Source organism: Dermacentor andersoni, chromosome 7, assembly GCF_023375885.2.
Source record: "Dermacentor andersoni chromosome 7, qqDerAnde1_hic_scaffold, whole genome shotgun sequence".
NCBI lineage: Eukaryota > Metazoa > Arthropoda > Arachnida > Ixodida > Ixodidae > Dermacentor > Dermacentor andersoni.
This window is the reverse complement of record NC_092820.1, coordinates 164311292-164596999: the sequence shown is the minus strand read 5'-3', so window position 1 is coordinate 164596999 and position 285708 is coordinate 164311292. Positions and strand designations below refer to the sequence as shown.

Genomic DNA, 285708 nt, shown 5'->3' with positions numbered 1-285708 from the left:
TGACGTGCGCAGACTTTCTTATGTTGTCTAAAAATGCAAAAAGACCAGCCGACACGGCAGCAAAACAGTATGTATTTACACGGCTTCAACGCATCTCTGTAAAAGTTAGGAGCGCGTCACCCAAGTGCTACTCTTGCGCCAATGGCGAAAGCTGTACACATTGCTCGCAGAAATGCATGACTCGCGAGTGAGCGCCGCACCTTCTGGCTCGCCGAGAAGGCAGTCTTCAGCACGTCATGAGCGCCTGGGTGGGCCGTCATGGCCACGTGGATGTCGTCGAAGGCGCCCTTCTCGAGAAGCGTTATCTTGCCCACGTTGTCCTCCTCTGCGGGCGTGCCCAGGACCACGATCTGCAACCGTTCGTTGTGCCCTAAAACTCTAACACAACTTTAATCTTTGGTTCCACAGCGTATCGACCAAACCGCGGAGCTCTAAGGCAAGCGTAGGTGTGGGTTCTGGTACTTGGGGTGAGCTCGATCGCTGCCACGGCCGTCAAAACATTTTCGCTGAACGCCGATGCAGAACTTTTTCATGGCAGATCTGAGGCTCGGCTAGCTCGATGACTCAGCATTTCTAGCCTGGTCTTCCTCTCGCTTACCATGCACAATGACATATCCACGGCTTGACGGCGTACTTACCATAGCATGAAATGTGGTTCCGGCGCAAGGAAAACTAAGCGGAAAGCAGGGACAGAAAAAGCGCCAACTTGCAACTGAATTTATTACGCAGAAACACCCAATCATATACAAACAGGATTGACATGCTCAATTCCATCTAATGCACTACACGTGTAATGAACGCGCACAGACGTTATCTCCGTAGGCACCGTCAAGACATGCCATCAAGATAGAAAAATCAGCACAGCGAATCTAAAAACTGATATTCGTTATTGTACAATGCGGCCGAGGGACACTAATACAAGCATAAACCTTTTTCGTTGAGTAATGCGCTTCCAGTAATTCACACGCTTGAGAAGCCCGTCTTTTACCTAGAATACGCGTGCCCCAAACAGTTACACGCAGCCGCATGAATTCCAGTGCAAGGGAAAGTACAAACCTGTTCCATTTTTCATCGATAAGCTGCGCTCCCTTAATCAGTCATTAGTGCAACGTCATGTTTGGCCGATATATACTCAGGCGCAGCTTAGAGGTACTTCATAAATAGTGCCGACGGCACAGTGCAGAAAAGACCATGCCGTGCTTCTTTGCGCACGCAGGATTCGCCCTTCGAGAGGCAATATGGCAGCAGGGCCTCGACAGCTTATTGGGCGCGGAGAAAACCAGAGACGTCGTTCCGATTCGCAACCTTTCTCAGGTTGCCCGAGACTTCAGCCTACAATAAATGTTCATCTTTCATTATTGCGATAACAATTACATGGACACTCCAAGAGAATTTTAATGCGAAAGCGTTGTGTGTCCCGCGAGGACAAGTGCAACCCGTCTTGCTCATGTGTTCTTGTGCGTTTAGTCACGCAGTAAATATTGTCGCCAATCTGTGTCAATCTTTCAATATGTTGGTTAGCCGTGCTTGGTGGTGGGTGGGCATCTATTGTAAAAAGTGCACGTGTTCTGTTTTCCTTTAATCTTAGTTCCGTTCTCGCACTGTTTGCAACCAATCTTTCCTTTATATCTATCCCATTACCAACTATCAAAAGTAACGCGTTCGGTCACAAGCATGCGTGAGGGCATGAAGATTAAAGCCTAATGGGAACCAGATTATTCTTTGACGTCACAACAGGCAATTGGTCATTTTTAAATGTTTAGTTGTTACGGAAGTTTTATTCTATTGCCTCGTACTGTTAGTTTCCTAGTGCACGAGTGTGTCGTCCGCATTCAGGAACAAAAGTTGGAGTGGCTTTTTCCGTATGTTGCCAATGTCGTTGCCTTCTCTAAACTAGAGGCGCATCACAACTTTCTTGTCAGTTGGACGTATAAAGTTGTATACGCTACCTAGACTCGTAGCGGCTTCTGGAACATTTCATAACACTATAAACAGTAGCAGTAGTAACGAGCGATTGGAGTGCATCTTTTCCTAGTGGGAGGGGTCTTTAGTACAGGATCCTGTGGCTTTAGCTGCCGATCGAGTTCGGTTCACCAGCTGTCGCTGGTCATCCAGGCTAGGACTGAATGTTATGGATTATGATAGATAGACGATGATAGTGGTCTAAAGAAGGGAAAGACGCTTAATTCTGCAACTCAAGAGCAAGCACGGCGAAGCATCGTCAAGGGAGAGGGAGTGGGAAGTAAAATATGATAGAGAAAGAGGGAGGATGAGGCCTTATAGATTTCACTATGCGTCACAGGTGGCAGTCCTCAGCAAAGTGGCCACCGTCGTAGCGGGTGCTCACAGGGTGACCATTCCAGTGGAATCTGCAAACTCCAGCAGATTTCGCAACGCAGGGAGCTGGGGACACACCGGGAAAAGCAGGTCAGTCTCTCAGGCCGCTGGAAAGCCGTGACGTCTGTAAGTGGTGATGACAATGGAGCGTTACTGCGAAAAGGATGGGCATGCATAGAGAATATGCTCCAGAATTTCTGGGTCCCCGCACCTCTTGAATGCAAATGACGTGGCGCGGCCCTTGGCATACAGCCGGGCCGCAGTCCAGGTGCAGCCACTCCGCAAGCGCAGGAGCGTGGAACGGTCTCTTCTCGAGAAGCCGGCCATTCTCTGGAAGCGGCGTCAGGCCCCTGCCTGACGCCGGGAGTGCGGTTGAACCACACACGGGAGTGCTGGTGAATGGAGGTGAGCAGGCACCGTAGCCGATATCTTGTGTAGTCCGAAGCCGCTACCGCTCTGGTAACCGGGACTACATCGTGGTGGGTAGCTTTAGCGTAGGTATCCGCCTCCTTGTTACCGGTTATCCCGACGTGTGAGGGCAGCCAGTGAAAGGATATTGAGATTCCGGTGGTGGCTATAGCCATTAGCTTGGTAAGCAAACTGAATGTTATGGGTACTAGAAGCGCGTTCTCGTTGGCCGTGCTGTCCTGGTATCAACGGTGCATGCGCGGCCCCCGTGGGATGGGTTAGATATCCAGAGACGCGACAGACGCGAAATGCGTTTGCCTGCAAAAGCGACGAAGCCAAGTAGACGCGTACTAACGCTCCGCACAGTCAGTTCTGCAGGGCAGCGTTCTGCCTTCCACTGCTGGCAAGGGCGTTGTAAGCACAAACACTAGCGTTCCTGATAACACCTACATGTGTGCATACCAAGGGGGTTTGGTGCATACCACAACGTAGTGCCTAGTCACCTGCGCGAACTGGCACTACACTTTAAGCTACAAATGATATATTTTTTTCTGTCTCATATAGTGCGTCATTGATGTGCGACGCCTGCAACGTCGGAGGTGGTGCTCCTTATCACGCCAGTGTTGTGAGACGCTTGAAAGCTGCGAGGGCGGTGTTTAGGATGTGCAGCACCTGTTACATTGCATGCTACATTCGCGCCAAGATGTCGCTTAAGTATACTCTCAAGGCGGCGCCTGTGAAACTTCAGGTGAGCACTGTTCGTACTCGATGGCACCGTATAACATACCTTTCCGCTGAGATTGGTGACTTTGTCCATGACCTCTTTGACAGCCACGGCGGCGCCGAGTACGCTCTGTGAGACCAGGTTGTGGCCGCAGCCGTGGCCAATGTCGGGCAGGGCGTCGTATTCCGCCATGAGTGCCACCGTGGGGCCTGCGTGACAGAGCACGATTTTATTGCGTAAGCATTCTTTGGCGAGTTCCCCAGCCCTGCCACGACGAATAGTGTAATGCCTTGTATCTGCACAAAAATGCGTAATTTGCAAAGTTAGGACATTTAATCTTTATGATAGTGTAATGTAGATTATTGGCAGCTTTTAAGCGATAAGGAGCAAATTAAAGCAACAAAATAAAACAGAGAATGCTTATAGAGATAGATACACAGGGCTCCTTAGAAAAATTTACTCACCATCCCGACCCTGCAAAAGTGGATGGCCAGCGAAGCTGTTAAAACACCACTCAAATGCCGTCGACGGGGATATGAATGTTTTATTGTTCTCCCTAGTCGCACACGACGCCGTTGTTGAGCATTACGATTTTGCACTCTTCGACACTCGTTGTATTCACGCTGCTCTCCGGGAGTCTTTGCGTCGCCCGCCGCGGTTGCTGAGTGGCTATGGTGTTGGGCTGCCAAGCACAAGGTCGTGGGGTCGAATCCCCGCCACGGCGGCTGCATTTCGATAGGGGCAAAGACCCCCAGGTGGTCCAAATTTCCGGATTCCCCCACTACGGCGTGGGGGAATCAGATATTGGTTCTGGCACGCAAAACCCCATTTTTTTAACTTTGCGTGGTCTACCCATAGCGGTCTTGCAATAAACTGAATGAGTTGCTAGGTAAGTCTCTCTTTTATATATGAAGTATGGTGACATCCCTCACTGATTGTGGCCCCATTTCCAGCGAAGCAGCTTATGCAACGTAATCTTTACCGGGAAATACACGCGGAAAGAAGGAACGTTCTGCGAATTGTTCACGGGCGCCTAATCATCCATCAAGCGGTTTTGACGCTTGTATTGTGCTTTTCTTTATTGAAATGAATAGTGAGCTGTGGGCTGTATGCCTGATTCCAAAGATTTGCATTTTTGGTTCTTTGTGTTTGGTGACGGACACGAAAAATCCCGACCGCCTTGAAGCTAACAGCTTCGCTGTAAGGAGCCTGGGGTAGCTTAATTATAGTAGGGGCGCGCCATCTGATATTTGTAGATGGGTCAACTTGAAATTTGGGGGTTTGTCAACTTGAAAGTTTGGAGGAGGGTCAACCTAAATTTGTGGGTGCACGATCTTTGAAATTTATGGGTGCGCCAACCTCAATCTTCTGAGCAAGCCAACTTGAAATTTGTGGGCGCGCCAAGTTGAAATTTATGGGTGCGCCAGCTTAAAGTTTGTGATGGGCCAAGTTGAAATCTCGAGCCAAATCTCTGGCCAAGTTCGAATCTCTGGCCGGGTTCGAATCTCTGGCCGAGTTCGAATCTCTGGCCGAGTTCGAATCTCTGGCCGAGTTCGAATCTCTGGCCGAGTTCGAATCTCTGACCAAGCTGACAGTTGGGCCAAGTTGAGAGGTGGCTCAAGTTGAGAGGTGGCTCAAGTTGAGAGGTGGCTCAAGTTGAGAGGTGGCTCAAGTTGAGAGGTGGCTCAAGTTGAGAGGTGGCTCAAGTTGACAGCTGGCTCAAGTTGAGAGGTGGCTCAAGTTGAGAGGTGGCTCAAGATCGAACGTGGGCCAAGTTGAGAGGTGCATCAGGTTCAAATGTTGGCCAAGTTCAAATATGAGCCAACCTAAATTTTTGTGTGGGCCAACTTGAGATATCGGGGTGGCCCAATGTCCAACTGAACACAGCTGAGCGTTCTTCGAGTTACGAACACCTTGCGGGCAAGCGAGCGCGTTGATAAGATTGGCGCGTTTTCATTGGGCCTTACTGAGGGGCAGTCGTGGACAAGACAGCGTGCATAACACAGGCTTGGAAGGGCCACAGCTAGAGCTAGAGTTACATGTCATCACGGTGAGGCACTCTCCCCTCACGCAACGCCTCACGTGCTCTGCAACGGCTGGTGTTCCCTTTCAACCACTCTGCTCCGTCGAGATGCGTACGTGCCTGGCTTTCCGACTGAAATGGTACGATCGCTTCGAAGGGGCGGGATCTGGCGAGAACATCTGACAATTGCCTACTAAAGCCTATGCATTCTTTGCCACCGGAAAGGCCATCAACTAAGCAAGAGCAAAGTCACTGCCGAGCCAAACAATCTTTATGCCTTAGTAGATAATTCTCAAAGTTGCTGTAGTTTTTTAACCAGGAAATGCTTTCAGCTCCCGTTGTCGGCGAGCTTCCAGTGACCCGAGCTAAAAGCCAGAGCCTTTATCCGGGCACTCAAGACATCCCCCGGGCAACCAATAAAAACGTTACGAATCCGCGCTCGCTAGCTCAACCCTTTCTACAGGACCGTATTACATACATTAGCTACTGCCCAAACATGTTACAAGAACATTTCTTCCGAGTTCTTCCTAATGTTTGTTCACAATATCACTCAAGCTGTAACCTCTAGTACGCTGAACTTTTATTTGTCATTTCCAATATCGATGTTCAAAAGCAATTACACAGAACTATACACTTCCTTGTCATCTTTTAGCGCTGAGCGCTGAACGCCAGCAGTCCGCGAGTTCCGCGACGCGGGTTTTGCGCCTCCATCCAAAGAAGGCGCCAGGCTGCGTGGCGCCTCCTTCAGGCCCTTTCTACTCGCCGCGTTGGCTTAGCAGCTATGATGTTGCGCTACTAAACACGAGGTCGCGGATCAAACCCCGGCCGCGGCGGCGGTATTTCGATGGAGGGGAAATGCAAAAACGTCCCTGTCCCGTGCATTGGGGGCATGTTAAAGATCCCCTGGTGGTCAAAATTATTGCGAAGTCCCCCACTACGGCATGCTCCATAATCAAATCGTGGTTTTGGCCTGTAAACTCCCGGAATTCGTTCTTCTAGCTGGGTAATGCGCTCGGTCTCCCTGACATCTTTCGCTGCCTGCTGTGTGGCTTTCAGCCGGTCTTCTTCTTCTAGCTGGGCAGCGTCCACATATGAACCAGTAGACAGTATGGCATAGTTCAGTGTGGTGTGGTGGGGTGTGCCGTTGCGAACATCCACTACACTCATTTTAAGATTGTGGCTAGTATCATCTTCAACCAATCTGCTTTGCCGGTTGCCATTTCATGTTCACATCTACTCTTGATTACGGGAGAGCCAGTAGTATTTATTGCGATAGCACTTATATGGACACTCCAGGCGCATTTCTGCCGTCGGCGTCCCCGTGAGGTTCCGTATAAAGTCCAAGGGAGATAAAACCGTCGCCGAGTGCCGTATGCTGTATGTACGAGTGAAAGCGTACGAGGGGAAGTCGGCGAGCGCGGTTTAATCTCGCGTGCGCGAGTGAGGAACATTGGCCGGAAGCGTGCCCTCTCCTGTCGCGAGCGAGGCGGCGGGGTCTTTTCCTGCGGCTGCCAGGGCGCCTCCATGTCCTTCTCGCCGGCCGCTCCGTACATAGTGGAGACAACCACGGGCGTCTACTAAAGCATTGGGCACGCGAATAGCGGACGACGTAGTAGCGTTGCTACTCCTACTACTACGCCTTACCAGCGCTCGTGTGTCTTGAGAGCGATCTGCGACGTGGCCAAAGTGTGCTCCCGCGCGGGCCTCATCTTCAAAGCGATTTGCGATGTTTCCAGAGTGCGCGTAGTGCCGATAGCTTCGTATGCGCTATGCTTTCGACGTTTGAGATGCACGAAGGTCAATTCGCTTACTGCTGCCGCGATTCCTCACTCCAGAATTTTGACAGCGAGTTTCCGCGCTCATCGAGCGATATGTGTTCATGTTTCACCTGTGTGCGCGTGACACCTTGCTTCTTTAGTGAAAACTCGTTGGCTGGCTAGTTGGTTTGAATCCTTGATAGAATGTGTAAGCGCAACTGAACGAGGACGTAGAAAGAAGCCGACATACAACGACAGTGCTGTCTCTGTGTGTCTGTTTCTTCCTATGTCCTCGTTCAGTCACGCTAATGCATTCTATCGTTGTTAATTTAGGTAGTAAGCTAATGTTTGCAAGTTTATAAGGCCGCTGAAACTACTATATTTACTTCGTACAGCTATCCACTAATTTCCTATTGCAATCGATGCTTCGCCTTTCGAGCGAAACTGCGAATTTTTGGAAAGACCGTTCTCATGTGGTTTCTTAAGTTATACTGTAATGTTTAGAGCTAATATAACAATTTGGAACACGTGCACTTAGCAGGCATTGGATATGTTTAGGGGGCGGGAGGATGCCAGGGGGGGGGGGGGGGGCGGCGCTGTATGCTGGTTGACATTTTCAAATCCAAGTATATGGTTTAACGTATGCCGTAGCAGAAGCTGAGCTTTTAGAGACACCGAAGTGGTGGACTCCGAATGAATTTCGACCACTTCGTGTTCTTTGAAGTGCACCTAAATCAAATCACACAAGTGGCTCCTGCATAACGCCTCCTAAGGAATGCGGCCGCCGCCCCCGGGAAACTCGCGACCTCGCCCTTAGCAATAAAACGCCGCAGGTATTGAACCATCAGGTAGATTTTTTCTTATGTCACTCTTGCCTACTGTTCCTGTTTGATGTTATGCTCGTGACAGTGCTTCTGACTTTTTTTTCGTGATATTTTAATTTTTCACCTGTACGTTATTTTCTCTACCTTACTACCACTATATCTAGCTGTATCTAACAAATAAACTTGATCATTGACAAATTCCTCCTACCTCTCTCTAGTACACAAAACGTTGATGTGCCAATATAGCGTATATGTGGCATTAGTTCTTGTGGGAAACCACTGCAGTTGAGGTGCATACGTTACCTGCGCCTATGTAGATTCTCAAACACTTGTTCCCACATGACGTGCAACCTCGACTGACAGTTTACGCGGCCAGCGTCCGCGGTTGTCGATGTTCAGCTGTTACTCTTCCCATGTTGACCGAATGAAATAGTGAAATGCCTCCATCCAACCAGACGAGATGCGGTTAGACCATCGATTTACTCTGACCATGCCTCGTAAATTATGCTACGATGGAAGGGTACATGTTGCCCATAACACCGGAGTATGATATTGGTGGTGAATGGCTCTCAATTAAGCGCTACGCCGGTTGCCTCAGCGACATATGTCTCCAATTATAAAGACAGTGAATCAGAGACAAAGTGAATTTCTTCAGCTTAATTCAGTATAACGGCTAAAATTGTGCAAATACGTTTAGAAAGTTGTTAAATTCCCGACATTTCGCTAACTATAGCTCGAAATTTGTGTAATTGTGAATGTTACAATGATGAAAATGGAGTAAGAACGTTCTTGCTGCAATGCACTCGTTTATATCAAAGTACTGTTAAAATGTATGCGCTCCCAGGAAGCGGATCCATCCAGTGGATGTAGTAAAAAGCAGTTGGTATGGCCAAAGACGACGTTCCCTCTTCACTAGTGTGGGCATTCTTCTCGATAGTGCGCTGTTAAGTCTCAATTCAGGAATGCAGCTGATCTCTTTGCTACTTTGTAAAAGATCGTGCGTATTATCGTGAGTTCGGACAACCAAGAATATATTCAAATACAGCTTTTCATTTATAAACGGAGACCATCGCCACTTAATTATCTGGCGCTTATCAATTGTGTGTATCACGTGCTGTGACGACAGGTGGCGCGTACGACAGAAACAGGGAAGCCTATGCTATTCACCTATCCAAGTGAGTCAAAAGCCCGTACAAGAACAAGTAGTCCGAATATGCGAAATCTCGAATACCAATCGAATATTTTATGACATTGGATTCGTAATGGCTTCGAGAATTCGATATCCCAAAATATCGAATAATATTAACTGTCAAATGGTTCATCAGTAATTGCGCTTATTAGAAGGCTTGAGAGAATAATATTTCTGGAAATCGACAGCTGACCGCTTCGTATGTCATCGTAATTCAACTGAGCGGGCAGAGCTGAGCCATTCCTGAAATCTGTGTTCCCAATAAGCGTGCTGCCGGAGGCATCATTGTATATTCAAAGGTACCGGTTATGCGCGAGAGTACAAAGCGGATAATCGCAAATTTGTTTACACAATAACTCGGTTATCTGATCAAGTTCGCCTCGATTTTAGGCTACCTGTGGATTTGTCTTGATTTCAGCACAACTAATATTCGCTTTCTTTAATGTTCGCATCACTAAATTAGTCGAGGTATATCAACCATACATTTTAGTCGTCCGTAAGCACTAATGAATAGGACCCTCTCCATGAACCAAATATTTTGGAATGAAACAAAAATATTTGCCATTCGATTAGAAACCGGGATATTCCCATTTTTATTAAATTCAGTTTTTTTACTATTCAAGCACCGCTGTAATGCTCACACTTCTACATCAGGGGAAACTGGACCAATTACTTTGTAGAGAGCATGTATTTGTAAAAAAAAAGCAATTAAATATTACTTGTTGTAAATCTTAATTCCTGTGGTAATTATTTCTTTAGTAATTTGTTTGCTGAACATTATCTGCGACTGAGAACTCTATCCGGCATACTAAAACGCTACTATAAGCTATGAGTTAAGTTTCCCTTGCCTAAAGTCGAAATATTTAGCTTTGAAACTGTGTGAAGTAGATATGATACCTTCGAAATTACAGGGTTAACAGCTATCGCTCTAAATCATGGCTTTCTTCCACGTACCGTTGGTGCCTCCCGGCGCAACGTATTCAGCCCTGAACGCCGTGTCCATGTAGTGGCGTCGTCGCACATTGAATCCCTGCCTTTCCAGAAACTCGCACAGCCTGTCGTGGGCCTTGGTTTCATGCAGCGCTGTCTCTGGATTCCCCCAGAGGAACTTGCTCACGTCCAAGAGTTCGTTCGCTTTGGCCTCCAAGACATTTCGCACCAGGGATGAAAAATCCGCAGCCATCGCCTGTGCAAACGCAATGCAAGTCAGGGTGGTCCGGCGCTTTCCAATTCTTGAGTTCTACTAATTTGTAACTCTAAAAAAAAATTAAACTTGGCGGGGTTTTACGTGCCGCGATCACGATATGATCATGAGGCACGCCGCAGTGCGGAACTCTGGATTAATGTTGACCAACTGGGGTTCAACATGCACTCAATGCGTGGTACATGGGTATTTTTTTTTTCATTTCGCCCCCCATCTAGATGAGGCCGCCGTGGCCAGGATTTGATCCCGCCCCTTCTGGCTTAGCAGCGCAACACCGAAGCCACTACACCACCGCGTGTTTATTATTTTTTTTAGAATTCATTGGTCTTCTATGTCGAACTTGTAGCTGTTGCACAACTACACGATTCTACACAGTACTGAAAAAGACAATAGCGTGAGATATTACGAGAACATAATCAGAACAGGGATAATGCACACAACGCAGTTTGCTCGCTATTCACGTCTTGCTTGCGCCTCTACTATATCGCCCATTCTGGCCTTCCTTACGGAACATGAACTCGGCCTGTTGAACAAAATGAGGTTTCGATACATCTGTTTCTATGAATTTCTCATCAAGCCATCTAATCATCCGCCGTCCTCAATAGCTTTACTCTTCCCTTGATATCTGTTCTGTTACCGGTAAGATATTGTATCTGTAGCTGATATCTGTTATGTTACCTGTAAGTAAGCGTACCCACCACACTATCCACTTCGGGCATTACTACATGGCCTGCCCAACTTCATTCTTCTTCTTAACCCTAGCTCAGCTATTGGTGCTTTATGTTGTTGCGGGGCATTTAAATAGGACCATGCGTGCAAGCACGAGACGGAGAGGAAGTAGTAGACTGTCTCCTGGAGCTGTGACCTTTGTACCGGCCTCCGCGATGACCACTAACTTTTACCCATGTAAATAGTTTTACGTACATTTGTGTATCGGGCTTCCTCTTCGTAACACTATCTCTAATATATATTGCCGTTTTCCTGCGCATATTACCGCTATGCCTGTCATTTTCAGTTCCATGGCTCCTTCTCCAGTTCTTAGCTCCCTCTCAAGCTTTGCTGCAACTTTCCGAGCTTCTTGGCTACAAATTACAATTGGTAGAACTACTCGCATACATTAATTTTCGAGGATATTGCTAAGTTGTTGGAGAAGCACCTCCCGTATGCGCTTCAACCGAATTGTTAATCGTCCGCAAATTTACCCTCTAGCAAACAGCTTGCGTTTCTTTTAGTCCAGCATTGGGGACAATACAAGTGGCTGTGCATTGCAGTTATCTAACAATCCCATCAACTTTCGCAAGAGCCGCCTACCGACTTCCACACACCAAGACCCACTCGCCTTGCAACAGGACAGCGCAGTTCTCTTGAAGTGAGCAGAACAGGCGTGCGAGCTGGAATCGGGAGGGGTGCCGAAGGTCACGGACTTCACAAAGGTTACTCGGTAACTTGTTGCAAGAAGTTAGACGATGACAGCAACACGATATTTTTGACCGCTTTTAGGCGCTACACATATATACTATTCTTTTCGATGATTGCGATGATGATTACGGCGTCAAAGCATGACATATACCCACTAAGGGTCCAAGATTCGAGTTGGCACAGCAAAAATGCATTGATTGAGCAGAGTTTTCAAACCCAATAACAAATATTCGCCAAAATGGCTTATACTGGCGACGACGTAGTGTTATGGGCCGCACGAGGTCGGGGGTATGATTCCCGACCTGGGCAGATGCATTTCTCATCATCATCCGCCCGGTTACGCCCACTGCAGGGCAAAGGCCTCTCCCATACTTCTCCCGCAACCCCGGTCATGTACGAGTACTAATTGTGGCCATGTCGTCCCTGCAAACCCTGCAAAGTTCTTAATCTCTTTGGGTTCATATAGGAGGTTTTCTCATATAGGAGGATTTCTATGGAGGCCAAATGCAAAAATAAAATGATCATGTAATCAGATTTAGATGCACGTTTAAAGAAACCTAGGCGGTCAAAATTAATCCGGAATCTCCACACACCGGGTGCCTCATAATGATATTGTGGTTTTGGCACGTAAACTCGAAATTGCTTTTACTGGATAAATGAAACAAAAGAAAACAAGTTAGGTATCTGATTGAAGAGCCAAAGCACGAGTTATAATTCTTTTGTGTTTAGTTGACTACCAAAATGAGACCAAATGATGTCAAATGGGATAAAAATTAACCTCAAGGGATGTTTCCTATACGTGGCGTTTCATGCTTGTTCCCCAGTATGAGTATTGCAGAAGGTTCTGGTTCCCCTGCTTCATCATATTGCTGTTCCATCTATTAAGGTGAAGCTTCCTTGCCAAGTTCCAGGCACTCTTTAGTGCGTATCTGGCCTCTAAAGCCTAGCTCATTTAAAGGCATGTTGCCGTCCAGTGGAAGTGCAGCGAAGAAGTAGTTTACGATTTTATCGCTTCCAGCATGGAACTTAGCACATCATGGAATTGATTGATTTGGAGGCAGTGAAATTTTATGCAGACCAATCTTTTAAAAATCTTGAAAATGACCCCTAGTTCGAGACATTCATTATCACATTCCGAAGATGAATCGAGCCAATATCGATACTGAGCGCGTCCCGCTCCACGTCAGACAGCCACGCTCCGTAAAGAGATGCGGGGGCGGAGCTTGAATGATCGCGTGCCGCGGCAAATCCTGACCCGAGACAAAGCTTGCCAAGCACAGCGTGACGCATAAGTAGCTGCGACAACTGGCCGAGACGTTCGGTTTCCAACTTCCTCGCGCTTGTCGCCACGGGGTGTTTCAGTTTGATAAAATAGCGGAGCCCCCTTTATCTGCGCTCATGCGGCGCTCGGTTTCGATATTGCCTGGATTTGCCGTTGAAATTCGGCGATAAATACCTCGAATTAGGTGCGACATTCGAGAGCTAAAATAATGAGAGTGCATTAAAATGTGCCTGCCTTCAAATTCGCCGTTCAACTGCCGCTAAAGCACTAATAAAAACTTAATATTTGTGAATTAGTCTTCTGAAGCTCGCGTTATTAGCGGAATATTATGTCCACCTCGCCTGGGAACTCGCATGCAATAACACCACGTTCGCTGAGCTTATAGCCTTTCTATAAAAATTTGGTAGTGTCTAAAAAAGACTCTGCATACATGCCGTACTCCATGTAAATATGTATATATAATATCCAGCCTGTCTCTAACTCACTGCAAATAAAATCATTTCTTCCTATAACATGCTGCTCTATAACGCTGATATTTATACCTCGAAAACCACAATTTATACGCACACACAGAAATTTCACGAGCCAATCGCACCAAGAATGCTTCGGTCTACGTAAATGTCAACTGAAGTTGAGTCCGCCTTTTTTTTTTGCTTTCTCTTTCCTTGCATACGTACCCACCCACTCTCCGTTTCTTCGCGAGAAGGGGAAGGAGAATTTTAGTCGTATACATGCAGGCAGGGACTTTCTCGGTGGATCGCTCGCTGCGAGTAAGTTCGTCATGATGTTTAAAGGTGACGGTGAGTGCTAGGTCACTACTTTCGTACCATCCCCTGTATTAGGGCTATGCACTGTCATATAAGTATATCACGATCTGTTGTATTGTGAACGTTTAAACATTCTCCGATAGCTCGTTCGCATTATTGGAAGCGGCCCGATACAGTGGCAGATGACGTGCGCTTAGATGACGTAACATAGATCCACGTAAAGAGCCGTGATTTGAGTTCGGTTGCCATGGCAACCGAGCTCAAACTAAATTGTGGAGCGTTTAACGCTCCAAAGCAACGCACTACATCAGACACGCTGTAGAAAGGGCTGCTGATTAATTCAGATCCAGCTTTAGTGCACCAAAAGCCCAATTCATCTGTTGCGAAGCTTCGTTTGCAAACTCTCCCGGAGTTTCTCGATCGTGGATGCTGGGTGCTGTCTTACCGAATAGCTCACACTTAAACAAAAAAGGTGAATTACGTCGCTAACGATGGAATTGATCGAAAGTCGATGCCCCAGCAAGGAAGCCCGATCCCCAAACCGTAAAGCCACAATCGCACGTGTACGTCTATGCTGCCAACGCCAACTACGGTATTTACTCAAAAGCAGGTCGACCTCGCAGATAGGTCTACTATATTGAACTCGCCGAGAAATGAAAAAAAAAATTATAATTCGAGCGTAGGTGGATCGACCTTTTTTTTTTAATGAAACGAAATCCTTTGACCATGACACACCTTTATTTAACCTTAGCTCGGCTTCTAAATAGTGTTAGTCGATGGCACAAGGTGCATCTTCGTTGCCACTGCCACAGAAGTCGTCGTCGTCGGGTGTTTCGCAGGCTTTCTCGGCACCCCGAGCAATGTCGTCCTTGGTGCCGTCGAGTGCATTTGCATATGCGGCATTTCTTAAAGCCAGTCTGGATAACCTCCAGACTGGCTTTAGTTGCACGAGAAATTTAAACAGATATTCAAATAATTCAGAAAATTCACTGATCGATGTTTTGATTAGTTACCTTACGTCACATATGGCAAATTGCGAATTGTAGCCGGTGAGCTTGCAAGGGATATCCAATTGAAACGAATTTTGAGGATGGGACGGGTTCCCAGATATGCGCCATCACGCTAGCGGTGGAAATGCACTGTTGTTCCATTTATTGTTTTTTTTTTACAAAAGGCTGTTTCATACATTAAAGCACACAAGCACCTGGAACGCCCATGTATTTCATCGCACACATTGACAGTGAATATCTCGAATCTAGTCGCTTGATCCGATTATCGCAGGCCATCGTTCGATAATCAGATCAAGCGACTTAAGGTAGCACAGTTCCCTGACTCGTTGGTGACATCAGTCAGCGAAACCCTTTTCCGGAAGGTTAAAGGTACCAGCCCTACAAGAGAGGAAGAAAGTGCCAGAACCGTAAAACTGCAGTGATTCCTCATGTTCATAAGGTCTCCCATGACCTCAAGAAGGTGGCAAGCCGGTGTGGCGTACCCACTGCCTTTTCTGTCCCCGCCAAACTGGTTCGACTCTGTTAGAGAACCAGTCGCGAGGAGAACGGTTCGTAAGGCTGTGGCAAGAAACATGGCGCGACCTACGGCAAATGCGCCGGGGAGGTGGTGTACGAAATTCCCTTTTAGTGCGGCAAGCCCTACATAGGACAAACTTAACGCTGCCTAAATGAACGAGCCAAGGAACACGAACTAAATGCAATGAAAGATGGCGTGGCACATTTGCCAGCGCACTGCGGTGCCTGCATGTGCAAACCACGTTTTTCTGAGGTTAAGATCCTTGGTAGAAGCAGAAATCAAAGAACACGTGAGCTAATGGAAGCTTCCCTGTATGTGGGTTCCAAACAAGGTGCGTTGCGTCTTGTTGGAGCTCCACCACGATCTAAATGCGGATTCTGCGGCCGGGGATCAAACCCGCTAGCTACATCGTACTCAGCCGCAGGAGAACCTGGACGTTGGGCTACTACGAAAGGCCAATTGTAATCATCATCATCATCATAATCATCATCAGCCTGATTACGCCCACTGCAGGGCAAAGGCCTCTCCCATACTTCTCCAACTACCCCGGTCATGTACTAATTGTGGCCATGTTGACCCTCCAAACTTCCTTATCTCATCTGCCCACCTAACTTTCTGTCGCCCCCTGCTACGCTTCCCTTCCCTCGGAATCCAGTCCGTAACCCTTAATGACCATCGGTTATCTTCCCTCCTCATTACATGTCCTGCCCATGCCCATTTCTTTTTCTTGATTTCAACTAAGATGTCATTAACGCGCGTTTGTTCCCTCACCCAATCTGCTCTTTTCTTATCCCTTAACGTTACACCTATCATTCTTCTTTCCATAGCTCGTTGCGTCGTCCTCAATTTAAGTAGAACCCTTTTCGTAAGCCTCCAGGTTTCTGCCCCGTACGTGAGTACTGGTAAGACACAGCTGTTATACACTTTTCTCTTGAGGGATAATGGCAACCTGCTGTTCATGATCTGCGAATGCCTGCCAAACGCACCCCAGCCCATTCTTATTCTTCTGATTATTTCACTCTCATGATCTGGATCAGCAGTCACTACCTGTCCTAAGTAGATGTATTCTCTTACCACTTCCAGTGCCTCGCTACCTATCGTAAACTGCTGTTCCCTTCCGAGACTGTTAAACATTACTTTAGTTTTCTGCAGATTCATTTTTAGTCCCACCCTTCTGCTCTGCCTCTCCAGATCAGTGAGCATGCATTGCAGTTGGTCCCCTGAGTTACTAAGCAAGGCAATATCATCAGCGAAGCGCAAGTTACTAAGGTATTCTCCATTTACTCTTATCCCCAATTCTTCCCAATCCAGGTCTCTGAATACCTCCTGTAAACACGCTGTGAATAGCATTGGAGAGATCGTATCTCCCTGCCTGACGCCTTTCTTTATTGGGATTTTGTTGCTTTCTTTATGGAGGAGTACAGTGGCTGTGGAGCCGCTATAGATATCTTTCAGTATTTTTACATACGGCTCGTCTACACCCTGATTCCGCAATGCCTCCATGACTGCTGAGGTTTCGACTGAATCAAACGCTTTCTCGTAATCAATGAAAGCTATATATAATGGTTGGTTATATTCCGCACATTTCTCTATCACCTGATTGATAGTGTGAATATGATCTATTGTTGAGTAGCCTTTACGGAATCCTGCCTGGTCCTTTGGTTGACGGAACTCTAAGGTGTTCTGGATTCTATTTGCAATTACCTTAGTAAATACTTTGTAGGCAACGGACAGTAAGCTGATCGGTCTATAATTTTTCAAGTCTTTGGTGTCGCCTTTCTTATGAATTAGGATTATGTTAGCGTTCTTCCAAGATTCCGGTACGCTCGAGGTCTTGAGGCATTGTGTATACAGGGTGGCCAGTTTTTCTAGAACAATCTGCCCACCATCCTTCAGCAAATCTGCTGTTACCTGATCCTCCCCAGCTGCCTTCCCCCTTTGTATAGCTCCCAAGGCTTTCTTTACTTCTTCCGGCGTTACTTCTGGGATATCAAATTCCTCTAGATTATTATCTCTTCCATTATCATCGTGGGTGCCACTCGTACTGTATAAATCTCTATAGAACTCCTCAGCCACTTGAACTATCTCATCCATATTAGTAATGATATTGCCGGCTTTGTCTCTTAGCGCATACATCTGATTCTTGCCAATTCCTAGTTTCTTCTTCACTGCTTTTAGGCTTCCTCCGTTCCTGAGAGCTTGTTCAATTCTATCCATGTTATACTTCCTTATGTCAGCTGTCTTACGCTTGTTGATTAACTTCGAAAGTTCTGCCAGTTCTATTCTAGCTGTAGGGTTAGAGGCTTTCATACATTGGCGTTTCTTGATCAGATCTTTCGTCTCCTGCGATAGCTTACTGGTATCCTGTCTAACGGAGTTACCACCGACTTCTATTGCACACTCCTTAATGATGCCCACAAGATTGTCGTTCATTGCTTCAACACTAAGGTCCTCTTCGTGACTTAAGGCCGAATACCTGTTCTGTAGCTTGATCTGGAATTCCTCTATTTTCCCTCTTAGCGCTAACTCATTGATCGGCTTCTTATGTGCCAGTTTCCTCCGTTCCCTCTTCAGGTCTAGGCTAATTCGAGTTCTTACCATCCTGTGGTCACTGCAGCCCACCTTACCAGCGCACCTTATTGTAATCATAGCATAGAGAAATATGTTAAACAAGAGCCGACTAACCATGGAGCCCAGCGGCCGAATTGACTGTAGGGCACCAAGTGGCTGGTATTAAAAGCTTGAACAATACTTCCGATTACGGTTTTGGGCGCGCACTTTTTGAAAACTGGCACGCGTTACGCCGGCTGCGCTGATCGGCGTGGCATTCGCTTTTGCTTCCACTACTCAACCGCACGCGATGTTTGTGTGGCATCGTTTCATAGTTTAGTGGAAATAATGGCGAACGGACTTTGCAAGCCTCCATCGAGTCTGTGGAACGCGCAATTTCACAAATAGTAGACGCAAGCCGCTTTCTGAAATGTGGAAATGTTTATATTGATCTATATCGATGCTTGTTCAGGGCGTTTTGTGCGTTCATCCAATGTTGTTGCACCAGACAAGCCGCAGTAGTTCCCGTACGAAGCTCCATTAGACGGCATCAGTTGAAAAAAAAAGTAAATTACAAACATCTGTCCTGCCCGTATTTAGACCTGATCGGAAATCTGCGCGTAGAGGCGAAACGTGGGAAAGTTGTGAATGGGCGATATTACAAACAAAAGCAACTCGCTTTTACATACACGGCGTAGAAAGTACCAAACAATACCATAAAATATCAAGAAAACATCTGATTTCTAAGCATTCCCCCCATTTCCGGACCTTGTTTCCTGCACTCTAAGAACACAAATACACGGGCAACTGCACGTTTTCGACTCCACTTGGCCTCAGCGGATGCGATGGTACGCCACGTACACAGAGGTGGCTATAACACAGGCTCCCAGCCAGACTATGCTAGACGCTCGCTGAATGATTTGTACTCGCGCTCAAGACAAACACGAGGGTGCAAAGCCTGGTTTCAGCCGTTAAGAAGAATTATTTTACGAGTTACAAGTTCCTGTTGGTTCAGCCCCTCAGCGTTATCTTTTGCGCGTTCTGCCGACAAAAGCAACACACGCCAGCGTTATCACTCTTGGCAATTGGTCGTCACGTGCTCGACAAGCCTGAGTAGCGAAAAAACGTATGTTATTGGGAGGGGGGAGGAGGAGGGGGAGGCATAAAAAGCGTCACAAACTTGGCTCAATAAAATTCAGTACTCGCGAAGCAACTGCACCACAACGGCAGAGTTGTTTCTCGCTAACGGCGTCACAATGTTCGGGGCAGTGCCGTAAGCCTAAATTGCTCGAAATGCATCGCAGACTGTCAAACAAAATTTCTCACCTCGCGGTAGTCCAATAACGCAGTGGTGCCGTGTCGAAGTTCAGAAGAAACTCAAGAATACGTCGGGAGCCCAAGAAACCACGCTACTTCCACCCCCTCGCCCCCCCCCCAAAAAAAAGAAGTGAATCGCTTTAGCATACGACAAAGAGGGTGAAGCCTGTGCTCTGAGAGACGTTCATTAAATTACTTGACATTCTAATTCGAATGCGTTGGTACTTCTTATTACTTGTTTTTTCCCACCAAAGGTGGTGGGTTCGGGTGCCTTAATTGACACTACCTCAATTAATTGTGCCTTAATTAACTTCGCCTTAAATAACATTAAAGGTCGTTGGTTCAACTACCCCCAAAGGTCGAGGATGCGACTCCCACCAAAGGTAGGAGGCTCCAGAGCCTTAACTCTACATTAGTTAACCGTGCCTTAACTTCACCTTAACGCCAAACGTCGCGGATTCCACTTCCCCATATACTCGAGGATTTGACTCCCACTGTAGGTCGTGGGTTCGAGTGCCTGAATCAAATACCTTAATTAACTCATGCTTTTCCTATTTAATACCGTTCACGAGTGGCCAATCTAGTGTATATTATCGTGCATTTTTGCCATGTTGTATATCATTTTCATAAACGGTATTCCTTTGCTCTGTTAACAGTAACAAGTGTTCGTGTGCCTTCAGATATTGCTTTGTATTCCTTGTGCCTTCAATATTGTGTAACATGGTAATCCTTTTATAGCACTGTTCCTGTTGAAAATTTGTACTTTTTATACCTTTACTGTTTAATATGCCCCCCTTACTTTATGCCCTGCCATAGGGCCTGTAAGGTTCTTTTGAATAAATAAATAAATAACTTTGGCATTTTTTGGCGTGATGGGCGGCATCAGAGCCAGCTGTTGAAGAAGACGACGACGAACGCGAGAGCAGTGGCACGAGCGCGTGTCTGCGCGAGGCAGGCTCACGTGACTTTCTCTACCGCATGCCGCATTTTCCAGACCATCGGGGGCACGAGCAACTCGCGGCTTTCGCCTTAAAAGGACAGACGAGCCGCCGAACGGGCCCACATGCGCAGCCGGCCTCGCTCGCTTCGGTGGCATGTCTGGTGCATTGCGCGTGCGCGCGCCTGCATCTGGCGCGTCGTTGCCTCGTTGCTAGGTAACGCAAGAAAAATAAGTCGCGACTTGGAAGTTCATTTATAAACAACTTTTTCTTTTGCTAATTTTGGCAGCAAAGAAGGAAGAAATAAGTGTCAACTTCAAATTCCATTTCTTCTGATGCTCGCGTCAGCTAACGGATGGCGTTAATATAGTAGCGTGACGTATTTCCTGTTGCCAGTTTTCGCCGAGTGACCACTCTTGTTGAATTTCTTTATCTGCAAAAATATTCTTCTACCTTCACCGCCATTGGAGCCAACTTGAGTGACCGCGCTGCCTAAGGGCCATTTTACACAGCCCCAGTAAGTAATCTGGCTGACTGTAGGCTTTTCTCGTCTGAAGAGCGCTTTAACTTTCCTGTGCAATGTAGGACACCTCAAGTATTACAAAGGAACTCGTCAATGACGTGGGTCCTTTAATTTAAAATTAAAGCAGGCTCGATTTCAGTTGACATCCACGTAATGCGAAGCATGCTTGGTCTGGTAGAGAATTCTTCTTATGAATCGTATAACTATTCCGCAGTGAACGGTTAATGCTTTTGCGAAGCGTTACGAACTGACGTGCAGTGCAGAACTTGGAGTTTGTTGTTTCATGGCTGTTGTATCCAGTGGCCGTCGTTGTTGTGAACACCCAGTAACAGAAGTTGGTGCAAAATAGGTTAATTGCAGAGTGGTACACCCCCAGTGGGACATAGAGGCCTGACGGACACATATTCTTGTCGGCGTCGAAGCGGTTTGTTGAATGGCAACCGACCACAGTATACAGTGACGCATCCCCATGGGAACGGCCAACATTTTTTTAGGCTGCACTACCACCGGGATCACCTCACATCTTTAGGCTGCACATACCCAGTGGCACATAGACTGCACTGCCTTTGGAATCGGTCCAATTTTTTAGACTACTGTCTTCGAGAACGCTCCTAAAAACCGGCCAGATATTCGCCAGACAGTCTGCAGATAGTCACGAGATAGACGTTGCAGAAAACTAGTTTCAATTCACCAAGAATGTTTCGCGCTAAAGCAGTTCTTAAGACCTAACTGTTCCTAAGAGCGCATAACTTTGACGTCCGACATATGTTCCTAAGAGCGCATAACTTTGACGTCCGACATATACTACGCGCATTGTTTTGCCTTTTGCCGGCGACTGATTTTCGCTGTTATCAATTTATCGCACAGCGCAAGACGTGCGTATAGTGACGGAAATTTCTCGAGTGCTGTCGCCGATTCTGTAGCGAAGAGCCTCGTCTAATCAGACTGCGCGCGCGACGCGAATAGCATTGTACCAACGCCGATGACCGGCCTGTGCACTCGACTTTAGGATGTCATGCTACTGGGACCGAAAGTTCCGTCGCCAAGCATGGCGTGACGAAGGCGGTGAAGTAAAAAATAACCGCAGATTGCTCGGAAGCATCCACATCAGGTTTCATGGCAGTCGGGAAAGGTTTGCCTTCTTGACGGATCGAAGTGCACCGGCCTTGTGCTATCTATAGGAGACGTTGGTCATGTAGTTTCGAATGCGTACGATCACTCTTGAATGCACGTTGATTCTTGTATATATACGCCGGGTGGTCTTTAGCCGTCAATTCAGGTTACGGCTATCGTGCACTTGCTATCGTTGTGCTTTGAGCGTTGCTCGCTTTTCTGGGTACAAGTTCGCCTCAACAAGGAGTTAAATTCTTAACCCACGCTTTTGGCAGTCTTTGATTGTTCATCGTCACTACGCGAAAATATACATGACTGAGAATATGTATAGCTTATTTTATTTATTTTATTGTACCCTCAAGACCGAGGTATTGTATACATAAGTTGTACACAATTATAGAGTTTCGTATTCTTTGGTTTGCCCATTCTCATAAATTTTTTTTACTTTTTTTTTCATTGTCCTTCTCCATATACATCATTATTTTTTATTCTAATTACTTTATTCATCCCTGAGCCTTGTGATATTCCTTGTAATATGTCTTGCAATATACCTTATAAGGCCTATTGCGTTATAATGGCCAGAAAGGAGTCGACACACAAACATGGTACAGGCTTAACGCTTTATCATACAGGGAGTGCATCAAGCTCACAAGAATAGGATAAAAAGTGCAGGTACGTCATGAAGGATTTTAAAAATCAGTCAATTCAAATAGTTAAGCGTTGCATCTGCCTTTAGCCCCTTCATCCTAGACAATGTATGCTACGCGGAACAAATTAATAAAGAAACAAGTGTATTATTGCCGCATTCACCGAAAGCTTTTTGAATTCTGCCCCTGCTGCTAATGCATGCGTGTGCCGAATGTATAGCTGTCCAGCAAGCACGCTAATCGTGGGTAGTGCATTTCTTGTCGATATTGATTCGTTCCATTGTGCCGAAACTTCGTCTTGCTTAGCAGAGTATGGGCGTAGGCCAGTCATTCATGATTTTGGGAAGTTACCGCAAGCAAAACACGAGACTACAAGGAAGGGACAACACGAAGCGGGATGAAGCAGGCTTGAAGCCGGACAACACGAACAACCTCTTCGTGCTGTCCCTTTCTTCAAGTCTCATGTTTTCCTTGCGCTAACTTCCCAAAACCAAAATTCGTCTTGCTGGCTTCGAAATACCTTATATAGATCCTTATGTTAACGCTACAGCTCATTTTTTTCGTCGCCAAGTGTTCCATGGCAACAATGCCCGCATATTTCCTCTCATTTCTGCCGGTGTATTGGTTTAAAACCCTATCATATAAAACGGTGGCTTAGACGATTAAAATTTAACAATTCATCCTTGCGTTTCCAACATGGCATAATATAGATATGACGACACACACGCTCAAGTATCTCGATATAGGTATTGAGGCACGGGAAACTGCGCGATACAATGAATTAACTGTAAAGGTAAAGCATTTAACTTCGGAGATTTAGGCAACCAGCTCGAGCCTTAAAGAGCAAAGCACTTCACTTCGTTTTGACGTACAGAGTTTCCCTTCTAATTTCTCTTCTCTCATCCTTGTATGTCTCTGCGGTCCTCTTTCTTTCCATTGCTCCATTGCTTGCATCCAATTCACTGTCTCTGTTTCTTTCACTTTCTTTTTGATGAGCCCTGGTTATCTAATTGAACTTTCAGTTACTGTATACTTGGTTGCCAACTTTCTTGACCTCTTCCTCCATACTGTGTCCACGCTTTTCAGGTACAGATACTCGTGCACTTGAGCCGCCGATTTATTTTGATCCATGTTCCTAAATTTTTCTTCAAAACTTTGTTTGCTGTGTGCTTCTCCGACTTCAAAAGAGGCCCAACCCATGCATGTCACCCTGCATTGCCTCATTTGTGGTTTTACAGTGGGCTCCCAAACCCAACCGGCCTACCGATCTTTGGTTGCCTTCCAAACCCGACAAGATATGCGATTTTAAGCACAGAATGGCATTTCTGAACGTTAGCGCTAGCACCGTTACTCTTTCCCAGATTCCACGCACCCCCTCATATTTTTTGTGGCCCCAAAGTGTTCTATGTTTCATTATCACTGCGTTCTGCTTCCCCATTATTTGCAAATTATCTTCGTGGGCGCTTCAGTAAGTCTTTCCTTGGTTTATGTACGCGCCGAGGTTTTTATATCGCACGAATGAGTTCTTGTTGAGTTACATATATAATTACTCGTCCTTTTATTAAAGATCGTAATTCCCGGTTTCTCTGTGCTAAACCTGAGACGTAGATTTGTCGTTGCATTGTCACATACATTCGCAAGTGTCTGTAAATCTCTTTTGTTGTCCGCTAGTAGCACTACGTCGTCTGCACACATCAGCCCAGGGAGATTCTGTTGCACCATTTGTCCATTACCCATGTAGGATAAATCAAACCCTGATTCGCTGTTTTCTAGTCGTCTTTCTGTGCCCTTAACGTAAAGTGTGAAAATAATGGAGACAGAGGGCATCCTTGCTTCAGTCCTTGGTGAATTTCCACCGCATCATTACATTTTCGACCTTCCCATAAGCTTGTCATCAGTTCTCTCTATATACGTCCCTCAGAAGCTCCACGAAATCGTCATCTGTGCCTTCGAACTTGAGAATATCCCATGACAACTCCCTGTATACGTTGTCGTAGGCTCCGTTGATATCTAGAAATGCTATCCATAAACGTCTATTATAAGCTACCGAATTCTCTATGCAAAGAGTTAAGAGGAAGCTTTAGCTCCGGTTCTCCTATCTAAATACCTCCAAAAGGAGAATTCATTTTTGTCTGGAACCACTGCACCAAGTTTTACGAGGTTTGTTTTATTTAGGAAAAAAACTTAAGATCTAGTGATTGGTGGTTTGGAATTTTTTATTTATATCGTCAATCTATTAATAAAGATTGGCGAAAATTGGACATTTTCAGAAAACAAAACTATGAAGTTTGCAACTCTGTAACTCAGCAATGAAAAACGGTATCGCAATTCTGTGAATTGCATCCGAAAGAACATCTAAAGCGGACAAAATTCATATCTTACACATGAATCTAAAAAATACAGTAATATTTAAACACAGCGTTTGCAGAACCCTTGTACACAACGTAAGAAATTCACGTGAGATATAAACTGACACATCGAATTTGTCCGCTTTCAATGATCTAATAGATGCTGTTTACAGAACCGCGATATATGTTCTTAATGCAGAGCTACTAACTTATAAACTTCATGCGTCTATTTGTTTCGCACTTGCGAATTCTTTAGAATTCTTCTTCTTTTACAATTCTCCTTTTATAATTCAGGCTCTAAATCGAAGTTCCGCTTCCAACAATCACTAGAACTTAACTTTCTGAAATGCAAGAACATTTATTAAAATAGGTCCAGGGGTTATTTCAAAAGACATTTTTGCATTTTACATCTATTTGAATACGTCGCATCGGAGTTGGGCCCGAGTTAAAGCTTCCTCTTAATATAAACATATTATCCTCTAAGCGTCTGCCTGGTCTGAACCCATTCTGTGATTTCCCCAGTACATTGTTTTTCTCCACGCACTTCGACAGTTCTAATTGTATGACTTGTATTTCCATTCTATATATCTTGCGACCGTACTGTAACTGTCCTATATGGAATCAGCCTGTCCTTATCTCCCCTTTGTAGATAAGGCTCGATTCGCTGCAGCGACAGCCACACTGCGCTAGTCACTGAAAGCAATAACGCAAATCTCGTGAAAATTCGGGCGTATGGGACGAAAGAATAAACGCCTAGCTCGTATTTATCTGCAGCTCGTCACGGCTTCTTCCCTCGTAAGCCAGTTCAAACCTATATTTACTACGTTGAACCACTTGAAGTTAGCTTATTGCAAAGTGACAATACTCGCAGTCGCTTATGGTATAATCCATCAAAGTTCAGGGGCCATGGCGTTGCGCTGCCAATAACGTGGAAGTCAGTGCAACTCGTGGGGTCACGGGTTTTGGGCGGGGCCAAAAAGCAAGACACTCGTGTACCTTGCTTTTGCATGTGCCTTAAAGAACTTCAGGAGCCAAATTCGCAATGCATTTCATTCGTAAATTCTTTTCCAATGGCCGACCGCCTTCGCTAATAATTCCTCCATTAGGATTGGCTGGTATTGCTGTTACAAACAATTCAATAAAGTAAGTGCTTTTCATCATTACCGGGCCAGGTGGTCAGCATTAATGCGGGTCCACTCATAAGCAATCGGACAGTTTTGGAATTTGAAGCCCATTATTTATATTATTTAATGGAAGCTCGATATGTAGCCCCATTGTAGGCACGCGTTTCGCATTCACAGTATTGGAAGGAGAAAAAACAATCCAAGCCCTGACAAATACGTTCATGAAACGAAAAGGTGCAATACACTTATAAAAGCAGCCGTGAGGCTGCAAATGAATTCCATGCGGGTTTCATGTTAACCGTCACTTTCATGGACCTTCCACCACCTCAAAATTGTGGTTCACAAGAGGTTGTTGACAGAGTTGTCAGTTACTGCCCGTGTTTTCTGCGGTATAAGTCTGTTTGAAACATGTGATTTGAAAAAGCGCTGACGATTGCAATTATTGCCTTCTTCTTTATTTTGTTTCCCGGTGTGTTCAACAAAATTACATGAGTTCGACTCAACACAATTTATTAAAAAGGAAAACTCGAGGCTAAGCTGTTGAAGGGCGGATAAGTGCGGCTTGCTATAGAAACCTAAGATGCGATGCTCCAGAGGCCGGATCCATTCCCCGATGTATGTCATCGCCTGAGCATTCCTGTAGATGGTCTGTGCACACAGACCTTCTGGATCTGTCAAGTGGTGTTGTCTTGTACCATTAAGTCTCCACAGTCGCAGTGGTAGAATGGGGGCGCCTAAGCAGCTGGTTTCTGGCAATCTGGGTAAGGACGCAAAGGAAATGGCATGGTTCAACTTGTCCTTCAAATGTCATCGGTATTAACCAGACGTTAAACTAGCTCAGATTTCTCGGTCATGATCAAAACTTGGCATTCTTTGCGTCGTAATGCTAATTTTCTCTTGTTTGCTTTGCATTAAAACAAAAAAACACTGTTAAGTAAGTCACCAAAGCAGTAGTTGCGACGCGTACCACATTAGAAACAAGAAATACTTATATAATACGGGCGCTCACAGTTTGAAATATTAGCGCATAACTCCAAACAAGATGGCGTTTGAGCAGAATGTCTGGGAACACGACGGAAAGTTCGCCTGTGCACAAGCAAACGTAGTCGTGCTTTCTCGTGCGCTGAAGATAAGTTACGTAGGGTTTTTCGTGTGTTAGCACGTAAGAGAAGTTAAAGTATGGAGAATGATCTCACCTGCTTGCTTGTTTAATAGAATTTATTACTACTGCCACGATATATTGCATTTTTTCTTGCTTTTTCTTGTCTACGCAAGGTGGCGTCAAGTCGCGGAGATCTTTTCCAGAAGGGTTCAATACCTGGGCTCGAAGCTGGCTTCCTACCTGTCAGCGTTCCCTCTGTCTAATGCCGGATAGTATAAGAACACACTTTGTTTCTTGGAACAGACACTAATTCCACTTGCGATGGCTGTGCATTCGCCAAAACGCGAAAGTTAAAAACAAGGATAGGTAAAATTAAACGCTGAGGGGTCTGTTTTGTCCTATTCTGCATTTATAAATAAGGTATTTACATTTTTCATTCCCCAGGTTAAACTAACGAGTAGGAGAACGTGGGACTTCTTTCTTTCTTTTTTTCAGGAGCGCTCTAACGTGCGCACGCTTTCCCGCAGAAAGTTTTTCGCGAGTAAGCCACATGTCCGTGGTCGATGAAGTGATCCTGCCGGCGTATACTTTTAAACCACAATACAATCTCCGATTCCACCTTCGCCGAGACTTAGGGCTCAAACTCGCTCTACCCACACGACATTCCGCATGCCTTCCGCACGAGTGAGGGCAGGTGGAAAACTGCGCATGTCATACGCAGGTGCACAAATTTCGGTTGACACTGCTCGCACGGACGCAGTGTAAACTGAAATTTGTGCACCTGGGTCCGACAGTGCAGCTTTCCGCGTGTCCGCACGCGTGCGGCACGCCATGCGTATTGAGCCAATTTGGGCCCTCATAGCGATCAAGCCAAGTGCCCTTCCTCACTCCGTCGGTTCTTCCACTCGGAGAACTCCCTCTTGATTTGGGAGATCAGGGTAGGGTCGGTAAACAGGTCCAGCGCTGTGAGTGCCATAATCTTGGCCACCCGCAGTGTCGGTGGTTGGGCTTCTGGAGAGTTGGCCCCCTGGGCGAACGCGGCCGTGTGGTTCGAGCCTTCGGTGCGGATGGCGAACATGGGATGAATGATGGGCAGCTCGTGCGAGACGTTACCGGCGTCCGTGGAGGCTCCGCAGAACTCCGCGCAGGAAAGGTCGGCGTCCGTGAATTTGACGCCTGTATGGCGCGCGTGGGCACAGAACAGTTAGTACTACTGCACACAAACGGGAATTTGACCTTGCGCCGTCCCCATTTAAATAATATATACATTGATAACATTCGCTCGAACGCACTTGGAACTATATAAGGACACTTCCGTCAGACAAATGTGCACTGGTGGTATTCACTCGCAAACCAATGACACCCTACGCCCTTTCTGCAAATGGTCGCATAATCTCTTATGAGAAGACTCATATTTCGGGGCATAATCATTGATAGAGATCTCTCATGGAGCCTTCACGCGATCTACCTGAAACAGCGCCTGACAGCAATCTTCCAGCTTTTCATGTTTCTGGGCTGAAAGACTTGGGGGAATTTCAGAGCATCATCATCATCATCATCAGCAGCAGCAGCAGCCTGGTTACGGCCACTGCAGGGCAAAAGCCTTTCTCATACTTCTCCAACTACCCCGGTCATGTACTAATTGTAGCCATGTCGTCCCTGCAAACTTCTTAATCTCATCCGCCCACCTAACTTTCTGCCGCCCCCTGCTACGCTTCCCTTCCCTTGGAATCCAGTCCGTAACCCTTGATGACCATCGGTTATCTTCCCTCCTCATTACATGTCCTGCCCATGCCCATTTCTTTTTCTGGATTTCAACTAAGATGTCATGAACTCGCGTTTGTCCCATCACCCAATCCGATACAGGCATAGGTAACCATAAAATAAGAAATAGAGGTTTAAATGAAGAGCAAAGATCAAGCAGAGCTGTGCATAATGCTGGGGAAAGGAAGATGCATATAAAACCTAATTGACTCAAGCAGGCTGGGTGACCATTTGTCGTCACCCAGTTTTGAAGTGGATGCCAAGCTAAATCATCATCACCATCACCATAGTTAGGCAGCGACGATTTCACATTCTTCCGTCTCTTGTTACCGCCATGAATCGCCGCGCCTACTGCCTGCACAGCCCAAGCAAGACCGATCACTGTTGTGAATTTCGTAGCCAACTCCTACGTCACTGGCCTTTCAGCTTTCACAGCGACAGTGCACTCGGTTAAAGGCCTTGGTCGTTCACGCGCTGCCGGTTTGCGAATACCACAATCACTACGCGGAAAGGGTTAGTCTCGCGATTTTCATCATATTTTGAGGGATTTCTATGTAACACGGAAAAAATGCACTGCCATCGAGAGAAACTTAAGTACTGCTGAATTCAACCTCTTAGAACGCTCTACAACTTTCTCATTAGATTGGGATTTTACATAACCGTAGCGGGACAGAGACAGACATACATGAAGGCACACGCTGCTATGTGTCCTCGTTCTTTGTGTCTGCCCCTGTCCTTTCAGCGCTGTTGATGATCCAAGTACGACAGACTAATTAGTCCGAATTACCGCCTTTATCAAGTTTCTATTAAATTCCTCCCTGTGAAGTTGTTTAAATAATATTAGGTGATTATGCGACTAGAATACAAAAATAACCTGACCTTATCCACGTAGTCGTCAACGGGATTTTTGTGGTGTCTTCCTGCCAGTTGCCAGTTGGTTCCATGCTTTCTTCCTCTCTTTCAATTGTGTATATGTTTTCAAACCAGACATCAATGACCTGTGTGCTCCATTAAACTATTGGTAATAAGCTAGATCGTATTTTCCCCGATTTTAGTATTGCTGTTGATTCTGTTTCTCAATGCTACTACGGGCAATGCCATTTCTTAGCATTCCCAGCCCCCTCTTAGCTTGGATCGAGTCTTACTTGTTTGAAAGGAAGGAGCGCGTTGTTCTGGATGGCGTGATGTCATCTCCAGTTAGTGCGTTACCTGGCGTTATGTGGGGTTCTGGTTTCTGGCGTTCTGCTTTTTTTTCTAGTTATATTAATGACCTCACTAACCACATTTCCAACCCTACGTGGTTGCTTAGTGGCTATGGTGTTAGGCTGCTAAGCACGAAGTCGCGGGATCGAATCCCAGCCACAGCGGCCGCATTTAGGTGGAGGCAAAATACGAAAACACTCGTGTATTTAGATTTAGGTGCACGTTAAAGAACCACAGGTGGTCCAAAACTCCGGAGTCCCCCACTACGTCGTGCTTCATAATAAGATCGTGGTTTTGGCACGTAAAACCTCATAATTTAATTTAACCACATTTCCAGTCGGGTTTGGCTGTAATCGGATGAAGGTTGTGTTTATTGTTACGTCAATTTGGCAACTGCTGCTGAATATCTGCACAAGGATATTGATGCTATGCTCACTGTGCCATACATGACACATGACATTGAATATTTCAAGATGCAACTTGATTAGTTCCCCAAAAAAGAAAAGCCCTTTTGCTGCTGAATATTTGCTGTAATTTATAGCACAGACTGCTGTATTGTAATACAAATATTTGGGTGTAGTTCTGACAAAAAAAATTGTCCTGTAACGCCCCCGTGCAGTATGTGCAAGCGAAGGTAAGCCAAGAGCCTAATCTCTTGCGAAGAAGCTTTCGAGATGCATCCATCAAATTGAAGGCAACACTCTATATGAATAATGCACGCCAAGTCCCTGAGTACGCATGTGCTGCTTGGCATCCGGCAACAAAAATATGCGCGGAGCACTGCAGTGCGTCGAGAAGCGAGCAGCTCGGTTTTGTTTCGGTCAGTTACGATTTCACAAAACGGTCTTTGCTTATAGAAAAAGCACTCGGATGGGCCTTTGCTTTCACAAAGAAGAAAATATATGCTACTCTCACTGTTTCCCAATATTTTTGATAATAGAATTGTAGTTAAACAAAAATACCTCAACGATTCAATTTACCTGTAAACAAGAACAGATCATGTTCTGAAAGTACGCCAGTAGAACTGCCTTCTTAACGCTTCCGAATATGCTTTTTTCCCATACCATACAAGAGTGGAAATCATTGCTCGAATGTATCGTCACTGCGCTATCTTCCTCTTTCTTTTTTTACATTGCTGCAAGAACACGTGTCTCAATATCAAAACTGATCACCTGTGCTGTGCCAAACAATGTTATTCGGATGCCTCTCTTGATTGCACTTAGTTCATATCCTCCCTCCCCCTACAATAATGCCTAATTTTGGCACTGTAGGTACAGTCAACCACAAAATTTCACCGAACACGAGATCTGCGAAAAAGCTATATGTGAACAACGTTGTGATGTTCGGTTTTACTGACTGCTGGTAAAGGCTACTCGGTAATTGAACGTTTTCTGAGATCCCGTGGTCCGTAAACATTTGCGGTTGACTATACTTGTATAAATAAATTGCTATGAAGAAGAGCGCACGGACAAATCGAGCCAGATCGTATATTAGATACCTGCAGATCAACCAGTGAGCCAGTCGGGTCGCCAGTGATTGGCACGAATGTGAGCTACTCGGGCATCCGGCTGTTCCTGCTTTGTCTCACTTGACTGCCAGCTTACTCCTAACGCTGCCTGCTGAACTGTTGAATTACACCCGTTTACAAAATAAATAAACAAGGCACAGTAAATTGGGACCAGCATTCGCGCTATCTCTACTCTATTACTTGGCTGGCGACGAAGGAATATTGCAGCCTGCGGCTCTGTATTGCCGCAATGCTGCGCTGTCTTTTGGCTGCATGTTGGGATCTGGGACACACTTACCAAGGTTCTGGCCATGCTTTCTGTAGACTTCCAACAGGTTCACGTTGCAGATGAGATCCTTGTACGTGACATGTTTCGTCATCGTCATGGTGCAGTTTGTTGCTTTCGCCGCTGCCTCGAAACAGTCCTCGGCTCGGGAGACCAGCTCGTGAAGTTCGTCGATCGTATTCCCCCGGATTTGGTACATCAGCTTACTTGTGTCTGGGATGATGTTGCAATAGCTTCCCGACTCAGTGATGATACCTGTGTCACGGGATACCGCGTCGGCATTACGCATATAGTTAGTTGTCACTATGACTTCAGAAAGTCGATGGGGAAACGCACTTGTTTCACAGGTATAGTTTTTTTATTTCTTGAAAGAATGTGGCTCTTTAAGGAAGCTCTGGGGCAATGAAACTGACATCGCTTATATAACTTCACGTAAGACTTTCTATCCTGTCTTGGAGCTGGTGCATCATAGCCTCGGTCACTTTTGCACCTTAAAACAAACAAAAGACAGCTGCGGAACAAAGATCACGCAGAGCGGCTGCGTTTTCTTAAGGCTTAGGTGGTCTGGCATGGTAGCGCCGATTCATGAGACTGGTCAACTGTGATGATCGAGCCCATTGCTGACATATTGGTTTCTCAATCCCACCATGTGCCATTCATTGCAGAGATTTGGGCTTCAATCGCACAGCAGCCGCCAACGGTTGAGACTTGGGTATTTAATCCCACCGCTGGCACCAACTGTTGCGGAGTTGGATTCTGGAACCCCAGGACTGAGACCGACGTTGTAATCTAGGAAAGGCGCGATTGCGGACTTGGAGAAAAAACCGAAGGAAAGAAAGAAGTAGCAGATAGTTGGCAAATATCTGTCAGAGCCCACTGGACCGACTAGGTCGACTGGTGGCGCCTCTCTCCTTTAAACAATGGTATGGCCCTGCCTTAAGTGCCTGGAAGACACAGGCTGGCCAGTTCACATTTGAGCCTAAAGAGGCTGGGGCGGGGGCCACCCGCGGCACATTCTTTTGCTTCAGGAAGGGCGTCGGTTGAAAATACGAGGATTGCAAAGATACAAGGTCTTTAGCACTGAACGCTATGTCTTGGCTACCTCACCCTGTTTTGCGTGGATGCAAGACATTTCCGTAGGTGTCAATCAGCCTCTCTGAGAAATGAGGGGAAGAACTCGTCGCCACGGTGACGTTTCGGAAGGGGGTGTGCCACAAGAATCCTCGAGCAAGGAAGCCAGAAGAAGCGGTGTCATACTATCGACTGATGTCGTTAACCTTAGTTAAGATCATGGGGGTCATCGCCGGCCGTTGCCTCGATAGGATCTGAAGGACTACCAGCTTCCTAGATGTGGCCCAGAGCGTCTTGGGCCATTTCAAATGCATAGGGGACGCGGTCCCCATCATGGAAGATGCCCTCAACCACTGAGCTCCTTGTCGTCTAAAGAGCCTTCAAATGGCTCTCGAACCAAGCAGTTCAAGAGGCCTAGAGTACCTGGAAATCGGCGACCAGCTCCGCCGCTATCTATGAAAGAGCCAGCGTCCCAGATGAAATCTCCAAAAAGGCGTTCCCCGCACTGCGCCCTACTCTAGGAAACTACGGGCGGCCTGCAAATTGACCTGACTGGCTTGGTGCTTGTTAGCTCGGACTGGACAGGTCCTGCCTGCCACCGGCCAGGCTGCAGAAGTATGCGTTGCACCTACACAATTAGAGCACAGACGGGTACGGCTCTTTCTCAACAATATCCCTAATTGCCACGTTCGTGACACTTCCAGTTGCCGACCTTCCCGGGGAGGCCGAGGTCGCCAGTGAACCGACACCACGTGTAAATCGAACGGAGCACACGTTGGACTCCCCCATTCCCATGTATTGAACAGATCGAACACCGCGATGTACCCCATCAGGAGTTCGAGGACAGAAGGTTTAGGAACAATAAAGAGGTCTATTTACATTTTCACAGGAGTTCGAGCACGAATGTTTATTGGCTCTTGTTTGGTTTCTTTTCTCTTACTTCTTTCAAAAGGGTTGTGAATTTTAATGCAAACCAAAAATAATTGCGGCCGTGTCTGAATCATTTACTTTCCTTTATATTTATACAAACTGCATGGATTTATAGCTAGCCTCTGGCTAAGGATCCAGATGTTGTCGCATAACAATGTTGTATATTGATCTAAAGTATTATTATTATTAATAATAATAATAATAATAATAATAATAATAATATATCGGAGCATACATACTATCGAAGGCACACCACATTTTATTAGTCCAGAACACACAGAATGGCTGCTTAAACATAATCTCTTCTCTATATCCCTACACACCAGGAAAACCAGTGATGTCATGTCTTACAATGGTTGTCTGAAGACTCCGTTGACTCCGCCCAGGCTGGCACATTTTCGCTGTCGCCCACAGCTTCACGGCGGCGTCGCGACATGGCGTGACGTGCCCAGAAAGATACTCGAGAGAGCAACCGGGCCGCATGCACACTTCATACATGGCTCGTCTCTACAGTGGCAATGTGATTTGTCACTAGATTGCTTCAATGCTAATCGCGTTAATGTCGGCGTTCATCGTGAGATGGTTTGCGCCTGCATTTTTTCCTCTTACTCCTGCTTTTTTCACCCTTGATTGCTGGACGTTCCAAGTAACAAAAGACAAGCCAAGTAGTGGTATTTGCAAAGTACAACATTTTACAAACTGTGATAGAAATGTACTTCCACTCTTCGTAGACGCACAAAAAAGAGCACTTATGAATACATATTCTTCATTGCTTCGTGTATGAATATATAGAGTGGCCTTTCCAGCATAATTGCTCGAATAAATACTGAATAAGTTCTTTATCGCAGTTTTTGTAATATTGCTCGGTATGTGTGAGCCAGTAGCGTGCCAGGCCTACGTCCATAATTTTTTTTCTTTGCCTTCTCTCAAAGGCACTCTTTCGTTCATGGCCAGACCACGTGGACATGAACACGTGGTGTGTTAAGCATAAAGTAACAGCCGGGTACGTACTTACCGTGTATTCGGCAGGAAGGCTTCGTCTGTTGTCGAAGCAGCGCTATGTTAACGTACGAGGCCACAGCTGCGTCGAGTGCATTCGCTCCTTCCCAGGGACACGCGGCAGCATGGGTGGCTTTGCCGTGGTAGCTCACGCTTATCTGCAGCAGGAAGCGAATGCGCCATGCGTCGAGCGTTTGCCGTCGGCTTGCTTTACAAAGTCATAGCATGGTCGTTCAGTACTCAACCATCATCAACGTACTTTTGAATGATTTTTGCACAGTATAGCTGAATCAACAATAGTTCAATCTGTAGTTCTAATGCCGTAAGGGTGTGTGAATATTCTAAACTTTCGAATAACGAATCGCATATTGTTTTATTCTATTCAGTCTTCAAATCGTACAATCACTGTTCGAGGGATATTTTTCGAATAGTTCTCCAATAATTAAACCCATCCCTGAGTGTGCGCTATAATACATAATATTGGAGCGAAAGTACGACAAATTTTATCCAGGCAGCCACAGTAGGCATAAAACAATTGAAGGTGCGTAGTGGAACACACTAAGTTCATCACGGAGCCAGTATTTCCATTGTAAGCTGTCATCATCCGCACTCTCCTAAGAATTTTTTGTTGCGTTTACGAACTGATTATTTATGCCTAATACTCCCTTTGCGATTTTAATGAACAACGTTTAATGACGTGAAACGTAATGGCAAGATATTGCTAACGTTGTGAGGGCTAGTATGTAGCATGCATATACATGGTGATCGTCTTTAAGTTTTATGGAATTTTACATATAGCCTGTTCCAGTTAACGTAATTCTAGTCCTTGAGATGGATTATTCAGAGAGGTGGGCATTACTTGCACGAAAAACCGAAACACATATTCAACTAAATAACAAAAACTGACTAATTTTATTTCGGGCTAATTACTTTACGGCACATGTTGCGAATCAGGAATTGTAGCAGGTGAGTTTGCAAAGCGTATACACTTGGAATGACTTTCCAGAATGACGCCAGTCTGGCGATAAGCGCCATCAAACTTGCCATGGAAATGCACTGTTGTTTCACTTACTTTCTTTACCAAAATGCTCCTTTATGCATCGAAGCACAAAAGTAACCGGACAGCCCATGTATTCAGCTCCACACTTTGGGAAACAATATCCCGAAACTGGCGTCATTCAGGAAATTTATTTCAAGTGGATGTGTCTTGCAAGCTCACCGGCTACAATTCGTAAATTGCAATATGTCCCGTAAAGTAATTAAGAAGTTAATTAGTCATTTTCTTGTTATTTAGTCGAATATTTGCCTTTATTTCTCCTGCTAGTAATGTCCGCCTCTCCTAATAATCCAGCTCAAGGACAAGAATTATGCTATCTGCCACAGGCGGTGTCTAAAATTTCCGTAAAGCTTAAACATGATCACCCTGTATTCTGTCCCTAAATAATTATTTCCCGGCTCTACTTATAAAGGGGCGGTAGCCCGCTCAGTACTTTAGCTTCCTTCTCAATTTACTGCCGTCTTATTTATTTTTTCAACGCCGGTATACCCGTTACGAGCAGTTTCTGTTCGCGACGTGTTTCGCAGACCGCGTCACAAATCTAGGAACATTACGCAAACTCTGTTTCCCTACGGTGACCTAAAACGGGCGCTATAAATGTCCGATTAAGAAATTATCCCTTATTTACACGAACTGACCGAATTCCGCGGATGAACATGACGTGGCCCAATGGCACCGAATCACGTCGCGCGCAGGGACGCAACAGGCGAGCTGTTGGTGTCGAGATTTGTAGCGGTTCAGCCACGGCACGCTCGACTGCAGAGTGAATCAGTAATTCGGCAAGTCATGTGAATCCAGCTTTATGAATCCTCTAGAGGTGTTGAATAACAGCGACCGCCAGTGTACAGAGGCGGTGATACACACCCCTCCCCCCCCCCCCCACCACCACCACCTCATTCCAACTCGTCGGGTAAGAGCTTCGATAGGCACGCTTGCGCAGCAAAATATCAACAGGCAACCAAGTGCCGCTCCGTCCTCACTCCACACCCTGTATCGTGGGCGCGCATGCGCACTGACGGACCTGTTGCGACGCGGTGAGGGCGAGTCTCAGCGTGTCCTGAGGCATCGGGTGGACCATCATGGCGACGTCGATGTCCTCGAAGGCGCCCTTTTGCACGAGCATCTCCTTGCCGCCTTTACACTCTTCCGCCGGCGTGCCGATTACGACAAGCTGCGAGAAAGTGATTGGTCAACCATATTTCCTCAGGTTGATAGCTGGCATGGTAGGCACGAGTGCATTTGTTCAAACTGCGCGACGAGACCGAGCGCACGGTGAGCGATTGAACAGACGAGCGCCTTCTGTTTCAGCCGTCTGTTCCATTGTTCCGAAGGATCGCTCATCTTGTGTTTCATCCTGTCACACAATCTGTAGCAACGAATTTCTTGCATAGATAACTAATAGAGAACAGCTCCATTGTGTCACATTAATCGCATGGGCACTCTAATGAAATGGCTTAGCATAAGTGTTACCGTCGTGCGATACCACATACATGGGATCGCGTGCAGCAGCAGCCTGCCTAGCCTAGCGGCATCCCAGTGACGCAGTGCTATGTTTCTATGCTCGTTGACTGACGTCAGAAAATATACTTTCGTAGAGAGGCCATCATGGAAGCATTTTCTATTAAGTGGCTTTTGGAATTCCCTATCCATGGCATTTCTGAATATTATTGTGTGTTCAAAACGATATCCGAAAGTTCGTACTTTCATAGTTTTTTTTTATTTCCATCCCAATCGAAATTTCATATTTGTATATAGAAGCCATACGGCACCGGAATGAAATGGTGTGGCAGAATGAAAAATGTTGAAATTTGGTCTGTTTTCTTCGGCAACTACACACCTTGCCGCGGGCGATGGAGCTCTTCTTCATGGCTTCTATGGCGGCGATGGCAGCCCCGGCTGCGGCCTCAGCTATCAAGTTGTGGCCGCAGGCGTGGCCAATGTCCGGCAGGGCATCGTATTCCGCCATGATGGCTACCGTGGGACCTGGATGAGGTCGAGTGAAAAAGGCGTTATGCAGACCCAGCACAGATTGTGTAATTTGGGTGGAGCGAAGCTTTCGCGAAGCGGTTAATTAAACGGTATGCAACTGTTCCATCAACGGCAAGGCTAAGAAGAAACTTCGCTTTTAAACGCTTTATTTTTACCGGGTTCCGCGGTTTGGCCAATAGTTCCAGGTTAAATGTATCTATTAGTATGCTCACCCTCGTGGCTCTGTGAAAATGGGGGCACTCGCTTCCAAGTATTTTGTCTAGTCGACAACCCGTGATACTTTACCGGTGCAAGTTGCGCATCGCCTTTTTGCCCTTTTCAGACAATGTCTTGTCGACAGCTTTGACTTATAACAGTGGCGACAGGTTATTGCCGCGTACGTTGCATATAGTGGCAACAATTGTACACTGTCACAACTTTAGCAGCGTCGTGTTCGATTACCCGCTGTTTTCGCCTTGAAAAGTAGCGACTGGTGTCTAAACCTTTGGGATACCTCAGTTTATGGCCCGTTCGCGCATTTTACCCCGTTCTTGCGAAAAAGCCCCTTGGAGTCAACTCTAATACAATAGAATGCCGATCGCGATGACTCTCAACGGCTTTTTACAGACGTACACTCTTTATTGATCGCCCCTTTGCTACAACACCCGCCGTGGTTGCTTAGTGGCTATAGTGTAGGGCGGCTAAGCACGAGGTCGCAGAATCGAATCCCGGCCACGGCGGCCGCATTTCGATGGGGGCGAAATGCGGAAACACCTGTGTACTTAGATTTAGGTGCACGTTAAAGAACCCCAGGGGGCCGAAATTTCCGGAATCCCTCACTACGTCGTGCCTCATAGTCAGAAAGTGGTTTTGGCACGTAAAACCTCATAGTTTCTTTTTTTGATCCGACGACTCTGCATCAACTCCGTACCAATTTCGTAAAAAACCACACTTCCGTACTCCGATGCCACCGATTGTGTACTTCGCGAGACATCAAGGCTGTCTGGCCAGCTGAAATGCGCTTGCCATTTGAAATGCGTTTTCGTGGGAAATGGCGCCAACCTTTATTCACAACTCACGCTATCTTATCGAGAGGGTGTGCCGCATCACGCTGGTTGACGATCGCCACCTGCCGTGATTCGACGGCAAATCTCTATTCACGCCGGACGCCGAGGAATCGCCGAGAAAAGGTGGGTTGGACCAACAGGTCTCCCGTCGCTCGAACCAGCGACACCGAATTCCCACCGCTCACCCCCACCCAACCCTTTAACTCACAAGCGAATCCGCAAACGGACAGTAGCGAAGTGACAGAACTTTAGAGGATCATAGAGCGCCAAAACGCTCAGATCCAGGAGCAGAATGCCCAAATACGGGCGCTTATGAATAAGATCGAAACGCTGGAGAATAACAACAGCACGGCGGCAAACAACGCCGCAGGCTTGCGCAGGTTGCCGCGGAGGGACTCCCCCCCCTCGCCCCTCCTAGGGCGGGCGGCGGGAGAGGCTGGGGCCACGCAACGTGTATCAAGTAATCAAGAGGCGATGGACGCCGAAATGAGCTTCGCGAGCGGAGAGGAAGCGGCGACTGCACAGACCGCGACCACGACATGACACAGATCCCGCGAGAAGGAGAGCTAACGGCCATTTTGGTCGCAATTTCCGACATTAATGAAAGGCTAAGCAAAATGGACGCCCGACTCGAGGCTTTCGAGAGTCAGCGTCACACGCGATCGGTGAAGCACAAGCGCCTAGCGCCAAAAGTAGCCTCAACATCGGTGAAGAACCGCTTCGCACCCCCTGAAAAAGGAGCGGTCCGAAAAAATCGAAGGCGCGATCGCGAAAAGGCGCAATCGACTCGAGACGTCCGTAAAGGATGATGCTGAAGTCAAGTAAGAAGCACAAGAAGAAGACCGGGAGGGATACCACAGTAATTTACCAATGGAACTGCCGCGGGATTCGCAACAAAGAAGCTGAACTATTATTACACAATGACGGGCAAAAAAACAAGCCCGATGTAATTGCTCTACAGGAAACAAACGGCGAACCAAGACTCCCGGGGTAGATCACTTACACGGACCCCACGGAGAACGGAACGGCGGTGCTCGTCCGCAGCAACGTGGCGGCCACTCAACATGTCACGGCGCAGGGCGGGTGCGAGCACACGCTGGTCGAAATTCATGCGAGAGAAATTGGCAGCTCGGGTAATTTATTTGTATAGAGCGCGTACTGCCGGCCGCCACAACGGCAGTACGAACTTGACCGCATCGTGAGCCAGGCGAAAGGGTTGGCGGGGACCAGGCCGCTCCTGATCCTCGGCGACTTTAACGCCCCTCACACAACGTGGGGCTATAAGTTTCAGCCCAAGAGAGGATAAGCATTGGCCAAAGCAATGGAGGATCACGAGATGGCCCTCCTGAACGAGCCGCACGTAACCACCAGAAGAGGCAACAGTGCCGCGAGGGACACCGCGCCAGACCTGTCGTGGTTATCGGGCAAGCTAGACGTCTCCTGGAGAAGCGAAGAGGTGGACCTCGGGTCTCACCACAGCGTGATCGGCGTCACGATCCGAGGCTCCCGATATCGGGCTGTGCTGGGGACGGCGCGGATCACGGATTGGGACCAAGATGAGAAAGTATACCCAAGAACAAGAAGAGGCGTCCGAAGAAGAGTCGGGACAAGCTGAAACACAAAGGACCTACACCGAATGGGCGAGGGACCAGAAGAAGGCCCTCGATAAATTTACCCAAGAAATCGCATCGACGTCGCAGACACCGTATGCGGACGCTAGACTGGCCCACATGTGGACGGCCCGACACTCGTTAACGCGGCGGTGGAAACGTCAGACACAACAGAAAGCTGGCCAAGCGCATAGCAGTCTTGAACAAACAGATCGCCGAGAACGCGGCCAAGCTATGTAAGGAAAATGGGCTGAAGACCTGCGACGGCCTACAGGGCAAGCTCTCGACGTGGAAGACGTAGTGTCTTTTGAGGCATCTGATCGATCCGCTGAGTAGCAAAACTGCGACCAGTCGCAACCTCACCAAAGTATTGAACACGTACAAGGGAGGCGGCCGCAGGCTCCTGGAAGACCTGAAGGCCAAGTACCGAAAGACAGAGAAGGGCCAGTACCCGGTGCCCGATAGGTACGAAGGACCCGACAACGAAGAGCTGGACCGGCCGCTTATCATGACGGAACTGTGGAAGGCGATAGATGACAGTAACAAGAGGAGTGCACCCGACAGGGACGCCATAAGTTACAAATTACTCGGTAATATGAGCGGTACAGCGGCCCGCGGCCTCCTAGAGCACATTAACGAAGTCTGGGAGAGCTCGCAGTTGCCGAAGGAATGGAAGGACGCCGAGGTCCGCTTCATTCCAAAGCCCGGGAAGGCCCTTACCATAGACAACATGCCGCCCATCTCCCTCACATCCTGCGTGGGGAAGGTGATGGAGCGTATTGTTCTTCGCCGGCTGCAGAAGCACCTCGAAGAAACGGATCAGAGGCCGGAGACTATGTACGGCTTCAGGCAACATCTCAGCACCCAAGACGTGATGATTCAACTCCACGAACTGGTCGTCAAGCCGGCAACGAGGCACGCGCCGCGCGGGATACTCGCCCTCGACCTGAAGGGAGCGTTTTACAACGTGTCCCATGCGAGCGTGTTGCAGAATCTGAACAAGACCCGGTGTGGCCGAAAGACATTCGGCTACATAAAAGATTTTCTGTCAAACCGAACGGCGACCATCAGGATAGGGGAAGAGAAGTCGAACCCTGTCGAGCTCGGTGACAGGGGCACCCCTCAGGGATCGGTCTTGTCGCCCCTGCTCTTCAATCTGGCCCTGCTGCCCCTGCCCGATCTACTCACGCAAATCGAAGGCGTGAACCACGCGTTCTACGCCGACGATATTACGGTCTGAACGGCCCGAGCCGGATCCGATGCCTGGATGGAGGAAGTCTTGCAGCGGGCGGCAACGACCGTGCACGAGTACGCAAAGTCGTGCGGTGAGGTGCGCTCCCCAGAAATCAGAGCTGCTCATGATCCAACCGGAAAAATCCAAGAAGGAGCTGCCACCGAACGTGATTATCACCATCGCCGGAACGACCATCAAGCCAACACAGCAGACTACGATTCTCGGCCTACTGCTTCAGAGGACGATGCCATGCGCCTGGTACGCGCGTTCGTCGTGTCGCGGGTTACCTACTCCGCCCCGTATCTCCAGTTGATGAAGGCGAATAGGGCCACCCTAAACACGATGCTTCGTAAGGCAACGAAACAAGCACTGGGCATGCCCATATACTCGTACACGTAAAAACTGCTAGACATGGGCGCACACAACACGGTGGAGGAGCTCATCGAAGCCCACAATCAGATAATCTGGCTCAGTCACACGGAACACGGACGAGCCGTCCTACGCAAGATAGGATGGCAGATCGAGCCAGTACCCATCAAGACGGCCCTTCCGGAAGACTGGTAAACGATCATTCAGACCAAACCCCTTCCCCGGAACATGACGCCGGGCAAGGACGACGAGAGGCGCACCGCGCGAGCCAGAGCCCAGCCTGGAAGCTGGAAGAGAACCCCAGGGTCCTCCACGCGGACGCCTCACTCCGCAAACACAGTGACCGTACAGCGGTGGTGGTTACATCAAAAGGCAGGCTGATCGTCAGCGCGTCCCTGAAGACAACAGACCCCGCAGTTGCCGAAGAAGCGGCCGTGGCCTCGCACAGCCGAGCGTGGACACCGTAGTCACCGACTCAAAGACAGCCTACAGAAGCTTCCGCAGGGGGGTAATCTCCTCCGCGGCCCGAGCCATTCTAGCCAAGCACAAGCCTCCGGGAAGAGCCATAGAGCTCCTGTGGGTCCCGGCTCACTCGCAGGTAGCAGGCAACACCATCGCCGACTACCATGCCTTTTGACCGTCTGCAAAAAGGGCATGAAGTGTCGTGCTCTGTTGGGAACATCTTGTGCAAGAGCACGGGATGCGCTAGCGACCCCGCTTGCGTGCGTCGCACGATCGTTTGCTGCATTCGGCTGAGTTGCGGATGTGGACGGGGAAGCGTACATCTGCCGCTTCTGTACATTTGCGTGATTTCTTTGTAACTTGTCGCGGGGTGCGGTAGCTCTGGCTCGTCTCCGGCCCGGATTGACAGTTCTCAGGCATAGTGGTCGGCGAGTGCGTTGCCTTCCACTTGCGAATGAGCCGGGACCCACACGGGCTCAACGGCCCGTCCCGGTGAATTACATTTGGTGAGGATCGCTAGTGCCGCGGGAGAGATGTTCCCCTTGCGGTAGCTTGCGTAGGCGGTCTGGGAGTCTGTGACCACGGTCCTCACTCCCGGTTGTGCGAGCGCGAGGGCCACGGCCACTTCATCTGCTTCGGCTGTATTCGTCGTCCATATCGACGCGCCTGTGACCAGCTTATCGTGTAAGATTCGTCGGACGATCTCGCCGCTGCCACCATTTGTTAGAGTTGTCGGACGATCTACGAGCTGTAGGCCGATCTCACCGCTGCCATTCAGATGTAAAATTTGGCAGTCGTAGCTATAGGAAGGAGCTTGAGTCTTCGTCGGGACTTAGGAGAGCAGGATTTATTTCCAGGATTTACATTTAAAACAAGACATATATCGACAGTCTAGCGTGACTCCCGTATGGAGTCCGCAAGACTAACATACAGCAAACAGCTTACGAGCACACAGCTCACGAGTACATTTCGAGCACGACAACGAGCACTCAGCTCACTGCGACGAGCACGCTCTAGCAGCCGGCAATCGCTGCTTATAAGCACTCCACTTGACATCATAGTTCGACGTCATTGAAGATGACCCGCCCTTTTGGAGGAGGCGAGCTCACATACACGTGTTGCACAGGTTTCAGTGCCGCACAGGTTTCAGTGGTCCGGACCCGACGTCAGAGGGGCTTCGTAGAACTCTGAGCCGTCCCTGTTGACGCAGCCGGATAGCACATTGTCTGGTTTCTCGAAAAGCTCATGGAGAGGTTCCGCCAATTACCTCCCCTCGAGAACTCCACTGAGCTGACCCCGCACCACGTGACTGCTGGTTGTCCGCAGTTCTCTGAAGTGCGCCCCGTCCGGTTGGATTTTAACACGTGCAGCGGGCTGAAATAGCTGCAGGCCGATCTTAACAATCGATGGTGATGACGACCGATTCTAGCCCACATCCTTGCAGAGTGCACAAAGCTCAAGAACCCCCCACCATCCCTACCCCCCACCCTCCCCAGCCCCAACCCCCCGAGCGATGGGAGACCTTGTTGTCCAGCCCCGACCTACCGACCCAGCTCGCGCTGGCGGCTAGGGGCCAGGAACTGCTGGACGCATATCGTACCTAAGAAGGTTCCACCCCATCTGGTGCCAGCGCGCACCAACCGTCACTAAGGGCTCAGTACAAAAGTTGATTCTCTCTCTCACTACCATGCCCGAGAAATGTCAATCCAGGCCGAGCACGAGCCGGAAGAGTTACCGCACCCGGTTACCAGCTTTCGGGACATTACCGGGATGTACCGAGAGGAAAGGTGCAGACGGCCAGAACCGCACCCCAAACTCGCCAGGCAACAACAGACGATCCTGCGTCGAGCGCAGGCAGGATCGCTTGCGCATCCCGTACTGATGAACCGCATGTACCCTGCGGAATACGATATGCCCTGTCCTTTTTGCAGAAGAGAAAAGGGCACCCTGCCGCACGTCTTGGCAGAGTGCACCGGACTCAAGACCCCCCCTCCTCCCATTCCCACCAACACCCCCCCTCCCCAACCCCTTGAGCGATGGGAGACCTTGTTATCCAGCCCCACCCTACCGATTCAGCTCGCACTGACGGACAGGGGCCAGGAGCTGCTGGGAACATATGGGTTCCGTAACTAGGGAACCACCCCGTCTAGTGCCTGCGTGCACCACCGATTTATTTCGGGCCCACTTAATGTTGCTTCATCATCTATTCACGGGTTTTCCGGTGGGCCCCGTGGTTGATGTGTGCATGCAGGGCTGATTTCCAGGCTAAACCACAGTAGTCGCTTAGTGCCTATTGTGTTGTGGTGCTCATCCCGAGGTTGCGGCTTCGACTCCGGCCGTGGCGGCCCCATTTCGATGAGAGTGAAATGCGAAAACGCTCGTGCACGTAGATTTGGGTGCGCGTCAAAGAACCCCAGGTGGCCAAAATTATTCAGGAGTCCTCCCTGCTACGGCCTGCCTCATAACCAGTAGCGCCAGCTATATCTTGTATCGTAAAAACTGCGCACCAGCGGACAGGAGACCGACAGAATCGACCGACGCAAGTATATCTTCACAATGGACTACAAGATGGACCGGTCACAGTCTTTGATGCGGTGTATCTTTAGTTCGTCGGTCTCTCTTAAAGGGCCCCTGAAACGGTTCGGACAAATTTTGTAGACGCGTAGGGTACAGCTTAAGTAGAGCATTCACACCACAATTTAAGTGAAGCGTTACGTATTAATGGAGCTACAAGCGATTAGAAGTTACCCTCCTCCCTAGTCATGCTTTTCCTCCTCAACTCGTTCGCCGAGCGATCGGGGCTAAGCTCCGCCTTCACTGGTTTCGCGTCACGATGCGACGTCACATCGTCCACTTCCGGTTGTTTTGGAGCCCGCCCCCGCCCCCGTGAAACCTCTCCGCTAGCCGCTTGGCCGTCGACCCCAAGCGAGAGCTATCGAAGCAGCGTGCGTTGCGAGCATTCTGTCGTAGCGCCGAACGTGTCTGGTATTCCGGTAACCTCAGGCAAGCTGGTCATTTCGGCAAATGACTGGAGGCATAAACTCAAGCTGATGAAGGAACTTTAGCGTAGACGTACGTGCGGCCTGATCGGTCTGCACGGTCCAGCCACTTGTTGGCGCAGCGCTTAACCAGCCAAACAAAGCGCTAATATTGCTCTAACCTAGTGTAAAACAGTTTAAACATTTATGAAAACAAAGTGTTGATGATTACACTCCTGCGAAAAATACACACCAGCAGCCAAAGAAGAATACACTTCGTTACTGCTACTGTGTATGGTTGAGCTCTGTGCCACCAGGTGGCTGCACCGTGCAGACCATTCGCATTTGCGATTCTGCTCATCTCATGGCTCATCCCGTTACGGCACAGTCAAGAGGCCAGACCCTGTCCCCTTGCGCTTGCATTTGCCCTAATACCGGACTCGCGAAACGCTATTGCTTTAGTAATTTTCCGGTGTAAAGTGACGGCCACAAACGCGCAAACCCTGGCGCTGATCGGATAGCGGCAGTCCGATGCGCAGCAGGCAGCTCGCTCGTATGCTGCCTTGCAGAGGGACACGATGTCGCAGCTTGACATATTGCCAGTCGCTACGTTTGCAGTCCACAAAGCAACAAAGTCGAATCATAGTGCTCGCGAAAAGATCGAGACCGACTCTGACCGCGGAGCTGTCGTCAAAATGGAGTACGTTGTAACACAAGCAGACGACACTTGCTGTGTGCCGGAAGTGCTTAATTGTATTGAAAAGTCGTTCTTGTGCATTCCCTTTATGTTACTTTCTGTCTATAAAAACAAATGAACTAACATTCCAACTATTACGAAGATCATTTGTTTACCATAAAGTTGGAAAAATTATTGATCACGCGCCCTGGTCAGCCAATCGGATAGCTCGCCCCACTGACGTCATATGGGTGATTTTCGTCATATGGGTAGGGGCGGCTTAAAATTCCGCCGAGCAGCGTGCTCCGATCGGCAGCGATGTGCATTTTTAAAACCTTATAATAAATTACACGCTTTACGCGGAGCACTTAGATGTGTCAATTAATGATTAGAAGGACCTACTCTAACGACTCAGTACGGTTTGTAGAAAATCGTCAAAATCGTTTCAGGGTCCCTTTAATTGTGCACAGCGCTTTTGTCCCTCTATTTCGTCAGCCTTTCGCCCGCTGGTGCACTGTTTTTACAATGAATTAACCCCACCACCCTAGTTACACGTTTCGCATCTGTGTATTGTAGATTGAGTGGACGTGCGTGCTGCTTCGCCGCAGCAAGAATGCCGTCTTCGTCATAAAACTTCTGCATTCATATTTAGACCTGTCATGGACATATTGAAAGTACTCTTTCGGGTAATAGAAGAAGGCAATAAGTTTTACATGCCACAGAAAGCGGCCCGCGGTTCGAATTCAAGATATAACCCTAAACCGCATAGACATTCTCGGTGATATATACCCTTGCAGTAAATAAACTATGCTACTCGAAAGGTACCGAAGCTCCACGGACGACGCAGAGACGTTATATGTGCACTACAAACGCTGACGAATCTAAAAGAGACTCTTTGGAATGCATACCATTGCTTCCGCCGGGAGCCTGAAACTCAGCCCTGAACGCAGTATCCAGGAGATGTCTTCTTTCGACCGCAAAGCCTCTGCGTTCCAGAAAGTCGCAGATCCTGTCGTGTGCCTTGAACTCTTGCAGGGCCAGCTCCGGATTGTCGCACAAGAAACGGCTGAGGTGCCAGAGGTCTTCTGCGTTACATTCTACGACCTTCTCCACGAGAGGCGTCAAGTCTTCGACGGACATGACAGAACTCTAGAGTAATATTCCAAGTTAAATCTGGGTGAAAAATTGGTTGATCAATTCCTTTCCTTTTCCTTTTTGCAGCCTCGCAGAATGGCTCTGGATAGAAGTCGTTAGGCAGTACCTGACACTTTCAATTTCGTTGATGCCTCCGCTTCACTCCTCTATGTTCGAACACGAGCCGTTTCAAGCTGTCCCGACTAAACGTGTCTGTCTGCGAAAAGGTGCCCGCTCGCTTAAACAGTCAACTCAGAGCTGGCGCCCTCGCGTAGGAGCATATGGCGAGTCGGGCAGACAAAAACAAAACAGCTACATCCTTCCCGCTTCCGATTTCTCTTTCTCCTGAACGCACTCTCCTGCATTTGAGCCGGCTGTCATATGAGCCCGGCTCTAGCACAGTCCTTTTTTTTTTTTTTTGTTATTGCGAGTTAATAATATCCAAGAACAGCTGATGGCATGTCCTTTTCATGAGCGGCACTCTGCAAAAAAGTAACAAAGGGAAAATTTTTAAAAAAGAGCGGGGGGAGTACTTCACAGTTAAGCTCTCGAGACCGTTCAAACTGATGGCAGTCGCTTTTATTCGAAAACGTTGAGTCACTTAAGCATCCTGACGTGATTTGAATGCGAAAGTACTATGGCTTCTCAAAGCTCTCACCTTAGATTAAAGCTGTACCTTAACCCACCTTGCTCTAATTTTTACCGATCTTATCCCACCTTAATCCATCTAAACGCACTTAATTCACCTTCATTCACGTCACCGGGCTATATTGCAATGCGAGCCGCAGCAGGTCTAGCGCCGGGAACGTAACGTCATCACTTGGTCACGTGGGCTTTGGTGTCATCGGATGCTAACGCCGGACAAACACCGGATTTTTTCGCTTCGTGAACTATATAAGGCTTTCGCCATAAAAAGTTATTGCTCTATTTTTGCCTAGAGCCGCGATCGGGATGCGGATTGAAAAGGACTCTCAAATTGCGGATAAGCGACATTCTTTTCCCCCTTCCCCTCACGCCAAAGTTTACCGTCCATCATGTTATAGCTAATTCTTTTGCAGTACTGTATTCGCTTCGTTCTATTAGCGAATTCACGTGATAGCAAAGCTCATTGTCGCGGGCTTGGTAGGTACCGAAATATGCGCAGTAATAAACCCATCACGTCCCTGTTATGCACGTACCCGCCGTGGTTGCTCAGTGGCTATGGTGTTGGGCTGCTGAGCACGAGGTCGCGGGGTCGAATCCCGGCCACGGCGGCCGCAGTTCGATGGGGGCGAAAACACCCGCGTACTTAGATCTAGGTGCACGTTAAAGAACCCCAGGTGGTCGAAATTTCCCGAGCCCTCCACTACGGCGTGCCTCATAATCAGAAAGTGGTTTTGGCTCGTAAAACCCCATAATTTTTTTTTGTTGTTGTTGTTATGCGCGTAAAGGTAACGCAAGTTCAAAAGCCGTGCCGGTTTCCACTCGGACATTGTCGTGAAATAAGAGCGTCCACCGACAACCTCGCACACGTGCAGAAAGAAAAGCAAACGCAAACAGTAAATGCGAAGTGACGGGAAATGGGCGTACTCGCCCGATGGCGTCACATCGGCCGCAGCTGTCGCTCTGTTCCGAACCGCTGTGCGACTACTGCAGCTGCACCGCACTTCGGCGCGGTGATGTAGGCGCCGTTTGAAAGAAGCTTCAGCTGTTGCTATTCCAACTTAAATACTCGTGATGCGCAAGTGCTCTCATTTTGAAATCGCTGAAACGATGCGAACACGAAATTCGCCACATTCAATTAAGAGCAGCCGTTCAAGTGCACCAGCTGCTAGGAAAAAGCTTTTTTTTTTTATGCGAAAACACCAAATGGCCGAATTAGCGAAATAAAAGCCGCCGGTGTCTGTAGCAGCGAAACGGCCCCTAAATGTGCCATTGGCTGCGACGCCACAAGAGGGGCTCGCCTCGACGGAGCAGAGCGAGCGAAAACGAGCTGCCCTGCTGCCGTGCCAGGCGTTCCGTGAGGGCGTCACCATGGCAACACCGCGACGCCTCGTCACCCTAGCTCTCGGAAGTCTGTGTTACCTGCGCGTTCCGCGCAATTAGCTCTCGCCTGCGTTCTAACTTCGCCTCGGTAATCGCTGTAAATAAATTAATGTATGCAAAAACAGAAAATAAATTCCAGAGGAAAAGCGTTGGCGATAGTGAGGTCCGAACCTACGACCGGACGCTCAGAAGCCGAGTGTCGTACGCAGTGGAATAAACCAGCGCCTCCGTTGCCAAGCGTCTCAACGCGTTCGCTTGCCCGCGAGGAGTTCAGAGCTCGAAGGATCGCTCAGCGGCGTTCATTTGGATATTAATGCTTTCGCATTCACAACGCATAAGAAGTGCTTAGGTGCCCTCGAACTTTTTTTCCCGCATGGAAACTTAAAGATGTCACGCATGGAGCTTACTAATTTCTAACCAAGAACTGTTTTTACGATTCCGTTAATTGCGTCGAGTATAACATCGAAAACGAACAAGATTGATACACGTCGCTTTTAAACGCATGCATGATTTGTAGAGAGCAAAAACAACGGGGACTCAAGGGGCTCACATTTTTGTTAGATACATACAGACACAAGAAGCCAGCAGGCATTTAACCTAAGAAAAGTGTAGCGGAAAGAAATTGCTCTTTTTTTTTAGTGGCAACTCTAAGCAAATGAAAAACAAGAGTGTACCAAAAGTCAACTTGCGCCGTTTGGAACCGAACCGACATTTTCTGCCTTAGGCGTACGTTGCTTTGCCCGTTGAGCCACGGTGGCTACCCAACGAAAGCTTTCTCTTTTAACCTGTACGTGTGATGCTGGGCTCGCATCAAGTTTCAAAGCAGTTTCAATTTAAAGCAAAGCTTTCTTTACCTAGCCCTGCACTCTACCTTGTCCGTCCGTCGTTATTTCGCATATAGAGTTCTCCAAGCCGGATTACAAGCAGGGAATTGAGCCACAAATTAGTGCCAGCGCGCCAACCTGTGTTTTGCGCTGTTAAAACATTAAATGACCGCATGTGATGCCAGTACAAAGGTATCTCTAATACTGCCTCATATTCGACGGTCGCTGATTTTCTATCGACAGCCTATCTTTATGCCCACTGCGGTGGGCATAAACCTGCGATCTCCAATTACCACTGTCTTACCCTAGCTGATTCCTACTTGCAGCTGCAAATTACCTCATTTGATCACCCCATGTAGTTTTCTGCCACCCTCGACTGCGCTTTTCTTCCCTTGGCACCCATTCTGTAACTATAATCGTCCACCGGTTACCTCGCCTACGCATTACGCGACACGATGCTTTTTTAGCGCAAAAACTCAAAAAAAAGAAGAAAACAGAGAGAAGCAAAAGGAAAGTAAGAACTAACGCTACACTTCCAACTGCTCATTCCGAAAACAGAGCATCCTATATATACACAAACATACACATGCGCAAACGCATAAAGCACGCAAAGAACGCCAGTCAGCCGAAGGCATTGTAATCATTTGTTTTAATGCTTAGCAATCTCAATTCCAAATCATAAAGAATAACAGGTCTTTGACTCACGCAGTGGTTTGGAAATGATAGGCCTCTAACAGTTTCCGTGCGATTTTGTTCTTGCTTCTGCCTAGGATCCTGGCATTAAAAAACAGTGATTCACAGCCGGGACAAGACCTGCAATGCGCAGACAAGTGCTCCTTTAAAATATTTGCGCGCTCTCTCATTCGGTCGTTTACGCAGCGCCCAGTCTGTCCCATGTAGCACTTGCCACAGCTGCGAGGAATCAGATAGACCGCTCCAGTGGAGCAGTGCACGTAGCGCTTAACGTGCTGCACTGTATACACCCGTTCGTAGCGCCACCCGTGATTCGGGGGCAGAGACGGGCGAGCTTGTTCGGGGCGGAGAAGACCACAGGTACTCCATACCTGTTCGCCACCTTCTTAAGGTTGTGGCTAACCCTGTGAAGGTACGGGACCATTTATGCTTTTTTCGAGCGTCACGCTCGACTTCATCGCCCACCTCAGGCTTTTTGTGGCCTTTCAGGTTCTGGAGCAAAAGTTTCCCCCACTGACGTCGACACCGAGTGAGAGTAGCCGGATTTTAAGAGCCGCTCAACCTGATTGTCGAAACTCATCTTGATCTTAAGATCACACGATCTTTTTTTAAGCGCGGACTCCAGGCAGGTTGTTGCAATCCCTCTTTTTATAATTTTCGAGCGAGCGGAATCGTATAGTAACAGCTCCTTTTTAGCGCGTGGTGAGTGGCGCCAACAAAGATGTTGTTTTAAAAACGTCATATTTAAATCTAAAACCAACAGCACGTTCTCAACCAGAATCTCCTGGGTAAAAGAAGGCCCTTGCCGTGAAGTTTAAAAAGGCTTAAAACCGTGCTGATTTCATCATTGTCAGTTCAAGAACACTCTGCGTCCAAAAGGATTTAAAAAATCGTCTACATATCTAAAAACCTTCGACACATGCGTGTTATTAAAACATCTGTCAAGGGTTACATCTATTTTAGAAAGAAATAGGTCACATAGCAGAGGCGCTAGGCACGAACCAATACAGATGCCCTTCTTTTGTAAGTATAGGTAATTGTCAAAAAGAATAAAAGTACTTTTCAGATAGCCTTCCAATGAGGCCAGAAAATTGTCAGAGCTATAAGACCAAATGCGTTTTGAAATACTTGTTCACCACGTGCATCGATACGTGCTTTGATTGTAACAAACAATTCGCGATGTGGAATAGAGTAAAATAAATCTTCTATATCCACAGAAAAGCGAAAACCATTGTTACGGTTGACACAAAGAAAACTGATGATATCGTCGGAGTTAGTAATTAGAAAAGGATCGTCGACTTTCAGTTGCGTGAGGCAATTCAACAAAAATCGGCTAACCTCGAGTTGCCAAGTGCCACGTTCACTAACAATGGTCCTTAAAAGGATATCCGGTTTGTGCGTTATTGCACAAAAAAATACAGCGGTCGAGCAAGTCATTTTCGCTTTTTTATGCTTTTTTGCAAGTTCTTTAGGCTGTTCTCTTCGCAGAAACGAAAAATATCTTTCCTCACGCGTGATGTCCGTCTTCGTCTGCCTGCTGCAAGCAGACAAAGATAGACACGCTTCATCAACGATTAATAAATTATGGGGTTTTACGTGCCCAAACCACTTTCTGATTATGAGGCACGCCGTAGTGGGAGACTCCAGAAATTTTGACTACCTGGGGTTCTTTAAGGTGCACCTAAATCTAAGTACACTGGTGTTTTCGCATTTCGCCCCCATCGAAATGCGGCCGCCGTGGCCGGGATTCGATCCCGCGAACTCGTGCTCGGCAGCCCAACACCATAGCCACTGAGCAACCACGGCGGGTATCAACGATTATTTACAATTTACCTATCGACGCAGAAACGAGCAGCTGCAAGCCTGCGTCAGCGGAGATTCACTAGCAACGCGTAGCAATGTTTTGGTAATAGTGACATTTTTCGGTTACTTTTCCGTTGTCGAGTTTACCAGCTGTCGGAACTCGTCTACTTCAGTAACGTACTCGCAAAGGCGTGAGCGGCACCATTACCGATGCCATCCATTACAGATGTAGCAGGGCAGCATTACACAGAATAAACGGTCTGTCGTAGTTCACTGAAGTGCCAAGTATACAAGTTTGAAGCCGTATCCGGCATGTATTACGCTAGGCCCACCTCGATCAGCGCTAAATTCAACTTTTTCTCGCGTTATTTATAACTCACGAAGCACAAGTAATTTGCAGCCCTTCTTTTATCTGCAGTCGTTGTTTGCTCAAGCTACCTATTTTATCTTTCAAAGCATTGAGTCAAAAACGAGGTGGAACGAGTGATTTTTTAGAACTTACTTTATCTAGAATAGTCTATGTTCGAATTTTCCCATATTTCAGACGAAAAATAATTCTGCCAACAGTGATTCGCAACGACTAATTTACAGCACCAACTTCACCCACATTCGTTCTCTCTTCGAGTTTCCCTTTTTCTTTGATGTGAAAGTATTCTTGCCGCCAACGACGGGAAATGAGCGAGCAAGCACACTGGGTCACCGACCAACATAAGGTAGCGCGAAGACAGAATTACAAAGAAGAGACACAGAATACACCGCAGGCGCTACTAACAACTTTATTTCAAAAGACAGCTAGCATGATCATATATACTGCTCCCAACACGCAGGTGCACCTACCGCTACCGAGGGCGATTATCATGGGCTGGCAAGATCACCTGGCAGATCTGCAGTAAGCAAGCTCTGCGTTATACAAACCAACAGAAGTCTCGCCTCCGCAAGCACTGTTTTCGTTTATGTAAAACGCTTGCAATAGCTCACGTGCAGTTTTATCTTTACTTCGCCGAGCCGAGCCGTCCCCTGCATTCAAGAGGAGTGGCTTTTCTGCTTAACATGGATGCGTCGGCCGGCAAAATGGCAGACTTACGCGTGACTCTGCTCCCCTAGATTCTACAGACGGCAACTATATGCCGTTGGTTCCATTCAGCCGCGGCTAAACACTTGGTGTAAATTACGAGAAACCCCCTGAATATATAGTGGCTTTAATGGGGAGTAGCATTTTATCTTTTCACATGTTTGCTCGTTTAAATAAAAAGCCACCGTACAATTCTTAGCACCACGATAATCCTTTCCGGCTGCAATTTTTTAGCGAACATTTGTTTTTTAAGCTTGACCTAACGTGTTTACAACATTGTGGAACGAACCTACATTCGCAGAACGGAAACTGAGTTCGCATATACGCATATACTTACCTTTTGCCTGAATAAAGGTTTCATATGCGTTGCGCGTTTTTACGTGTCGTGAGGTATCACTCTAGCTGCAAAATGATGGAAGAATCTCATCGAACCACGTGAACGTCGGGCGACGCCGGGTTGGAGGGGAACGATAGAGCGAACGCGTCAGCCCGAGCACTAAGCAACCTAGCGGGGCCAAAACAATCATCCCATCAATGCCCACCCTTTACCTTCTGCCCCTGTAATCCAACTGCGGTGAATGCCTCAAGATCCAGCATCTGAACCACATGATTTATCCTCCCCCTCACAAAAAAAAAATTGAGCACTGAAGAGGCACCAGCTCTGTGGCTCATCCTAACAAACACAACCCCAAATCTACACAGATACAGCAAAATGTACCCGCTAACATATCGCGGCATCTGCCCGTGGTGCGGCGACACACGCCTTGCACTCCTCCACATCTCGTGGGGGTGCGGGAGCAAACCTCAACGCTCACATACGCCTTGCACGGCATTTGAGCGGTGGGAGCTCGTACAGCTGATCGGCGATGCCCTGCCGGGCTAAGAAGCGACAATCCAGCAAATTTGTCGAGCAGCCATGGCCAGTGGAGTCCTGGAATGAGGACACCATCCACTCGACCCCAAGAACAACGACCTCGATGGTTGACATAAATGTTTACTTTCTCTCTCTCTTTCGAGTCTTCTTTTTTTCCCGTTTGAGGGACGATATAAAAATACATACTTCAAAAACGCAGACACCAACTGCCTGGTTGGAGGCCCGTAGGCTGCCTGCCATAACGCGTCACTAAAAGCGGCGATATCAACAGTTACGTGAATCATATATCAAGTTACGTGGTGCGATCAGTCAAAGTTCACGTTTCCAAAGTCAATCACGAGGCGACGGTCGAAGTGTCCGCGCACGTTCGGCTCGTACCGCTCGTCGAGGCCACGCTGGTGCGTGCGACGCGTGCACGCTCGATGGGGCGTCCAGCTCTGCAACGACGTCAAAGAGGTCATCATCACAGCACGCCCCCTCCTCCCCTACCTCCCCCAACCCCCGGGCTCAATGGGTGTCGTTAAAGTGCCAAAACACGGCTCGCGCAAGCGGGTAGCTTTCGGAACCGCACAGAGCGCCGAAGTCGTCCCACTGCGGGTTCCAGAGTCCCACGCAGGTGGCCGACACGTTCTCGTGCAGGCGCTCCACGAAGGCCCCGAGAAGCCGGGGCTCCGTGTACGACACCCAGCTGTCCAGCTTCGAGGCGACCACGCCGTAGCTCAGCGCGAGCGTGGCGTACGTGGCCACGAGCTGGCACGACTCGAAGTAGGCCATGCGTCCGGGCTCTCCGGTGACGTTGCCCTCGACTCCGGGACCCAGGGACTGCTCGCTGGGTGCCGCACTGTCGTTGGCCACTTGCGCCACCTGGAAAGAGAAGCGCGAAATATTACAGGTTGTTAAGAAATGTGTCACATTTACGCGAGTTTGTTACAAAGGCATTGGACACTTCATAGCAGGGAAGACAAGAGAATGGCAGGGCGTTTATTCTTGCGTGTTATATGTCCTCCTAATTAGTGAGTAAATATGCATTGTACGGTCAGTCATGTCTAATTGTACCTGCCGTGGTAGCTTAGATGGCTGTGCCGTTGATCGCAGCCTCGGCGGCCACATTTGGATGAGGGTGCAATGCAAATGCGTTCTTGTACTTAGATTTAGTTGCACGTTCAAGAACTCCAGGTGATAAAAATGAACCCGGAGTCCCCCAATACGGCGTGTCTCATAATCAGATGGTTGTTTAGTTACGTGAAACCCCAAACATTAATTGCTTTTAATGTTGGATGGTTGCGTTAAAAGAAAATTACCAACTCAATGTATAGATCGGTCGACTTTTGAAAGCAATGCTTGAGGGCGGTGCATGTCCGGATATTCCGCTCTCGCAAGGATACAGTCATCTAGATTTGCGCAGGTTTATCTGTGGTTGGTCGCTCCCACACCTTTCGACGCACCTGTGCAGTACACTGACATTTCTGCCGCAGCCACTTGCAGCTAAGGGGCAGCAAAGCGAGAGACGCACGCATAGGAGTGTTCCCTTTAAATGTGGACCGCACTGTACCCGCACAAGTCCAGTTATGTGACTGCAAACATTCAGAAGAGATACATTTTCGTTGACCATTGCTGTCGGAACACGACATGTCAAAAATCCCGTCAACAATGAAGGTGCCGTGCGCAGAGTGTTCATCTGTAGCAACGCAGAGCATACTGCAATGAAGTTTAGACACACCTTGTGCATGGATCGGGCTCAATTCGTCCAAAGCTTAGTGTCCATGAATATCGCTTTACCACCACTAGATTCATGTAACTGGCAAAAAGCAGATCGCGGAAACGACTGTGCACACTTAACTCGAGAAGAATACGGAATCGTGAGATACATTGCCTACAAGAGGTGTATAACGCCTCCCGGACGCTCATATTGAGTAATATTCTACGAATGCTACAGATACAGCTTAAACTTCAGCCATGACATGCCACCGATCCCCATAATAAATGAGCATATAAGGCGGGCAAATTGAATTTACAGCTCAAGTGAGAGTGTTCCAATGCTTACGAGGGTTTCGCAATAGTCATACTCAGAAAAACATTGTAGCGTATATTACGGCGGTATTGGGAAAACACGGAGAAGGCCGAGAATGGAAATTCAAGAAGATGAGCAAAGCAAGAACAATCTAAAAGCAGGAGTCAACGATACGCCAAGTGTGCTTGTATTATTCAAGGCCACATACCCCAGCCACCACAACAAAATTGGGCGGTATGTAATATATCCGCTTCAGATGTACTATTAGACGCAATTCACAAAATTGTGCTATTGTTTATGATTGCTAAGTTACAGCGCTGTAAACTTCATAATTGCGCGTTTATCTTCTTTCTCAATTTTTCCACGCAGAAATATGTATACGGCATAAATTAAGATTCTCTTCCCACAGATACTAAATCGTATCTTTCTTTTTTTCTTTTTCATTTAAATACAACAGACCTCACTGAAATCGGTGGGATGAACGCTTAGAAAGTCTTCTTCCCGTGCATTTATATAGATGAGCTACCAAGCTAACCCTATACCCCTAAGCCTACAATATTTCCGTGCACAATCCCCATAACTTGCACCTTACCTTGTTCTAACATATAATTCGGTGCCACATTTGCTTCTCATAAGACACCAGGAGAACTCTCCAGACGTTTTATATAATGAGAAAAGGAGTGTTTAGCCCCTAATTACCTTACCGGCCTAATACCGCTAATTTCCTGGTATGAGCCAAGTAATGCTTAGCACTACAATTGAAAATTACTCATTAGCACGCTTTTCACGATTCTGAAGATGCAAAAAAAAATGTGTAGAAACTACATTATCCGAGTGGACAACGTTATTTGATGCCTGAAGGGAATAATAATTCACAGCCGGCAGCGCCGGGAACCAGACAACGTTACAACTGGAATTCGAGCGCGGCACATGTTATACCTTAAAGGTATAAGTGTCGGCCGGCACCAGGTAACAGGCGCTTTGACCAAGTCCAGAGCTCTTCCCAGCGCCAGGCATAAAGTAGCGGGTGTAGAGCTGCCATAGTTGCTTCAATGTTGACTCGCTGAAGTAACTGCAATAGAAACCATCCCAGTCAATGCGCAGCAATATTTAACCTCACTAGGGTCACAGTTTGGGCTTCTTGGCGATCCATTACGAGCGCTAAATGTAGCACATTGAGGACGAGCACACGGATCACTCCTGTCACCTCCTTCCTGTCCTGTTAGTTTTGTCGCTTCCGTCCGCAACGTGCAACGTCTACCGACAATACTTTACGATCGCCAAAAGCTAAATTTAGCTACGACCACCAGACCAACGAGAGTCGTTCAGACTTACAACGCTCTATGGAGAGTAGTTTACATTTATATTTGTTTCATGGGGAAACATGAGCTATTAAACATACGGAGCTGCGCGTTCTCGGTCATACGTCGCTTCCGGCGAACGGTAATGGCGGCGTTTCTTTCTTTTCAGTTTTGTCATAAACACGTCCGTTTTTGCGCACATTTCGCAACGAATCCATTCGGATTTCATACGTGAAATCTTACGCGGAGGTTGCTTCATCCCTACACTGTCTGAAACTGGCGAAGAGACCAAGGGCATCCGAGGGGCTCGATTATTCGTTATGCTAAGCGAAAGAAAAAACAGACAATGTAGCCAAACAAATCACTGTGGAAATACATTGTTACGTTTAATTGAAGTGCATTGTAGGGACGCCACTCTCGGCCGTTGCGCAGGCGTACAAGGAAGAAGAAAAGTCTCGAGGACAAGTGGTGCGATGGGCCACTGATGCTTCTCAAATAAATGCGGCCACGGTCGCCTCACTTGTAAGCTTCACATATTGGTAACCTCGGACGGTGACCCCAGTGGGTTCCAAACGAATCAAAACCTGTGGCAGGCCTTTTACTGTCTAACTCTTGCCCACCAATCTGTACCAAGAACTGCCGAAACTGAGTAAACACTCGTACAGCAAGCTGGAAACATTCGTCGTCGCCAGGTATGGCCACCCCCCCTCGTTGTCATCAGCTACGACGTCACCTTTCTCAACGGGCACGCACTCTATAGCAATGCAAGTGAGGCGAATTCTGACAGCAAGACTACTGCAAAGCACACTTGCTCATGGAATTTGCGTTCTGATGCGTTGCCGATGCCTTGCCGCCTCCTCCGGCCTCAACCTTCGACCACACGTCGGCCACTGTGCTGCATTGCCCAGTAATTGTTTCTGTTGTGGCAAACCTCTATAACAACTTGCCACTCTCCGTCACACAGACAGGAGGAGCATTCTACAGCTCTGTGGAGGACGCCAGCAGCCAGAAAAGCACAAGCGCAGCGTTCCGGACGGAGTCCACAATGCATAAAACCACAGCCACTCAATCCGCTCGAGCTTTCTTCTGCAAGCGCATAACCACGGAACAACTCCTCGGACGCAGAGCTTGTCAACGAGCACATGGTCACGACCAACGACGGCCGCGGAAGTTGCAAGCAGTGCTTGTTCCCACAATTCTACCCCTGCCCTGTCGCATCCTTGCCAACGCCAGGACACGCCAGTTCCATTGCGGGCTGCCACATTCAACCAATTTAGTGCTACATACATGCGCCAATGCCATTCGAACCAGCCAAGGTATGTTCGGACTCGGAAGCAGCACCGGTCACAGCTTCAGCACGTGACGCTATGAGTTGCAACGTGCAAAATATGTGTGGCCAGATGAGCTCCAGTACCTCGCGCGCGCACGCCATCACACTCGCACGTAGCCTGCGAAACTCTGAGATCAACGTTATGCCTCGCTTCCACAGATGAGTCGACGGCATGGGCGCTATAACGTAAGACTATTCCAAACTTTTCTATTCCAATTCTGCTATCAGCCCTCCGCGATTGGTCAAAAATTTTTGACCAATCGCGAATGCGCACGCGACATCATTGCCCTGTCGAACGCGTCGATGCTCCTGCCGGACGTGTCCACGAACACCACGATCAATGCTCCCCTGAGAGACACGATGCCGCAGACATGCTCAAGTACCTTCTCCTGCCCCTGGCACGAATACATCGCCTGTGATATTGGTATGCTGTGCTGTTTCAGCCGCTGTACCTACCGCTTCGTCAAGAAAGCGGCTACTAAAGCCTCCACCAAATGGCAGCGGCCAGTGCCGACAACCTGAATTTGTGCATGCGCGTCGGAGCCGCTTTTCCTGCAGTGTCTTTCCCCTACTGCAAAGCCAGTGAAAAAGGTGCACTTGTCGGCATCGATACCCCACCATCAAGGCTTCAACGTGAAGCAGCATTAAAGACCAGCTTTCCAAAGCCATCTTCCAGACGGCCAGCACGTTGTCCCCGGACATCACCGTTCCTGCCATACGTACAGGATGGTCGAAAGTTTCCAGGCGAAAGCGTGCGCGAACACGCTGAATTCGTGCCCACGTGGCATGTCATGTATCGGATTATCGGAGCCCCAAGGTTCTTGTGAAGACGGTAACGGACACTGTTTCTTAGCACACAGCTTCCGAGTGCCAAAATTACTGCAGGAGCTCCGCAACTTGCTTGAGAGTGAACGTTGTCGAACACGCTGTGGCGTGGGCACTTTTGACCACCCATGTATACATGGCCTCGTGCACGCACATTTAATGCATCCGTAAACAATCTGGATATCGCCCTGCGTGCTAGGGGGAGGGCACCTGTAGCGGCGTACCTATCAGCTGCGCTGCCTGGGAGGACAAGGAAAAAGAATATTGATACAGAACGCGTGCTAGCCAGCGGCCAAGCTCCAACTCTGACACTTCCCATATAATGCGGCCGCGGTCGACTCTCTAGTGACCTCCACAACCTCAATAGCATGGTAAACGGAAATTAAGGTGGACAAAAAGATAACTTGCAGCAGGTGGGTACGCAACTCGCATCTTTCGCAAAACGCATGCGCTGATCTACAACTAATCTAACTCGGTGCCATCCAGTCAAGTTTACCGTAAGCTATAGGAAAAATCGTAAGTATTAATAAGGAGGCATTGTGCGCCTTTGTTTTATCTGAATATGCAAAGAGGGACTTTTCGTACGTTCATACAATTTAAAAACACGCTTTTTGTTCTGGTGTAGTACACGGGTATTAAGGCACGGGATCGGACGTTTCGTGAAACCGTTACGCTCGTTGCTTTTCAAAGAGCGCTGTCGCCATTTGTTCGCTCCTGCCCGCGCGACTGTATGCTAGCGCACGAGTACGCACCTGATCGTGGTCCCCTGGTACTTGCTGGGCGGCATGTCGGGTGGCAGGAGGAAGAGCGAGGTAGGCCCCAGGCTGGCCGCCAGCTGAGTCAAGTCGGGCCCGACGCTGTCCTGGCGCAGCGCCACGCCTAGCTTGAGGCCCACTAACTGCGACAGCCTCTGCTTCAACCAGGCGAGCAGTTTGGGCACGCGCTGCCAGCTAGCCGCTGATGAGGTCTCCGGCCAACGGAGCACCACGCCAGTGTAGGCACGCTCCTGCAGAAGGACCGCGATGTCGGCACACGGCAGGTCGAACGACGCTGGGGTCAAACTGCCCCCAGATTATAGTCAACTGAGACAAAACAAGATACACGAAGTACAGAGGGCGAATTCTCCAAAGCATTTGTCCCGTGTAGTCTGTGTCTCTGGCCTTGTGTGCGTATTTTTCGCTGTTTTTACAGCATTGCTCCTGCGTATGCTGTCGGCTTGAAATGAAATAACGCGTGAATAGCGGATCGCGTGCCCGGAGACCGTTTCATCGGGCGAGGAGGATAGGGCGCGCGGAGAGCCTTTCCTCCTCTCTGGCTTGGGCGATCCGGCGCGGCGCTGCTTGAAAGTTTTGCTGTCGCGTGCTGCGGAACGATTTCGAGATGTTTTAGATCGTACTTTGTGAAATTTACGCCATATTCGCTCATATAAGGTCGTCAGCGAAGCCTTTCGAAGCATCGGTAACTACTGTAGGCAGAAATATGTCCTGGGGGCGTAAAAATGTGACGCGCATGATCAGCCGCGGTGTACGCGCATTATCAGTCGCGGTGCGTGTATATGTTGTTTACTATTTTGCTTATATCGCTTTTAATTCAACAAAGAAAACCGGCGTCTCTGTATTACCAGCATTAAATGGTAAATCAGCTCACTGTCTGATCGATTGGCGTAGGGAGTAAAAATTAAGACATAAGAGCGCACGCTTGTGCACGGTCAACCTAAGGCAACCACGAAACAGCTGAGCGGCAGGCGCTATCAAATATTTGTGATACACTGGCATCGTTCTCACGCATTTCAAGTCCAGTATGCTTGAAATTATGTCTACGCTAGCCTTGCTGCATGAGGCCCGTGGCGCTGCTCAACATAGCGATCACTACGGTTGGTGAGCCAGCACGATACATATATAAGCTGTGTACTTCGGCATTGCCTTTTTGGTCTGTATACAGCCATAATATATGAGAGGGCTCGCATAAAAAGAATGCGATGGCTGTTTTTGAGTGCAAAATTTCAGTAATAAGTGTCAGTGCGTCGTAGAGAAATGAACGAACACAACCGAAAAAAAAATTCGGTTATCATCCTCTTTCTCTAAAAAGAAAGAGAAAACGGGCTAACGCCGCACAACGTTTATAAATATATACCCACTGATGCCGCATGCTTGGACCATGCGCTATATAGAACAGAGATATCTGTACACCGACTACTTACTGCCTAGGACGCTCGCGCAGTTCGTAAACGGTTGCTTTGCTGGACAAGCTTAATGCAGACTGTAAGGTATGCTGCTATTACTAGCCAAAACTATTTTACTCATGGGTGGAAACCTCATCCATCCAACCAAGTAGTCACGCAATGTAACCTGCAGCGAACACTTTGAACGCTTGTCAAAGTATAACAGCACAGCTCCTATCGTAGCAGAACGATCGTCGCGTATATTTCATGGCTCCTAAACCGCAGCTTAAGAATAGAGAATAATACTGCAATAATGTCACATTAGTGATTGGAACATTCAGAAATACACAATTGATCTCCGAGGCTGAGTGTAGGCTCAAATATGCGCGCGGACATCGCGCTGCGTCTTCCGTCCACCTCAACGCCAGCAGAAATTCCGGCCATGACGCCTTAAACCTCTTCAGCACGTCTCACAGAACCGTTTACCACGTAGAAGACGCACGTCATACTCAACAGACCGCATGACCGCGAAAACAAACGCCAAAACCTACCGCCGAGCGTACACCTGCCATGCAAAAGACCGCTTTCACCCAAGCCAGTATGGCGCTGCTCATAGGCGGCGCCACTGCGTTCACAATATGGCGGCGCCTACGAAAGAACGGTCTATAGGCACAGCGCACGCCGTCGGGCTGTCATGGCTATGGAGACGGCGATGAATGCTCGGTTCGCGATATTTATGCGTTACTGCTATAGCTTCTCTTCTGTCTTCTTTGGTTGTCGTTTTCTCGCCCTCAAATCAAATAAAATCAGATTATCACCCAAAAATTTACATATATGTGAATTTCCAGGCAAGAGAGCTATCGCTTTATTAGAACAGGCCGTACAACATGTCACGAAAGATCTGCAGGAGACGCCGCACCTTATACCAGGTTCCCACGACGTCGTCCAGCCTGCCCGCGTCCAGATTGTCAAGCAGGGCCTCGAACTGCGGCTCGCTGGTGGACGAGCCGTCGCCGAGCATCATGAGGACTCGCAGGAACCGGTTGGCCTGCGCGCTTATCACGAAGCCGCGCATCAGCTGCTCCGGGTGCTCGGGCCCGGGTTCCAGGTTGGCAGCCAGCGAAGGGCAGCAAAAAAGCGCCACGCGGCACAGAGCGAACGGGAACAGGGAGACATCGAAGCGGATGCGGCTGCGCCTGTTGTCCACGGTGAGCCCTTCGGCGCCGGCGTGGAACACGCATGCGGTCCGGTGGTAGGGGTCCGTGTACCGCGGGTCGTTCGGGTTCACCGCCTGGAGCGCCGAGGCGGGAGCGCGCAGTCGCTGCACGTTAATTAGGCGCGTCGAAACAGCCGCACGACCAACACAAATGACACGACCGGCGCGCACTTTCGGCAGAACCTTACTCGGACAAACAAGTTGTTGCAGAGGCCATCGAAGACGAGTGGGCGAATAACCCCTTATACAGACCGCAGAAATTCAAACGGAACGACAACCAATGTTTGCGAAGTATGTGTATACCGCCCACATTAATAAGTGTTTGGTGATGGCGGCACAAAATATCGCTGACGTGTCTTGGTAGACGGCGGGTGCGAGAATAACGACAACGGTGTGACTATAGAATGAAGACGATGGGGACGATGACTGCTCCGGTAGCATGACCGAGACGGCACGACGATGGCGGAATGATGACAGGGTGACGACGACGGCACGATGATGGAGGTGGCATGAGGACAACGACATGACACCGCGTAACAACGGCTTGACAACGGCTAGGCACCTCTGCTCGCTGCTCCGCGTGTTTACTTCACGTAGGCGAGATATACCTCAGATACCGCGCACTGCGCGAGCCGCTATAACCGAACCTGTGGTGAGCCGGTAAGAAGACGAAACGGTGCATCTCGACAAGCGAACGGCCACCGTCAGCCCAGGCGGCAGGAGAAATATAAGGGGCCTTCGTGCAAGCAATGACTGGTAGCGTGTGGACCCGCCAGGAGAAACACGTCGCAGTGCCACCACCGACCACACTGTCTGAACCTTCCGACGCCACACAAATCGCACGCGTCACATCGTGGGCGTCTCGGAGAACATTCCGCGGCGAACGCACCCCACAGCTCGGTTGCACGAGAGCACGTGCCCTCAGCAGGTAAAGACCGGCTTGCAACCACGAGAACAGACGAGAGAGCCACGCAAAGCTATTAGCTTTAAATGGGCCCTAAACCACCCCTCGGGCCTGGTGAAAAAGCACAGTCCACGGATAGCATATACGCTGCAGCAAACATTTAGCTCGATGTTGCAGTCATGTAGTGGTGCGTGGGGTTCGCAAACAGAGCGCGCTCACCTTTATTTGCAAACACCTTTTTTTCAAACAGAGGCCTCCTCCTCCCCACCAGTTTTCCGGCGACTTGAATCTGTCAAATGCAGGATTGTCATGTCATAGTCGGCTCCTATTGGCCGATAACTGCCAGATCGGGCAGCAGGCACGTGTTACTCGCGCATCCGGTGAACGTATATGCGTCTGCGAGGTGCTGTTCCTATGGAGCGGTAGTGTCTGGTCGACACCTGCCATGTTGATAGAACAGGTAGTTGACGCTACGGCTGTCCCGTCACCACTTCGCTGCCGTTCTGACGCAGCGGCAGGCACCGAATTTATGTGAAAGATACCAAACGCGACCTCTGTTTCCTGGGGTCAGTAGCAGAGACCCCACGCAATCTAATGGTGGGGCTGCCGATGGGGTCTCCAGCAGCTCTGGTACGAAACCTAGCGACCGAGGTGGGACCCATCGGGGAACCGTTCTGCATGCTACCGATGTACGAGCACCATATATGGGAAACAGGTACCGCACAGGAGACGTTACAAACCGCGGATCGGATGACCACTACGGGTGGACTTGGTGCCACACATCGACGCCGCTGAACGAAGGATGACGTAGAGGCGCAATGAGAAAGATGAAAATATGGCGCTCGTAGTACGTACATTCCTACCAGGTCTTTTTGAAAAATTATCTCGCCGATATATTCCTGGGCGGCACAAACCTCGTTACAAGATGTTTTTGAGAGTTAAAAAAAGGTGGGGAAGGTTGAGGGCCCCTTTTATGTTCGCTTTAAAGGGACACTAAAGGTTACTATGAAGTCAAGTTAAAGTGATAAAGCAATGCTCTAGAACGTCTAAGCCGTCAATATAATCGCGAACAGAGCTTCAGTAACCGAGAAATTGGAGTAAATGCATGACACGATTTGAGACTCCCCAGCGGCATTCCGGTACTAGCCCGATGACGAAGGCACTCCTCATCATAATTTGTCACTAGTACTCTACTCATATTAAAAAGATCATTTCATTAGGTTATAAGACGGAAGAAAATGGTACTTGTCTACTACTGTTCGATTCTAAGAAAAACTTACATTTTGACGTTACCCTTAAGTAGTATGGGCGGTCGAAAGGTTTCGTTTTCGCTCGACTCTGGGCGGTCGACTCTGCACCGCGCGCGCTTTGGAGCTTCAGTTGTTTCGTTATCGCGTCGTGCTGCGCTGGTTCTGCTGGCTCGCGAAACTTGCATTTGGAACAATCAGCGAGAATGCCACGTCCATGTGATGTCGTGAGATACGCGAACGGTCCGCGGAACTTGGCGAAGGCCAGCTGCAGCGGCCAATACAACGTTACTTATCACTGTGTGCCAACGAGTGAACCTCTCCGCTCGAAATGGTTAAGCGTCGTACCTCTGCCACGGCGCGTTGGCAAAGAGCCAAAAAATCTCATAGTGTGCTCGCTGCACTTTTGTCCAGAGGATTACGAGTTCAACGCCGACTTACTGAAGTCGTGTGGAGTGCCTTTCAAAGCAATGCTTTCCCGTAGTGCTGTTCCGTTGGTCTTGCCTGCATTCTCCGAAGCGCAAAAACAACTGCAGGTCGAAGGCAGGGCGGTGAGTGCGGCATTTGTTTTTCACGAAGGAAAAGCTACAAATGTGCGAATATGTACAGCCATGACATGCATACAGTTGCCGTCGTGGTAGTACGCAAGGACGCAGGCTGCGCGAGCCCTCAGCAGCAGGTCACGTTCATCAGTGCTTAAATCGCTAAAGTCGAACCCAGCATCGAGAGCCAATGTATCGTTGCAGGGTCGTCCATTGCAATGAGCGTCAAAGTTGGCGTCATAAAATAAAAAACCAGCTTATCGACGCGCGCTTTCCCTTCCACTAGCCACCATAGTTCCGCTTTTGCGCTGCTGTCGGCTCTGTCTTCGCTCTGTTTTTGGCCGCGTGTTCGCGTTTTGCGCAGAAAAGCCGTAGCGCCGTCTGCGAGTGCCGTTTTACTCACCGACGGCGCAACGTCACTATGAGACCATGTCGTCACCACTCCTCGATCGGAGGGCGGGCGATTTGAACTGCGCGAAAGGTATGCGGTCGCTTCAGAACGCATTCTCTCTGAAAATAAGTCTCTTCTTCGCATGAAACAAGCGTTTCGAGGCTTCTGGGATGGTGTTTCAGCAGTCCACGTTGACTTAATATTAACCTTTAGTGTCCCTTTAAGTATGGCCAACAGCGAACGTACTAGTTATAAGAAAAAACGTGCCACCGCGGTGACTAAGTGGCTACGGCACTATGCCTTCTGTTGCTGAGCACGAGGTCGGAGGTTCGATTACCGGCAAGCACCGGGAATCGATAGCACCCCAGATTCAAACGAGCCATAAAACTGTTGCCCATTCCTGCACTGCTCGCAAAATAGCGTCTTCTTTCCGCCGTCGCCCACGTGGCTGGCGCCGGCAGACCTTGTAATAAGACGACGAAACAGGCGCGAAACCACCTGGTTGGCACGCGGATGCCAATGCCTCTCTTTTCGCAGAATGAGCCGCCCCACCGACGCCTAAAACAGGGTGTCCTCCAAAAGTGCGCACGTGCCTTCTGCGCGGACTCCGGCAGTGCCCCGCCTCCGGGCGTGGTCGCTCCCCGGTAGACGGGCAGCGAGTGATCGGGTTCGATGTCCCCTCCGGGCGCGTCCGTGACCTCCTCGGGTGGTGTTGCTATTATGACCATGCCGAGGTACAGCGACAGGAGCACGGTGACGAGGACAGTGACGACCACTGCGGCGGACATGAAGAAGAAGAACCTGGCCAGGGAACCCGGCAGGGCGTCGCGGCGGTCGCGTTCATCGGCGGCCGCCAGATAGCGGTTGAACCGGTACTGTATCAGCGGCGGCAACGCGTCCGCGTCCGGGTTGTATGGGTTCCCGTCCAGCACGCTCTGCCCGGTGAGGGACGAAGAAAGAAATTTGGTCACTAAAACACTGACTTGAACCACTGTCGTTCAAAGGTTACACTGACGAGCAATAATTTTTGCCTTGCTGACGGCGTCTCCTCCCGCTTAGTTGATTTCTGTATCGGTAAACGTGGACTGCATCGTATTCTAAAACCATCGAAGCCTAAACTTGGCAAGTTTCTATACCCTTTACTGCCTTCCGAACGGCCGAAGTGACGTCACAGTCAAATTCTATAAATTTTACCTTTCGGCCTTCGTTTTCTCGTTCAATAGGTGGCAGCACCGTCGGTGCGTTGTTTGTTGGTAATAAAACCCACTTTTGTTTGGTAATAAAGCGCTCTGATTGCAATAAAGTGATAACATATTGCCCTCCAATGCCACAGTTACAAGAACTGCATTCCTACGGCACGCAAACGAAGAAAACGCAGTTTCTGTTCCGGTACATTCCTGGTACGTTTCGTCGGCTTGTTCTGCCCATTCTGCCCATGGGGCATTGCCACATGATATGGGAGAAATCTGCAATCGGGACAGGGCAAAAGCGACACTTGGGTGTCGGGTATGTGGCGGGAAAGAATAAGTGCAAAGTGCGCGGGGTAAGAAAAGTGCGAGTTTGTAGTTGTCGCCACAGTATTTCTCTCTGGCGCGTTCTAGGCACAGAAAGAGGTGGATACATAAGGCGTTGGTGTCTGTAATGGGTGCAAATTTCATGGAATGTGACGAGTGTGTCTTTATTGGTGTGTTGTTGGGAGTCATGGGGTTCTAGATTTAGGCCCATATTTGCGGCCACTCGGTCCGTGAATCCTCGAGCAGCGGCATGAGCCATTTCGTTGCATGGAGTCCTTGATGTGCTGGAGTCCATACGAGAGCGATATCGTTTTCTGGTGGGTGAGCTATAAGTAGAGTGCGCGAGATTGTTAATGTAGCCGTTACTGAAGTTCCAGATAGCAGTCTTAGAGTCACAAATGATGACGTCGCAATCGGGTAGCCCCGATGCGAGTGCAATGGCGGCCTCTTCCGCGTCGCCCGCTGAGGTGGTCTTGATTGAGGCTGAACAAACAGTGTTGCCCTGGTTGTCTACGACCGCTAGAGCATAACGATGTTTACTGGTGTAGGCTGCAGCGTCCACATAGTAGACTCCTTCAGCCTGTCCATAGCTGCGTTGTAGCGCCTTGGCTCGAAGCTTGCGACGTTTGATGTGAAATTCTGGGTGCATGTTTCTGGGTAGGGGCTGGATGTGGTATTGGCCGTGTATGTTCGGAGGAAGTTGATGTCGCTTGCTCTCGTTGAATGGTGGTGCATGATGAAGTTGTCTCAGGATCTCACGCCCAGCTTCAGTGGTGGTGAGTCTGTGGTATTGCGGTGATAGATGTGCTTCGGTTAATTCTTGAAGGGTATTTATGGTGGCCGTGGCCATCACCCTTTGTGTGGAAGCTCTAATTGCAACACCAAGAGCGACTTTGTGTATCTTGCGGATCAAGCAATTCACAGTATTCTCTTCCTGCCTAGAGAGGGAGAGATACGGTAGTGCGAAGGTGATTTTGCTTAAGACAAAAGCTTTGATTAGCTGCATTAGCTCCTTCTCTCGAAGCCCTCCGTGTTTGTTGGAAATCCTCCCTATCAGGCGGAGCGTATTATCTACCGTTGTTTGTAGTGCTTGCAAGGTATGCTGATTTGTTCGGTTACATTGGAGGTATAATCTTAGGACCCTTATCCTGTCTACTTGGGGTATAGGGTGCCCTTCAATCGTGAGTTGGATATTCGGGGGTGAAGTCCTGAAGCGTCTCGTGGGGCGCAGAAGGAGAAGCTGTGATTTGGTGGGGGAGCACCTGAGATTCAACTCGTGACCTACTTGTTCGACCTGATCAACTGCTGCTTGGAGGGCGTCTTGGATGTGCCCGTCAGAACCTCCGGTCATCCACAGCGTAATATCTGCGTACAGTGTGAATCGGAGGTCAGGAATCTTCTTGAGAGTGAAAGCTAAAGGTCGCATAGCCAAATTAAAGAGGAGGGGGGAAAGTACTGCCCCTTGGGGCGTGCCAGTGCTTCCTAAACTTATTTGGCCAGATTGTTCGCTGCCTAATTGTAGCGTCGCAGTGCGCTTCGTGAGGAAGCTGCGTATATAGCGATAGATTCGCTCCCCGCAGTTTATACTGCTAAGTTCGCGTAGTATCGCCAAGTGGGACACGTTGTTGAAGGCGCCCTTGAGGTCGAGGCCGACCAACGCTTGTGTGTCACGTGCGCCGCTCGGTTCGTTAATGTCTTCTTTGAGCCTTAGCATGACATCCTGACAAGAAAGAGATTTGCGAAAGCCAGTCATTTCCGAAGGGAACAAGTGATTATGTTCAATATATTTGGAGAGGCGTAGGTGGATTACGTGCTCCAAGATCTTCCCTATGCATGAAGTGAGAGAAATTGGACGGAAGTTATCAATGTGAATTGGCTTATTCGGCTTTGGAATGAAGATCACTTTGGCTGCTTTCCATTGTTGGGGTATCTCCCCCTCTTCGAGACAGTGGTTGTAATATTCGGTGAGTTTGCGTATGGATTGCTCATCGAGGTTGCGAAGCGTTTTATTGGTCACAGAGTCTGGGCCTGGTGCCGTGGTGGTTCGCACTTGGTTGAGGGCATGTCGAACCTCCGTTTCTGTGATGGGACTGCAAAGCTCCTCATTGGGTTCACCAGCATAGTCGGGCATGGGTATTTGCGTAGGAGGGGGCATATGTTTGGAGCCCAGGTTGCGGAACATGGCCGGCAGGTTGGCTGCATGTTTATGCAGCAGTTTATTCATCTGGTGGTTATTGTGCGTCCTAGATGTGGTGGGGTCGAGCAGGTGCCGGAGCAATTGCCAGGTCTTTTTAGTGCTGAGATTACCATGCGCTCCTTCGCAAACCTGAGTCCATTGCTGTGCCGCCAATTTTATAGCGTATTGTTGGATCTGAGAGTCTAATTTGGCGATTCTGATTCGGAGTTTATGATTGTAACGTGCTGTTAGCCATTTCCTAAGTAAGGCTTGCTTCGCTTCCCACATGTGTAGTAGCTTGGAATCAATTGTGGCCAAGGGTGTGTCTTGAGGGAGAGTGGTGGTATGGGCGTCTACGTCTGCCTGCAAGGCGTTCGCCCATTGCTCAATGTCGGTAATGGTTTCCTCGTTAGTGTTGCAGCGAGAATTTCTGAATTCCGTCCAATTGGTAAGCCTTAGTGGTTTTGTGGCTAGCGGTCTGTGCTTAAAATCTACACGGAGTTCGAGGATGTAATGGTCGCTTGTTAAGTTGTTTTGGAGGTTTTGCCAGGTCGCCTGAGTGATGCAGTGAGTTAGGGTGAGGTCAGGGGATGTATCCCTACTGACGCTATTTCCTAGCCGGGTAGGAATAGTAAAGTCATTGTAGATGGTGAAACCTTGATTTTGTATGTGCTGCCATAAAGCTCTTCCCTTAGGAGTGGATGCGGAGTGGCCCCACATTTGATGGGGGGCATTGAAGTCGCCCGTTACGACTAGCGGCTGTTTATTAGCGTCAGCTTTGGCCTGAGCAAGCATGTGCTCAAAGCGGTGTTGTCGAGCATTGGGAGGGCTATAAACATTCAACACGCATAGGGTGGGTTGTTTGTGGCTTTGAGGTAGAATTTTGATGAAATAGTGGGGGGATTTCAGTACTGCTGAATGTGTCCCATTTAACAGAAAGATGTCGTCTTGCAAGTATGGCAGTGTTGGGCTTGTCTATGTGAGGGTCTTGAAATGTGTTGTATCCAGGAAGCGTGACTTTCCCGTGTGTTTCCTGCAAGGCTATAATGTCAGGATGCTCGTTAAGACTGTAGAAATAGTGTTAGGCATGCGCGCTTGTTGCGGAACCCCCTGCAGTTCCACTGCCAGATAACTAGACTACGGGCTGGCTTCATCATTATTGTCGTTTTGAAGGATGGGAACTTGTGACGTCGCGGAGCGTCTTCCCCAGCTGTCGATTAGCTCTTGGAACCGGCAAAACTGTGCAGATGCCTCACAAATAAATGCGTCAAGCTTGCTCTGAAGCCGATTTTCAAGGGCAACAAGTTTGTTTTCGAGGATGTCCATGCGGCCAGTGAGTACAAATACGGCGTTTTCAACGGTGTTCTCGGTGTCTGTTATTTCGGCATTCTTCCTTTTTGCGGGTGGGGGCTGCGTGTGTGATGAAGGCGGCATTGGACTTGCGGCTTCCGTCGTAGCAGTGGATGCAAGAGTGTCCATTTGTTCTGGCGGAGGACGTGTGAGTGTGGGCGCCAGCGTTTGTGGCAGTGGTTTGGAAGTAGCAGCAGGAGCGTCAGTGATCTCGATGGGGGGGGGGGGGGGGGGGAGCATTGCTTTGAGCTGCTTGATTTCGTTTTTAAGCATTTCGTTCTGATTTAGCAAGTATTTGATGAGAGAGCTATCAGCATCTTGATAGGAGCTGCTATTGTGGGAGACTACTCCTGCCCAGCTCACCTTTGTATGGTTGATCTCCTCGTTGCGTGGAGTCAGCGGAGGCCAAGCTTGCTTCGATAATGGGAGCTGCGCCGCTGTTGCAGTGATCTTGCGGCCAGAGCTGCTCTGCGGCTTCTCTTGTCCAGTGCGTTGATTGGGGGCCTGTACAGTGTTCCTGGCCGGAAGTGTCACTCTAGACTCTGGAGGTGCCGGGGGCGGTGTCCGTGGTTTGTAACGAAGTTTGCGCTCTGAGGAACCAGTCTCGTGCATTCCTTTGCAGATGATGCAAGTGGGAGTACAGCTGTGGTCCTGAGGAGGATCTGGCGTGCCGCATTTTGGGCAGAGACATATGGTTACATTGGGGCAGACATCTTGGCGATGGCCAAGCTGCCGGCACTTAGTACACGCCTCCACTTTTTGTCGATATGGTCGGCAGCGGAGGTCTGTGCGGAGGTAGTCGATGTAGAAGGGGACCTTTGTGCCTTCAAAGGTGACCAGGATGGAGTCTGTGGAGCCCATTCTTCGAGCAGCTAGTATGTGCATTGCTGGATTGGACTCTCGAAGGTTAGCCAACACGTTCCCTTCTACCAGGGAGGCCGGTAGCTTGATGATACCCCTACATGAATTTTTGGGGTCTGCCACGTGCGTGGAGACATCGTAGCTCTTGCCCATGATGGTGAGGGTGGCGATCTTCAAATAGCGATCAGCCCTGTCCATGCAGGGAGTGCTTATGATGATTGTGTTGTTAATCTCGTTGGCCCGGAGTCGATCTAGCGATGCTGCAGCCGTGGAGAGACCAGTGGACTTGATGACGATGTCGCGGAGAGAGACTGGATGTATGTTGGCGCAGTTGACGCCACCGTGTACACGAAGAATTATTTTGTATTCTGCCGCTGGAAGTGGAGGAGGACGAGGAAGAATGTGGCTTACTTGCGGTGGAGTTTTGAGGGTGCTGGGCGAGGTGGGCGAAGGCTTCTTGGTGTCGGAGTAAATAAATTTCTCGCGCCAATCGAGCATCTCTTCCGGAGTCATGTCGACGCTGTCGACGACGCCGTCCTGACTCATGCCTGCTGCAGCTGCTACCGCCGACGCACGCTGCCGGCGTTGCGCGGCAGGGGCGCGGGGGTTCGGATGTTTCGAATAATCGGCGATGAACTGAAGATGACAGGTCCGATTTCCGCTGAAGAGGTGATGTTCGACAGCGGGTCACTTAATGCACCAGTGGTCCAAAAATCACAAGAACCGAGGCAAAAATTTGGACACAGCACACGAAAAAAGACGGAGCCGATGCATGATGCAACCACAGCGTTCCTCTCCAGGCGTTCTCACACCCAGTTTCTCCTTCGAGTTAAGGACTCCTCGCAGCCAAACAAGCGCGTTAAGACGCTTGGCGCGTTTTGATTTAGCCTTACCGAGGCATTATCAGAACGCAGGCGAGAGCTTGCTCGGAGAAGAAGCGCGGGGAAAGAATTATACGTGGCTCTGCTATCGTAAACCCCAGAGACCCGCGGAGCTGTGGGAAGCCCAGCAAGAGTTAGACTCAGTATGCAGTTTGGCACTACTTTACTGGCCTTTTTCCAGCTCCGCTGCTCTCTGGTGTTTGCGATAGCAAAGCCACGCATAATTTTTTTCACTGCTTCCCGGACCAGCCCGTGTTACAAACCCCACTAAATACCTTCCTTTCAAGGACACGTATCATGCAGAGGAATTGTTATGGGCCTACCCACGCCCCTTTTTCTGCTCTGCCTCCAGCACCGCGGCCCGTGTTACAAACCCACAAAAACCTTCCTTGCAAGGACACTTATCATGCACATGTAATTAAGATGGGCTATACCCACACATTTTTACGCTGCCTCCAGGTCTGGTCCACAATACAAAACCACAAAAACCTTCCTTGAAAGGACATGCATCATGCACAGTAATTGAGAAGGGCTATACCCACGCCCTTTTTTACGCTGCCTCCAAGACCGGCCCGTGTTACAAACCCAGAAAAACCTTCCTTGCAAGGACACGTGTACTGTATCTGTATACTTGTGTAAGCATGTATATGTACTTATGAAATATATAAACTCAAACTGAAACTGACACGTATCATGCACAGGAATTAAAATGGGTCAACAACTGCCGTTCTTTCTTTCATTTTTTTTTTTTTTTTTTTTTTTTTTTTTGCAGTGGGTTCAGCGCCGCGGCCCGTCTTACGATCACACAAAAACCTTCATTTCAAGGACACGAATCACGCACAGAAATTAAGTTGGGCTATACCCACGCCCTTTTTTACGCTGCCTCTGGCATCGGCCCGTGTTACAAACCCGCAAGAACTTTCCTTGGAAGGACACCTATCATGCACAGGAATTAAGATGGGCTATACCCACACCCTTTCTTTACACTGCCTCCTGCACTGGCCCGTGTTACAAACTACACAAAACCCTTCTTTCTGAGGACAGATATCATGCGCATTTATCAGGATACGAGCCCACATTTATTTTGCATCGGCACCAACCATGAATGCTGGTGAATGTTTATTACTCCGCTATTACATTGGCTATTACAGGCTATTCCTACATTAGTGTCCTAGCCATGTGTCTTCTCCAACATTGCTTTAATCAAGAAGCTTTTCTTGCCTCCTGCGGCTGTACTTGGTTTATTTCGTGCGTAATCTTATTTTATATAATTTTTCTATTAATTGCTGTAATTGGTTCCTTCGTACTTGATATTCTTGTTGCTTTTTGATATATTGGGTTTACGTTCTGCTTGATCTGTATCTTTTCTCTAATTTCTCTTGCTTGTAACTATTATCACCCCTGCTAGGGCCCGGAGTGGGGCCTGCAGTATATCACGAAGAAATAAATAATTAACAAATAAAGATACAAGCACACGGCGCGGCAATGGGGTGCTCTGGTGGAAGCGCACTTAACAAAGAAACGTGAGTGCCGTTGAGAACACGACACTTCTTGCCTTCTGTTCATCTTCGAGCTGTTTGGGGGCAGCCACTGTGGCGGCTATATCGGGGGAAGATTTAGCCGCGGCTGGCGGCAGCGAGGCGGCGCGTGAGGGTGCCACCGAGCTTGGCGCCAAGGAAGGCCAGGAAGCAGGTTGAGAAGGCAGTTGCGATTGCTTTCTTTGGGCCCTGCTTTTCCTTCCTGCACACAGACATTCACGCGCGAAAATTACGCAGGTAATGTGGGAACGTCGCCTGGAAGATCTCATACACCAGTTCGCCGTGACGTCATAGATTTTGGCGTCTGCTCGGACCTGGTTCATTTATTAGCCGGAAAGAAGAACTGCACCATAATCCAAAAGTGCCAAACATTGAGCTTGATAACTTTTTACTTCTCCACATTTTACCGGAGGGCCGGAGGCGCAAACATGAACGGCCGGCACGGTGAAGCCACTTGGTGCGACAGAGCTCAACTAGACAAATACAGGTAACATTGCAGTAACCAAGTGTATTTAAGTTCGCTGCTGGTGTAAATTTTCGGCAGCGATATGATTACGCCGCTGCCGAAAATTTACACCAGCAGACAAAATAAGTCGCGCTTACCGGTTTTCTGCCCGCGTCGTATTGCAGTGGTCCCAAACTCTTGAAAATGCCGGATACATAAAAAGGTCACGCTTACGGAATTTGTCTCTCGTCGTATAGCAGCTGGTCGTCCTAAACTGTTGCAAATGCCGGACCCACAGAAAAGTCACGTTTACCGAATTTTTCTCGCGTCGTATAACAGTGGTCCTAAACTGTTGCAAATGTCGGACCCACAAAGAAGTCGCGCTTGGAGAATTTTTCTCGCGTCGCATAACAGTGGTCCTAAACTGTTGCAAATGCCTGACCAAGAAAAAAGTCACGCTTACGGAATTTGTCTCGCGTCGTATAGCAGCTGGTCGTCCTAAACTGTTGCAAATGCCAGACCCACAGAAAAGTCACGCTTACGGAATTTTTCTCGCGTCGTATAACAGTGGTCCTAAACTGTTGCAAATGCCGGACCCACAGAAAAGTCACGCTTGCCGAATTCGTCCCCGCGTCCTATAGTTGTGTCTCCTAAACTTTTTTCAAGTGCTGGACCCATAAAAAGTCACGCTTACGGTATTTGTCCCTGCCGTACTCGTCGAGGTCGCTGCCTTCGCGTTTAGGCGAGACGCGGTACCACGACCTCGCCCTCTTGAACATGGTCGGTCTCCCAGGCGAAGATCGAGCGCCTTTCGGAGTGACGTCGCTGAAATCGCTTCGTCAGCAGTCTGATATCGCCAGAGTCACCGTATGGCTCTACAGTCCGGCTTCTTGTGCCTCTCGTAGCGATGGCACCAGGGTGCTAGCTGGTCAGCGTATTTGACGCCACTGGCTTCCGCGAAGGCTTTCAGGACGAGGCGTGTACCAGGCTCGTCTCGAATACCAGGCGTCCAAAAATGTCACGAGGAGTCGCCTCTCGTGGGAACGTGGATCGCGTGATTATGATGATGCCAGACATTGGCGCGTACCCAGAATGGGTGGTGGTGGTGGCGATGATGATAACGATCCCAGACAATGATACGTTGCTCGCAACAGGATATCCACCTAGGAGAACGGTAGAGTCATAAGAACAGATGGAGGGGAAGGGGGATAGTAGTAATAGTAAAAACAAAAATAATGACGAAGGTAGCAATTATTGATATCATTATTATTATTTTACACAAATGGTTACTTCCGAAAAGAGGAACGAGAAGAAGAACGTGTGTAAGCAGTCTTCCACAGCGAAAAACAAGAAATTCAAAGAGGAAAAAGAAAGCTGTAAGAGAGAGAAAGAAAAGAGAAATCGCGGAGGATTACTTAAAGATAAATAAGATAAATTCGTAATTTGCATGAAAATCTCAAATAAAAACGGCAATGTCAAATTATCGTATCAGATGTCTTGTCGTGCAAATAAGTTGTACACCCGGCGACAAAGTATTCCGGGGAAGGAGATCGTACAAAAAGCTGAATATCTCCGCAACCTCACAACGCAATTTGCATTTCGGGCCTCGACTAGAATAAGCTAACAAGTGTCGTATAGAGTTCTACCCTGCTGCAGGCTGCTCGGGAATTGAACGTTTTCGGAGATCCCGTGGTCGGTAAACTTTTGTCGCCGGTTGTGCATTGCTACTTGCAAGGCAAACACGCCCATTACTGATGCCCACAGCCGAGGCCCCGAGAGATAGGATAATTTGTGAAGTCAAGGTAGATGTATATCCTTGGAATTACTGGCCCGTACCCAGTCTGACGAATTGGCCAAGAACCGGATAAGTCTAAGTACAATATAAGAAGACAAAATTTTATATAGGTAAGTTACAATCGAAAGATGAGGATCAGAGAGACTGATTTTATGTAAATGAAAAATTACATGGGACCATAGAAATACAACAATGCAAATTCAATTGGGTGGAAATAAAAGGTAGCTGAAAATTTGGAAATTCGAGATTAAACCTCATTGATCCTAAAGAAAATTTCGGATGGCAGCGCTAACCTTCGCGTCGCTGTGCCCAAAAGCAGACGGGTCCCAGAATAGTAAATTTTGAACAGTTAAATCTAATCAAAGAAGGTGGAGTGGCTTTTCTAAGATTCGTCTCCTCAAGCTCGTCGACAAAAATTTAAGAATCTTCTATAATTTCATCTTCTCTACACATGGGGCAAATCGGTGAAGGCGCCGACAAGTGAGAGAGAGAGAGAGAGTAAATACTTTATTGAATATAAATCAAATAAGGCACGATGGTTGGAGCGCCTATTTCAGGGCCCCACTGGCACGAGCGGCTCGCTGGGCTTGGTCCAGAAGAGCCAACTGGCTCTCCCGACCCTCGTCCGCAAGCCATGCCTCCCACTGCCTATTCCTCATTAGTGGATGTTGGTGTAATATGGGGCTGCCTATGTGCGCAGGCCTCCTGGGGCACTCCCATGTGTTTAGTGCGGGTATGTCTGCACCACGGGCACTCGTCAGTGAACCTCGTGGGGTGTATTCTGTGTAGGTGGTGCAGGTTGCGGTATATATTCGTCTGAATACGACGCCAGTCCCTCTCCTGTTGGCTGTTTAAATTGGAGTGAGGATGTCCAAAACGTCTCCGCTTCTGCCTTTGCTGTAGGAGGATGTCACGAGAATTCGGTGGAAGGTCGTCGCAAGGCCATGCCGTTGCTCGGACGTTTAATTCTCGAGCAATACGGTCTGCCCTCGCGTTTCCTGCCAGTCGCTCGGGTGCAGGACACCATGCGATAGTGTGGTGCCCCTCTAGTTGAGTGTCTAAAATGTAGATTATTGATTTGGGTGCCGTTCCGTCTAGAAACAGGCAGCAAGCCGCTTGTGAGTCGGATAATATGACAGCCGAATTGGTTTGGCGCTCGGCGTCCTGAATAGCCAAGGCGATGGCTGCTGCCTCTGCCACGCATGCCGAAGCGGTTTTGAAGGATGCCGTTGTTATGTTGTTGTTGTATGTAGAGACTATGGTGAAAGTGTCGGAGCTGGCTCGACTGGCATCCGTATAATACACCCCCGGTCCCACGCCAAAACGTTTGTGAAGAGTCTTTACCCTTGGTCTGCGTCGTCCGGGATGGTACTTGGGGTGCATGTTTTTGGGAATTGGGGGCCACCGCGATGTGCGATCGAACGTTGCGGTCTATCTGTGCCGTTTCCTCTCCGCAATACTTAGGTCTCAGGGAAAAGCCTAACCTCGCCAATACTTCCCTGCCCTGAGTTGAAGAACAAAGTCGTTCTTTCTGAGCATATAACGTCGCGACTGCGTGCTCAACAAAGGTGTTGTGCAGGCCCAGTCCCTCGAATCTCTCTGTGATAGCGCATTCGGGAAGACCAAGGGCGGCTTTGAAGGCTTTTCTTATTCTTGTATTTGCCTGTATAATCTCTTGGTTTGTCAAGGCCTGATACGGAAGGGCGTATGTGATTCGGCTAATTACGAATGCGTGAACCAGGCTGATGGTCTCTCCCTCAGTAAGGCCGTCTCTGCTTCTTGCCACTCTCCGTATCATTCTGGCCACGTTTCCTGTGACCGCCTTTAGTTTTTGAAGGTTGTGGCATGTTCCAGCGTTCTGCTGTATCCACATCCCCAATATTCTGAGTGTCTCCACTTCACGAATTGGCGCCCCGTCGAGAGTCAGAGTCAGTGGCACCCAGTCCTTTTCTTGCGTATTTCGCACGCACCCGAATGAATTCCGATTTTTATGGTGCGCATGCCATGTCCGCCGCCCTTGCGTATTCCATGACTGCGTCTATGGCCTTTTGAAGAGTTTCTTGCTTGTCCCCATAGGACCCCTGGTGAGCCCAGAGCGTGATGTCATCGGCACATATAGCACAGACGAGATTCGGGTGTTTATCTAGCTCTAGGGCTAGCTTTCTCATTCCTACATTAAATAGCAGGGGAGAGAGTATAGCTCCCTGAGGGGTACCTCTGTCGGGACAGTTGAAGGTGTCGGACCTCGTAGAGCCTAATCCGATTGTGGCCGTGCGGTCGCTGAGGAAAGAGCGAACGTTGTTATAAATTCGCGTTTCGCAGTTCACCGCTTCCAGTCCCTCCAGAATAGTGTGGTGGGAGATGCTGTCGAAGGCCTTTTTGATGTCCAATGCCAGTACAAATTTATCGTTCGACCCTCTGTTGGGGTGCAGGACCTCGTGCTTTAGTAGTAGAAAAGCGTCCTGCGCCGACACGTGGGGTCGGAAACCGAACATGTTGGAGGGGAACATGTTGTTTAGCTCTATGTGGTTCGAGAGCCGGACCTGCACAACCTTTTCAAAGAGTTTCCCTGCACACGACGTTAGGGAGATAGGTCGAAGGTTGTTGATGTTACGAGGCTTACCTGGTTTAGGAATTAGAATAATTTTTGCTTCCTTCTATTCATTTGGAAGGACGCCGTCCTCTGTCCAGACCGTGTCGTTAAAGAATTCGGTCAAGCTCTTTAGCTTGTCCTCACTTAGATTACGAATCACTGCATTCGTGAACTGATCTACCCCTGGGGTCTTGTTTTTCCTGAAGGAGTGTGCCGCTGCATAAGCCAAGTCCTGTGTAAATAAAATTTTAATAAAGATATGCGACAGAATAGCCTACCTATTGTATCCTCAGTTCTTTTCGTTTGACGTACATCACTTTTCCGGGGATACACAGAGTGTTCTATATCTGAGGAATTTGTTATAAATGGTGCAGAGAATTCTCGCCGCCTCATTTGCCTCCGACATCTTGCAGCTATGATCAAAGCTGTTGCTGAAGGAACCTGAATAGCTGAACCAACTATCGACGCCTGGCTATACTATCTGGATATCCGTACTTGTACATTTGCTTTTTTATCAGCATGTATATTTATTGCTATGAACAGTATTCATGTGGGCTTTTTGGACTTTATACATAAAGCAGCAATAAAATATTTATTGTATTTTTTTAGGTTTATTGACAGCAGAGCGTTGACAGTGAAATGCATTCAAGCACCTGACTAATTATACCGTCTGTTTCAGCGAACGCTTTCAAAAATTTCTAAAGCTTGCCTGTGGCAGATAGCACAATTATAGTTCATGAACTAGTATATTCGAAGAGGAGGACATCACTTGCACAAAAAAATTGAAATGCATGATCGAATAACTCGCCGAAATTTCTTAAATAATATTTTACTAATTACGGTATTGTAATTTACAAATTTTAGCCGTGGAGTTCGCAAGGAGGATCCACTTGGAACGAATACTCAGGATGACACCAGTTTCGGGATATTATTTCCTGAACTTTGTGGACGAAACTTGCTTTGCGGAGGAAACTTGCTGGTCATTGCATGGTTTGCTGCTCCCTAACAGATGACACTACTGACTTGGTCGCTCCAAACGAATTCAAACAAATCTCAATTTTTGACCCCTTGGCTTTCGACAAATTCGTACTGAATCACGACTCGTATAACTTTTTGATGACTGTTCCTCCAGGCAACGCCTACATCAACTTTGTAACGCTGTTCATCGATTTCCGACTTGCAGCTACACGGGTCTGTAATATCAAACAGCGTAACTTGGACCAAAAATGAATGTCAACAGAAATACTCGCGGCAATAAAAGCAAAAGACTTGTTATGGGTTCAAACAAAGAGAAGTCCTAATTGTAGTGCTTTCCGGCTTCGGTTCAAAGAGCTTCGAACTAAGTTCAATGCTATGATACGCCTAGCAAAACGTAATAACACACGAGCAAAATTTACGGACGCTCGTTGTGACAGCAGGAAAACATAGTCGCTAAATAACAATCTTAGAAGTGGTGATGTAAACGCTAATAGCCATGTTGTTCTGATGTCTCGTTTTTCTACAAATGGTCCTGCCACCGCTAATGATTCTAACTCTTTTTTTTTTTTTTCAAAAGTGTCTGGTGTAGCGAGACCTCATCCAGATATTCGCACATTGAAAACTCGTATTGCAGGATCCGCCTTTCTTCCCATACTTTCGGAACATGATCTGAAATGGATCCTTTCCGTCTAAAACCAAAGACGTCCACAGGAATTGATGATATTTCAACATTAGAGTTGCGCAGAACTTTCGAAGCAATAAAAGATGTGCTACTACTCACTTTAAACAATAGTATTACCACTGGTATCATTCCCCAAAATCTGAAAAATGCGCTCGTCATTCCTCTATTTAAAAGTGGCGCACGCAACAGTATCGAAAACTACCGGCCTTTTTCAATCCTTTCGTGCGTTGGGCAGATATTCGAAAAACATCTGCTCAAGACAAGGAGCACCTTTTTTGTAACATAGCCGCGGCCGTTAGGCTACGGCACGAACGGAACGTACGTATACGCCTGGGAACGAGACGGCTAAAAACCAGCGTTTATTGTCAACAGTAGGTAGGTTATATAGTAACCCAGGAGAGAGATGGAATGGAAAGGGGACATAGCGCGTTAGAACGAAAACTTCACGCTTGCGCAGTCTGTAGCCCGTACTATAACACAGCGGCCGATACAACGCTTCTTCCTCCGAAAATCGGTCAACTGCTCTCCTCGTCCTCGTCGAGCGTCGTAGGACTTGAGCGGGTTCACTTGTTACTACTGCTCCGGATGACGGAAGTGCCGGCAAGGTGCCGTCCGCATGATGATCCCCAACTGCAGGGGGCAAAGCAGATGCTTCCAGTCTCACATCGAGCTGTGACGCGGATTCCTCTGGCCTGAATGTAACGCCGTCCGGACGCCCGTCTTCCGCAGTGTCGAGTGACTGTGCTTCTGTAGGCCGACGACGTACCTGGTCCACGTGCAGCCGGACAATTTCTCCAGGGGTTTCTACTGTAACCATTCGGGTCCCAGATGTAAATGTCACATGTCCTGGTATCCATTTGTCTCCTGTCCCATAGTTGCGAACGTGCACACGGCTCTTTAGTTGGGGCAGCCTCTCCTGGCTATCAAATGGTGCGTCTCCACTACCCTTCGTGAAACACGTATCCAGGCGCAATATAATCTGGTATCCGAGAAGCATCACTGACGGCGACTTCCCGCTATTCTGGGGCTTCCTTCTGTAATTGAGCAGTATACGCATAAGTTTGCGCTCCAATTTTCCTTCCCTCAATTTCCGAAGACCATCTTTCACTGTTCGGAAAGCTCTTTCAACAGCCCCATTAGATTGCGGGTGGAAGGAGGGCGGTCCTACCGCGCGACATGTTGTTGTTCTCGACAAATGTTGCAAATTCTCTGCTAGTGAATTGTTTTCCGTTATCGGAAACCATCGTTCTGTATCACGCCAACTCTGCTGAATATGTCCCGCAAACAGTGGATTGTAGCTGTCGTGGTAGCTTGCTTCAGAGGAAATGCTTCTATCCATTTGGTGTGTGAATCGATTAGCACAAGCACCATCTTGACTTCTGTCGGTCCGGCAACATCCACACGGGGGCGCGACCACTTCTCAAACGTTTGTGGCCAGCTTACTGGTGGTGCGACTGGCGGCATGGGCAAATTGTCGAGGCAATTCTTGCACTGAGCCCACATTTCCTCAATCTCTCGGTCTCGGCCTGGCCACCAAAACAACGATCGCGCAATGTATTTCATCGGCGAAGACACTTGGTGGGTTTCATGCAGCAGCTGGAGCAATCGTTTTCGCGCACCGGCAGGTATAACCACTCGAGGTCCCCAATAAGTTAACCCGTGTGCCAGGACAACTCCAGTCGACGGTCAAAAAATACCGCCAGGCATGGCTCAAGGCCTTTCGAGCTTCTAGACCAACCATGTATCACGTAATGCTCGACGCGATCTAGTGTCGAGTCGACGGCTGTAAGGTCATTCAGCTCTCGTATCGGGACTGTGCCTTCCTCCAGGCTTTCCAAAGAAAGAACGTGCTCTTGGGGCTCCATACTGGGACCGGGTGATTGCAGCGGAAGCCTGCTGAGGGTGTCTGAGTTCAGCAGTTGCCTTCCGGGAGTGTACTGAAGTTTGTAACGATATCCTCGGAGATAGAGTGCCCAACGCGAAATGCGGGCTGAAGCCATAAAGGCTGTTGGGCGGTCGTGCCTTAGCAATCCAAGGAGAGGCTGGTGGTCTGTAACCAAGGTGAATTCACGGCCCAACAGATAGTCTCGGACTCTCGTGACCCCAAAAACTAGTACCAGCGCCTCACGCTCTAGCTGCGAGTAATTCAGATCGGCTTTCGTGAGACTCCTTGAACGGAATCCGATCGGTCTGTGGACGCTGCCTATTGTTTGAAACATTGCTGTGCCAATGCCGTGTGGGGAAACGTCGCACTCCAGTTTCAGCTCCTTTAACGGCTCAAAATGGGCAAGCACTTCGGCATTGTTGGGACACTGTTCGGCCTTGACGAACGCAGTTTCCTGGGGCTGGTTCCACTGCCATCGCGCATTCTTTTCTAGTAACTGATACAACGGGAACAACACGCTTGACATGTTCGGCAAGAACCTTGAATAAAGTGTTAGCATTCCGACAAACGGACGCAGCTCGCTCACGTTACGAGGGCTCGGTGCTTTCATGATAGCTTCCACGTTCCTTTCCGTCGGGTGAAGACCGAGACGATCGATACGGTGCCCCAGATAAGTGACCGATAGCTGGTTGAAATTGCATTTGTCGTATCGCAGCTTTACGCCGTGCTCTCGAAATCGCTGCAACACTGTTTTCAGTCGAGCTTCGTTGTCTGACGCCTTTTCAGACACAAGCACATCATCTAAGCATGCCTGAACTCCAGGCAGGACCGCTATAATGGTATCCATCTTCCTTTGAATTATAGCAGGAGCAGAGGAAATGCCGAATGGCAGCCTGTTGTAACAGAAGAGCCCTTCGTGCGTATTAATGACGCACAGCTTGCGTGAAGCATCGTCTAGTGGCACCTCGTTGTAGGCATCTTTCAGGTCGAGTGTACTAAAAGCTTCACCACCGCTTAACGACGCGAACATGTCTTCAATCACCGGAAGGGGATGCTGCTCAAGTGCACAAGCATGATTCAAGGTGGCCTCAATATCTCCGCAAATCCTCACAGTGCCATCTTTTTTAAGCACTGTTACTATGGGGGTCGCCCAGTGTGAATATGTTATGGGTGATACTATGCCTAGCGACACTAGCCGATCCAACTCTTTTGCCACTTTGTCGCGGAGCGCGAAACAGAAGCGGTCTCGCCTTGCAAAACTTGTTAACTGCACCGTCCTTCAGCACCAAGCTGGCTGGAGTTCTCTTCATCAGGCCCAATTCATCCGAGAAGACATTTTCGTAATTACTGCTTAAGGCGTTGATGTGGCTGATGGCTTCTCCCGTCACCGGCACTTCTCTTTTACTGACTTGCAGTACCGGAACTCCAGCCCTATTCAGCAGGTTTAACAGCTAGGTCTCGCCCGCACAGGCTTGGTCCGGTGCAGTCTAGTACTATGAGCGTGCATTCAACTGACACACTTTGTTGCGCAACAGCTAGCTGAAGCTCGCCTAACGCAGGCAGCCTTCCAGCGTAGCAGGAAAGTTTCAGATGTGAAGGCTTCAAATTTTGCCAGTGTTTGCAATGCTTATCGAAAACCTGTCACGCCATGATGCACACCGGTGATCCGGAGTCTACTTCCATTGCCAGTTCTATACCACCCATATTGAATGTGCGGCGAATTGGCGGCTCGAGACACTCCGTTCGCGCCGGCAGCAAAGTCCCGGTATGAGCATTTTCCCAGCAATATTCCGATGTGGTTTCTAGCACTGTTAATGTTTGGCCATGAGGCGCCGGTGCAGCAGCCCCGAGTTGCTTGTCGCGGCGATTGGGACACACTTTTGCGAGATGTCCACGCTGACCACTGTGATAACAGCGCGCTTTCGCCCAGCTGCAGCTGTTAGCGTCACGTTTCAAGCTTCCACATCTAACGCACATCTAAAGCCTGGATAAGCGGAGATTCGCTAGCAACGCGTAGCTATGTTTTGGTAGTAGTGACTTTTTTCGGTTACTTTTCTGTTGTCGAGTTTACCAGCTGTCGGAACTCGTCTACTACAGTAACGCACTCGCAAAGGCGTGAGCGGCACCATTACCGATGCCACCCATTAGCGATTCACCTTACAGATGTAACAGGGCAGCATTTTACAGCTTTAACGGTCTGTCGTACGTCACTGAACTGCGAAGTATACAAGTTCGAAGCCGTATCCGGCGTGTATTACGCTAGGCCCACCTGAATCGGCGCAAAATTCAACTTATCTTGCGTTATTTATAACGCACGATACACAGATAATTTGCAGAACTCATTTTATCCGCAGTCGTTGTTTGCTCAAGCTACCTATTTTATATTTCAAAGCATGCATTGCGTCAAAAACGACGTGGAGCGAGCGATTTTTATAACTTACCTTATCTAGAATAGTGTATGTTCGAGTTTTCCCATATTCTAGACAAAAAAAAATTTTCTGCCAGTAGTGATTCGCAACGACTAATTTACAGCACCAATTTCGTCCACATTCGTTCTCTCTTCGCGTTTCCCTTTTTCTTTCCCAAAGCTCGCTGGTGTGGGAATGAAAAAGGGAAACTCGAAGAGTGAACTAATGTGGATGAAATTGGTATTGTAATCTAGTCGTGGCGAATCACTATTGGCAATATTTTTTTTTGTCTGAAATATGGGAAAACTCGAACATACACTATTCTAGATAAATAAGTTATAAAAATCGTCGGGCCCGAGCTCAAGGCATTCTGGAATGAGCATGCGCCTCTCCAAAGCTGCATTAACCTAATAAAAATTGTTATTCTCTCTCCTTTTTTCTTTGATGTGAAAGCATTCTTGCCGCCAACGACGCGGAATGAGCGAGCAAGCGCACTGGGTCACAGACCAACCTAACGTAGCGCGAAGACACAATTACAAAGAAGGGACACAGAACACGCCACAGGTGCTACTAGCCACTTTATTTCAAAAAGACAGCGAGTATGAGTCTATATACTGTTCCCAACTCGCAGGCGCGCCTACCACTACCGCGGGCGATTATCATGGGCTGGCAAGATCACCTGGCAGATCTGCAGTAAGCAAGCTACGCGTTGCACAAAACAGCAGAAGTCTGGCATCCGCAAGCACTGATTTCCTCCATGTAAAATGCTTGCAATAGCTCACGTGCCGTTTTCTCTTTACTTCGCCGAGCCGAGCCGTCCCCTGCATTCACGAGGAGCGACTTTTCTGCTTAACGTGGATGCGTTTGCGGGCAAAATGGCAGACTTGCGCGCAACTCTGCTCCCCTAGACTCTCCAACGATACGCCGAGGAACGCCACATGACGGCAGCCATATCCCTTTGGTTTCATTCAGCCGCAGCTAACCACTTTTTAAAATATTTGGTTAAAATTACGTCAAACACCCTGTATAGAGTGGCTTTATATGGGCCATGCCATTTTATTTTCCCCATAATGTTTGCCCATTTCAATAAGGAGCGACAGCACAGTTCTTCGCACCACGATACTTCTTTTCGGCCGTTATATTTTAGCGAGCATGTTTTTTTTTGTTTTTTTTATACGTGACCTAACGGGTTTGCAACGTCGTGGAACGAGCCTACATTCCTAAGACATTTATCGGAAATTGAGTTAACAGGTATGCATATGCTTACTTTTTGTCTGAATAAACGTTTGATATGCGTTGCGCGTTCTTACGTGTCGTCAGGTATCACTCTAGCTGCAAAATGATGGAAGAATCCCATCGAATCACGTGAACGCCAGGCCACGCGGGATTGGAGGGGAACGAAAGGGCGAACGCGTCAGCCCGAGCACTAAGCAACCGAGCGGGTCAAAACCAATCGTCCCATCAATCCCCACCCTTTACCTTCTTCCCCTGTAATCCAACTGCGGTGAACGCCTCAAGATCCAGCATCTGAACCACAGGATTTATCCTCCCCCTCACAAAAAATAGTTCGGCACTGAAGAGGCAGTAGCTCTGAGACTTAGGATCCTAACAAACAGAACCCCAAATCTACAGATACAGCAAAATGTACCCGCTAACATATCGCGGCATCTGCCCGTGGTGCGGTGACACACGCCTTGCACTCCTCCACATCTCGTGGGGGCGCGGGGGAAAACCTCAACACGTATACAGACGCCTTGCACGTCATTTAACGGGTGGGAGGCAGAGCATAGCGGCGATGCCCTGACGTGCCAAGAAGCGCTCATCCAGCAAGTTTGTCGACCAGCCATGTCCAGTGGAGTCGCAGAATGAGGACACCATCCACTCGGCCCCAACAACAACGACCTCGATGGTTTAAACAAATTTCTTTGTCTCTTTCTCAAGCGTCTTTTTTTTTTCTTTTTACCATTCGATGGAGGATGGGCGCTAAAAGAATAATACACTTCAAAAACGCAGACACCAACTGCACGGTCGGAAGCCCGCAGGCTGCCTGCCATAACGAGTCACTAAAATCGGTTATATCAACGGTTACGTGAATCATATCTGAAGTTACGTGGTGCGATCGGTCAAAGTTCCCATTTCCAAAGTCAGTCGCGTGCCCCCCCTGCCCCCCCCCCCCCCCGCCTGGCTTAATGGGTGTCGTTAAAGTGCCGAAACACTGCTCGCGCAAGCGGGTAGGTTTCGGAACCGCACAGAGCGCCGAAGTCGTCCCACTGCGGGTTCCAGAGTCCCACGCAGGTGGCCGACACGTTCTCGTGCAGGCGCTCCACGAAGGCCCCGAGAAGCCGGGGCTCCGTGTACGACACCCAGCTGTCCAGCTTCGCGGCGACCACGCCGTAGCTCAGCGCGAGCGTGGCGTACGTGGCCACGAGCTGGCACGACTCGAAGTAGGCCATGCGTCCGGGCTCGCCGGTGACGTTGCCCTCGACTCCGGGACCCAGGGACTGCTCGCTGGGTGCCGCACTGTCGTTGGCCACTTGCGCCACCTGGAAAGAGAAGCGCGAAATATGACAGGTTGTTAAGAAATGTGTCACATTTACGCGAGCTTGTTACAAAGGCATTGGACACTTCATAGCAGGGAAGACAAGAGAATGACAGGATGTTTTAGGTCCTCATAATTAGCGAGTAAATATGGATTGTACAGTCAGGCATGTTTAATTCTACCCGCTGCGGTAGCTTAGATGGTCGTGCCTTTGATCCCAGCCTCGGTGGCCACGTTTGGATGCGGGTGCAATGCAAATACGTTCTTGTACTTAGATTTAGTTGCACGTTGGAGAACTCCAGCTGATCAAAATGAACCCGGAGTACCCCACTACAGCGTTAACCCCAGACATTAATTGCTTTTAATGTTGAATTGTCCGGCAAAAAAAATGATCAACTCGATGTACAGAACGGTCGACTGTTGAAAGCAATGCTTGAGGGCGGTGCATGTCCGGATATTACGCTCTCGCAAGGGTACAGTCATCTAGATTTGCTCAGGGTTATCTGTGGTTGGTCGCTCCCACACCTTTCGACGCGCCTGTGCGGTACACTGACATTTCTGCCGCAGCCACTTGCAGCTAAGGCGCCAGCAAAGCGAGAGACGCACGCATAGGAGTGTTCCCATTACATGTGGACCGCACTGTACCCGCACAAGTCCAGTTATGTGACTGCAAACATTCAGAAGAGATAAATTTTCTTTGACCATTGCTGTCGGAACACGGCACGTCAAATATCCCGTCAAGCATGAAGGTGCCGTACGCAAAGTGTTCGTCTGTAGCAACGCGGAGCATACTGCAATGAAGTTTAGACATGTTGTGCATGGATCGGGCTCAATTCGTCCGAAGCTTAGTGTCCATGAATATCGCTTTACCACCACTAGATTCACGTAACTGGCAAAAAGCAAATGGCGGAAACGACTGTGTACACTTCACTTGAAGAGAATATGGAATCGTGAGATACATTGCCTACAAGAGGTGTATAACGCCTCCCGGACGCTCATATTGAGTAATATTCTACGAATGCTAGATACAGTTCAGCCATGATATGCTACCCATCCGCATACTAAATGAATGAGTCTTCACGACGCATATATAGTTATGTTAAGACACCGAACAAAGTAAGCGCTTCGTGCAACACCTGTCAAACGGAAGAAAACGAGTATTGAGGAATTGCTTCAACAGCTCCTCAATTAAGACCAAGCCTAGCTCGGGGTCCACTCCGACGTTCTCTATTCAAATACATGTAAAAGGCGGAAATGCTTTCTTGATACAACCACTCGACCGATTTAATGAAATACTTGCATTTGAGTGAGAAAGGTACATTCTAGTGACTCAAAGGAAGCATAAGTCTGACTTCACTGGAACTTGAAGGCCGGGAAGTTTCGGAGGAAAATTTAAGCACAAAGTTTGCAAATAGGTAACTCTGCACCAAAAACAGACGTCGTAGATCTGTAAACTGCACCTGCCGTACAGCAGAGCATATAAGGCGGGGAAATTGAATTTACAGCTCAAGTGAGATTGTTCCAGTGTTTACGAGAATTTCGCAAAAGTCATACTCAGAAAAAAAAATTGTAGCGTATATTAGGGCGGTATAGGAAAAACACGGAGAAGGCCGGAGATGGAAATTCAAGACGATGAGCAAAGCGAGTGCAATCTAAAAGCAGGAGCCAACGTTTCGCCAAGTGGACCTGACTTTTTCAAAGCAACATACCCCAACCGCCAAAACAAAATTGGGCGGTATGTAATATATCCGCTGCAGATGTATTATTAGGCACAATAGACAAAATTGTGCTATTGCTTATGATTGCTAAGTTACAGCGCTATAAACTTAATAAATTCCGTTTATCTTTTTTTCTCAATTCTTCGTTGTAGAAATATTTACGCCGTAAATTAAACATTTTCTTCCCACAGCCACGAAATCGTATCTTTTTTATTTTTCATTTAAATAGGACAGACCTCACTAAAATTGGTGCGATGAAGGCTGAGAAAGATCGCTTTCTTCCTTCCCGTGCATTCATATAGATGAGAGCTACCTACCTAAACCAATATACCACTAAGTATACAATATTTGCGTGACAATCCCCATAACGTGCACCTTATCTTCTTCTAAAATATAATGTGGTGCCACATTTGCTTCTCATAAGACAACAGGAGAACTCTCCAAACGTTTTATATGATGAAAAGAGGAGTGTTTAGCCCCTAATTACCTTACCGGCCTAATACCGCTAATTTCCTGGTATGAGCCAAATAATGCTTAGCACTACAATTGATAATTACCCATTAGCACGCTTTTCACGATTCTGAAGATGCAAGAAAAATGTGTAGAAACTAAATTATCCGAGTGGACTGAATTATTCGATGCCTGAAGCGAATAATAGTTCACAGCCGGCATCGCCGGGAACCCGACAACGTTACAACTGGAATTCGAGCGCGGCACATGTTATACCTTAAAGGTATAAGTGTCGGCCGGCAGCAGGTAACAGGCGCTTTGGCCAAGTCCAGAGCTCTTCCCAGCGCCAGGCATAAAGTAGCGGGTGTAGAGCTGCCATAGTTGCTTCAATGTTGACTCGCTGAAGTAACTGCAATAGAAACCATCCCAGTCACTGCACAGCAATATTTAACCTCACAAGGGTGACAGTTTGGGCTCCTTGGCGATCCATTACGAGCGCTAAATGTAGCACGTTAAGGACGAGCACACGGATCACTCCTGTCACTTCCTTCCTGTCCTGTCAGTTTTGTCGCTCACGTCCGCAACGTGCGACGTCTACCGACAGTATTGTACGATCGCCATAAGCTAAATTTAGCTACGACCACCAAACCGAGCAGAGTCGTTCACAAGCTTACAACGCTCTATGGAATATTTGTTTCATGAGGAAACATGAGCTATTAAACATACCGAGCTGCGCGTTTCCGGTCATGTGTCACTTCCGGCAAACGGTAATGGTGGCGTTGTTTCTTTATTTTGATTTATTATTAGTTTATTATAATACTAAATTTATTAATTTTGTCATAAACACGTCCGTCTTTGCGCACATTTCGCAATGAATCCATTCGGATTTCATACGTGAAATTTTACGCGGAGGTTGCTTCATACCAACATTGTCTGAAATCGGGCGAGGGGACTAAGGGCTCGATTTTTCGTTAAGTCAAATGAAACAAGAAACAGACAATGTAGCCAAAGAAATCACTGGAGAATTGCATTGTTATGTTTAATTGAAGTGCATTGTAGGGGCGCCACTCTCGGCCGATGCGCAGGCGTACAAGGAAGACGAAAAGTCTCGAGGACAAGCGGTGCGATGGGCCACTGATGCTTCCCAGATAAATGCGGCCACTGTCGCCTCAATTGTAAGCTTCACATATTGCTAACCTCGGACGGTGACCCCAGTGGGCTCCAAACGAATCAAAACCTGTGGCAGGCCTTATACTGTCTAACTCTTGCCCACCAATCTGGGTCAAGAACTGCCAAAACTGAGTGAACACTCTTACAGCGAGATGCAAACATTCGTCGTCGCCAGGTATGCCCCCCCCCCCCCCCCCCTTCGTTGTCAACAGCCACGACGTCACCTTTCTCGACGGGCACGCACTCTATAGCAATGCAAGTGAGGCGAATTCTGACAGCAAGACTACTGCAAAGCACACTTGCTCATGGAATTGCCGCTCTGATGCGTTGTCGATGCCTTGCCGCCTCCTCCGGCCTCAACCTTCGATCACACGTCGCTACTGTGCTGCATTGCCCGTTAATTGTTTCTGTTGTGGCAAGCCTTGATACCAACTTGCCACTCTCCGTCACACAGACAGGAGGAGCATTCTGCAGCTCTGTGGAGGACGCCAGCAGCCAGAAAAACACAAGCGCAGCGCTCCGGACGGAGTCCACAGTGCATACAACCCCAGCCACTCAATCCGCTCCAGCTTTCTTCTGCAAGCGCATCACCACGGAACCACTCCTCGGACGCACGGCTTGTCCCGGAGCACATGGTCACGACCACCGATGGCCGCGGAAGCTGCAAGCAGCGCGTGTTCCCACCATTCTACCACGTCACCTGTCGCATCCTCGCCAACGCCAGGATACCAGTCCCGTTGCGGGCTGCCACATTTAACCTATTTACTACGACATACCTGCGCCAATGCCATTCGCACCAGCCAAGGTATGTTCGGAATCGGAAGCCACACCCGTCACAGCTGCAGCACGTGACGCTACGAGTTGCAACGTGCAAGATATGTGTGGCCCGATGAGCTGCAGTAATTCGGGCGTGCACGCGATCAAACTTGCACGTAGCCTGCGAAACTCTGAGATCAACCTTATGCCGCGCTTCCACAGATGATTCGACGGCATGCCACGAGAGACCAAACATTCGGCATGGCAGCCGGCTAACACTTACAATGGCGTAAAGCACGCGACGCCAGTGCTTCACGCATCAACTGAAGCGTCGTCGCCTCGCACTATAGATACAACGAATGTGCACGCGAAATCATTGCCCTGTCGAACGCGTCAATTATCCGCCGGACGTGTCCACGAACACCACGAACAATGCTCCCGTGCAAGACACGATGCCGCAGACATGTTCAAGAAACTTCTCCTGCCATTGGTACGAATACATTGACTGTGATATTGATGTGATGTGCAATTTCAGTGGATGTACCTACCGTTTCGTCAAGAAAGCGGCTACTAAAGCCTCGACCAAATTGCAGCAGCCAGTGCCGACCACCTGAACTTGTGCATGAGTGTCGAGGCCCCTTTTCCTACAGTGTCTTTCCCCTACTGAAAAGCCAGTGAAAAAGGTGCACTTGTCGGCTTCGATACCCCACCATAAAGGCTTCAACGTGAAGCACCCTCAAAAACCATCTTTCCGAAACCATCTTTCAGACGGCCAGCACGTTGTGTTCGGACATCACCGTTCCTGCCATACGTACAGTATTGTCAAAAGTTTCCAGGCGACAGCGTGCGCGAATGCGTTGACTTCGTGCCCACGTGACATGTCATGTATCGGATTATCAGACCCCCAAGGTTTTTGTAGAGGGTAAGGGACACTGCTTCTTACCACACACTGCTTCCGAGTGCCAAAATTACGTCAGGAGCTCCGCAACTTGCTTGAGAGTGAACGTTGTCGAACACGCTGTGGCGTGGGCACTTTTGACCACTACTGTACTATATAAACTATCAGCCGCTGCCTGGGCGGACAAGGAAAAAGACTATCGAGACAGAACGTGTACTAGCCAGCGGCCAAGCTCCAACTCTGACACTTCCCATATAATGCGGCTGCGGTCGACTCTCTAGTGACCTCCACAACCTCAATAACGGTGTAACGGAAATTAATTAGGTAGACAAAAAGATAACTTGCAGCAGGTGGGTACGGAACTCGCATCTTTCGCAAAATGCATGCGCTGCTCTACAACTAACTCGGTGCCATCCAGTCAAGTTTACCGTAATCTTAAAAAAAGAGAGACTTTCCGTACGCTCAGACAATTTAAAAACATGCTTTTTTGTTCTGGTGTAGTAGACTGGTACTTAAGGCACGTGATCGAACGTTTCGTGAGACCGTTACGCTCGCTTCTTTTCAGATAGCGCTGTCGGCACTTCGCTCCTGCCCGCGCGACTGCACGCTACCGCACGAGTACGCACCTGATCGTGGTCCCCTGGTACTTGCTGGGTGGCATGTCAGGTGGCAGGAGGAAGAGCGAGGTAGGCCCCAGGCTGGCCGACAGCTGAGTCAAGTCCGGCCCGACGGTGTCCTGTCGCAGCGCCACGCCTAGCTTGAGGCCCACTGACTGCGACAGCCTCTGCTTCAACCAGGCGAGCAGTTTGGGCACGCGCTGCCAGCTAGCCGCCGATGAGGTCTCCGGCCAACGGAGCACCACGCCAGTGTAAGCACGCTCCTGCAGAAGGACGGCGATGTCAACACACGCCAGGTCGAACGATGCTGGGGGCAAACTGCCCCCAGATTATATAGTCAACTGAGACAAAACAAGGTGCAAAAAGTACAAAGGGCGAATTCTGCACAGCGTTTGTCCCGTGTACTCTGTGTCTCTGGCCTTGTGTGCGTATTTTTCTCTGTTTTTACAGCATTGCTCCTGTGTATGCTGTCGGCTTCAAATGAAATAAAACGCGAACATCGGATCGCGTGCACGGAGCATCAGTGAACGCATGCACAGTGCACGCCGCCGGGGTGTCATGGCTATGGAGACGGCGATGAATGCTCGGTTCGCGATACTAATGCGTTACCGCAATAGTTCCTCTTCTGTCTTCTTTCGTTGTCGTTTTCCAGCCCTCACATCAAATCAAATCAGATTATCACCCAGAAATTTACATATATGTGAATTTCCAGGCAAGAGAGCTATCGCTTTAGTAGAACAGGCCGTACAACATGTCACGAAAGATCTGCAGGAGACGCCGCACCTTATACCAGGTTCCCACGACGTCGTCCAGCGTGCCCGCGTCCAGATTGTCAAGCAGGGCCTCGAACTGCGGCTCGCTGGTGGAAGAGCCGTCGCCGAGCATCATGAGGGCTCGCAGGAACCGGTTGGCCTGCGCTCTCACCACGAAGCCGCGCATCAGCTGTTCCGGGTGCTCGGGCCCGGGTTCCAGGTTGGCGGCTAGCGAAGGGCAGCAGAAAAGCGCCACGCGGCACAGAGCGAACGGGAACAGGGAGACATCGAAGCGGATGCTGCTGCGCCTGTTGTCCACGGTGAGCCCTTCGGCGCCGGCGTGGAACACGCATGCGGTCCGGTGGTAGGGGTCCGTGTACCGCGGGTCGTTCGGTTTCACCGCCTGGAGCGCCGAGGCGGGAGCGCGCAGTCGCTGCACGTTAATTAGGCGCGTCGAAACAGCCGCACGACCAACATAAATGACACGACCGGCGCGCACTTTCGGCAGAACCTTACTCGGACAAACAAGTTGTTGCAGAGGCCATCGAAGACGAGTGGGCGAATAACCCCTTATACAGACCGCAGAAATTCAAACGGAACGACAACCAATGTTTGCGAAGTATGTGTATACCGCCCACATTAATAAGTGTTTGGTGATGGCGGCACAAAATATCACTGACGTGTCTTGGTGAACGGCGGATGCGAGAATAACGACAACGGTGTGACTACAGAATGAAGACGATGGGGACGATGACTGCTCCGGTAGCATGACCGAGACGGCACGATGATGGCGGCGGCATGAGGACAACGACATGACACAGCGTAACGACAACGAGAGCCAATGTATCGTTGCAGGGTCGTCCATTGCAACGAGCGTCAAAGTTGGCGTCATAAAATAAAAAACCAGCTTATCGTCGCGCGCTTTCCCTTCCGCAGCCCACTATAGTTCCGCTTTTGCGCTGCTGTCGGCTCTTGTCTTCGCTCTGTTTCTGGCCGCGCGTTTGCGTGTTGCGCACAAAAGCCGTAGCGTCATCTGCGGGTGCCGTTTTACTCACCGACGCCGCAACGTCACTATGAGACTATGACGTCACCACTCCTCGATCGGAGGGCGGGCGATTTGAACTGCCCTAGAGGTACGCAGTCACTTCAGAACGCATTCTCTCTTACAATAAGTATTTTCTTCAAATAAAACAATCGTTTCAAGGCTTCTGGGATGATATTCCAGCCGTCCACGTTGACTTAATATTAACCTTTAGTGTCCCTTTAAGTACGGCCGACAGCGAAGTTATCGGAGCGAATGTTCTAGTTATAAAAAAGAACGTGCCACCGCGGTGACTAAGTGGCTACGGCACTATGCCTTCTGTTGCTGAGCACTAGGTCGGGGGTTCGATTACCGACAAGCACCGGGAATCGATAGCACCCCAGATTCAAGCGAGCCATGAAACTGTTGCCCATTCCTGCACTGCTCGCAAAATAGCGTCTTGTTTCCGCCGTAGCCCACGTAGCTGGCGTCGGCAGACCTTGTAATAAGACGACGAAACAGGCGCGAAACCACCTGGTTGGCACGCGGATGCCAATGCCTCTCTTTTCGCAGAATGAGCCGCCCCACCGACGCCTAAAACAGGGTGTCCTCCAAAAGTGCGCACGTGCCTTCTGCGAGGACTCCGGCTGTGCCCCGCCTCCGGGCGTGGTCGCTCCCCGGTAGACGGGCAGCGAGTGATCGGACTCGGTGTCCCCACCTGGCGCGTCGGTGACCTCCTCGGTTGGCGTTACTATCCTGACCATGCCGAGGTACAGCGACACGAGCACGGTGACGAGGACAATGGCGACCATCGCGGTGGACATGAAGAAGAGCCACTTGGCCAGGGAACCCGGCAGGGCGTCGCGGCGGTCGCGTTCATCGGCGGCCGCCAGATGGCGGTAGAACCGGTTCTGCATCAGCGGCGGCAACTTGTCCGCGTCCGGGTTGTATGGGTTCCTGTCCAGCACGCTCTGTCCAGTGAGGGACGAAGAAAGAAATTTGGTCACTAAAATCAGAGTCCTTCCATTACTGACTCTGCTAAAAACTTGAACCACTGTCGTTCAAAGGTTACACTGACGAGCCATCATTTTTACCTTGCTGACGGCGTCTCCTGCCGCTTAGTTGATTTCTGTATCGGTAAACGTGGATTGCATCGTATTCTAAAACAATCGAAGCCTAAACTTGGCAAGTTTCTATACCCTTTACTGCCTTCCGTACGCCCGAAAAACCAAGAAATGCCTTGAATTCCATGACGTCACTGTCAAATTCTATAAATTTTACTTTGCGGCCTTCGTTTTCTCGTTCAATAGGTGGCAGCACCATCGGTGCGTTGTTTGTTGGGTAATAAAACCCACTTTTGTTTGGTAATAAAGCGCTCTGATTGCAATAAAGTGATAACATATTGCCCTCCAATGCCACAGTAGCAAGAACTGCATTCCTACTGTACGCAAACGAAGAAAACGCAGTTTCTGTTCCGGTACATCCCTGGTACTTTTCGTCGGCTTGTGTTCTGCCCATTCTGTTGTAGCTCTTGTTACGCAACTCAACTTTCTGTTATTCTGGCACTGGTGATAGATATGTATGTATACCGGCACAATGAAGTTAAAAAAAACATGGGGGCGAAATGCGAAAACACCCGTGTACTTAGATTTAGGTGCACGTTAAAGAACCCCAGGTGGTCGAAATTTCCGGAGTCCTCCACTACGGCGTGCCTCATAATCAGAAAGTGGTTTTGGCACGTAAAAACCCCATAATTAAATTAAGTTAAAGGAGCTAGTTCTTGCGACTTAACTTCACCTCTTGAAGCATGCATATCCTTTACGTATTTTTCAGTTAAAACTGTCAAATGGTTTCTGTGAGCGGTTCGTGCTAAGAATCGCTCTCAGAAACCTGCCGCAATACAAGACAATTACCAAGTTTAGTTAAGGTACAGCAGTACGAGTGACTGTGCTGTGGCGTGATCGCCGTGTGGCTTCACGTGCGTTTTTAGTGGTAGCAGCAGAAATGTAGCATTTAAGCACGAAGGGTGCTTTAAATTATTACGTGCGTGAGAAGGATGCAAATAGTTTTCAACTGTTTTAAGAAGCAACCTCATTACGTTAGTTTATTTATATTTGAAAACACTGGCCGCTATCGTCCGTCAAGTTCACAACACCACACTAAAGTGTACATTATATTAGCCGCCAGCAACTCAGTTTTCCGACGTCCTTTGTGTACTACTGCAATGTTACGCATGATCATCTTGTAATACTCTATTACCGCTTCCCTTTTGTAGCCGATGATCAAAGTACCAAAGCGCGAAAAGTCCCTTGCGAGGCAACATTATAGCGGCTTATTGGGACCCACCCAGTAAAAAGGCACCTCAGGATCCGCTGGTGCCAAAAAACGTGCACTCGCCAAGAATAAAATAAAAATAAGGAACCGACGTTTCGGGCCCCGTACGGGTCCCTTGATCACAATGAAGAGGTAAGCATGAGCGCGCGGCTATTTATGGGTGAGGTGGCGCAGTGTTCGGGTGTATATCTCGGGAAGATTACCCCGCGTCCTGTATCGTGTGTCTAGTTGATTGGATGTAAAATGATTCTAAAAGCAAACGGGCAGATAAATATTTTTCTTTTGCGATGATGGCGGCCGAGTCCCAGTCAATGATGTGTCCGGTTCGTGACCCACAAAAACCTTCCTTGCAAGGACACTTATCATGCACATGTAATTAAGATGGGCTATACCCACACATTTTTACGCTGCCTCCAGGTCCGGTCCACAATACAAACCCACAAAAACCTTCCTTGAAAGGACATGCATCATGCACAGGAATTGAGAAGGGCTCTACCCACGCCCATTTTTATGCTGCCTCCAGGACCGGCCTGTGTTACAAACCCAGAAAAACCTTCCTTGCAAGGACACGTGTACTGTATCTGTATACTTGTGTAAGCAGGTATATGTACTTATTAAAGATATAAACTCAAACTTAAACTGACACGTACAATGCACAGTAATTAAGATGGGTCTGCAACTGCCGTTTGTATATCATTTCTTTTTCTTTTTTCTTTTTTTTTTTTTTGCAGTGGATCCAGCGCCGCGGCCCGTCTTACGAACACACAAAAACCTTCATTTCAAGGACACGAATCACGCACAGAAATAAAGTTGGGCTATACCCACGCCCTTTTTTACGCTGCCTCTAGCATCGGCCCGTGTTACAAACCCGAAAGAACTTTCCTTGGAAGGACACCTATCATGCACAGGAATTAAAAGGGGCTATACCCACACCCTTTACACTGCCTCCTGCACTGGCCCGTGTTACAAACTACGCAAAACCCTTCCTTCCGAGGACAGATATCATGCGCATTTATCAGGATACGAGCCCACATTTATTTTGCATCGGCACCAACCATGAATGCTGGTGAATGTTTATTACTCCGCTATTACATTGGCTATTACAGGCTATTCCCACATTGGTGTCCTAGCCATGCGTCTTCTCCAACGTTGCTTTAATCAAGAAGCTTTTCTTGCCTCCTGCGGCTGTACTTGGTTTATTTCGTGCGTAATCTTATTTTATATAATTTTTCTATTAATTGCTGTAATTGGTTCCTTCGTACTTGACATTCTTGTTGCTTTTTGATATATTGGGTTTACGTTCTGCTTGATCTGTATCTTTTCTCTAATTTCTCTTGCTTGTAACTATTATCACCCCTGCTAGGGCCCGGAGTGGGGCCTGCAGTATATTACGAAGAAATAAATAATTCATAAATAAAGATACAAGCACACGGCGTGGCAATGGGGTGCTCTGGTGGAAGCGCACTTAACCAAGAAACGTGATTGCCGTTGAGAACACGACACTTCTTGCCTTCTGTTCATCTTCGGGCTGTTTGGGGGCAGCCACGGTGGCGGCTATATCGGGGGCAGATCTAGCCGCGGCTGGCGGCAGCGAGGCGGCGCGTGAGGGTGCCACCGAGCTTGGCGCCAAGGAAGGCCGGGAAGCAGGTCGAGAAGGCAGCTGCGATTGCTTTCTTTGGGCCCTGCTTTTCCTTCCTGCACACACACATTCACGCGCGAAAATTACGCAGGTAATGTGGGAACGTCGCCTGGAAGATCTCGTACACCAGTTCGCCTTGACGTCATGGGTTCTGGCGTCTGCTCGGACCTGGTTGATTTATTAGCCGGAAAGAAGAACTGCACCATAATACAAAAGTGCCAAACATTGAACTTGATAACTTTTTACTTCTCCACATTTTACCGGAGGGCCGGAGGCGCAAACATGAACGGGCGGCAATGTGCAGCCATCTGCTGCGACATCGCTCAACCGGACAAAAGCAGGTAACATTGCAGTAACCAAGTGTATTTAAGTTCGCTGCTGGTGTAAATTTTCGGCAGCGATATGATGACGCCGCTGGCGAAAATGTACACCAGCAGACACGATAAGTCACGCTTACCGGCTTAGTGCCCGCGTCATATAGCAGTGCTCCTAAACTGTTGCAAATGCCGGATCCATAAAAAAGTCACGCTTACGGAATTTGTCTCGCGTCGTATAGCAGCTGGTCCTCCTAAACTGTTGCAAATGCCGGACCCACAGAAAAGTCACGTTTACCGAATTTTTCTCGCGTCATATAACAGTGGTCCTAAACTGTTGCAAATGCCGGACCCATAAAAAGTCACGCTTACTGAATTCGTCCCCGCGTCCTGAAGTTGTGTATCCTAAACTTTTTTCAAATGTTGAACCCATAAAAAAAGTCACGCTTACGGTATTTGTCCCTGCCGTACTCGTCGAGGTCGCTGCCTTCGTGTTTAGGCGAGACGCGGTACCACGACCTCACCCTCTTGAACATGGTCGGTCTCCCAGGCGAAGATCAAGCGCCTTTCGGAGTGACGTCGGTTAAATCGCTTCGTCAGCAGTCTGATATGGCCAGAGTCACCGTATTGTTCTACAGTCCGGCTTGTTGTGCCTCTCGTCGCGATGGCACCAGGGTGCTAGCTGGTCAGCGTATTTGACGCCACTGGCTTCCGCGAAGGCTTTCAGGGCGAGGCGTGTACCAGGTTCGTCTCGAATACCAGGCGTCCAAAAATGTCACGAGGAGTCGCCTCTCGTGGGAACGCGGATCGCGTGATTATGATGATGCCAGACATTGGCGCGTACCCAGAATGGGTAGTGGTGGTGATGATAACGATCCCAGACAATGACACGTTGCTCGCAACAGGATATCCTAGGAGAGCGGTAGAGTCATAAGAACGCATGCAGGGGAATGGGGGTAGTAGTAATGGTAAAAACCAAAATAATGGCGAAGGTAGCAATTATCGATAATATTATTATTATTATTATTTTACACGAATGGTTACTTCCGAAAAGAGGAACGAGAAGAGGAACGTGTGTAAGCAGTCTTCCACAGCGAAAAACAAGAAATTCAAAGAGGAAAAAGAAAGCTGTAAGAGAGAGAAAGAAAAGAGAAATCGCGGAGGATTACTTAAAGATAAATAAGATAAATTCGGAATTTGCATGAAAATCTGAAATAAAAACGGCAATGTCAAATTATCGTATCAGATGCCTTGTCGTGCAAGTAAGTTGTACACCCGGCGACAAAGTATTCCGGGGAAGGATATCGTACAAAAAGCTGAATATCTCCACAACCTCACAATGCAATTTGCATTTGGGGCCTCGACTAGAATAAGCTAACAAGTGTCGTATAGAGTTCTACTCTGCTGCAGACTGCTCGGGAATTGAACGTTTTCGGAGATCCCGTCGTCGGTAAACTTTTGTCGCCGGTTGTGCATTGCTACTTCCAAGGCAAACACGCCCATTACTGATGCCCACAGCCGAGGCCCCGAGAGATAGGATAATTTGTGAAGTCAAGGTAGATGTATATCCTTCGAATTACTGGCCCGTGCCCAGTCTGACGAATTGGCCAAGAACCGGATAGGTCCGGGTACAAAATAAGAAGACAAAGTTTTATATAGGTAATTAAGTTAGAATCGAAAGATGAGGATCAGAGACTGATTTTATGTAAATGAAAAATTACATGGGACCATAGAAATACAACAATGCAAATTCAATTGGGATGAAAGAAAAGGTAGCTGAAATTTTGGAAATTCGAGTTTAAACCTCTTTGATCCTAAAGAAAATTTCGGATGGCAGCGCTAATCTTCGCGTCGCTGTGCCCAAAAGCAGACGGGTCCAAGAATAGTGAATTTTGAACAGTTAAATCTAATCAAAGAAGGTGGAGTGACTTTTCTAAGGTTCGTCTCCTTAAGCTCGTCGACAAAAATTTAAGAATCTTCTATTATTTCATCTTCTCTACACATAGGGCAAATCGGTAAAGGCGCCAGACAAGTCCTGTGCAAATGAAATTTTAATAAAGGTATGCGACAGAATAGACTACCAATAGTATCTTCAGTTCTTTTCGTTTGACGTACATCACTTTTTCAGGGATACAATAAGTGTTTTATATCTGAGGAATTTGTTATAAATGGTACAGAGAATTCTCGGTGCCTCATTTGACTCTGAAATCTTGCAGCTATGATGAAAGCTGTTGCTGGAGGAACCTAGATAGCTGAACCAACTATCGACGCCTAGCTATACTATCTGGATATCTGTATCTGTACATTTTCTTTTTTATCAGCATGTATATTTGTTGCCATGAACAGTATTCATGTGTACTTTTCGGACTTTATACGTAAAGCAGCAATGAAACATTCATTGTATATTGAAGCTAGTGTGGGCCCATTTTTTAGGTTTATTTACAGCAGAGCGGTGACAGTGAAATGCATTGAAGTACCTGACCAGTTATACTGGCTGTTTCAGCGAACGCTTTCAAAAATTTTTAAAGCTTGCCTGTGGCAGATAGCCCAATTCTATTTCATGAGCTGGTATACTCGAAGAGTAGGAGATTACTTGCACAAAAAAATGAAATTCAGCATCTACTAATTAGCATAACATCACTAAATAATTTTTATTAATTACGGTATTGTAATTTACAAATTTCAGCCGTGGAGTTCGCAAGGCGGATCCACTTGGAACGAATCCTCAGGATGACACCAGTTTCGGGATAGTAGTTCCCGAACTTTGCGGACGAAACTCGCTGATCATTACATGGTTTGGTGCTCCCTAACAGATGACACTAGTGACCTGGTCGCTCCAAACGAATTCAAACAAATCTCAATTTTTGACCCCTTGGCTTTCGACAAATTCGTACTGAATCACGACTGGTATAACTTTTTGATGACTGTTGCTCCAGACGACGCCTACGACAACTTTGTAACGCTGTTCATCGATTTCCGGCTTGCAGCTACACGGGTCTATAAAATCAAACAACGTAACTTGGACCAAAAATGGATGTCAACAGAAATACTCGCGACAATAAATGCAAAATAGTTGTTATGGGTTCAAACAAAGAGAAGTCCTAATTGTACTGCTTTGCGGCTTCGGTTCAAAGAGCTTCGAACTAAGTTCAATGCCATGATACGCCTAGCAAAATGTAATAACATACAAGCAAAATTTATGGACACTTGTTGTGACAGCAGGAAAACATAGTCGCTAATTAACAATCTTAGAAGTGGTGATGTAAACGCTAATAGCCATGTTGTTCTGATGTCTCGTTTTTCTTCAAATGGTCCTGCCACCGCTAATGATTTTAACTCATTTTTTTTTTCAAAAGTGTCTGGTGTAGCGAGGCCTCATCCAGATATTTGCACATTTCAAACGAGTATTTCAGGATCCGCCTTTCTTCCCATGCTTTCGGAACATGACCTGAAATCGATCCTTTTCAGTCTAAAACCAAATAAGTCCCCAGGAATTGATGGCATTTCAATATTAGAGCTGCGCAGATTTTCCAAGCAATAAAAGATGTGCTACTACTCATTTTAAACAATATTATTACCACTGGTATCATTGCCGATAATCTGAAAAATGCGCTGGTCATTCCTCTTTTTAAATGTGGCGCGCGCAACAATATCGAAAACTACTGGCCTATTTCCATCCTTTCGTGCGTTGGGCAGATATTGAAAAAACATCGGCTCAAGACAATGACCAGCTTTTTAAACAAGCATTGTGTGCTATCTCCTAGCCAGTATGGTATTGTCCCGCATATTGTGCCGATCTATCACAAGCCTATCAACAAGTGCCGCTTGCAGAGGAAAGCAAAGCGTTGCTAACGGTGAACGCTCATCTCGGATTATTTCAGTTTCAGCGCCTTCCATTCAGAATCTCTAGCGCACCCACTATCTTTCAGTCGTTAATGGACGAAGTCTTAAAAGGGATTCCAAAAGTGGCTTGCTATATCGACGACGTCATCATCGTAGGCGACAACATAGACGACTGTCAAGAAACCGTCGAAAAGGTGCTGCAACGACTTTCAAAGCACCATATTACCCTAAAACAACAAAAGTGTGAATTTTTCAAACAGTCCGTTGTTTATCTGGGACACAAAGTGACATCAGATGGCATTTTTCCAACCGCAACAACGATAAAAGCAATTACGGAAGCACCTCAGCCAAGCAACGTAACTGAACTGCGAGCCTTCTTGGGCCTGCTGAATTTCTACGCAAAATTCATCAAAGATCTAGCTACAGTAGCTGCACCACTGTACGACTTGTTCAAGGAGGACACGAGTTGGGTGTGGACGGACGCATGTTCAAGTTCATTCGTGGAAGCCAAGTAGCGCCTCATCGACAGTCAAGTTCTGACTTTTTACGACGTGAAACAGCCAATCGGGTGAAGCTGCGACGCGTCTGCCTACGGTCTTGGGGCCGTAATTTTTCACGTCATGCCCGAAAGCTCAGAAAGACCCATCGCATTTGCCTCCAGAACATTAAATGCAGCGGAGCGCAACTATGCGCAAGGCGAGAAGGAAGCCCTGACCATAATTTTTGGTCTAAGCAGGTTTCATAGATATACGGGCGCAAATCCACGCTGTATACAGACCGCCAACCGCTGTTGGGTATCTTGGCATCGGATAAACCAATTCCTTCTTTGGCCGCAGCCAGGATTCAGCGTTGGGCTATCACCTTAGCAGCTTATCAGTACACACTGCGCTACAGAAACGGCAAAAACATGGAAGTTGCCGACGCACTTTCAGGGCTTCCACTTCTGGTCAAGCATAAAGACGACACTGAAGAATTTGACGCAACGCCTCTCACTGCGAGCCAAGTTGCCGCTGCGACTAAAAGGGACCGCTTTCTTTCCAAAGTCGTGCAGTTCACCTTATCTGGCTGGCCCGCGCACCACGATGATAAATTTCAGCCCTTTTACGTTCGTCGAAACGAACTATCGTACGAGCAAGGCTGTGTCACGTGTGGCGAGCGAGTGATCATTCCGGAAGAACTCAGAGAAGCAGTATTAACATTGCTGCATGAAGAGCACCCTGGAATGCAAAGAATGAAAATGCTTGCTAGGTCGTTTGTTTGGTGGCCATTGATTGACAAGAACATTGAAGACACTGTCCGTCGATATACAGTGTGCCAAACGACCATGCCTGCGAAGGCACCAGGACCATTGCATTCATGGACTTATCCAACTCATGTTTGGCAGAGAGTCCATGTCGATTTCGCCATGAAGGATCGCTCCGACTTGTTCCTTCTAGTAGACTCTTACTCAAAGTGTATAGAAGCAAAATGCCTCCGCACTACAACGACGTCAAAAACAATCGACTGTCTCAAGGAGATATTTGCAGCGTATGGCTACCCGGAGGAACTGATCAGCGGCAACGGACCTCAGTTTACTGCGCAGGAGTTCGCCAATTTCACCTCTTCTCACGGGATTCGACACGCGCGTTCACCACCGTACCATGCTTCATCGAACGGGGCAGCAGAAAGGCTAGTTCAAACGACAAAAGCCACGCTACTCAAGCAAGTGCTTCATGATAACCTAACAGGCCAAAACAGAACTCTGCATCAACGACTTAGCGACTTCTTGCTTGCTTACAGGAACACCCCAAATTCCGTAACGGGAAGAACGCCGGCTGAGCTGTTCCTGAAACGACAACCTCGAGTGAAGCTTTCACTCCTGAAGCCAAGTTTTGTGCAGGATATGCGCAGCCGTCAAGACAGAGGCACTACCCATTGCAACGATGGCCGAGGAAGGGACCCGCAGATGGAAGCCGGTGACAGTTCTCGTCAAGACTACGAGAGGGGAAACCCTGTCATGGGAGGAAGCTGTCGTAGTGCAACGCGTGAGCGACTCTACGTTCGTAGTCAAAGTCGGTGACCATTTTCGTTTTGTGCATATCGGCCACTTGAGACCCAGCTGGATTTCGGGACCAAAGACTTCATTCCATCCGGACGTCGCAAAAGAAGTCCACTGCAAGGAGTCCACTTCAAGTGGCCGTATTCAGCGAGGTTTTCTATCAACGCCGTCGGAAGAAAATTGCCCTGCTGACTCCATGGTTAGTGGTCCTACTGCGGACCAGCTTGAGGATGTTAGCTTAGATGACTCCACTTCAACTAAGGAACCGGCATCGCAGCCTGAGGCAAGACACTCAGCAGCGCAGCCTGCAAGTATCAGCGCATCAACCATGGCATCACCTGAAGAGGCCCATTGGCGAAGAAGTAATCGCACAAGGCGTCCTCCTGATCGCTATCAAGCCTCCAATTATGAGCGCGAAAGAAACGCGTGTAGCTTTAATTAAAAAGGAAGGAATGTTCTGTATCGGCCAGTCGGTGTGATAACATTGTACCGTGAATGACGTGTGCCTGACCGGCATGCAGCGTTATCTATAAAAGTACGCTGCTGCCTCGAATAAAGAGCTTTTTGCGTTGCTGCCACAGAAGCGTCTGTCTGCTGCTTAGAATAGAACAGTAACCATTGTCGACAAGAGAAGCTAGCATCCAGGCGGAGACTGGAAACAAAACTATAACTGCACAAACTACTTCAACTATCGCGTTGTACGTCATAAAATTATTTAAAAATTCATAACATCAATTATGACAACTTTTACTCTCACTACATTTCGTTTTAACTTATCGATTTCATGATAAGCCCCATGATTTCAAGCCCCTGTCATCAATATTATACAAGTCGCGCTTGCATTAGTTCGGAAAGCTCATTCAATGGGCGAATGCCATTAGAGAGTTCTAGAATAGAGGCCCCCATAGTTTGGGGCCCCAAAGAGCTTTGCGGGTGTAAGTGTTGGGACACGCAAGAGTGCAGATATTTATAATAGGGCTTTGCGTTTGCGGATAGCGTCTTGCGCTGACAGCGCCACTACGGCGTCACAGAAAAGCTATGAGAAATAATGAAATAAAATATACCATTTTATGATAGGAATAGTAAGTTTGACTTGTCTGCATTCGCGTTTATATTACAATTTAGAGGTTATTCTGTAAGCAGCAAACAGTTGCGCTTAGTTTTGAGCAAACCAACTTTACGTGCCTTCAGCAGCCAAGCTTAGCGGTGTTAGACCTACGAGCCATAAAATCCACAATCGAATTCGGAATCAGCGGCGTCTAATGAATCAGCCTTCATAACACACGCCAGTTGAGAGAAAGCGATAACCGCAGTCACTTCTCCTAGCTTGCGAACTTCACACGTTACCACAAATCGAACCCAGTTTGGAGCTAGGTTAGCGCCGTCGTTTCGATCGGTGCCGCCATGTTTGTTGACGCAAAGCTTTTGGGGCCGCTATTTCGGCTCCCGCTAAATCGGTGAAATAGCGTTCCCAACGCAAAACCCAAACGCAGCTTGCGTCTCGCGTGTGCGCAGTGGCTTCGACGCTATTTCTTTGGGGCCCCTATTCTAAAACTCTCTATTAGCTGTGAATGTCATTCACTATGCCCGTGTAGAAGCAACATTTCAAAAATGCATTAAGACGTACTCTCATTCCCTGCGAATGACATTACACGTGTCGTGTGACAGGAGTATAAGACCGCGAGTTACCTTGCACCACCGATGCAATTATGCTGCGTACGTGTTTAGCATGGGTTTAATCTTTTGAGGCGTAGGTACTGCGCTCCTATAAGCCGCAAAATATAATAATTCTATTGACTACAAAAAATATACGCAACAGGGCACCCTACCGGGTAAGTCTACTTAGACAGTATCAAGGTGTAACGACTTCACAAAAATGAGGCGAATACAATAGGCAGTAGCTAACAGCAATCCTCGCCCAGAGCTACGTCTTTTCCAAGACATTTCCTCAGCAACCATAATATCGACGATGTTCTCTGGCGAAACTAATAAAGCTGTTAAAGGAGCATTTGCCTGTAATAATCCCGACAAAACACAGCTTGATGTAAGTCTCTTATAAATAAGGCGAGCCGAAAACCACATTTCTACACAGTTCTACAGAAACAGTTCTACATGGAGCAACTAGCAACAGTTCAACGTGCGCGAAGCTACGCATAAATTGATTATCAATCCTTGACAGTCAAATTTTAATAATATGGAAATACAGCTTTTGCAGAACCCTTGTACGCAACGTAACAAATTCATATACGATATAAAATGACATACCGAATTTGTCCGCTTTGAATGATCTAATGGATGCTGTTTATAGAACCGCGAATCGCTCTTGGTGCAGAGCAATTAATTTGTTAACGTGGACCTTCTGTGTTTTTTTTTTTTCGAACTTTCTAATTTTTGAAAATCTTAAACAAAATTCGGGCCCTAAACCGAAATTCCGCTTTCAACAATCACTAGAACTTAACTTTCTCTTTCGAATACAACAAATTTCATTAAAATCGGTCCAGGGGTTATCTCAGAAAAAGGTTTTTGCGTTTTGCATGTATTTGAGTAGGCCGCGTCTGAGTTGGGCCTAAGCTAAAGGTTCCTCCTAACTCCTGGGCCGATTTTAATGAAACCTGTGGTGTTTGAGAGAGAAAGTTAAATTCTAGCGACTGTTGGAAGCGGAATTTCTTTTTAGGGCCTGAATTTTGTGACAAGAATTTTCACACTTTCAAAACTTCGAAAAATATAGAAGCACGAAGTTTACAAGTTAATGTCTCTGCATCAAGATGAGAAATTGTGGTTCTGTAAACGGCATCCGTTAGATCATTGAAAGCAGACAAATTCCTCAAGCTTTAGCTCGGGTGCTTCTATCTAAATACATGTAAAAGGAGAATTCGTTTTTCTCGGCAACCACTGCACCAAAATTGACGAGGTCTGTTGCATTTGAAAGAAGAGCTTCAAATCTAGTGAGTGCTGGTTTCGAATTTTTTATTTAGCTTGTCAATGTTTTATTAAAAGCGGCAGAAATCGAAAATTTTCAGAAAGCGAAACTATCAATTTTACAACTCTGTAACTGAGCAAGGAAAAATGATAGCACAATTCTGTGAATTGCATCTAATAGATCATCTAAAGCGGTCAAAATTGACATGTTACACATGAATCTCAACAAATTTAGTAATATGGAAATACAGCTTTTGCACAACACTTGTATCCAACGTAACAAATTCACGTAATATATAAATTGACATACAGAATTTGTCCGCTTTGAATGATCTAATAGACGCCATTTACAGAAACGCGATATCTATTCTTGATGCAGAGATATTAATTTGTAAACTTCGTGCTTCTATGTTTTTCAAAATTGCGAATTTTCGAAAATCGTTTTAACAAAATTCAAGCCCTAAACCGAGATTCCGCTTTTATCAATCACTAGAACTTAACTTTCTCTTTCGAATACAACAAATTTCATTAAAATCTGTCCAGCGGCTACCTCAGAAAAACGTTTTTGCGTTTTACATCTATTTGAATAGGCCGCGTCGGAGTTGGGCCCAAACTAAAGCTTCCTCTTAACCTTCGCCTTTAGGAAAAAGCTTTAGCTCAGGTGCTTATATATATATATATATATATATATATATAAAATGGGCTATAGGCTTATATTATTTCTGCGCGAAAGCCACTTTCGGCATATTCGGTTATTCATCACGTAAATCGGTGACAGCACATGAATTAGCTTGGTGAGTGATGTAGACGCCGAACCAGTGTTTCCAGAGAAGTGAGGGTGCCTTGCTGGGCCTAGACTGTAATTGGCTATAGGCTTATCTTATTTTTGTGCAATATCCTATCGGCGCATATCCGTTTAATCATCGTGCGAATCGGCGTCAGCACGCGCATCAACTTGGGGAGTGATCTAAGTGCTGAACCTGCGCTTTCGAGAAAATTTATTGGTCCTGGCTGAGCCCGATATGAATTGGCTATAGGCTTATCTTTCTTTTTTTACTCGCACGCGTACGTGGCCTGTATTTGAAACCGGCAAGATTATGCGTGTCGCCGCGAGGGAAGCGAGCACAGGAAGAGGAAAGAGCCTGGAGGCGGAGGAGAGAATCTTGAGCCGGGGAAAGTACGCGGTGGAGCGCGCAGAGCGCGCGGCAAAGCATCATCATCATCATCATCAGCCTGGTTACGCCCACTGCAGGGCAAAGGCCTCTCCCATACTTCTCCAACAACCCCGGTCACGTACTAATTGTGGCCATGTCATCCTCCTATATGAAGCAACATCGCCTACAGGAAATTCTAGGGGAGTTTAGGAAAGCGGGAATGGAAAAAGGAGGTGAATCGTTGCGGAGGAAGAGGGCAGGCGAAGGCACGCAGGGTTGACCTCCTCTCGCAGTTGCTAGGGGTTCTGCATGCGCTATGGACGTACCGTGTTCGTCTCCTGATCGACCAGCGGAACCTCATGCATGCAGAGGGCGCGGGCGGCAGCCCTGTCCAACACACTCCCAGAATAGAGACCCGCCCGATACTTTCTAGCAATAACTGCAGTACAACACATAACTTGCGCCAATAATTACTTTATTCATTCATCATCCTTATCGAGAGGCCGAGCACCGAGCAAGGAGGACGGAGCGGCGACGCAAGTGGCAGCCGGCCCTGCGCGAGTCGACCGACCCCAAGGACGTCGCCAAGAGCCAGGCACGAGCTGAACAAGTCTGGCACAAGGCGCAGGTTTGGCATGCCCAAAAGACTCCAGAAGAGGAAGGAGGAGAAGAAGGGGGGAAAGTTGCCTGACGTAATAAAGACTGTGCATTTCCTTGCAGTCCCTTACCATCTTTCCTAATGGCACTCTACACGTAATAAAGAAATGAAAATAAAACACCGAGAACAAAAAAAACTCAGTGCCCTTCCACTCTATGAACAAGGATGACCAGCCAAGCTGTCCATGTAGGCCACTTAATGGCGAACTGAGTGAGTTCGTGAAATAACTTTAATAGGTCCAGAGAAGACGCAGGGGAGACCCCGCGCCACCCGGCTAGTCCCACGTAGGGACCGCCAAGCCGAGCTTGACGGCCCGATCGCGGGCACTCTGGACGGCCAGGGTTTGGTCGTTCAGTTCGGGGCTGCCCAAGAAAGCAGCCCACCTATCCTCGCTGAAGGAGGAGCCGATGGCTTCCCACTCCAACACATGGTCCAATGTTGCCGTTAGTCCACAGGCAGGGCAGTCCGCAGTGGGATACCTTTCAGGGTATATTGCATGGAGAATCGCAAGGTTAGGATACGCACGCGCTTGTAAAAGTGCACCTCCGCCGCAGACCACGACCCGCTGTTGCACTATCTTCGGGATCGGCCCACGTATGGGGATTGCTCAAGTACGCCCGCTTCACCTCCGCCGCGGGTTGGCCCGGCATTCCACCATCTTCGGGGCTTTCTTTCGACCTGGCAGAGACGATGTTTTCATGGGCTTACCGTTTTTTCATTTTTTCGAGAAAATTAATCTCTGCCTATTCGTTTATTTATCGGGTAAATCCGCATCAGAGCATGCGTGGGGAATGATATATTCGAAGTACCGGCGCTTCCGACAGAAATTATTGGACCTGGCCGAGACGATATTTTCATGGGCTATAGGCTTACCGTTTTTTCATTTTTTCGAGAAAATTAATCTCTGCCTATTCGTTTATTTATCGGGTAAATCCGTATCCCAGCATGCGTGGGGAGTGATATATTCGAAGTACCGGCGCTTCCGACAGAAATTATTGGACCTGGCCGAGACGATATTTTCATGGGCTATAGGCTTACCGTTTTTTCATTTTTTCGAGAAAATTAATTTCTGCCTATTCGTTTATTTATCGGGTAAATCCGCATCAGAGCATGCGTGGGGAATGATATATTCGAAGTACCGGCGCTTCCGACGGAAATTATTGGACCTGGCCGAGACGATATTTTCATGGGCTATAGGCTTACCGTTTTTTCATTTTTTCGAGAAAATTAATCTCTGCCTATTCGTTTATTTATCGGGTAAATCCGCATCAGAGCATGCGTGGGGAATGATATATTCGAAGTACCGGCGCTTCCGACAGAAATTATTGGACCTGGCCGAGACGATATTTTCATGGGCTATAGGCTTACCGTTTTTTCATTTTTTCGAGAAAATTAATCTCTGCCTATTCGTTTATTTATCGGGTAAATCCGCATCAGAGCATGCGTGGGGAATGATATATTCGAAGTACCGGCGCTTCCGACGGAAATTATTGGACCTGGCCGAGACGATATTTTCATGGGCTATAGGCTTACCATTTTTTCATTTTTTCGAGAAAATTAATTTCTGCCTATTCGTTTATTTATCGGGTAAATCCGCATCCCAGCATGCGTGGGGAATGATATATTCGAAGTACCGGCGCTTTCGACGGAAATTATTGAGCCCTGCCGAGACGATATTTTCATGGGGTATAGGCTTACCGTTTTTTCATTTTTTCGAGAAAATTAATCTCTGCCTATTCGTTTATTTATCGGGTAAATCCGCATCAGAGCATGCGTGGGGAATGATATATTCGAAGTACCGGCGCTTCCGACAGAAATTATTGGACCTGGCCGAGACGATATTTTCATGGGCTATAGGCTTACCGTTTTTTCATTTTTTCGAGAAAATTAATCTCTGCCTATTCGTTTATTTATCGGGTAAATCCGCATCAGAGCATGCGTGGGGAATGATATATTCGAAGTACCGGCGCTTCCGACGGAAATTATTGGACCTGGCCGAGACGATATTTTCATGGGCTATAGGCTTACCGTTTTTCATTTTTTCGAGAAAATTAATTTCTGCCTATTCGTTTATTTATCGGGTAAATCCGCATCAGAGCATGCGTGGGGAATGATATATTCGAAGTACCGGCGCTTCCGACAGAAATTATTGGACCTGGCCGAGACGATATTTTCATGGGCTATAGGCTTACCGTTTTTTCATTTTTTCGAGAAAATTAATCTCTGCCTATTCGTTTATTTATCGGGTAAATCCGCATCAGAGCATGCGTGGGGAATGATATATTCGAAGTACCGGCGCTTCCGACAGAAATTATTGGACCTGGCCGAGACGATATTTTCATGGGCTATAGGCTTACCGTTTTTTCATTTTTTCGAGAAAATTAATCTCTGCCTATTCGTTTATTTATCGGGTAAATCCGCATCAGAGCATGCGTGGGGAATGATATATTCGAAGTACCGGCGCTTCCGACGGAAATTATTGGACCTGGCCGAGACGATATTTTCATGGGCTATAGGCTTACCGTTTTTTCATTTTTTCGAGAAAATTAATTTCTGCCTATTCGTTTATTTATCGGGTAAATCCGCATCAGAGCATGCGTGGGGAATGATATATTCGAAGTACCGGCGCTTCCGACAGAAATTATTGGACCTGGCCGAGACGATATTTTCATGGGCTATAGGCTTACCATTTTTTTCATTTTTTCGAGAAAATTAATCTCTGCCTATTCGTTTATTTATCGGGTAAATCCGCATCAGAGCATGCGTGGGGAATGATATATTCGAAGTACCGGCGCTTCCGACGGAAATTATTGGACCTGGCCGAGACGATATTTTCATGGGCTATAGCTTCCGTTTTTTTCATTTTTCCGAGAAAATTAATTTCTGCCTATTCGTTTATTTATCGGGTAAATCCGCATCCCAGCATGCGTGGGGAATGATATATTCGAAGTACCGGCGCTTTCGACGGAAATTATTGGACCTGGCCGAGACGATATTTTCATGGGCTATAGGCTTACCGTATTTTCATTTTTTCGAGAAAATTAATCTCTGCCTATTCGTTTATTTATCGGGTAAATCCGCATCAGAGCATGCGTGGGGAATGATATATTCGAAGTACCGGCGCTTCCGACGGAAATTATTGGACCTGGCCGAGACGATATTTTCATGGGCTATAGGCTTACCGTTTTTTCATTTTTTCGAGAAAATTAATTTCTGCCTATTCGTTTATTTATCGGGTAAATCCGCATCAGAGCATGCGTGGGGAATGATATATTCGAAGTACCGGCGCTTTCGACGGAAATTATTGGACCTGGCCGAGACGATATTTTCATGGGCTATAGGCTTACCGTTTTTCATTTTTTCGAGAAAATTAATTTCTGCCTATTCGTTTATTTATCGGGTAAATCCGCATCCCAGCATGCGTGGGGAATGATATATTCGAAGTACCGGCGCTTTCGACGGAAATTATTGGACCTGGCCGAGACGATATTTTCATGGGCTATAAGGCTTACCGTTTTTTCATTTTTTCGAGAAAATTAATCTCTGCCTATTCGTTTATTTATCGGGTAAATCCGCATCAGAGCATGCGTGGGGAATGATATATTCGAAGTACCGGCGCTTCCGACAGAAATTATTGGACCTGGCCGAGACGATATTTTCATGGGCTATAGGCTTACCGTTTTTTCATTTTTTCGAGAAAATTAGTCTCTGCCTATTCGTTTATTTATCGGGTAAATCCGCATCCCAGCATGCGTGGGGAGTGATATATTCGAAGTACCGGCGCTTCCGACAGAAATTATTGGACCTGGCCGAGACGATATTTTCATGGGCTATAGGCTTACCGTTTTTTCATTTTTTCGAGAAAATTAATTTCTGCCTATTCGTTTATTTATCGGGTAAATCCGCATCCCAGCATGCGTGGGGAGTGATATATTCGAAGTACCGGCGCTTCCGACAGAAATTATTGGACCTGGCCGAGACGATATTTTCATGGGCTATAGGCTTACCGTTTTTTCATTTTTTCGAGAAAATTAATCTCTGCCTATTCGTTTATTTATCGGGTAAATCCGCATCAGAGCATGCGTGGGGAATGATATATTCGAAGTACCGGCGCTTCCGACAGAAATTATTGGACCTGGCCGAGACGATATTTTCATGGGCTATAGGCTTACCGTTTTTTCATTTTTTCGAGAAAATTAATCTCTGCCTATTCGTTTATTTATCGGGTAAATCCGCATCAGAGCATGCGTGGGGAATGATATATTCGAAGTACCGGCGCTTCCGACAGAAATTATTGGACCTGGCCGAGACGATATTTTCATGGGCTATAGGCTTACCGTTTTTTCATTTTTTCGAGAAAATTAATCTCTGCCTATTCGTTTATTTATCGGGTAAATCCGCATCAGAGCATGCGTGGGGAATGATATATTCGAAGTACCGGCGCTTCCGACGGAAATTATTGGACCTGGCCGAGACGATATTTTCATGGGCTATAGGCTTACCGTTTTTTCATTTTTTCGAGAAAATTAATTTCTGCCTATTCGTTTATTTATCGGGTAAATCCGCATCAGAGCATGCGTGGGGAATGAAATATACGAAGTACCGGCGCTTTCGACGGAAATTATTGGACCTGGCCGAGACGATATTTTCATGGGCTATAGCTTACCGTTTTTTTCATTTTTTCGAGAAAATTAATTTCTGCCTATTCGTTTATTTATCGGGTAAATCCGCATCAGAGCATGCGTGGGGAATGATATATTCGAAGTACCGGCGCTTCCGACGGAAATTATTGGACCTGGCCGAGACGATATTTTCATGGGCTATAGGCTTACCGTTTTTTCATTTTTTCGAGAAAATTAATTTCTGCCTATTCGTTTATTTATCGGGTAAATCCGCATCCCAGCATGCGTGGGGAATGATATATTCGAAGTACCGGCGCTTTCGACGGAAATTATTGAGCCCTGCCGAGACGATATTTTCATGGGGTATAGGCTTACCGTTTTTTCATTTTTTATTAATCTCTGCCTATTCGTTTATTTATCGGGTAAATCCGCATCAGAGCATGCGTGGGGAATGATATATTCGAAGTACCGGCGCTTCCGACAGAAATTATTGGACCTGGCCGAGACGATATTTTCATGGGCTATAGGCTTACCGTTTTTTCATTTTTTCGAGAAAATTAATCTCTGCCTATTCGTTTATTTATCGGGTAAATCCGCATCAGAGCATGCGTGGGGAATGATATATTCGAAGTACCGGCGCTTCCGACAGAAATTATTGGACCTGGCCGAGACGATATTTTCATGGGCTATAGGCTTACCGTTTTTTCATTTTTTCGAGAAAATTAATCTCTGCCTATTCGTTTATTTATCGGGTAAATCCGCATCAGAGCATGCGTGGGGAATGATATATTCGAAGTACCGGCGCTTCCGACGGAAATTATTGGACCTGGCCGAGACGATATTTTCATGGGCTATAGGCTTACCGTTTTTTCATTTTTTCGAGAAAATTAATTTCTGCCTATTCGTTTATTTATCGGGTAAATCCGCATCAGAGCATGCGTGGGGAATGATATATTCGAAGTACCGGCGCTTTCGACGGAAATTATTGGACCTGGCCGAGACGATATTTTCATGGGCTATAGCTTACCGTTTTTTTCATTTTTTTCGAGAAAATTAATTTCTGCCTATTCGTTTATTTATCGGGTAAATCCGCATCAGAGCATGCGTGGGGAATGATATATTCGAAGTACCGGCGCTTCCGACGGAAATTATTGGACCTGGCCGAGACAATATTTTCATGGGCTATAGGCTTACCGTTTTTTCATTTTTTCGAGAAAATTAATTTCTGCCTAATCGTTTATTTGTCGGGTAAATCGGCATCACAGCATGAGTGCGGAGTGATATATTCGAAGTACCGGCGCTTTCGACGGCAATTATTGGACCTGGCCGAGACGATATTTTCATGGGCTATAGGCTTACCGTTTTTTCATTTTTTCGAGAAAATTAATCTCTGCCTATTCGTTTATTTATCGGGTAAATCCGCATCAGAGCATGCGTGGGGAATGATATATTCGAAGTACCGGCGCTTCCGACAGAAATTATTGGACCTGGCCGAGACGATATTTTCATGGGCTATAGGCTTACCGTTTTTTCATTTTTTCGAGAAAATTAATTTCTGCCTATTCGTTTATTTATCGGGTAAATCCGCATCCCAGCATGCGTGGGGAGTGATATATTCGAAGTACCGGCGCTTCCGACAGAAATTATTGGACCTGGCCGAGACGATATTTTCATGGGCAATAGGCTTACCGTTTTTTCATTTTTTCGAGAAAATAATCTCTGCCTATTCGTTTATTTATCGGGTAAATCCGCATCAGAGCATGCGTGGGGAATGATATATTCGAAGTACCGGCGCTTCCGACGGAAATTATTGGACCTGGCCGAGACGATATTTTCATGGGCTATAGGCTTACCGTTTTTTCATTTTTTCGAGAAAATTATTCTCTGCCTATTCCTTTATTTATCGGGTAAATCCGCATCAGAGCATGCGTGGGGAATTATATATTCGAAGTACCGGCGCTTCCGACAGAAATTATTGGACCTGGCCGAGACGATATTTTCATGGGCTATAGGCTTACCGTTTTTTCATTTTTTCGAGAAAATTAATCTCTGCCTATTCGTTTATTTATCGGGTAAATCCGCATCCCAGCATGCGTGGGGAGTGATATATTCGAAGTACCGGCGCTTCCGACAGAAACTATTGGACCTGGCCGAGACGATATTTTCATGGGCTATAGGCTTACCGTTTTCTCATTTTTTCGAGAAAATTAATTTCTGCCTATTCGTTTATTTATCGGGTAAATCCGCATCCCAGCATGCGTGGGGAGTGATATATTCGAAGTACCGGCGCTTCCGACAGAAATTATTGGACCTGGCCGAGACGATATTTTCATGGGCTATAGGCTTACCGTTTTTTCATTTTTTCGAGAAAATTAATCTCTGCCTATTCGTTTATTTATCGGGTAAATCCGCATCAGAGCATGCGTGGGGAATGATATATTCGAAGTACCGGCGCTTCCGACGGAAATTATTGGACCTGGCCGAGACGATATTTTCATGGGCTATAGGCTTACCGTTTTTTCATTTTTTCGAGAAAATTAATCTCTGCCTATTCGTTTATTTATCGGGTAAATCCGCATCAGAGCATGCGTGGGGAATGATATATTCGAAGTACCGGCGCTTCCGACAGAAATTATTGGACCTGGCCGAGACGATATTTTCATGGGCTATAGGCTTACCGTTTTTTCATTTTTTCGAGAAAATTAATTTCTGCCTATTCGTTTATTTATCGGGTAAATCCGCATCCCAGCATGCGTGGGGAGTGATATATTCGAAGTACCGGCGCTTCCGACAGAAATTATTGGACCTGGCCGAGACGATAATTTCATGGGCTTACCGTTTTTTCATTTTTTCGAGAAAATTAATCTCTGCCTATTCGTTTATTTATCGGGTAAATCCGCATCAGAGCATGCGTGGGGAATGATATATTCGAAGTACCGGCGCTTCCGACAGAAATTATTGGACCTGGCCGAGACGATATTTTCATGGGCTATAGGCTTACCGTTTTTTCATTTTTTCGAGAAAATTAATCTCTGCCTATTCGTTTATTTATCGGGTAAATCCGCATCAGAGCATGCGTGGGGAATGATATATTCGAAGTACCGGCGCTTCCGACAGAAATTATTGGACCTGGCCGAGACGATATTTTCATGGGCTATATAGGCTTACCGTTTTTTCATTTTTTCGAGAAAATTAATCTCTGCCTATTCGTTTATTTATCGGGTAAATCCGCATCAGAGCATGCGTGGGGAATGATATATTCGATGTACCGGCGCTTCCGACGGAAATTATTGGACCTGGCCGAGACGATATTTTCATGGGCTATAGGCTTACCGTTTTTTCATTTTTTCGAGAAAATTAATTTCTGCCTATTCGTTTATTTATCGGGTAAATCCGCATCAGAGCATGCGTGGGGAATGATATATTCGAAGTACCGGCGCTTTCGACGGAAATTATTGGACCTGGCCGAGACGATATTTTCATGGGCTATAGCTTACCGTTTTTTTCATTTTTTCGAGAAAATTAATTTCTGCCTATTCGTTTATTTATCGGGTAAATCCGCATCAGAGCATGCGTGGGGAATGATATATTCGAAGTACCGGCGCTTCCGACGGAAATTATTGGACCTGGCCGAGACGATATTTTCATGGGCTATAGGCTTACCGTTTTTTCATTTTTTCGAGAATATAATTTCTGCCTATTCGTTTATTTATCGGGTAAATCCGCATCAGAGCATGCGTGGGGAATGATATATTCGAAGTACCGGCGCTTTCGACGGAAATTATTGGACCTGGCCGAGACGATATTTTCATGGGCTATAGGCTTACCGTTTTTTCATTTTTTCGAGAAAATTAATTTCTGCCTATTCTTTTATTTATCGGGTAAATCCGCATCCCAGCATGCGTGGGGAATGATATATTCGAAGTACCGGCGCTTTCGACGGAAATTATTGGACCTGGCCGAGACGATATTTTCATGGGCTATAGGCTTACCGTTTTTTCATTTTTTCGAGAAAATTTATTTCTGCCTATTCGTTTATTTATCGGGTAAATCCGCATCACAGCATGCGTGGGGAGTGATATATTCGAAGTACCGGCGCTTTCGACGGAAATTATTGGACCTGGCCGAGACAATATTTTCATGGGCTATAGGCTTACCGTTTTTTCATTTTTTCGAGAAAATTAATTTCTGCCTAATCGTTTATTTATCGGGTAAATCGGCATCACAGCATGAGTGCGGAGTGATATATTCGAAGTACCGGCGCTTTCGACGGAAATTATTGGACCTGGCCGAGACGATATTTTCATGGGCTATAGGCTTACTGTTTTTTCATTTTTTCGAGAAAATTAATTTCTGCCTATTCGTTTATTTATCGGGTAAATCCGCATCCCAGAATGCGTGGGGAGTGATATATTCGAAAAGCCGGCGCTTTCGACGGAAATTATTGGACCTGGCCGAGACGATAATTTCATGGGCTATAGGCTTACCGTTTTTTCATTTTTTCGAGAAAATTAATCTCTGCCTATTCGTTTATTTATCGGGTAAATCCGCATCAGAGCATGCGTGGGGAATGATATATTCGAAGTACCGGCGCTTCCGACAGAAATTATTGGACCTGGCCGAGACGATATTTTCATGGGCTATAGGCTTACCGTTTTTTCATTTTTTTCGAAAAAATATAATTTCTGCCTATTCGTTTATTTATCGGGTAAATCCGCATCACAGCATGCGTGGGGAGTGATATATTCGAAGTACCGGCGCTTCCAGCAGAAATTATTGGACCTGGCCGAGACAATATTTTCATGGGCTATATAGGCTTACCGTTTTTTCATTTTTTCGAGAAAATTAATTTCTGCCTAATCGTTTATTTATCGGGTAAATCGGCATCACAGCATGAGTGCGGAGTGATATATTCGAAGTACCGGCGCTTTCGACGGCAATTATTGGACCTGGCCGAGACGATATTTTCATGGGCTATAGGCTTACCGTTTTTTTTTTATTTTTTCGAGAAAATTTATTTCTGCCTAATCGTTTATTTATCGGGTAAATCGGCATCACAGCATGAGTGCGGAGTGATATATTCGAAGTACCGGCGCTTTCGACGGAAATTATTGGACCTGGCCGAGACGATATTTTCATGGGCTATAGGCTTACCGTTTTTTCATTTTTTCGAGAAAATTAATTTCTCTCTATTCGTTTATTTATCGGGTAAATCCGTATCCCAGCAGGCGTGGGGAGTGATATATTCGAAGAACTGGCGCTTTCGATGGAAATTATTGGACCTGGCCGAGACGATATTTTCATGGGCTATAGGCTTGCCGTTTTTTCATTTTTTCGAGAAAATTAATTTCCGCCTATTCGTTTATTTATCGGGTAAATCCGCATCCCAGCATGCGTGGGGAGTGATATATTCGAAGAACCGGCGCTTTCGACGGAAATTATTGGACCTGGCCGAGATATTTTCATGTGCTATAGGCTTGCCGTTTTTTCATTTTTTCGAGAAAATTAATTTCTGCCTATTCGTTTATTTATCGGGTAAATCCGCATCCCAGCATGCGTACTGAGTGATATATTCGAAGAACCGGCGCTTTCGACGGAAATTATTGGACCTGACCGAGACAATATTTTCATGGGCTTAGGCTTAGCGTTTTTTTCATTTTTTCGAGAAAGTTAATCTCTGCCTATTCGTTTATTTATCGGGTAAATCCGCATCAGAGCATGCGTGGGGAGTGATATATTTGGAGAACCGGCGCTTTCGACGGAAATTATTGGCCCTGTCGGAGACGATATTTTCATGGGCCTTTGGCTTACCGTTTTTTCATGTTTTCGAGAAAATAATTGGCTCTGCGTTTGTCTGGTTCAGCTTTGCACCACCACGTGGCGCCACCAACCTGGTTGCTCACGTTTACGCACCCGCTCATCCGGGAAACCGCCCGCGCTTGCCGGAATACCAGACGAACTAAAATTGTCTAATATTTGCATTTTTCGTGCTGTAGCGTAGCGGAGCTGCGTCAGCAACGAGGGCCGGACGTTTTTGGCATGCGCTGGGGGGTTCCTCTGCGGTGAGGTCCGAGCGGTGTTGACATAAATTGGAGGGGGGGTCATACTAGCGATACGTACACATGCACTGTCTACCTGCAATTGCCGTCTGCCGAAGGTGTCCTGTTTGTGCCATCTGTGGTAGCGCTGCCGGTCTGCAGACGCTTCCACCGCTCAGCGCCTGCGTCTCGGGCGCCAAAGGGAGCAGGTATCCACATTCTTAGGATACCCGTGGGATAGCGAGAGGAAATAGCGTGCATACAGGCACAGAGCGTCCCCTTATCCATCCCGTTCCGGCGGTCAAGCGTACAGCCCGGTTCTAACGTCACCCGGAAAATCACCCGCGCCGCCATTGCCGATGCAGGTACGAAGACCCAGATCTGCGCGTAGCATCCAGCTCGTCCCTTCAGCGACATTTGGACCCACGGTACCCGCACAGAATTTATTATTAGCGATGCAGGTGCCGTGATTCGAAACCCCGCCGTTAGGGTTACGAGCTGGGCGCCTTACCCGCGCGGAACCGGAACGGCACAGTAACCGCGGTGTATTATTCGTCGACCAGTAGCTCGGCCAAATAAGCCGTTATCGCAGCCTACGTTCTCACAGTTGATTCTGCCGACGAGATTGAATATGCTCTATTCCCGCGCTGCCCACGCTAAAGCGCGCCGAACGTTGCCGGTCACGTTGACTGCTCCATGACGCCATAGCCTACCAAGTGTCGCCCACTTTGTGCCGGAGCCTGCACGGCGCCGCGCCTGACGGTTACCCGCGTTCTGCTCGTTTAGTGCCGCCGAATCGTTTACACACACTTGAATTGCATATTAACCTATCCATCCGTGACTCGGTTGTTTGATACATGACAGGTCACACGGTAATGCGCCTGTGCGGAAATTAAGGGGACACGTAAGTTACAGGACCGCAAGTAGTTCGGATTATTTCCCGCAACGGCGCGCATCATAATCCGATCGTGGTTCTAAAACATAAGTAGTAACAATGACAATATTAGTATTTATTTCCCATCAAAACAGGTTCATGGAATGCGTAATACTATAAAAAGCGACAAACGCTTGACGGGGGTCTCACCTTTTACAACAGGCAACAGCTGGGAACACCAGACGCTTTACACTCCTAATAACACAGAGGTTGTCTTTATTTGAAATAAACGTGAGAAAACAATAGGAGGCACTTCGTTCGGCCTTCGTGCATGCCATCACACCTATAAGAGATGTGCATCGATAGGACGCAAGATTTGCACAGCAGGTAAAATATGTTTCGCCACGTAAGACTCCACAGACAGACAGACAACGAACTTTATTTAATCCTGTGGAGCTACTGTCAGGACCTCCTATCGGGAGGCCTTTGTAGCCGCTGGCCGCACCCGCGTAGAGGTCAGAACGCCGTGACGCTCCGCCCTTTCCTGGGTCCTCTGGATAGCCTGGGTTTGATTTTGGAGTACCGTGCTTCTGATGGCCTCCTCCCATTCAGCTTCGCTGGAGAGGAAGTCGTTAGGCAACGCGGGACATCGTCAGAGCATGTGAGCCATAGAACAAAAGGTTTCACTGCAGTCGGGACAACTAGGGTCCACATCCGAGTACATCCTACTGAGGAATCCCCGCGACGGGAAAGACCCCGTCCGCAACATTCTAAGAGTAGCTGACTTACCTCTACTGAGCTTCAGGTGATGCAGGGGATAAATTCTGCGACCAAGTTCGTAATGTTTAGCAACTTCATTAAATGTGAGAAGCGGATCGTTCTGCTGAGTCCCTTCCTGTCCCTCCGGAGCCTCCAGACCCACAATAAGTTTTTTTTTTTGCAAACACGAACATAAGGCGACTTTATCTGTAGCGTTATCTAGAGCTATGCGTGTAAATAATCGGTAATAGATTTTTAGAAATGTCCGCATAAATACCACCCTGCGTTGCCACTAGTAAAGTTGATCAGCGGCCGTGAAACGTAGACACGACCTAGTCGTCGTTGCCGTACACCTGCGAGTGCGAGAGCTTGACGAGAGACAAGTCCGTCTCCCCTCCAGGCTGGCTGCAACAGAGTGAGCCTCGAGGGAAGAGCGAGGACTGGATGAGTCCCTGCATCTGGCAAGGTCGCCCGGGAGCCCATCCAGACTTGCGAGCCGGGCACGTTCCGACAGTCTTCCAACTTCAGTGAGTCGGCTCGGCTAGGAGGACCCTGCACGAATGTATAACCGACGAAGAGCCTTCACTGTCCACTCGTAGGTAGTAGAGTGTAGTCATAGAATAAAGAACGAACTTTGTGTAGTGGTGAAGTCGCATGTTCCAGGAGCGGGCAACACACGGCAGCCCTCCCTGAAACGCTGCTTCCTACAGATGACGGCAGGTGGCGATACAGGTTATGCTTGCTAAAATGCTTGCGCCGTCGTGGCAGCAGCACGCATAAGCGCAAGCAAATTCGCGCTCCTTTTTAAACCAGGCCATTAACTGTGCCAAGTGTTATACTAAACGAAGTGGACGCCAAAATCCAATCGTTCTGCAAAATCTGAGCAAGAACAGTGCAGCGGTGACCGCAAAACTTCTTTCGAACACGTGCAGCGAAATATCCACGACCCTGTGTGGTTGCTGTCACGTAAGCGGCCGATTTCAAGATGCCGTTTCGTCCACCGTTTCGTCTACGAAGCAGCCGCTGCTGCTGCCGACAGGTGGCGACACAAGTCTGTACCAGGGCCGGCGTTTCAGACGCCATTTTTCCCATACACGAAAACAGTTTCTCATTTTTGTCTTAAAAAACAGGTGACTAATCATGCAAGTCGCCTAATCATGCCAAGTGTTATACTAACCGAAGTAGACAACAAAATGCGATCGTTCTGCAATATTTGAGCAAGAAAAGTGCAGCGGTGAGTGCAAAACCTTTCTTTCTTTCTTTTCTTTTCTTTTTTTTTTTTTTTTGAACACACGCATTCAAATATTAAGGTATGGTATGGTATGAAGAATTTGATTTAAGTCCTGAGGGATCAGTCTGGGACTGATGCGGGCCGCTCCCACGTCGGGACAGAGAGGCCGAGCCCCTCTGCCGTCACACGGGCCCTCTGCACAGCCCTGAGTTGGTCCGCCAGCACTTCACTGTGCAGCATCCGCTGCCACCACCGTTCACCTCGAGAACCATCACCGGCCAACGCCAAGCAGCGCCAAAGCATGTGTTCTAAATAGAGCAAACCCCCACACTTACTACAATAGACTGAATCCCCGCAGTCCGGATTAATTTTATTCGTGATGACCGGGTTAGGGTACGTTCGTGACTGCAGAAGCCTTAATGTCACCACCTGTGGCCTATTTAATTTAGAATGTGGCAGGGGGAATGCCCTGCGCCCTAAGTAATAGTGCTTGGTGATCTCGTTGTAGGTTAACAGTTGGTCCCTGTACTCAGGAGCGGGAGGTCCAGCCCCTTCAGGGAATACAGGGCACACTAATCCTCGTGCCTCCCTGTGCGCCATCTCGCTGAGGTTACGCGGGGCTCCCTCCACTGTCCCCATGTGCGCCGGGAACCAAGTAACTGTATGCGAAGTTATATCCCTACCCTGCAGCAGTCTGTTAGCCGGTTCCGCAACAACTCCTCTCGAGAAGGCCTTAATCGCAGATCGCGAGTCACTAAACACCAAAACTCTTCTTGAATCAATTAGTGCTAGAGAAATAGCTACCTGTTCAGCGACCCCCGGATCTTTGGTATTAATGGAAGCGGCATTTCGAACGCTCCCTTTGCCATCTACTACCGCCACCGAATAAGCATTTTTCCCATTAATCCATGCGGCGTCAACAAACGCAGACTCCTCCTCCTGATCATGTGCCTCTCGCAAGAAAGCCCTAGCTCACGCGACCCACCTCCCCACATTGTGCCCGGGGTGCACAATCCGCGGAAACAGACTAACCATGATATTTGCACTAAGTTTCACGTACAACTCGTGTAGGGGCGCCCTATCGTGCGACACAGCCACCGATTCTTCAATTGACTAAAATATGCCTACCCGCTGTTGTACCTAGCGACCGCTCCCTCTGTGCAGTACGCTGAGCCTCGGCAATTTCATCTAAAGTATTATGCAAACCCAGTCGTAATAACATATCGTTTGACGTAGTCACAGGCAGACCAAGCGCAGCCTTGACGGCTTTTCCGATTAATGCTTCCAATTTATTTTTCTCCAATTTAGCATAGCTGCCACGTACGAGAAATGACATAATAAATGCGTGAACTAAGCGCATCGCACCTTCTCCTAGACCCTTATGCCTATTAGAGATCCTTCTTATAAGTCCTATGGCCTCCTCCGTCTTCTTGGTAATACGCTGAATGGTTCTAATGTTCGATCCATTCGCTTCAAGTACAAAACCCAGGATCCTGATTGCTTCAAATTTGGGTATCAACGACTCTTCCCTAGTATGGATTCTAATGCAAGGATCAACTTCCGGTACCCAAACCTTCGGCCTACGACCTAGCTTCTTAGATTTGAAAAATCAACAACTCCGACTTTTTAGTGGAGCACTTGACAGTGGCGTGGCTAGGTCGTCTGGCACCCGGGGCCCATAGGTCTTCTGTCACCCCCCCCCCTCCCCTGATGTAGTCGAGAAAGGCTAGGATATCGACAATTTCCGGGTTTCAGCACCAGTACAGCCACCTTGGATACCGCGCACGTTCCCCGGGCCCCCCTCTCCTTCGCTTTCTTTCCCAGAGATCGCGAATGCAGCAAATATACACGCTGTTTTTCCTGCGCCAAATAACACAGGGTGCTGCACTGATAACGTGTGATAAGCCCACGTGCACATCTTCTGTCAGACTGTAAGGCTTGGCAGCCAATACAAATGCGGCATCGTGGAAAATGTGACTCACGTACAAGTAACAAAAAATATCTTTATAATAAAGTTTTAATTACCAATTTTAGCGGCAATATTGCATTTGCAAAATTGAAGCCCGACATTCATATCTTGCCCAACAACAACTTCACAAAAATCGTCGTAGTTACTATGGCACGCAGTATTTTGTCTGTGGGCAGCCCTGAACGAAAACGAAAATCAAATTGTCAGTGACGCTGACCTCCTCACCCTATTAGAAAACGCTACCTGCCTCCCCGCTGCGCGGGCGCCAATGCTATGACAATTACGAGTTCTCTTCATTCTGACCAATAAAGCCTTGTTTTCATTTGCTGCTATACGGACAAACGTGATTATCCGAGCTGCGGTACCACCGGCACTGGTCCACTATTTCATATTTCTTTCGCTGCTGCCATATACTGGGCGCCGCCCGCAGTGTCAAAGTACTGTAGGTTGTAGCACCCAAAACGATTTTGTTTAAGAAGATTTTGTTGAGTTAATAATATGACTTTGAGTCCTCAATTCTCGAATTGAAGTGCTTCCTCTATAAGTACTAATTACGGGATTATTAAGGATATGGTTATCACTTATCTGCCATATTTTTCGCGCTACCCAGTTCCTAGTAATCACAAAAAGACATAACTTCATAGACTCTCGATCGGGAAATATCCTTACAAAATTCACCTTTTTTTTCATAAAATTCTGTGCAGCTGATACAGACACTGTACTTTTGACATGAAGTCACACAACAACAACAGTTTTCTGAAACTTTCGAAGGTAAGAAGGAAAGCGTGAAACATAACGGCAGGTTTCGCAGCGGCTTCTTGGAGCAAGCGGGAGAGAAGTAAAAGCGAGCCGGACATCGCGGCGGGCCCGCAACTACAGCCTGTCGAGTCATACGCAAACTCTTCGGCCGAACCGAGTCTCAAGACGATCCAGAGAATTCCATTCGCGACTTTTGACGGCCCCACTTATGCAACGTCGCTCTCAACGAACGCTTCGCCGTAAACGCGAGCGCCGGGCGCGCTGGTTGAACGCCCTCTTGCTGCTGTCTTTGTTCGTCTTCGCTGCGCGTTCTGAACGGAAGAGGGACCCAAGAGCCCCAACGCCTTACAACGCCTCACTGTATGTTTAGCGACTCCTGCTCCCAGCATGAACGCACAGCACGAGCGCACCTCACATGAAACGTTCCGCCAAGGCGAGTAGTTTAGCGACCATTTCACGAATTAAATTTTTTAGCCCGCACATTCGTGCCATTATTTCGTGGGGTGTTGATAGAACTGCAGACGACAATTCTGCGGCGCAACGCATCGGGTGCATGAGCTCGGGCTACTGGATACCGGAGCATTATTTGCAATTTGCGCCCAGTCAAGCCGGCGGAAAGAGGGGTGTCTTCAGGCGTATATGACACCCCCCCCCCCCCCCCCCCACTGGCAACTTGCACCCGGGGCCCACGGCCCCCCCCTGTTGCTACGCCACTGGCACTTGAGCCCTACGAGACGCAAATACTCCTCCGTAAGCGTTACCACCTTCTGTAACCTAGCCTCAAGCTCTCCATCACTACCACCGACACTCCATATATAACGTAATCCGCGTAGATAGAATAGCCAATATCCTGGACAGTGTCCAGTGCATTAGCCAACTTCGACATCGCCATATTGAATAACATTAGCGAGAGTACAGATCCCTGCGGAGTACCCCAGCTACCCAATTTAAAGACTTGCGACTTTATCTCCCCAAACCTGAGACATGCCCTTCTATCCATAAGGAAAGCCTTGACAAAATGGAAAAGCCGCTGCCACATATTCAAGTCCGATAGCACCCGTAGAATGAAAGAATGTCGGATTTTATCGAAAGCTTTTTCTGCATCAAGTCCAATTAGTGCCTTTGTATCCCTTGTCCGCCGGTCAAGGAGCTGATGCTTAATCCTGATCATAGCATCCTGAGTCGAGAGGCCGGGCCGAAATCCTATCATCGAGTGCGGAAAGACCCCACTGCCCTCAACATAACGCGTTAGTCTATATTTAAAATGACATGCTCAGCGACTTTCCCCAAACACAATGTCAGGGAAATGGGTCTGAGATTTTCAGGCCTATGGCCTTCCCCGGTTTGGGTATCAAAACAGTAGTTGCAAGTTTCCACTCTTCCGGGAAAGAGCCTTCCTTCCATTGGTTATTGATCTCCCGCGTAAGGAACTCAATTGACCTGTCGTCTAAATTCCGTAACATTTTATTCGTAATGCCATCCGGCCCTGATGCCGATCGACCATTAAGATTCCGCAGCGCCATCCTTATATCACTTTCAGTAAATTCCTCATCCATAGCTGCAATTTCGTCCCCACTATATTCCAAGTTCACGTCAGGTGTATCGGGCCAGGTCTCCAACGGAAGGTATCTGTCAGCCAAATCCTTCAGCAACTCCTGCTCCGTGGAGTCCCGACACGCCTGATGGACCAGCTTACCTATCACAGTCCTCTGATTAGCTTTAGTGTTTGTCTCATCTAGTAAATGTCTGAGAAAACTCCAGGCGCCTCCCCTCTTAATGCGACCATCAATAGAATTGCATGCTTCATCCCATTGCTGCTTGCACAGTACCCGACAATGGTCTTCAATTTCCTGATTAACCACTGCTATACGCTTTCTAAGCCTTCTATTCAATCTCTGACCCTTCCATCTCGCTAACATCGACTGCTTCGCTTCCAACAAATGCGCCAGGCGACTATCCATGTGTTCCGTGTCAATATCGGTCTGAACCTCTTTAGTGGACGCCTCAACGTCACTTTTAAGCTGACTAGTCCACTGTTCCAAGGTCAACTCATTTCCATCATCTTCGATTCTCTGCGCTCTTCGTTTCCTAAAGGCAACCCAGTCAACGATCCTGAATGTGCGCTCCTTTTTATTAGCCACTGCCAAAGTAATCATAAGTATGTAATGGTCGCTACCAAAGTCTATATTAGAATTGGACCAGGACGAATCCACCACCCCCCGAACAAAAGTGAGATCAGGTGTCGAATCTCTACACGTCGACGTGCCACATCTGGTGGGATACGAAGGGTCTGTAATCAGAGTTAACTTCAAATCTAGTGCCTGCTGCCATAGTCTCTCCCCCTTAACAGTGCTAAAACATACTTCCACACATGATAGGGTGTATAGAAGTCCCCTCCAATAAGCAACGGCGCATCCTTAGCCAGATTGGTTGCCTTGGTCAAGAGAGATTTGAAACTCGGCTTCGTGTCCCGGGGGCTACTGTACAGGTTAAGCAGGTAAACGCTCCTCTGACATGACCTTTGGCGACCTAAAATTACCTCCACCATAATATTCAACGGACTGTAACAGTTTTTTGCTGCCTTCCTGGATCACTGGGTAGTCCGTTGTCGAATGGATAGCGCATCGGGCTGCTGGGCCGAGTACGTGCCACTGAATGTGCGGCGAGCGAGGCAACAATTCTCAGCGTTGGTACACACGGGTGCGCCACGCTTCTCGTCTCGGAGGCCAGGCGTGGACTTCTCGACAGTGCCACTAGATGGCGCAGCGTGTCCAGAAAGAAGCGAGAGAGAGAGAGAGAGAGAGAGAGAGAGAGAGAGAGAGAGGAGCCTGGCGTCCGCATGATGCGTTACCCAGCGTTCGCACGCACCGGCGCGCCATGCATACCGGAGGCCACCCACAGGCTATGCGGTGGCGGCGCTGCAGGAATCCCGCTGCAGTATACACTCTAAAATGTTTACGCCCTTCGCGGTGTATATTTACAACACTCTAAATACAGTTTCACCCTTTGGGGTGTATATTTGCCACACAACGATAATCGTCATCTGTCTTGCCCGCATTTCCTTTCTTTAACGCTGCGAGCCCGGTACTTCCAATTCACGAACGGCATGCGCATTATCGGCATGACAGAGCATTCTCGACAGCAAAGTAACGAGCGCAGCGTTTTCAAGAAAGGAAATGCGGGCAAGACAGATGAAGATTATCGTTGTGTGGCAAATATACCACTCTAAAGGGTGCAACCTTTTTTTAGAGAGTTTTAGAGTGCATTTGTTGAAGAGTGGCAAATATACACCTCAACGGGCGTACATTTGTTGAAGAGTGCAATTTTTAAACAAATGTGCACCCTTTGAGGTTTATATTTGCCACGCTGCAATAATCGTCTGCCTTGCTTTCATTTCCTTCCTTGAAAACGCTGCGCTCGTTACTTTCCTGTCGAGAATGCTCTGTCATGCTGATCACGCGCATGTTGTTCGTAACTTGGAAGTACCGGACTTGCAGCGTTAAAGAAAGGAAATGCGGACAAGACAGGTGACGTTTATTGTTGTGTGGCAAGATATGACTCAAAGGGTGTAAACTTTTCTTGTAGTGTAAGACTGCGGAAGCGATTGCAGGAGCCGACATAAACGTCGAGTTTTGAACACCCAATTCACGGCCAATCCCCCACCACTGTGGGTATTCGTCACATCCACTCAGAATGACAACAATAACAACCTATTAGTACCTCGATTCACTAAGCCTACGAGATTTATAGTTTGGAGAATGACAACAATAACAACCTATTAGTACCTCGATTCACTAAGCCTACGAGATTTATAGTTTGGAGAATGCCTCTAACACCTCCATGAAAACCACCGACTACAGCCCTACCAACGCGACATGAACGGCTGCCGGGCGCCGTCGACCATCTCGAAGGCTATAAAGCGAACGAGCGTTTCCGCCTAGTGGCGACGTCAAGCCCCAGGTTAGTTCCAGGCAGGTCGCACATCTCGGGAGCCATGTAAACAAGGCCGGCACGTTCTAACTGACGCGAGCAACGCGACTGCGAGCAGATCGAGGGGCTCGTCGCATCGCCGCTGGGTTTCAGCCCCTCCTTTATCAGACACGCAGTCCTACGCTCGCACTGCGTCGTTGGGCGGCCCCAGCGAGCTATGAAACGTCACAGTGTTCCCCGTTCGAGACATGTGATCGCGACCTGCGACGGTTTCCCAGCGATTTCGACGACCTGGCGCTAGTAGGACGACGCCGTCAGCGGACGGCAGCCAGACACAAAGAGCCATTCGCAGTAAGCGAACTGGAGCGGTGATAATGCATTGTCTGCTACAAGCCCTGCTGCTGGCTTCCCTCGGGTAAGTTGGTCGCTGAATTTGTCCACCGCGCTTCCCTTGGAAGGTCAGCGGCAATCAGCTGTTCCTCGGCGCCGCAAGGAATTTCGCTCGTGTTTTGTTTTTCTCTCTTGGCTCAGGTCCCCAGCTCGCTTCCCTTGCGAAATCACTTCGTGCGACCCTGCGTCAGGGGCGTGCTACCAGCATCAGACGCTAGGGGAAAAAAAGGGATTGAAAGCAACGTCGTAAGATCAAAATCGTTAGTAAGAGGAGTTGCGCGAACTCGTATGGGAGTGTGCGTGTGAGGAGGTATCATAATACCGTGCCTGCAGTGTTAATGCGACATAAAATACTTGATTTCTGCTATATCGACTTCGGTCGTAAATTGCGCCAGCTGTTCGCCTTTGTATCTACGCGTCATTGTTGAACGGCTTGAGTGCTGGTAAATGAAAAAAAAAAAGTGTTAGAAAAAAATAAACATGTGAGATTCGCGCAAGGTTAAGAAGCGCTATAGCCAGCGCGTTGATTCCCTTTAAACACATGACAAAGCGTTTTGGACGTGCCTGTAAATGTTCCAGCAGTGTTTTTGCACGTAACAGTTGTGTATCGTAACGCTTACCCCCTTAACAATTCGCTCAAGTACGCTCTTCCGTTCTATCTCGCTTCAATCCATTCACAGAAGTAATCCCTGTCTGCAAAGTAATCGCGCAAGTAAAATTCTGCTGCTCATCATGGAACGTATTCTGCGACGATCACTATCGCCTTCGCGTGATACCGTAGTGCACAGCCAGCCAATCAGCTCAACCGTTTTTGCTCAGCCAGCCAATCAGCGCGCGCCTAGCGACCGTGGGACTAGTTTCGCCGAAATTGATCGTCGGAGAATGTGCGAACATGTTTATGACGTTTATTTGGCACGTTTTACGTATCACAAAACGTTTTGTACTAACGGATACGGACACGGAAATAGGGGTACAGGACTAACGAAGCGCTTTCAACTCGTTTATGTCGAGAAAGTACGTGCGCTAATACAAAATACATGGAATGCGCACTTTCAGTGCACACATTGCTGTAGGTAATCAATTTCTTTGTTGTATAGCGAGAAAGGCATGCTTACACATGCCATATGCATGCTTATGCAAAGCATGCTTCGCATAGGCAAATATGAAGCGTACATAAGCATGTTTTCTATATGTAACATAAATTGAATTAATTGATGTACTATGGCCGCATAATAGAAACATTAGATGCACAAGCTTGACATAATTGGCAGTTAAATGTTGCAAGTATTTGGTTATCTTTCTCTCTTGCTCAGTTCATGCTTACCAATAATTTATATTTCATCACTGTTTGCTCTACGGTCTGCAGGGGACTTGCAACGCCCACTAAGAATGTGTCAATGGTCACTTACTTCATGCTCAGCCAACAGTGGAGCTCAGGCTACTGCAGTGCAGCACATGATAAGGTCAGTCTCACAGATTTGTGTTAATTTGGCTTTACTGTCAAACCAAGGATTAAATGTGCACTAGAATATTGGAAATGCAGTGAACTGTTTCTAGAGTGAATGAATGGTGTAGGCATGTAGAGGCAACAAAAGCATGGCCTTTGCAACTACTTCATTGTCCTAGAGTCTGTGTCCGAGCTAGTTGGTATGGCAACATTTTAATGCAGGTAAAGCGCAAAGAAACATGGACGGTGAAAGGAACGAGGACTTGTGAAAAAATAAATTTTCGATAGTGTGAGGAAACTGAAAGGGTCTTCTATATTTATTCGCAATGATTATTTGCAAGCCACGTCAAACAAACGAAAGCTACTCTGGGAAAGTGCTAAGGCTGAGAAAGGTTAGGGCAAGAAGGTGCCCCATGATAAGCTTAAAATTGACAGTGAAATTTTTTTGTGAGACAAGACTGACGGTAAAAAAAGAAAAGCAAGGTAAACTGTTGCAGACAGGAAATCAAGGTAAGAAATTGCAAGGATGACAGGGATACTCGATACCGAAAGGCTAACATGCACATGCGCAATCACTATCATTATCGGTATCCTTTACTAACGTACGAAGTCTACTGCCCAAGGGGGTTGATTTGTTTTTATTTAGATGACTGACCTTGACATATTAATACTCACGAAAACCTGTCTCTATTGTAACCAACGATGAACTTTTCCTGAATAAAGTAACTATAAGGTATATCGGTGTGACCAAGTAGAAAAAAGGAGGAGGTGGCATGTTAATAATGGTCAAGAAGACAGTGTCATCTAGGGTTATGTTCTCGCCCACCAGATTCAGATTCTTCTTTCACTAGGGAATTACATGATAATATAGCATGTGCTACACAACTCTGTGCAAACAATGTAATGAATCTTTCTGGTGACTTCAATAATCCTCTCATTGATCTGCTATCATTACTATGTGTCCCGCCACAACAGATTTTCTCGATGTAACACTTGACTTCAACTTATCACAAATTGTTGACCAATGCACTCATGGCACTAACATTTTGGATTTGGTTTTAATGGCTGCACGGGACACTGCTGGACCAGTTTCTTATATTTTTTTTCCTCATCTGTTTTTACACAAGATTGCTGGTGCTGAAGGAATTGCTTACATGATTACCAGTCTTAAGGTTTCTACTTCATCTGGTGTTGATAATAACATAAACTAAAAAATGTGAAAGATTGCTGCAGATATTTCTGGTCTCAACCTCATTTTTAACCAATCATTATCATTTGGTGAGCTACCTAAGGACTGGAAGGTCGCTAAAGTAATTCCCTTTTTTTCAAAGCTGGAGACAGGCACTCACCAGGTAATTATAGACCTATTTCACTAATGTGCATATGCCGCAAACTACTTGAGCATGTTACAGCTTCTCATATCTGCTCTCACCTTGAATCCAATAACTCTTTCCTCTCCAATCAGCATGGTTTCAGAAAAGGCTACTCATGTTACACGCAGTTATTTTAACTGGCGACTGACCATCAATTTAACATAAATGCTAATGACCAGACCAACTGCCTATTTCTTGATTTCTCTAAAGTTTTTGATAGTGTACCTTATTGCCGTTTGATTTCAAAGTTGTCTGCGCTTTGTTTCGATTCATTAACATTATCTTGGTTTCACAACTTCCTGTCTATGCATCAGCAATTTAGAGTAGTGAATAACTACTCATCTAACTTTTGCAACGTCACGTCTGATGTCCCTCAAGGCAGTGTCCTCGGTCCATTACTTTTTTTTTATATATACATTAATGACTTACCCTCTAAATTATCATGTTCAGTTAGGTTGTTTGCTGTCTGCAATACCTACTGCACTATTACGTTTCAATGACTGTTCTACTCTCCAAAATGATCTTGACCTTATAGTTGGTGCAAAATGTGGCAGATGTCCCTTAACACCACTAAATGCAAGTTACTTTCGTTTAGCTGTAATCGCACTAACTCAGTGTTTCACTATTCAATTAATACGTAATTTGCAATACCCCATCGTACAAATACCTTGGCGTTCACCTTACACCTGATCTTTCCTGAGCTACACATATAGCTGCCTTGCCTTCTGAAGCTTTTCAGTACCTTTGTTGCCTGCGTAGAAACTTGCGTAACACACCTTCTAACATAAGTAAATTAGCATTTCTAACCTATGTTCATTTGCCACTAGAATCTGCTTCATCCACATGGTCACCATATCAGGAGTACCTTATCAGCATGTTGGAAGCTATTCAGAATAGAGCAGCCAGACTAACCTCTTGTAAATACGACTATATTTCTAGCATTACCCAAATAAAACAAGACATTTCACTTCAGTCATTATGAACTCGCCACATGATTGTTCTCCTCGGTCTGTTTCACAGGTACATTATTATCAATAAACCTCACCTTCTGCCAATTCATGTACATGTGCACACATCAGGATGCCTTCACAACATGCTCTGTCTTGCGCATGCATGGTCAAACACAGGCATTTAACTAATCGTCACTGCCTTCTGCTATTGCACGTTGGAACAATCTTGTGAACCACATCGTATCCATGTCAAACCGTGAAACCTTTCATGATGACGTGAATACACTCTTTTATTCTAGAAGAGTTGACTGTTGGGCTAGTTGGTTTTCCATAATTGAACTAGCAACTTAGCGCAATAAAAACCTCATACGCAAGAAAGGTGGACAAAGACAAGCGTTACTCACGAAAAGAGCGCATTCAAGTTATCACGAAAGGTTTCACGGCTCTACATGGCTTCACTGCTCACAGTTGTGAGTAGCGCTTGTCTTTGTCCACCTTCCTTGTGTCTGGTTTTTATTGCAATAACTTAACTGTTCAATTACGCTCTTTTATAACACTATATGACGATATTCCACTGTAGTATTTGTAACCTTTGTTCTGTTTTTTTTTTTTTTATTTTATAGTAACATTTTTCTGTTGTACAAACCATTACCCCCCCCCCCCCCCCCTTACTTAATGCTCTTCAGTGGGCCTGTAAGGCATTATGAATAAATACAGGGCCCTACTTCCAACTGAATTTACTGCACAAGGAAACCTCGCATAAGCATTCAGCATTCATAGCCACAGTGCATGCATCAGAAAAGGTTTCATATCAAGGTGTCCTGTTCACACCATTGCCCATCAAGGCAACGCCCAAGTGCACACTGATAAAAACACCCACCCACATGGAGAACAATGCTATGACAACAAAATAACACAAAAAACAAAATAGTGTTTTGCACTTCAACTGCCTTAAAATATTTCAGTGTCATAACTACACACTTGTCAGTATTTAAGTAGTTTGCGCCACTACAGTCTTTAATTAAAGTGCTTTATTTATTTATTTATTTATTTATTCATTCATTCATTCATTCATTCATTCATTCATTCATTTATTCATTCATTTATTCATTTATTTATTTATTTATTTATTTCATATTACCTATTATGGCTGTACTTTGTCTTCTTAGCTATACCTTGCGAAGATCCCATTACAGTCTGACTTCTCAACTGCCTCCTGTATATCACTATCGTGCAAGTTTACAACACATTAATAAACTTGATCCTGATTTAGTGAGGCAGTCACTTATAAATGTCCCCTGAGCAGCAAATGAGCAATATTTACTCAGAAATACCCAAACAGTTTATCTCTGCCTAAATGAAAGAGTCTTCCTGCTCATAGGCATATTTATCAAGGGGGCCGGGAGAGCACTTGAACCCCTCCCCCCCCCTGCTGTCAAAAGTAAAGAAACATTCTATTTCTAAATTTTCTTAATAGCCTCGTCAACACGTAAGTACTGCTTTACTTCGTATCCCCCGCTTCGGCAGCAAGGATTGTCTTTTACGCTTCCTCGGGACACGCTGTATCGGACTACGTGTGGGGTTCACCATACAGGCTCACGTTTCGGAGAGGGCCTGGCTCTTGGCAGTTCCCGCCTTAACAAATGTCTGCTTGCACTACTTGCAACATGCCCAATCTTTTGGGACCACGGTACTCGTATTGGAAAACTCAGTCAGCTTACTGTGTTTTAACTTGTGGGTGAGGGGGACGTCTGGATAGAGCATTATAATCAGCCACTCCAAATGACTGGTGTGCCTTACGGCATGCAATTGTTGGATTATTAAATGCAGGGACTGTTGAATTTCAGTCCAGAGGTAGCCTGCATAGCGTTGTAGCCTCTTTATCTTATTACCATCAAAATCCTAATCAAACCTCTTGCAGGCTTAACTGTCAAATTTCATTGTGTAATCAACTTATCATAGATGTGTTTGTGAAAATGGCCCTGGTTAAATCTTGTGGGGATTGAGGTATGCCCGGTGCCTTTGCGCGGGCATTCACCTGTTCTGTGATCCTTACACCTCTCCCCTTTCAATTCACGACTGTTGTCGGCGGTGGCGCTTCACTCCCGATGGCTTGTGGTGGAGGCGCTCACGTCGCAAGAGGGCAACACAAGCACCCAATCGGATGGCGGAGCCAATCGGAGCCAAGCGGAGCCAAGCAATTGAAACTGGAGACTCGCTTCCTTTAAAGTGTAAGGGCTCATTCACACCGGCGACTTGAGGAGGTCGCGCGACCATTTGTGACTCGCAATCAAAAAGCGACCGAAGGCGACTGATGTTCACACCGGCAAGCCCGGCTGAGCGCGACCCGCAAGTCGCAATCCCGGAGATTATCGTTCTCAGCTAGAACTCTCGGAATCTACGCAGAATTTGAAGGCGACGCCGGAGGAGACCGGATGTAGACACACGAAAGATCACTTCCGGTGCGCCGCTGATTGGTTTATCAGTTTTGCGACCACGGTCGCGCGACTAAAAAATCGCGCAGAGAGCGACTGGCCCAAAATGGTCGCTTTTCAAGAAAGGCGACCGTTTGCGACCATTGCGACTGGTCACTTTGCGACCAACTTGGTCGCGTGACCACTGTCAGTCGCCGGTGTGAATGAGCCTTAACCCCCAGCCCGTCAGCCTGTCCAAGAAGCAGGTGATTCATGGCTTATGGGACGAAATGCTATCGGCAGACATTATTTGCCACTTGTCCAGCGCATGGGCATCTCCAGTTGTGTTGGTGCCTAAGACGATGGCAGTCATCGCCTGTGTGTAGACTATTGCCATCCGAATGGAATGACTCGCAAGGATGCCTGTCTGCTCGCTACAATTAGCTCCATTGTAGGGAACCTATTGCGAGGTACTTTACTACACTGGATGCCTCTAAAGGTTACCTACAGGTCCAGACGGATGAGCGTGACCGGTGCAAGACCACATTCACATCCCACAGAGGATTATTCGAGTTCACTCGTATGCCCTTTGGTCTTTGCTACAGTCCTATGACCTTTCATAGGCTCAAGGATCGTGTCCTCAGGGAAGCGAAGTGGTCATACTGCAGGTGCTACTTCAACGACATTGTGATTTATTCACGAACCTTTGAAGAACACTTGGGCCACGTTGCCGACGTGCTTGGGATGGTGCAGGCCTTCGGGATGACATTAAATCCTGCAAAGGCCCAGTTAGCACAAACCCGGATTCATTTATGCTGGGCGGAGGCTCCATTGGGCCAGACTGGGAGAAACTGCGGGCAATCCTCGATTCCCCCATGCCCTAGGACGTACGCGGCCTTCGCAACCAATCATTCATCCCGTCCTGTGCCCGAGTGCAGGCACCCTTGAGCAAGCTCTTGGGTAAGTCGGCCGAGTGGCAGTGGGGACCTGAGCAGCAGCAGGCCTTTGCCATCTGTCTAGCGTCATTGTGGAGATTCCCCCGACCTGACCAAACCGTTCGTTGTCCAGACTGACACAAGCGATCCGGGTTTCAGAGCAGTTGTCCTACAGGAATACGATGATATGTTACAGCCACTGGCCTTTGCTAGTCGCACCTTGATACCGACAAAGAGGAATTATTCCATGACAGAGAAGGAATGTCTCACTACCGTGTTTGCACTACGTAGATTCGATGTCTACCGTGATTGGATAAAATTTGTAGTGCAGACGGACCACAGTGCACTAAGTAGGCTGATGCGGCTCCGTGAGCCTGCAGACCAGCTGTCGCGCTGGGCTCTCCTGATACAGCATTACGACTATTCTGTGTAGTATCAAAATGGAAGCACCATCGCGGTAGATGACGCGGTATCTCGTGCCTCATTGTCTAGCCCGAGCCTTCCTCCAGGTGCGACAGCTGCTGCAGATACCTTTGCGCCAGCAAGCACCGGGGGCAAAACAAGCAGCGAGAAAGGAGAGTCCACAGGCGGGCAAACTGCGCACTTTCAAGATCCAGCGATCACCACAGAGAGAGATAACTCAGCAGCGGTTCGTTCCAGCAAAAATCGCGTAAGTGGAGCTACTGTAATTTGGTCACATACTTTCATTCGTATTTTTTTCTGCTAGGGGCGCTCAATGCAGCTAAATATTGGATCTATAAACGTACATTTAATAACCAATAAACGTAGTTAACATGTCACTTTTTTACAAAATTAGCCGACAATTGTTTTTATTGAAATTCTGTTATTAAAGTCTGTACTTTATTACTTGAATAAAGGTTTTGAGAGCTCACTGATGTGTGATAAGCAGCAGCCCACTGGCATCGAATGCAGTACGGGCCATTTATCGATCAAATTGCACAGCGGTAATATTTGTGAGTGGGGTGGTCGTTTCCTTTGAGCAGCATCACGCAGGTTCGTTTTAATTAGATAAATATAATATATCAGCCAGTTTTTGTGTCCAGCATTCAACATTCCAACACAGCGCATGCATCGGAAAACATTTCATATCTAGATGCGTGACACCATTGCCCATCGAGCTGATGCCCAGGCCGCTCACTCTGATAAAAACATATGCCCACATAGAGAACAACACTGTGATAACAATATAAAATAAAAAACAAAACGAGTATTTTACAGTGAAGCTGTGTATGCAGACCATGTGCAGTCATCGTCAGACTTCGCTAAAAGGGGCTACATGACCTTGCAGGAGAGGAAAAGAACAGCTCAACGGGGGAAAGGGGTTAAAGTGACCCCTTTCCACCTGTGAGAATCGTATCTTATACGCGAATCTTATATGGTGGTCACACGGTATATTTTCAGCGATCAAGCCAATTTGCACCCCATTGATCAATGACTGATTCCACCCTGCTGCGAAAGAAACAAATGTTATGCTGGTGGTTTGCGGCCAACGAAGTGATTGAAATGCGATACTAGGAGCGCGTGGCTGCTGGCGCAAGAAGTGCCGGCAGCCACGTCAATCGTCAAACCAAGCCAACCAATCATGAGAACGATAGCAGTGCTCGCATCTCCAGTGGGCCTTGCACCCAATGAATGGAGCTTTGGATTAGTGGTTCCGCACATTCCATCCCAGCTACAACTATGGGAACGCTGCAAGTAGTGCATACTCCTGAGGAAGAAGCTGCCTACCACGAGCGTCAGCACAATAAAGGGGTGAAGCAACTTGCACGCAAAACAAAAAGCATGGCAAAACAGAAACCTCACCTGAAAAAAAAAAAAATCGCAGAAGGAAAACACTCTTAAAGCATGCTCACAGTGTGAAGCACGCAAAAGAGAAAATGAGGTGAAAGAATGGTGAAACAAAAGACTTACGATATATAATGCGTGCGAAGTTTGACTTGCATGGTGTAACATTTGGTGTAACTAACACAACTTCGCTGTTCGACCATCTTCAAGCACTGAAAGGGGCGGCGATTTTTTTTTTTTTTTTCACTGTACCTGACTTAAATACTTCAGTATCATTACCTCACAGTTACCAGAACTTCAGTAGCTTGTGCCACTACAGTTCTTAATTAAAGCATCTTATTATTTTTTTTTTTCTATTTTACTTATTACAGCTGTACTTTGTCTTCTTGTGTACACCATGCGAAGTAGGTCCCATTACAGTCTGACTTCTCGAACGCCTCCTGTATATAATCATCATGTAGGTTACAGCACATTAATAAATTTGTTTCTGATTTATTGGGGCACAGTCACTATTCATATCTGCTTTCAGTTCACAATAACATATGAAAGTGACACTGTGCTGACTATCTGGACAAATCCCAAAGCTTACATGATAATGGTATTAACAGTGAGTACAGCCAGGTGATAAGTGTTACTACAGTTGCAACACACGAGGTGTGTTCAAAAAGGGACCGAACTTTTGAAATAGCGCGCCAACCGGCAGAGGGAGCACACTGCGGCTGCTAAACGCATGTAGCGGCAGGTTTAGGCAACAAACTGCCATTTGCCATGTTTCGCTCTGACCGTTAGTTGGAAGGCTACAACCGCTGAAGTGAGCATGGGAGCAAGCTGTTCTTCGGATTGGTGCCAAAGTGACAATGAAGGAATTGGATGAACAGTATGTGTGTGTGTGAAGTTCTGCTACAAACTTGGGAAAACTTTCACAAAGACATTTCAGTTACTTAGCCAAGCATACGAGGAGGACTGTATGAGTCGCACGCACTGCTATGATTGGTTCAAGCGTTTTGAACACGGAAGAATGACGGTCGATGACAATCCCAAGTCTGGTGAACCTTGCACATCCACAGATGATGACCACGTCGAGAGAGAGTTCTAACTGTGATCCGTGGAAATCGTTATTTGACTGTTCGAGAAGTCGCTGACTCAGTGGGTATCAGCGTAGCATTATGTCATGAAATTTTGAGTGACAAACTTGGGATGCGCCGTGTCAGTGTAAAATTCATGCTGTGTTTGTTTACTGACGAACAGAAGCAGACCCGTGTTGAAATCAGCCAGGAACTGCTCGCCGCTGCCAATGACGACGAAAACTTTTTTAAGAACATCATAACAGGCGATGAGACATGGGTTTATGGCTATGATGTTGAAACGAAAGTGCAGTCATTGCAGTGGGTGGCCAAAGGTTCTCCTTGTCCAAGAAAAGGACGCATGAGTTAGTCAAAAATGAAGGTGATGTTGGTTGTGTTTTTTGACTGCAAAGCCATTGTCCATCAGGAATTTGAGCCACATGGTCAAACAGTAAACACAGAAGTTTACCAGGGAATCCTAGCTTGTTTGAAAGATTCTGTGCGCAGTAAGAGGCATGCATTGTGGGAAAATCAGGCTTGGATGTTCCATCATGACAATGCCCCGGCTCATGCATCGCTCCTTGTCCGCAGCTACTTAGCTAAACACCGCACTCTTGTTGTGCCCCATCCAGCATATTCTCCGGACCTAGCCCCAGCAGACTTTTTTCTATTCCCCAAGCTGAAAACCACCTTGAAAGGACATCGTTTCCAAACCATAGAGGAGATCCAGGACAATGTGAGAAGAAACCTGCGCACCATTCCACCATTCCAGAAAGTGCGTTCCAGGAGGCTTTCCAAAAAGTGCATTGCCAGTAGCGGGGACTACTTTGAAGGGGACAGCAGTTAAAATGTTGTACCATAAGCAATAAAGGTGCTATAGCAAAAGTTCGGTTTCTTTTTGAATACACCTCGTATCTTAAGGTGAGCTTTATTGCAGAGAAATGCCCCCCGATAAGCAAATGGGCAACATTTGCCCCACAAATGCCCCAATAGTTTATCTATGCCTGGATGAAAAAGTCTTCCTGCTCATAAGTGTATACACAGGAAGTGGGGGCAAAATATAACCTGTCCCCTTCCCCACATTTGAAAGCAAGCACTTTCGGCTGCATGCTGGAAAGCCCAACAAAACTACACCTGAAGCTAAATTTTCTTTCTTAATACAGTCGCCGCCGCCGCGTAAGTAATGCTTTCCTTTATTACATATCGCCTGCTTGGGCAGTGAGGATTGTCTTTTGTGCCTCCTCGGGACGCACTGTAGCAGACGATGCACGGGATTCACCATACATGCTCGCATTTCGGAGAGGGCCTGGCTCTTGGCAGTTCCCACCCTAACACGTGTGTGCTTTTTCTACTTAACACATGCCCAGCCTTTTGGGACTGCCATATTCGTATTTGAAAATGTAGTCAGCTTGTTATATTTAACCTGTGGGTGAGAGGGAGGTCCGAATAGACTGTTATAATCAGCTGCTCCAAATTACTGGTGTTGTTTTATGGCATGAAATTGTTGGATGGATCAAATGCAGGAACTGTTGAATCTCCGTCCAGAAGTAGCCTACATAGCATTCTCGGTATCTTATCACTGTCAAAATTTTTATCAAACCTCTTACAGGCTTAACTGTCGAATTTCATTATGTAATCACGACTTATCATAGATGCGTCTATGAAAATGGCCCTGGTCGAGTGTTCAGAGCCATTAGAACACCAATAGAATGCAGATATTAATTTTTTCTAAAAGCATGTGTCACTTCTGAGTTTCTCAGTTTCATTTCTAGGCTATTTATAAATAACAGCTCCACTACTTATTGTTTCCCAGTACGAGCAAAAACAGGAGACATTTCATATTTTGAAGAAATTATGGCCACTTTTTGATGACGTGGGCCGACAAGTTTAACTGTGCAGGTTGCTTATGTGCTCTGGAAACAGTTGCTGACTACTCACTTTCTCGAAATTTTTATGCGTTATACATGGCCTTTAGTTGTTTTCCCCTGGTATCTTTGGTAAACTATTCAGGGCACGATGTTTATTTTTATGTGACGAGCGATAAAAGTTTATTCTGTGTAGGTTCAATACAGGCTATGTAGAAACTTCCTCATAGAAGCATTCCAGGGCGTCATTCTGCTGCTAGCAATACACCAGATATGAATTTGAAATTCTGTGAAAATAGGAAACATATTAAGCGCAGTGCATTGCCAATTTGCTTCATCCAAATGGTCACCATATCAGGAGTGTGTTAGCGGCATGTTGGAAGCTGTTCAGAATAGAGCAGCAAAATTCATCTCGCGCAAGTATGACCATATTTCTTGCATTACCCAAATAAAAAAAAAAGACATACTTCAGTCATCAGAAACTCTCCGCAAGATTGCGCTGCTCTGTCTTTTTCACAGGTACATTTATATCAATAAATCTCACCGTCTGCAATTCATGCACCTGTGCACATGTCGTGCCTTCAGACATTCTTGTTTCATACGCATACACGGTCAAATGCAGGCATTTAACACATCCTCACGCTATTTCACATTGGAACAGTCTTCCAGACCACATTGCATCCATGTCGAACAGCAAAACTATTCATGATAACCTGAATACGCTGTTTTATAATGCTGTATAATTATGTTCCACAGTACTGTTTGCAACTTTTGTCCTGTTCCTTTTTATTTGATGGTAACATTTTTCTCTTTTGTACAAACCATTGCTACCCCCCTTACTCAATGCTCTTCAGTGGGCCTGTAAGGCATTATGAATAAATACAGGACGCTACTTCCAGCTGAATTTATTGTGCAAGAAAACTTCATGTATAAGCATTCACCATTCATAGCCACAGCGCATGCATGAGAAAACATTTCAGGTCTAGATGTCTAAAATAAAATATGTAATATGTAAATATGTAAAATATGCCATTCCACTTCCCCTTACGTTTTAACACAGGAACTTTAGGCTGCATGCTGGAAACTCCAACAAAACTTCACCTGAAGCTAAATTTTCTTTCTTTATAGCGTCGCCGTGTAAGTAATGCTTTTCTTTACTACGTATCCCCTGCTTGGGAAGCGAGGATTGTCTTTTGTGCCTCCTCGGGAAAGCGCTGTAGCCGATGATGTGTGGGGTTTGCCATACGTGCTGATGTTTTTGAGAAGGCCTGGCTCTGAGCAGCTCACACTCTGACAAATGTCTGCTTGCACTACTTGCAACATGTACAGTATCTCGCAACCGCTGTATCCGTATTTGGAAACACAGTCAGCCTGCTATACTTAACCTGCAGGTGAAGGGGAGGTCCGGATAAAGTATTATAATCAGCCGCACCGAATGTCAGATGGGCCTTACGGCATGAAATCGTTGGATTATCAAATGCAGGAACTGTTGAATCTCCATACAGAGGTAGCCTACATAGTGTTGCCGTCGCTGTATCTTATCACCGTCAAAATTCTAATCAAACCTCGTACAGGTATAACTGTAACATTTTGTTGTGTTATCATGACTTCTCGTAGATGGGTTTGTGAGAATGGCCCTGGTCGAGCGTTCAGAGCCATTTTAATACCAGTAGAATGCAGACTAACTTTTTCTAAAGGCATGTGTCATTTCTGACTTTTTTGATTTCATTTCAAGGCTGACTCTAAATAAGCGCTACACTACTAGTTTCCTGGCAGGAGCAAAAACAGGAGATATTTCATATTTTGAAGAAATTAGGGCCACTTTTTGGCAACATGTGCCGAAACTTTGCATTGTGCAAGTTGTTTATGTGCTCTCAAAATAGTTGCCGTCTATTCGCTTTCTCGTAATTTTTATGCATTATGCAGAGCATTTTGTTGTCTTCCCCTGGTATCCTCGATAAACTAGGCGAGCATGATGTGTATACTTATTCAAAGTACAAAGCAATGTTCTGGGTGACAAGCAATAAAAGTCTATTCCGTGTAGGTTCAATACAGGCTTTGTAGAAAGTTACTCATAGAAGCATTCCAGGGTGTCATGCTGCCGGTAATCAACATATTTCCCAGACTTCAAAAGCAGTACACCAGATATCAATTTCAAATTCCATGAAAATAGCGAAAATATTAAGCGCATTGCATTGTGAATTTCCATCATCTACATGGTCACCATATCAGCAGTATGTTATCGCGTTGTTGGAAACTGTTCAAAATAGGGCAGCCAGATTCATTTCGCGTTAGTATGACCATATTTCTTGCATTACCCGAATAAAAAAAGACATACTTCAGTCATTAGAAACTCTCCGCAAGATTGCTCTGCTCTGTCTGTTTCACTGGTATCACTCATATCAATAAATCTCATCGTCTGCCAGTTCATGCACCTGTGCACATGTCACACCTTCACAACATGCTATCTTTCATGCCCATACATGGTCAAATGCAGGCATTTAACACATCATCACTGCCTTGCGCTATTGCACATTGGAACAGTCTTCTAGACCACATTGCTTTCATGTGAAACAGCAAAACATTTTGTGATAACCTGAATAAGCTGTTTTTATAACACTGTATAATGATGTTCCACGGAACTGTTTGTAACCTTTGTTGTGTTCCTTTTTATTTGATTGTAACATTTTTCTATTCTGTACAAACCATCGCTACCCGCCTTACTCGATGCTCTTCAGTGGGCCTGTAAGGCATTATGAATAAATACAGGGCGCTACCTTCACCTGAATTTATTGCGCAAGGAAACCTCATCTATTAGCATTCACCAGTCATAGCCGCAGCGCATGAGTCAGAAAACATTTCATATATATATATATATATATATATATATATATATATATATATATATATATATATATATGCCTCAAAGTATTTCAGTGTCATGACTTCAGATTTGCCAGAACTTTAGTACTTTGTGCCACTACAGTCTTCAGTTAAAGCGATTTATTAATTTACTTAGTTCTTTCATTTTTTCAGATTACTTATTACACGGCTGTACTTTGTCTTCTTATTTAGACATCTTGATAAAGAGTTCCCATTACAGTCCGACTTCTCAGTCGCCTCCTGTATATCACTGTCATGCAAGTTTACAGCACATTAATAAACTTGATTCCGATACAGTGGGGCACAGTCACTAAACATATCTACTTTCAGTTCACAATAACATATGAAAGTGACACTGTGCTGATTATCTGGGCATACCCCCAAGCTTGCATGACAATGATATCGATGGTGAGGATAGCCAGATGATAAGTGTTACTACAGTTGCAGCATATCCCAAAGTGAGCTTTATTGAGAAGAAATGTCCCCTGAACAGCAAATGAGCAATGCTTGCACCACAAATGCCCAAACGGTTTATCTCAGTCTAGATGAAAAAGCCTTCCTGCTCATAGGCGTCTTTGCTGGGGGAGGGGGAGGAGGCACTTGCCCTCCACTCCTATAAGTGGGGGGGGAATATGCCATTCCTCCCCTTCCCCTTACTTTTGCATGCAGGAACTTCAGGCTGCATGCTGGAAACTCCAACAAAACCACACCTGAAGCTAAATTTTCTTTCTTAATAGCGTGGCCCTGTAAGTAATACTTTTCTTTACTACGTATCCCCTGCTTGGGCAGTGAGGATTGTCTTTTGTGCCTCCTCAGGATGTGCTGTAGCCGACGACACGTGGGGTTTGCCATACATGCTCATGTTTTTGAGAAGGTCTGGCTCTGAGCAGCTCACACCCTAACGAATGTCTCCTTGCACTACTTGCGACATGCCCTGTATCTTGGGACCGCTGTATCCGTATTTGAAAACACAGTCAGCTTGCTATACTTAACCTGCAGGTGAGGGGGAGGTCCGGATAAAGTATTATAATCAGCCGCACCAAATGTCTGGTGGGCCTTAAGGCATGAAATTGTTGGATTATCAAATGCAGGAACTGTTGAATCTCCATCCAGAGGTAGCCTACATAGTGTTGCAGTCGCTGTATCTCATCACCGTTAAAATTCTAATGAAACCTCTTACAGGTATAACTGTCAAATTTCATTTTGTTGTCATGACTTATCGTAGATGTATTTGTGAAAATGGCCTTGGTCAAAGGTTCAGAGCCATTTCACTACCAATAGAACACTTGACTTCAATTTTTTCGAAAGGCATGTGTCACTTCTGACTTTGCCAATTTTATTTCCAGGCTGTCTCTAAATAAGAGCCACATTGCTACCTGTTTCCCAGTAGGAACAGAAACAGAAGATATTTCATATTTTGTAGAAATCAGTGCCACTTTTTGGCATCATGTACCGAAACATTGAAATGTGTGAGTGGTTTATGTGCTGTGAAAATAGTTGCCGACTGCTCACTTTCTTGCAATCTTTATGCATTATACACAGCATTTTGTTTTCCCCTGGTATCCTCGGTAAGCTATCCGGGGCACAGCGTTTATATCTATTCAAAGTACAAAGCAATGTTCTGAGTGACGAGCAAAAAGTGTTTATTCTGTACGCGTTCATTGCAGCCTTTGTAGAAAATTATTCATAAAAGCATTCCAGGGTGTCATGTTGCTGCTAATCAACATGTTTCCCAGACTCCCAAAACAACAGCACCAGATACAAACTTGAAATTTTGTATTAATAGGAAAAATTTTAAGCGTAATGCGTTGTGAATTGGCTTCATGTGCATGGTCACCATATCAGGAATAATTAATAAAGGGAAAATCAGACATCCACCCATTCGTAGCAATTGCTACAAAGGAAACCCATACGGGTTCCTCGAAAGAAAAGCCTCACAGTTGAAGAAAGATTCGTCCCGGTCTTCAACTGTGAGGCTTTTCTTTCGAGGAACCCGTATGGGTTTCCTTTGTAGCAATTGCTCCGAATGGGTGGATGTCTGATTTTCCCTTTATTAATTACTTCTCTCCACCTTGCGGGTTTCTGCAGAACTATTAAGTCAAATATCAGGAATACGTTATCAGCATGCTGGAAGCTGTTCAGAATAGTGCAGGCAGATTCATCTCACGTAAGTACGAGGGTTGATCCAGAAATAAGGTTCCCAGAAAGCTCCAGCCACACGTGAAGGCGCAAGGTAAAATTTGACAATGCTGCTGCATGCGGCTGTTCCCCCACTCTCGATTCCCCCTGGCCACGCATCGTTGCACCGCTCATTCTTGGCTCAGCAGCCGTTCGATATGGAGGTTCCCATTGTTGGTCCTGCCAAGTGCGAGATTTGTTCCGTAATTCGCTTTTTGCACGCCAAAGGGACTCCACCTGCCAATATTCATCGTCAGTTGACAAAGGTGTATGGCAACAAGTGTATGTCTGTTCAGCATGTCCATAAGCGGTGCAGGGAGTTCAGTGCCAGTCGGAAGGAAGTCCACGATGAAAAATGGAGTGGAAGACCATCAGTTTCAGAGGCGGTTATCGATATGGTCCAATGCGAAGTGCTTCAAAACAGGAGGATCACCGTCTGTGAACTTGTTGCTCAGATTCCTGGGAGTTCTTACGGTACAGTGGAAAGAGGGGTATCACAAGTGTTGTGCTCGATGGGTACAGCAGCTGTTGACATCAGACCACAAGGAGAAACGCCTTGACTGTGCTCGCCAGTTTCTTCAAAAGGGTGAAGAAGATAAGAAAGGATTGTTGGACTCCATTGTTACAGAAGAGGAAACGTGGGTGTTTCATTTCACTCCCGAAGCGAAACAAAAATCCAAACAGTGGCATCATCCAGAGTCACCAGTCGCAAAGAGGTTCAAACAAACTCCTTCTGCTGGCAAAGTCATGGCCAGTGTTTTTTGGGATTGTAAGGGGATACTGCTGATCAATTTCATCGAACGTGGGACAACAATCAACTCAGACAGTTATTGTGCAACAGTAACAAAACTCAGGCAAGCTATCCAGAACCGCCGGCGAGGACGACTGGCAGCCGGTGTAACGCTGCTTCATAACGACGCCCGACCTCACGTCTCCCGTCAAACCCAGAAACTTTTGACAAACTTTGGGTCTACTGTCATGCCCCACCCACCATACAGTCCAGACCTCGTGCCTAGCGATTATCACTTGTTCCCCAAGTTAAAGGAACATTTGAGTGGTCAACGCTTCTGGAGCAACGATTAAATCAACAGGTGAAACGCTTCCTCAGTGGGTTGGCGGCGGAGTTCTACGACATTGGGATACAGAAATTGGAGCACAGTCTACAAACATGCATACAAAAAAATGGCGATCATGTAGAAAAATAGAGCAATGTTTCATCTTTCCAATGATGTAAATTTCTGTGAGAATAAACAATGTTGTCATTTTGTAAAATTGATGGGAACCTTACTTTTGGATCAACCCTCGTACAACCATATTCCTTGCATTACCCGAATAAAAAAAAGATACTTCAGTCATTAGAAACTGGCCGCAACATCGCTCTGCTCTGTCTCTTTCACAGGTATGTTTATGTCGATAAATCTCACTGTCTGCCAATTCATGAACCTGAGCACACATCACGACTTCACAACATGCTCTGTTTCATGTGCGTACATGGTCAAACGCAGGCACTTAACTCGTCATCACTGCCTCGCACTGTTGCATGAAACAGTCTTCTAGACCACATCGCATCGATGTGAAACAGCGAAACTTTTCATGATAACCTGAATAAACTGGTTTATAACACTGTATAATGATGTTCCATGGTACTGTTTGTTAGCTTTGTTCTGTTCCTTTTTATTTGATGGTATCATTTTTCTGTTCTGTACAAGCTGTTACCCCCTTACACGATGCTCTTCAGTGGGCCTGTAGGGCATTATGAATAAATAGAGGGTGCTACTTCCAACTGAACTTATTGTGCAAGAAAACTTTGTGTATAAGCATTCACCATTCATAGCTGCAGTGCATGCGTCAGAAAACATCTCATATCTAGATATCTCACTCTCACCATTGCCCATTGAGGCAACGCCCAAGCCACGCACTCTGATAAAAACACACGCCCACGTAGACAACAACGCTTAGACAACAGTATAAGTTTTTAGTGCTCTTTACCTGCCTTAAGATACTTCAATGTCATTACTTCCCACTTGTCAGAACTTCAGTACTTTGTGCCCACTACAGTCTTATTTATTTATTTATTTATTTATTTATTTATTTATTTATTTATTTATTTATTTATTTATTTATTTCGTATTACTTATTACGGCTGTACTTTCTTATGTATGCCTTGTGAAATAGGTCCCATTACAGTTTGACTTCTCGATCGCCTCCTGTATATCGCTACCATGCAAATTTACAGCACATTGATAAACTTGATTCCAATACAGTGGGGCACAGTCACTAATCTCAGTCACTAATCAGTTCACAATAACATGTGAAAGTGACACAGTGCTGCTTATCTGGACAAACCCCCAAGCTTACATGACAATGATATTGACAGTGAGGTGATAAGTGTTACTACAGTTGCAGCATATCCTAAAGTGAGCTCTATCAAGGAGAAACACCTTCCGAGCAGCAAATGAGCAATATTTGCACCATAAATGCTCAAATAGTTTATCGCTGTCTAAATGAAAAAGCCTTCCTGCTCATAAGCGTGTCCACAGGGGGGCTAAATATGTCATATGCCCCCCCCCCCCCCCCCCCATTTCTGAAAGCGGGCACTTTTGGCTGCACGCTGGGAAGCCCAACAACATTATAGCTGAAGCTAAATTTCCTTTTTTAATAGCCACGCTACGTAAGTAATGCTTTCTTTACTACGTATCCCATGCTTGGGCGACGGGAACTGTCTTTTGTGTCCCCTTGGGACGTGCTGTGGTAGACAACGCATGGGATTCGCCATACACGCTCGTGTTACGCACAAGGCCTGGCTCTGGGCAGTTCCCGCCCTAACAAATGTCTGCTTATGCTACTTGTAACATATTCAATCTTTCTGGACCACTAAATCTGTATTTGAAACACAGTCAGCTTGCTATATTTAACCTGCATGTGAGGGGAAGTCTAGATATTTATAATCAGCCGCACCAAATGACTGGTGCACCTTACAGCATGAAATTGTTGGACTATCAAATGCAGGAACTACTGAATCTCCATCCAGAGGTAGCCTACAAAGCATTGCAATCTTATTATCTTATCAACATCAATATTCTAATCAAGCTTCTTACGGTATAATTGTTGAATTTCATTGTATTATCATAAGTTATCGTAAATGTGTTCGTGAAAATGGACTTGGTCAAAGTCCAGAGCCATTTCAATAGCAATAGAACACTGACTTGAATTTTTTTTTCTATAGGCACGTGTCACTTCTGACTGTGTTCATTTCATTATGAGGCTGTTTCTAAATAAGAGCTACACTACTGCTTGTTTCTCCGGCAGGAGCAAAAACAGGAGATATTTCATATTTTGAAGAAGTTAGGGCTACTTTTTGGTGACTTGTATTGAAAATTTGAACTGTGTAGATTGCTTATGTGCTCTGAAAAGAGTTTCTGACTACTTGCTTTCTCCAAATTTTTATGCGTCATGCACAGCATTTAGTTGTTTTCCCATGGTATCTTTGGTAAACTATGCGGAGCATGGTGTTTCTATTTATTGAAATAGGAAGCATTGTTCCCAGCGATCAGCGATAAATGTTTATTCTGTGTAGGTTCAATATGGCTGTTGCAGAAAGTTACTCATGGAAGCATTCCAGGGTGTCATGCTGCTGCTAATTGACTTATTTCCCAGACTCCTAAAACAATAGCACTAGATACGAACTTGAAATTCCGTGAAAATAAGGAAAATTGTAAGCGCAATGCATTGCGAAACTTTCACTTTCCTGCTTTTAATTCAAGTGTCGTATATAATTACTAAACCCTCGTTTTTCCATGTGTTTTCGTGCATTATACGAGATGCATAGTTTGTTTCTCCATTGTCCTCGATGAGCTAAACAAGGCAATATTGTTTATATCGGGGGAAACTTAGGGCATGGTATGGGCAATGTGTAGGCAATGTTCTAAATGAGCGGGTGACATGCACTTTTTCCAATAGAATACGCATGTAAGTTGTTCATAGTGTTACTAGCCTGTTTGTCGAGCGGTGTAAAACTTAGCTGGCATAATGACAACTACAAGAGGTCAAATTTTTTTAACATAGGGGGCAATACGCCACATTTATACGCGATGATAAATGCGTGTTGATCGAATGCCGCCTTAAAAAATTGTAATCAAACATTCAGATGTATCACACCGCTGTTATTAGCTAGGTTTCCAAGCTTGATGACCCTTTTCGTGAAGCAATTTGTTCTAGAGAAACGAGGTGGCACTTGTGGCAGTGCACCACACGTGACCTCAGCGACAGGGCACGAATACAAAACCATTACCACTTCTACCTTGCTTCTGTGCCATCAGCTGTCGGAAATGCAACTGAGTTTTCGCTGACGCACTGTGCTCCACTCATGCTGGATTGAATCATGTGCATTGAAAACGTGTGCAGTAGTTGGTTGCAAAAATAGTGACTGGCATAATAAGGAATGGAATGAATCTGTGTGGCCAAGTTCATGGGCCGCTGCTGCAACTGTACGTACGTGTTACCGGTACTTCTAGATGTACAGCTTCCCTTGGGGATACAGAAATTTGCTCATCCGCCAGCGTTCTATTGCTAACCTTCAAAGAATGAGCTTCAGCCCAGAAATGTCGGCAAGAGTGAGTACTACTCGCTAAATAATGACAAAGAGAGTAGCACCGCTTCTTGTCATAATAAGTTTCACGCACAGTATCTACACACATCTACCTAAACTGGCATGGAAACTTATGCCCACTCTATCGCCAACATGTCAGGAAAAGTTGACAGTCACATTATACGCTAAACAGGATGAAGGTGAAAGCCTGTGTGCTCACAAGACATTAATTAAATTACTTTACATTCTTACAGGTAACAACACATTTAAATGTGTTGTTACCTCCTATTACTTGTTTTCTCCCACTAAGGGGCGTGGGTTCGAGTGCCTTAATTCACTATATCTTAATTAATTGTGCCCTAATTAACAACAAAGGTTGTGGGTTTGACTCCCACCAAAGGTAGAGTGTCTTCATTAACCCAACCTTAATTAATGGTGCCTTAATTAACTTCATCATATTTAACACCCAAGGTTGTGGGTTCGACTCCTACTGAAGTTTGAGGGTTCGAGTGCCGTAATTAACTATATCTTAATGAACTGTGCCTTAATTCATTTTGCCATAGCTAACACCAAAGGTCATGGGTTCAGCTCCCACCAAAGGTACAGGGTTTGATCACCAGTTTTGGTTAATTTTGGTGGCAAAACGCCAATAAATGACAGTCTACATCAATGGCGCACAAACGCACGAAAGCTGAATGTTTCACGACAGTCCACAAGAGTGAGCACATTACTAGCGATTACTAGCTATCTTTGCTACAAGGTATTACAATATACAAAACAGCTACGTTTCATGCCTCGTGTGCAGCCAGAACAAATCTGTCAGAACTGAGCACACTTGCAAGCGATTAGACAGAAAATAATTAGATAGTGACAGCACCAAGGAACTTTACTGAGTTGGGAACATGACAAGCTGCTGCTTCAAATATCGCAAAACAAAGAATGAAGATCAAAACACACTAATCCTGATTCAATTCACGAGCAGAAAGTTTGGATAGCTTGGAGTATATATTTAGCCCCACTTTTAGAACAAGCACGATGTACGCTGCTCGCACTGTTTGGACATAGCTTAATCAGCTCCTAAAGCACTTTTGCATGTTCTCTCACGCTGTGGCCAAAGCTTTGTGTTGTCCGCCCAGTCACCACCTACAAAATCTCCCACAACAGGTTTGCTAAGCTGCACCAGCATCATACACATCCATTGAAACACGGAAGCAATGGAGGCAGTTGTGGAAAGCAATGGACATGTCACCACATGATCAAACATGGGCAGCGCCCACGGGATCGCCGCAAAAAGGGTCAATGTTAAGTTCACCTTGTGTCCTCACTGAACTAGAGGAGGTAGCTTCATTACGTTTCGTGACTGTAAGGACAAGGTAATGGGTGATGTGTGGGTAAAATTCAAACTAGATAGGTCATTGGGGCTCTCGCAATAAATTAATGTATGTGAGTCCTCTAGAGTTACGAGCGTGTCTAACGAGCAAGGCAGAATTTAGCCCTCTCTCCTGGCAGAACTATAGAAGCCACCAAGACCAAATTTAGCGAAAATTGGTTGTACGCTATGGAAACTCTGTGCAAAGTTAAATACAGTTGGATGAGATGCAGCTTTCTTTAAAAATGTTATTCAAGTGTGTTAGAGCATGTGACATGGCTCCTACCAGCTACGCGTCCCAGCTCCCTGACATAGCTGTAGGTTACAGCAGGCTTATATTTCGTGGAAAGGGGAGGAGAGTCAAGGAGAGTCATGGTAAGTGCAATGTGCAACAAAATTTTTACGTTCTTGGTCCAGTTAGAAGTGTTGCAAATAATTACTGAGCAGTCATGCCCCCCCCCCCCCCCTTTTCATATGTCATAAGATGTTCCTAGTTAGTTTCATCAATGTCCCCAGTGAACTGAACAAAACACTTTGTTTATATTTGGTGAAAATAAAGGGCATGTTATAGGCAACATGTCTAGTAAACTTCAAAGTAGAACTTGTTGCTGGGCGAGTTGGTTGGGATCTAATTAATACATTGTTGCGCCAAAAAAGGGAAAAAAGACTTGGGAAGGAAGAGTCAATCTGTCGTTTCGTACTCTTCCTTCCCAAGTCTTTTTTTTTCTTTTTTTGGCGCAACAATGTATTCATTAAACTTCAAAGACAGAGGACTAATCATGGCATTTGCAATAAATTATGCATGCAAGCAATCCAGTGCTCCATGAAGGTGTTTTACGAATAAAGCAGAATTTATCCCGCTGCCCTGGGAGAACTGTGGACCCAACTGATATCAAATCTAGCGGAAATTGAGGGGGAAGAGGGGGGCGGGGGATATACGGAGGGAAAACACCATGGTAAATGTAATGGCGAAGTAATGTGTGTTGACGAATTACTGGCGTTTTAAGAATTCCCAACAATAAATGCTCTAAAGCACTACATGTGGGCAAGATTTCAAATGGAACAGCCATATACGGACAACCTTTTAAGGTATATGATATAATTACAGTAAACTGAAACATTTATTGCAACTGTGCGAAAGAAACAGCTTCGCTGAAAATTAGGTTGTAATTCTCCAAATTCACACACATGATCTGCTATATTTTCTTCTTTTGAATATTAAAAATAATCTATGTTGATTTCACTTTTTAAAATATGTGATGTAGTTACAGGAAACTGGAACTTTTATGGCAACTGTTCGAAAGAAGCAGCTTCGCTAGAAGTTGTTATTCTCCAAGGTCACTCACACCTGCTGTATTTTCTTTTGAATATTGCAAATTTTTTATGCTGATTGTACTTCATGGCATATAACTGACAATACAATTACCTAAACTAGCAATATACTCTACACTTATGCACCAAGTACACATCCTTGTTTAATTATTTAAATAGTTTGTAGCAAGTGTGCGTGTTTTATGTGCCCTGTACTGTTGCTACTGGGCAGGATCAGGGACATACATCTGTCAAGCGCCCATTGCCTTTTGTCCCCGCATCATCATGAGATTTTATATAGTTGAAATAAATGCAAATTCGAATTATGTTTCGGGCCCTCATGGTTCACCATGTATGATTGATAAATAGGGCTATGTCTGTTAAGTATAAGATAACTGACAGGCTATATATATGTGTACACATAGAAGAGAGAAGGGGGGATCAGATCGTTTGTGGTTTGCCCCCCCCACGCAAGAAATAGTTGGCACACCACTGTTCCTGCTACATTCCAATCATCTTATCTGACCTTACTTCCTGTTCTGGTTCTGTGCACCATGCAGTGTGTCAAGGAGAATAAAAGAAGTTTTTGGACTATACACGGACTTTGGTAAGTATCTTCATAATTCTCGCAATAAAGGCATACTTTAGAAGGAAGCCTTAGCTTGGTCGCTCCTACCTAAATACATGGGAATGGAGAAAGTGTTTCTTGACAACTATTGCACCGATGCTGTTGAAATTCGTTGTATTTAAAAGAAATCAAGATCTGGTGACTTTAGGAAATAGGTTTTACTTTATTTAGGCTACCAATATTTTAGAAAAATTATTGAAATTGAAAAGTTATTAAAAAGCTCAAGTGTCAAGTTTGCAACTAACTCACCAATAAAGAATGCTATAAGGTCTAAAGCAGAGAACGCTGATGCATTGTACCATTGCTCTGAAATATACCCTTAATTTGTGAGTAGTACTTTTACAAAACCCTTGTAAACATAGTAACAATTTACCATAGGTTGTAAACTTGCATATGAAGTTTGTCCACTTCAGATAAGTTTACAGAACTGCAATACCTATTTTCTTGTGCGATGTTAGGGATTTGTAATGTTTCTACTTCCTGCAGTCGGTAAAGTTGAGCTTTCTCTCTTAAATACGACAAATTTCATTCAGATAGGTTCAGTAGTTGTCAAATGACATCGTTCCTGCATTACATATGTATTTGGACATGGAAACTGAGTTAGGCCTTTGAAAAGGCTTGCTCTTACATCAAGTTAAAGTGATGGAGTAGTGCTCCAAATTTTCCAGAGCACCTCTTTACTGACAACAGAATTCTTGTCACTGAAAAATTTATGTTGATTTAATAAATTGGTGCCACCCATGGTTTCCTATACGTACACTGATGGAAATGACACCAGAGTGCTGCTGTATGCATGGGAATGTTGGGATGTGCTGGCTTCAGATTAGCATCTTTCTCGAAGAGCCAACACACCATGAAAGTGCACTTGGCAAACGGCATTCCATCTGTCACAATGATCAAGCAACATGTAAAATCTTTTCTTTCTGTATTAATACAATTTAACCTCAATATAACGATCCCAGATGTAATGAAGTAAATCAACAATTTTTCTCACCAATATCAGCTAGCAATGAATACAGTAGAACCTCGTTCATACATTTTAGGGGGGAAATGATAGAAAAACGCACTAACCGGGAAAACGTACGATCGGAAGTAAATAAAAAATTGACTCGAATATTGTTGACCTCTACGTGATTCGAAGCGTCGCGCAGATTTTTGCGGCATGAGACGTCGACACGCGTCGAGCTGGTGGTGCTCGGCGACCCGAGACGCGTTTTGCCGTTTTCCTATTTCGTGGTGTTTCAAGAGGGCGACGGGAAATCGAAACGAAATCGAGCTCGCGGGCGACGCCGAATGCCGCCGAAGCGGAACGTGATGCCCACATCGCGCCGCCTGCAGTAGGGAACGGCGGCGCGCTTGTATTATCGCCTACTAAAAGCGTGCAGTACGCTACCACTGGCACTACGCACCACGCGTTGTGAAACGGACAGGTGGTGAAAATGCTTATCGCAGTAGGTGTGGCGGCGATAGCTGTGATAGCGATAGCTGTGCGTGTGCGCGACGACGCGGGCGGAGATTCGCTAGTACCAGAATAAGAAAGTGTGCGCGCCGTCGTATTCACGTGAGACGGACGACTAAACTGGTGTTTTTTCTTTTTGTTTTTTGTTTTTTTTTCTCTCTCTCTCTCTCTACAGCGAAGCTGTTTATGACTAGGTTCTGGCGGATCTAGTCTCCGTGGACATATACCAGCTATTTTTAATACGTGGACCGCTCCCTAAGTTAGCGCGATACCGGGCCGATCCGCGGGGGAAGTGAAGTAGGCGTTAAGCGCTCCCCATACGTGGGTTGATTCCGAAGATAGTAAAATGCCGGGCCGACCCACGGCGAAGGTGAAGCAGGCGTTAAGCACTCGCCACGTAGGCCGATCCCGAAGATAGTGTAATGCCGTTCCGATCCACGGCGAAGGTGCAGTTCGCCAGTAAGGGGCCCAGATTTACAATCACAGCTTCGCTGATCATCCTTCTTCACGCAGCGGAAAGGCACAGATTTTTTTTTTTTTTTTTTTTTCAGCTGCACCAAACTTTTTAATGATTGCCTATGGCAGATAGCACAATTTTAACCCTTGATATAAATTGCTCGATGAGGTGGTCATCGCTTTTACGAGAAATACGAAGCCGATGTGGACTGTTTAAGTACCATTCCAGAAACCTCGCAACGCTTGTTTCGTGCCAAGAAAAGACTCCCACCGAGAAAATTGCATCTGAAATGTCCGAATACCTTTTTCGAAATTCAAATCTCCCACCATCTAACCCGGGGAGTGGAAACGTTGCATACGCCATCACCACCCTTTGCTGTTGTCGGTGAGTAAAACCTAGCCCGTCATACGGCGGTATCGGGCCAAGGTGGAGGAAAAGTAGGGAAACGACAAAAAACGGAGGCGTACAAAAGCACAGTTCGAAATAGGGGATCAGAAAATTTGGGTGGGGTAGTTCATAGTGTATTTTTTCTCTCTTTTTTATTGTTTAACCTAGGTAAGACATTAGGCAGTATAATAGCAAGAGCTTGGTGACGTAACCCACCGCCCCGTTCCAAAGGGGACGCTCATATCATATCATATCCATCCATCCATCCATCTATCCAGAGCGGCAGATTCGCCGCTGAAGCCGCTTTTTGGTCAAGTGGCAAAGACCGTTCGGGCATCCCGTGTCATCTTATGGAAGTTGAATTCTTCGCTACTTGCAGTTCGTGCGAGTTTTGCGAGCCAGCAAAACCAGCGCAGCTCTACGCGATAACGAAACGAATGAAACGCGAAAGCGTGGGCAGCGCGGAATCGAACGAAAACGAAACCTTTCGACTGCCCGCGTCATTGTCAGGATTATTTCAATGAGTTATATTTTTCTAAAATTAAAATAGAACTGAACAAGTAGCATTTTATTTCGTCTTATAATACAATACAAGGATGTTCTGTGCAACGAGTGGTTGAGTACTAGTGACAGAATTTGAGGAGCTTTCGTCATCGGGCAAGTACTTGAATGTCCCGGAAGAGTGTCTAATCATGTGCTGTGCTGCATTTACCTCAATTTCACGATTATTAAGGCTCTGTTCGCGATTATATTAGAGGTTCTCAAGCACTAATCTATCACTTTAGCTTGACTTAATATTTGCCTTTAGTGTCCCTTTAAAAGCGTGGGCTACGCTTCCGATGGCACCACGCGATGTGAAACAGATAGGCGAAGATACTTATCGCAATATGATTGGCGGTGATAGCTGTGAATGCTGCGTGCGGTGACGCCGGAGAAGATTCGCTGGTACCGAAATTAGAAACTGAGTGCGCGCCGGCGTTTTCACGTAAGACGGGCGGGCGAGTATTGCGGAAGCTGCCGCAGCGGGTAGCTATATACTCGCGCGGGCCTCGCGCATTTTCTTGTTTACACGGGGTCCAGCGGCCGCGAAACGTATCATACGTACCATCGCAGTTTGGCAACGTGCTGAACGTTTGTGCCGGAATATCGAGTTTTCCGGGAACGCATGAACCGGTTAGAAACGAGCGCAACTCTATTGGGTCATATTTGTGTTCTCCATTGCAAACGTTGCTGCGCCTGGAAAACGTACGTAACGGGAACGTATCGACGAGGTTCCACTAACAAATATTGGGTATAACGAAGTTATTTTCATGCTGGATGCGATTCCTTATAACGCGTTCTGGCTGTATTAAAGAACGCTTTTTATTAAAGCATAAGAAATTGTCTTCGGTTGTAGAATTATACCAAACCTGAAAAGCACCAGTTGGCCAGTAAAGTTGGAGAAATGGTGACAAGGTCTGCATTCACTACTGTACATAAGTTTTAATTGTATGTCCTTGTTTCCTTTGTTTACTTGTTGTACTATATGAGCTTAAACTTCATTGAAAGATGTGGTATGGGGGAACCAAAACATTTCATGTATATTTCATTTTAAGAAAGCTCTGTTTGCACAGCCTTGACCACATTGTTTTCGGCCAAGCCATGTCTGAGGCAAGCCGAGCATGTCCGTGTCACGGCATTGACATGCCAGCACACCACCTGTTGGGAAAATCACATAGACAGTGACATCAGATTTTTCTCTAGGTAATGTTTGAGGAAACGTTATGCCGCCACAATTGTTAAACTATGGAGCCAGCTCCTAATGAGAATTCATGGCACATTTCTAACAGATGAATAGCAGTAGTCAACCACTGATTAATAAGATAATGGCATTTAAACCTAAAATAAAGTGCCCTTTTTTATTTTATTTTTTCGCAATATTTTCCTGCAGAACTCATTGGTGCTGTCCCTTCATGTCAATGCTATTTGCAGAAGTGTGGTGCCCTCTGGCTTACCAAGGCAGTAGTGCCCAGCATGTTAGCTCTGAGGCCACTAATACAGTGCATGAGTCCCACTGTGCTGAAGTGTGGATGGTGTATCTTCATCTGTTTTCTTGAGCAGTCTGCTGTATTCAGTCACAATTTTCCCACCTGCTAAGTCATCTCATGGTTCTGAGTGATTTTCAAGGGCATTATCACTCTAGCTATACTTGACTGTTTTTTGCTCTCTTAAGGCACTTTTTTTTCTTTTTTAACTGTGTAAACATCTCGAATAATGCATCAGGACCAATTCGTAACGAATTCAATAAAGAACTATTCGTGCATGAACTGCAAGTAGACAGCATAAAATTGGAGATTTCTACAGTCTATTTACATGTGCAATGAATATTATTTAAAAAGCTTTTGTCAGCAACTTACTGGAAGTTATATGAAGAGTAGAAGTGATGATGCAATAATTAGCTACTCGTGCAATTAATACAAGCCTGCAATTTGCAGCGATAGTGCAAAACCGTAAAACACTATTATTTGGATTACTGTAATGTCTCTACAGCGTGCAACTCAAATTATTGCCTTGTGATGATGATAATAATAATACCATGATAATAATTTTCTCTCTGCATTGCAGGCCTTCTGCAAACACCTCAAGTCCGGAGTTTTGCAACAAAACACTTCGTTACAATGCGACAGTTCTCACGGTGAGGATTCGTCTGCTTGTATCGAATCTGTTCATTAAGCGTAATGTAGACAAGTACAAATGGGATGGACATCACATGTTCTTACTCAAAGCTAACCTTATTTATGAGGTCACGCACATGTAAATTCCGGTTTTATATGCAGAGCCAGCAAGCCTAATAAAATATGCTTTCAAAATCCAGTCTGCATGGAGAAGCAACAATATGGAAAGCCACATTAAAAATATGGTTAACCCTGTAATGCTCAAACATAGTTCCACATCGAGGAAAGTTGGAACAATTCGTTTACCTTTATTTCTGGCCATGAAGATTGCAATTTTATTTTATTTTAGTAAAAAATTAATTAGTACAGTAATTCATTATTGGCATGGATTTCTCACTACAGCTGAACTACTGGCACAACTTAAAGCTTTCTTCAGCATATCAAACTGCTATAGGCTTGTGTGACGTTTCCTGTGTGTAAGTCAGAATATTTATGAACCAAAACTAGTGTAGCTTATATGATACATTGGGCATTACAGGGTTAACCCTGTAATGCCCTATGTATCATATAAGCCTTACTATCATACTACAAAGTTAATTCATTTTTGCATACTGCATAGTCAAGGATCACACAATTTCTGCTTTACGCACATGAGCACATGTCCTGTACCTCTAGAGCTTGTCTGTCTGTGCTGCTGTCATTTGCTTGGCATTATGAATTCTTGGTGCCTGCAATAATCTGTTGTAATTGCAGCCCCTGGTACCTCTGCTTGACCTGTATTGGCCATCTTTGACCAGTACCAACAACAATGTATTTTGGTGAGTATTAATTTTGTAAGAAACTGCTTGTTTGTTTGGAAAAATAAATACATCTAACATTTCGCTATAATAAAACTATGAAACTAAATTTATGCAATCATCAGTAGTTTGCACTCCTTTGTCATTTTCAGTCATTTATGAGACCTTTGATGGAGGGCACAGAAAAGCCGCTAATCGTGCTATGTTATTTATGACTGTTTACCAAACATTTATTTAATTTCACTTCAAAGCTGATCTAATTGCAGTTTTCACTTGGTTCAAATAAAACACCATGTTGCTGAATGGCATAATTTCACATTATTGCCAGTTCTGCAGAAATGTTAAACTTTTAAGATCAGAAGCACAGTGCTTTAGGAAAAACTTGCACATGCTTTGAAGAATATCAAGCAAGCATCTTCTCTGCATGCTTAAGTTAAATTTTTCCCAGCACCATTCCGTGTATTAGCTGGCAGACAACATTGGTCATATTTTTTTAATATCCATTTTGACTGGATGATCTAAATAGAAAAAATTATTTGTGCTGTATGAGTAAATTATCCCTGCACAATAGCGAAAAAAGCCTATTACTGTCCGCTGCCTTGAAGCTACCACGCTAGTTTGCTGCGACGCCATGGATTTCGACACTGTTTGCTCGGGCCATTTAATTTTCTATCTGTATAGAAGGACTGCATTGTATTCTGAATGAGCTTGGCAAGTTTTACGAACTTTTACTGCACCTGCAACAGCCAAAACATAGAAAATACTTAAAAATCCATTACACTGATGTACCAGCACAAAGTTCAAAAAATTAATCTTTGACCTTCAATTTCTCTTCTCATAATCAATGTATTAGCACAAAATTGACAAATCGGGTTATGAAGGTACAATTTATCAATTTAAACTGATTTATTGTTTCTCTTTATTGCCCATTTAATGAAGCAAGGTGAGGCAACTCAGGGTACATATATCAATTATCTAGCTCATTCATTTTCTTTGAGCCATTTTTTGCACAACGAAATCCTTTAGCCATTATCTCTGTTTAGACGAGTGCAGTGGCAGTAAGCTAATGCCCCATCTTATTCGTGTCTGTTCTCTCTTTCTCCTCCCTTTTTCTTGCAGGAAGCATGAATGGCAAAAGCATGGCACGTGTGCCACTGTTGTGCCCCAGTTGGATGGACTTTACAACTTCTTCAACTCAACGCTGAGCCTGTATCTGCAGTACAATATTACCGAGTGAGTTTCATGCGAAAACGCTCGTTCGCTGCCAGCACAGCCGTTTCCCAAAGTTGCAGCCGGAAAAAAAATGTCTTCTTTTGCAGTTTTGCTTGGAGTAAAAAGCAGTCAAAGAGATGGCTAGCTGAAGCTTACACACAGCAGGACTCCTAGTTTCTCTTTTTTTTCTCACTTCTTTTAAATTTTGGGCAGCACTCGTGCCTCGTGCATATCGCGCTTGCGGTAAACATTCACACTGGCACGTCGAGAGGCTGGCCTTGAACATACCAAGTTTACTCGATGCTAACGTGCCCTCGATTGTAATGCACCCCCAATTTGGACGGCCAGAAATGATAAATGCAGTGTTCTTGATCGACCCTACGCCTTTTTTTATTTCTTTTTCAGATGGTTAAGTAAAAAGAGAATAATACCAATTTGTTCTAATAAATTTTATTGCCTCCCTGCTACACTGCACTGGGCATCACTTATCGTCACTGCCAGGGGTTCAACTCCCCAAAGCATCTTACATTCAATGTCCTCTATGGCATTTCAGATACTGCATTTCCTAAACGCATTGCAGACCATGGTAGCCTAAAGAACTTAGAGCGAGCACAAAGCTACCAATGTAATTACAGCTGCAGCAACATATACTGCAGCTGTAAATGTCTTGGTAGCTTAGTATGTATAGGATTGATCAACAAATTTTTAATGCCAGTGCCAGTATTAGTTCACAATTTGATCTAATGCATAGATAACATTTTAGTAAACTTTTTTTTATGTGTGTGCACATCACAATCAAGTAAATCTAGTAGATGGCTAAACTGGTACGAACGAAGGTTAGGTAGCCCATTTCTGCAGCCTGCTATTCATGCTATCTGCGCAACCATCATTGTTGCTCAATTTTCACTTTAAATTTTGGTGAAAACATCCTCTTTTGACTGAACGAGCGCTATCTCTGCCTAACTTTACTGGTCCTGAGTGCTATAAACTACAAGAATGGTATTCTTATACTCAAAATGAAGAATGTCGACAATTTTTCTGGAACAGAAAGCAATTTACTGCACCCACCACGAATACAGCAGAGTTTTTAACAGAGTTTGAAGGACATCATATAATTAATTCAGACATCAAGGAAGCCAAGGGTGTGCACCTTAGCACTGGCAGTACGAATTTCTTCAAGAACAGTGTTAATCATCCGTTGTTGCAGAGACAAGTTAAATGAAGTGAAGAGAGCATTGGCAAGCCACTGAAATAAAAACAATAATGGAAATTGCTTTGCAAGTCCTGAGCCTTATAAACTGAGCTTATATCAATATGTCATTGTCTGTTCCAGGTATCTACTGAACAGTGGTGTAGTGCCAACCTCTAAAAAAACATACCAGGTAAGGTGGTTGTGTTGAATACTACTTTGTATGCCCATGAGATTCTGAGCAAACTTGTAAATATTTTGACCCCCTTTCTTGTGTTTTGCTTGCAGCTACAAACAATTAAAGACGCTCTGCACGATGATATCAAAGAAGCAGCTAATTTTGTGTGCTACTCAAACAGGGTAAGCCTTTGATTTTGTTACAACATTGCGCACTGACAAAGATGACATTGGCAACTGTCAGTGAACTTGATTTGACGATTTTTCATATGTGGGCGACTGTCTTCCCTAATCGCAAGCAGACATCTCGTAAATCCTTTTTTTCCACTTCTTTCTCCAACTAACTATGTCTTATGCCATGACACGAGTGTTCATTTTGACAACTCTTGCACTTTCTTCTAGCTCGATAACACTCATGTCTCTCATAAAGATTACGTTTTGCGGTATCTTCTGTATAGTAAACATATGTAGCTCATCAGGAATAAGTGCGATATTCCTGTCATCTTTGATCCAGGCACTCAAAAAAGTTAGTTTAAGGAGCTGAGTGGATCAGTGACTTCATTTGCCTGCCCCCTTGTCCCAGCTTTCTGCATTTCTCATTAAATTTTACTTTTCACAGGTGGAAGCCCTGTTCACTTGAATGGCTGAGCTTAGTTTGACTGTTAATTCGATCCTGACCAAAGGTTCCGGCCGGCGCCCATGCATATCTATGGAACTAAAGTTTCGTTATTTCAACCCTAAAATTGGCATTCACTGAACATTAATACCAACTTGACCAGCCATCATGCACTCGCCTGACCCTTATGATGAGCTCAATAGTGATCCCTTTAGTGGCAGCATGTCTCAGAGGAACTTAGGGGACAGCGAACAGACGCGAAAAAAATCACGTCGAAAATGCCTATTTTCGCCCTGTCCTAGGAAAGTTTTCAAGCAATAACGGTAGCCCACCGATGTCCTATTACTGTATTTACCCAATTCTAATGCGCGTCTGCCGAGAGCTGCGCGTAGCGGGCGCGTTCCGGACATTCATGCATTTGCGCACGGATTAAACAATACTACGCAAATAAAGCACCAAGAACGGAACGTACGGACGAACCCGTTCTTCTGTTTCGCACCGGAAAAGCTTTCCGAGATTCACGTTCGGTGCAAACAAGCAACAACCGACACTGCAGAAACGTAAAACGATACTTCACCTGCAGACATCGGGGTTTCCGCTTGCACGCGTTGTAGTGTGCGGTGTGCCTCGACAGCTTGTCGGGTGGCAGACGGTAATCAAAATCGTCGCACACTCATCCATGCACGTGATGCTGACGGCGCGAGTGATGCCCATCGTTGAACTGGCCCTCGTAACCGTTGCTTTTTCTTTCGACTGAGCTAGTCACGAGTCTGCGCTCTGCAATGAGACCTCGCGAGCCCTGCTGCGATGAGGCGGCAAGCAGTTCGTTCAGCTGCAGGTTCCACACCCCCCCCCCCCCCCCCCCCCCCCCCCCCGGTTTCCCGGCGTGAATCATTTCCTCGGCGTTGTAAACAAACGCGTCATCGTTCCTACCGTACGTCGGCCGTTGCCGCAAACAGCGGAGTCATGTAAACGCTGGCTGCCTTGTAGAAATTTGAAACTACCCGCCGATCCTATAGATAAAAAGAAAGGCGGGGGAGGGGGTGGCGAAATGGAGGGGAGGAGAAATGAACTTCAGTGTTGCCAGGCGCATTTTAAAATATCGTCTCGCCAGTTTCTATTTTACAACTTGCAATGTTAGCGCGATTTTTGCGTCATTTATCAGGTTTGGGTGCCCTTCGTAGTTTGCGTGGTTCAGACAAGAGGCATTGGCATAAAGCTTTTGTCAGCGTCCATTCTCTTTTTCTTTCCGATTTGCTAGGCTGGCCTCATTTAAAATTACAAGGAGAACTTTCACAATGTAGCTGCTACTAGAGAAATCATAAGCCCGTTGCCAATCCCCCCCCCCCCCCCCCCGTTGCTTTTTTTTTTTTTTTCTCTTCTTTATAATTCTTTATAATTGTGAAATGCAGGCCACGTACGATTGGGGCAGCGTGTTTGCGTTGCATTTGATATCCTGTGGCCAAAGTGGCCACACGCATTAACCTAAGGCCCTAGAGTTATGCAAGCTTAGTTTTCCTTTACATTTTAAGATCTAGCTCTAATTCAAGAGCAGCTGTTTAGGAGCTTCGGCTGCTTTACAAATAGTTAATATGGAGCAACTGTGAGGCAACTGAGGTGGTGAAAAGGGGGTGAGGGATCTTGGTCTACTGAGTATTTGTACACAGAGAGGCTCAGACATGATATTCTTCGTGCCATAGGTAGCACAAGGGCCACAAGCCATTCGTACCTAACCTTGCAGTCGCATTCCACATTGCATATCCCAATTTAACTGGATGTTCCACATTCACAGTTATGTTTCCAAAGGCAAGCCTTAATTTCCTTTGTACATATTGTTTCCTATGTGTGCAATTTGCTGCAGAACTACTCCGCACCCGTCCTGGCCGAGATTCGATTCTGCCTTAACCAGGAGCTGGAGCCCATCGATTGCAATGCGAAGCACTCCGGCTGTGGTCAAGGCGACGTCTACTACTTGGCCTTTGACAAAGATGGCGCCACTGCACGGACATCACCACTTTCATGGCTGCTGCACTGCAGCTGGATGTTTGCAATCAGTGTCATACCAATGCCACTGTACCGGTTACACTGAATTCAATCAAAGCTGTGCACAGTGCAAGCAGGATATGCTGTATATGGCTGCATCGTTCAGAAATATTCGAGGGCCTTTCATAGTAATTATGGCCCATGCACCCAAAGCAGTTTCTCCGAAACATCTAGAGCAGTCCTTTGCAAGGCGCAATACACCGACTTGTAGAGCGTACATGCTACACACCGTAGCACTTTCTAGCAGTGGACCTTTGCAACCATTTACATGCCATTTCTTTTGCCTTCAAGCATGAAGTGCATATTTGGTGACCGAGGTATTGCGATAACCCTGGTGAGTGAGGGAGAGGTTGCTGTGTGAGCCCCTGTGTTTCACTACTATCTTCCTCGATTTTCTTTTTTTTTGCACCTGTAGGCAACAGGATATTTCGAGTTTTGGCTTACAAGAGATTACAGTTAGTAATGATGAGAGTCGTCTCACCTCAAGCCTACACAGTAGGGGATATAGGTGAAATACTGCATGTAGGCTTTTCCACACGATTAAGTTGCCCTACACAGAACGGCCGACCTCCCACCCATTGCACCCTTGAATCGATTATAGGCTAGCAAACCACGAGGAGGTAGTAAGCGAGAGATGGTGGCAAGAACAGTGGCACCAGCTCATGCGCTCCAGCTTCATTTCCACCTCTACGGCGACGTCCACCCATCTTGTGTGGGGAAGCAAACTTGCAGAATTTAACATATACCATATGGCAATGGGCGCGAGCACAGGAACCAAAAGGTGTCTGGTGTTTTGTTAATGAAGGTTTTCCTACTGTGCTGCACTGATCAGCCAACAGATCTGACTTATCTCACACTACAATTCTCAAACGCAAGAAGAGTCGAGCAGTGGAAAGGTTGAAAGGCTTAAAAGCACTAGAAGTGGCATCACACCACAGATGTGAAAACTTCAGCTATCTGCACAAGCTCTGCTGCCAGAGCATAGTGTCATCTGATAACTTCCAAGCCATGACATATATATCAAGGACGTTCATTTCTGAACATCCACAGCCAAACCGCAGAACTTCGCACCATTTTCTAGAACTTGCCGTAACTTGCAGCTGCGATTAAAAGCCAGACCACATATTGTGCAGAAGAATGTTTGTTGCATATACACGGTAATACCATTTAGATTGTGTATAAGGACAAATCCCTTGTATGGTGTTGTGCATATTCCATGCTTTCATGACTGCTTCGACGTCTATGCAGGTAGTAGTGTATTGCTGTTAACAGATTCCAAGTAGTTTTTGATAAAGCATTGTGTCATCCTTTGGCTCATTTCTTTGAGCAAGGTAGCAAGCACCACTGTCCACACAACTATTATGGTGTCATTACTGAACTGCAGCGAGGATACAATGCTTGGCAGGCCTTCGAAAGAGGAATCTATTGTTAAGTTTTAATTTTATTTTAATTGTTTCTATATTTTCCTTTTACCACATGATTTATACTTACACACATTTTGTGCTTGTTTCAATTTACTATTTTAATTTCGACTATAAAGCTACTTGTTCCTTATACAATTCAATGAATTTTTATGTATCATGTACTGAAGTGTCGCACAACTTTTTGTTGCAGCCCCAGATATAAAAGTTTCGTCTTGTGCACTTTTACAGTGATGAGCAAGAGTATGCACTTTATGCACTTTGCAGATTTTTATACTGCACCGGGTGTACTCGCATGACCTATCAAATGTTTAATGTATTTCGATTACGTACTTGAGTGTTGACATGTGCCGGTGTGCCAGAATTTTATGTCGGAATATTCTCTAATGTATTAAACATGCTTTTCATTTTATTTATTTATGATCCAGTGAAAAGAGGATAAATAAATGGGGTAATATATTCAAAGTGTTCCATGTTCCTGCTTTTCATTTCTGTAATGGTTGAGACGCACTATGCTCTCACTTGCATGCTCACTTTTAGAGAAAGTAAGCTCGCATGAACTGTGACATGGCACTCGTGCAACGCTCCTTGCTTACGACGAGACAATTGTTTTCTTTTCATGTGGTGAGGCGAAATGCATTAATTCTTTGCCTACAACAAACATCAAACTTTAGGCTTAGAAAAAGAATTTTATTCAATGTACAGGGAATCAAATATACCACTGCACTTCAAAGAAAAACAAACAGGTCTGGTAATTGTGTACGCTGTGGACCAGAGAATGTGCCCTGCACAATACTTAGTAATTCCACCAGAAATAATGCAATATTTTTCTTTTTGGGGAGGGAGAACAATGAATCAAATTACCTTGTTAGACACTTTGGCTTGAGCAAATTGCACTGATTACTTAGTAAATATCAACAAACAATTGTTTAAAAATTTCATGACACTCGTTAGATGCTAAAACAGTATAGCGAAGAAAAACATTCGACAATATTTAGAGCCGCAGGTAAATCACAAGATGCTTAACGTGACTTCATGCCACTGGCTTACAATTATTTAAGAAAGGATACAAGGTGTGGCAACATGGATACATAAAGCTGGCAATTAAAGCAAACAGTATGTTTCTTGTGATGTAAAAACACACCCCTCCGCTTCTCACTGGGCTGTACGAGCTGTTTGCATAAAGAAATGACTGAAAATAAGACTCTAAACCCTGGTAAAATAGTGCGCTTGTGCTGTTTCTTGTAAATGGACAATAAACAATCCGGAATTTCAAACATTGCAAGCGACTAGAATGCACAGTCAAGATATGCACAGTACTGTACCATATTGCACTGTATTTGGCATAAAAACAAAGGGCAGGAAAATATGAGAAGGAGAAAAGGGCAGATATGCAACTGATATAGTTATTCAGACCACAGTGCTTGGGTGACGCAGACAAGGAAGAACAATAAGGATGTAATGCCCGTCCTTGTCGTTTTTCTTTATCCGCGTCACCTAAGCACTACGGTCCCAAAAACTGTATAAAACCAACTAGTCCAAAAGCCTAATCCTAGACACTGCAACTGATGTTGCTATTGTCCAGAAAATCTTAGATTTTAATTGCATCAGCAGCAAACGTTCACCGAGTGAATAGCCCCCCCCCCACGCCCCCTCCTTTATTTTTTTCAAGTTTACTAAGAAATTTTCCCAGCACATTTTCACCATATATTCACGAATATTTTATGTATTAGGATAAATTTTGAGTTTGGTTTTAGCAGCATATTCACAAATAGAGCAGGAACACTGAATTGCAGCTCTTCCTGTGCATTTCGTTTCACTCAATTCAAAATGGAATGTACTAAATCTAGCCATCATTTGTACTCTGTAAAATCTTATTCGAAAAATTTTGAACTGAAGAAAAACAAAGGAACATTGCATTTAATGCAGTGTCCAAACATGACAAGAAAAAAAAAATACTGTTAGAATTCTAGCGTGCACTACAGCCTGCAATGGTTTTTTTTTACAGCAACCTATAAAGATAGCGGTAGGCGTACTGCAACTATTTTGGAAATGTGGCCTACCCTATCCAAAGTTGACAAGTCAAATAAAATGAACTGGCAACAACTTTCCAAGGGTTAGTAAATGTTGTAAAATCTTGACACAGTGCCTAATTTGCAACTCCCCTGAGCAACGGGAAAGTCGGATACCATCAGCATAAGTTCTGGCGCAAACAATTCCAATATTACTCCAGTGCTTTATAAAACACCTCATTTGAATTCCAGACTTTGTAGCTAAGCGAACAAGTATCATGGGACACTTTTTTTTTTACATGAAAACTAGTCATTGCACATTAGCAAGTCATGTTCCAACTTCTGCATTAATCTGCCCTTCGAATACACGCAAAAGATCACTCTGAGCTTCTTGCCGTAAGGCTTGTGCCTTAGACTGAAGGAATGCATGCCCGACATTCTGTCCTGCATGCAGTAGGAATTAGGTGTGCATATTTTGGACGACTGCACAATTTTGCTTTCCATACCACAGCCCAGCGATAGCGCCACTTCATAAAGCTAACTGTCATCCTAGAAGGCACAGTGGAATTCAGCGCTGGAGCAGAAAGTCATGAACAAGTTTCCTGGCAGAGGGTGTGCCAGAAAACAAAAATATGCATACATGTTCAACATATGGCACTCTGCGCTAATAACATACGACTGCAGCTACAATTGACGTGCACCGAGCAGGCGGCCGTGCATACAAAAATGTCACACACTTGCACACGGACATCTCAATCACATCACTATGTACAAAAAGAGGAATGACGGAGCAACTCTTGACAGTCATTCCTAGATGCAATGCCCGGTCGGAAACCCCTTTTTTTTGGGGGGAGGGAAGGCAGATAGCCCCAAAGAACACACAACACAGCTGCCGTACTATAGATGTGGGTGACGCACAAGTTGAATCACATTTGCGAAGTATAACTGCACACAGATGTGGCGGGTAAATCCTTCTGCCACTAGCAAGAATCTTTGGTAGGACTCGTAATGCAGGACACAAAAAGTAGACTACTGGCAGGTCAAAAGCTGATCGGTCAGCCTAAGCTCAACTTGTCCAGCAGCTTAGCAGCATTTATGCGAGCTGTAGCTGACATCTCGCACTACTAAATAAGCTTCACGTGACTCCAGTTTAGTTGTAGAATTCTTTTTATGTTCATGACTTCAGCGTAACCAGTCTTAATGCCACAAAATCCAGCTAGGTAAAATAGCTAGAATAATGTCCGAGGCACATCTTGCCAGAATGTAACAAAAAGTATGTTTGAGGCACGTTAACTGCAGAAGGTGTTAGTTGGTTCACGAGTTCTCTAGGGATTTGCTGTGTGAATGTAAGGAATGGAACAGTGCACAAGAAGGACTCGCAAAAATAGTGTAAGCACAGTTCTATTTATTGTAACCATATATAGTTATTATATAGTAAAGAAAGGGACGGTCTCATGTACCGTCCCTTTCTTCACAGTGACACAGTAATTCCCCACCACAAACTGAAGAAAAGTTGTAGTAAAGGTTGTGTGTAACAGCCATTTTATAACTGCAATAACATCAGGCTCATTATTTTGTTGCCACATAACTTTCCCAAGCTTACAGTCAATAAAAATTTTGTGCAAACTGCTGAACAAGCTGGGATGCAGACATTCTGGCATAATTAAGTCAAAGAACATTACAGTTTGGAGGAGCCAACTGCAGAAATTGTCTCCGTGAAGCCTATGGTGTGCCAACCTGCAGCTTTCACTTGCCAGTAGCCTACTACAAAATACAGAATTGTATAACACCACAGAATTGCTACGGAAAGGAGATGTAAAGTCTCAAGGAAAGTACCTTCACTCCTGACTGTGGCCTCGCACAAACGAAGCGCACTACCCTGCTGAACATGTACTGAGAAAATAAAGCAAAACAATTGGGGATGTGTGAATATTTGAAACTTTCGAATAATGAATTGAACATTGTCAAATTTGATTCAGTCTTTGAATTGCCATTTGTTAGTACAAATATTTTTCTAATGGTTTTTTGATATTTCAGACTGTCAAATGAGGGCAATCAAACAAAATAGGAGCAAAAAGTGCAGCAAATTTCATCTCGCCGGCAGTAGTAAACATAAAACATGAGAAGTTGGTAGTAAAGCACACTGTACGTCGCCCAGGTAGTTGGACTTCTTGGTTCAACAGATATCATTTGCACTCGATGTCGAGTCCCGAGTGTGCAAACAAGCTGCTTATTTTTCATAATTTGCAATGTAATGAAAGAAGCTTCCCAATGTTGTAAATATACTAGGATGTGAACATCGTCTTATAATAATAATAATGGCTGTTCATTATTGAAAAGCTATTTGTAAAGTATTGCATATTCAATTCACTTCTGGCACTGTTCGATTCAAATTCGATACGGTCTCAAAAATAAATATTCGCACACCCCTAGAAACAATAGCTCATTACTCAAAAACTGACTTTGGTGCCCAGCTTATTAAAAAACACAAAAAAGAGTGACGCTAAGCTGTGAAAGCAACGAGCCCTATACCTACATATCGACACAATGGTCCTCATCGAACTCGCATGAAGACATCAAGCTCATTTCATCGAAATGAGAGCTCACAAAACACGAGCCTTGGGCAAAGTATAAAATAATGCAGATGTATTCAAGGCTGACAAGCTGTATGACTTAGCTATATGCAGTTCTAAAAGAATGCATGTACACTAAGTAAAAACTAGAAAAAAGAATGAAGCAAATGAAGACATTGACTTGGCTTTGGCTGTGAACAAGGGTGGCCAGTTCCAATTTCTGTATTTGGGCTTTTCGTCGTGTTGTTCTTTTTTGGGCTATCGCACATTTTTTCACAGACGGCCTTTCTGTTACCGGAAGTGGTTTTTCTACTTTACACACACTCTCACTTTGACTGCTCTTCTACTGCATAATTTCCAGGAGCCACAAAATGGTAACTCTTACTGGCAGAAAGAAGAGCAGCTTAAAAGGTATTCACTACTCAGAGAAAAGCAGAGCTTCAATCAACAATGGCAATCAGTTTTTGACCACTTTTGGGCATAGCTGGATTTTTAGAAAGTTGTTGGTGTGAAACTGCCTACTCATTTGCAGGTGTAATTTGGCCAATCTACACCTCCTATTCAGGTTAGTTTTTTACACTGTAAACCAAACAATGTCACTGCATTGGTGTGCACAAATGCCAAATAATGCCATGAACAAGAACTTTTGCGCAAATGACTCTTCTGCAAGCCTGATTATAATTGCCTAAGAGACTTTTTACGCCACCACAATGTACTGAATGTCATATTTGAGAATGGTAACTTTTACTGGCAGAAAGAAGAGCAGTTTAAAAGCTACTTACTCAGAGAAAAGCAGAGTTTCAATCAACAATGGCAATCAGTTTTTGATCACTTTTGGGAGGAGCATATAGGTGGATCCTTAGAAAGTTGTTCCCTTCCTTCAGGATGCAGTCAATCAGTCCATGGCCAAATATCTAGGCGTCATACATATTCCTCTCTAAGGGAACTAGTGAACAGGCTTTACCCGGTATTATGAACTTCATATTTAAATAAGGCCAATCATGCCCAAATTAGCGTGCCTCCTCAGATTCCACCCTTGCACACTTATCAAGGTTTATAAGAACAAAAAAAACATTTGTAAAACCGAGGCAATACTAGCCTAGGTAGACTCGATTAAAAAGCACTGAAGATTAATGTTGCTGGGTTTAGTGGCAACAGGCACATCACAGGTAAAACCTATTGCATTTTCACTTTTGGTATTCTTCTGCACTCAGAAACAAAATGAATCAACAAATGCAAGCAGCACTGATAGATGACACCAGAACACAGATAAAATAAATCAAGACCTCTGGCACAGATTATATACTAGTGCCTACTGTTTCAACAGGCAGCAAAATATGGCAACACTTAATGTAATCAGTAACAGTAATCATCATGCACTAGGAAGAAAATGTCAAAAGAGCAGGTGTAAAAAGAGTTTACAACAAATGCAAAGGAACAAGCAACAGAACATGGATAAAATGTAACAACAGCAATAAGACTTATATACAAAAAAAAAACTGAAAGCAATATCTTTGGGCATCTAAAACAGCAACCAGAGCTATTGTGACACAGGGTACAGTCAATACTGTTTGTCACAATGAACTGGAGGTTGCACTTAGACAATGACTCGCAAAAAACAGATGACCTAGCCAAAAACAATGCAAAAGCCATAAGCCATCTAGGTGCTGCAGAATTACATAGCAAAATTCATATCACCCTGGATTACAGAAGTGTGCTACAAATAACCTGCAACAGACCTCGCAGTGTAAACAGAAAAAGATTTCGCGTGGACATCGCAATGCTCGAAGCACGTTGGATATTAAAAAGTGCTGCATAAAGTCAACAAAACAAATTAACATACAAACATTTCTCTTCGGGCTTTCTTCAGTAAAAGTCAATAAGACAATACCTACCTTGAAAGTGCTTCGCAATATGACACGTGTTTGAAAACATCCTTGAAGCGAGAAATAAAATGTACATAATTCAGAACAATGCAAGAGGGCAGCTGGTTCTAAAAGATTGCATCCAAGGACATTCAAAGAGCTGCGTGGGCTGGCTAAGTATAACACCACAGATGAACTTCACGGTCAATGACATTATAAAAAGAAATCCAATGAGCCAAAAAAACTTCTAACAAAAACCTGGAGCTGTGCAGCTTCTTCACCTCTCTGTAAAGTCCACAACAATATCCCTTTATTTCCTTGCCCACCAACAACATTTATGTCACATAGAGGGAGCACAGAGGAGATCATCTGGGCAACCTTTACAAACATATACATACAACAGGCACAATTAGCATTCAAAATGCCAACTGTAGATGATTCAGAGCAGCTGCCGTGAAAAAAGATGGCAGTGTTGTGATCTGAAGTTTGCAATAATGTTGAATGGCCCTTCGAAGCAGCTTGAAAAAGTTAAGTAATTGACATCGCGAGTGTGCCAATAACAAAAGAAAGACAGGTGTGTTGTTTGGCTTGTCTGCATCAAAATTTCGCAGAGCAATAGACCTGCGCCAAGCAGAGTGCCAAGCCCAAAACCGTCAAAGCTACACGGTACGGTTGTTAATCGTAACTAAAGGTTTCATACTAAAGCCCTTCTTCCAAGATCCAGAGATAATGCGTTGGAGAATGCTAGGCCACTTTGTTCACAAATATTTCTCCTTCTGACAGACAATTTTAACTCCATGGGATGCAGGACAGCACAAGCTCTCAACTAGAGTAGTCACTGAAATCAAGGATTTGAACATCTCACCTGGCCTAGGTAAAAATCAGTCAAAAAAGAAAAAGTGGTGATGCCAACCACTGGAGACAACAGACATTCACTGTGAATCAGGCTCTGAGACACATGCCAGTGCATCTGTGCTTACATTTTCTGTGTGGCTAGCTCATCTTTTTCGTGTTTTTGAATGCGAAGTAGTAATTGTGTATCAACAGTACTTGTAAGCGATTTCTGCAATGAATAGTTTCTTGACAAAGACGTCTCCGCTTCAATTTCGCAGTGTACACATTGAAAGTATGTGTCCAGCTATGAAACCACCGCTAGGTAATAGAAGATGGTCATTAGTTAAGTACAGTGACTACTGCAGTAGAGGGAGTGCACTGCTCTGTGTTTAGTGGGGCCAAGGAGCAGCACCAGGCTGCTCTGTGTATAAATACAAAGGAAAGCGCATACATTAAGGTCTTTGGTTTCTTCAGAAATACAAATTCAAGTCACACTACCTGAACAAGGTATGAAAAACATCTCTTAAGATCTTAAGAAATTAAGAAAACACCAGCACTTCGAAGAACCATGCAAGTGGTCTGTGGGTACTTAGGGCTCGGTAATACCTCACATACGGCTGGCATGTGTTCTTTTTTTCTTTCTTTTTTTTTTTTTTCTTTTTGCACAAGCGACCTGGGACACTGTAGACCTAGGACAACTCATTGGCCAGTTCAAGCATACACAGCTTGCACATCTGCTGTCCCAACCAAATGTCACCAACCAAAATATTACAATGATGGAAGGCTATAACAAACGGTATCAACTGTATGTTACTAAGAGTGTGTCTCTCTAGTCTTGTTAATTAAAATTGGCTGATTTATTTAACTCACCTAATCACAAAGGTGTTAACCAGAAAGTTTACGACAATGATGAACACTCAAGTCAACTGCTCCTGGCGAGACACTTTTGCCCAGTTTTTTCAAGGCATTAAATGTAAGCCTTTTAAACAAAGTAAAAACCAACTACCAATGCTTCTGCACTCTGAATACAGCCCATTTCCTGGTCTAAAACAAGAACTGCATAAAAGTTAGCTCATGAAAAATAGCCGATTTGGGTTTTTATAAATGTGGTGGACTGAGAAGCTGGTTAATCAGTCATATTATTTAGGTGCAAGGGAAAATGTCAAGACAGGAGAGACAGTTCATAGCAGCATGCAGCCGATTTCATTTGTGTACCCATCCACCCATCATTACTTTTCGTCTAACTCTTGCTAACGTTCAGTTGGGACAGCAGGTATATGAAAGGTCTCCTCGATTTGCCTCGGCCAGCTGTTCTCGGGTTGAAAGCAGTGAAGTTTAGGGCTCAGCAAACTGGGAATGTCACCTGCTTTCAATGCAAGGAGCTTTCATTGTCCAGCTAAACAACAGTATCCTTTCAAGTCTCTCTGTAGGGCCGCACACAGTTGCCACTGTCCAGTAAGAACCTGCTGCAAGGTCATAAGTTTGCTGCAGAGTTGTTCTTAATTTTCAAGCAACAATGCAATGTGTTTGTCTGGGTCTGAAATGAGCTACAGAATTTGAACTAACAGCTGGTGCCTTTTCTTAAATTTGACTATTTTGACAAGCCTCTATAGGTTACCTGTAAACTCTGAAAATACACCTTGCCATCACATATTCCTTTCTCAATTTTTTTTTTTTTTTAGATCAAAGAATTTGGCCCTCTTGAGGTCATAAAATGTAGGCAGCTGTGTAAAGTGCTTGTGACTTATTTGTTAGGCCAAGCAAATGGCACTAGAATGCACAATCTGGTCGGACAAGTGCATTCAGTTATGTACGAAAAAAAATGTTCCCTTATTCGATTAAGGTATCTTGAATTGTGCTTTTCAAATGTGATTAAGCCAGCTGCTTATATTTGAGTTGTTTTTAAACTGTAAAGGACTAACAACAATCAGTACAGAGGAAAGTAAGAAAAACAGCAGGCTATCAGGTGAATGACTTTGGCTGTCAAATGAATGCAGCCTTGGAACTTATTTGCAGGCCTGCACAGACCTCAATTCCTGCAGGAGCCCTACCACTAAGAACCACAGCACAGCTGGAGCAGGCAAATCTGAGAGAGAGAGAGAGAGAGAGAGAGAGAGAGAGAGAGAGAGAGCTTTTACATACAGGTACTAGACATGCCACTCTTCATAAAAATCACTAGACGAACTAGGAAAGCTCTGCCTCACAGTCGAGCCACCTTTTCCCCCCCGAGATGTTGTGCCACCTGGTGACCTCGGAGCGGGGCAAATTGGAAAGAGACTTTTCGTACCGGAAGAGAGATGACCAGAGGAGAAGACCCACAACGTATTCGCCGGGTGCTATCTGTGCACAGTGGAGACAGAGCTGCTTCTAAGACAGAGCTGGTGGTCTCGGACGTCGCCCCAGCCCCCATTACCCTTTGGTGGTTTCAGGTTACGCTGTATGCCTTGCTTGACCTGCACACAATGTAAATGCACAATGCAAATAATAGAAAGTCAAAACACGTTATAACGAATTCGCATCTGACATGAAAATGCTTTTATTATATCCTATATTCGTTATAAGCATACACGGTGATATGGACAAAAATTAAAATTCATGAATTGTAGATTTAGTTCGTATTATGTCATTCGTTATATTAATCCTCAGCATGTCGAGGTTCTCCTGTAATAATTCGAAAGTCCAAGCTTAGGAGTGTCGGCTAGAGGGTCAGCTGGTGATATAATACATACAGTATGTTGCCTTTGTCAACAGGCACAGGTCCACGCATAGCATAAAAGGCTCGAAGCTTATTTCCTCAAATTACATGATAACTGTTTAGATGGCCACAAAGGCAAGGGAACATCACATAGGTTAGCACACAGCTGCTTCAAATGTATGTCAGGCTCAAAACCACCAGATGACTAGCCTACATGGGTGCTAGACTGCACAAAGGCTTGCTAGTGCAAAATGGGGATCACTCCGACCGGAGGCGCTAGCAATTTGCCAACAAGCAGAACCTCGATATAATGAACATGGATATGCAGTCACACACACAAAAGATATGTTGATATTCAAAAGCTGCACATGCATGTTAAACATTTACCTTATTTTAAATATAGAATAGTTCTAACCTATAGTACACTACGACTACAAGTGGAAGTCAGTTTTCTATTTACCTTATTGCATTTTATTTGTGCTTGCGAAAAAAATCTCAGTGCCTTTCCACTCTGTGAAGAAGGATGACCAGCAAAGCTGTGTATGTGGGCCCCTTAATGGGGCGAACTGCACCTTTACCACGGGTCGGCCTGGCATTGCACTATCTTCAGCATCCGCCCTTGTATGGGGAGTTTTTTGCTTACGACACAAAAATTTCCTTGGACAGTAGAAGTATACAGCTTCGCTGCAAAAGGCAGCACCCACCTGAAGGCTCTTGGGAAACAGGTATGAGCGGGCAGAGCCAATCACATTCCTCGCCTGTTGCACCATCTTCTGACTCGAGCAGTTCTTACTCCGGTGGTGCACTCCACTGCAGCAGGCAGGAAGGCAATGTGCAGAGGCAAAAACTGTCACTCACCTCCCGCACTCCTGGCGACTGTCACCTCACTGAAACTATAAAGGTCTCTGCAATGTTCCTTAAAGATTTGTCAAATATCCATCGCACAAAGGCATGGTCATAAGGAGGCTATGTTAAGAGGAAGCTTTAGCTCGGGGGCTCCCATCTAAATACATGGGAAAGGAGAAATCATTTCTCTCGGCAACCGCAGCACCAACTTTGACAAGGTTTGTTGCATTTAAATGAATAAGTTACGATCTAGTGACTGTTGGTAGCGAATTTTCTATCTAGGCCGTCAATCTTTTAATAAAAATTGTTGAAAATCAAATTTTCAGAACGAAACTATCAAGTTTACAACTCAGCAACGAAAAATGATATCACAATTCTGTAAGTTGCATCTAATAGTATATCCAAAGCAGACAATATTGATGTATTAAACAAGGCTCTCAAATATACCACTAATACGTGACTAGGACTATAGCAAAATCCTTCGAAAAAATGTAACATTAAGATATAAATTAATTTATCAAATTTGTCCCCTTCTGGTGCTCTAATGGATGCAGTTTACAGAACTGCAATATTTGTTTGTGCAAAGATATGAATTTGTAAAATTCATGTGTCTACTTTATCAAACTTAACAATTTTTGAAAAATGCTGTTAAAATTTTCAGGCCTTAAACCAAAATCCTACTTCCAACGGTCACTAGAATCTAAATTTTTTCTCTCAAATGCAACCAATTTCACTAAAATAGGTCTAGTGGTCATCTTGGAAAAGAGTTTCTGCATTTTAAGTATATTTGAATTGGCAGCATCAGAGCTGGTCCCGAGCTAAAGCTTCCTCTTAACTGCATTTAGTACAGACAGGGCTATCGCAAGAAATGGAAGGTACAGTGCTACAGTTCATCTCGTTTTCTATCTTCCAAGACTGATGACAGGCTGACAGTCCAGTTTGCACTACCTGCAATTACCCAAGTTTGAAATGACCAGACCAGCAACGAATGCTTTTCATGAGGCGAAGATTGCCCTTCGTTAGCTGCGAGGTTTCGCTTCAGCTTTGACCATTCCCAACACACAAGAACCTAGAAGAACCTTTGGGCACAGGTCATGTATTGCTCAATGTCATCCACACATACACACACTGTCCGCATATTCAGAATTCTTCATTGCTGTCTGCCCAATCATCTCCCTCGTTCTGTTTACATGTTGCATGTGGGGCCGTCACATGCTGTTCCTTCATGCATTCTCTTATATTTTCTCCTTCAGTTGCTTTACAACCCAATATTGCACGCATACACATCCACACATGCCTTTGTGATATCCATCATTGTACAAAACAGCATAGCTTACTGCCTGTAGGAAAGAGAAAACTGAAGAGCTGCTGGTATTATAACTGCCTCACCTGTCAATGCACACCGGAATAGTCCTACAACCAGAATGATCATTACTATCAAACACGAAAGCTACCAAATATAGGGTTGGAGTGCAGCCATCATTGGCAACTACTGCCGCAAAAGTAGGCGAGAGAACACATACCACTCGCCGGTATGAAAGATGCGGGTCGACTTGACTACCATGGCCTGGATGGGCGCTGAAAGGCACATCATGCTGACCCGGTACAGCGACCAGTCCCAATTGTAGTCATCAAAGTGGCAGAACATCTGCATTGTGCAAGAGAAAACTTGCCATTTGAACTTTGCACGGCAGACCTCAACATCCCAAAACATTACTGCCAGTCACACTGTTGCAACAGATCTGGCGTTCTGCCGTGCAGCATGGGATCACGGGATAGATCCCCTACCATAGCAGCAGCATCTCAATACGGACAAAATACAAGCATCGATAAACACTAAGATTCCAAGGTGCTCAAAATTAATCGGAAGTCTCACACTGCAGTACAGTCGAAATTCAATATAATGAACACGGCTACAGCGCATTATCGGATATAGCTAAGTAAACTTAAAATATTTATCGCCAATATCAGCGTGTAACAAATATATAGTTATGACTAATATCGGATATAACGAAGGTATTTTCATGTCAAGTATGACTGTTATAACGTTTGACTTTCAGTCTTGAAATGACAGGCTTGTTTGCGCTCTAAAATTCCGCACAGATCTGGAATTCCACAGAGCATATTGTTCAGATGTAGAAATTGCCCATCTTACCCAAGTAGCAATTACACATTTTCTGTGCCAATCCAAAAACAAGTAGATATATCGGTGACGGGAATAGTGGCACGATCTGTCACTGCTAGAGCAATACACAGGGTGTGACGTGTCCCGCTGCAGGAGCAAGAGATGGCACCATTTGTTTCATTGTCAAGAACATCTATACTGTTTCTTCCAATCTATTCTGGATGAACAGTCCTGATCAGCCCAAGGTAGGGCATTTCCCAGGAAGTTTACTCAGGACCATCCTTAGTAGATTTCGACATGTAGATTAGTAACTATTGCTCAATCAGTAACTAACACATTATCCTAGTTACCAGATGACAAAGTGTGCTTCCGTAAGGATCTTGCAAATGTATTTATGGAAAGCTTACAAATCACTGGATCAGCCCTATAATACTGCATGTCCAGAAATGATAAACACGACACGCTTATTTGAATCCTCACATTTGAACAGTTGTTGCGGATAGTGGTCCAGAGGTCTCTGTAGAGGACCATTCCCATGTTGTGCTTGCTGGAAGACCACTTGAGAAGCTCAGCCTAATGAGAAATAAAAAAACAAGAAAACAAAAATAAAACACAGTACAACATTTGAAGTCAGGAGCGTGAACAGTCATGGCCAAATAAACTCCCCCAGCAGAACAGCAGAAACGTGCATGGTGTCTGCAGCCAACTACAGCTGAAGAAAGACATTTCCGGAATACAGTATAATATATATATATATATATATATATATCGTAAGAACCCAACAAACAAGGACACCAAGGACAACACAGGGGAAGTTACTTGTACTTAATTGAATTAAAGAAATGAAAATGGATGAAAAACAACTTGCCACAGGCGGGCAACGATGCCATGTCTCCGCATTAGGCGTGCGATGCTCTAAAGATTGAGCTACCGTGACACCGCTCTCCCATCTACTTTTTCTGGGGTATTTGTGTTACTAATAGAACTAACCGTGGAAGTGTTAGCCAGTGCCACCACTCACAAACCTTGGTGGCGGATGTGGCACATTCTTTCTGCCACAGTCGTCACGAGTACGTGATCTTTCTGGGGGAAGGCAACTGGTCAATAAAAATAAATGTACACCAAAAAAGATCACGTACTCGTGCACCTGTGGCAGAAAGGATATTCCACATATGCCGCCAATGTTTGAGAGTGGTGGCGCTGGCTAACACTCCCAGGGTTTGTTCTAGTAGTACTAACACATAAATACCACAGAAAGCGGATGGGAGAACGACACCGCGGTAGCTCAATTCGTAGAGCACCGCACGCATAATGCGAAGACGTGGGATCGTTCCCGACCTGCGGCAAGTTGTTTTTTCACCCACTTTCATTTCCATTAATTTATCATTTCTTTAATTCAATTAGTAAGTAGTATGAGTAATTTCCACTGGGTTGCCTTTGGTGTCATTGTTCGTTGGCTTCTTATGCTATGATGAATAAATATTGGGCCCCTCGGTTAACCCCATTTCTTCTCATTCATATATGAAGTTTGCAAATGCAGTTCTGTTTTGAAGCTCATCAGGAAACAAAGAACTGAGTTATGAAGAAATATTTTGGAGAAAGTAACTACTGGTGAATCAGAAGCCTATTCTATTTTCATAGACTTTATGGGGCTGTACAAGATTTCATGGTATCAAAAAGGCTGCATAAATGTATGCTTTGGGTTTATGTATCTCTAGTAGTATTGCCTTGAATATTTCATTCAATTTTACACAACCGGCAAATCTTATGACAATTCAACCAAAATCAGCACTCCCAAGCAATTCACATCATGCAAGCCAACTGTGAAAGTCATGGTTTCTTCGTACTTTCTAAAGTAAAGGTTTATCGAATTGTTGAAGTGCAGGGGAGAATTTCAAAACTAAAATAAAGAAGCTGCAAATGAACTAAACAACCAAGCAGCACATACCTGGTTTCCTGTAATGTGATAGTTGAAAGATTTTGTATAGCTTCCAAGGACCAACATGGAACACTGTTTGTGACTGAAAGAAAAAAAAGATGAAAATCATGGAGCAGAGCTAAAAGATAGAGGCCTATAACAAACGACCTGAGCAAAGCCAAAGTGCAGCATCACAAATTAAAACCTGCATTTTGCTTACATAGACAGGCACATCTTTGATACGGTAGGTGTAGTGTTCATCAAGCTAAAGTAGCATAATGTGCCTTATATAAGAAATATAAAGTATGTAAAAATATATTTTAAAAAATGCAAAGCATACAAGAATCAAAAAGCAGTGTTCTACTACTACTTGTGGTGAAATAAGATACCCTCCCCAGTTCCTTCTCCACATAGAATACATTATTCACAGCATGTGGGCATTACCATTAGAGGCTCTGAAAAGGTTTTTTTTCATTACCTCCCAAGTCTCAACTAAAACTGATTTTCATTGCTTATAGGGACCCTAAAGGCAAATATTAAGGAAAGCTATAGTGATAGATTAGTTCTAATGTGCCAATATTATCGCGAACAGAGCCTTAACAATCGACAAATTGAGGTAAATGCAGGACATGATTAGAGACTCCCCCAGGAAATTCAAGTACTTGCCCGATGACGAAAGCACTCCTCAGTTAAATTCTGCCACTAGTACTGAACCACTCGCGGCAAAAAAACATCCTTGTATTGTATTAAAAGACAAAATGAAATGCTAGTGGTCCAGTTATATTTCATTTTTAGAAAATAGAACTCGTTGAAATTGCCCTTGACAACGACGCGGGCGGTCGAAAGGTTTCATTTTCGCTTGACTCCGCACCGCCCACACTTTCGAGTTTCAGTAGTTTCATTATCGCGTAGTGCTGCGCTGGTTTTGCCGACTCGCGAAACTTGCACACACTGCAAGTATCAGACAATTCAACTTCCACGTGATGTCGCGGAATGCCCGAACGGTCTGCGCCACTTCACCAAAAAGCAGCCGCAGCGGCGAATCCACCACTCTGTCTTGGCTCGGTACCGCTGTCTGCTGGGTGCCATTTGAGTCCCCGACGACAGCAAAGGGCCGTGACGGTGTATGCAATCTCACCACTCCTCCGGTTAGGTGGCAGGAGACGAATTTCCAAAAAGGTATTCGGACCCTTCAGACGCAATTTTCTCATAAACTAGGTAAATCTTTTCATGGCATGAAACAAGCATTGCAAGGTTTCTGGAATGGTATTTAAATAGTCCATATCGACTTAGTATTTGCCATTCATCATCATCATCAGCCTGGTTATGCCCACTGCAGGGCAAAGGCATCTCCCATACTTCTCCAACTACCCCGGTCATTTACTAATTGTGGCCACATGAAACTTCTTAATCTCATCCGCCCACCTAACTTTCTGCCGCCTCCTGCTACGCTTCCCTTCCCTTGGAATCCAGTCCGTAACCCTTAATGACCATCGGTTATCTTCCCTCCTCATTACATGTCCTGCCCATTTCTTTTTCTTGATTTCAACTAAGATGTCATTAACTCCCATTTGTTCCCTCACCCAATCTGCTCTTTTCTTATCCCTTAACGTTACACCCGTCATTCTTCTTTCCATAGCTCATTGCGTCGCCCTCAATTTAAGTAGAACCCTTTTCGTAAGCCTCCAGGTTTCTGCCCCGTAAGTGAGTATTTGCCTTTAGTGTCCATTTAAAAGGGGTACTGACATGATGTTTTCGACTATTTGTTTCCTGCGTCAAATGAAAGTCCTAGACTTCTAAACGCATAGAAAAAATTGTGAAGAGCCTCAGAGTGCCATAAATAACTTATTATAGCTCTTCTACAACCAGTTCCGTTTTCATTTTCAGGAGTATACTGTGTCGTGACGTCATGACACAGTATGTCAGAGGAGGACATTGCAACTTGGTTTCGACACTCGCTCCAACTCACACGATCTACTGCTCCGACTCGCACGATCCACTCTTATGCTGCCACTCATGAGAGCCAATGTAGCAGCATACAAGGCATCGTAATGCCCTGCTCCAGCATACTGTCTCGTGACGTCACAATACAGCATCCTCCAGGGATAACGAAAGTGAAACTAGCTGTAGAAAAGCTGCTATTATTAAATTATTTACAATGCTGTGAGGCTTGTAACTATTGTTTCTAGAGTTTGGAGCTCTAGGACCTTCATTTAACGCAAGAAATGAATAGTAAAAGGTATTCTGTAGAAAAATGCCGATGAAGATCGTGCCGCTGCACCTCAATCTTAACTGCTGAATGACACGGCCAGAAGCAGCCGCAGCAATGAAAGAAACCCCCACCTAGATTGTCGTTCGGCCTCCATGAGTCGCAGTACATGCAGGAAGTCAGGTGCAGCATAGTGGTCTTCCTCCAAAAGAATGAAGGGTCCAGCATGATCTTTTGTGATGTTCAGGCCATCCATCACACGGTTCATCTAAAGCAAGCAAGTATATCGCGACGCTGCTATTTCTGGGAAGCCCATCACGAAACAAAGTGCTCATAATTCCAACTCGCAAAGAAGTGCAGCTGAAAATGAGAAATTGGCAAGAAAAGAGTGACTGGAGCACACAAACATAACCTATGTAGATTCTAAATTACGTAGAATATGGGAAAGGCTGGCTAAGCTTGGGTTGACTCATGTTGGAAACTTTATTTATTTATTTATTTATTTATTTATTTATTGACTGATTGATTGACAAGATTTATACGCCAAGGCTATGCAGTAGGCTCCAAGAACCAAGTTTCCAAGTACTGACTCTTTGGCAAGCTAGTGAAGCGCACTAACCACAAAAAGTGCATTGTTTCTTGCTCTTACTGCTGTAGCTGTCTTCAAAGCACTAAAAATTCATAGTAATGATTCTACTTGTAAGGTAAAACACCTTTTATATTTTGGGAATTTACGTGCAGTTTTCAGCAATTAAAGGTGCTTAAGAGCAGAGTGTATAAGCCACAGTGGCTGACACAACACACAATGTGAGCCTCAAGTAACAAGGTTCACTTTCATCTCCATGGCTCGTATGCTGAACATGCTGAACAAGGCTCGTATGCTGAACGATTTCCGCCAAAAAGTTACAACCTTTTAAAAGCTGTCTATTTCAATGCGATGCTCAAAAAGAGTGCATTAATATAGTGTCGTATAGACTAGGAACAGGCTCCCGCCTGAGCGAATACTCGCCTCTGGCAAATTATTTTTATTACATTCTGGATGTTAATGTTCCGAAACTGTACAGAGGGTTAGAGGGCCACCATAGTGCAAGGTTCCGCATTAGTTTTGACCATCTGCGTTTCTTCGTTAGGCACCCAATACATGGTAGACAAGCATTCTTGCATTCCGCCTCTGTCATAATGTGGCTTGTCATAATGTGGCTGCCATGGCAGTGCAATGTTACAGAGAGATATAACTTTATTATGTCCTTGATGGGGTTCAGGGGTGGCAGGGGTCGGGAGACTAACCCCCAGTCCCCCCCTTCCTCAGACGGCGGCCAGTCCTTGCTTTCTGGCGGCGTCTTCGGCCATCCGGACAGCCCAGAGCTGCTCCTCTGGGTCCAAGCTGAGCAGCAAGGTCTCCCACTGCTCGGCCGTACTTATGATGCGTGTGTTAGTGCGGTAGGTGTTGGTGGGCGAGGCTTTGGGGCATTGCCAGACAATGTGATCGAGGTCAGCGCGGGCCTCGCACGCTTTGCAGAGTGGGGAGTATGCATCGGGGTAAATGCTGTTGTAAAGCACGGGGTTCGGGAAAGTTCGCATCTGAAGGAGTCGCCAAGTGGTGGATTGATATTTATCGAGTGTTTTGTGTGCTGGGGGCTAGTGTAACCGCTCTCTGTGGTAGTGGAGGAGAATTTCTCTGAACGTGACCATTCGGTTCCGTGCATGACCGCGATGCAGAACAGTGGGCTGGTCGGGATCGGAAGACTCAGGAGAAGGATGATGCGCCCGGTGTGCGAGAGCTCGGGTGGCATCATGGGCAGCTTCGTTTCCAGCCAGACCCGAGTGACCAGGGGCCCAGATGATTTGGATGCGGCGTTGCCTTGAGAGAGGAGTGCCAGAGAGTATCTTCTGCGCTTGAGCTGCTATCAGTCCTCTTGTGTAGTTGCGAATGGCCGTTTTTGAATCGCTGATGATGCAGTGTGTATTGGTAGCCGCGCAGGCCAAAGCGATGGCCGTTTCTTCTCCTTTTTCGGGTTGCGTGGTGAGTATTGATGCGGCCACAAAGAGGTGGTACTGCGAGCCCGTGACTGCGATGACCGCCATGGCATTTTGGTTGGGGTATTCCGCTGTGTCCACGTAGGTTACGTCAACAGCTTGGTCGTAGTGCTTTTGTAGTTGTTTAGCTCTTTCTGCACGTCACTCCAGATTGTGTTCAGGGTGCATATTGCGAGGTATGGGCGGGTAACTAGCTGAGCACGAATGTTTAGTGGGATAAGCACTTTTGGTCCGAATTGGGTGGTGTAGGTTATGCCTAGGGTGCCTAGAATGTGGCTGCCCGTGGTGGAATTGACGAGTCGTTCGTATTGGCTAATACGCTGCACTTCAATAAGCTCGTCTACGGTGTTGTGAATGCCAAGGGCTTCTAGTTTCTTGTTAAAGGTGGAGATGGGAAGATGGAGGGCTTGTTTATAGGCCCTCTTGATCATGGTATTGAGTTTAAGCTTGTCAGTTGCATTGAGGCTGAATACAGGGCGACACAGGTGATTCTGCTCAGGGCATAGGTGGTTACCAGGCATATAAGGTTGTTTTCTTTCATGCCGTGATGTCGATTTGCGATGCGTGCTATGAGGCAAGTGGTTTGGTGTACACGATTATCTAATTGCCCGAGTATCTCCGTGTTTCTGCCGTTTTGTTGGATGCGTAAGCCAAGGATACAGATGCTAGGTACAGTAGGCTACAGCAACATTACAGTTACTGAGCTACAGCAGTGAGTCCACTGACAATATATGCAAAATTTCACACAGCTTGACAGAGTCCAGTTGAACAGTGGCCCCACAAATCGGTACAATAACACAAAATATTCCATCATTAAGCAATGCTGGAAACAGCATGAAAGATGGCTCTGATCACAGATAAAGAACTGACTGCAGATAAATTTGTGTGTCATCCCGCAAAACATAAAGGTTTCATGGCCCTAGTTACCATGCACAAATGTACACCGTAACCACCTGCCCATTTCCATAATTCCCATCCTGGACGGATCTTCATTCAAAGCCTCAATTTACCATGTTCTCTCCCGACTCCCCTGACAAGCTTCTTTTTTTTCTAGCTTTTTTTTCCCCCTGCACATTTTTGCTCTCTTACCACATTGCCTACGGGCCTTGAAGGCATGTAAAATCTAATTTAATTAGAAGACCACCAAAAAAAGGACTTCAAGGTGTGCTGCTGTATCCATACCTTCCACCACCAGTGATGCTTTGTCTGTGAAAACTTGGCTTCTCGGTAATGGCCAAAACTGTCTGGGTGCTGGGCGTTGTTGCATCCCCGCTTGAGGGCGCTGCGGTGGAAAACAGAACGCACAACTTTGATTCGCATTGCAACTGCCTGAGAAGATTACTTTTGTGCTACACTCAAAGGAACAGAAACAAATTGTAGGAGTCTGGAGAATATGCAAAATAAATGCACTATACCGCAGACTGTTGAAACTCAGGTAAAAATGATGGTCACTGTACGAAGAAAACTTCAAATGGACAGTAGTACACTGTTAATACTTTAACAACTTCAATTTGTGCAAATGTACAAGCAAGCTTTGGAGAGATGCCGTATTTTCACTTTAAAAAAGCCAATCGTTCGAAAACAGACCAGTAACCAAGGCATTTAAAAATACAAGCCAGAACATGCTTCTGGAGCAGTTCTCCCTGAATATGTATTAAGCATTGCAGCACATTAGATGGCGAGGGTACAGAAAAAAAATGTGTCAGCTCCAAGAGCAAAAACTAGCCAATGTAGCAGGATATAAGACACCTTGAGACAGGTACTAAGAAAGCTGGGAAGACAATAAAAGACAAGCTGTAACTGTTCTTGCAATCTTAAAACTTATTGTGCGCAAAACAACCAGGGACGAAGAATAGAAGAAACACAAGGACGAGCGCTTTCTTTAGAATCTGTTCCAACTAGGCCGACTTGCAGTCTTGTTCTTGCAATACATGGCATGCTACATGTGTAGTTGTATCCACTTTCCGGTATAATGCAGCATATAACTTGTAGAAAGCTAATTGATGTTTACAAAGAAATAAGTTGCAAGAAAAAAATCTGTAATGAATAATTTAAACAAAATTCCGAAGTGACATTCCTGTGGTCAGGTGAAGCAAAGAATACTATAAGAAGTTGCCATATCTACAATGGCAAAAAAAATTGGGAATATACATTTTATAGATAAATGTTCCAGTGCCTTCCATGCTATAAGTGAAGCAGTTTTTCCACTTCACTAGGCAAAGGTTGACTGTGCAGTATTTAAGCTGTAAAGGTGTGGGATTTTTTTTTTCACTATGGATAGTATATCTTGCATTATCACCTCTTCTACATCTTCCTCGGTTTTTGAGAAGAAATGTCTTTGCAATATTCTCTATAGAGGCACAGCATCTGCTGGAGGAACTAAATTATAAACAGCTGGCTAAAGTATGATGCAGCTCTGACTCAAAACTGTTCTAAACATTTTCAAACGTCCAGTTCTGTATCTTGGATGTACAGCAGACCTTTTGAGGTGCTCTTGAAAGGAATAATACCAGTCAGAAACCTAAACCTACCTGTGGGCAGTGGCTGGCAATTTCTTCAATTTACATAACTCATTTGCATTGTGCGATCACAAATCTGACAAAGTAATGTCATTCCCTGACTTACTGCTAGTGCCACAATGACAAAAAATGTATGATTACGTGCCATAATCACAGAAAGGTGAAGTTTTGCAAGAGAACACCAGCCTCAGTTTACCGAAAGTTGCCACAAAAATTAGTTTTGCAGCAGAAAGATACCGACACGGACTCTTAGTCATTTTCCTGAGCTGTCTAGTAGATAGTATTATGTACAGTCCTCAGCGATTGAAATGCGATACTCTGACAGTATGGTGGCCGGTGATTGTTGTGCAACCAGTGAATGCTGGGTGATCACTGACGGGGGCCCAATTCCATCACGATGCATCGAAATGACTTGTTTTTATGTGACACAAAAGTGCATCAGCTCAATATCCCCAACATCCAACGGTGGCGCAAAAAAAGTGCCGGCCACTATGCTATCTGAGTATCGCGTTTCAATCGCTGAGCACTGTACCTGAGAAATGACTTCAATGTGCTAAAATCGATCAAAATTATTGATGACTGGTGGACGATTTTAACAGGCACGGTAACAAAAGACATAGTAAGGCGACAGTGCACAGCAAAGCAGCAACTCACTCGTCTTTTTTGATGTTTCGTGGGCAGTCGTTGGGGTGTTGACCAGGAAATTGGTTTGGGTACAGCTGGATGGCATGGGGCAGGAAGATCTGCATCATCTAGACAACAAAATGAGACTACTTAGTGCTGAACATCTTTATCTGCCTGCATTTGATCTTTCTTTAGTGTAATAGCGGGTACTGCACTTTCTATTTAGTAGATCAATGTTCTAGTATTCATGTGTTAGATCTATTCAAATGTCCCAGAACATAAATGATATCCTACCTTTATCCAACACTCTTCGCTGCCAAACCAGCACAGCACCTGTAGTCTTATCATGCCATCCCTCTGGTCTGCATGCTTTGCAAACTCTAGCTCAGTGTGCCTAAAGAGCTGGAAAAGGTGTGCATTTGGATGCATTATTCTCCCTCTCCTCTTGCAGTTAACAAGGTCAGCTTCAGCTGCTATTGAGAGGTCTTTGCATCCTTTAAGTGTGCTTCTTTGCTAATAATGCATGATGTTTGATTTACTAGCTTCCTTGTTGCAAATCCGGTGACATAACAGATAATGCAGTCAACAACAGTTGCATTGCAGTAATCGTGCTCGAATGCTTCTTCACACTCCCAGTTTCCTTCGCTGATCAGACCATCAAGCTTATGTCTCAGCTCTGATCTCAGCTGTTCCGGCTTTTTTGGCCGTTCAGCAGCTGAACTTTTGTACATGCCTCTAAGGTCGGCCAAAGTCACAAAAGCAGATTGGCTGGTTTTAGCAGCTGTGCAGTTCCCAAACTGTGGTGGCTTCAGCAGTGAATATACAGTGAAAGCATTTGACAAAGTTGCAAAAATGTGGAAAATGTAGGATGTTCATTCTGGCCTCCTGCTTGCCTTATTATCCCCAAAAAGCATTCCAAAGGGTCTTGATTCATCTAAGAGGAGAGAACATATTTGAAATTGCATTCCGTCAAGAGGTAAGCTGACAGCTCTCGCACTGACTTCAATGTCACTCGCAATCTTTCTGCAGTTGACTGGGTCAGGAAAAAGTCTTTGGGAATGTTGCCATCAACAACTTCTTGTTCCTACTTGTCAAGCCACCTGGAGGCATTCTTCGTTACTACGAAGTCCTTACATCCAAGAGTGAGGCCTTCTCCTGGGAAGCGCCGGTTAAAGGCATCAAATAGATTATTAAGAAAAAGTGTAAACTCGACAGTTGGCTCTGTATTATAAAGCCAAGCTGCACCTCTGCATGCATAAAACTGTATGCCTTTCGCAACAGAATTGCTGAAAATTTGAGTGGCGAGTTTCACTCTCATTTTCAGCATATTCGATGGGTTAACATGGTTGTATGTCACTTTGGACATACTCTGAGCTCAGCAACATGCTTTGTGTCTGCCACATACAGAGCATCATACCAGGACCATTTTATGAATTTGTCTTCTCTTCTCGAAATTTTCTTCTCGTAAAGGCGATTTCGCATGCATATAAAAAGACAGGGAACATCTGAGAGGACACACTTTTCTAAATGCATTCAGTGGATGCTCAAATGCATTTGTAACATTTCCCAATGTACCACTAACCCCCAGCTGTCTCCACATAGCGCGATTAGTTGAAGCACCATTGCACGCAACACCAGCACATTCTAAGTGTACAATGAATTAGAGGAGTAGTTGTGCAAGAAGAGTACCTTTGTTGGTTCTTTTGAGGCAAAAACAGCTACCGGCTGTAAGCAGCTCTCCACAAATGATGAAAAAGCAAAGACGAGATCGTGGTCAGCCAGTCATTGCATTCGACATCCTGCTCTCCCTAATCAACAAGATCAGCATAGCTCATAGTTTGAGGGTAGACAGTCATCTCTTTTCTGACGTGTATCTCATTGAAAGTGAGCATTCCTCTTTCTTGAAATGGTGTTTTTTGGGAGATATTCAATTTGAAAGCTTTGAAAAAGTCTTCATTAAAGCCACATTTGAGGCCAGCCATACTAATGTACTTCCTTATTGTGGATAAACAGGGAAAGGGTAATATGCTATTGCCTCGCAAGAAGGAATATGCAACAGGGCTTCATATATTTAGAAGCAGGCACAGTAGAAGACAGTCATCTGTGTATCTTCTGTTTTCTTTTTCGTAGTGCACTTAACAGCAGCGATACATTCTTTCAAAAGAAGTAGCTGTGCTAGTGGCACATCAAGAGCCTGCGACTTGTAGCTTTGTAATTTCCTTCTTGCCTTCCTCAAGCTGCGCTGTCAGAATCTTGTTGCCCTTCAAAAGTCTCGCTCGTGAGCTTCACAGCGCAGCTCTGGAAAGGCGCAAGGCATCAAGCCTTTGCTTCTGGGCAGTCAATGCAGCTTTGTGCAGTGCTGACACTCTTTTGCATTTCAAATGGCGCTTTTGTTTAGATCTCGTGGCTTGTCGGGCAGCATGTATCATCAAAATGTCTGAGAGAGTATCGCATGGCCGACATATATCACCTCCAGATGTCACCAATGGACACTTATTGCGCCTCCACTTTCCTTGGCAGTCAACAAAGGCACACTCCGGAAGCATGGTGAGAAAACTTTTGAAACTGGGTCCTCCACAACAAGCATTTAAGTTACTAACAGCATCTAACATTGCATCTACTTCTGTAACTGAACTGGCAAATGAACTGATCCCAACAGTACCACATTCAACAGGCTTACCCAAAACATATACTTGAACAGACATGTTGCTTTTTACGTGCAGTGACTTTTTCGTAAACACGACAGTGGACCCATCACTCTGCTGAATGTAAGCGTCATTGAATAGAATGTCCTTTATTCCCTCGGTGCCGATTCGGTGAGCGGCTCACAATAATCCAGGAAGGCACATGCTTGGAGCAGAGTTTAATAATATTTCAAACGACGTCTTGTTTGCATCTGTGACGCAGTTCTCTGCTTCGTAATCACCTTCGTCGACAACGCTTGTTGCAGTACAATGAATCGTTGGCACTCCGTTAGGATGCACTGATTCAACAGCAGAAGAGCTGCTAGGCTGCACAACAGTGCTGCAGGAAGCAACAGAATGAGACTACGCCTTTCGTGCTTGCGAGGGCTCTTTACTTTCTTCGAAAGGTACTTCGGTGCCCCTTCGAAAACTGTAGGCACCGCACTTTTCGTGAGGCCCACCCTTCTCGTACCAGACATGAGCACACAGCCATCAATTTCTGCAGACCAAGCCTTCAAAATGTCTTTCACACACGTGATCAGTCCTCTGAAGCACTCTGTCCTTGCGCGGTATCGCCCACCTCCACGCTTCCAGCCTCACTTCATCGTCCAGCGGCTTGAAAAGGGAATACTTCTTCTCACACGACTTATAGCCAGTGTTGCAGAAGGGCACAAAGCGCTTTCCCATCGCACTGCCACATAAAACTGATCAAATTACTAACACACAAATTAAATTGTGGGGTTTTACGTGCCAAAACCACTTTCTGATTATGAGGCACGCCGCAGTGGGGGACTCCAGAAATTTCGACCACCTGGGGTTCTTTAATGTGCACCTAAATCAAAGTACATGGGTGTTTTTGCATTTCGCCCCCATCGAAATGCGGCCGCCGTGGCCGGGATTCGATCCCGCGACCTCGTGCTCAGCAGCCCAACACCATAGCCACTGAGCAACCACGGCGAGTTTACTAACACACAAAGCAAATATGACCGTTGCTTACGCAAAGCCACATGCGCGAACTTGTGCTTCACAGTTCACAGTAACAGAGTGGAACAATGTACAAAAGAATTAAGCAGCAGTGATTCCACTGAATGCATATACTACGCATTTCAACTTGTCATGCAGTCAATATTGTGAGTATCTGAGTTATCTTGTACCTATCCAGTTTTCCATTCCAACCTGTTTAGTAACTTATTCTACTGTTTAACATTTTCAGTTTATTTTCAATCAGTAGCATTACCAAAGTTTTCTTTGTACTGGCTTTTCTATGCTTATGTACACTTTTTCTACAAGCTTGTTAGTGCAATATTTCATATTATCTTTTGTTTTTTCACATTTTGTGCTGCGCCTTTTGTATGTATAACTTATGTCTTACCCTGCTTGGAACTTTACGAGGACTGTGGTGTGACATAAGTAAACATACCTTGCAGAAGTCAACCTTGTATGGCAGGCTCTCAACAACGGGGCTGTACTCGTCATGACTGAAGATGAGCAGGGTGCGATTGATGTCACGTGCAGTGCGAAGTGAATCCATCAGGGCAACAAGGTAGTGCCATCTGTTGTGGACCTGGATCACTATCACAGGATCACCTGGCTGCAGTGGGCCAAATAGCTCCAGGTTGTGAATGGTCTGTTTGAGAGAAGCAGGACAGCCTCGAATGAATGAAGTGTCAATTAGAAATAGTATTTTTTTAAGGTGACTTTGGCTGTCGTAATTAAATAATCCAAGCAAAAAAATCTGCATTGCAACTAGAATAAACAGACAAGCTTAAAATGCAGCTTTTTTGAGCATGTGTAATCGTGAAAAGCTGCTCCCCAGAAATGAAGCTAACAGTGGTAATGCACAGAGGCTTGCTTGCTGGTCCTTATCAAAAGTGTAATTCAACATAGCCTTATCAGGTAAAAGTTAAAACCAAGCTAAACCCTTAATGAGGGTCTTTGGATAATGTATTCTGCTTGGTTCACGTTAATTTTGGGCAAGGAATTATGCCTATTTGCACTCATTCAATGGGTTACTGAAATTATTTTTTGTTTACTTTCTTTTTCTTTCTTTCTCTTTCTTTTTTTTTTTATTCTAATGAAGCTCGAGGTTTTATAAACCATATAAAAAATAGTTGAAAGTGTCACAGTGCCCTAAATAGTTTCATATGATACTTGTTTCTATAAACCAGTCTCGGTTTCAGTACCCAGGAGGTGGACATGTCACGACATCATGATACGCTGGCTTGCTTCGTTCCTGCAATCACTGTGGCGACCACACATTAGCTGAGCCAGAAGAAACAAATGCAAACCTCTCGTTCACTTTTTTAATGTGCAACATCATCATACCTAGCGCTATGGTTAACATGTCAGCAAATTTAGCTCTATATCACGATTTCAAGATAATGAAGGCAAGGGTGTGACGAAAGCATGTTTTCTTTGTCAGGATTACTCACAGTCGAAGGTAAGAATGGGCGCCACTCATGAACAACAAAAATACAAGATATTTTGAATCCCGTACAGAAGCCTTGTTCAAAATCTAGATAGAAGACAAGACTCCTCTATGGGAACCGAAACAGCTTGCATTTTCGGTGTTTATCGTTGGAATTTGTTTTTGCCTTTGACTACATCAAGATTTGAAACATTTTGAAGCAAACCTCATCATTAAATTAAAATATAAGTATTTCCCAACTTTCATACTTGCTAAGTGGTATCTTTTCATGTGCAAGAAACATATGGAAGAGCTTCAACAACTTTGAAAATATGTGTTAGCACTCTTTTAGGAGGGACGTACACTTTTAGCCTTGAATTCAGCTGGCCACACAGGCTAGCAGCAGGTAATGAGTGCAAGAAAGCAACAAACCTGCGCCTGGTTGAGCTGAGCGACGTACTCGCGCAGTATCTCAAGCTCGCGCGTGCTGTTGAAGAGGGCCCATGTGAGGTTGGGCTGGGCGGTAGCGGAGAAGCCCGGCGAACCAACCTCGATGGAAACTTGGCCCAGCAAGGTGAGGCGCGCCTGCAGCCACACAAAGGTGGCCAGGCAGGCAACTGCCAGGAACCGGAGGGGTCGCACCCTCCGCATGTGTCGAGTCACCCACCCCATCTGCCGGCACAGGGCGCGGCTGCAGAACAGCCAGCACACCTCACCTGCACAATGTCACATTTGTTGCAAAACTGCTGTCAGTACATGCAACCCTTTTACAGGATGTTGGAAAAGAGAAATTATGCAGATCGTATGTGCTGTGGGAATCAGTTTAACCAAAAGTTTCACATCCGCTCTCCTGCCACAGCCGACGGTGAACTATTGCATCATGACGCCCCTGATGCAAGTTCAATCTCCAGTACAATGCCAGTGTGCTCACCAGGTCACGACCTGGTGATATCAATGTTTACACAAACTAATTGATGTGCATTATTATTACCTCTCCTCTCTCATTTCTCCTTTTTGTGCTACCACTCTCCCCCTTCACAATGCCCACACCCTCCTCTCCACAGTCCAACTACTATCACCACTACCAACCACAACATCAAAACCAGTTTGATTCCAAAAACAACACTTCAATTTGAAATCTAACATTCCACACAGAAGCATCTCTTTATGATAATCAGAAGACGAAAAGTCAAAGAAAATAAAAAGAAGAAAAAATAAAGCCCCGCTAAATCTGCAATACATTCACGGCAATAACTGCTGCCTCAATAGCTCAAAAGGTTGTGTTCTCTAGACTTGCCCTCTGCACAGAGGATTTGGTCATCACAAGGCGCCCAACAGCAAAAAGCTGTCTGACATCAATTGGTGATTGGAATAGCAACTGTCTGAGCAAGGCACCACCAGCACCGTCAATTTAGTGAATTTTGCACTAGATCAGCCAGATCTTCTACTAGTCTAAAGGCAAAAAATGCACATATAGAAGGCTGTGGATACTTTCGCAGATTTTGAATGAAAAGTTTTGAGATTTTTAGATCATTAAAAAGAATTAACCGCAGGTTTATAGCAAGTTTTGAGTGCTGCTTTGTCAATTTCTCCAAGAACTGGTCCAAATATCAACCATTTTTTTCTGTGTTCAGTATCAGTCAATGTCAACGACTGGATGAACATGAAACAAAGGAAGCACAACAACAATATGCTCCTCAGTTTATGCGTTTGGCGCACTCAGGGGTGCACAAATTACCAGCAATCTCATGTGCATTGCCTTATGCGGCACACACAAAACAATCGGCGTAACTCTGCAGTATTTGTAGTATAGTAAGCGCAGGAAAAACGTGGGGAACTCGGGAGATGTAAATTCAAGACGATGAGCAAAAGGAGAACAAAGTGAAAGCCGGAGCCAACGTTTCGACAAGTGGACTTGTCTTTTGCAAGGCTGACTTTCACCTTGTTCTCGTTTTACTCATAGTATAGCAAGTGGTTGGTTTTATTTAAATTCCAGGAAGACATTACGGTTACATAAGCTGCAGTTGCAGGGAAGCCTGGGAAGCAGTCAGGGATCCTTGAATGCTATCACATTCCATTCTTAAAGGTGAAGCTTAAGCATCCTCCAAATTTTTTATCCTATACTAGAGCTACAAAAGAAACAATGAACATCTTCTGGACTACAAAAAGAGAAAACTGCCGGGAAATAGTTAAAGCCATGCAACATCTTTTGTTGAAGCACAATTTTCTTTGTGCCCGTCACATCGATCCCCTCAACATCATTAGTGCAGTGGTTTACACAGAGTCCTCGTGCAGCACTTACGATGCTTCACCAATCATGCATATCTCATCTTTTGAGTCGTTTTTGCTAAGTGTGCCATGAACATTCTCTCTTCTCCTGTTGAAGAAAACCAGCTGACATGGGCTTGTGCCTTCACTGATGTTTGCGCATACTAATGCAAGAGCATCGAGAAAAGATCATAAATAGCAGTAGAACCAAAGTAGACAACAGGGTTGTTTCAATAACACATTACCACGTGCCCTTGAAGTGCCTATTCAATTCTAGAAAATGGAGCTAGAGTTATCTTGTAGGCCTGCCATGGCGTACGCTTCCGTGATCCACTTTTCTTCCAAAATCAATCAAGGTTAGATTTTTACAACCTGCAGCTGTTAAATAAGGCCTCCGAAGATCTTGCACTTGTGCCTTCGCAGAGATCTATAAGGCTAGGCTCATACTATGTTGCAAGTGCCATGAATTACATGTGGTAACATCTCAGCACTTGTATCATGAGGCTCTTGAACCAGCCCCTAATGATACACCACTTGCACATAACACATCGACTGTGGTCCTGACCGCCATTGCATTACACATGTACTATGGACACCAAAAAGGAATGAACAGAATACTGAAGCGGAGTAATACATTGCCAAGTTGGGAGCAAGCAGAAGGCCCAACGTGCAAATGCCCAGACTGACGTGTTAATGTGCCAGCATGGCACCCTTTGATCTATGAAGCATGTTTATTTCGCATTGAGAGTACACCAGTCTGCCAATCATCAAGGATCTAGAAAGAGTGTCATGCATACAAGGAAAGACAAAGAATGTCATGTCAAGAGTCCACTAGCAGTGGTATTATACACACCAGGTGAAAGCTAAGCCACGAAGCCCCGAGTGCATCAACAGGAAAGTGAACAAAGGGGAAAAGTGACGGGATCCAAGCAGAACAAATGCCAACACCACAACCAGGATACGTGCACTATCATGACGAAGACGTGAGAACACCTGTGCAAGCACTCTGCACAGCAGCTGCTTCCTGCTGTGTGCAGCTCAACCAGAAGCCATGTGCAAAAGGTCGTGTTGCAGATGTGACTAGCAACTCTTTCTTTTTTTTCAGTGTAGGCATGTAAGGGTGTCAACAAACAGATGGAATAAATTCCACCCAACAAAAAAGGTAATTATTTGTATCTTGTTCTGTGACAGAAAATTTTATTTGTCGTTAACTTATGTGCATAACTGTATTCAATCAAGCCTCGTAGGGAAGGTGAAAAAATGTAATTTCAATTGCAACATATACAGAACTTTTAGATGGACACTTCAAAGCCGTCTCCCTTTGAACACCTAAGTGGTAAAAATCTGCTTCCACGAACCTACTTGCAATAAACAAAACATCAAACACATAAATTTAGCTAACGCTTTCGCACTTTGTTGCCGCAAATTAATGTTGGACAAACGGTGTAATGCAAACACGCAGCTTTTGGAAAAGGCTTCACCACAAATAGAAGAATGCATATACCGTATAGCAATTTTACCTAGTCATAGTAGAAAGAGTAATGTCAAACAAGTTTCATTATGTTATAGCTGCTGCAAATGATGCTACTAGTTATAGTTCTTATTTAGCTTAACAAATCAGCTTAATCCATAGGATGAGAAGGCAGATAATAAAGGACAAATTGTACGAAAACACAAATGACCAATAGCATTCTTCTCAGTATTTGACATGGACTATCGGCATCATGGTGCTGGCAGGCTGCTGCACGTGCCTTCTGAGCACAATGAGATGGGTCTGTTGTATAAACTTAATTAATCAGACAGGTTATGAACTTGACTAAATGTTGTAAGGGAAAAATAAAATTCATGGTACATAGAGCAAGCAGCAAGAAGTCGGACGTTAACGAAGGAGGGCACATGGTTTTAAAATTTTCTTTAGCTTTCTTATACCGTGCCTCAAAAGTTAAAGGAGCAGTCATTCCACCAAAAACTCTTCACTAGCTACACAACTACTGTTTTCAAATGTAGTCTATACACTTTGGTGAACACAATTTTCATGCAATAAAAGGGCCAACAAATACATAATTAACACACTTGTATAAACTAACTTTTATTTTTGCCATAATTTCCAAATTAAAATTTGGCAATTGTGGCACATGTCTATATTAAAACCTTTAAAAATGTCGTAGTCAAATAAACTCCATTTTGTGTTATTCTTCTAGAGCACCTCGGTCTCTGGATGTTTGACATCAAATTTGAGATTGTACATGCTACGATTAGAAAACTTAGAGCGCAAGAAATACACTGGACATGGAAAAGGAACGCATACGACACGCACTCACTTGCAACTGATCTTTAATACACATATTAAATGAACGTTAATACAGTATGCTAGTTTCCCTTTCCGAGGTGGGAGTCAAGGGGGAAAGGAAGAAGTTAGTCTTGAGAGCAAAGAGCAGAAGCACAGCTGTTGTCAGCTTCACACAGCTTTGAGACTGGCGTGCCGTACGCAGTCAGCTACGTCAACTGGGGGTTTTGCCTTTTTGTCAGGACTCCTGCCTATGAATGTCAATATTGATATCAATGCCTCAGAACACAAGCAGGCTTTAAATATCAAACAAAACGGGGTTTCTTTCCAAATATGACTCCAAGTTTCTCATTTAAACATACAGGATAATTACAAAATGTGAATTATTACACTCAAATTATTGTTCATTACAAGTTTTACGGCTCCACTCATAGGCGCCGACTACAGGGGGGCTCCGGGTCCCCGAGCCCCCTCCAAAGTTTTCTGGAAGGGGCCAAGCCTCCCCCCCCCCCCTAAGGTGTCATTACCAGAGTTTTGTTACCCACATCATTTGAGATTTCTTTGAAGTTGCCTCTACCTATTCACCTAATTTTATTGTGGCTAAAAGCTTACTGCATCATTGTTGGCGCTGATGTGCACGGTTTTAATTCATACTTTTGATTTGCTTCTGCAAATCCTGACAACAGGAGGACAAGCACATTGGAAGCACTATAGGAAGCAATAGTTATGTTTTATAAATTACTAAGCAGCTCTCATACCAATTCATTGATTCGAGGCACTTCATCAATAACAATAATACCCAGGTTTGCACGTAACTCTAATTTTCTACTACCTATGGTTCATTCTAACTATGGAAAAATGACATCATTCGCTGCTATAAAACTGTGGAATGGTTTACCCGTTAGCATTAAATCTTCATCCTTTCATACATTTAGTCATGCTCTTAAGCTGTTTTATATGTGTAACTAAGTTTACGTCATTCATTACACGATATTTGTAATTTGTATGTATTGACAGTTTTTTTATGCACTACTGGCTTATATAAATACAATTTGTTTTCATTTATATTATTTTTATATGTCATATTTTTGCAATTGTGTTCGTTTGTTTTAGTTAGCTTGCTCTTCTTTAACACATCTCTACATTGTTATTATTAACCAAGGTTCCCGTTGCAGTCTTTGACTTTGGGACCCTCGTCTGTATATTGTATCTTACCAATGCATTGTATTTAAAGAATAATAAACTGAAACTGAAACCAGTGGTGGCTACCTCATCTGTATTTTTTCAATTCAACATATATATTTTTTTTTTAATTTCCACTGTGAACACCATGCACAGACAATATATTTAAATATACACACAGTAAAAAGTTTATTAGATTTTTTAAAGTGAAGGAGGCAGCCAATAACAATTATTTCGAATGGCATGGATAGCTTATGCCTAGAGGATGAACATGTTGCTGTATGTTCACCTCGATTCAAATTGCCTTGCGTGCTTTTAGGAGCTTTAAAAAGAAAACTGCAGACTTCAGCGACCCCTTCGGCAAAGTCTTTTATCAACGGCATACATGTGAATTATCTGTCTAAGTATTGCTCCTCTTTACGCTAGGCAACACTATCAACTAATGAAAAAGAAACTTTACTAATTTACAACATATATCAGGGATGGAATTAAACATTGCCACTTGCATGCTGAGGTCATAAATATATCTAATTCACTCACTAACTGAAATGAAGCCAAGTAGAATTTGACAGAAATCAGAATCAATAGCAGTCATGTGCAGCAACGCTTAAACATGGACTCACAATTAAAGAAAAGAAATAGAAAAAAGGAAACAGAAAGGCTACAGTTTCGCCAGAAAGGCGAAGCAGAATTAGTGATAGTGAAGTTTACGACAATTACGCGAAGGAAAATTCTTACCGTATAAATCCGTGTAATTGCCACACGTGTGTAAGGGCCATGCCCCCAGCTTAACAGCCATTAAAAAAAAAATTCAACCTAGAAGCAATCGAGTTCGATGTGCTGATTCCGATCACGCTCAACGGTGAATTTTCGCATGCTACATACTTTCATACTTTTTCACGTTGCAACGAGATGGCGAGAGGAGGCAATCGCAGGGGTTTACAGCAGATTTCATACTCATAGTCGGCAAAATTAGATCAAATGTCTTGGTCCCATGCGAGACTCGTCAGAATGGTGACAAAAAAGTGTGGCCCTTAGACGAGTCTATACATTAGTCTATATCGGCCATATAAATTGTAGCCATTCACTTAATTCAAATAATAAGTATAGTGTAATGCACGGACCATATAAACCTGTAAATGTCCGACTAAATGACCATGTGCGCTCGCTGTCACAATGCTGGCATTATGAAGAACACCGGCAGCGGGGACAAACGGTTCGTACAGCTGCCCAATTCCCCAAGACTCCGAAAATTAGACTCATCATCACCATCTACCCATTTTTATGTCCACTACAGGATGGCATCTGTGAGCAATCTCCAATTACGCCTGTCTCTTAACAGACTATGCGAACTACAACACTAAGGGCGCAAAAAGACAGCGCGGGAAGACAGCGCACATCGAGTTAGCAGCCATCCCAGCTCGGCCTTTACCATTGCACCCACCAATGGTTCATCATCATCAGCTTATTTTATGTCCACTGCAAGAAGAGGGCCTCTCCCTGTGATCTCCAATTACCTCTGTCCTGCGCCAACAGATTCCAATTTGCGCCTGCAAATTTCGTCACCCCACCTAGTCATCTGTCGTCCTTAACTGCGCTTCCCTTCTCTTGGCACTATCTATACAACCCTAATGGTCCAGCAATTACTTAACCTACGCATTACATGGCCTGCCCACCTCCATTTTTTCTTTTTTTGCTTAATGTCAATAAGAATATCAGCTAACCCCCTTTGCTCTATGATCCACATTGTTTTCTTCCTGTCTCTTATCGTTATGCCTATCATTCTTCGTTCCATTGCTCTATGTGCGGTCCTTAACTCGTTCTCGAGCTTATTTGGCAATCTCCAAAATTCTGCCCCATATGATAGCACCGGTAGAATGCATTAATTGCACACCTTTCTTTTCAATGATAGTGGTAAGCTTCCAGTCAGGACCTGATAATGTCAACCATATGCACTCCAACCCATTTTTATTCTTCTGCAAGTATCCTTCTCGTGATTAGGGTCCCCTGTGAGTAATTGACCTAGGTAAACGTACTCCTTCACAAACCCTTGAACTTTAGTTCCCTTGCCAGGCTATTGATCATTATCTTTGTCAAGATCATTATCTTTGATTCAACCCTACTGTTACATTCTCTCTGTTAAGGCACTCAATCATTTGTTGTAACTCGTCTGCATTGTTGCTGAATAGAACAATGTCATCAGCAAACCAAAGGTTGCTGAGATATTCGCCGTCAATCTTTACTCCTAAGCCTTCCCACTCTAATGGCTTGAATACTTCTTCCAAGCATGCAGTGAATAGCATTGGAGAGATTGTGTCTCCTTGTCGAACCCCTTTCTTAACAGGCATCTTTCTACTTGGAAAGAATCAAGGTAGCTGTGAAATCTTTGTAGATACTTTCCAAGTTATTTATGTAAGCCTCCTATATTCCTTGATTATGTAATGTCTCTGTGCCTGCTGGTATCTCTACTGAATCAAATGCCTTTTCATAATCCATGAAAGCCATACAGAGAGGCTGACTGTACTCTGCAGATTTCTGGATTACCTGACTGATGACATGGATGTGATCCATTGTAGAGTATCCCTTCCTGAAGCCAGCTTGTTCTCTCTTTTGACTGAAGTCAAGTGTTTCCCTTATTCTGTTGGAAATTATCTTGGTGAATATTTTATACAATACTCAAAGTAAGCTAATGGGCCTATAATTTTTCCAATTCTTTAATGTCTCTCCTTTTGTGTGGATTAGTATAATGTTGGCATTCTTCGAGTTCTCTGGGACCCTTGAAGTCGCGAAACATTTTTTATAAAGGGCCACAAGCTTTTCAAGCATGAGGTCTCCTCCATCTTTGATTAAATAGACTTATTCCGTCTTCTCTTGTCGCTTTTCCCATTTCATGTCGTGCAAGGCCCTTCTAACTTCATCGCTAGTTATAGAAGGAGCCTCTGTAACATGTTCATTACTACTTCGAATAGAGGTAACATGGAGGTAACTGAACTGATCAGTATAGAATTCTTCCACTGCTTTTACTATATCTTCAAAATTGCTGATATTACCCTGCTTATCTTTCAGTGCATACATCTCAGCTTTTCCTATGCCAAGTTTTCCTCTCGCTGATTTCATGATGCTCCGTTTTTTACTGCTTCCTCAGTATTTCTCACGTTACAATTTCAAATATCCGTCACTTTCTCCTTCTTGATCAGTTTTGACATTTCCGCGGATTCCATCAGATCTCTTGAGCTGAACACTTGCATGCTTTGTCCTTTCTTTATTAGGTCCTTGGGAGAGCTTACCTACTGGTCGCCTAGGTGCCTTACCTCCCACCTGAAATGCTGCTTTTGAAGCCAGCCTAGTTACGGTTTCATTAATTACCTCTGCCATTCATCTTCATCTCTCTGTTCTAAGGCTGAATAATTGTTTGCAAGCACTAGCTTAAATTGGTCTGCTTTTACCCTTACTGCATCTAGGTTGGCCTGTTTCTTCTTGACCAATTTTACTCTTTCTGTCTTCATATTGAGGTGAATCCTAGACCTCACTAACGTGTGATCACTGCATTTTGCCCTGTCTAACACTTCTACATCCTGCACTATGCTGGGATCGGCAGAAAGTATGAAATCAATTTCATTTCTCGTTTCACCATTAGGGCTTTTCCAGGTCCACTTTCTGTTGCTACGCTTCCTGAAGAAAGTGTTCATTATTCGCAGATTATTCCTTTCCACGAATTCTACGAACATCTCTCCTCTAGCGTTCCTGGAATTGATGGCGCAATTCCCAATTGCTTGTTCACCAGCCTGCTTTTTCCCTACTTTTGCATTGAAGTCACCCATGACTACAGTATTTTGAGTTTGCACTTTTCTCATCGCTAATTCAATATCTTCATAAAACTTATCTGCTTCCTCATCATCGCGACTGGAGGTTGGAGCATAAGCGTGCACTACCTTTATTCTATGCCTCATATTGAGTCTTAATATGACAACTGCTACCCTTTTATTAATGCTGTAGAATTCATCAATGTTGCCCGCTACGTCCTTATGGATTAGGAATCCTACCCCGTATTGCTTCTTATTTGGGAGTCCTCTATAGCAGAGGACATGGCCGTCAGCACTGTTAGTCAGCCTCACCAGTTACCAACAATTAGATACAGCACATGGGCCGCGTAAGCTGCGCACAGTCACTTGCAGCTACGGTAGGGCTAGTCGCTACAGCAGGGAGATTTAATACGCATATAACACATATATCTCCGTAACTTGTTTAATAGAATCCACTTGTCGCATGGCTCATCTGAGAGACTACATACTCTTGGTGGTATGTGGAGGCTCAGGCTGTAAAATTGAACTGTCTCCTACTATGAGATCTTGTAAATGCCATATATATATACATATTTCTTTGGGGGGGGGAGTCTGCGAGCTGTTTGAGCCCCCCGAAAAGTGAAAACTTTCCGCTTACGATTCCACTTAAGAAAACTTGAGTCCGCCAAATGTAATAAACTACCTGTGGAAGCAGCATTTGCTTCTGGCACTGTATATTTTTGCATTGGTCTTGACTATTATTTAATGCTTTAGTCCTGAGAAAAAGAAAGTTAACTGCAAGAAACAATATTACTTAACGTGAACTGCCACAAGGTGCAGTAATGAAAGTCAACACAGTATTATGGAAGTGATTATAAATTGCAGAGTTACTCATAGAAGATCTTCAAGGCAGAATAATGTGAATTGCATACACATTCCATACAGGCCCACATATTACACTATTGCATAAAACTTATGATGCAACAGTGGATAAGTTTAGGAGGTTTTTAAGTGAGCCTTACCACATTAAACCTTCCAAGAGTGCTCCTTCTTGTACTACTAAAGGATGAACTATGCATATTCAGTATGAGTAATTCGATTGCAAATAAATTGACTGATCACCAGCCAACATGCTTCTGCAGCAAGTATGTGTGGACAATAGAAGAGTCCATTGTTACACAAGATGGACATTTTAATGTCATGCATGGATTGTCTTTAAACTTGCACAGCAAATAGGTAAGGACAAGTAAGGAAACGCCGGCAGGTACATCAATGATTCTTTCTTAGTTACTGCCACTTCTTTCACCGAGAAAGAATTACAAATTCTTTTAAGAAATGGCGCACGTATATATACTTATTTTCCTGTAGTACATATGCCACTGCGCGCACATCTGAATGGAGGTAGACGGTGTTTTTACACAATTAAAATTTTTAGTCCTGTGCACAGATGGTTGTGCCGCCCAACCAGTAGTCCAGTCATGACAGATCAAGAAAGGCCGGCATGAGGCGTAAATTATTCTTGCTGCTCGATCTTATTTTGTCTAGAAACAATTAAAATACCTTTACAAAATGGCACAATGCTTATTGCGTACATGCACCACATGTGTGAGTATGTGGATGCAAGGCTGACATCTGTGAACTTTAATAAAGCCAGCATAGAAGTTTAAAAAATAAATAGTACAAAGTGAATGTTACAGTTGGCAGCACCTAGTGGCTTTTCATACTTTGTATTACGTTATTATCCGACAAAGTCTGCATGCAGAGTTTAGCAAAAAGATAACCAATGGAGGCAATTACCTTAAAAGTTGCATCGCGGCGCACATCCCCGCGCAAGAAAAAGATACCGACATAACAGTCTATAAAAGAAAAGGTCAAAAATATCTGACCGCAGTTATTGTTCGGGCACCAGAACACGAGGACTAAGAATCTAAAGATGTACCGCGTTTATAGAGAAGTGCAGCAGACCACGGTCACCAACATTTCATCGGGCGCAGAACTAAAACTTTTCGTTTATGTAGTACGCGGCAGCGGCAGCGAAAATGATATCTCGACAAAGGAACTTACAAGTGTGCTCGTACATTGGTGAGCATACGCGAACTTCACAGCAAGATTGCAGGTACCCGAAAGCATGCACAGGGCAAAGCACAGCCTCAGTGCCTCTGCAGCTCTTTTGAGCGAAGGAGAGGCATACAAGTTGTTTCAACGCGTGGCGGACAGAAGTTGTTCAATCGCTGACCTTTGCGCCGAAAAATCTCGGGCTCCGCAAGCGGTACGGAGTGGTGGCACTGAAGCAGTCGGCGCGCGCGGCAGCCGGGGGTGGAGCGCGGGCCTGTACACAGCACGCATTCATCCACGTCTCCCGCCGGCCTCTCGCAACACCGCACGAAACACCACGGGACGGCGACGACAGACCGTCGACTGCCGCGCTCACGACAGGCTGTGACTGCGTGTCTCCGTTATCTCTCAGACCGCAGGCAGCGCTCCGGGGGAGGCAATTCACGCCGGGGACTCCCGTGTGCCGAGACAACGCGCGCACGCACCTAGCACGCACCCAACTGACGGTGCCAGTACTGATCGGAGCGGCCGGCCCCACGGGTCGGGAAGGCGCGCGAGGTTACTTCAGCCAATTCCTCGCCAATCTCCGGAACAAGCGACTCGGAACGGACACCCTCGGCCTTGCGCACCTGTCAGCGCAACGACGCACGGAAGTCGCTGGGCTGTAACGAGCCGCATTTAAAGCGCGCAAGGATGCATTTATACGGGTTACTATCGCAACTGAGAACAATCAATAGCGTCGCCTCCACTGCACGATGCGACCTCGCAACAGCTGACCGCGTAGTGTGCATCGCGAAGCCGTGCCGAGAAATCACTGGGAGGGGTGCGGATACGTACGACGGCGTGAGAGCGTATTGGCGAAACAAACAAGGGCCGAAATACCATAATTTGCAGGGATCCGGCTGCGTCCGCCACACGCCGCACGCACGGCCGACTTGGCCGCTGCTACCGTAGTCCTTGCGTGATCCTCCCTGCCCCTTTCGCTGTCAGCCTCCCCGCAGCGCACAACGGCGCAACACAACGGAAGGAAATCTGACAAAAACGAAAACAAAACTATTGAAACAGCTACCGAATTTTGCTTTGACATGGACTTCTTATACACCTCCTTTACAATATTTATATGCGTCCACTAGTGGATTTCATGTTTAGGTGTGTTAACCAGCGGTCCTCGTGGTTCAGAAATAGATTTTAAAAAGTTATAAAATAAGATATATACTTAAATACACTATTAATAAAGCCCTTTGTAGCAATGTTTAAAAGATAATACATACCTTGTGATAATTTGTTTTGTACTGTTAGTGCTGCCATCTTTTATTTCGTAAAAAACAAAACGCGAGAGCGGCAAGTTGGCATCATGGCGAGCACATGGCACCGGTGTTCGCATCGTTTTCGTTAAGCATGGGCGATTAAACGTTGACCCAGCGGTGTGCTTGTCCGCAGCAGGAGTCCAGCACTTGGTACTTTTGATTTACCAAGATGCCGCTGACACACCAGTACCTGCGTTTCACCAGTGGGCCTGTGTTCGGCGTTCTGGCCAGCGCCGAGGCGCGGGTCGCCTTCGTGCGCTACCAAGACACGGCGTCCCGGTATTATGCCGTGACCGCCTGCGAAAACGTGCTTCTGTGGGACACCAAGACCAAGCAGAAGGTGAAAACCTTCTCCAGCCAGAAGCATTTGGCCACGTGCCTCGTTACCAGTCCCGATCACCGGCATGTGGCCGTCGGATACGCTGACGGCGCAGTGCGCATCTTCGACGTGGGCCAGGACGACGGTGAAGCCGCGATCACGTTCCAGGGTCACAAGGCAGCCGTTACCAGCCTCGACTTCGACGAAGGAAGGCTCGCGTCGGCCGGAAAGGACGCGGTGATCATCCTGTGGGACGTCGTCGGCGAGGCCGGCATGTTCAGGCTCAAAGGGCACAAGGGAGTCGTGACGCGGTGCCGCTTCATGCGCCATCGCGGAAACGTGCTCGTGTCCAGCTCCAAGGACACGTTCATCAAGTTTTGGGACCTGGAGACACAGCACTGCTTCAAGACGCTCGTCGGTCATCGCGGCGAGGTGTGGGACTTTGTGCTTGTCCGCGGTGACAGCTGGCTCGTGACGGGAAGTGCCGACAGCGAACTGCGAGTCTGGGAGATCACCGACAAGCAGCGGGGCCAGGACAGTTCTGGAGACGCAGCAGAGACGAAGAAGAGTCGTCCAGACGCCGCGGAAGACGGTGTAGGGCGCAGCGACGAGGGCGACGAGGAGGAAGAAGCGGAGGACGAGGCGGGTTGCCCGCTGACATGCACCAAGTTCGGCAGCGTCATGCGGGAAGGTAAAGGCCGGGTGTGCTCCCTAGCCGTGGACCCGTCGGAAAGGGCGATCCTCTGCCACGGCGTCGACTCCTTGGTTGAAGTTTTCAAGTTGAACGACGAGACCGAGGTCAAGAGCAAGCTTCAAAAGCGACAGCGCAAGCTCCGAAAGCGACGCCTCAAGTTGGCCTCCGAGGATCAGCCGGAGGAGGAGCAGGAGCCGCGTGTCGAGGTGACCATTGCCGACATGGTGGAGAGGCTGCAGACGTTCAGGTGCAGCAGCAAGCCTTGCTGCCTCGACATCTTCTCCGCTAGAAATGGTCTGGCAAAGGCTGCAGTTGGTCTCAAGAACAACCAGGTCGAGTTTTACGTCTTCAACATGATGGACAAGAGCGTCACGCCGGTGCTAGCCGAGAGCATCCAACTCGCCGGCCACAGGAGCGACGTGAGGGCCCTGTCCTTCAGTTCCGACAACACGGGTATCTTGTCAGTCAGCGGTGAGACAGTTAAGGTGTGGGGTCGCACCAGTCAGCAGTGCCTGCGAAGCATGGCGTGCGACTATGGCCTCTGCTGTTCTTTTTTGCCTGGTGACAGACACTGTATTGTGGGCACAAAGACGGGCAAGCTGCAGCTCTTTGACATTGGTGCCAAAAGCCTAATCGATGAAGTCACGGCACACAGTGGTCCCGTGTGGTCGCTGGATGTGTACCCGAATCAAAAGGGGCTTGTTTCAGGAAGCGGTGATAAGACTGTCAAGTTCTGGGACTTTGACCTCGTCGACAGAAATGGTGTGCAGGCCCTGACGTTAGTCCATGCCAGAACTCTTGAAATGGCAGAAGATGTGCTGTGTGTCCGAGTAACTCCCAACAGCAAACTGCTTGCAGTGTCACTCATGGACAGCACTGTGAAAGTTTTCTTTATGGACACACTCAAGTTCTTTCTGTCCTTGTATGGTCATAAGTTTCCTGTGCTCTGCATGGATGTCAGCTATGACAGTGCCCTCCTGGCAACTGGTTCAGCCGATCGTAGTGTCAAGATCTGGGGGCTCGACTTTGGGGATTGCCATCGGTCTATCCTTGCACATGACGACAGTGTCATGTGCCTCAGGTTCTTGCCCAAGACGCACATGTTCTTCACAGGAGGCAAGGACTCGACCATCAAGCAATGGGATGCAGATAACTTTCAAAAGGTGGCCACTCTTTCAGTCATAGAATAGTTGAGTGTAGTAGATTAGTAGCTAAGTTATTGAAATACCTGTCAAATATTACATGTTTTTATGCATAAGTAATTTCAGTATATGCTTGCACTTCACAATTTTCACTAAAATATCTTAACTATCGGTAACAGGCTTCCTTTTGTGTCACTTACACAGTCTTTAGCCAAACACACATACTCAGTTTTGTTTTTGTTTATTTATGACGAGAAGCTACCACTAGTGCTGATGATATGCTGGTGAAAGTAGATGGATCTTCAAGCTTGTACTAAACGGTAAAAGATATTTAACTCATGTTACTGGTTGCCAGCTAAATAAAGATGATTCAGCATATTAGCAGGTGCTTAACAGCACAGTAAAAAGTATTTGAGTGCAGTCAAAATACTCAAGGCTTGGTCCAAAACACAGCTTCTTGCCTACAGGACATTCCCAAGTTACACTTCTATTTGGCGAGTAGCAGCAACATTTTGTTTATTATACTGTTGGACCAAAGCATGTGGAACCACAATATATTGCAGGGTAAATTTGTGTAATTGCTTTGTACATTTCTATTTAGCAATTTTACTTTTCTTAACCATCTCGCCACATCTAGCGGACAGTCTCTAGTTAATTGCCATAAATGCTCCGGGATTAGAAAGTTGTTTATAAGCCATACCTACCAACTCATCCAGATCTTCTGCATACAGATTTGGGTTCATATTACAATTGTTGCATCAAGTTTGTGAAAAGTAAATTCTGTTTGTGGAAAGTCTTCACTCGTCAGTCCACGGACCTTCCGTCAGAAGTTTTCCCATGGTGAAAGAATTCAAGAGGTGTACTTGCTTCAAGCAATTTTATACGGACAAGTTCCCAAAGCAGTTGCTAAAGAGGTCACTGTGATCTAAAAGCAATGTGTTGCTTGTCGGTATTCGTTGTGTTAAGTTTGTTGCTGCATCCAAAGTTAAACGGACTGACAACCGATATTTAAGGACCTAGTTTTTTATGCCGCAACACAAAGCTCACCCTCGGTAGTGTTTAAATCTACAGCGGTTACTTCCAAAAGCACGTGGACATTTAGTAAGCAGAATTTTTCGATCTGAGCAGCCTCTAAGAAAAAGTCCCTCCTCCAGCAACACTGAAAAGTGAGAGCAATACTGATAGACCATCTCTTAAATTGTGAAAGCCACCCATTGTTCTACTGTCACAGGAGTGAGTGTAACTTTGGTTAACCACCTACTTTTCGACCCTTTCAACCATTTTTAAAAATAAAAAGCTGGTGCAATAAGTTTACGATGTACTGACATTTCTGATATTTGTACAGCGTTTTCCCTCAAGTACACGCCTATGTCGTGGCTGGCTGGCCCCCGTCGTTCTGTCAATAGACAAGCCAAACCAACTCATCGAAAAGGAAGGCGAAGGCAGCGCCACTTTTCTTCTCACTACAAACAAAGGCTTATCGGCACATCGTAAGTCAGGAAAAGCTTACAATAATGAAATGTATACTGCATTTCGATACTAATAAAAAGACCAGGAACAACGTACACTAGTAGGTCACGTGGTGAGACCTCTTATGCAGCTTCGTTTTTGCTGGATGGGACACCAAAGGTCATTTTTTGCTACTCGTAGTGATTAATAATTAATATAAATCCACGTTTAATGAAAAAAACTTTGCTCATTTGAGTCACTACAATAGGGAATCATTCCATCCGCAGGGTTATCTGGATTCATGTTCTCAGTGGTTGTCTGTCCCTTTAAATCATCTTTATAAAGTGTGTATGTACCCCGGAAAAGGCATGTTCTCAGAGCAAGCGTGTCAAAAAATGTGCTACCACCCTTCCCCATACTGTGTCCTGTCAGCGAGATTTTATGTATTCTAAAGAACAGGCTGGCAGGTATGTAACGTGCTGACTGCACCGTCACTATTGTGTTTTCAGATTGTCACCCTTGAAGGCCACCAGGCAGAAGTGTGGGCATTGTCCATCAGCCCTGACGGACGGTATGTGGTCACGGCCTCGCACGACCGATCCCTGCGCCTCTGGCTCAAGACTGAGGAGCCTCTTGTACTCGAAGAAGAGCGTGAGAACGAGAGGGAGGCCGAGTTTGAGACCAATACAAATCTCGAGGAAGCGGTCATCCCGAGGGAAGGTGGCAAGGACGAGCTAGGCCTGGCTGCCAAGAAGACGACCGAGACGGTCAAGATTGCGGAGCGTCTTTTGGAAGCCATAGACGTCTACAGGGAGCACAAGGCGAAGTTGGAAGAATACGAAGTCCAGCGTAAGGCATCTGCAGAACCAATCACACCCCCCGCACCACATCCACTGATGACTGTCTACCAGACAACTTGCCCTGAGCGTTACATGCTGGAGGCACTCAGGAGGATACGCTACAGTGAACTGGAAGAGACGCTGCTTGTCCTTCCGTTTGGATACGTCACGGACCTTCTCAAGGTTGGTCTATTGTATAGAATAGAATGTTATCACAAGAATGGTTAGTTCACCAGCACTAGTGCAAGATGCGAGCTGGGTGTTCAAGGTACATTAGGAGTGTCTGTTGTTCTGTTTCACCGAGATGGCAAAATCCAGAGTAGGTCCAGTCACTTGCACATAACGAAAATCAGCTGCTTAGGCGAGGAGCAGAAATAAGGGCTGGTTTAAATGAGCATTGTCTATGTTCATACTGCGCCCCCCCCCCTCCCATTGTCTCCAGTGTGCTGTCACCTGTGTGGCATGAACTGGCTCACTGGAAATTAGAATTCTGCCTTGCAATGACAGTGGCTCTGCAAAAACAAGTTAAATGTTAATTAAAGGCATTAGTTATCTTGCGACACTCAAGTTTTGCTTGAGCTGTACAAATTTGAGATCTTGTGATCGTTTACCTTGTTGCAGTCACTGGTGCTAGCACCTTATTTATTGTCTCTGCACCGACCATGGAACGAGTGCATATTCTTATTCATTCCAGGCACTCTCTGAACTGCTGAGTCGCAACTGGGAGGCAGAACTGTGCTGTCGCTGCCTGTTTTTTCTGCTCAGAGTGCACAGCGGACAGATCGGGGCCACCTCAGCGCTGGTTTCAACTGTAGATAGGCTGCGGCTTTGCACTCTCAGCCACCTGGACCAAGCCAGAGATGAAATTGGCTACAACCTGGCTGGGCTCAACTTTCTACAGCGTGAGATTGATGCGCGGGAAGAAGTGTCACTCTTTACCGATGCAACGAGAGCATTCAAGGAACGGAAGAAGAAGAAAACGAAGAAGGAACGAGCTATACTTTCAGTTGTGGCCTCATGAAAAACTCATTGTAATAAATGTGATGGTGGCAAGGTATGAACTCCTGTATACACTTGTGCGTATGAACTACAGGGTGAAAGAATAAATTGGTGTTTTCAGAACCAGCGGCTGCATTGTGCGCAGCTATTGTGTCATGTTAAGCTGTCAGGACATACAATTGTATCTGCTGCATGTAGATATCAATATATAAAGAAAGGAGTATGGAAGGTATTGCAGAACTGGTGGATATGCACATCATTGACGGGACTGGTGTGTCAAGTTAATTGTTTTCTGTAATGTAGATGCTTATTGTTAATAAACTCATTGGCCCAGGCAGTGAACACAGACTTCCCTCTGAGGAGACTTTGCAGTTCTAAAAGTAGCAGCGTCTCTTCAAGCAAGCCCACTGCAGAAGAACATTGAGAACTTGTCAAACACATTTACTATGACAAGAAAAGTTCAGTGCTTAAACGGGCCGTGAGCACAGACAAGTCCAATTGTTCATAAGTCTTGCCACAAAGGAGGGAAAGGAAGCAGGCTACTACAAAATGCACCGGGGCAAGCAACAGTTCATCAGGCGATGACTATAGTACAATGACTGGGTGCTACCTTAAGCCACTAAATGATGTGTAATGCAGTGCACAGTTGTCGTAAATCCAACTAAACAGTTAACAGGCAATACACATCTTTGATCACCTTGAAGCAATGTGAACACATTGGCCAACAGAGTTACAAGCTATAGCTGGAACAGATATACTAAGTGGCGCAAAACAATTTACTATGAGGGTGAGTGACTGCACAGTTCCATGGTGGAAAAGTGACCTCGGTCAGTATTGATGGGACGCTGGATATCAAACACAGGCACATTCGACTATTCACATTATCAATGTCCCCTGATGGGGCTTTTTTGGCACATACGGCCCACTCCAAGAAGCCAGAAATTGCCTGAAAGCCTCATTTGAACAAGGTGGCTTCAAAACGCATTGAAAAAATAACGATCCAAACAAAATCTTTGCATTTGTTGCGACTGCTTGTATACATGAAGTGAATGCAAAGCACTCAAGGATGCCTGAACTGCAATACGAAGAAACAGACAATGAAAGCAGAGAAAGTGTGTAGGGGAAGTTATGTTCAATGACACATAAAAACATATAAGGTAAAAGGGATTGAAAGGACAAAAAGATAACTTCCGGCAGGTGGGAGCCAAACCCACATTATGCATGTAGTGCTCTAACAATTAAGCTTACTGTTAACCCCTTCCGTGCCATGGACAGCTCAGCTCTCATCAACAGTACTTTTCATTTTTTAGCAATGCCATGGATGAGCTGGTTTCCATCTCAGTGCTTTGTCGTGCTTCCAGTAGATGGCAGCATACAATCCGCAGGGCAGTGCAACCAGGAGCGAGTTTATTCTCACGAAGGAAGTAAATAATGTTGGCAACTGGGGTCTTTAAAAATAACTTGGTCATTTTTGGCCAGATTTTGGGTTAAGTGTGGCGCGAAAGGGGTTAGGTAGGCTATTGCAAAGATGCGAAAAGAATTGAATGCTGACACGAAAGAGTGAGTCAAAGAACAGCGATTGGTTTTTTTTACGAGGAATGGCTGCAGTTCTAACCTTCATTTCACGTAGACTAAGTTTTAGATCGCTCATTGGCTTGTACTGCATGCCAAACACAAAAAGTTTTCATTTCTAACACAAAAAAATTATTCGATACTTTGTCACTCGTGAAACCCCATGCAACCAAATTGTATTACCACATGGGGAATTACAGTTGAACCTCGATATAATGAAGTAAATGAATATATATTTTTTGCTATCAGTAACAAATACATGCTTACAACAAAGGTATTCTCGTTTCGAATGCGACATTGTTATAAGGAGGTGTGACTATCCTCTGCACCTTTCAAACTTTAGGTGGGTGCAATGAAATTTTGTTCTTTCAAAGATGTTATATGTTGAAAACTTTCGCAGTAGTGGATACATTGAAGATTGTGGAGTTTAAATTTAAATATGACTCGTTGAAGTGAGTCATCACTTTACTCAGTCCTTATATTCAAATTTCTTCTTGTTGATCTTTGCGGCTAAGCATGATTGTGAATGTAATTAGCCATTTCTTGGTGTGGCAGTTGCCATTGGCGCTAAAAAAAAAGCTGTGTATAAACGCTGGCTAAAGATGACAGGTGTAAAGCAATGGCAGCTTAACATGTGCATAAAAGCAATTCATAAGATTCACGTGTGTGTATAAGATGACTTGTTGTTTTGATGAGCGAACATTTTATTTATGTACAAGCCACGTACCAAATGAGACACAGTTGGTGACTGTTCATGACGAACTTGGCAAGCCGAAGAGCTTCACCGTTCCTGCATCTTGGTCCCGTTCCCCTTTGTCGTCGCAGGCAAATGCCAGGAGGTGGCGCTTGGGGTGCCATGCTATCGTGAACGTGGGCGACTCGCACGGAACCTCAAATATTTTTTCCCCTGCAAACACAAGATGACAGCTGTAGTTGCATCCACTGCTGCAAGGCCCAGTTCTGCCTCCCAAAAAACTTGATTTCTCACAATGCCTGGACAAGTAGACCCAAATTCAAGATATTAGTTTGTACTCGTTTTTGTGACCTGCACACTGTTCCGTTAATAAGAGCTGACACGCATCAACAACGGAAAATTACATTGGTTTTGGAATCCCATGTCTCGTAAACTTTTGAGGATGACTGTACCTTGCAGCACAGTGATAGACTGCAGTGGCACAAGCAGCAACAGCGCCACTGACGTATTCTTCCATAGCTTCCGAGATCAAACAGCACATCGTCAGCCATCATTAATTTGACTATATACCCCGACATGTTTCAGACGTAAAATTAAACTACTATTGCACTACATTTTCTTCGTATCCAGTACACATCAGAAATGATGCTTTTCATAAGGTCTTAAATTTCGTTGCAGATGGCCTTTAAAAACAATGCTGCATACCCCACAGGGATAGAATGGAAGCCAACAGTATTTCAAATTCCAATGCCACACTTCTGCTGTAAATTGACATTGCACTCGCAGCTCGCACACTATGTTCCTACCGGTGCCTAAATGCCGGTAATCCCTGCCACATTGCTGCTTTGCTTGGGTGCTTGGTTACCTTGAGTTGCAAAGCTAGCCACAGTGCAGATTTCACCAAGTTCATTGTAGACCTTCAACTTCTGGAGCACTTTTGGACATTTTGGATCTTTTCCTTCTCATGTTCAAACGTTGGAAAGAAAGCAGGCACCACAAAATGCATCACTCCATAACCAAATGCCACACTACACTTTGCTCACAGAAGATGATTTGCTGAGAAACCTGGGTGACTTTCATTTGTAGCTTTGTGCTAGTCTTCAGGGGCTGAGAATTTTCTAGTGGTGTGTGAACAGTAATCTTCGAAACTGAATTGAATACGAATCGATAAGTGCCAAAAACATATGAAATGGATGTAAGCAGAGCTTGAGAAAGACCTAGTTGGGGTAGCTTCGTCATTCCGCTGTGCAGTGGTAGGCGCGGTGACACGAAAGGTTGACAGTTTGCACTTCACTTGTGTGTTCCTTGTTTTCTACCAACTTTGTGTGTCACTGTGCGTGCCACAGTGCAACAGAACAATAAACTGTATCAAATATTAGAGACTTTTAGCGTGTCCGCTATTCCGCTAAACGGGAGCGGTTTGGGCGGATTGCCGGATTTGCGGGGGCATAAACGTGAGCAGCCAGAGCGGTGCAGCCGCCTGGTAGCGTAGAGTTCAACCAGACAAACACAGAGCTAAAACTGCAGTAACCCACTATGTCCTGCTTCGCTAGCGGTGCAAATTTTTGGCAGCAGCGTAATTGTGAACACGATTACGTCACTGTCGAAAATTTACACCAACAGCTAAGCAGAATATAGTAATTAGCTTTGTGTTTGTGTGGTTGAGCTTTGCGCCACCAGCCGGCGCCACCAATCTGGCCGCTCACGTTTACGCTCCCGCTAAACCGGCAAACCGCCCACGCTTGCCGGAATACCGGACACACTAAAAGTTTCTATTGAATACTTCTTGAACAGGGAGCAGACGTTTTTGCCCATTATATAAAATGACCTTTGCGTCCTAGTACTGCATAATCACAATGTTAGCAAGTTTCTGTCGTTATACACTGCACATTATAAGCAACTTATTCACATACTCCGGGCTTATCAGCAAGTGTGAATGATAGTGGCTTAGCTGAAAAAGTCATACTCCCTGAGCAATGTGTAGCTTGCTCCAATGTGTAGCTTCTTGTGTTTTATATCTGTTATGGCCGCCGGGATTATACTAGTCTCTCTTTTCCTCCAATATTACACTTAATCACACACAGGTGGCAATTTGAAATACCCGAAACCTATTTGAAAACTATTTGTATTTACAAATACAATTCAATTAGATGGCCGAATTGAATGGGGCAATCGCCAATTCATTATTCAAAAGCTTCAGATATTTGGAAACCCTGGAAGTTCCCCTTTCATAAAATTGACTTCAATTCTAGTAGATGCGCATGCACAAACCCAAGCAAAACAGTAAGCATGTTTCACTGCTGCTGGAAGCATAAATACTCACCAGTTTCCACATCAGCAATGTCAATAAGCAGGTCCTCTGATGCAGATGCCAGCATTTTCCCATCGTGGCTGAAGCTGATTGTTCTCACTGGCCACTCCAACCTGATGCAAACACGACAGCAAGAAAAAAAAAATTCTACATATTAAAGAATTCTAAAGTGGCAGAATCAATTAACAAAGCAGAAGCTTCTTGGGAGTGTTTGTCCTGTCTGTTTTACGGGTAGACAAATACGCCACTTCATATCTTGAGCTCTTATCAATAAAAACTTAGAGCGCTAAAAACACGGAAGACGTAGAAAAACAAACACACACCACATGAGCTCATCGATACATGCTGCCGTCTCAATGCAAAGATTAATTTAAGTTTGTGAAAGAGAAAGTTGGCAATTGAGAGTAGTAGTACAATGACTTGCACAACTCTCAGGCACCCGCAACTTTCCTGCTTAAAAAAATTCCTACGCTGTGTCAGCTGTTGTGAACTTATCTGGCTTACCAATGTTGCAGTGCTTCAAGTTTTGAAGTGATTCATGCTTGCCCTGGCATATCTTAGCTTTCCGGTTAGGTCAGTTGATAGGAAGACTGACCAAAATAATGTCACCAGTTCCTGCTTCAATGTGCTTTGCCAGTATGGTTTCTTTTTTCAAATACGAGGCTTTTTTTATTATTTATTTGCGAGGTTTAATGTCCCAAGGCAACAGAGACGTTGGGAGGGACGCCATAGAGGAAGGCTCCAGATTTCAACTAGTACTGAGTGCTCTGTAACATGCACTTAAAGCACACTACACAAACATTCTTGCACTCTGCCCCCACTCAAATGCAGCCACTGTCGAGCCCACAACCTTGTGATCAGCGGCAGAATACCATCACCACTGAGCCAATGCTCATATAGGTAGGTTTTTCCTTTGTGCCTGCACACCATTTTTAGATATTTATCAACATTAAAGCCCCTCCATATATGTTTCCATTGACCAAATTATGTACCGCCAACCTACCCTCCCCCTCGCCCTATCAGCTTCCAATGTCAAGCAGAATGTACCTCACTCAGCTTCTGGTTCTGAGCAGAAGTGATGCCATCTGCCACTGCAGCATAGAAGTGCGAGTGTGCAGCAGCAGTGAAGGTGGAAATTCAGGAAGCAGGGATTGCTCAAGTGGAACTGATGTGAATAAAAAGAAATCAAGGAACAGTGGCGCACTTTCAAGGGTTGGTGCTACTTAGCAAAAGCTGCAGTGGCGTGTGGACAGAGGAGCTTTAATTAACTCTACATCTTTTACTTTTATGAACTCCTAGTCCCTCACATCTTGTAATAATCCCAATGCGAAAAGTCGTGCACACATACCGCGAGAATGTCCTAAGGCAGGCCAGCTCTTGCACATCCCAAAGGCTGACCAGGGCATCCACACTGCCCGTGGCAAAGTACTTGCCCGTCGGATCAAACTCGATGCAGATGCAGTTGGCCGGATGGGCATTTAACACAGTCTGCAGTTGCAAGTCGGGGTAGCTGTGCACATGAGGCAACGGTGAAATCAACAAGTGCACCTCTTTCGCAAACACGTTTCCATGCAAACCGAGTAGAAAATGGACACCAAATGTGCTTATGGCCAAACGTAAATTTTTAAGTATGTTTCAGACTCCCTTTCTCAAGCATTTTTAGCAGAGTCACAAATATAATCAGTGGCTTGTGAGTGTTTAGCTGCATTTGTGAAAAGAAAGAAAATAGCAGGGCACTGGTAATGAAGTCTACGCCAGATAATAGAGAGGTTTAGCTTGTCCGGTATTCGGGTAAACGCAGGCGGACAGGGCGTTGGGGCAGAGGCGTAAACGTGAGTGGCCTGCATGGTGCAGCCACCTGGTGGTGCAGAGCTCAAACAGACAAAAACAGCTAATATTGCGTTAACCAAGCGTATTCTACTTCGCTGCTGGTATAAATTGTCGGTACTGGCGTAATCGTGTTGCTGCCAGCGTTTACCCCCCTGCGTTTACCCGAATACCAGACAAGTTAAACCTCTCTAATGAAATATCAATTTTACCGGCTAATTATTAGCACAGAGAGGCATAAAAACTAGTGAATAGCTTGGCTCAAGGCAGCTAATTAAAAGGATAGAAATGAGACTATCCAGGAACTTTCATATTATAAAATGAGTTACATACATAGCTCAATAGCTCAAGCATGTCAAATTGGTGACCTGCCATGTTAAAGATACACACATATCATGCTTTCTACAATAAAATTTCAAGGCTAAAAAATAAAATGCTATTTTTGCATCTACTGCAAATAAGACATATCCTCAATTTCGCACTGCACGTAAAACACATCGGCAAACACAACTTCACCCAGAGCTCACCTCAGGATGTGGATGCAACCCTGGCCACTGGTGAGGAAGAAATGTGTGTTGGTGTTGTTCCAGGAAATCTCGTTCACCTCAAACTTGAATTGCTGGTCTGTGCGTACCTTGTGTGATCGGACGTCAATGAAGGACACTAGATCTTCCTTGTTTCCCACAGCAATTGTCTGTCCATCAGGTGACCAGCAGATGTTAATGTTTTCTCCTAAAAAAAGAAACATTCACAGCCACTTGAGAGAAAACGCATAACAATGCATATCAACAATGTCAATGCGCGCATAGACATACTGTCACGCAGAAAGCTAGCCAGCTGGCAAGAGGTTTAGGTTACGCCAGGAAGAGATGTGCCTCTGTTTTCACATGCAGAGGAGCCGGCTAGCTTAAACAGCTGCGTTCAAGAAGACACTACTTTAAATGGAGTGCGCTAAGGCTTCAGATATGGCCCACCTTTAGTGCCAACGACCGCTATCGACTTCTGCGTCCGTGCGTCCCACAACCGGACAGTTTTGTCCAAACTTGCCGTTGCCAAGTGGTCAGGGTTTGAAGGGTGCCAGCACAACTGGTCGACGCTGTCTCCGTGACCCTTGAAGACATGATCTTTCGCCTAAAGAAACACACATAAAAAGATACCGGTCACTTTCTTCTTAAACATGCAGAGTACACGTAAGCAACAGCACTGCTCTTCAGCTGCACGTATAGAATGCCAGCTACACTACTTAAACGAGCACTTTTGACTCCACTGGCTGCAAACGGCGTCGTACACACGAGCCATGAAGCGCACTGTCAACATAATACTGAATGCAAAAGAAGCATTTACGTTTCACCGGTCCCATCAGACAAATTTCTGCATATCAAACAATGACACTTCAAGAAACAGTGACAGGTCTATGAACGCTTAAGCTAACGTGATCGCATGTCATAAAGGCATACCGGTCTGTCACTAACAGTTATTTTGTGACACAGTGAGGTGACTAGCTCTTGAAACGCCGCCGTTCACTTGCCATGCGATCCTTGTCCAAGGCGAAGATGCTGACGGTTTTGTCGAAGCTCCCGCAGGCGAGGCGGCGGCCATCGCAACTCCAATTGACGGAGTGAACTTTAGAAGAGTGGGCCTGGTAATCCTTTACGCGGCTATTAGCCTGGAAGAACGCGGTAAGTGCTTGACCGTGGCTCGATTGCTGCTGGTTCCAGCTTCTATTCGGCGCCATGACGCTCATCGGTTTATAAACACTATCAGCATCAAGAGCGCCAGCCATTCTTGCTCCACGACCATGGAGAACACGGAGGAAAGAAACTCAGGAGAGGTTCTGACGTCACTCTTTGTGAAGCTAAAGTGAAGCCGGAAGTTGGCGTTGCTCATGGCGTTGCTCCGCCTATCGGGCCAACTCTCCTCTCCTGTTTACATTTCTCGCGAAACCACGCCGCGCTGCACGCAACCGGGCTGCCGGGACGCGCGCGCTCCACAGCAATACTAAACAATCGCGATGTTTCATTGAATTACCGTTGCCGAAATCATGTTGAAAGAAGTTCATAATGAACTTCGCAAATTTGGCCGTGAGGTCTAATCGGCCCCTTTTACCGGCTTTTGTGAAAATAAACGTGCCTTACAAGGCCAGCCAACTGAACCCTTCTCATCAACCGCAGGTACCGGCCGCTGCCCAGCAGTTCTTGTGTGTGTTTTTTTAAAAAAAGGTCACCTTTATCGCTGCCTTCCACTTGCTTTTCTCCGCTTGGGCCGCCTGGGGCTTTCAGACGGTCTTACGAGCTAGACGTCTGGCGATACGAAAAAAATGTACGCATTCTCACTGCACTGCAAGAACGTACTGGAGGCACGTACGACACACCGACCCATTTGCGATCCATTTGGAGTTTATGAGCACAAACACATTCTCGCTTGAGGAATCGTCGTGCTTTATTGAGCAACCTTCCGGTGGCCGCACACCACTACGACAGCGCGCCGGCGCGCGGAGGATTTTACATGATGTCACAGCTTATGCACAGTGCTTTTCGCGAGAAATGCAAACAAGAGAGGAGAATTGGCCCGACATGATGGCGGAGCAACGCTAACTTTCGGCTTCCTCCTACATGCTGTGGAGGCTTGAGAGCCTTCTGGCAGTGGCTTCGTTTTCAACTGTTTTTTATACAGGCTCAGTATTGAATGAAACAAGTTTTTATCCCTAGAAACAAACACTGTGTTATACGGCTGCTACTGCGTTGTTCTAGATCATTTTGTTGTTGTTGTTCGGGTTTTTTATTTGCAACCCGTCGCGAGGAGCCTAACGCATATATTCTCTCTATGGCCTCACGTGCATGCTTGTGCGGGTGAACGCTGTTGGCGCGCAGCGAAGCAACGCGGAACGTGCAGAGTGATAACTTTTGCCGAGTGTAGCTATATTCTACGAAGTCGCCATTTTTAACGCGACAGCGTTTAGGGCCCCGTGTCGCAGAAAATCCGGTGTCGGATTTCGTTTCGGCAAAAAGATTTTCAAACCACCCATACCCAGGCCCTCCATATGGCGCAAGGAGCTAGCTTACTGAACTAACTGAATTTCTCTAGCTAAAATACGTAGAAAAATCGTAAAGTACGACATACACACCACCAACAGACGTGATAGCGTCAGGTTGTCATTTAACTATACGAGAAAACACAATTCTGTTACGTGAAAACTCAGACAAACACCTTTTCCAGAGTGTGTTTGTACCATTCATAGACCGGCCACGGCGTCCGCCATTTGCGCGCGCCGGCGCCCGAGTATCTCGGGGGCCACGGAGCAGCGCGCCCGGTTCCTTGCAATACGTGCAGATTGCACTCGCCTCCGCCACATCGCCACTCGCCTCCGCCACATCGCTGCGAAGGCTACGGCGGAGCGGGGCGTGCCCACAACGCTTCGCCTTCTGCGGTGCGCAGTTCGAATTTCATTTTGGATGTTAACGTAGCAGCCATGACTTCCGATTTTGGTGTCTACAACACGCTAAGCATTAGCCAAACGTGATTGTCCTCAGCAAGCCACAGTGCGCTTAGCCAGTGGACTCGTGGTGGCACACCGCAGTGGTCATGGTATCTACGCTACGTAGCAGACTGCAGCTACCAATAGCAGCCATGTATGGGAATCCGCTTTTCTTTTTTTTTTTTTTTTCGAACTAAAGCATCTAGAAGAGAATGAGGAGCAGACTTCTGTTGAAAAGAGAGCGTCTGAGAGAAAAGTTACATCGCGCTCCGTTTCACTTCATGCACTGCCTACGACAGCGGCTGAAATGTTCACAGCAGCTTATGCTACCTGCAGACCATCTTATTTCACCAAGCCCGAGGGGTGGTTCAGAGCCCATTTAAAGTTAAATTGTTTTAATTCTACGGCAAACTATCAGCGCCGATACAACAGTGCGACGTCCCGAATTTCAATCAATTTCACATATTTAGGCCATTGTGGCTCTGTTAAAGTTCTTAAGACTTGATAAGTTCAGTCTGGATTTTTTTAGAACACAACATAGTCCATTTTTACCAATAATAAGCTAACTACATGGGCCCGAGCAGACGGGGCCAGAATCTACGATATCATGGCTGCGTGTTGGCGCGGGAACTTAAATGTGGTGTCACCACTCATCCTTCGTTTTTGCATCTACTCAGGTTTACAAAATTAGGCCTCAGGAAAACAGAAAGGTACTTTGTCAATACAGCTAAACTTAATTTTTCTCTTTAGTGTCCCTTTCATGTAGCCATGGAAATTCGTCTTGGGATGGCCATTTCGTCAACTACCAATTAGCAGAGTGTAAGACAGCCGGCCTAAGCGTTTTCCAGCACTTTAAGTTCTAGTGCAATTAATGCTTCTCTGGAAAACCCACAAGCTGCATCAACATGCTGGTACCACACTGACAAAGTCTTTGGGTACAGCAAGTATAAAACATGTTTCTAACATACAGGTAACCTCTAGGTGAACAGAAATGCAACGTGGCAGTGAATGCTCTCAACTCGTGGGAATAAACGTTAGCTGTGTGTGCGTGCGTGTGTGTGTGTGTGTGTGTGTGTGTGTGTGTGTGTGTGTGTGTGTGTGTGTTTGTGTGTGTGTGTTTAGTCAAGCCTTTTGTGGCTTTCGCCTTCACACCTCAACCTCAATGTTGCATATTGCTACGGAATAGTATTTCCAATGACGAAGAGGCGAGCAGTAAGAAGACGATGACGACGATTGGAGGCTAGCGCGGGCTGTTGCCTCTTGGCCAAGTGCGGCGTATTACGTTGTAAATATACTTGTGTATAGCTTTTCATGTGCGTCTTCTTACGTAACATATCTGGTGGAGGTGCGGGGGAGGTGTCTGATGGTGTAAATACTCAAAGTAATGTAAATTAGTAAAGTTACTAAAGGCCATTTGGTATGGGCAATCTGCCTGTGTGTCACAGCTCTCATGAGTTGTTATTACTACAGTATCATCAAAGTTGAAGCTATGCAAAGAAAGGCTATTAGATTTATTTATTCTAAGACATGCATACTGTGTCATCGACTGAGGTCATGACCACTAAAAAAATTGAGAGACTCGAGCTACAAAGAACAAAAAACCATCTAAACTTTCTTTAATAATGTCGATAGCTGGGAAAGCTGGAGCAGATGCATTGATACAAACTGCTCGACAAGATGGGACACAAGGTAAGAAAGGGACAGTTTTGTTCTTCCAGTAAACTCAGTTGTAGGTCAACGCTTGTCTTCCCTTTTGATGTCGATTGGAACCTTTTTTATTCTGTCATGTGCAATGCAGTACTGTCATCTACCGAACTGTACATTGTACTTATTTGCATTTCGTCACACGCGCCTGTCCTGCTTGGACCACATGGCGGTCAGCAGGATGTATTACATAAATAAATAAACAAATAAATAAATAAAGCTGACTTTCATAACGAACTGGTATGTTCAATGTACTATCGCGCTCAGTATGAGCTACACCGCGCGAGCGCATGGTCGTGCGCTCGGTCTGGTCGTACAGTAGCCCCGATAGTGGCGTGTTTTCGAGCTATCTGGAGAGGGTGTAACTGTTCCAGCAAGCTCACATCACCTCCACTTGCTTGCTTTCCCCTTTACCCTCGTTTAGACTGGTGTTGATATCTGTTTCGAAAATGATAACTGTAGCCGTAGGTGGACGCCCAAACTTCCTAATCGGGCCCGCGTCGGTCCGCACAGTGGGTGTTATCTGGTGTGTCAGATTGATAAAAAGGAATACGTTCGTCAGCTCGCAAAATGTCCCGGGTGCCCAACAGTGATCGACTTCTTAATTCATCTCGTTTTAGCATTTACAGCACGCAAGCTGTCTTAGTGCGAACCAATCTTTTTTTTTATTCGGGCTGAATATATCTTTGACTGATCACATGACTCTTTCATGTCAGTGCACGTTAAAGAACCCCAGGTGGTCGAAATTTCCGGAGCTCTTGACTACGGCATCTCTCAGCCTGAGTCGCTTTGGGACGTTAAACCCCATAAACCAAACCACACCACACGACTTTTCGGAAAGGCAATTAAGTACCCTAGACAAAAATAACCTGCATATCACCTTGCGTTTATGTATCTAGGAAAAGTATACTCTGGATGAGCTGACTGGAAATTAGTGTATACTGGTAATACCGGTAATGATCGGCGAAATCGGGGTTTGGGGCCATAGTGATAGTGCACTCTAAAATTTCGGAACCATTTAATGCATCTTAAGAAGGTGTGGTGTGTTCTGGAGCCATCACGCACGGTGGTAAGTTTATGAAAACGACGCACGGCCCCAGGAGTTGCGGCAAATCAACAAAGTAGGCTGCTCCGGCCAAATGTGAAATGTTGCTATAGTACAAAGAACGGTGGTGGCAGCAATGGCAACGCGTTGCCGCATTAGTACCGGGGCTATGCTAACACTCTGTCGAAAACAATGCATGGCCCACGTCGTGGCTGCTTCCGCCTTTACGCTGGACGCTGAGGCGCATTATCAGTGCTAAAATCATGTCTAAACGCACAGGCCTCCTTGGACAAAAAAAGCGCTGTCTTTGATAACCTTCACACGCCACGTCTGGTCGGTGGCAGAAACGCTGCATGATCTTGCAGTTTCTGCTTCAGCGAAATCAAAGTGAACAAGAAACAGATAAGGTGTCCTCCAGATAAGCGGGGACGAGGGTTCCAGCGCGCTTGCTGGAATAGCTACACCCTCTCCAGATAGCTCGAAAACACGGCACAATCGGCGCCACTGTACAACCTTGCAGAGCACTCGGCCACGCGCTCGCGTGGTGTAGCTCATACTGAGCGCGATAGTACGTGTGTGCGAGCCAGCACATCAACAGGTCTTCTCTACGGACAGCAAAACTTTTCATTGTTTCAGAACTTTCATCACAACATCATGTTCTTGTGCAAGGCTCTTGATTTCATTTTCAAGGTCAGCTACTCTGCGTTTCAGGCGCCGTTGGGATTGCTGGAGAAGTTTAATTTTCTTCTTGTTTGCAGCATTAATGGCTGCATACCGTTGTACCTCTTGACGTAGAAGTTCCTCAAGAGTTTTTTGTAGAGGCGTGACCTGCAATATACAGTGCATCTTGAAATGGAAATATGTGTGTTCAAAAAAAAATTACCACTACATCACTAATAAGCACAAAGAAAATGTGTTGGAACCATTTAAAGTTCTTTTTCTTCAAGACAGCAATTGCATTACTAATGTACTGCAATCAAGTGGCCTTTGTGATTGATTACGTGACTTAAATATGCAATGAATTATAATAAAACTTAGACAACTTATTAAATACAATCACATTATTTAATGGACTACTTAGCCTTCCAGATACTTACAGTATGCTCCCTTTCCCTGCTGCTTTCAGGTGTATATACAATCTCTATGGTATGTAAGGATGGATGCACAGGTTTTCCATTGTGTGGGCGCTCAGAACAGGACACCTGCATAAGATGCGAGCATAGAAAAAATTGCAGGACAGGCAGCTTCAGTAACCTTGGTTTAGCCAGAAAGAGTGCAGAACAAGGTGGCAATAATGGCGGCAATACTAATCATTGCCATACATGAACGGTGTTAAAAATGCGGGATTTCCAAATCGAATTGTCTAAATATCCAAAACGACCTAATATATACAGAATGTTCTCTCGTTCCTAAACAAAGTGAAATAGAAAAGCTCCACAGAGTCAATTTAGGAAAAAAAGAATGGCTTACTTACATCATTTGATACATGCAATGCCATTCAGGACAATGATTTACCTTATTTACTTGTGTAAGGCCTGCCTTCTGTAAGGCAAGCACTCCTACTTCGGAGTGCGAAAATTTAAAAAAGTTTCATAAGCGTCACATGCATACTTGCCACGTGCTGGTTAATTCCCTCAAGCTTCCGCTAATTCCGCACAACATTGCACTCATCTGTGTCCAAAAAAATCAGTTGGCAACTCTAAATGTGTTCATAGTCGGCTGCCAGTGGTTTCACTTATTTGCATAGTGATCTGAGCACAGTTCAAGCCTTTACTGTGTAACCATAAGCCTACCTAGAGTAAGGTCCGCAGCCGGTTAAAAATTCAGGGGCCTTAAATGAGTAAATATGGTAATCCTGTCAAATCAGGACCTTGTTAACACACAATTGAAAGGTAATTGCATAAGGCACATCAAGGCAATGATGGTAATGAAACACAGCAACAACATGTCGCCAGATGTTGAAGGAGGAAAGTATATTACAGCATCACGCATCATTTTAAAAGGATGCAAACACCATGAGGTGATGCGAATAGCATAATAAATTGCTTTGCCTAAAATGAGAAATGAAATTAGTAGGCTGCCTAAAAATGAGGCATTCTTATTCAATGAATGGAAATTACTGAGCCAAAATATAGCTACTCTATATGTTCTCTCAGCAACAGGCACCTCTCCGCAGCAGAATCATTCGGTACAGAGAGAGAGAGAAGTTTAATGATACGAAATGCTGAGAGGTCGGCCTGAGGTATATTCCTCTAGCCAGCTACTCGGCATTGGGGGAAGGGGAAGAGGGAAAGAAAGAGAGAAGAGGTGCATGATGGGTGACGATGACGATAGAAGGAAGATGTAGAACATATCGCAAGCAATTTGGCATGCTCAAAGTCTGCAATCCAAGCCCGTAGTTTTTAAAAAGTTCAGTAATGCCTGAATGGCCTTGAAACTTGATCGAGCATCTGGCCAAGGGCCTAAAATAACGTCCTCCGACAACGGTGCGCTGTCGAGACGCGTAAGGTCGTTGTCCAACCTTTCACGCTCTTCCACGTACTTAAGGCAGTCATAAAGCAGATGACCTATAGTCTCAGGCACATCGCACACCTCACAGTGTGGAGACTCGGTGCGTCGCATGAGGTGCACGTATCCGCGCGTAAACGCTACCCCCAGCCTTAGTCTGTGCAGAAGACTGGCACAGCTTCGATGAATTTTCGGTGGTAGCCTAAAATTCATGGCAGGGTCCAATCTCTGGAGTCATCTGTGGCGATTATCCGGATTGTCCCAGTGCTGTGCTGTCAATTTTCGGATGACACTGGAGAGGAGACAGTTGGCGTCCGCTCTTGAAAAAGGAATTGAAAGCAGTGACTCTCGTTCTTCGAGTGCTTTCTTCGCTTCGGCGTCGGCCAGTTCGTTGCCCTGTATACCACAGTGACTGGGAATCCACTGAAATGTGATGTGGTGGCCGTTTTCTTGTGCTAAAGTGTAGAGCTCGGCAGTTTGAAGAGCCAACACTCTGTAAGCGCTTCGGTACAGTCACCACTTTCTGCCTGTAGGCTCCGACAAGTGCTGTTACCCCTTGTATTCCCTTGTAATGTATTCCCTTGTTACCCCTTGTAAATGGATATTTGACAACTACAAATGGTGAATCCTTGAATCAAATAGTCTTTCCTATCCGTGGCGCATCTTCGGCAAATGAGACCAATGGCATACAGTTTGTAGTTGTCTTAATTACTCTTCATTACAATATTTATTATTATTATTTTTATTATTATTACTATTTAGTGCTATATAAATTACTATTTTTGGCATGCAATCAGTTAGCTAATTACAGTAGTTACATTTAGTAGTTATATTTAGTTATAAAACTGAAAAGCTCCTAAGTATCATCTGTAAAGCATCAATGGCAAATGCAGTGTAGAATGAGTTTCAATTTAATTTGAAATCTGTGCAAGCGGAGAATTGGAAAGTGCAGCACCCATCCACGTAGCTATCAGTCTAGGTCCTATATATAAACCATGGTATAAACAATATTATGTCACTAGTTTCGGCGATTAATTCTGGTGGCGTGCGACATCACTGGCTTGTCTCGGCATTCGGAAGACGTTTCAGCACTGTTCACAATGGGTGTCTTGCATTGACCACACAAGAAGTGTACGTGACATGGTTGGCAGTAGCAAACCTGTTGGCAACGTCTTGTGGCAATTTGTCCAACTACAATGTGTTAGAAAAAAATTTTGGGGTACATCATTGTCAAATGGAATTATTGTAAAAGTACAGTATGTTAATGATTGCATTGTTAACAATGCTTTAGAGCCGCAGTTTGATGGAACATTGTTACGATCATAGAGTTAATGTGGTTGTGATGGGGTGCGTTTAAAGGTTAACTGATGAAAAGGGGAGCAGGGTTGCCACACTCACACCGAACCGCTCCAAAGACAAGCGCACTTTATGCTCATCTTCTTCCGTCCTTACAACAATATGTAAGTTGCCGTCCCGTATTTACTTGCATAATGAACGCACTTCTTTCCCCGAAAAAAATGGGCAAAGTTGGGGGGTGCGTTCATTATGCGGGGTAAAATTGAGCGATTCTCCTTTTTTTCCCCGCGGCCACCTCTAAAAAAGTCAGAGTCTCCCAAAATGCGAACCATCGATTGCGATAGCAAATGTGTAGACAGCTACACAAAGCAAGGATAGTAGTTTTATCGGCCCTATAAACTTAAACATTCGCTTCAACGCAAAGTGAGCGGCGAGAACGCAGCATGCACGAAGGTATGAGCCCCCGACTCGCCCTCGACGCAGAATTTTATAACGCAGATAACGCAGAAGACAGGGCACGCCGCGGCCACGCAATGCGCAATTGCAGTTGGAGTAAAACGCCACGCCAACTCCCCACCCTCGCCCCTACCTTCCCCACGAGCCGTTTTGCGCGACGAAAGGCGGCACGCGAGATTGAGCCGTGATCGTCAGCTTCCCTTAAGTGCTTTCACTCACACCCACATCATGCGGCGCCTAGCTACGATGACAGCAGCAAAAATGAGCCTGGAGCATCCATATAATTGCTATCGCAATAAAAGTAGGATACACTGTGCAATTTAATGTCCAGCACGGCGTCGGACACAATCGCACTCGCCGGATGCCACATCAGACGCTGAATCATACCGTGTGTCTCCTACTTCACGGCAGAAAGTTCAGGGTGCGATCATTGTGCAAGCAAAAAAAAAACTCACTTCTTGATTGGAAAAGTGGGGGCTGCGTTCACTACGCGAATGCGTTCGTTATGCAAGTAAATACGGTAAGTTTTGTGTGCACTCTGGTTAGACACTGCTTCACCAGATGTCGCTAAAAGAGCTGTTCCTGTCATACACCTCTCCGGTTATCCAGTAAATCGGAAACGGTGAGAAGTTTGTGGACACACTAAAACTCTCTAATGGCAAGATCATACTGCATAGCAAACTTACGCCCAACAAAGCATTGCGGTGGCGTAGCAATACACAGGTTTCCCACCAAAGTAGCAGACAAAACACGAATAGTAGACGGTGTGTACCAGCATGTGTCACAGGTCTGCGGGCTCACATGATCATTGTTTCCAAGCATGCCTCGTACGTGATGCGGCACTAAGTTCTCCTCGAAATTGAAATCACAACTGTTTGTAACATAAAAGTACATACCTAAACAATTGTCATGCGATAGACCAAAGGAGTTTCTTTACTATGATTACTGCATCAGCAGTCTCCAATTAAGGACAAGAAACAGAGCCCAATAAATGCATCAGTTCTCCCTTAACCAATATTGTTTCTATGGGCCTTGAAGAAAGCCTGCGAAATGTGAAAAATGATATTGCTGGGCACTTGTACGTCTGGATCGCAGCTCCCCAACTGTTTCCAAAGAATGAAGCCTGCATGCCTGTTGTAAAAAACAGAATGAGAGTGTCTGCATTTGTGTTCAGCGCTGGCCTATTTTTTATTTACGACCGTGGCGGAGTTTCATTTTGATAATGAAAATAGGCGTATGATGGATGCCATGATCAATCTCTTCTTTTTTTGTAACGGGCATAGACTTCGTTCTATGAAAACATGGTTGAGAGCACTGCCAACCAGATGTGCAAGAGAGCACAGACAATTTTTTTTCATATTTCAGATTCCAGAAAAAAGAACCACGTAAATGAAAGTCTTGTAAAGAACCTCATTTGGTATTTCTCGGCAGGACTACAACTTTTCGAATACAACTTATTTTAGAAAATGAACCCTTAAAAATTTTCGGCAAAAAATGTATACAATTAGCTAACTAATCACACTCCAAAAAAAGTAGTGTCAGCAACTCAAGATGACTACGAACAATATGCTATTGATCTTACCCTATTTTTAAAGTTTGGTAGTTACATCACGAAACACTTGGTATATAAAAGGCTCTATGTAGAAGCAAACCCAAAATTTATGCCTGGGTACCATACGAAACTATATTTATTAACACTGTCACACTGTGAAATCTGCGTTATAAAATTCCATAGCTCAATGTTAGGTAATAAAGCTCCTATAAAGCATTTGGTTGCATACTGCAAATCACTATGGTATTACTCACAGCAGCTTCAGAACTGCTTTGTTCAGCTGTACTCTGTCCTGAAGACGTGGCTCCAGCCCTCTCGAGTATACCAGCCTCTTCTGTTTGCACATCTCGTGGGTCCACAGGCAGCACGAATACCGTCACTTCATTTTTAGCAGGAGCAGCAGTTTTGGCAGCGATACCAGAAAGGCCTGCTGTGTCACTTGCTTCCCCTAGTTTCAGTCTCTGCAACAGAAAGGCGCAGACAATGTGAGTGCAATCAAGTTAGCTACCACATACCTCTGCTACACTCGCAGACAACTTTCTGTGGCACTGAAGGGAAAGCTATAGAGGCAAGATGCGCACAAGCACTCCCGCAAACTTTCCCACATTCTCGTCCGCATTAGGTTAGGCTCAAAAACAGAAAACATCTTTTCTACAGATGTTGCTGATAACATAGTGCTGACTTTACTGCTTTTCTCTTCCTTATTTGAGAAATGCGAAACCATCGCATGTGAAAGCCACGCTGATTCTGTATTTGTTCCAGGAAACTGAGAGCGCTGTCAGGCTATGTCAGATTACTTGGGATAGTAACACATGTGCAATAGCTGTGACCCCATAGCTTTCCTTTCATCGCTACCGAAAGTCGCCTGCAAGTACTCTAAGAACCCTCGTTTTGATTGCTATACGGGGCAATCACATGCTTCAGTCATACAGAACATCTTTGCTGGAGAAGCACTGTGCCAGTGGTCATTCGGGCAGCTTGGCAATTACTGATAAAGATCTAACTATCTGACTATCTAATATTTAATTATAAAAACTTGTGATACTTTACATCCTTCAATTGAGGCTGCTACATGCAGCAATAATCCAGTTTCAGGGTAGTCCTCTAACAAAATACTGATAATGAAACACGACTACAACATAAAATATGAGAAAAGTAGAACTGAACAGGTGAAAAAAAAATGCTCATATGAAACAAATGGCTAAAGCTTAAAATGCATGGAATTGTGGAATACAAGTTACTAAAACGTAGTAACATTTCACTAGTGCTTACACATGTGATTGCACAAGAACTCAGATTCCACTGTAGTAAGGAGTGCATAGCGATAAGCGCATTTAAACATTTTGACAGGAAATAGCAAATGGATCTCCAGTGCATCGAGTGGCCTTCGATCGAGCTGCATTCCTAGCCAACACGCATTTGTGCACTTGTACAAATGCACTTGCTCTATCATTTCACCAGCAAAAGAGAAGTGTAGACAAGGCCATCTACACTCAAATGTGTCTGACAACATGTCTCTACACCTGGGATGAGGTCACACAAGCATCCTGCTTTCTGAACAATCGCTTGTGCTCTCGTGATTCGCTGGCGTCGTGCTTTCCTCAGCTCGGTAAGGCGGTAGTGCAAATGAACACAGCCTACTCAGTAATGAAGGAGGCAAAGTGACCATTCATAAAGCGAGACGTTTGTGCAGTCTCACCCCTGCTACCCTGTGTGCCTTATATAAATATCGACAATAACATACTGTGTTCAGATTACAGTAATCAGCAGCAGCAGAAGCAGCAGCCTATTTTATGTCCACTGCAGGACGTAGGCCTATCCCTGCAATCTCCAGTTGCCACTGTCCTGCGCCAACCAATTCCAACTAGCACCTGCGAATTTCCTAATTTCATCGCCCCACCTAGTCTTCTGCCCTTCCTCCACTGCACTTCCCTTCTCTTGGCACCCATCCTCTAACCATAGTGGTCCACCGGTTATCTAACCTACGCATTACATGACCTGCCTAGCTCCATTTTTTTCTCTTAATGTAGATTAGAATATCGGCTATCCCCGTTTGCTCTCTGATCCACACTGCTCTCTTCCTGTCTTTTAAAGTGACACCTAACATTCTTTGTTCCATCAATAATTACGGTATGAAGCCTCAATTCCTCGGGAGTGTCGCAAATCACGGCAGCTCCTACACAAGCCGGTGAAAATGCATGCCCAGCTCATCGTGGCTTTAAAAGTGAAGGACATTAAAGAAACCAATACCAAAGATCGGGTCAATAGGTACCATTAACTACTCAAACAATTGCCAGTCATCCCACACAATGACTGTGTCACTGAAAGCCACTAAACTGGCCCTTCTGATTGTGCCTTTCTCTTGGAAACACGGTAGGACCCTCTCTCCTTTTTTCATTCTTGTTAAGTGCTGAACAGGCTCAACTGTCGGTATCATGGTCACACAGTGCATCATAAAACAAAAGTGCAGCATCAGGTTCTTGTGAGCTGAATAATCTTCTGCTCTATGTATAAAGGCGCACTTTAACTTGGAACACGTTTTGAACTGGCCGTAATAAAAAGTGATTTTTTTGTGCTCTTGAGGAATTGAGGCACCACAGTGTAATTACTGGGTGAACAGATTTCCAATAGAAAAATTAAAATGGAAAAAAAATTTGTCCCAGCATTTTTTTAAGCATACAAACATCTAAGAACACCAGTTAACATGAGGGATGTATGATAGATGAGACATACACATCTAGATGATTATGAATAATCAACCAGCCTGAATTTTCACTCTAGTGAAGTGTCAAGAACACTGGAACAAAGGAGGCAGGAAGATGGGAGCGTTGACACTAAGGTATATCGTACAGTTAGATATTCGTATACTGGCGTCACTACATCTCAACTGCATTGTGTGCTTTAACGCTTCTTCAACCCTTTCAGACGCAAGTGAATTCTGTTGATTCAAAACTTAGTGTCACCTCATTTCTTGCATATTCAAAATCATAAAAAGCATACAGCTGCAGAATAGATTAAGAATTTTCAATTCTTTAGTGAGTTTTGTCAGGTATACAGAAAATGGTCTCCATGTGAAAACTGACTAGAGGAAGATTACATGTGAGTACATTAACTATTTCATGTCTAACTGGCTTGAGAAGTACCCATCTTGCCTGGATAGGTGCTTAATATTATGCCTGGTGCAACACAATGTGAAAAACCATGAAACAAGTGAACCCACTACATACGACGACATACTCGCACCAAGCAACCACACACAACCGTCTACCTTATTACCCATTTTACCAAAACATTTTGAGCCCATTATTCAAACTTGCAATATAATTCCAATCAGAACAGTTTCAAGATGCATGCGACACATTTTAAATATTGTTGCTTTCATGAATGATTTTGCTGTTGACGCACTTGTTTGGAGCACACAATGCCTTAAAAGATTAAGATGCTTGTACATTCTTCAACACGGGCACCACGTCTAACACCGAAGAACTTTCTGTGCCATTTGTATAGGAAAACACATCAAACATACATATATATTTGACGTAGTAGTTCTGTGGAAACCCGCAAGGTGGAGAGAAGCAAATGAATAAAGGGAGAATCAGACATCCACCCGTTCGTAGCAATTGCTACAAAGAAAACCCATATGGGTTCCTCGAAAGAAAAGCCTCATAGTTGAAGAAAAATTCGTCCTGGTCCGGGACTCGAACCCGGGATCGCCGCCTTTCCGGGGCAGCCCGCTCTACCATCTGAGCTAACCAGGTGGCTAGCAGATGGCAGGGCGAAGTCAAATTTGTTGACAACACGAAGCAAAGGCAAGTGTTTGACGCTTGCCTTTGTATTTTAATTGCTTTGTAGCAATTGCTATGAATGGGTGGATGTCTGATTTTCCCTTTATTCATTTGCTACGTCAACAAATTCGACTTCGCCCTGCCATCTGCTAGCCGCCTGGTTAGCTCAGATGGTAGAGCGGGCTGCCCTGGAAAGGCGGTGGTCCCGGGTTCGAGTCCCGGACCAGAACGAATTTTTCTTCAACTATGAGGCCTTTCTTTCGAGGAACCCGCATGGGTTTTCTTTGTAGCAACTGCTACGAACAGGTGGATGTCTGATTTTCCCTTTAAACATATATATCATTTCTCAGCGCTTATACATATCACGCATCTTGAACCGGCAGAAAGCTTCCGAGTGATAAGAAGTAAAACACCTACTTTTTTTCTTATAGGTCATGTCCTTGCACATTTCTGCAATTTATAGTGCTTGTATAACCACTAGAGATGCCTGGCTATACTCACCAAAAATATTATCATAAAAGAGCCTACTCAAAAATATAAAATATATATGCACAAACGTTTTCTTTTTTTTTCTGTAGGTTACTGTTATCAACCAAAGTTTAGAAAATTGCAGATTTCACAATTGGCTCCACGCACGGAATGAATAACATTATAGGGGACACAGAATGTGTATACAAAAGTGCAACAGCGAAGCAAACATGTAGCCGTGTGCAGGGACACTTACCCTGGATAGCATCGGTATGGCACTTCTGTTGAGTCTTCGCATGCCTGTGACATCATCCTTGAAATCTTCAGCACTAAAGTGCAGGCAGCAAACAACGCTCCATTTGGATGGACACCAGCCCTCTGGACGACGTAGCGCCTCAATCCACAGTTTCCTCAGGCCAGGCTGTTTTGGAAACCTATAGCAGAAAGCATGAAGAGGTACTTATTTCCACAGAAATTTTCTTCTTACTGGTACGTAGTTAGTAAGTGAGTGAGTAGTTTTTGATCCCTTTTGACTCCTGCCCTAGAGATGTAGAAAGTAAGAACGGAAAACCAGCCAGATGGCGCTGTGACTCTTTCACCTCCGCTTTAAGTTCAAGGAGGTATGTCACTAGGCAGCGCCTCCTCTATTTTTTCTGTGCCTGTTGCGTCGCGCCCATTTCCATTGGTGTTCCATCGTCGCTCTGTTGCTCCAACTGACCCCATGGTGGCACTACGCTATTACCCTCTTCTCGCGGTGGCGGCTGCGGTGCGCTGGAGCTGTTGCTAACCTGTGCAATGTTTATTATTATTATTATTATTATTATTATTATTATTATTATTATTATTATTATTATTATTATTATTATTATTTCTTTTATAGTCTTCCGTGTTTACGAGACCTCCATATTACCGCATGAGAGAATAGTACGGAAATAAGCGGTCGAAAATCTGTCGCATTCTCGGAGCATCTGAAGTGCTCTGCTGATGGCGAGAGCCTGAGTTAAGAATAAATTGAAATCGCAGGAATAAGCAAGAAAGCAAAAAAACAATTTAATGATATAGTGACAAGAAACTCGTGTGAAACAAGCACATATGAACCACTAAAACTCAATAAACATGGACGTGGATCAGTTCAGTGTCGAATGTAACGTACAAGCGACAAGTGCGTTATCGTTTAGCCAACAAAGCCAACAATACTTGCGAGACAGTGGCATGTTTTCACAAAGCCTGGCTACTGCATTCTTGTCAATGAAGTCAGTGGCATAGTTTGTGAAAAGAGGCTTCATGAATCTCTTACAAGTTCTACCAGTCTGCACCTGTGGCTTAGGCCACAACGGTCACAAATAGTGCTAGAAAGGCAACAATAATGTCAACACTGTACATTAAACATGTTTCCAAGGGTTTCTGCAGGGATGCGCATTCTGAAAGCATCGTGTCCACAAATCTCTGAATTCAGGGCATGCAGAATTCACACCAGTTCTTGAGTGGGGTAGCACAGACTTCCTCTGTCCTGGTGTGCGATCAAACCATCCGTCGCACTATAACTGCTCCCTTATGCTTTTGCGACCAGCGACATGCAGCACTCATACTTAATCTTCCCTCTCACAATGCGGGATATGTATCCCACAACAAGGGAAATCGCTGCAATGTCTGGCGTTGGAAAAAAAGGTTTTGATGAACTGCACAGTTCATGCAGTGACTGTTGCACTAGTTTCACTGCTGTGGGTGCATTTTTGTTGACATGCTGTGCGTCTTGCTGCTCCTAATAATGTTGCCTGAAAAAAAAAACGAGCAGGAAGTTTGTACGTTACTGGTGCATGGGCAGCGATAATTCCCATCTTCAGCATCTTCTCAAGTCCAGAAATAGTCCTGACGTCCAGCATGTCACTGCACCCAGCACTGCGCTGAAGGGTCCCAAAGAGCAATTCTATGGGGTCGCTCAAAAATTTACGCGTCAGTGCAAGCTTGAATCCTCTCTCCAATAAAAAACCTAATGCATTGAACATTAGAAACAGTTGTGAATACCAGGGTGTGGTACGTTTCTTTTATCAGAAGGTTTTGCAGTTCGCTTGCCAATTTCAAGTCTTCAACATATTCTAAGAAAACAAGCTCCAGCCAGTGAAGTCTCGAGTCCTCCGGATCAGAGAACTGCTTGGAGTTCGGATGATTATGGTGAATATGTTGTTAGCAATTGCCAACATCCATAAGGACAAACCATTTTCATATGTTCTTCATGAACTCCACAGTTGGTCCGACTCTGGCAAACTTTGTGTCGCATGTGTGCCCTGAATGATCCTTCATAAAGGACAAAGCCACTGTCACGGCAAGTCATAGAGTTTCTCACTATAACACCTAGAGGGAAATCTGGCGCCACCGTCTATGGGAGTTTCTTAAGGGGGCATCACGCCGTCATGGGAATGACGATATATGTGTCTGCGAGGCTCGTGTTGGCTGGTGTTGTACGAGGCTCCATCTAAAACGTGGATATGGCTACACAAATAACGCATTCTCAAAGTAAAATCTTCGTAAAATGTTTCCATTCACGCATATTACATCTTTACTCACCTACAATGCATGACGAAGCAAACAAAAGCAAGAACAGACGACAAACTGTTCTAAAGCGATCGCGAACCTTGTCGTCTGTCCTCCAACTTTAGCGGCCCGCTGATACTTTTTACGTAACATATAATCGTACATGCAATAACAAGTTCTCATAGTTAAACAAAACATGTTTTTGCGTAATAATAAAACCAAAACAGGTTTTCACGTGCTGTTTTAGTAGAAAATGAATCATTGCGACGGACGGAACAGTACTTGCCAAGCACGTCTTCAAGGTGTCCTGTCTCTCCGAGAACGATGCCAATCCGAAGTCACAATATACCGGCATTCCCATGCATACCACAGCACAGCCAGCGCCAGATTTCCCTCTAGGTAATGAAGTGAGAAACTCTATGCGGCAAGTGAAAACAACTGGACAGCAGGCTTCACTCCCATTTTTTCTATATTTGATGAAAAGAGGTGTTTTCTCGTGAGAAAACAGACCGGCTTTAGAATCAAGCCGGCTGCGACGTTTATTTTATGGTTGTCAGTCACAATCTGAACAATTTAAATTCCCAGGCCTTTCTGATGACACGCTTCGTGGTTTCTGCAAGTAGCTCACCAGTACAGGTCCTCGTAAAGAAGTATCTTACTGGGATCCTGAACCGCGCATGCAAGCCACAGAGCAAAAAGCACAAGAGCGAGTTCACCAGCTCCTTCCTTTCAGACGCCACCAAAACCTTGTTCAGAGCTCCCATGTCAACATCTATTCGAGCCTCTGCTTGATGCTAATTTCATCTATGATGAGGCTACACATTCTGGCTTGTTCCGTCCCCAAGCATTCCGTCTTGGTACTCAGCCTTTCTTTCACAATATCACTGAAACCTACTTCGCCTACAGTACTTCCTAGGTATTTTTGAAGTACCGTTCTGCATGGGAGTACGAAGAGCTCTGTCCTCGAGTATTCATATGACTTCGTGGAAAGGTTGCACAAAATTATCTACTGTCGTATAGTGATTTCGGACCACATTGTTTTTTTTTTTTGCCTTGTAGTCCAGTACCTGATACGTAATTAATCTGGCTTTCGTACTGCCCTGCTTTGAGACTGCGGCGACTTGAAGAAATTGGTTGACATTGCACTCTTCTTTTAGGCGTTGTGGTTCCTTTTTGTAAACGTTGACGGTTGCCTGCAACATCTCATTCCATGCCTTCCAGGTCCTTTCTTTTTCGTGCCACTTCTTTCGTTCTAGGAAGGCTGATGCGAAGCTTCTCCATTCAGCTTGAGTGCCAACTGATTTCAAGGCATGGGCGCCTGCCCCGTCTACAGACTGTGCATCAGTTTGAAAAATGAAGTTCATGCATTTCCCGCTTGTTGATGACAAAGGAGCACTATCAGGTACGTAATCACTGCAGACTGCAGATACACTTTCTGATGTGACCTGATGACTAGGCCACGTGGGCTCCGGCGCATGACAGGGCACATTCACGCAAACTTCGAGCGTGTCTGACGACGATGCAGCGCATGAATGCACTTCCTCAGCAGGCGCAGGAAAGCTAGACAGCGTGGCCGTAGAGGAATCACGCTTTCTTTTCTGTGTAACGTTAGAACTCCTCAGCTTAGGCTGCTCCTTCTTCATGTCGGACGGATACTGAGGGAAAACACTGGGCACATGCACCTTGCTTGAGCATGCGCCTCTTCATGTCCTGGTGAAAGTCACTTTCCAAAAAATTAAGGCTGCATTTGGCCAAATTGAATTTGATCTCGGCTCGCAGTTCTTTCTTGCGATAACTTATTGCAGCCATCGTTCCCGTAGCTCTTTGTCTGCTGGTACATGTCGTGAAAGGACACTCCAGGGTGTTTTTTTCGCTGGCGCGACGTACAGAACGGCACACACCAGCAGCGCATACTGACGAGTAAAACGTCACAGGAACGTCACCATTGCAGCAAACAGATGGACTTTCGTCTACCGCCGCCAGAAACCTACGGGTTAAAAGTGTGGTCTGCAAGTTGGCGGAGGCAGTAATTGTGGCGCCGGTAAGACTCATAATAATTTATTTCAACGTAATTTTTTATTGCGTGCAGAGATTACTTCTTTTATTTTCACTGCGAAAACACCCAATAACTTTTGTAGTTCTTGCTTGCAGACGACACAAGCGCGGCACGAAATGTCCGCAAACTGCCGGTGCGCGGGCGGGGAGAACGTCGTCTGCAAGCGGGAGGTGTCACACGGCGCACTTTTGATCGCGATCAAGCTCGGTCCGGATCGAATATTTCGGTCGTGATTGGCTCCTTTGCGCAGAATGCGCGAGGGAGCCAATCGCAATCAAGAATTTCCACCCGGATCTGCCCCGATCGCGATCAGAAGTGACGTACGTGTGACACTTAAATGAAATGATATTCCAAACGCCGTGGCGGACATCCGTACTAGCCGTATCTTCTTCGTTCATGTTACGCATCAGGCGTTCCTTCACCCAGCTCAAAGCACAAACTTAGGAATGCTCAAGCTGACACGTTCGAGCACGACGACCATGGCCAGACGCTGCATCATGGGTCAGCGTATTAGCCTCTGCAGATGCACAACTGCCTCACGACAGGTGATCGCGGAAGCAAGTGTCATTGCGAATGCATGCGAACCACGTACCACGAATACACACGAACCAGGCTTTAGAATTTGCTTCCTCGGTCCGCTAAAAAAGTTGGTGGAAGCGTCAGTGAAAATTTGTGATACCGTTATACAGATAGCAACAGCGTTTAATAAAGAAAAAGTATTTACCGATGGAATGAAGTATCAGGACCTTTGGCATCGCTACGACTACTGCAGCCTAGTACGCAGCATTTCATGGTGTCGCCGACAGAGAACACACGTTTCCTGGCAGCCGCTTCGACTGCTAGAAGAGTGCTGAACGCAGATGGGGACGGACGGTGACGGGACTGTTGGAACCAGCCTTGACGAAAGAACCACCCTGTTGCAGCGTACCACTTAAACGATTACTCCGTCCTGTGTGCCTGTGTTGCAGGAAAGAAACTCCACAAGGAAAAACTAGCATTACAGGAGAGACAGAACACCTGTAGCTGTAGTATTTAAAAAAGATATAGACAACGGTCTAGTGGACAAAACGGCGCTCTCCCACTGAGGCGCCGCGTGTGGAAAAATTGTGCGAGGGCGCTGCGAGCGGACTGTATTAAGGCGGAGACGCGCTTCGCGGCATATTCAACGAAATTTCGCTTCCGGCGCTGAAACCGATTGCGTGCGTATGCTCTTATAATGGTGCTTCATTTCAACTGCAAACTTACATTGACGCCTTTTTGCTACGTATAGATATTTGAGGCATGGGTTTACAACACGACGTCTTCAATATTGCTGTCATTGTCAAGTGCGTCGTCTGCTAGCGAGCGCACGCTCGTTGCGCGGACGCCCAGTTCTTCTCGCAGGAAGGTTGTGCAGTAATTTTTTTAATGGTTTTACTTGCTTTGGTGCGTACGCGACTCTTGTCGGCCGTACCAATTGTAGTAAAAAATAACGTTAAAAATAACTGTTCACCTGGCTAAAAGCCAGGTGAACAGTTATTTTTTATGTTGCTTTCTAAAAGTATCAAGCCGCCTATCTGCAACATGAAGCTACGTAGGAAAATTCTATTGATATCGTGTCATTTTATGCGCACTTCTTGCTGGTGGAATATTGATCAGGGACAATGATCAACGAAAACAATATTGCAGTGAAATAAACCAGGTTTATTAACTGTGGGGCGTGAAAAGATACAGATATAACCATGCAGTGCACTCCTGGGTAAATCTAAGGGTACATAGACATATATATCCATGACATACATGTAAGAAACAAATTATCAAATATTCTAAATGCACTGATTGAAAAAGTGAAAACTATCGACCGGAATAAGCGTGCTTTGGAAATCACGTGGATGTTTTAAAAGCTACAGCTAGCAGCCCCAGGTGAACCAATCGACTTTCCGGCAAAAGGAATCGAGGCAATTATTGGACGTTGACATTAACAACAGTGTTAGGGAAACGATATTGCCTATGTACTCAGACTGAATCGGGGAGACCGGGAAGTCTTTACCAAAGTAATCTCCGTGACTTGTTTGGCAACCTCCTTCAACGTGCCAGCAGGCGAAACGAAGTAGAAACACAGTCTAATCGAATGGTATTGCTATTCAGATCGTATTAGACTTCGGAATTCAGTATTAAAAATGATCGAACAGCCGTTTCCGTTCGAATATAGCGCATAACAGCACTTTTGAAGTCTCGAAGGTGAGGGGCCGATGCAAGTGAGGACACTTATTCCGAATGATTGTGCTGCTGGAGAGTCGGGGCTGTTGCGCAGAGGCGCGCCAGTTCCTGAGAGAACTTAATTAACGCATGCGTGCTAATCGGTTCTGCTTGACAAGTTCGCAGCTGTCCAATATAAACGCCCCGTTTTGGGACAGCCTGTAAATCTACTAACTTGATTCAAGCAAGAAAAACGTCCTTTTTTGACCATATATCTAGCTGCAATCCATTAAAACTGGAAATTAATCTGGAGTCAACCACTACGGCATGCCTCATAATCATATATCGTGATTTTGGCACGTAAGACCTACGAATGAATGAATGAATTATTTACGCTTCCTTTGTTCCCCTCTGTTAACAGATTCGCTCTCATATCTTCCGGTGACACTGTTTTGCTTTATCTGTTCGATAACGTGCTTCTCCGTGCGTTTGTGCGACTTATTACACGACGAATTATTGTACTTGTGATAGTCCCCTGCATAACTGAAAGCTGCTTAGTTGATACAGTTGGGAACGGCATATTACATTTAGGTATGAAATATAAGATAAGCGTAACATGTTTTTCTCGGAAATCAGACTCGAGAACAATTTATTTTGTTTACACCCCTAGAAAATGCCGAAGAACGCAGCTACTTTTTTCAATTAAGCAAATTATGGCGTTTTACCTCTGGCGATATGATTATGAGGCACCCTGTTCAGTTCTCACGACCTGGGGTTAACATGCACACAAACAGAAGTATACGAGTGTTTTTCAATTTCGTTCACATCGAATTCCGCTGGTTTCGAACCGTGAGCTCTAGTTTAGCAGCGCAGAGCCATATCCACTATATAGCCACTAATTAAACTACCACGCCGCTCTTTTTTTTTTTTTTTTTTTCTAAAGCATGGGCTGACTGACTGAATAAACTTTATTAAAACCAGCAAGAGGTGGTGGCTGGGCCTAGGCCTCCCACGTGGGGACGTCGAGGTGTTGCCTCTTCGCCGCCTCGCAGGCCTGCTGGGTCGCCCAGAGTTGGTCGTCAAGGTTGGAGCTACGCAGAGCAGCGTGCAATCTCGACGAGAGGGTCGTGGGGTTAGTGTCGGGGTATTGTGTGCAGTCCCAAAGCTTATGTGGTAGTGTGGCTGGCTGTGTCTTGCAGATATGGCACGTGGGGTACTGGAGTAAATGTCTGGGTAGATCTTGTAAAGTTGTAACGAGGGGTAAGTATTGGTTTGCAGCAGGCGGAAAGATGTAGCCTGCGCTCGGGATCGTGCGTGACCCCATTGACTTGAATGGATTTTATGCAGACATACCGGTCGGCGTTCTGCAGACTTGGCGTACTGACAACGACAATGTTTTGTTGGGTGTTGGGGCACACGGTGTCTTGTTGAATATCTGCTGGGCTGAGCTGTGCAGCTTGGAGTACGGCTGTATAGTCACGGTAGGACTACCAATTTTGGCGATGTTGAGGGCTCCCTTGGGGCGAATGATAATCTTGATTTGGTTGGAAGGTAGTGCATGGAGGCATGCGTCTAGCCTTGAGAACTTGTGCTTTGTCTGGTGGCCTGGTCTTGGAGCGAGAACGAGTGCTAGAGGTTTGGGTGTAGTCTGCTTGGGGTGAAGAGTCGTCCCTCAGCTTCGCCGGTTGGCGAAGGCGAGTTGTTCGCCAGCCCATCTCGGCGGCCACTTCAAGATCCATGCTCGCTGCTGGGGCAGAGAGAGAATAACCTTTATTGTACGAAGGAACTCCGTGGGGTTCATCTCGGGTGGAGCCTTCCTTTAGAGCCCCACTGGCCGTAGCAGAGAAACTTGATCGGTGATACGGAGCTCGCGCGAGTGCGCCTGGCGTGCACGCGCGGCGGCGGCGTGACCGATTCACAAAAATGTTCGCAGCCCAGGAAAATGTCCGTAGCACAGGGAAATGGAGTGTCCCACCTGAAAATGAGGCGTCCACGGAGTCGTGGTATCTTCACGGATAGACTGGTGTAAAAATTAGGCCACAACTCGCAAGAAAATGCTGCAAAATCATTTCACGAACACGGAGCCAACGCGAGCACGCCTACACTCCTCGGCGATCGCAGCGCCTCTCAAGCATGCATAGCACAGAACACCTATACATGCACAGCTCACCTGCATAGCTCAACATTCATAACTCTATGCAAGCATGGACTGGACAACAAATTTTCCACGGCTTATGGGCCAGAGATTAGCATGTATATGGCTACTTAAAACTGTTTTCGGCACCCGAGGTCCAAAAGAACCGGTACCAATTACTCTGCATACGGTTAGGCGACGAAGACGGAAACAGTCGAATGGAATATGCTGCACTGCTGTGTAGTTTTTCTTTTTTTTTTAATATATATAACTATGCTTTGCGTAAGTCTGCGTACAGGGAGCCGGATGGGGCAGATATGTTTTATTTGTTTGAAAGCGGCAAGCAGGAAGTTTAAATGTGTTTTTTTTTCTTTCCCATCTGCATTTCGCAAGACCTATATATTGATTGAAAGCTATATGCGCAAAAATACCCACGAGAGATACATACTGCTTGAAGAACAAGACAAAAAGCTATCATCCAAAGGGACCATGTAATAATAATGTAGAATGAAAGCCGACACTGCGGCCGCAATGCACGCGGAATCACCGAGCGACATGAAAAAAATATATACAATGAAATAAAGAAGAGCAAGAAAAGCATCTATTCCTAAGGTACAAATTCATTCTATATGCACTTATGAACACCGTTTGAGTGGTCTGAACGCATATACCAGCGCGTGAAGTAGTACGAATAACCCATGCGAGAAGTATCGCCAGCAGTTTCCAACAGCGCGACCTTGATGCGGCTCAATCCACTTCTATCGCAGCGCCGCCACAGTAGTTTTCGTCGTCGCACGCCCCACTGCAAAGCATGCGCCGCGCTCGTCTCACTGAACCGTATTCTAGCACACTCTACGACAAACGCATAACACGAGCAAAGAAACTTCTCCGTAGCGCCTAGGCAGAGTCATATTCATGGGAGTCAAAACCCAGGATTTTCTCTCTCGCGCCCGCTCTTACTCGCGCCTGCGCACAAAGGTCGGGCGATCCCTCATGTGAACGTCTCGTAAAAGACCCTACACTTTTAAAGCGAAAGTTTTACTGGCCGCGAACTTGCGATTTCGCCGTGGCGGTGGTCCGAGGAAGCACATGACGTCACAGCTCACGTCTCGCCGCGGATATTTCTCTCTCTCGCTCCCTAGTCACCACTGCGCATGCGCCACTAGTAGCACCGAGCTACACAAGGAGGAAGGAAACTTTCCTTCCTCCATGTAGCCACAGGTGTTCCGCCGCTGCGCAGCGCCGCGCCTTTCCGCTGCCGCCGTTTGGTATGACGTCACGCCACGTTCCTCGTCGTTGCGCTCGCCTCCGCTCGCTTCGCCAGCTGCGTCGCATGCCTGATAACATGTCGGAGGATTGAAAAGGAGAGCTCGCGTGCGCCGCAACCACAGTTGAGGCGGCAGTATGGACGGTGACAATTCTGATAAGCAGGAGGAGGCCTGGAATCGACATCGGAACGAGATGAAGAGAAAACGAATCGCCCAGGAAACAAACGAACAGTGCGCCGAACGAATGGCTAAACGCCGCAACATAGCTAGACAATCAGACTAACCTGGACTTGCAATCACTATTAACCAAGGCTAACCATGCTATGCCTTAGCTTTTGCTACGTATATCCTGGCATAGCCGAGCTAAGCCACTGCCAATTTTTCTCTCACACCCGCTGTTACTCGCGCATGCGCACAAACGTCCAGCGCCTTCGGAAATGGCACGCCCTGCTGTACTTGCTGCCCCTCAGACCCGCGGCGGAGGTGAAGCAGGCTTCAACTTGGGCTCATCCGCAGCGTAGGTGCTGTTCGCCATTAAGGGGCCCACATTCACAGATTCGCTGGTGATCCTTCTGCAAAGATTAGGAGGGCACTGAATTTTCTTCTTACAGCGAAACTGTATATGGCTAGGGCATTTCCGTTGTCCGCGCGAACAAGCCGCGAACTAGCTCGTTGCGCAACTGCGCGAACACGTTCGTCGTCATCGTCTCCTTCCACAGCTGGCTCCGTTCATTGGCATTCATTGGCAAGAGAAAATTATCATCGTCATCAGCTATTATCATCAGCAATTGGCTCTGGCATCATCGTCTTCTTCCACAGCTGGCTCCGTTGCCGCTCATCATTCCAGCGTAGAATTTCGTAGCTCTTTTTGTCGTCATATTGGGGAGGCTGCATTATAATTTTTCATTCACGGTGGTATGAACCATTGCTTAAGAGGGTATGAGTCATTCGGCATTGATGGCGACTTAGAATTGTAGAGCCCTTGGTAGAGCTTGATATTATTGACAGCATTTTGATTTTTAGAAGCGGTTTGGATGCCAAAGGCCTAATGAAATGCGGAAGGGTACACGGCACGCCGTATGCACAGTGGCATCGCCTAACAAGGGTGAACGGGAGACAAAACTAATGAGACACACATGGTGACGGCATCGGTGTGTTTGCTGAACATACTTGGAGCGGAAACGCAAGGAGAAAATTATTATGCTTACAGGCGAAATGCCGGGAGGGGCAGGAATGGTTTAAATGAAAGGGTGGTTAATTTAGAGGCTTACTGACATCTTTGAGCGTTCGTACGAAGCAAAACTGGCTCCTCTCCAGCAGACAGCATGGATGCTCCTACGCTGTGACAACGTGCGACCCGCGTGATGCAAGCTGGGTGCAATTGTCATGAGCCAAAGCAAGACATCACTGCATTCAAGCAAACGCACTTCATCGCAGCCAAGTGAGTTCGCTGAATGTACTATCTGGCAAGTGCATTCCGCAGCAAGTGTCACTAGACCTTTCCGTCTGACAGCCTGCGAGTGACACTAAATGCGAAGTGCACTCGCTCAAAGTGTCACTAAATTTGCCCATCTTTCCGGGATATTACAGAGGTGATAGGAGAATTTGGGTAATCATGGCCCTCATGAGCTGCTGGTATAACAAATCGGATAATCTTAGCGCAGCGCTGTTGATAATGAACACCCAATAAAGTTTCAGTGGCTACTAGCCCACTGCGGCATCATTGGCAACAAAATAACCGACAAAGCAGCGTGTTCCGTCCACCAAGTCCAGCGGGTGCCTGTGCCATTGTCAAGGCCTAATGCAGTGCGGCAACTTTACATACTCACTCATAGCAATGCATCAGAACATTGGAATTCAGTGGAATATGACAACTCGTGAATGCACTCCCTTGACTTTTTATGGTGCCTTCAACTACCACTTGATCTACTTTGAGGTGACGTAACTTTACTGTGTCTCTTGTAACTGGGCATTGCTTTTACATATGCTTTTACAAACACTTACTGTTATCATGGCACTGTCCATCGGTATGATGGACAGTGCCTCGTACAACTTTTGTGATTGAGACAAGACCATAGGAGTACTTATCTTCATCTATTGCCCTTCTTTTGATGACAAAAGACAGACTTTGCATACTGCTTTAAGTCGAATAGATGACAGAACATTCACGAAAGAAAAATTATTGGGACCATGGACTCATGGAAAGTGAAAGCCACCAGTGCGTGTGCATCACTTGTGACCCTTTTCCCTTTCCCTTTTCTTCCTGCTTCTTCCTCCTCCAGTGCACGGTAACAAACCAGGTCCAGCCTAGTTAAGCTCCCTGCTTTCCTTTTCTATTTCTCTCCGTGTAATCAATCAGGAGAACTTGACTTCCTGATGTGTGTATATAGCAGTTCAAAGGAGCATGGCAGTTTTTCATATTGTTATCAATGGAACAAAATGAAGAACTTTCAGTAATAGCTGATGAGCTCGGCTATAATATATATTTCTGCAAATATGTGCAGAGTTGAGGTTTTCTAAAGAAAATCCACAAGCGCTACTGAACTTCGGCTATGAAGAACATAAGTTGTTACTTTTGCTATATGCTTGTTCTTCACCAGGCCAAGCCACAATACAACACAAGAGCAAGGCGTTTATGACATTTATGACAAGACATTTATTTACATTGTGTACACTGCTTGTGCAGTTTACAGTGTTGCACTACACTGCAGGAAACTTTATGATAGTCCAGTCCACTTTTCGCTGACAGCCCACAGCCAACTTGAGGCAATCTTGTCTTCAGCAATAGGATTTGGTGCATTCACTTTGCAGTTGCTGCATGAAAACGTAAAAAAAAAGTGATATTGCAAACTGTTAGCACCAACGTGGCTAGACTACACTTAGAACTGCATATTCACATGGACCTACTATGAGTGGCACAAGATGCAGCAACTCGCACGTTTGTCATACGTGCAGAGTTTGCATCCTCAGCTTCACTTCTCTCAATTCCTGCCATGCCCTCTCTATGCTTTTCAACTGAAACTTGTACGCAAAAAAAAATGAACATTCACTCTTTTGTAAGGTGACAGTTCACTGTGCATAGCCACCGTGAATTTATGCACATCCTGGCCTGAGCAAAAGTATACAGACCAGAGGTTCCACGAAAAAAGAAAACAAATATCTACATTTTGCATCTTCAGCATGCAGCCTACTTGGTTGCACCAACACCGTATGGCACTTGTCACTTTCAAGCTGTGCACCAAGATCGCCAATCAAAATCAAATTGTGGGGTTTAGCCTCCTGAAGCAACACATGGACTATGAGGTATGCTGCAGTAGGGATGTCGTGGATACCTGTGTAAGTGGTACGGCGCCGCCAACATTTTAACGAATGATGCAGGCAATTACTGCTACTCTAGCACTTTTAAAATGACTACTTCGGCACTTAGTACAAAGCTTGCACTTTGGCATGATGAATGACAACCACATTTCGTGTTGCTTTTCAAGAGGGGCTACACATTTGTGGAGCAATGGTGACACACACAGAGATAGTGTTTAACAGTGTCTGCACACTAAATGAGAGATTTATGTGCAAGGGAATACTTATCGCTGGGATCATGACTGACAGTGGTCGCTTAATGTGATCCACTAGAAGATTTTTAAGCATACTACTGAAAGAGTGTAGACGGGAATAAAATAACTATCTGCCATGTCTAACCGGGTGCGCTAACTTGGGCTTGCAACGACAATTATGTTCAGTACTCAACGAAGTACAACTGTGATATGCCAGGGATTTATTTTTTGTGCAACAGTTACAATGTAACATGCCATGTGCAATAGATCTACACAATTTTACTGGTTCATTGCACAGCAACGACGGCTTCCGAGACTACAGACAGCGTCCACGGCAGACCTAGCAGATTGTGTATCTCTTGCCTGCACACTTCCTTAAACATTCTCGAAGCATAATCAACACCCCCGCCAGTGGACTACGCAGGCTATTTAAAGAGCCACAAGTATGCACTGCCGCACAGTTTATCATCATACACAAAGCTAGCATCTTACTGGCATTTTCTGAAGTGAAAGATGCCATCACTATCTTCATAACAGCATTTCGAGCTGGAGACAAACTTGCTTGCATAATATTAAAATTAAATTATGGGGTTCTGCATGCCAAAATTACAATATGATTATGAGGCACACCGTAGTGGAAATTCGGACCACCTGGGGTTCTTTAACAAGCACCTAAATCCAAGCACATGGGCTTGCATAATATTGAATACAAACTCGTTTTGTGGCTACAATAAGACTTTCCTTCCCAAATAGTGGGAATCAGAGGCCTATAGCAGCATATATGTTGGAGCAAGTTATTGTAGTACTAAGCACAATGCAAGCTGCACTGTTGAACCCCAGAGTACACTACATCTCAGCAAAGCAATAAATGAAACTGGTTGGTTCATGTTATTTCTTAATATTTGTTTCTGTACCGCTGTTTCTGCTCTACACTTCAGCAAGCATGTGAAATTAAAGATTATAATAAATTGCATTGTGTGCAAAGTAACAAACAACATGTACATGTGCTCCACAAGCACATTGAAGGTCAACTACAAGTACATGTTGGGAGCACTTAAAAGGACTACTTTCATAGCGTAGACAGCAGCCTTCATACAACATTTAGATGTACTTAAGAGTAGATGTGTCACGAAAAGCTCGCAAAGACATACGTTTTGTACTAAAACTACAAAAACACACTGCCATTAAAATTAACCAGAAATGATGCAGAACGCAGAATATTGAGAACCAGTACAGCTACAGATTGAGCAAAATCCACGGCATGCTAGAAATCTCCGAGGTGATGGTCTGGGATATGTGTCGTGTATCAGCTAACTGCCTCGCTCATCTGCTAACATGCCTTTTAAATAAAGGCTGTTAAAATTACCAGCCCTTCAGCTTTGCCAAGGCTGCTTCAATAGCACATGCATACTACTCATTTATAATTAATTTAGCAAGAGTGAAACCTTGTTGCACATCGCCTTTTAACAAGACACGCAGCAGTGTTGTGTCCTTACCAGAAGTACTTTCCACTATGCTCTTCAATGCCATCGGCTAGAGCGCAGTACATGATGCCCTGGACACCCTGTGTTGGCGTCTTCGTAAAAAGCCAAAGAAATGGCTTGGCAAACACTGCAGCCGTTCGCGAAGATGCGATTCCCATGTGCCGCGTGATTTCAGTATTGACGATTCCTGGATGCACCGCGAACACAGACACGCCAGTACCTGGAAAGCAGGGCAAGCAAGATTTTGGAGCTACAAAACCAAATAGCTACATCTCTCTGCAATTGTTTACCTTTTGGCAAACATTAGGCATAGTTAATTTCTATTTGGCATAATTTATTGTTTTCCATGTCTTTAAGCCATTAGCAAACAGATGTAATATCGCTGTTTACCTTTTAGTTTCTGGGCAAGTTCCTTAGTGAACAAAACATTAGCGAGCTTGCTCTGGTTGTAGGCATCAGCAGGGTCATATTCCTTATCCGAGTTGAAGTCAGTGTAGTTGATCTTTCCCCTTTTGTGAGCGACGCTCGAGACATTGACCACACGACTGGGTGCTGCGGCCTTGATCTTGTCCAGCAGTAAGCCGGTCAGGTAGAAATGACCTGTCAGTTAATTAAAGAGGCAAACAAGTGAAATTAGAGCACTCTGACATTTTGCGAACAAACAAAAGGCTCGCTCGTAGACTCACTTCTGAAGATGCCATCAAGCACAATTCAAAGGAGCGTAAAAGTAAATGCAGCCAGATTTTGACATAATGTACACGGATACAATGAATTAAATCTAAACTATTTCTTGTCGACATCAGTGTGTAACTATGTATATGCTTACAATGAATAATGAATATAAGGAAAGTATCTTTATGTTGTATGTGGCTTTGTTATACTAACATGGTCCAACTGTACTATGCCTTGCTAGAACAATAGACTATGGCTCTGTAAGAATCTCTTTGTGTTCATTCTGTGCACTGAGTGGCACTGAATGCTTACATTACGCTTACATTATTTTCTTCAGGAAAGACCTGTTCAGAGAATAGGTTTCAGTGTGGGCATTTTGAAACTCTAATCTTTCACCATAGCTCGATCTAACGCTTGTGTTTAGCGTCCCTCTAAAGAAAGAGCAATAATGACCAGTAATAGCCACGCACACTTTAGCAGAAAAATTTAAAAAGAGAAGTAATTCCTGCTTCACATATTTGATGAGTGAATAACCTTGCACAAATGGCAACTAATCAGTCACCACCAAAGTAAAGCCTCAATATAACAAACGCAGACATAACAAAGTAAATCTTAAATGTCTATCGCTGATATCAGCATGTATATTTAGCAATGAAGATATTTTCATGTTGGATGTGATTTTGCCATAACAAGGTTTAATTGTATTCCAAAGATGCTGTAGCTGAAATTGTATGCTTATATGTCAGGAAAATTTACTTGATTTTTTTAAATATTTTTTTTTTGTGTGTGTGCATATAAATTTTGCAGTGTACTGCCATATGCTGAATTATCGCTATCCTATGCATAGTTGTTGTCAAATTGCTACCCTCTGGCCCACAGGGTATTCCAAGTAAATAACATGAACAACTAACAATTTAGTAAATAGCAGTGTAGAAGTTCTGCTTGCTGGGCCAGTTGGTTCATGGTGACACTTGAGAAAACCAGCGAAAAATTGAGATGAAAACACGACATAAAGAAGAAATGCCACAACACTGGACTAGCAACTGACATATTTGAAACACGGATCACCTTCGAACATCAAGCCACCAAAGCACGCGCAATGCTCTTTGCAAGGTACAAAATCTTGGCAAGGTACAAAACAAGAAAGTTCATGTGACACCTTATATTCATAAAGTTTTGCACAATATCAAGAAAGTCGCTGGGCGACATGGTGTACAATTAGTGTTTTCCGCTCCATGTAAGCTGTCAGGACTGTGCACACACATTGAAAATGCCAGAAAGAAGGAAAAACCTTGCAAAACCAGGCATGTGAACAAATACGTTAAGTGCACGACGCATGTTATCTACAAAATCTCGTTAAAGTGTGGTAAAGTCTATATTGGCCAAACAGGCCTATGCGTCAATGACCGGATGTGTGAGCATTGTGCGTTGACCAACTCTCAAGGAGCTGGTCACCTGGCTTTTCATTGTCGTCACTGTAGTCAGCATGACTGTGCACCCCTTTTTGAAAATGTGATGATTCTTGACAGGGGCAGGATGAAAACCAAAAGAGAAATATTTGAGGCATTCTATATCAGTATACAAGAGGATGGAAAATGCATCAGTGTTCCGTCTATCTCTCTGAGCAATAAAGAGATAGCTTTTCTAAAAGGCTCAATATAAAGGTGAGCTGGGGAAAAATGATGTGCTCATCAATTTAAAGATTTCGTACCTTGCCAAGAGCATTGCGCATGCGTTGGCGGTTTGATGTTCGAAGGTGATCAGTGTTTAAAATATATGTCAGTTGCTAGTCCAACATTGTGGTGTCTTTTCTTTCTGTCGTGTTTGCGTCTCAATTTTTCACTGGCTTTCTCAAGTGTCAAGTAAGTAACAAAAGGAGTCAACACTCCTGTAATCCCATTTTTGCTATCCATGGATATATATTGGACCAAAATTCCACTCGAAGCTTCACTAACATTTATCAATGCTCCTTCTTCCCATGCATTCACTCAATGGATCTGCCATTTGCTGTTTGATTCTAGAATATGGTGCAGAAGTATATTCTACAATGTGCCTTGTTATAGTTTCTGTCCCTCATGCTGAAATGAAGATGACGTGCAACAGCCTTCAATGTCTTCATTTGTGCAATTACAGACATTAGCTTGCAGCTATAATATCTTTCGTGCTGTCTATACTTGCAATTGATTCAGCATGCAAGTTTGAAAATCATTAAGAATTGATCCTTGTTGTAATGAACTCGCATCCGACACAAAAGACAGCTGCATTATATCCAATATTCATTATAATAGTATATTTACAACACTCCGACCGTGGCAAGAAAAAAAATTCATATGTGCTTGATTATATCCGGCAATTCGTTATATCCGTGTTTGTTAAACTGAAATTCAGTCGTAATAATCAGTTGAGAAGTCAGAATTATGAATGAACAAACAACAATAACTTATTAATAAAGGGAAAATCAGACATCCACCCGTTCGCAGCGATTACTACAAAGGAAACCCATACGGGTTCCTCGAAAGAAAAGCTTCGCAGTTGAAGAAAAATTCGTCCTCTGGGACTCGAACCCGGGACCACCGCCTTTCCGGGGGCAGCCGCTCTACAATCTGAGGTAACCAGGCGCCTAGCCGATGGCAGGGCGAAGTCGAAGTGGTCCCGGGTTCGAGTCCCGGACCAGGATGAATTTTTCTTCAACTGCGAAGCTTTTCTTTCGAGGAACCCGTATGGGTTTCCTTTGTAGTAATCGCTACGAACGGGTGGATGTCTGATTTTCCCTGTATTAATTACTTCTCTCTACCTTGCGGGTTTCAGCATAACTATTACGTCAACATTAACTTATATTTTGAAAAATTAAAACTCTCTTACCAAGATGATTGACACCAAGCTGCATTTCAAAGCCGTCCTTTGTCAGCAGCTTTGGACACCTCATGACACCAGCGTTGTTCACAAGGATATCTACCTGCTTCACACCTGAGGAAAAGAATGAACTTTCAAGACGAGGATATTACTTGGAAACCTCGAACACCCCAGTACCTTGGTTCATTCAGGCATATAGCACTGGTCGATCGTAACAGCGAATGATTCATTAATGTTGTTTTGATGTTTAATATGCATGCGTTGCCCGTTTCAAGTAAAATAGCTAGCGCAACAAATTTTCAAGCTAGGTGTCGAAGCCCTCAGACAACGAGCTTAAAAAAAGAACGGAAACTGGTCATTGGAATTGTGGCGGGACAACTGGCAAAATAAACTCACTGTCATTAATCCTGGCTGCAAAGTTTCGTATCGACTCTAGAGAAGCGAGGTCCAGCTCTTCGCAGACAACGCGTTTGTTCTGTGTCTGCGTGAGGATCTCCCTCCTGACGCGCCGACACTTGGCGAGATCGCGACAAGCCATGATGACGCTGGCACCTGGAAGAAAGTCAAATGCATCAGCACGACGGCCAGCAGGAAATTTATGAGCACGCTTGCCTCTAGTGGCGAATTCTTTAGCAGCTGCTCTGCCCAGGCCAGTATTGGCACCAGTAATTACGACAACCTTGTCGTCCAGTCTCTTGTCGTTATCGTAGCGGCACCCACCGACGTATTCCCTGAAAGAAAAAAAAAAAGAAGGGGGGGGGGGGGGGGGGGGGTTCCGTCTGCTGTCGACACACCTCCATATTCGCGATGCTGGCTTACTTGAACAGTATTATCGCTCCGGCTCCAGCACCAAGTGAGCTTAGTATAATCGCTGGCTTAGACTTCAGCAATGAAAGCATTATTGATTGCTGCTATAAACGTATTTCACAAGTGAACGAGTAACACAATTTCTTCCGCTCCCGTAGCAGAAATCGATGCGCCGTGCGTCTGTTTATAATTAATTCATACTAGCCGCACTGTAGCATATAAAATTACAATAGAACAATAATAACAAGTTTAATAAGCTCTTCTTAATAATAAATATATTTGAAATTGTTTTTGCAGCTTTAGCTAGTTCTTCAAGATAATATAGCCCCCTAGAATATGCATACAAAACAAATGAAGTCAATTCAGTCACTAAGTCAACTGCATGTGTTTCGATAGTTTCGAAAGCCTTCAGTGGACGCGAAACAAGCAGCAGGTGTTTTGCACCATTCTACACCTTCTGTGCTGCATGACGCACTTGCTTTGCAGAGCGAAAGCCTGGTAATTCTATATAAGTCTGATCTAGCGTTGTCGCTGAAAAGAAATGAGCACGACGGTAGACCCGCGCTGACGCAATGCCGTAGTCTCGCAAGACGCTTATTGATCCAGCTGTGAAAGGCACCGAGGGACAGTCATGGCAGGACTGTCGGTCACTCTCACAAAGGATAGGACGTTTCCAGTCAACTTCACCTGCCAGCGATGTTGTCAGCCGCTGCGACTCGATGCGTCCTTCTCATCCATCGACGAGCAGACACTGAATGAGTTGTCGGAGCCGATGCTGAGCCAGTCGGACCCCATCGAGCTGTGTGGTCCGTCTCCCGTGGTCCACTATCGCGTGCCGGGCGAAGGCGTCTCGCGTCGCACAGTCGAACCGCTGCGCTTCGTCGAGAGCGGCAATGGCTTCATGCTGGTCGGCGAGAGTTCGGTGCCGGCCGTAGACACGACCATCAGCCACAGGCTGGACGTTGAGACGCGTCTGTTTGAGCTTATGACGAACCAGTCGGCCGTCGACTACCCCATCTGCGAAGAATGCACGGACAACCTGTTGGACCAGATGGAGCGGCAGCTGGACCTGGCCGAAGACGAGTGCAAAGACTACAAGAAGTACCTCGACCAGCTGACCAACGGCGACGAAGAAGACGTCAACTCGGAGGAGCTGGACGCAGAGTACCGCAAGCTTGAGCAGGAGGAACGCGAACTTTTGGCGGCCGTCGAAAAAATCGAGAAGGAACGGAGCAACGTCGAGAGCGAGCGCAAGCAAGTCGCCGAGATGTTGGAGCGGCTGCGTAGCGACGAGGACCGCTACTGGCGCGAGTACTCGGACTTGAACCGGCAGCTGATGCAGTGCTCCGACGACCACGCCAGCGTCGAGCGCCAACTCAAGTATTCGGAGAACAAGCTCAGTCAGCTGCACAAGACGAACGTGTTCAACGCAACGTTCCACATCTGGCACAACGGCCACTTCGGCACCATCAACAACTTCCGGCTCGGCCGGCTGCCCAACGTACCCGTCGAGTGGTCGGAGATCAACATGGCCTGGGGTCAGACCGTCCTTCTGCTGTACTCGCTTGCGGAAAAGATGGAAATGACATTCCTGAGGTACCGGCTGGTCCCATTCGGAAACCACTCGTACCTGCTGTGCCTCGAGGACCCGGCCCGCGAACTGCCCCTGTACTTCGCCGGTGGCTTCAAGTTCCTGTGGGACACCAAGTTCGATCACGCCATGGTGGCGTTCCTCGACTGCTTGCAGCAATTTAAAGAGCAGGTCAGCAGGGCTTGTTCGGTTACTGCTCGTCATTGCTCGCCAACGGATTGTGTGAAATTTGAGGTCGCACTACTGCTATGATCTGAATTTATTTGCTGGCAATGGCCAAGTATATGCGTGTTCTTCGACTCTAGCCAGAAGTGTTGACAGCATCTACAGCACAAACAAATACAATTGCGTCCTCACAAGTGACGGTATAGCACTAAGTGAGGATGGGAAGGGAATGATCACACCATTTACATGCCTGGCAATTATGTTGAGCAAGATGGTGTCATATGAGCGGCCGAGTAACCACTGAAAAGTGAGAACATGCAAAATAGCCAAGAAAACACGGTTGTGAAGCATTGATGAATCTTAAATGAGTCTGTTAGATGCTTCGAGAATGTGGCCTCCAGCAGCATAACAGTACCTTGACCTCATTCCTGAGGTTCGCAAAATCAGAATCGACATTGCTCCTGCAGTCTTTCACTAGTTTCACATGGGGATTTCGCCGCAAGACTTTGCATGGGAATTTATGCTATCTGCATGATAATCGCAAGTCACTTGAATATTATTTATGAGGTACGACATGAAATTTACTGCCCTTAGGAACAGCATTCTTTAGGAGAGAGATTTATATGTCAGCTTGGTAGCATTGTAGTGAACAAAATTACTCTGACCATCTCCCAATCATCTAAGTAATGTAGTTTGTAGCATTAGAGGCAAATGTAAAGCACGAATGCTGCCATATGTTTAGCAACGCCATGCCTTTAGCATAACTTTACATGCCGTAAATAATGAATTTGAATGGTATTACTCAAATTTGTCATAGTTTTGGTACATGAGACAGTTTCATCAGTAATCCATGTTTTTTTGTATAGCCGAGACTTCATACAGACACAGGAAAGCAACAGACTGCATAATTTGTGTGCTGCATGTTCTTTTTCCATGTCTGTATGTCATCTGCATGTGCAAAAACTCCATACTTCAATAGTAAAACTAATACATTGAACTTCCATTTACACAAGACGAACCTGTCTGTTCACGAAACCCCAAACGAGCTGTTAAGGACAGCATGTTGGGAACATGCATGTGCTACTGTTCTGACCTGAACACATCCGCTATGCAATGGTGCAGGTGAGCAAGATGGACTCCAACTTCTGCCTTCCCTACCGGATAGACAAGGGCAAGATCGAGGACAGCAGCACTGGCCAGTCGTGCTCCATCAAGATCCAGTTTAACTCCGAAGAGCAGTGGACCAAGGCTCTCAAGTTCATGCTCACCAACCTCAAGTGGGGACTGGCCTGGGTCTCTGCCCACTTTGCTGCTCGCGAGGCAGCCAGCTGATCTTTTGACTTGTTATGCATAAACGCCTGTATGTACAGCCTTTGTATATACAGCTGATGTGATATAAAACTGTGTAGTTCACTGTGTAGTTGTTTTGTGTGGCTGTTTGGTTTTTTGTGTTTTGACATTGCGCTGCTAAGCTCAAGGTCACGGGTTAGCTCCTGGCCATAGCCACATTTCAAAGAGGTGAAATGCAAAAACATGTGTACTTATTTTAGGTGCACATTCGATTCAGGTGGTCAAAATTAATCCAAAGTCCCCCACTAATGCGCACTTCATAATCAAATCATGGTTTCAGTATGTGCCCCCCCCCCCCCCCCCCCCACTATTTTTTTCATGCTTTTCTGTGTTGTACACTGGCAGCAGCTGCATGTCATGTTTGCACATGCATGTGTCCCACTTTTCATGTTGCAACACTGTAATGAAGAAAGCTTGCATGTGGGCCAAAAGGTTTGACATGCTTTTTAAAAGAAAAGTTTGGAATAGCACATTACAAGATGGAGCAAACAAAACACACACATTGTGCATGCTTTTTAGAAAAGTTTGGAATAGCACACAATAAGATGGAGCAAACAATACAAACACATTGTGCTTCCAACTTTTCGTTCCTGGAAAAAAAAGAAAGCTTTTTGTTACAATGCATTGAGGTTCTCTTATTGTCACACGCCTTTCTGTAAAAGGGAATGCCTCTCAAGGTTACACCTTCTAGTCAGCAGCATATTCTCGCCACTACACCTCCAGGTAATGCTTTTATTTTTTTTTATTTCTTGTGGTTCATTTATTTCTTCTAATAAACGAGTTCCAAACCCTACAAGGCAGATTTACCACAACATAAAATTTAATGCAATACAAAATGGCGGTGCGACCCATCCTCATTGCAATTGTGAGGTGCAGCATTAAATCTCGCGTATTGAACTTCTGCAAATGCCTGTACTGCATGCCTGAAGTGACTCGCAATGATGCCATCCAAGACAAAATAAGCTTTCACTGTCTTTTTGTCTGCGTGCCTAGGCATCCATGTGATAAGAAATCTGATTTGATCTGAATGATAGGATATAAATGCCACAAAAATGTCGGAGAGATTACAAAGGAATCAAGCCTCGGTATTCATATGCCTTGAGAAGCCAAACGTGCTAGCTGACACTACATTGCGCCCAACATTAACTACAAGGATGGAGTGCACCATCATCGATGAAAATGTGCAGTGCAGGAGAGTTGCCATACAGGTTTCGCAACTAGTCTGTGACGGTCTACAGCCACACGTTTTTGACGTTTACTACCTATAGGCATCTTGCAGTGAGTGCTACCTGCGGCAGTAAATTTAGAGCACAGGAATTAAGAGTGAAAGGTAGCATCCCAAGGCTGCATGTCAAAGACGTGCCACAGTTTGCAGACCCACAAGTTCCCTCATTACTTGGAAGCCTGTAATACAGTGCAAAGTATGTGCCGAGGAACTGCTCATTTACAATGTTCCTGGTTTTAACAATGTACACACTTTTGTTCCACATCTTGGCACATGTCTCTTTATCCAGATTGAATCATAAGTATGTGTTACCTGCAGCAATGCCAGACCACCCCCCTCCCCCCCAAAAAGTTCAGCATTTGCACTAATGGCACACTGGCGCCACCTTTCTTGAACAGCAAAATCAAGCCTTTCTATGCACTGATACACAAGACAGTGCATAGTCGGCATGGAGGACAACACATTCAGTCGACCTTGCTTATCCCTTTCAGTCGCGGTGTTTCCATATGGAGGCTCAACTTTTGAATAAACTGACAAGTGATCACAAGATAAAAATCAACATATTGCCAAATTTAAATATAAGCCTCTGCTAACGAAACGCAATACCATAATTCACTTTGGTACAGAGAGTAATGCAAAATAATATTTTAAGACGTACACTACGAGGTTTGACGAGAAGTTTGATGTGTTGCTTTGTGTCACCGCTGCTTATTAGTATTTTCCTGCATTAAAAGGCCCTCAACTCAATAACAAATTCACTTACTTGTAATATTTGAGTTCTTTTCATGAAATAACATCTATAATAGGTCAATATCCAGAATTTGGAATGCATAATGAGTGGCCTGGTGGGTCAAATATTCAAGCTACCGGCTAAAGGTTCTTTTTCTGCGAAATGTCTACGTGTTTACAGAAAACTATATAAATTTGGAGGCCCTAAGAACACCTGTAATTCGTGAATGCTGAGGTTATTGTTGCTATTTGGACTTGTCGGTGTGCCATTATGGAAAAAAAGACAGCTTCGCCGAAAAGGCGAAGCATCGATTGCGATAGCAAATTAGTAGGCATATATAAGAGGTACGGATAGTAGTTTCATCGGCCACAAAGACAATTGTAAACATTCGCTTACTAACTAGATTAGCAAGCATGGCGTCATGCGCACACAAGCAAGCATGAATACATCCCACTCGACCGCACACACTTGCTGCCAAAACATTGAGTGAGGAAGCGTGACAGCCGCAAGCGAATTGACCGTCGTGCTGGCGCTCGCTTCAATGCTAACTAAGGGGCCAGAACAAAGCACACACGAAGCTATCAGCACTCTGCACACTCTGTTTGCATCACAGATCGCTTTCAAGATAGGGCCAGCGCGGCCGTGCCATACGCAGCCGCCGCCGGAGTGCCCCACCTCCGTGTCTTGCACTTGATAGAAACGACGCGCTTCACCCCCCACTTTCCTCTCTTGCATGCGCGAGATAGAGCCACTCTCACTCGCGCACGCTTTCACTCGTACATACAGCTTATGGCGCGCCACGACGACCTTATCACACTTGGACTTTATACGTAACATCACGGTGATGCCAACAGCGAAAATGCACGAGTGTATCGCAATAAAATGTAGTGCATAGTAGGCACAGAAAAAAAATGAACAAGACAGCATCGTGCTTGTCACGTTTCACTTATCTGTTACATTCTACATTTTCCGATCTGATAGTTTTATGTGTGGACCACACAAAGGAGGGCAGTAAAATCAATTAAGCAAGACTGTCAGCCAGCAATAATACTTAAACTTGAAAACCCAGATGTCCGAGGCCCTGTCAGCTCTTCTGTTGTGGCACTCACTTTTCTTTTTTTAAAAGGGCTTCAACTTCAGCAGACAGAGAACACAACACTGTACAAAATGGGACGTATGCAAACTAAAATAACTAAATTACTGAAATTCATAATTGCAGGGTTCAACGTCCTGGAACCGGAGGGCTCCAGATTAATTTTGACCGCTTGAAGTTTTTTCAAGGTGCACAAATGCACGGTGCATGATTACTTTTTTTTGCATTTCACCTCCACCGGAATGCAGCCAGCACAGCCAAGTATCTTGTGCTCAGCAGCAGCCACTGATGCTACCGCGGCAGGTCAACCAAGCGTATTTTACAAGCAGAGGAAATCAAAGCTGGGCAGGACAATAAATAGAAATGCAGGCAGACCCGAGTGACACTTTCATTTACTGCGAACGGCAGTTACGAGCCCCCCGACCCACGTCTCTGAGCTTCTGCACCATCTTCTACCCGACATTTTTTTTCTTCCAGAGAACGCATCCACTTTCGTGCTGCTGCTCTTCCAGCGTCTGCCTTTCCGACCTCAGTAAGGGGACGCAAAAGCCCCAGCAGCAGCTGTTTAACCTTTGATGGCATGGCAAGAGCGTTCATTTTTTTTTTTATTTTGCAATTAGCATTCTTGGGGAACTTCATTCATTTTGTGGTATGTATGTACACGGTACAACCATACCTAACCTTTTTCGGCTGCTCCTTAATGAGAAAAAGTATTGTTCCAAATTTCTGCAGTGCTGAGCGGAATCTAACCCGTGTCATACATGTTCTTCAAGCAGAGCTGCCCGATGCTGTAGCACTGTGCCACAAATGTGCGTGGGTGGCCAGGGAACAACTCTCAGCGTTTGTATGCACTGGCACACCACGCATCTCAGAGGCCACGCTTAGACTTCACAGCGGCACCACTAGATGGGGCAGCGCGTCTGGAGGGAAGCGCGAGGTGCCGCACTGCAGTAAAAGCCTCATACATGACGCACAGTGTCACATTGCTTTAATACTAATCACACTAACAATGGTAATTGCAAGGTGGGTTCTGCCAGAATATTTAAGGAGGTATACTGCACCGACAGCGAAAGCCGACAAAGCTTTGTTTTTGTACTGATCCCTGGCCTCGCACTTGTCTAAAGCCCTCTCATTCCCACTGTGCATCATTCTACCCAACCCAAGAAATCTTTTCAGCCCATTTTGTAGCTTACATCATTGATTTTAGCAGAGGCAGACATGTCGTATAGGTTCAAGTGCTTCTACGATTTGCCGCACCACTGTGCAATTTTGTACGTATTGAGAATTCTTTCAAATGCTAGTAAACAGAATGAATACTCCACTCACAATTGCTGTTAATAGTAAAAGTACACCAGAGGCAACCCTCCATGCGAACAAGCTAGCTCCACGAGCACATTCTTTTTAAATAATGCAGTTCTGTTCTGCAATGCCAAGAATACACAAGGAGTACAGCACTCCTACATTTCATGGCTTTCCCAATGCAAAGTCAGTGCTTGCACTTGTTTTCTTTGTCCTTTGTGTGTGTGACAATCTCCAGTCCCGTGCCAAGCGAAAATTGAAAGACGCAATACTATGCCAATACTGTAACATCCTCAAACTATGTTAACACATGTTCACTATAGCATTCCAACTTTTGCATCACTATTGTCCAACCATGCAAATGAATCTGAAAAGCAAATCTGGTATCGTATAAATGTTTCACAGAATGTTGCTGAACTGCATGCAACTGTGTGCTGAATTTGTTACATGTACGGTTTAGTGTTTTCAGCTAAATTTCTACAATTAGGATATTTTTTCGTTAAGAGGATACACTTTTCTGAGATTTTTTAGCATTGTGTTTTACAGACCAAAATTCACAGCAATTCTGGGTAGCAGCAATTTTGTACAGTAGACTGCGGTAACACCGTGATAAAGAACAACTGTGAGAATGCTGAACCTGTTCTTATCACGTGCTTGCTTCCAGTGCTCGCTAGCCATGTCTTTGTAGCCACCTGCCTAGTCATCGAACTGGTAGACCAGGACAGGCTGCGCTGACGGCTAGCGACATGGGTGGAGATCAGGGGAGTTATTCTGTAGGAGTCAACCTAGTACTGTCCATTTCAGCCTCTGCCGATTGGCTGGGGCCGCTCGTACAGCTGCATCCAATCAGCAGCAGCCGAAATGGACAGTCCACTAGATGAACCCTTAGGGAATACCCCCCTAGGTGCACATGCAGGTGTTTGAGAGCAAACTATTTTGGTCTATACAAGAGTTTTTGTTCCAGGGACACCATCATTACTTATAGCCACGTCAACATGCTGTGGCCTACTTACATTGTTTACTAGTGCAATATGACTGTAGTGGCAAATAATGCAAAGCCGAGCTGAAGTGGTGCCATGACAATGTATACACAAACTGGCACATGCAACATGGCAAACATTCCCAAAGTGTTATAAACATTGCTAAGTGATGCGATAACTACAAAACGAAGTTGGGCAAGCTGGTGCAAACCATGTTTATGAAACAGCGCAACCAGAGACAAGGATGCAAAGAAATGGCAACAAGAACCAATTCACAACTACAATCATACGTTCATGTTGTACCAGACGTCTACTAAATGAAAAAGAAAAAGTTACAGCCCATATTCATGCTGTCACAAATGGCCATGACTAGTGGCAAACAAATATGTAGCTACTGCTTTCCTCCCTTGAGCACCAAGTTGTAGCAAGCACAAACAAGCTTTTTACTCTTTGCCAATATAACTGAACCAATTTCGCAGAAACATTTGGATGTGCGAAAATAGCATGTCAAGTACTATGAACGAAACTGTACAGTGAACACGTGACTGGTCAGACAGAATCAGTCCCACACTTTCCTTTCAGCGGTTCACTATAGCTAAATTTGCAAAATCGCAAGCATAATGTGCTTGATGTAGAAAAGACAGTGGACCAGTTTTCTTTCCCAACTGTTTATTAACCTCTGTTTTGAAAGGAGAAAGACATGCCTCTTAACAACCTCACGCTTCCAAGTGGCCGCTACACATAGCAAGCCGCATCAGTTGGGCGCAAACACCACTGCAGTGAAGACAGTAACCGGTGAAAGGCACTGCTGTGCCGTGCTTCCTTCGTTGAATGCTGCCCCCCCCTGCCCCCCCAAGAACAAAATTGATGGGCATCCACTGCATCTAGGCTCCTAGTGCTGGGCACGGCAAGACTTGGCCACAGCTCAAAAAGACCACTACATCGCAAATGAGCCTCGAAACGTCTATGGCCACGCAACGCTGCAGGCCCTCGCGAAAATGAACACAGACTTGGGATTTCTCCCCATGAAGCAACATTGCAGACTGTTGTGACTCATCTTATTTGCCATCCCTCCCAGCACCCTCCCGGCCTCTTCAAAACAGACATGGCAAGGCTGTTTATAGGTAATAGTTATTTGACTTACTAGAACTGTACACCAACAGCAGTATTGGTACCATTCCGAACAAGAGCAAGATATTTTACAGGTGGCTTACACTCCTGGTACGAACAGCTTCAAAAAGAAAGGATCAACGAAAAGCTAGTCTGACGGCAAACTACACGTGCATACAATAGAAATTCACTACGAAGGCCAATTCATTGCTCTGAAATTATGCAAAACTAGTGCCACATCTAATTACCATATTTAGTATTTTTTATGTCCCACAGCTTGACACATTGTGGTTAGATGAACAGGGAGCTCGTTCTAAACATTTCACCGCTGCAGAGTTCTACCATTGCCTCCGCGGAGCAAAGCCAAAGGAGGCAATGTGGCAGAATCCATCGGCACTGAATTGTTCAAAGCAAGACAACCTGGGCAAAGAATGGCTGCAGAAGCAAGGCTTGCCAGAAAGCTCCTTGGAACTCGCTTCACCACCCAACATGCCCCTATTTCCGAGTGAGAGGTGCAGTTTTTCAAGCATATTCTATGCAAAACACAAGCCTGTACCTTGCAAAAAGTGCACAAGCTTGCAGATGGTTCAATCCAAAGACTACAGCCTTGCTTCGTGTATTCGTCGGTAAGTTGCGCCAATTCGTGGCTGCCCCTCCATGATGACCACGCTGCTTCTAGCACAGATGCACACATACCACAGCCACCATACGCAGAGATGTCACTGTGACCCACAACGACGCAGGCCTATCACACGACACGCACGGCTGCTAAGGTGGTAGGCTAGGTGTGTGGATGATGTGGGAACAAGTTGGGCGACATGCTGTATGCAAACAAAGGCATCCTAACGAAGACGTTATCTCCTACACGAAAAATGTCCTGGAAACGGCAACCATTAGACGGTCTGTACAGACTGGTTTGCATACTAGGAAACAGCCGAAATGACTAATCAAAACGCAATTGTTAAAAGTGATTTTGCCCCCACGACTTCTATTTCTTCCCCAACAAAACCTACAGGCAAACACCATGCCTTGCCGTCAAGAGAAACTGCACTGTAAGGAAGAGACAACCAGTGGACATGATAATACAGAGGGAACAAGCAACAAAAAACAGCCATGAAGCTTGTGTTACAAACAAACATTGAAAAGCTTTACTAGCCATCTAACTAGCCAGCAAAATGTTGACAGCTCCTGGATTGTCAACAGCAAAGCAACCATTAGAAATAGCGAAAACAATATCAATAAGCGCAGATGGTCGGAACACACAATCAAGCCCCCTCCATTTTCAAACAGGTCTTGCCCAACTGCGTCAGCTAAAGCACACGGGCAAATAGTTTGCCGGCAAGAAAAGTTGTCCAGATGAGCTTGTGGGGACCAGTGAGTCAAAAGTGCATCGCATAGCTGGCACCCCAAGTTTGTCATGCACTGGACAGTGGTGCTGCAGGTTCAGAGCAGCTTTTTCTTGTGAAGTGTGTTTGCAAAACAACTTGCAAGGCCAAGTTCATCAAGCCCATACTGAATAACACACTCTGCAATATAGGCGTTACGTCCAAGCTCCTACCCTGTTCGCAAGAAGTTTTCAAGAACTTTCCTGCTCTGCAGGCCAAACTTCACTGTTCGCATGAATCAGGCAAAATGAAAAGGGGCAGGCACTGCACGGGGGAGGAAAAAAAAAATGAGATGCAACAGCATGATGACAAAGTAAAAATAAAACACCAATGCGAGATGAGTTTCTTGCACAAGAAGCCACTGTTCAATGAGAGAGGGTATACACATCAAGGAAGAAACCTACAGCTGGACCAAGCCAAGACAATTGAGAGAAAGAAATGAACCAAGGGTGTCCGCGGGCACTGCATGGCCCAGAAGCCGACGCTTGACCGAGCTGGCAGCGGGAAAAGCGCAGAGGCGGTAGCGGCAACAACGTGGAAACAGAGGAGGTGTAAGGAAGAGGCGGGCATGTAGCTCTTGTTTTCGGTGGTGGTGGTGGGTAGACGTCTTGTTGTTTGTTGAATTTCCTGTCCTCCCTCTGGTGTTTTTTCCCCCCTCACTGTGGTGTTCATTTCTTCTTGACTGGCCCCCGAGGTGGCGTCACGGGCCGCCCGGAGTTGAGACCACCGTACTGGTACTTCGCCTTCTTTTCGGAGGGCTTCAGGATCTGCACAGCAAACATAGAAAAGGGTATGAGGAACGAACCTTCCAGGTTGGATTCCACACAGAAAGTGAACATTCCTGAAAAAGGTAGGCCACCCACAGTGTAAAAAATTCCTAGGTACTTTCACATCAAAAAGGCTGCCATGAAATTTCTTTGCAGCAATAGCTCTTACAAGCTTTTGTGCTGCTGAACGTCAATTGACAATTGACGTACAGCCATTACAGATCCAATTGATATCAACCAATGGGTGAAAAAAAGCAATGCTGACCTACGTCAAAATTCAATCGCAAGCTAGCCATGTACACCCGATAGTTCAAACATCCTGCAAAATAACCATGGGACAGTAAAACCATGCTAAAGTGAAACCTGCTCACGGCCACTAGTCTGCCGGACACCTGCCAGCCTACATTGCAAGCAGACACACTTACGCACCAACTAAGGCTACTCGTTTATGCTTATAACCAGCACTGTGAGAAATCAGGCTTGCAATGCTAGTCAGCCCACTCACAAAATGCTAATGAGCCAAGTGATTGTGAAGAACATATAGGCAGGAGACAGCTACGAGCCCTTAGACTGCACCTGTGACTGCGCATGGACGCTGCCACCATTGATTGATCAATTAGTGAACGAGTTTAACACATTCGGTTTCATTATGATGACTCCTCAAATTTACATTAACTAACAGTTGAAGACTGTCGGTTTAATGTCCCCAAACAAAACAAGGGCGAAGGTCACATTTACATCAGCGATTGACGAAGAGGTTGTGTTACCGCGAGCGGCGTCCAATGTTGAAACCAGTAAGCACAACCCTTGCCCCAACAAAATGTTATGTGCATGGTGCCGTTTGCATCTGTTTGTACTGCCACGGAACGTAAAATAACTGGAGGCATATCAAAGCCAACGATAAAAGCCTAAGAAAACAAAATTTGCATCACAATGAAATATTTTCGTATCCCCAGTGAATGGCAGTAAGAGTCAATGCATTTCATATCTCTAGAGAACAAAATGCAACTAAACTGCAAACACAACAAAGACATCTGTTGGAACACAGGATCCCTTATCTACAGGTGTTATGCGCACAGAGTAAATGTGATTGAATTCATTGTCTCTCCACTAAAATTGCATAAAATGCCGTTACAGCACACTTCTGAAACGACTGCTATTTTTATTTACAAATACAGCAAAGCAGCGGAAAAATGTCACGGTCATTATCTTTGTTAAGTGCTCGCATTCCTTTGCTGGCACGTGACAATGGTCTTTTGCATACCTAGCGCAGTGCATAATCTGTGGCTCAGCAAAAGCAAGGAAATTCCCGTCCCACATCTACAGCAAGTCGTTTTCATAGCAGATGAAAACAGTGAGGGGGTTCACCAGCCCTGCAACCAACCTGGAAACTGCACATCAGCGTCTCGTCAACAGACATCATGCCGCCCGCGTTGTCGAATTCACCGCAGTAGTTCGGCGCTGAGAAAAGGGTCACCAGCTGGCGCTTGGCAAAGAACTCGTACCCATCCTCAACGACCTGCACAAAACACACAGCAATAGAGCTCGCCAGGAGAGACTCGGCGACTAAGAGCTGTTCAGTTTGCCAGTGATATCAATCCCCTTAGGCGCAAAATACTTGTTTCTTGTTGCTGTATAAGAACAAAATCAAGCACTCCTCGACTTTTCCACAATTTTAAGCATACTTTTTGTCACTTGAAGACAGCACTTCAAAATATAATGGGCTCAGACAAAGTAACAATTACTCAATTCCGACACCTTCCTGTTCAAGGATCTAGGAAAAAGCAAAATAAGCGTAAATTAGGTTCAATACAGTTATTTGATACCAATGCGAATGCAAAATGAAAAATTTTCCAATTTCAATTTAGAACAGAAGTGTTTCGCAGCGCACGCCCGATCTCTACAAAACGAATTATTTGCTTTCAGAGCTTGCACCTTACACAAGTTTTCACACAGATATCAACCCTTTGCTGGGTATCATTCTTTAGATACCTCTGCCAAAGTCACTTTCACTCGGCTCTTGAAGTGGTCTCTCCACTCACCTGGTGAGCTCTGCATATTAAGTCCAGGTCGTGCCTGTTGAGGAACTTGGAGACTACGTCTGCTCCAAAGGTGAACGAGACGCCACGGTCGTTCTCACCCCAGCCCTGGACGTCTTTGTCGGGATCTGACCAGAGCAGGTCACACAGGAGGCCTGCGTTCCACGCCACGGGGGGTGTTAGCAAGCAGTCACTGGCCAGCGAATGCAAGCGCACTGCCATGCCACAAGCAATTTACACCTGCACGGCTATAAGGAAGTCTCAGTACAAGAATAGCATACCCCTGTGACATGCGCACTATCAATCGTTACTGACCCGCTGAGCACCAAACTATGCTTTATGAAGCGCCTGCAACAGTGCTTGAATCATATGTCGACATACTAAAAAATAATTTCAAAGACGTGACTGCATAAGTGAGTGAGTGATGAAGGCCGTGTCATTGTTTTATACCTTCATTTTGTCCGCGTTTTGTGCTGCACTGTAACGAATCTTACTATGAATCCTAACCAACTGGCCCTGCTTGACATCTTGATGCAGTGATGGAGGGGTTAAGCAGGCATGAGCGAACGCTAGTGCACGTTAGTAAGTATGAACGCCAGTGAGTGTGAGTAGATGTATGTATGCGTGTGAGTGGCAGTGAGTGGACTTGGGCTGTGAACGTGATTATGTAGCTGCGCCTTCAGTAACAACTCAAACTGTCACACCAAGACTGACAGAAAGGCAAAGTGCCATACGAGTTATTGCCTGTCCATTGTCAACACAGAAGAATCCGAGCATGATCAAATGTATTAGCATATTACTGGTGTACAGAACCATTTTTTTTCACTTATACAACAAAATGACACCAAACATTGTAAAACACCTTTAGAGTGTTTTCATTGCCTTGTGAAACTGCAGTCGACGACCGATAATTCGGACTCCACAGGAACATAAACAAGTTCGAACTATCGAATGTCCGAAAAAACGAATGCATCAAAAAAGAAATAAATTTAAAAAGAAGATAATTTTATTCATGTTTTAAGACCCCTGTGCAAAGAATTAGTGGTTTATTCGTTGCTGCACGCACTTCCGCTTATGCCAACTAAGTACACCTGTATTTCTACCAGTTTTGCGCTGTTGCTGTATGCCCATGCAAGAACTGCAAAGGCTCGTGTCAGATCCGCATGTGAAGGTTCCAGAGCACACGGCACATCATCATCCAAGTTAGAGTCGCTGTTTGACGGTGGGAGAGCTTGCTCAATTTCGTCTTCATTCAGTTCGGCACACGACAACACTGTGCTGTTGACATCTCGAAAGTCTTCAAATGTAATGGCAGCCAAAATTGGCACACCGCAGCCTAGCAGGTAATCAATGATGTCCGCGTTTGAGCTCGTTGCAGTAGGCGGCACTTGAGGCTTTTCAGTTGCGGAGTCGGGCTCATTCGGACTGCGAGGGCACATGCGTTGGTGCCAATTGACGTGGCCTGTCTACAAGTTCATGAGAAAAGACTTCTTGGAGCCAGCAGAGCGCTGTCTGGAACGCAAACTAAACAAACATGCACAGAATGGCCGTACGCTGTCCGGAAGGCAAACTCGTCAAACAGAATGACGAGAGCAGGCCATGCGTGGGATTGCCGGAATAGGCGGATGAGGATGTGATGGTTGCAATGTTGATGCGACCTATAATTCAGGCAAGGCCTTCAACATCAGTATTTGCAGTTAAATCTATGAGGCGTAGGGCTCCGATCAAGGCAAGGCCTCAGAGATTACCATTTAACATGTAATCTCTGAGGCCATATTTGATGTCTCATCAAGGTTGCCAGAGGAGATAATGACGGCAGAGTCAGCGTACGCTACAGCCATGGATGAAGTCCGGATAATCGAATGTAGAGCTGGCGGCTGTTCGAAATACCAGCCTACACATTAACCCTTTGAAGGTTTTTGCCGTATATGTGCGGCGGCAGTTTTCTGTCCCACAAGGTCTTTGCCGTACAGGTACGGTTTCGACTTTTTCGTTTGAAATTTCGCGCCATAATGATGCGTGCTCACTGGGAGGTGCTGCCACCTCTTAGAACTTACAAGAGGCATTTGAAATTTGTGCTACCTTCTTGCGAAGATAAACAGAACTGATTTCTCGCTTGACCGCGTCACGCAGACTGCGGCAACACCCCTTTTGCGGTTTCGGTTTAGCCGCATAATTGCACGGAGGCCCGCGAAATGTGATCTTTCTCTTTGTTGGCACTCTCTTGCAGGGGTTGCGGAAGTTGATTTGTATCTTGATTGGCGCTGCTCTTAGCTTGTTTATCACCGCCACTAACGAGGTATTCTCTCTCTCTGCGGCAATGCGCTTACGCGAGAGAGTGCCTCAGACCTCTGCCCAAGGCAGCCACACGCAGAGAATATGTCACGTGTCTGCCAACACAACTTTTAACTCCAAGAGGAGACCAGACGCGTTTTAGGTGTGCAGATTGCGATTAGGCACTGTGCATAGACCTGTGTTTCAAGGAGTACCACGCTCTGAAATACTATTGAACATTTTGCAGTTCTGAGTGATGCCGACACCAAAGTACCAAAGTAGGCCCACAGAGTCGGAGACAATGACACGTACCCGTGTCCGGGACATCTGTTGGTCGCATGATGCGCCTGATCTGTTCCATGGACTGGAGGTCAGGGGAGAGCCCTGCAGTGAGGACATGGTTTATCAGCACACATGCAAGATATAGTCGAACCTCGACATATCGAACAGCGCGGTGATTGCGAAATAATTCAATATAGCAAGAATTCTATGTATAAAATCACGTAAAATATGCATCATAATCTTCTACAAGTCAATAAATTAACCAAAGGCACAATTGGGGATTGTTGTTCGGAGCGCGCGTTCGGTTGCGTTGTGCGGATTTGGCATAGGCGGCACCGACTTCGTCCGCGGGGAGAGCGCTTTTGGTTGCGTCGCATGCAATTAGCCTGGGCCGCCGCGCCGACTTTGTCAGCCGCGCGAAGTTGGCGCGGCCCAGGCCAATCGCGTGCGGCAGAAACGAATGAGTGCTCCAAACAATGATTCCCGATCGTGCCCCAATTGTGGCGCAGTAAACACTCACTTGAAGCTTCACACAAGGTATTTATTTGGCTGAAAGTACTGCAGCAATGTAGCCTGCTTTTTATTGACAGCCCCGTGCTTAAACACGGAGTCCTCAACATAGTCTAGGCGATCCACAAGCGATAGGCCGGTCCTCTATTGCGCCACATAGCGGCATAGAAGGGCCAAAGCAGCTACAGCCTCAGTTAAGTCGGGAGCTGGGCAACATCAGCGCTTGCGAGATCAACCTCGGCAGCGTCTTCGTTTATCCGTTACTTTTTCTGCAATCTCCATGCCCGTCAATCGAAGCGTGTTGAAACGCTGTCAATAACAAAATCTTAAGTGGCATTCGTCAAGGCATCTATGAGTGAGCCCAGTGAGCGTGTGCTGTCGCGCGTCTGAGGATGCAAACCGCCAGTCCTCGCAAGGCGCGGCAGTTGCAGAGCGCGACACCAAGAGGGACTCAGTGCAACAAATGCAATGCGTCGTTGACGTTGTCGAACTAGCCAAGCCACCGCTTGCGTATGCCCAGACATTCAAATGGCCCCTTGAGCGCGATTGATGTGTGCAGCTACAGTGCGCAGCAGTCGGGAACGCCCATCGCGCCACCACTATCTTCGAGGGTGTTGCGGGAAAGCTCACCGCATGTCAACAGAGCACTCGTGGCATGGAGTGGCGGAGTTTGATATCTCCATTTTACGTCCGACGGCATTCGAAATAATTAGAAATGCATGCGATTTTCCAGGTGATACAGAAAGTGTTCGGTATATCCATGGTCGATATATCAAGGTTTGACTGTATTGTGTGTAAAGTATTAAGTGTTTAATATACAGACAAGAACAAGAATACATAAAGATGAACGCATAATGTAATGCAACACCAACTAGCCCATCAGTTACACTATTACGCTGCATGTGCGAGAGAAGCGAGCATCCTCACATCGTTCCTGTCAAGAAAGTAACTTGCTATGGCAATGCCATTGCTTGAGCCTCTGCCGTTACGACTGAACAACGCACTAAAGAAGAAACACAGACACACACACCACTGCACAACCACAGATTAGAGCATCTTTAGACACCAGACACGACTGATTCTTCCAAGGCTGACCACATATCCCAGGTGGCTGTGCTTGCCATTAAACCTTAATACACAAGACTAAAAGGCTAGCTTTGTGTGAAAGTACTTATCTGAACAGTTCCTAAAGCTGCACGGCTGTACAGGCATGCCTGCATAACCTAGCTGCACAGCTGCATCAACCGTGGTTAACTCAAAGTTGAAACACCCAGCACAGTTAGTTTAAGACAATACATCTGTTCATAGCAATTCTGTCACTTGTGGCAAGCACACATGTAGACTCGATTAGATTGTCTTTGTAAACGAATGCAACTACGGTAGGCCGTAAAGGGTATGCATCGTTTAGCACACCAGCAGTGCAACTGACTCACCGCCATGGCAGCAGAAGATTTTCTCGTCGATGATGGCAGCAATGGGCAAGCAGTTGAAGCAGTCGGTGAACGTCTTCCAGAGCTTGATGTTGTAGCGTCGTTTGCACTCGTCGTAGAAACCATAGATGCGGTTGATGGACGCGCACTCGTGGTTGCCCCGCAGTAGAAAGAAGTTCTCGGGGTACTTGATCTTATAGGCAAGCAACAGGCAGATTGTCTCCAGTGACTGCTTGCCTCGGTCGACGTAGTCGCCCAGGAAAAGGTAGTTGGCCTCGGGAGGAAAGCCACCGTACTCAAAGAGCCGCAGCAGATCCGTGTACTGGCCATGGATGTCGCCTGCACGCATACACCGGACATAGAAATTATTACCGCCATGCAAGCTTTAGGAGGACAATAATGAGAAACACTAAACAACTGCAGGTTAGTACATCACCATATAAAAACACTGCATTTAATATAAGAAGGCTTGCTCCCTAGCAGAGAGACTTTCATGCTGAAAGCCCAATGGCTCACGATATCAACCAGGTACCACTAATTTCACAATATTTTCTTGTATTTGGCTTCCTGTGCAACGAGAGAGAGAGAAAAGGAGAAGACGGAGGTTAGCCAGTGTAAGTGCCAGCTGGCTACCCTGCACTGGGAAATGGGGTAAAGGGAATAAAAGGTGAGAGAATGAACAAATAAAAGAAATAAAGCAAGAAAAATCCACACAGTAACACGATGCTACATGCTACAACTTTCAAAGTCGGTTGCACAATTCGCAAGCCTTCAAGAACATGAACAGAGCACCTAAGGCCTTGAATGTTGAAACCCATCTGGACCAGTGTCCTAGAACCTTTTCGTCTGTCAAGGGACAATCATACTGTTCAACAACGGCTGCCAGGCTGAGATTGTGTCTATCTCTGATGCAAAACTTATTAATGCGAGTAGCACTCTTCAGGTACTTGATGCACCTCACAGGTTCTGACTGACTGCCTATCAATCTGTGTTTCCGTTTTCCCACCAACTTGGGTCCACTGGGATTGGGTAGTCGAAATCTGACTGGTAGTGCATCAGGCTGCTGTGCCGATGGGACGCGGTTCACACCCACTGTCGGACAGCCTTGGTCAACGAGTATATGTTGCTCTTCAATGAACTTGGTGACAACTTGGGTCACTGGTATATGCTACTAGGTATGTGCCGCTCTTCAATGAATCTCTTGACGCCAAATTCGATAACAGGGCATTTGCCACTGCATATGTGCTGCACTTCAACGAGAAAAAATGTCTTAAATTTCATCAGGTGCATGGTGGAATGAAACCCCTGCTGCATGCAAGCTTTGTGCCGCCGCCACTAGATGGTGCAGCGTGTGCAGGGGAAGCGTGGGAGAGGACCCTGGATGCACGCAAGTTTCAGCGTTGGCAATACGATGTGTTGCTACACAACTTTAGTGCTAACTGCATCAAGATTGACGTTCATCGTGAGATGTGCTCTGCCATAAAACGTCGAGTGACACTTGTTTCTTGTGCAGCACCTCCCAAGACGACCGGGGAGGAAATTCAAAATTAATCAGAAAAAGAAATATGGAAAAAAATACTACAGTACAAAATTCGAGAGTTTCATTATGGATGATATCAGAGCATACATTTAACTACAAAATGAGTTACTGAAGTGTCTGGAATAATTAGAAATCACTGAGACAACCATGGACGAAGTTCAAAATAAATCAGAATAGGAAAAAAGAAATACAGTCGCCGACCGATTTTCCGGACTCCAAAAATTCGGACATGCCCGATTATTCGGTCAGCTTCGTGGCACCGCCATTCTCCCCATAGACCATAATGTATAACAACTGCCGAAAGTTCGGACACCTTGCAGCCTCTCGTCTGATTTTTCAAACACTCCTTGAGTCAACTCGATCGAGGGCATCATGCACCGACTCTGACCGGCGCATAGTTCGACTTGCTGAACGCCATTTTTGTTTTGAACGGAGCCTCCTTGCTGCCCCACGAAGCGGCGCTACTGGAAATCCCCGCTCATCATCATCGTTTCCGCTTGGTTCGATAGAATGGCCGTACAGCAGTTCCGGTTTCAGCTTAGTAAGCCATGTCAAGACAATCCAGCAGCTGATTTGTTTCTTTCGCGCACGACGATGCGAGCAGGCCGCGTTTTTCGTTTGTGCGACTGGTGTCGGCACGATAGTGTTTGCTTTGTGTGCTGTGTCGAGGTTTCGGTGTTCCAACGCGGCGTACGGAAACATCGCGTCAAGTGTCTAATGGCGCCGACAGTGCGGGTGCCGGGGGGCCTAAGATTTGTCGCCTTCCGATGTGCTCCCTACTGACGCGGAAAAAGTTCTGCCGAGACCTGCGCAGTGGTTGCATTGCGATTCCGGACACAGTCTCATTTGAGAGTTTCACAGGTGCTGACACTGCTGTACTGACATGCGCAGAACTCGACGACAGCGAGATCATTAGTCAGGTTTCTGCTGCACCCATTCTTTATGCTGCACCGCCGGACGATGACTCCGAGTCGGAAGATGACGCACCACGTGCTACGCTGCTGTCGCATGCGGAATGTGCACAAGCAGTGACTGTGCTTTCAGCCGCCTATAGTGACCGTTCGACCCTCTCCGAGATTCAGGTTTATCTGATTGCGCGTAAACGGAACAGCGTGCAACGGCGCACTCACGATTTCTTCAAGCCTATTGCAGAGCCCGAATAAGTGCGTGGAAATAAAGGAGTTCATTTTTTTTTCTTAATCTGCTTTTTCGGACACCTGTTTATTCGGACATTTCCGCAGTCCCCGTGAGGTCCGAATAAACGGTCGGCGACTGTAGTACAGTACAATATTTGTGGGTTTCATTATAGATATATTGGACCATAAGTTTAGTTACAAGTTGAGTTACTGAAATGTCTGAAATAAGAATAAGACTTCACTTATTGCCGCAAACAAAAGCACAGAATCAGACTTTAGAGACCCACCATATGAGCACGAGTGGCGAAATTCCTGGAAACCCGGAAGTAGAAAGCTTCACACACAAGGTGGCATGATATTTAACCGACTAATTAATGGAAAACAATTGCCTTCAAGTTTAGTTTGTGTGTTGTATTTGCCTAAAGTTAACCTAAATAACATGAATACCGAGGTGCGAGCGCCACTAAGACACCTAAGTCAAAGGTTAGGATCACCTACCATTTTTTTTTAAATTTGATAAACAATTAACAAGCCTCGGCAATAAGTTGCCAAAACTAGGTTACTGCCTTGAGCTGAGCTGGCGGGAGAATTAGAAAGGAGCATCACCACCAAGATTTTGTTTAAAAGAGTTTTTTCAGGTATCTAATAATATCCCCTCCGCATATGTGCAATCTACCGACTTAGATGAGCTTATGCTTATTTGCTTTCTTTCGGTGTTTGACGTAAAGGAATGGTCATCCTTCACTGTCATTACCAACTCAACTTGGCCCTGACTATATTGTGAATTACCACGACAACCACAACTTGTAGACATGGAAAAAAAAAAATTATTCAAGCCTTCCTGATGTGCACCCAAGCACATACGTGTTTACGAGTGTAGTTCCGCTGTGCTCATTCTCTGCAGCATGAAACCAGTCTCCACTGCATAGTTCACAAACTATCCACTGGTTCCTCAAAGCAGGAGCATAAAGGAGGGCACAGAAGCAGCAGACTCACCGCAAATTTTGAGCGGCGCCTCGAGCTCAAGCAGGATCGGCTGGCTGAGGAAGATCTCGCGAGACTTTAGGCAGAGGCCACGAACCTCCGCCTCCGTCAGCTGCACAGTCTTTCCTGGGCGGCATCCCCGGACTGCAGGGAAGGCAAGCCATCAGCCTCCGTTTCACCCATCCACTGGCGCGGGCCGATTTCAGTGGGTCATGCCCCTCCACAAACACTTCCGAGTTGCATTATGCCAAGTGTTCCAGAACACTCGGGAGGCTAGCACCTTCAAGCAAAGGCAGAAAACACTGCAACATGTGACACCTTGCCACACCACGTCACTTCCTGCGGAAGGCATTGCAGGCATACTGGCCTTAGCTATGTTACATGCTGCAAATGCCCAAGATTGGAACGCCTTTTTGTTGCCCATTTTTTTTCCTCCTCTCACTTTTTATCGCCTTCACAGCACTTATAGCCCCCACCCCAGTGCAGGGTAGCAAACCAGAAACTCTCCTCTGGCTAACTTCCCTGCCTTTCCTCTCTCTCATGCTGCACATTCCTCCCAGTTCATGAATTCAAGCATTCTTAGATCGCTCAAGTTTACTCTGTCAAAGTAGTCAAAGTGCACAGTTGCCAGGGCAAATTCATAGTTGTAGTGTGCTTGCCCAGATGATGTTTCCGAACTTGCAGACTCGCATATTCATTGTCGGCAGCCAAGACGGGCTAGCTCCCAAAATTCTGCCCATATTCTGCACCAACACATTACCACCTACTGCCTGAATTTTGCAAAGATCCAATTTCTGCAATTTTTTACGAACAGTCTACATTCAAAGAAACTTCTCCCTAAATAAATTTACAATTATGTCATAATACACATTATCTTCCCATTCGCAAAATTACCCATGAATTACCTTAAAACTTCAGAGCTGACAGAAGACAATATTAAGGTTGCAAATGAAGTTATTCGAATTGAATTCTAGGGTTTTATGCACTCAAACCATGATTTGATTATGAAGCATGCCGTGGTAGGGGACTCCGGATTAATTTTGACCACCACCAAATCTATAATGTGCCCCCACTGTACGGGACACGGGCATTTTTTTTTTATTTTGCCACCATCCAAATTGAGCCTTGGCAGCAGAATTTGATCCCACGACCTCGTGCTTAGCCACGCAACACCATAGGCGCTAAAGCCACCGCGGCAGGCAAATGAAGCAATTAATGCCCTCAGAATGTGAAACAGGTTTCAGCAGTAAATAATCACTAATCAAAGCCTATGTCTTCTATTCAATTAGATTTCATAACCTGACAATTTTAGTGGTTTCTATTGCACTCCAGGAATGACTAAACCACCCTGCACTTTGCTCGCCAATGTTTGAACATGTGCAACTGTGTTCACATGTTCACATGTGAACTTGGGGTTCTTTAACGTGCAGACAATGCAAAATACATGGGCGTTTTTGTATTCCACCCTCATCGAAATGCAGCCGGGATTCAATCCCACATCCTCAGCTTAGAAGCACGATGCCATAGCCACTACAGCAGGTATGTAACCGAGCCAGTCTTTGACACCTTGATAATGCACAATGGTGATACTACAGCAAGTCCTTTTCTTTCAAAGGCCTTTCCAACGAACTACACCGACTAATAAAAAAGGAAAAAAAAAAAAGATGCATGGCACTTTCCAAGGCATGAAGCTTTTAGCTGTGCATCTCCACCCAAAGACATTTTGAGTACCTTTAGCATTATCGAATCATATATTCTTTGTAAAAGCAATAGAAAACTGCCACTACTATATTTTTCATAAAAGAATGGCATAAAGGACAGGAAATGAATACTGCCAGTTATCTCCGTTACAGAAACCATGTGCCTCAATTTACCAACCTAAGCACAATATAATCAGGTACGAGCACTTAATTTCTACGCAAGAAATAGACTAGAGAAGAAATGCAACTCATTTAATAAAATGTTACTAATAGAGGCAGATCTGGAAAGAATAGGCATAGATATGAAAACAATAGAGGTAGGCTGGTAAGAGCAGATAGCACAATGTAGGACTACCAAGGAACATTTACACAATCGCAGCCTCTTCCAATTACACGCAACACTCAAGCCACACAATAGTTAAATGTGATGCGTTATTAAAATTGCCTTTTTCTTTTTCACACTACGGAAGTATGTCACAATGAAGGCCACTATGTGCTGCATTTGACGAAAATGTTAAGCAAGCGCTAGGTACATGGGCTTCATTTGTCTAGCATCCTGAATGTTCATCAAATTTATGAATGCAAGATCAATAAAACTGGCTCGTCAATGCGCCAACAAAAGAAACATGTTTGACAATGGCACCAATGCAAGAAAGCTAGGGTCAGAATGAATCTCTTCAGTCAGTAGGAAGAGCTGGAACTGTCATTTAACTGTAAATACAGATTTAAAAGGTCGCTCACAGGGTCTGAAAACACCCTACGGATGTGTACACAATTTAGGTCTGCCATGCCCATCGAGGCGAGATGCAATCACTGCATCCACCGCAGCTATAAGTTCATGCTCCCGTCTGGACAATTCCTTTCAGTACAGGGAAAGCTACCAATCCTGTCGGACAATCACGAACGAAAACTGGTTGCATGTCTCATGAGATGGAAGACAACTAGCCACCAATCCATCTATAATCCTTCCGTTCGACCAGCATCTGAGCGCACAGGGTGATTAGCGACGAACGATAGGCAGAACTACTTTTCGTTCTCATCAGTGGTGTTGCAATGGGGGTGGCACACAGTGCACGCCCCACCCCCCTAAATTTGTTAGAATTCGGCCTTCCCAAGCACCCTCCTCCGAAATAAATTTCTAGCTGCGCCACTGGTTCTCGTCCTTGACCGATTGACGGGAGCTGTAACTGTGCTGCACGTAACTGCGGTGAACAGAGCATAATACGAATGTCAAACGGCACATTTTTTATCAGGATCAAGCCTGATCCAGATCGACTTTCTCAGTCGTGATTAGCTCCTTTGCGTAGTAAGCTGCACGAGGGAGCCAATCGCAGTCGTGAATTTCGATCCGGATTGGGCTTGATCGTGATCGAAAGTGGTAATGTGACGCCGATATAACTCTCCACCCGCCATGATGCTTTCCGATTTGAAATGGCGCGCAGCTGTTTCATGCTGCAGAAATATGCACAACATTACATGGGACAGACATACGTCTGCATTTATGAAGGAACAGATAACGAGGTAAACAAAAAGCAAACTGCGACACCATATCCTTCAGCTTTTCTGAATGTTAAGCTCCCATTCAATCTCCGCTTTTCTAGAACACTTGAAATCTCCACAGCACTGGCGTTGTTCAATATTTACCAAAACATGTCCCCTTCAATTACGAACACGCAAAACGCCAATGCTAAGCCTCAAAACTCCATGTTATTGCATGATGCCCCGCTGTTTGAGCTACTGAACAGGGAAAAATAAACAAAGAGCTTTGTAAGAATAAAAAAGGAGGGTTCAAAGGAGTGAACCTTTTCCGGTTTTCATGCTGCGCGGACACCTAAAACGAAGAAAAAAGAAAAGCAGCTTGCATCTAATGAAAGCAACCAGAAACAAGACAGAGGGTGTGAAGAAGGAAGCAAACATGGAACCAGTGTCTCTTCGGCAGGGCTCCAGAAGGCAACGCGACGGCGCTAGGCCCCGACGCAACCCCCTGCACCCCAATTAGGCGGAACAAATAACTCCTGGAACAAAGCTCGCTCACGTGCGCCGTGTACGACAGCGGCAAATCACTTGCGGGCACACGGCCGGTCTTTTTATTTTTTTCTTACACCCTGTCTCTAGACGGAGGAGGAAGATACAAAGGTGACGCGTAACCAAAACGCAACACTCCTTGCCTAAAGCAGCATCACGGGACGAGATGTGAAGCAAGAGTGCGTTCAGGAGGCGGGGAGGAGGGGGGGAGGGCGCAGAGCTTCAGAAAACGGGCCCTAGTACAAGCGGGCGAGAACAGACGGCGCAGCACGCGTTCTGCCTCGCCAATTAGAAACAATAGCTGTGCAACGCAAGGGACGATTCATCAAATGGCCCCGTGCAGGCGACAATCGCGGCTCAACCTGTCCGAGCACTCCCTATCTCCGACCGACAGCCTGCCAGACCACATTTTGTTGTTGTCCGTGTATTTCTTTTTGCGCAGTATACATTTGTTTTTTGTTTTCTTGTGTGTTTCTGTGCTACCGATAGCTTCACGGGACTAAATACATCTCGGCAACACTGTCGAAGCGCAAAACATTACCCCGAAAGGGCTGTCTGCAACGTGGTCAAGCATTTGCACTGGAGTGGCGATATTCATCCGCGGATTCACAGCGCAGCGCTTTGTTGTGATTAGCGAACTCCCACAGCAATGAGCAGGATTTCCCGTGCGCTTGATCACTGTTGCATCTGCCGAGTCGAACATTTAATGCTTACTTACGCGACGCGTTCATGACGCCGCGCTAATCTCAAAGCTTTTGTTTGATTACTTGATACTCAAAGCCGAGATACTCAGAAAGGGAAAAAGGTGAGTCTCTGTACCAGACGATTTACGATAACTGAGCCACGCAGACCCCTGCGGATCCTTAGCGCACCTACGGTCAGTCTCAAACTAAAAACGCAAGAGGCGGTGCTCCTCGGTCGATTTCCGCGTTTCGCAACTCCAGAGACGGAAATGGTTAGTCGCAGAGGAAGCGTGGCCCCATGTTTATAAAAGGGGGGAGGAAGGAGCGGGAGGGGTAATCCCTCGAGACACACGAAACCCGACGGTCGCTTTTGCGCAAGAACAAAAACGAGAATAAACGGCAGAGATCATGACCGCCTCTCCACTTCCCCTCGCGGCCTCCACCTATCCTAAAGGTACACCGGCGGTCTCATAAAAGCGAGCCGTGTGTAGTATATGCCGAGGTGGGGCACCTTCACAGCCGCCAGCTGAAACCGCCGGACACGAGATCGTGCCTGGCCGCCGTCACGCCGGTGACGAAATGCCCACGAGATTCAAGGTTAAAATACACGAGGAGAGGTACCGTCTCCGAGCGAAACTCCGCGGCCACCTCGCCCATACATCGCCGCACGCAAAGCTCGCACGGCGGTAGAGAAAAAGAAACTGGGGACTGTTTATCTCGCACTATCTACCCGTTTCTTTATTTGCCAACTTGGCGGCGCGAGGTGGAACCTATTCGCTGATGCGGGTTAGAGGCTCGTTCCAGAAAAGCACGCCGTGTTCTCAAGGCGGCGCGACTCAGCTAAGCCTACCCACGACACCGACCTGGCCAAATGCTCGGCGCTTAAAAGCGGACGCCGAACGGTCGCACCGAGAAAACAACTCCCGCAGCAAGTTGCCGCGCACCGAAAGGGCTCGACCCCGCGACGCGTCAAATAAAAGCGACGCAACCCGGCCCGTGGTGTTTTGCGCCTTCTCGGGTGCAGAGCAAGGTGCGGCGAGCGCTGCGGAAATAGGCGCAGGTTCACGGATGGCAAGCGGCAAGCCCCTGCTGCTGATGCATCCGACCGAAGTCGCGGTTCGAGTTTGGGTGCGCAATAACCGTATTTCCGCTCGCAACGCATAGCGCACATCAAACCTCTTCGCGGACGCAATCAGGGTGGCATAAATCACGCGAAACAACGCCCCAGCTTATCGCGGTAGAGACCGCACATCCCGCGCACAAGCCCCGGGCATCGGCCATTTCTTTCGTACCGTTTCCCCCCTTCCCAACAAGCGCTAAGTAGGGTGCTCAACATTTAACAGGCCCACGAGCGTTTTGGCGGGTGTGACCGCGCTTACGTCAACTGTCGACATGAAAAGAGAGCCCGAATTTTTCGCTCTGCGTTTCGCGAGATGCGTCGCGCGGGTTAAAACGCGAGAAAAAAAACCAACCAAGCGGCCGCTCAACCCCGCCGCTGCGAATGACAATGACAGTATGCACGGCAAAACCTGTGCCTACCGGCGTCCAAAACAGAGCAGAGTTTCACGAGAAACACGGCTCGATAGCGCTCGCCGGTAACTCGGAACAAACGTTCACTCCCTTAAGTAAATAAACGAGTGCAAATGAAAGATTTTCTCACCTTCTAAGAGCCTGGAAATTATGCTGTCTACGTTCAGGTCTCCCTCCGCCATTTTCACCCGCTGATGACATCAAACGCGCCCCAACAGCCCCCGACGGCGCATGCGTTGCAGTTCGGGGCGACCGTCGCGCCGCGGCGCGTGGCGCGGCGAGCACTCGCAAAACGCCCTTTGTTTATTTTTATTTTTTCTCGTCTTGTTGTTTGTTGTTCCTGCTTCTTTTTGGCGACGCTTCGCGCAAGCAGATGGCTTCCGGAGTGCGTTTTATGTGGCGTGCTTTCCCACTAACGCGCTTTGGGAATCGGAAATACGCTTCTTTCTCAGGCAAAGACCATTTGTTCGCCATTCCTGCAGCGAAAACAGCAAACGCTGTCAGCGGTAAATGACATATTTTGCTCACTCAGATGTAAATTGCTGTGAGAAGACATGCCGGCCGCGTTCCTGATTTAATGAGATGAGGGTGATTGCTCGAAAATTGTCCTCAGGTCTGCGAAAGAAAGGCAAATGCAGTAACTTTGGCAGTGTTTTACCAAACGAACCATGGTGCACCCTGTATGCTCGTTGTTAAGCTCACTGGGAATAGAATAACAAAAAAATAATTTTGCAGCGCAATGGGTAGCTAACATACAAAATGAACCCCCCGCCCCGTAGTTCGTACATGCCACAATAGCAAAGCAGCCAAGGAAGTGATTGCTCGGGCTAGCTGCATGGTTAGGTCAGCGCACAGCCTCTACATTGTGTCGTCTGATCATTCGCGCGTGCTTCGTTCCACAGAATCTGTAGGAATGCACAACAGTTCACAGCGCGATGCCATAGGCGAACGTTTTTGTGAGGATAAAAATCTAGCAACTGCGCATGTGGCAGTCTAAGGTCGTCAAAGCAGTACAGCTCAAATTCCTGCCGCTACGTCAAAAATCCGTGTAGTGCGACCAGACGTCCCGGTATTCGACATTTCCCTGATCTATTTTTTCAATTGGGGTCTACGCAGGAACGGTACGCAGGTGTTGTAAGGCGAATCGGTGAGAGATGGCTGTCTCAATTTTGTAAGGCTGCGACATTAACAAAGCTATTCGATTTCAATAATCAATCGTAATTTCGTTGAAGGCGGACAGTAAATCTTCTAGGCTGTCAGGGCATTAGTTCAAAACTTTAATTTCGCGGTAATAGGTCGATTGCCAGATGCACAAATAAAATCCAGACACATCTTTTTTTTTCTTACATTTCGCGCCAATGCCCCAGCGCCGTTAAGTCAGTGTAACGTCACGAATTTTGAAGTATTTCTTTGCATTTGGGCCGTTGCTATGACTAAAAGTTATGAAAAATTGCAACGTTCAGTCTCTGGCCAGTGGCGCGCCAACTATTTCTCGAGTGGGGGAGGGGGCCCAACCGCAAATGATCTGATCTCCCTCCTCTCTCTCTCTCTCTCTCTCTCTCTATATATATATATATATATATATATATATATATACACTTGT

General features: G+C 45.7%; 9 protein-coding genes and 1 long non-coding RNA gene across 12 annotated transcripts; 3 read left to right on the top strand and 7 right to left on the bottom strand.

The window, feature by feature from the left end:
* Positions 1-26514: 26514 nt before the first annotated feature.
* LOC126533220 (xaa-Arg dipeptidase-like) lies at positions 26515-37096 on the bottom strand. Its single transcript, XM_050180496.2, has 5 exons — positions 36962-37096; positions 34900-35041; positions 31896-32138; positions 28012-28299; positions 26515-26778 (listed from the first exon to the last, which is right to left on the bottom strand). Exons 1-5 carry the CDS (start codon positions 37061-37063, stop codon positions 26756-26758), a joined length of 798 nt encoding a protein of 265 aa, XP_050036453.2. The 5' UTR covers positions 37064-37096; the 3' UTR covers positions 26515-26755.
* Positions 37097-130814: 93718 nt separating this feature from the next.
* On the top strand, positions 130815-168846 carry LOC126533234 (ribonuclease Oy-like). Its single transcript, XM_050180509.3, has 9 exons — positions 130815-131180; positions 132522-132618; positions 155899-155945; positions 160874-160943; positions 161677-161741; positions 162840-162953; positions 164266-164314; positions 164410-164481; positions 166776-168846. Exons 1-9 carry the CDS (start codon positions 131140-131142, stop codon positions 167001-167003), a joined length of 783 nt encoding a protein of 260 aa, XP_050036466.1. The 5' UTR covers positions 130815-131139; the 3' UTR covers positions 167004-168846.
* On the bottom strand, positions 157592-165767 carry LOC129385294 (uncharacterized). Its single transcript, XR_008612874.2, has 2 exons — positions 165492-165767; positions 157592-159967 (listed from the first exon to the last, which is right to left on the bottom strand). It is a non-coding gene; the product is annotated as an uncharacterized lncRNA (long non-coding RNA).
* Positions 168847-169047: 201 nt separating the features above from the next.
* Positions 169048-207660, bottom strand: LOC126533229 (alpha-1,6-mannosyl-glycoprotein 2-beta-N-acetylglucosaminyltransferase-like). The gene is made up of 11 exons (XM_050180505.3): positions 207482-207660; positions 196159-196442; positions 194740-194946; positions 190666-190763; positions 188675-188774; positions 185590-185723; positions 183277-183349; positions 181809-181901; positions 180727-180851; positions 179062-179167; positions 169048-178115 (listed from the first exon to the last, which is right to left on the bottom strand). The coding sequence occupies exons 2-11, from the start codon at positions 196396-196398 to the stop codon at positions 177999-178001; spliced, it is 1293 nt and encodes a 430-aa protein (XP_050036462.1). The 5' UTR covers positions 196399-196442; positions 207482-207660; the 3' UTR covers positions 169048-177998.
* Positions 207661-208639: 979 nt separating this feature from the next.
* On the top strand, positions 208640-214172 carry LOC126533203 (WD repeat-containing protein 3). The gene is made up of 3 exons (XM_050180474.2): positions 208640-210783; positions 212721-213233; positions 213745-214172. The coding sequence occupies exons 1-3, from the start codon at positions 208777-208779 to the stop codon at positions 214069-214071; spliced, it is 2847 nt and encodes a 948-aa protein (XP_050036431.1). The 5' UTR covers positions 208640-208776; the 3' UTR covers positions 214072-214172.
* A 2129-nt stretch (positions 214173-216301) lies between these two features.
* Positions 216302-222268, bottom strand: tex (THO complex 3 homolog tex). Its single transcript, XM_050180528.3, has 6 exons — positions 221982-222268; positions 221428-221584; positions 220981-221185; positions 219975-220136; positions 218639-218739; positions 216302-216528 (listed from the first exon to the last, which is right to left on the bottom strand). Exons 1-6 carry the CDS (start codon positions 222234-222236, stop codon positions 216374-216376), a joined length of 1035 nt encoding a protein of 344 aa, XP_050036485.1. The 5' UTR covers positions 222237-222268; the 3' UTR covers positions 216302-216373.
* Positions 222269-225513: 3245 nt separating this feature from the next.
* Positions 225514-242361, bottom strand: LOC129385295 (uncharacterized). 2 transcript variants are annotated; one of them, XR_011895859.1, is made up of 5 exons: positions 238217-238237; positions 236999-237176; positions 232744-232950; positions 227775-227879; positions 225514-227505 (listed from the first exon to the last, which is right to left on the bottom strand). XR_011895859.1 is itself a non-coding variant. In XM_055071837.2 (5 exons), the coding sequence occupies exons 1-5, from the start codon at positions 242120-242122 to the stop codon at positions 227302-227304; spliced, it is 762 nt and encodes a 253-aa protein (XP_054927812.1). In that variant the 5' UTR covers positions 242123-242361; the 3' UTR covers positions 225514-227301. The 2 variants fall into 2 exon arrangements, 1 of the variants encoding a protein (XP_054927812.1); XM_055071837.2 differs by lacking the exon at positions 238217-238237 and adding an exon at positions 242055-242361.
* Positions 242362-249542: 7181 nt separating this feature from the next.
* LOC126533208 (retinol dehydrogenase 13-like) lies at positions 249543-256567 on the bottom strand. Of its 2 annotated transcripts, XM_055071838.2 has the most exons (7): positions 256290-256567; positions 256083-256201; positions 255867-256022; positions 255480-255584; positions 252336-252545; positions 251958-252165; positions 249543-249724 (listed from the first exon to the last, which is right to left on the bottom strand). In XM_055071838.2, the coding sequence occupies exons 1-7, from the start codon at positions 256367-256369 to the stop codon at positions 249628-249630; spliced, it is 975 nt and encodes a 324-aa protein (XP_054927813.1). In that variant the 5' UTR covers positions 256370-256567; the 3' UTR covers positions 249543-249627. The 2 variants fall into 2 exon arrangements, with proteins under 2 accessions (XP_054927813.1, XP_054927814.1); XM_055071839.2 differs by lacking the exons at positions 255867-256022; positions 256083-256201; positions 256290-256567 and adding an exon at positions 255648-255838.
* Positions 256568-256664: 97 nt separating this feature from the next.
* On the top strand, positions 256665-259453 carry Atg6 (Beclin-1-like Atg6). The gene is made up of 2 exons (XM_050180490.3): positions 256665-258039; positions 259156-259453. Exons 1-2 carry the CDS (start codon positions 256909-256911, stop codon positions 259363-259365), a joined length of 1341 nt encoding a protein of 446 aa, XP_050036447.1. The 5' UTR covers positions 256665-256908; the 3' UTR covers positions 259366-259453.
* A 5909-nt stretch (positions 259454-265362) lies between these two features.
* Positions 265363-284346, bottom strand: LOC126533228 (serine/threonine-protein phosphatase PP1-beta catalytic subunit). The gene is made up of 7 exons (XM_050180504.2): positions 284236-284346; positions 278180-278311; positions 274511-274846; positions 272598-272669; positions 270015-270166; positions 269357-269491; positions 265363-267972 (listed from the first exon to the last, which is right to left on the bottom strand). Exons 1-7 carry the CDS (start codon positions 284285-284287, stop codon positions 267874-267876), a joined length of 978 nt encoding a protein of 325 aa, XP_050036461.1. The 5' UTR covers positions 284288-284346; the 3' UTR covers positions 265363-267873.
* Positions 284347-285708: the final 1362 nt, after the last annotated feature.

Excerpts from the sequence above, each read along its gene's own strand:
- LOC126533220 (XM_050180496.2), bottom strand. The coding sequence starts at position 37,063 with ATGCTCGTGCAAAAGGGCGCCTTCGAGGACATCGACGTCGCCATGATG. Across the intron at positions 28,300-31,895 it reads AAAGCATGGCCAGAACCTTG|GCGTCAAATTCACGGACGCC; the intron begins GTAAGTGTGTCC and ends CGCGCCATACAG. Across the intron at positions 26,779-28,011 it reads CGAGTGGAAGAACCGACGGA|ATTGCCAGAAACCAGCTGCT; the intron begins GTGAGGAAGGGC and ends GTCCTTACCCAG.
- LOC126533234 (XM_050180509.3), top strand. The coding sequence starts at position 131,140 with ATGCATTGTCTGCTACAAGCCCTGCTGCTGGCTTCCCTCGG. Across the intron at positions 160,944-161,676 it reads ACAATGCGACAGTTCTCACG|CCCCTGGTACCTCTGCTTGA; the intron begins GTGAGGATTCGT and ends TTGTAATTGCAG. Across the intron at positions 161,742-162,839 it reads ACCAACAACAATGTATTTTG|GAAGCATGAATGGCAAAAGC; the intron begins GTGAGTATTAAT and ends TTTTTCTTGCAG.
- LOC126533229 (XM_050180505.3), bottom strand. The coding sequence starts at position 196,398 with ATGGGGTGGGTGACTCGACACATGCGGAGGGTGCGACCCCTCCGGTTC. Across the intron at positions 185,724-188,674 it reads AGCATCACTGGTGGTGGAAG|ATGAACCGTGTGATGGATGG; the intron begins GTATGGATACAG and ends TGCTTGCTTTAG. Across the intron at positions 183,350-185,589 it reads GAGGCCGAACGACAATCTAG|TCACAAACAGTGTTCCATGT; the intron begins GTGGGGGTTTCT and ends TTTTTCTTTCAG.
- LOC126533203 (XM_050180474.2), top strand. The coding sequence starts at position 208,777 with ATGCCGCTGACACACCAGTACCTGCGTTTCACCAGTGGGCCTGTGTTC. Across the intron at positions 210,784-212,720 it reads ATGCAGATAACTTTCAAAAG|ATTGTCACCCTTGAAGGCCA; the intron begins GTGGCCACTCTT and ends TTGTGTTTTCAG. Across the intron at positions 213,234-213,744 it reads ACGTCACGGACCTTCTCAAG|GCACTCTCTGAACTGCTGAG; the intron begins GTTGGTCTATTG and ends TATTCATTCCAG.
- tex (XM_050180528.3), bottom strand. The coding sequence starts at position 222,236 with ATGGCTGGCGCTCTTGATGCTGATAGTGTTTATAAACCGATGAGCGTC. Across the intron at positions 220,137-220,980 it reads GGTTGCATCCACATCCTGAG|CTACCCCGACTTGCAACTGC; the intron begins GTGAGCTCTGGG and ends TCATGTGCACAG. Across the intron at positions 216,529-218,638 it reads CATTGCTGATGTGGAAACTG|GGGAAAAAATATTTGAGGTT; the intron begins GTGAGTATTTAT and ends TTGTGTTTGCAG.
- LOC129385295 (XM_055071837.2), bottom strand. The coding sequence starts at position 242,122 with ATGAAATGCTGCGTACTAGGCTGCAGTAGTCGTAGCGATGCCAAAGGT. Across the intron at positions 227,880-232,743 it reads AAAGCAGTTCTGAAGCTGCT|GTGTCCTGTTCTGAGCGCCC; the intron begins GTGAGTAATACC and ends CATCTTATGCAG. Across the intron at positions 227,506-227,774 it reads GCAGGGAAAGGGAGCATACT|GTCACGCCTCTACAAAAAAC; the intron begins GTAAGTATCTGG and ends TGTATATTGCAG.
- LOC126533208 (XM_055071838.2), bottom strand. The coding sequence starts at position 256,369 with ATGCTTTCATTGCTGAAGTCTAAGCCAGCGATTATACTAAGCTCACTT. Across the intron at positions 255,585-255,866 it reads TGCAGCCAGGATTAATGACA|GTGTGAAGCAGGTAGATATC; the intron begins GTGAGTTTATTT and ends TCTTTTCCTCAG. Across the intron at positions 252,166-252,335 it reads ACTTGCCCAGAAACTAAAAG|GTACTGGCGTGTCTGTGTTC; the intron begins GTAAACAGCGAT and ends CCTGCTTTCCAG.
- Atg6 (XM_050180490.3), top strand. The coding sequence starts at position 256,909 with ATGGCAGGACTGTCGGTCACTCTCACAAAGGATAGGACGTTTCCAGTC. Across the intron at positions 258,040-259,155 it reads TGCAGCAATTTAAAGAGCAG|GTGAGCAAGATGGACTCCAA; the intron begins GTCAGCAGGGCT and ends GCAATGGTGCAG.
- LOC126533228 (XM_050180504.2), bottom strand. The coding sequence starts at position 284,287 with ATGGCGGAGGGAGACCTGAACGTAGACAGCATAATTTCCAGGCTCTTA. Across the intron at positions 272,670-274,510 it reads AATCTTCTGCTGCCATGGCG|GGCTCTCCCCTGACCTCCAG; the intron begins GTGAGTCAGTTG and ends TCCTCACTGCAG. Across the intron at positions 270,167-272,597 it reads AACAGATGTCCCGGACACGG|GCCTCCTGTGTGACCTGCTC; the intron begins GTACGTGTCATT and ends CGTGGAACGCAG.